At 44.3% G+C, this 288,358-nt stretch overlaps 2 protein-coding genes across 3 annotated transcripts in view; both read left to right on the plus strand.

Annotated features, from left to right (window-relative positions):
* Positions 1-272: 272 nt before the first annotated feature.
* On the plus strand, positions 273-161,282 carry LOC137368641 (organic cation/carnitine transporter 2-like). The gene is made up of 11 exons (XM_068028781.1): positions 273-647; positions 19,794-19,897; positions 21,767-21,921; positions 67,130-67,301; positions 90,255-90,377; positions 90,675-90,779; positions 103,655-103,869; positions 114,142-114,324; positions 126,303-126,438; positions 135,272-135,422; positions 161,000-161,282. The coding sequence occupies exons 1-10, from the start codon at positions 273-275 to the stop codon at positions 135,393-135,395; spliced, it is 1,692 nt and encodes a 563-aa protein (XP_067884882.1). The 3' UTR covers positions 135,396-135,422; positions 161,000-161,282.
* A 15,841-nt stretch (positions 161,283-177,123) lies between these two features.
* Positions 177,124-288,358, plus strand: part of LOC137368970 (storkhead-box protein 2-like) — a 385,342-nt gene continuing 274,107 nt past the window's right edge. For both annotated transcript variants that reach the window (XM_068029376.1, XM_068029378.1), the window contains exon 1: positions 177,124-177,856. In XM_068029376.1, the coding sequence (XP_067885477.1) occupies positions 177,523-177,856 (334 nt within the window). In that variant the 5' untranslated portion in view covers positions 177,124-177,522. The remainder of the gene's footprint in view (positions 177,857-288,358) is intronic.

Raw genomic sequence — 288,358 nt, forward strand, 5'->3', positions numbered from 1 at the left:
TTATAGTTAATATTATTTGAATAAGATATGAAGTCCTGTTTTCAAATTGAGCTTCAATTAGCTTTACAACGGTTCAAACAAAGAGATACAGTTGCCTCAAACTGATTTCTTATGAGATTTGCACATTCTTATTGGAAGCAACGGCGATAACTTTCTGCCTGGAATCTATTTGAAGATTAATTCAATCAGTTTTACTGTTTTCACAGGAAACGCATTTGAAACTAAAGTACCAACTATACAAGAAGGATTTTGTTTTCAGAGTTGGAAAAAAAATGCTAAGTTACGATGAAGCAACTGCTTTTCTGGGAGAATGGGGACCCTACCAGTGGAGAATTTTCTTTTTTTTAAGTGTCACCATTATTCCAAATGGTTATGCAGCTCTGTCTATGGTGTTTCTGGCAGATATTCCTCAGTACCACTGCCGCCTGCCTAACTCTTCAAATGTGACCACTGGAGAGGCTTCCTTCATGAATCTGAACTTATTGCTGCCCATGGAGGAAGTGGATGGTGAGCAAGTGTACAGTAAATGCACCAGGTACAGAATTCAAATCGAAGACAGTTTAAATGGCACAACACATGGAATAGAGCCCTGCATGGATGGCTGGGTGTACAGTACAGACAGATACATCTCTACTATTGTCACTGAGGTAAGAAGCTTTCATTTTATGCGTCATTATTGCACATTTTTGTACATGACTTGACTTCCACAATGGGTTATCAAAGTAATGGCATGTTTCAGATATTCTCGCAATCCTCAAAATGTGTTTGTATACAAGTTTTGAACTATTCTTAAAAAAAAGTGAGTATCTCATTGGTTTTAATTTTTTCAGTGCTAGCTATCTCTTTGACAATAGCTATGCTAATATGGCAAGATTGGATACCTACTGCTAAAGACTTAAAAATATAAAAGTCCTAACACTTGATGGTTATGCATTCTAAATGGTCCTGTACCAGGGTTGCCAACTCTGGTTGGTCGTGTTCCTGGAGCTTGTGTCACATGACCTCCTGTTGCAACCGTCCCACTCCCACAATGCTGCCATTGGCCACTCAACACGTCCATTGTCATGGTGAACCACCTTTCCTTTGCCAATTGGAAGAAGAACAGACTCTCCATAAACTGGATGAATCTTGGCCATCGCAAAGCAGCCTTTTGCCCTCAATTTCCAATTTTTTAAAGTGTTTAAAAACATTTTTAAAAAACATTATTTTTTTAATGCTTTTTATGATTTTTCTCCTGGTTTGGATACAACAGTGTCTTGGAGATTAACCTTTAATTCCTGGAGACTCCAGGACAATCCGGGAGGGTTGGGAACCTTATCCTGTACATTGACTAGAATTGGAAGAAAGTGTTTACAACAAAGACTGAGTGATAAAAAATTTAATTAGATGTACAAATTCAAACTAATTTCATTTTGCTGTGTATCAAACATCATTAAAACAATCTCCATTTTAAATATTAATCATATTTTTTGCTACACATAACATTTTAACTTGCTACTGCATGCTCAGTGAAACGAAATCCAGATATAAGGTTGAAGAGAAATCACAGGGTGGTAGGAGGTTGATAAAAGGGCAGGAGGTGAGTTACTTTCCGCCAGACATATATCTGTCTGGCCTGGAAGCAAGTCACAAATAGTGCATATTTCATAGAATCATGCTGCACAGGAAAAGTCCATTTGGCCCATCTTATCTGTGCTGGCTATCTCTTAACCTTTGAGTTACCACAGACTGCTATATTGACAAGCCTTACTATAATTTCTGGCACTTTTAAACTCCAATGATCAGATGTGCCTACCATCAGTCTTGTGAGCTGGTACTCAACTTTTAGTATCAACTTTTCACAGTTTTACAAGAAAAATCAGCTTTTTTTCCACTGGCATTGGGGAGTTGTCAGTTTCTAGCAACCAGAACAATTGGAGGGTGGAAATGTAGGCTAACAAAATCAAATCGCTACCAGTCCTACCCTCCAAACAATCAGTTGTTACTTTCTTCCATTATTTATTTCATCTGTTATTTTACACAGTGAGCTACAAGGGACACAGAAAAAAGCACCTGACCCACAGCACCAACTCTCACTACCAACATTTAAATTAAGCATGTACTCGGCATGAAGATTTTAGTGAGGTTGAGGAGAAATCACAGGGTGGTAGGAGGTTGATAAAAGGGCAGGAGGTGAGTTACTTTCCGCAAGATTCCTAGCCTCTGACCATCACCTAGAAGCATCATCAATAGCTGCTGTACAAAAACAAAAATAGGAGCAGACCTGAAATTGTTGAACTCAATATTGAGTCTGGAAGGCTGTTAAGTGCCTAATGGAAAGATGAGGTTTTGCTCCTTGAACTTACTTTAAGCTTCATTGGAACAGTATCGGAGTCCAAGGACAGATAGGTCAGAGTGGGAGGGGGTGAAAGATTAAAATTATTGGCAAGAGATAGCTCAAGGTCATGCTTGTGGACTGAAATGAGATGTTCATCAAAGCAATCACCCAATCTGTATTTGCTCTCCCCAATGTAGAAGAGACTGCATCATGAGCAGCAAATAGAGTATACTAAATTGAAAGAAGTACAAGTAAATCGCTGTTTTACCTGGAAGGAGTGTTTGGGGCCTTGGATGCTGGAATCATTATTAGGGATGTGACAAGAGGGCACTAGATAATCATAATATGATTCAGCACAGTCAACAAAGATTTATGAAATGGAAATTGTGTTTGACAAATCTGTTAAGCATTTTTTGAAGTTGTAACTAGCATGATAGATAAGGAGAAACCAGTAGAAGTAGCATTTGATGATGTGCCACACAAAGGGTTCTTACACAAAATTAGGGCTCATGCATTTGGGGGCAATATATTAGCATGGATTCAGGATGTTTAATGGACAGAAAACAGAGAGTAGGAAGAAAAACAAAATACTGCAGATGCTGGAAATCTGAAATAAAAACAGAAAGTGCTGAAATTACTCAGCAGGTCAGACAGCATCTGTGGAGAGAGAAGCAAAGTTAACGTATCAGGTCTGTGAACATTCATCAGAACTGACAAAGGTGAAAGGGCACAGAATGTAGTCTGCGTGGAGACTTCAATGTCTATCACAAAGAGTGGCTTGGTAATGACTGAGTGGGCCAAGTCTGAAAGGACATAACTGCCAGAATGGGCCTGAGACAGGTGGTGAAGGAACCAACAAGAGTGAAGAACCTACAAGACCCTGTACTCACCAACCTACCAGTTGCAAATGCATCTTTTCATTACAGTTTTGGTAGGAGTGACCACCACACAATCCCTGTGATAACAAACTCCTTTCTTCACACTGAGGATACCCTCCATCATGTTGTGTGGCACTACCGCCATGCTAAATAGGATAGATTTTGAACAGATGTGGCAACTCAAAACTGGGCATCCATGAGGTGCCGTGAACCATCAGCAGCAGCAGAATTGTATTCAAACACAATCTGTAACCTCATGACCCGGCATATCCCTCACTCTACCATTACCATCAAGCCAGGAGATCAACCTTAGTTGAATGAGGAGTGCAGGAGGGCATGCCAGGAGCAGCACCAGGCATTCTTAAAAATGAGATGTCAACCTTGTGAAGCTACAACACAGGATGACTTGCATGCCAAACAGCAGAAGCAGCTTGCAATAGACAGGGCTAAGCAATCCCACAACTAACAGATCAGATCTAAGCTCTGCAGTCCTGCCACATCCAGTTGTGAATGATGGTGGACAATTAAACAACTAACAGGAGGAGGAGGATTCACAAATGTCCACATCCTCAATGATGGGGGAGCCCAGCACATCAATGCAAAAGAAAAGGCAACAATCTTCAGCCAGAAGGGCCGAGTGGATCATCCATCTCAGCCTCCTCCTGAGGTCCCCAGTATCATAGATGCCAGTCTTCAGCCAATCCAATTCACTCCACTAGATATCAAAAAATGGCTGAAGGCACTGGATACTGCAAAGACTGTGGGTCCTGAAAACATCCCAGCTGTAATACTGAAGATTTGTGCTCCAGAACTTGCTGTGCCCCTCGCCTGTTCCAGTACAGCTACAACACTTGCATCTACCTGACAATGTGGAAAATTGCGCAGGTATGTCCTATCCACAAAAAGCAGGATAAATCCAACCCGGCCAATTACCACCCCATCAGTCTACTCTTGATCATCAGCAAAGTGATGGAAGGTGTCATTGACAGTGCTGTCAAGCGGCATGAAACAGCTTAATACTTAACCTGCTCACCGATGCTCAGATTGGGATCTGCCAGGGCAACTCGGCTCCTGACCTCATTACAACCTTGGTCCAAGAATGGACAAAAGAGCTGACCTCATGAGGTGAGGTAAAAGTGATCACCCTGGATATCAAGGCAGCATTTGACTCAATGTGGCATCAAGGAGCCCTAGCCAAACTGAAGTCAATGGGAACAAGGGGGAAAACTCTTCTCTGGTTGGACTGATACCTAGCCCAATGGAAGATGATTATGGTTGTTGGAGGCCAATCATCTCAGCCCCAGGACATTGCTGCAGGAGTTCCTCAGGATCGTGTCCTAGGCCCAACCATCTTCAGCTGCTTCATCAATGACCTTTCCTCCATCATAAGATCAGAGGTGCGGACATTCGCTGATGATTGTATGATGTTCAGTATCATTCACAAATCCTCAGATACTGAAGCAGTCCATGTCCATATGCAGCAAAACCTGGACAACATCCAGGCTTGGGCTGATAAGAGGCAAGTAACATTCGTGCCACACGAGTGCCAGGCAATGACGATCTCCAATAAGAGACAATCTAACCATCTTGCCTTGACATTCAATAGCATTACCATCGCTGAATCCCCCACTATCAATATCCTGGGTGTTACCATTGACCAGAAACTGAACTGACCAGCCACATAAATACTGTGGCTACAAGAGCAGGTCAGAGGCTTGGAATTCTGAGGCAAGTAACCCACCTCCTGACTCCCCAAAGCCTGTCCACCGTCTACAAGGCACAAGTCAGGAGTGTGCTGGAATACTCTCCATTTGCCTGGGTTAGTGCGGCTCCAACACTCAAGAAGCTCGACACCATCCAGGACAAAGCTTAGAAATTCCAATTCAGCTGTGAAACTGACAGTACAATTCTTTTAAAAAAGCCAGGCTGGTCAGAAAGAAGAAGCCAATGGGAAATTTCTCATCTCTGAAATTACCAGTCACGGACCCCTGACAAGAATGAGGAATGACTGGGTACAATTGACATCCACAGGTTGGATTGAAACCTTTGGTGGGCTGAATCCTGGCCCACAGGACATATGTTGGACAACCCTGTATTAGATCAAAAGAAGATACTTATAAAGGTGCCAAAAAAGTATTAAGCCTGAGGATTGGGAGCATTTTACAATTCAGTAGAAACAAGAAACTGATAAAGAAAAAGAAACTAAATAAATACTTTGTGTCTGTCTTCACAGAGGAAGATACAAAAAACCTTCCAGGAGTACAAGAGAATCAAAGGACTAGCAAGAATGAGGAACGGAAAGAAATTAGTACCTGTAAAAAAGTAATACTGGAAAAAATAATGGGACTGAAAGTTAATAAATCCCCTGGACCTGATGATCTACATCCCAGAATGTTGAAAGAGGTGGCTGTAGAGATAGTGGATGTGTCAGTGATCATCTTCAAAAATTCGATATATTCTGGAACAGTTCCTGCAGCTTGGAAGATAGCAAATGTAACCCAGCGATTTAAGATAGGAGAGAGAGAGAAAACAGGGAACTAAGATCTGTTAGCCTGATATCAGTAGTAGGGAAATGCTAGAATCTATTATAAAGGATGTAATAACAGGACACTTAGAAAATAATGGTAGGATTGGGAAGAGTGAATATGGATTTATGAAAGGGAAATCATGTTGGACAAACCTGTTAGAGTTTTATGAGGATGTAGCAAGCAGAATAGATAAGGGGGGAACCAGTGGATATGGTGTATTTGGATTTTCAGAAGGCTTTTGATAAGGTCCCACACAGGAGGTTAGTAAGCAAAATTAGAGTACGTGGGATTGGGGGTAATTCCTGGCATGGATTGAGAATTGGTTTACAGACAGAAAACAGAAAGTAGGAATAAACGGGTCATTCTCAGGTTGGCAGACTGTGACGAGTGGGGTACTGCAAGGATCAGTGCTTGGACCCCAGCTATTCACAATCTATATCAATGATTTGGATGTGGGGACCAAATGTAATATTTTCAAGTTTGTTGATGACACAAAACAAGGTGGAAATATGAGTTATGAGGAGGATGCAAAGAGGCTTCAAAGGGATTTTACAGGCTGTGAGTGGGCAAGAACATGGCAGATGGAATATAATGCGAAAAAATGTGAAGTTATCCACTTTGATAAACAAAAACAGAAATGCAGAGTATTTCTTAAATGGTGAGGGACTGGGAAATGTTGATGTCCAAAGGGACCTGGGTGTCCTCGTTCATAAGTCACTGAAAGCTAACATGCAGGTACAGCAAGCAATTAGGAGGGCAAATGGTATGTTGACTTTTATTGCAAGAGGATTTGAGTACAGGAGTAAGGAAGTCTTGCTGTAACTGCATACAGCATTCATGAGACCGCACCTGAAATATTGTGTACAGTTTTCGTCTCCTTACCTAAGGCAGAATATATTTGCCAGAGAGGGAGTGCAACAAAGGTTCACCAGACTGCTCCTGGGATGGTGGGATTGTTCTATGAGGGAGATTGTGAAGATTGTGGAATAATGAGAGGTGATCTCATTGAAGCATACAAAATTCTTACAGGGCTCGACAGGGTAGATGCAGACTGTTTCCCCTGGCTGTGGAGTCTAGAACCAGGGGACACAGTCTCAGAATACGAGGTGGGCCATTGAGGACTGAGATGAGGAGGAATTTCTTCACTCAGAGGGTGGTGAATCTTTGGAATTCTCTACCCCAGAGGGTTGTGGAGGCTCAGTCATTGAGTATATTCAAGACAGAGATCGATACATTTCTAGATAGTAAAGATATCAAGGGATATGGGGATAGTGCGGGTTAATGGTGTTGAGGTAGAAGATCAGGCATGATCTAGTTAAATGACAGAGCAGGCTTGAGGGACCAATTGGCCTACTCCTGCTCTTATTTCCTCTGTTTCTATGTTCCTATGTAATTAGGGATGGGCAACAAATGCTGGCCTTGCCAGCAACGCCCATATCCCATGAAAGAATTTTTTAGAAAGTTACAAGGATAGTTTGCAGAATTTGTTCTCCTTGGTGAAGACAAGATTAAGAGGAGATTTGATAGAAGTGCTCAAAATCTTGAGGGGTCTGGACAGAGCAGATAAGGAGAAACTGTTCTCGTTGGTGGAAGAATTGAGAAACAGAGGACACCGATTTAAGGTAATTGGCAAAAAAGCAACGGTGACATGACAAAAAACCTTTTTGCACAGCGTGTGGTTAGGATCTGGAGTGCACTGCCTGAGAGTGTGGTGGAGGCAGATTCAATTAAGGCCTTTGAAAGAGAATTGGCTAGTTATATGAGGAGAAAAAATTTTCTGGGCTACGGGGGAAAGGCAGGGAGTGGTACTAGGTGAGTTGCTCTTGCAGAGAGCTGGCGCAGACACACTGGGCCAAATGGCCTCCTTCTGAGCTGTAGTCATTCTATGATTCTATATTCGCTAGAGATTAGAAGAATGAGAGGTGAACATATATAATTCTTAAGAGGTTTGATAGGATTAATGCTGAGAGGATGTTTCCCTTGGCTGCAGAGTTTAGAACTAGGCGTCACAGTCTCAGGTTAGGTTGGGAAAAGCTGGGGTTGTTCTCCTTGGAGCAAAGGGGATTGAGGGAAGATTTGATAGAGGTGTAAAGGATTATGACAGGTTTAGATAAGGTAGACAAAGAAAACTTATTCCCATTAGCTGATGGTACAGGGTCTAGGGGACACAGATTTAAAGTTTGGGGCAAAAGCGATGCAGAGGGGATGTGAGAAGAACCTTTTTACACAGTGAGTGGTAACGACCTGGAACTCGCTGTCTATGAGGTTGGTGGAGACAATCAATGATTTCAAAAGGAATTTGGATGGGCACATAAGGGAAATAAACTTGCAGAGCTACTGGAATAGAGTTGGGGAATAGGAATGACTGGATTGCTCTGCAGTGAGCTGGCATGGACTCGAAGGGCCAAATAGCCTCCTTCTATGCTGCTGACTCTGTGATTCTTCATGCATTTCATGTTAACAAATTTGTTGATTGGTCTTGTAGTTGCTTTTAAAGTGCTTTCTCTGCCACATTCTATTTTAGCATGTGTTCCTGGAACTAAAGTCGTTACTTTGCAAGGTCAGCTACTTGTGCTACAGGTTCATAGAAAACTTTATATAGGTCACATAGCCTTGTTTATCTTTATAGCTGTCTTCCGTATTCTTCATCTGTCTAAGGGGATGACGTGGGGTGGGGGTTCCAATGCGTATTACCTTCCCTGGTATGAACCTTGTGTTATAATTCTGAAAATGAGAAATAGAGATACTGATGCCTTAAAAGTTAACAAGTCTGCAAAGAAGGATAACACGATGTTACTGCTCCAGCACTAACAGCAGCTGCAATCTTTCCGGTGCTGAAACATTCTGTTCTGGTAATTTGATCTGCATTGAAGTAAGCAAGTAGCAAAGAGAAATGAGTCATAGAGTTATACAGCACAGAAACAGGCCCTTCGGCCCATCATGTCTGTGCCAGCCATCAAGCACCTAACTATTCTAATCCCATTTTCCAGCACTTGGCCCGTAGCTTTGTATGCTATGGCATTTCAAGTGCTCATCTAAATACTTCTTAAATGTTGTGAGGGTTCCTGCCTCTACCATCTCTTCAGGCAGTGTGTTCCAGATTCCAACCACCCACTGGGTGAAAAAAGTTTTCCTTGAATCCCCTCTGAACCTCCTGCCCCTTACCTTAAATCTATGCCCCCTGGTTATTGACCCCTCCACTAAGGGAGAATGTTTCTTCCTATTTACCCTATCAATGCCCTTCATAATTTTGTATACCTCAATCATGTCCCCCTCAGCCTTCTCTGCTCGAAGGAAAGTAACCCCAGCCTTTTCAGCCTCTTTTCATAGCTGAAATGCTCCAGCCCAGGCAACATCCTGGTGAATCTCCTCTGCACCCTCTCCAGTGCAATCACATCCTTCCTATAGTGTGGTGACCAGAACTGTACACTGTACTCCAGCTGTGGCCTAACTAGTGTTTCATACAGCTCCATCATAACCTCCCTACTCTTATATTCTATGCCTAGGCTAATAATGGCAAGTATCCCTTATGCCTTCCTAACCACCTTATCTACCTGTGCTGCTGCCTTCAGTGATCTATGGACAAGTACACCAAGGTCCCTCTGACCCTCTGTACTTCCTAGGGTCCTACCATCCATTGTCTATTCCCTTGCCTTGTTAGTCCTCCCAAAATGCATCACCTCACACTTCTCAGGATTAAATTTCATTTGCTACTGCTCAGCCCCTCTTACCAGCTCATCTATATCATCCTGTAATCTAAGGCTTTCCTCCTCACTATTTATGGCACCACCAATTTTTATGAAAAGAAAGAAATAAGAAAGACTTGCATTTATATCGCACCTTTCATGACCTCCGGACATCTCAAAGCACTTTACAGCCAATTAAGTACTTTTTGAAGTTTAGTCACTGTTGTAATGCAGGAAACATGGCAGTCAATTTGCACACAGCGAGCTCCCACAAACAGTAATGTGCTCATCACCAGATAACCTGCTTTTGTGATGTTGATTGAGAGATGAATATTGGCCAGGACACTGGGGATAATACCCCAGCTCTTATTCGAAATAGTGCTACGGGATCTTTTTCATCCACCTGAGCAAACAGATGAGGCCTCAGTTTAACATCTCATCAAAAAGATGGCACCTCTGATAGTCCGGTGCTCCCTCAGTACTGCATTGGAATGTCAGCCTTGATTTTTGTGCTCCAGCCCTGAAGTGGGACTTGAACCTGGAACCTTGTGACTCAGGCGAGAGTACTACCAACTAAGTCACAGCTGACACTAGAGGACTAGAACATCTAGAAGAAAGTGAGAGTACTGGAGAAGGCTTAGCCTACTTATCACTTTGGGCAGTTTAAGACCCAGCAGAGCTCAGCTCACATTCTGCAGGCCTGTGGGCAGAATTTTGCCATTTTCTGGATGAGGGGATGGTGGGAGATTTTGGATCAGAACTCTGCCCCTTGTTCTGCCTGTAAAGAATTCTGGTGAGAGTGCACGTGGTTACGGATCTGTCTAAGTATCAGAACCTCATTTTCAGAAGCTCACCCTTGCAGTCACATGACAGCAGTTGTAGGTTTCCTCTGCCAATGTGTTGGGCTTCCACACAGTTGTAAGTAGCCATGTCTTTACTGGATACGCCTTATCACCCAGGATCCATCCACAAAGTCTTTCAGGTGGCCTGAACAACTGAGGTTCCTGTGTCTGTCTCAGGGTGTACAAGGCATGGCAGCTTCCCGAGCACCTTGCACAAACCTGGAGAACAAGCTGGGGCACCCTTTTGCAGTGATCGCAGTCTGTTTGAGCATTCAGCACGTGGAAACCCTTGCTGTTAATGGTCGTGCCTGGTAGCTCTGAGGGAGCCATATGGGGGCAGTATATAACCCCCTGAACCTGAGAGAATCCTGCCATGGCCCTGGATCTGAGTGCCCTCTCGGCCTGACAGGCCCAATTGGTGCGATACCTGATGTATTTCCCTGCCCTCTAGAACATTGCATCCATCCCCTGCTTGATGCAATGACGGGCTGCTGACTGAGCGATCCCACAAATGTCTCCAGACAATCACTGGGACGATGTGAAAAAATTGAGTGCAATGGTCACCTTCACTGCTACAGGCAATAGGTGGTCACCACATTCCTGTGACCTCAATTCCTCCTCCAGCATTTCGCATAGGTCAGCGATCACCTGCCTGGACAGACGCTGTCTTTGGACACAGTGGTTCTTTTGACTTCACCTCTTTGTGTTAATGTTGACAATACAGATGGAACAACTATGCAAAAGAGATCAGTTAACACATAACTTAGGTTCGTTTACTTATTTAGAGATACAGCACTGAAACAGGCCCTTTGGCCCACTGAATCTGTGCTGACCATCAACCACCTATTTATACTAATCCTACATTAATCCCATATTCCTACCACATCCCCACAATTCCCCTAACGCCTACCTATACTAGGGGCAATTTATAAAATGGCCAATTTACCTATCAACCTGCACGTCTTTGGCTGTGGGAGGAAACCGGAGCACCCGGTGAAAACCCGCACAGTCACAGGGAGAACTTGCAAACTCCACACAGGCAATACCCAGAATTGAACCTGGGTCACTGGAGCTGTGATGCTAAACACTGCGCCACTGTGCCGCCCTTCAGTGATGACTATTCTGCATGTGTGCAACTGGGAGTTATCTTACATAGGTCTGGTCTGGACAACTACTCTCCATAGAGTCACAGACAGAGTAGAAGTCACATGGTATATTGTGTCATTTCACTTACACTATTGTGCATCGAAAACATACCCACAACTTTTTAAAGGTTTACAGCAACACTTGTGCTCCAACATCTCCATGATGCTAAGCCTTTGCCTGTAAGCCTTTGAGCTGGGTTAAGCCTTCTTCAAACATTAGCCTGCCTTATTGCCCCTATGCGCTCTCCTTGTCTGCATCCCATTGCAGCATCATGCCATCTGCCTGCTGCTGCCCCTTGCCATATGGCTGATGCAGTCTCTCTCTCCCACTGTCCTCCTCAATGGTAGAGTGAAAATCTGTGAGCAGAGCACCCATTTAGCTTTGGAGCCTGCATGGCACGATGGCTCTGACCCCAGTTGGAGTGTCTTCACTCGCTGCAGGGGTCCTGGGAGACACCCTTCCATGAACAGCCCTCCACTATAGCCTTACAGTCTGCAATCTCTCTAAAGGTCCCAGCCTTCAATCTCTGACCTGAGCCTGCCTGCTTGTCGGGGGAAAACCCTCTGCTGGTTAGAGTCGTACCTAGCGCAAAGGAAGATAGTTATGGTTGTGGTTGTTGGAGGTCAATCATCTTAGCTCCAGGACATCACTGCAGGAGTTTCTCAGGGTAGTGTCCTAGGTCCAAACATCTTCAGCTGCTTCATCAATGACCTTCTTTCAATCATAAGGTGAGAAGTGGGGATGTTCACTGATGATGCACAATGTTCAGCACCATTCGCGACTCCTCAGATACTGAAGCAGTTCCTGTAGAAATGCAGCAAGACTTGGACAACATCCAGGCTTGGGCTGCTATGTGGCAAATAACTTTGGTGCCACACAAGTGTCAGGCAATGACTATCTGAAACAAGAGAGAATCTAACTATCTCTCCTTGACATTCAATGCATCCCATGGAAAATGATAAAAGCTGTCCAAAATCATGGTCAATTGGCTCCTTAACAGGCTCAATTGGCTGACTGCCACCAGCCTTCCCAGTCCCAATCCCTCTGTCCGACCACCCCGGGCACTTTGGCTGGTGGTGGGAATACATCGGGGATCCGCTCTGATGCACACCCCACCATTTAACAGCACCCTTGCCTCCAAGCCCGTTGGCATGGGGCCAATAAAATTCCATCCTTTGTGTCAACCACCTTGGTAGGGGATTAAAGAAGAAATTTGGAATCGACAGTCGAGCACCATAGTTTAGAGTGGCGCTGGGCTAATGGTAGCATAGATGCTACTGACATCATTCAAATGAGGTACCGTCCCACTGATCCAGCATATTCAAAGTGGGGATCACCACTGGAGGTCACCCCGGGGATGGAATCTTGGCCTAATGGCCAGAATCACAGCCTACAGATTCTTCTCATTTTAGTTTTTTTCAGACGCCAGGACCATTTTCAGGTTGCGAGCCTGAACGCCATAGTAATGAGCCTCCCAGTTGCTTTTTATCAGAGCAAATCAATTAAGAGCCGGCCTCCAAGCTTCTCGAGGGAGGGCGGGCAGGATGATGCAGCCATTTTGTCTGGCGAAGGATTTCTAATTACAGGGACCAGGCCATGCTTCAGAGAAGCTCATCATAACTTGGGAATTTCAGGCTGCAACAGTCACAGGAATGGTGAGGAGATCTGGGATGGCTGTCATCTGTCAGGCAGATAGCACTCTCTCACAAGAGGAGTGCTTCGTAAAGGAGAATCTCAGCCTGCCCATTACTGCAGCTCTTCAGTGCAACTGATCAAAGACTTCACAGCTTGTCAGTTTCACTAAGGCAGTCCCTCCCACTGTGCTCTCACCTTCTCCTAACTGCCGGGTTGGAAACGCAACTTTAGACTCCTGCCCTGTGGGAAAGAAGGAGTCCGCTTGGAAAATCCTCCTTAATTGCCTCTTTAATGACTCCAATTGCCTTCCTGCCTCAGCCACATTGGGGGGGGGGGGAAGACGGCAGGCAGGGGGATACTGGTCCAATGACATTTTTCCAATATTTCCCCTGCTGCCATCTCCAAAATCATGTTCATGGGCCTGCAAAAATCCCCCCATTGGTCTTTTAATATAAAAATAATAAGAGCTCGTTTCCCACCTATTTCAATCAAGCTAATGGAACAATGGGCTGCCTTTAAAGAGGAGATGGTTTGGGTACACGAGGGGGACAGGTAGGGCAACCTACACCAGTGCTCCCTTGATGATGAAGGAGGTAGAGAGTAAAATGAAGCTGAAAAAGGGTATGTATGATAGATATTAGCTTAATAATATAATACAACCAGGTTGAATATAGGAAATTCAGAAGGGAAGTGGAAAAGGAAATAAGAGAAGCAAAGAGAGAGTATGAGAAGAGCCTGGCAGCTAACTTAAAATGGAATCCAAAAGTGTTCTACAGGCATATAAATAGTGTTATAGTCAAGTGAGGTGGAGTCGAAGGGCTTCCCTCTTTTCCCTCTCCTTGTTTGACAACAACAGGTTTACTTCTTTTTTAAAGTGAATGTACTGGTCAATTCAGTAGGTGTTTGATTACTTACTTGCTATGATCATAACAAGAACCAACCAGACAGGTTTTCTTGAGTTAACAAAGAAAGAGGTTAACCTTAGGGTACCTAAACCGAACTGGTAAAATAATAATGCGCCAACTTTTACTCACACACACTAGAGGTTTACACACACACACAAATAGGCTACAGAGTGGAGAAAGGTAGATTGGTTGAGTTAGAGTCCATAAAAAAGGTATACAATCTGTGGAATTTGGTGATTCGGCTGGTTTCTAGCTAAATTCAGCGGCCCTGAGGCTTTTAGTTTGAAGAGGCACATGACTGTTTCGATGAGTCTCTTGGAGATAGCAATGTGGATGATTTCCTCCAACGGGATTTCTGATTGTAGCCGGAGTATGCAAAAGTGGCCAGTAAACAAGTAGGATTTGAAAGCTTTCAAGCTGGAATGGAGAGAAAGTGGAAGAGAGAGAGAGAGAGACGGACCCACACTTAGGGTCTGCTCGTCAGAGTCCAGTTGCTTCTCTGCTGCTGCAGAGAAAAAAAAGCTTAAAACCACTGATGGGGAGGGTCTTGTCACATGACAGTCACTCAGTCATTAGCAGTATTGCTGGGAAATTAGCAGACATTTTGTCTCCCTCCTCACAGTCCTTTGCAATGTAGGATACAGTGTTGCAAAGTAGGTGATATTCTTAAGCTGCCAGCAGTCATCCTGTTTTAAATGTCTTTTAAAAATATCTTTTTAAAAGAAATACAAATTCAGATCTCCAGCTAATGGACCAAAGAAAATTATCATTCAACAAAACACTTTGGCGTAACAATAGTAAAAGGGCAGAAAGGGAAAGGGTGGGGCCGATTAGGGACCAAAAAGTGGATCTATGCATGGAGGTAGAGGGCAAGGCTGAGGTACTAAATGAGTATTTCGCATCTGTCTTTACTAAGGAAGAAGATGCTGTCAAAGCCGTGGTGAAAAAGAAGGTAGTTGAGACACTGGGTGGGCTAAAAATTGATAAAGAGGAGGTATCAGAAAGGCTGGCTGTACTTAAAGTTGATAAATCACCAGGACTGAATAGAATGCATCCAAGAATACTGAGGGAAGTAAGGGTGGAAATTGGGGATGCACTGGCCATAATCTTCCAATCCTCCTTAAATAGAGGGGTGGTGCCAGAGGACTGGAGAATTGCAAATGTTACACCCCTGTTAAAAAATGATGTAAGGATAAACTCAGCAATTACAGGCCAGTCAGTTTAACCTTGGTGATGGGAAAGCTTTTAGAAACAATAATCTGGGACAAAACTAACTTGTCACTTGGAGAAGTGTGGATTACCTAAGGAAAGCCAGCACAGATTTATTAAAGGCAAATTGTGTATAACTAACTTGATGAGTTTTTTGTCGAGGTAACAGAGAGGGTTGATGAGAGTCATGCGGTAGATGTGGTGTACATGGTGTTCCAAAAGGCCTTTGATAAAGTGCCACATAACATGCTTGCCAGCACAGTTGAAGTTCATGGAATAAAAAGGACAGTGACTGAGTTGGCTGAATGACAGGAAACAGAATAGTAGTGAACGGTTGTTTTTTGCTCTGAGGTGAGGTTCCCCAGGGGTCGGTATGAGGACCTGTGCTTTTCTTGATATATATTAATGACTTAGTGTCATGCTGGGCCCCCATCTGCCAAGAATGAAGCACATCAATTTTGTCATGAACATTGATTTTTAACTGTTGTTGGAGCGAGGAAATGACTTGTTAAACAGATCAGCTGTGGTTGGAAAAAAACATTTACTAACAGACATTGAAGGTGAGGAAGTGCATTCCAGGGCCTGCTAAGGGGGATACAGTCCACAAGGGCCAGGACTGGTTAGACCAGCTGGTCACATGACTACCTGGCTGTTCCGGGGTTTTCTTTTGGATTGGCCACAGAAAGTTTGAATGCAGAAAGTCTGTTTGCTCCTGGTCTGAGAAGATCTCTCCTGTCTGCTCCCATCTATTTCTCACAAGAAGAATACTGGCCCCAATGAAAAGCAAGAACCACCTATGATCAAGGACTCTACAGTGAGCTCGAAGAACCGTAACAAAAACTCTTCAGATATTGCCTCAAACTTTTTCACTTTATTTTTCTTCTGCTCTTTTGTCTCTCTATTTGCATGTGTGTATCGCGTATGCTTGCTTGCGTGGGCACGTATTCGTAGGCATTAACTGAATTAGAGTTTAAGTTTAAGTTTAATAAATTTCAACATTTCTTCTTTAAACCTAAGAAAGCCTGTTTGTGCTGGTTTCTTTGCTTTATAATTGGAAAGCGGTGAACGAGGATTCGCCAAGGTGGAGCTTAAAACACAGTGTGTTTAAAATTAAACCATTTTACGGTAAGACCAGGTGAAGGCTGAGAGGGACCCCTAGACACCTTTCTCACCTGGTCGTAACACTTAGGCATGGATGTACAGGGCACAAATTCGAAATTTGAAGATGACACAAAACTCGGAAATATTGTGAACTGTGAGGAGGATCATGATAGACTTCAAGAGGACAGACAGGCTACTTGAATGGACGGATACGTAGCAGATGAAATTTAATGCAGAGAAGTGTGAAGTGATACATTTTGGTAGCAAGAATGAGGAGAGGCAATATAAACTAAAGGGTACAATTTTAAAGGGGGTGCAGGAACAGAGAGAGCTGGGTGTATATGTGCATGAATCTTTGAAGGTGGCAGGGCAGGTTGAGAAAGCAGTTAAAAAGGCATATGGGATCCTGGGTTTTATAAATAGTGGCTTAGAGTACAAAAGCAAGGAAGTTATGATGAACCTTTATAAAACTGGACCTGATGGCCTGCATCCAAGGGTCTGAAAAGAAGTGGCTGCAGAGATAGTGGATGCATTGCTTGTAATCTTCCAAAACTCCCTAGATTCTGAAAAGGTCCTTGTGTATTGGAAAGCTGCAAATGCACTGCCCTCATTCAAGAAAGGAGGAGACAGAAGGCAGGAAACTATAGGCCAGTTAGCCTAACGTCTGTCATTGGGAAAATGCTGGAATCCATCATTAAGGAAGTAGTAGCAGGATATTGAGAAAATCATAATGCAATCAAGCAGAGTCAACATGGTTTTATGAAAGGGAATTCATGCTTGACAAATTTATTAGAGTTCTTTGAGGATGTAAAGAGCAGGATGGATAAAGGGGAACCAGTAACTGTAGTGCATTTGGATTTCCAGAAGGCATTGAATAAGGTGCCACATAAAAGGTTACTGCAGAAGACAAGAGCTCATGGTGTGGGGGATAATATATTAGAATGGATAGAGGATTGTCTAAATAACAGGAAACAGACAGTAGGGATAAATGGGTCATTTTCAGGTTAGCAAAACTGTAACTAGTGAAATGCCACAGGGATAGTGCTGGGGTCACAACTATTTACGATCTATATAAATGACTTGGATGAAGGGACTACAAGTATTGTAGTCAGATTTGCTGACGATACAAAGATAGATGCAAGTTGTGAGGAAGACACGGTGGGGGGTGGGGGGGGGTGGCGGCGGAATACCATAGACGCGACAGGGGTCTCAGCCACTGGCTGGTATTACATGCCAATCAGGCAGTTGAACGGTCATCGGGATCAGGACCCCGGGGGCAGGAAGTTCTGCCCGCCGAGAGCTGCTGGTCAATCAGAATCCAATGCTCAGCAGCGCAACCAAGGTGGCAGTGGTTGCTGCAGGAAAGATGCCCACTGGAGGTCTGGATCGTGGAGTGACCGAGGCCAGATGTGAGTGATGGCGGAAGGGGATTTTCAGGATGGAGGTCGCGGGGAAGGGGGTGCAACAGGGTTGGCAGCAAAGGCAGGGGTTGGGTCTCAGTAGACCCCCCACTTCCTGATGTCGGGTTCCTCGATCAGGCACAGAGTGCCTTTGAACAAAAGACCCCCCCCTCCCCCTCAGGAACCGGGAAGTAACCCGCACAGGTATGCATGTCGTGTTCCTTGTGTGGTGACAGACCCACCCGCTGCTGTGTTAATACCAGTGGCAGCGGGAAAAGGCCCTTAATTGGGCATTAATTGCCCACTTAATGGCCTCAATTGGTGGCAGGGCGGGAAGGCCATCCATGGTCCTTTCCACCGAGGACTTAATCGGGGGGGAGGCGGGAAGGTGGCGGGGCCCCCACCTGCCACCATCCTGTCCAATTAACTGCCCTCCCCACTTCTAAACCCGCCATGGGGAGAGCATAAAATCCAGCCCAAAGTGTCTGCAAAGGGATATAGGTAGGTTAAGTGAGTGGGCAAAAATATATCTCATGGAGTATAATGTGGGAAAATGTGAGGTTATTCACTTTGGTAGAAAGAATAGAAAAGCAGCATATTATTTAAATGGAGAGAGACTACAGAATGCTGCAGTACAGAGGGGATCTGGGTGTCCTCGTACATGAATCACAAAAAAGTTAGCATGCAAGCACAGCAAGTAATTAGGAAGGCAATTGGAGTGTTGGCCTTTATTGAATGGCAGAGCAGGCTCGAGGGACTAAATGGCCTACTCCTGCTCCTATTTCTTATGTTCTTATGTTCTTAACACTGAATTATTGTGTCCAATTCTGGACGTCACACTTTAGGAAGGATGTGAAGGCTTTAGAGAGTGTACAGAAAAGATGTAAGAGAATGGTTCCAGAGATAAGGGACTTCCGTAACGAGGATAGGTTGGAGAAGCTCGGGTTGTTCTCCCCAGAGAAGAGAAGGTTGAGAGGAGATTTGATACAGGTGTTCAAAACCATGAGGGATCTATACAGAGTCGATAGAGAGAAACTGTTCCCATTGGCAGAAGGGTCAAGAACCAGAGTACACTGATTGAAGGTGATTGACAAAAGAACCAAAGGTGACATGAGGAAAAACGTTTTTACGCAGCACATGGTTAGGATCTGGAAGGCACTGCCTGAGAGTGTGGTGGTAGTAGATTCAATCGTGGCTTTCAAAGGTGTATTGAATAAGCAGCTGAAGAGAACAAAATTACAGGGTTACAGGGAAAGGGCAGGTGAGTGGGACTGGCTGAGTTGCTTTTGCAGAGAGCCAGCACAGACACGACTGATCAAATGGCCTTTGTACAGTAACCATTCAATGATTCTATGATTCTAAGTTGACTCATCTTATTTCATGGATTAATTTAGGATTCACTAACCTTTAGATTTATGACCTAGACAAGCCTGGGTCAATCCAACTCCAGCCACTACTTGGAAACATTCTTACATTCCTTTGTTCTGAGAATGCTATCCAAACTATCTCAGAAATCCTAGCCATAACCCCTTGGATTTTCTACATATCACAGTTTCACTTTTTTCTTGCAGCATGCTGAAAATGCCATGCTCATCATACAGAATTTTCTAACCATTCTGTTAGTTAGTTGTAATCACATGCAGCATGCACCTAAATTTAGAATATGCACACCTGGCTGGTGAGGCTCCATGCAGCTAGCATAATGTTGTAAGATGACACGAGATGACACATTTTACTACAGATGTAAAATAATCTTAACAGATGAGGAAGACAGGCTTTGACCTGGAACCTGAAAGTTACAAGAATTTTCCAACCTGCAAAGTGACTTGACCAAATTACCATTAAATCCTGATAGGCCTGGAGCCTATGTTTATTCAACAACAATTAGATGTTGTAGTGTTAAATAAACCCAGTAGAACATTATGCATTACATGATAGAAGACTCCTGTTCTTACATAAGCACAGGATAGACATAACTCTCGCAATGACTCCGATAAAAAAAGCTCCTGTAATTGTTTCAAAAAGCTAAATGAAAATTAGGTTGTTGTGTAAGAGTTTTGCAGAAGTATTTTAACAGTGCTAGCAACATCCTAAAATAAAAATCTTAGTATCTGTGTCTTTAATTATATTTTATACCTCCCTGCAGTGGGACCTAGTATGTGACAATAACTGGAAAGGGCCATTTACCACATCAGTATTTTTCCTGGGAGTGCTGTGTGGTTCGATAATCTCAGGACAACTTTCAGACAGGTACAGGATTCAATAAACAAGAATACTATAAAATACATTTTGCATTCTTTACCATTTAATTGTTAGTGCTTACTGGAGATATCATGTACCAGGGAATAAACATTCTCTCAGTCGTGGAACGATAGTTTTACTGTAATTATATAATTCACCGCATCAGCACAGGATATATTAAAAAATGCTTCTCCTCTACTGACACACAAGACAAGACTGTACCTTAAAACACAGTTCCTGATCTGTTTGGTGTTGGCTGTAGAGCGACTGCTGATTTGATGTGTCAATCCAAAATATATCCTCAAAACCCTTTAAACATAGACCAGAGCAAAAGTGATTAAATGTATTTCTCATAACTATGCTACTCAGCTATTCAGATCAATCAAACACAGACAATGAGCTGGGGTGTCTGTCGATCTTTTGCCAAAGTTGTGATAAGAGTTTCGGTAAAATACTGCAGAAATTCCACCTTATTAACATAATCCAGCCACCGGACCTCATAGCAGCAGCTTGTTGCTGCATCATGTGTAGGCCTGGGTCCCAATGCCTATCATTGTCCCTAGTCTAGTAAGCCCTGGGGACATGAGTTCAAATCCCATCATTGCAGCTGGTGAAATTTAAATTAATTAAAAATCTGGAATACGAACACACGAATTAGGAGCAGCAGTAGGCCACTTGACTCCTCGAGCCTGCTCCGCCATTCAATAGGTTCATGGCTGAACTGATTACTCCACATTTCCACCTACCCCCGATAACCTTCTACCCCCTTGCTTATCAAGAATCTGTCTATCTCTGCCTTAAAAATATTCAAAGACTCTGCTTCCACTGCCTTTTGAGGAAGAGAATTCCAAAGACTTACGACCCTCTGAGAGAAAAAAATTCTCCTCATCTCTGTCTCTGGGAAACTCCTTATTTTTAAACAGTAACCCCTAGTTCAAGATTCTCCCACAAGGGGAAACATCCTTTCCACATCCACCCTGTCAAGACCCCTCAGGATATTATATGTTTCAATCAAGTTGCCTCTTAGTCTTCTAAATTTCAGTGGATACAAGTCTAGCCTGTCCAATCTTTCCTCATAAGACAGCCCACCCATTCCAGGTATTAGTCGAGTAAACCTTCTCCGTACTGCCTGCAATGCATTTACATCCTTCCTTAAATAAGGAGACCAATACTGTACACAGTATTCCAGATGTGGTCTCACCAATGCCCTGTATAGCTGAAGCATAACCTCCCTACTTCTATATTCAATTCCCCTTGTGATAAACAATAACATCCTATTAACTTTCCAAATTACGTGCTGTACCTGCATACTAACCTTTTGCGATTCACGCACTCAGATGCCCAGATCCCTCTGCATCTCAGAGCTCTGCAATGTCTCACCATTTAGATAATATGCTTCTTTTTTATTCTTCCTGCCAAAGTGGACAATTTTACACTTTCCCACGTTATACTCCATTTGCCAGTTCTTTGCCCACTCACTTAACCTATCTTTTTAGCACTTAACCCTTTTTGCCTCCTTATGTCCTCTTCACAAGTTACTTTCCTACCTATCTAGTCTCACTAGTCTCAGTATTAAGCCATGAAATTGTCATCAAGTGTTGGAAAAACTCATCTGGTTCACGAATGTCCTTTAGGGGTGGAAATCTGCTGTCCTTACCTGGTCTGGCCTACATGTGACCCCAGGCCCACAGCAATGTGGTTGACTCTTAACTGCCCTCTGAAATGGCCTAGCAAGCCACTCAGTTCAAGGGCAATTAGGATGGGCAAAAGCAGCATCGCACAAAAGGATAAAAAAAAAATTTGTTCAAAGGCATGGCGGAAAAGTTGAAGCATAACTTTTTTAGTGCTTGAAATTAAATATACATTTGTTGTTTAAAGGTATGGAAGAAAAGTTGTTCTCTTTGGAGGCATAGCCCTGCAGACAATCTTAAACTTAATTCAGCTGGCCTCTCAGAGTTGGGAAATGTTCTGCATCCTGTACTTTTTTATTGGCGTTGGTGATATCGCAAATTACATAGCTGCTTTTGTTCTAGGTAAGTAACTTACTTTTTAATGTATTCCCAGCCTATATTTCAAAGATAATAAAAATAGAAAATGCTCTAAACATTCAGCAATATCTGTGGAGAGAGAAACAGAATTAATGTTTCAGGTCGATAACCTTTCATCAGAACTGGAAGAGGTTAGATTTAACAGTTGAATGTGTTTTTGACAACGCAACCACTAAATGATGCACTACCTGCACATGCACAGATGCAATTTCATTGAGCAAAATGTCACTGTCGGTGATGTCTCAGGCAGCTGCCTGTAATAAAGATGGCGCTGCTCAATCTTACACACAGAAGCACATAAATTCTGCATTGGCTTCTCTTCCCCGCTCCTTCCCGTCCAACCACTTGCTACTTCTCCTCTCTGCTCCCTCCTCACTCCATCCCGCCCAACTGTTCCCCACTCCCTCCCCTTGCAAGGGAAAGTCTGTGATAGGGTGGAAGGCAGGAGTGATTAAATGACAAAAGGGATGATTAGCGCAAGGCAAAAGGTAACACAAATGGGTCCAAAGGAGGTGCAAATGGCTACAACACAATCATTTCCACTGTCTGAGAAAATGTGAGCGGTGGCTATGGTCTGAGGATATTGAACTCAATGTTGAGACTGGAAGGCTAGTTACCTAATCGAAAAATTAAATGTTGTTCCTTGAGTTTGAGGTGAGCTTCATTCGATCATTGTTGGAGGCCGAGGACAGAGAAGTCCTTCGCAGATGGAATGATAATATTCTGAATCCTTACAAGAAATAATGCAAGGTCAGTTGCAGCTCATTTCCTGAGTCTTCCCACTCAGATCACAGATAGAAAGAACCCTTTGCCTTTTTTTAACAAAGGCTGGGAATTTTCTTGAAGCTGTTCCCACTTTGCCACCATGACTTTGCCAGAGTTATGCTTATGTTTATGTGCATAAATGCATTATGGACGGACATTATGGGGGAAGGTAGCATAGTGGTGATATTACTAGACTGGTAATCCAGAGGCCCAGACTAATGATCCAGAGATACGAATTCACATCCCACCATGGCAGCTGGCAGAATTTAAATTCAATTAATTAATAAATCTGAAATAAAATACTAGTCCCAGAAATGATGATCATGAAACTACCAGATTGTAATGAAAAACGCATCTGGTTCACTAATGTCCTTCAGGGAAGAAAATCTGCCATCCTTACCTGATCTGACCGACATGTGACTCCAGACACACAGCAATGTGGTTAACTCTTAACTGCCCTCTGAAATGGCCTAACAAGACACTCAGCTGTATCAAACTGCTACAGAAAATTCGAATAGGAGTATAACTGGACAGACAACCCAACATCGAACTCGGCACCAGAAATAACAAAGGCAGACCCTGCCCATTTGACCCTGCAAATTCCCCTCACTAACATATGGGGACTTGTGCCAAAGTTGGGAGAGCTGTCCCACAGACTAGTCAAACAACAGTCATATTCACCAAATCATACCTTACATCCAATGTCCGAAACTCCTCCATCACCTTCCCTGAGCATGTCCTGTCCCATCGACAGGACAAACCCACCAGGGGTGGCGGCAAAGTGGTATGCAATCGGGAAGGAGTGGCCGTTAGAGTCCTCAACATTGACTCTGGACCCCATAACGTCTCATGGCATCAGGTCAAACATGGGTAAGGAAACCTCCTGATGATTTGGGGAGGTGGTGGCGTAGTGGTAATGTCACTTGACTCGTAACCCAGAGACCCAGGCTTATGCTCTGGGGACATGGGTTCGAATCCCACCATTGGCAGATGATGGAATTTGAACTCAATTAATAAAAATCTGGAATTAAAAAACAAGTCTAGTGGTGACCATGAAACCATTGTTGATTGTTGTAAAAACCCATCTGGTTCACTAATGTCCTTTAGGGAAGAAAATCTGCTGTCCTTACCTGGTCTGGCCTACATGTGACTCCAGACCCACAGCAATGTGGTTGACTCTTAAATGCCCTCTGAATTGGCCTTGCAAGCCATTCATGTTAAAGGGCAATTAGGGATGGGCAATAAATGCGAGCATGATCAGCGACGCCCACATCCCATCAACAAATAAAAAAAATCACCCTCCCTCAGCTGATGAATCAGTGCTTCTCCATGTTGCTCACCACTTTGAGGAAGCACTGAGGGTAGTAAGGGCACAGAATGTACAAAGAACAAAGAACAAAGAAAATTACAGCACAGGAACAGGCCCTTTGGCCCTCCAAGCCTGCGCCGATCCAGATCCTCTATCTAAACATGTCGCCTATTTTCTAAGGGTCTGTATCTCTTTGCTTCCTGCCCATTCATGTATCTGTCTAGATACATCTTAAAAGACGCTATCGTGCCCGCGTCTACCACCTCCGCTGGCAACGCGTTCCAGGCACCCACCACCCTCTGCGTAAAGAACTTTCCACGCATATCCCCCCTAAACCTTTCCCCTGGGTACTCTGGGTGGGGAGCTTCAATGTCTATCACCAAGACTGGCTCAATAGCACCACTACTGACCAAGCTGGCCAAGTCCTGAAGGACTTACCTGCCAGACAGGGTCTGCGGCAGGCGATGAGAGAAACCCTTCTTGACCTTGTCCTCACCAATCTACCTGTTGCAGCTGCATCTATCCATGACAGTATTAGTTGGAGTGGCCACCGCACAATCCTTGTGGAGATGATGTATTCAACCACAATCTGTAACCTCATGGCCCAGCATATCCCTCACTCTACCATTACCATCAAGCCAAGGGACCAACTTTGTCTTCAGCCAGAATTGCCGAGTGGATGATCCATCTCGGCCTCCTTCTTAGATCTCCACCATCATAGATGTCATTCTTCAGCCAATTTCATTTGCTCCACATGATATCAAGAACCCATTCACTGACGCTCAGTTTGGGTTCCACCGGGGATCTCAGCTCCAGACCTCATTACAGCCTTGGTCCAAACATGGACAAAAGTGCTGAATTCCAGAGGTGAGGTGACAGTGACTGCCCTTGACATCAAAGCAGCACTGGACTGAGTGTGGCATCAAGGAGCCCAAGCAAAACTGGAGTCAGTGGGAATCAGGGGGAAAAGTCTCCACAGACTGGAGTCATACCTAGCACAAAGGAAGATGGTTGTGGTTGTTGGAGGCCAATCATCTCAGCCTCAGGACATCGCTGCAGGAGTTCCTCAGGGTAGTGTCCTAGGCCCAATCATCTTCAGCTGCTTCATCAATGATCTTCCCTCCAACATAATTCCAGAAGTGGCGATGTTCGCTAATGATTACACAGCGTTCAGTACCATTCACAACCCCTCAGATACTGAAATAACTCATGCCCTAATGCAGCAAGACCTGGACAACATTCAGTCTTGGCCTGATAAGTGGCAAGAAACATTTGCACCCCACGAGTGCCAGGGAAATGACCATCTCCAACAAGAGAGATTCTAACCATCGCCGCTTGACATTCAAAGGCATTATGATCGCTGAATCTCCCACTATCAACATCCTGGGGGTTACCATTGACCAGAAACTGAACTGGACCAGCCACCTAAATACTGTGGCTACAAGAGTTGGTCAGAGGCTGGGAATTCTGTGACGAGTAACCCACCTCCTGAATCCCCAAAGCCTGTCCACCATCTACAAGACACAAGTCAGGAGTGTGATGGAATATTCTCCACTTGTCTGGATGGGTGCAGCTCCAACAACACTCAAGAAGCTTGACACCATCCATTGTACTCAACCACAATCTGTAATCTCATGGCCTGGCGTATCCCCCATCCTACCATTACCATCAAGCCGGGGGACCAACCCTGGTTCAAGAAGAGTGCAGGAGGGCATGCCTCAAAATGAGATGTCAATCTGGTGATGCTACAACTCAGGACTACTTGCATGCCAAACAGCGTAAGCAGCATGCGATAGACAGAGCTAAGCAATCCCATAACCAACAGTCAGATCTAAGCTCTTCAGTCCTGCCACATCCAGTTGTGAATGGGGGTGGACAATTAAGCAACTAACTGGAGGAGGTGGCTCCACAAACATCCCCATCCTCAATGATGGAGGAGCCCAGCATGTCAGTGAGAAAGATACGGCTGAAGCATTTGCAAAAATCTTCAGCCAGAAGTGCCAAGTTGATGATCCATCTCGACCTTCTCCTGAAGTCCCCAGCATCAGAGATGCCAGTCTTCAGCCAATTCGATTCACTTCACGTGATGTCAAGAAATGACTGAAGGCACTGGATACTGCAAAGGCTACAGGCCCTGACAACATTCCAGCAATAGTACTGAAGACCTGTGCTCCAGAACTTGACGCGCCCCTAGCCAAGCTGTTCCAGTACAACTACAACACTGACATCTACCTGGCAATGTGGAAAATTGTCCAGGTAAGACCTGCACACAAAAAGCAAGACAGGTCCAACCCGGCCAATTACTGCCCCAGCAGTCTACTCTCAATCATCAGTAAAGTGATGGAAGGTGTTTCAACAGTGCCATCAAGCGGCACTTTCTTAGCAATAACCTGCTCATTGACGCTCAGTTTGGGTTCCGCCAGAGCCACTCAGTTCCTGACCTCATTACACCCTTGGTTCAAACATGGACAAAAGAGCAGAACTCAAGAGGTCAGAGAGTCATTGTCATAGTTACATAGCATAGAAACAGGCCCTTTGGCCCATCATGTCTATGCCGGCCATCAAGCATCCATTCTAATCCCGTTTTCCAGCACTTGGCCCGTAGCCTTGTATGCTATAGCGTTTCACGTGCTCATCTAAATACTTCTTAAATGTTGTGAGGGTTCCTGCCTCTACCACCCCTTCAGGCAGTGTGTTCCAAATTCCAACCACCCTCTGGATGTAAAAGTCTTTCCTGCCCCTTACCTTAAATCTTGCCCCCTGGTTATTGACCCCTCCGCTTAGGGAAAAAGTTTCTTCCTATCTACTCTATCTATGCCCCTCATAATTTTGTATACCTCAGTCAGGTCCCCCCTCAGCCTTCTCTGCTCTAAAGAAAACAACCTTAACCTATCCAGTCTCTCTTCATAGCTGAAATGCTCCAGCCCAGGCAACATCCTGGTGAATCTCCTTTGCACCCTCTCCAGTGCAGTCACATCCTTCCTATATACACAGTACTCCAGCTGTGGTCGAACTAACGTTTGATACAGCTCCATCATAATCTCCCTGCTCTTATATTCTATGCCTTGGCTAATAAAGGTAAGCATTCCATATGCCTTCCTAACCACCTTATCTACCTTTGCTGCTGCCTTCAGTGATCTATGGACAGGTTCTCCAAGGTCCCTTAACCCTCTGTACCTCCTAGGATCCTACCATCCATTGTATATTCCCTTGCCTTGTTGGGCCTCCCAAAATGCATCACCTCACACTTCTCAGGATTAAATTCCATTTGCCACTGCTCTACCCATCTTACCAGCCGATCTATATCGTCCTGCTTTCCTCCTCACTATCTATGACACCACCAATTTTCGTGTCATTTGTGAACATATTGATCATACCTCCTATATTCACATCTAAATCATTAATGTATGCTACAAACAGCAAGGGTCCAGCACCGATCCCTGTGGCACACCACTGGTCACAGGCTTCCAATCGCAAGAACAACTCTCGACCATCAACTTCCGCCTCCTTCCACTAAGGTGAGGTGAGAGTGACTGCCCTTGACATCGAGGCAGCATTAGACCGAGTATGCCATCAAGGAACCCGAGCAAAACTGGAGTCAATGGGAATCGGGGGAAAAACTCTCCGCTGGTTAGAGTTGTACCTAGCGCAAAGAAAGATGGTTGTGGTTGTTGGAGGTCAATCATCTGAGCTCCAGGACATCACTGCAGGAGTTCCTCAGGGTAGTGTCCTAGGCCCAACCATCTTCAGCTGCTTCAGCAATACTTCAATCATAAGGGCAGAAGTGGGGATGATCGCTGATGATTGCACAATGTTCAGCACCATTCGTGACTCCTCAGATACTGAGGCAGTCCGTGTAGAAATACAGCAAGACCTGGACAATATCCAGGCTTGGGCTGATAAGTGGCAAGTACCATTCCTGCCTCATAAGTGCCAGGCAATGACCATCTCCAACAAGAGAGAATCTAACCATCTCCCCTTGACATTCAATGGCATTATGATCGCGGAATCCCCCACTATCAACATCCTGGGGGTTACCATTGAGCAGAAACTGAACTGGAGTAACCATATAAATACCGTGGCTACAAGAGCAGGTCAGAGGCTGGGAATTCTGCAGCGAGTAACTCACTTCCTGACTCCCCAAAGCCTGTCCACCATCTAAAAGGTACAAGTCAGCTGGCAGCTCCAACAACACTCAAGAAGCTTGACACCATCCAGGACATAACTGTCTCCAATGTCAGTATATCCTTTCTTAAATACGGGGACCAAAACTGTACACAGTACTCCAGGTGCACCCTCACTAACACCCTGTACAGTTGTAACAAGACTTCCCTATTTTTAAACTCCAACCCCCCCAGCAATAAAGGCCAAAATTCCATTTGCCTTCTTAATTACTTGCTGCATCTGCATGCTAACTTTTTGTGTTTCATGCACAAGAACACCCAGATCCCTCTGTTCTGCACTTTTTTGGAGTCTCTCTCCATTTAAATAATAGTCTGCCTTTTGATTTTTCCTACCAAAGTGTATGACCTCACACTTTCCGACATTAAACTTCATCTGCCAAGTTTTTGCCCACTCACTATCTATATCCCCTTGCAGATTCCTTATGTCCTCATCACAACATGCCCTCCCACTTACTTTTGTATCATCAGCAAATTTGGATATATTACACTCTGCTCCCTCCTCCAAGTCATTAATATAGACAGTAAATAATTGAGGCCCGAGGACTGATCCCTGCAGCACTCCACTTGTTACATCTTTCCAAACTGCAAAAGACCTATTAATCCCGACTCTCTGTCTTCTGTGAGTTAACCAATCCTCGCTCTATGCTAATACATTACCTCAATACCCTGAGCTCTTATCTTGTACAATAATCTTTTATGTGGCACCTTATCGAATGCCTTCTGAAATCTAAATACACTACATCTACCGGTTCCCCTTTATCAACTCTGCTTGTTATATCCTCAAAGAACTCTAGCACATTTTTCAAACATGATTTTCCTTTCACAAAACCATGTTCATTCTGTTTGATTGTGTAAGCTTTTCTAAATGTCCTGCTATTTCTTCCTCAATAATGGATTCTAGAATTTTCCCGGCCGATGTTAGGCTGACTGGCCTATAATTTCTTGCTTTTTGTCTCCCTCCCTTATTGAACAGGGACGTCACATTAGCGGTTTACCAATCCGCTGGGACCCTCACAGAATCCGGTCAGTTCTGGAATATTACGACCAATGCCTCCACTATTCCTGCAGCCACTTCCTTTACAACCCTTGGCCGTTAGGTCCTGGCAACTTGACTGCCTTTAGTCCCATTAGTTTGTCAAATACTTTGTCCCTCGTGATAGAGACTGTTACAAGATCTTTCCTCCCATTAGCTCCTTGCTTATCTGATATCTGTGAGATGTTTATAGTGTCCTCCACCGTGAAGACCAATGCAAAATATTTATTTACATTATCTGCCATTTCCCTGTTCCCCATTATCAGTTCTCCAGTCGCATCCTCCAAGGGTCCCACGCTTACATTATCAAAAAGGAGGAGGTGTTGGGTGTCTTGCAAAGCATTAAGGTAGATAAGTCCCCAGGGTCTGATGGGATCTACCCTAGACTACTGAGGGAGGCAAGGGAAGAAATTGCTGGGGTCGTGACAGAAATCTTTGCATCCTCATTGGCTACAGGTGAGGTCCCAGAGGACTGGAGAATAACCAATGTTGTTCCTTTGTTTAAGAAGGGTGGTAAGGATAATCCAGGAAATTATAGGCCGGTGAGCCTTACGTCAGTGGTAGGGAAACTATTAGAGAGGATTCTTCGGGACAGAATTTACTCCCATTTGGAAACAAACGAACTTATTAGCGAGAGACAGCATGGTTTTGTGAAGGGGAGGTCGTGTCTTACTAATTTGGTTGAGTTTTTTGAGGAAGTGACGAAGATGATTGATGAGGGAAGGGCGGTGGATGTTGTCTATATGGACTTTAGTAAAGCCTTTGACAAGGTCCCGCATGGCAGACTGGTGCAAAAGGTGAAGTCACACGGGATCAGAGGTGAGCTGGCAAGATGGATACAGAACTGGCTCAGTCACAGAAGACAGAGGGTAACAGTGGATGGGTGTTTTTCTGAATGGAGGGATGTGACTAGTGGTGTTCCACAGGGATCAGTGCTGGGACCTTTGCTGTTTGGAGTATATATAAATGATTTGGAGGAAAATGTAGCTGGGCTGATTAGTAAGTTTGCGGACGACACAAAGGTTGGTGGAGTTGCGGATAATGATAAGGATTGTCAGAGGATACAGCAGGATATAGATCGGTTGGAGACTTGGGCGGAGAAATGGCAGATGGAGTTTAATCCGGACAAATGTGAGGTAATGCATTTTGGAAGGTATAATGCAGGTGGGAGGTATACAGTGAATGGCAAAACCCTGAGGAGTATTGACAGGCAGAGAGATCTGGGCGTACAGGTCCACAGGTCACTGAAAGTGGCAACGCAGGTGGATAAGGTAGTCAAGAAGGCATACGGCATGCTTGCCTTCATCAGTCGGGGCATAGAGTATAAAAATTGGCAAGTCATGTTGCAGCTGTACAGAACCTTAGTTAGGCCACACTTAGAATATTGCGTGCATTTCTGGTCGCCACACTACCAGAAGGACGTGGAGGCTTTGGAGAGGGTACAGAGGAGGTTTACCAGGATGTTGCCTGGTCTGGAGGGCATTAACTATGAGGAGAGGTTGGAAAAACTCGGATTGTTTTCACTGGAACGACGGAGGTGGAGGGGCGACATGATCGAGGTTTACAAAGTTATGAGCGGCATGGACAGAGTGGATAGTCAGAAGCTTTTTCCCAGGGTGGAAGAGTCAGTTACTAGGGGACATAGGTTTAAGGTGCGAGGGGCAAAGTTTAGAGGGGATGTGCAAGGCAAGTTTTTTTACACAGAGGGTGGTGAGTGCCTGGAACTTGCTGCCAGGGGAGGTGGTGGAAGCAGATACGATAGCGACGTTTGAGAGACATCTTGACAAATATATGAACAGGAAGGGAATAGCGGGATATGGGCCCCGGAAGTGCAGAAGGTGTTAGTTTAGGCAGGCATCAAGATCGGCGCAGGCTTGGAGGGCCGAATGGCCTGTTCCTGTGCTGTACTGTTCTTTGTTCTTTACTTCAGCTACTCTCTTTCTTTTCTCTACCTGTAGAAGCTCTTGCTGTTTGTTTTTATATTTCTTGCCAATTCACTTTCATAATCAATTTTCTCGCTCTTTATTAGCTTTTTAGTCATCTGCTTCTGGTTCCTAAAAAATTCCCAATCTTCTGGCCTATCACTAGTTTTCGCTACTTCGTATGTCCTGGTTTTTGATTGGATACTCTCCTTGACCGCCTTTATTAACCACGGGTGAGTCATCCTTCTCATCGAGTCCTTCTTTTTGACCTGGATAAATTTTTGCTGAGCATTATAAATATCTGCTTAAATGTCTGCCACTGCTCATCCACTGACCTTCCCCTTAGTCTATTTTCCCAGCCCACTTTAGACAACTCTTTCTTCATATCTCTGTAATTGCCCTCATTTAAGTTGAGGACACTGGTTTGCGACCCGAGTTGCTCGCCCTCAAACTCAATTTGAAATTCTACCATGTTGTGATCGCTACCCGTCGGGGAACCTTAACTACAATATCTCTTATTAATCCTACCTCATTACACATTACTGGATCTAAAATAACCTGTTTCCGGGTAGGTTCCGCAACGTATTGCTCTAAGTACGAGGTGAGGTGAGAGTGACTGCCCTTGACATCAAGGCTGCATTTGACCGATTATGGCATCAAGGAGCCCTAGCAAAACTGAGGTCAATGGGAATCGGGGGGAAAACCCTCCGCTGGCTGGAGTCATACCTCGCACAAAGGAAGATGGTTGTGTTTGTTGGAGGGCAATCATCTGAGCTCCAGGACATCACTGCAGGAGTTCCTCAGGGTAGTGTCCTAGGTCCAACCATCTTCAGCTGCTTCATCAATGACCTTCCTTCAATCATTAGGTCAGAAGTGGGGATGTTCGCTGATGATTGCACAATGTTCAGCACCATTCGTGATTCCTCAGATACTGAAGAAATGCATGTAGAAATGCAGCAAGACCTGGACATTATCCAGGCTTGGGCTGATCAGTGGCAAATAACATTCGCACCACACAAGTGCCAGGCAATGACCATCTCCAACAAGAGAGAATCTAACCATCTCCCCTTGACATTCAATGGCATTACCATCGCTGAATCCCCCACTATCAACATCCTAGGGGCTACCATTGACCAGAAACTGAACTGGAGTAACCATATAAATACCGTGGCTACAAGAGCAGGTCAGAGGCTGGGAATTCTGCAGCGAGTAACTCACTTCCTGACTCCCCAAAGCCTGTCCACCATCTACAAGGCACAAGTCAGGAGTGTGATGGAATACTCTCCACTTGCCTGGATGCGTGCAGCTCCAACAACACTCAAAAAGCTCGACACCATCCAGGACAAAGCAGCCCGTTTGATTGGCACCCCATCCACAAACAGTCACTCTCTCCAACACTGACGCACAGTGGCAGCAGTGTGTACCATCTACAAGATGCACTGCAGCAATGCACCTTAGATACCTTTGATAGCACCTTCCAAACCCGCGACCTCTATCAACTAGAAGGACAAGGGCAGCAAATACATGGGAACACCACCACCTGCAAGTTCCTCTCCAAGTTACACACCATCCTGACTTGGAACTATATCGCCGTTCCTTCACTGTCGCTGGGTGAAAATCCTGGAACTCCCTTCCTAACAGCACTGTGGGTGTACCTACCTCACATGGACTGCAGCGGTTCAAGAAGGCAGCTCACCACCACCTTCTCAAGGGCAATTAGGGATGGGCAATAAATGCTGGCCTGGCCAGCGATGCCCACATCCCATGAATGAATAAAAAAAAAATGTTTTTTAAAGTGACAATCCCTGATGCACTCTACAAATTTGTCTTCCATGTTACCTCTGCCAATCTGATTTGTCCAGTCAATATGCAGATTAAAATCACCCATGACAAATGTAGTGCCCTTCTTACATGCCTCCTTTATTTCCCGATTTATACTTTGTCCTACAGTGGGGCAACTCTTCTGGGGCCTATAGACGACTCCCACCCGTGACTTCTTCCTCTTGCTATTCCTTATTTCCACCCAAACTGATTCCACATCACGATCTATTGCACCTATATCACGACTCACCACTGCACAGATACCTTCCTTTATTAACAAAGCTACACCACCTCCTTTTCCTTTTTGCCTATTTTTCCGGAACAACGACTGCCCTTGAATATTGAGTTCCCAGTCTTGGTCACCCTGCAACCACGTCTCTGTAATAGCTATCTAGTCATATTCATTTATTTCGATTTGTGCCATCAACTCATCTATCTTGTTCCAAATGCTGCGTGCAGTCAGATAAAGAGCCTTAAGCTTTGACTTTTTGCTGTCATTACTTATTCTGGTTCTATTTTCTGCTGCACCCTTCTGCTTATATTTTCTGCCCCTTCCTGTCACACTTTGATTACCATTCGCCTCTTCACTACCCTGCACCTCTGCTGTCTTGTTTCTTTATGATATTTTAAACTTCCCTTCAATTGAATCCTCCCCCCCACTAATTAGTTTAAAGTCCTATCTACAACCCTAGTTATACGATTCGCCAAGACACTGGTTCCAGCATGGTTCAAATGGAGCCCGTCTCAAGGGAACAGCTCTCTCCTTCCCCAGTATTAATGACATAAAGATAGGTAGGAAAGTAACTTGTGAAGAGGACATAAGGGGGAAAAAAGGGATATTGATAGGTTAAGTGAGTGGGCAAAGAACTGGCAAATGGAGTGTCATGTGGGAAAGTGGGAAATTGTCCACTTTGGCAGGAAGAACAAAAAAGAAGCATATTATCTAAATGGTGAGAGATTGCAGAGCTCTGAGATGCAGAGGGATCTGGGTGTTCTAGTGCATGGACTTAGTAGTTGGCAGGAAAAAAGACAGAGGCGCAAGGGGAGAGCCAACTGTGCAACAGCCCCAACAAACAAATTTCTCTGCAGCACCTGTGGAAGAGCCTGTCACTCCAGAATTGGCCTTTATAGCCACTCCAGGCGCTGCTTCACAAACCACTGACCACCTCCAGGCGCGTATCCATTGTCTCTCGAGATAAGGAGGCCCAAAAGAAAGAAAAAAAAGAAGTGCATGAACTGCAAAAGGTTAGTATGCAGGTACAACACGCAATTAGGAAACTACAGGGCATGGGTGAGACCACATCTGGAGTACTGTGTACAGCACTGGTCTCCTTATTTGAGGAAGGGTGTAAATGCGGTGGAGGCAATACAGAGAAGGTTTACTAGACTAATACCTGGAATGTGCGGGTTGTCTTATGAGGAAAGGTTGGACAGGCTAGGCTTGTATCTGCTGGAATTTAGAAGACTAAGAGGCAACTTGATTGAAACATATAATATCCTGAGGGGTCTTGACAGGGTGGATGTGGAAAGGATGTTTCCCCTTGTGGGAGAATCTTGAACTAGGGGTTACTGTTTAAAAATAAGGAGTTTCCCAGAGACAGAGATGAGGAGAAATATTTTCTCTCAGAGGGTCGTGAGTCTTTGGAATTCTCTTCCTCAAAAGGCAGTGGAAGCAGAGTCTTTGAATATTTTTAAGGCAGAGATTCTTGATAAGCAAGGGGGTGGAAGGTTATCAGGGGTAGGTGGAAATGTGGAGTAATCAGTTCAGCCATGAACTTATTGAATGGCAGAGCAGGCTCGAGGAGTCAAGTGGCCTACTCCTGCTCCTAATTCGTATGTTGATAGGTAAGCACAAGGGGAGGTAAAGAATAATACCTGAAACAAAATTAGCAAATAACTTTTCACTTCCCACGCCAAATTGGAGTACTCCTACTAGAGGCATAGAGTCATCGAGTCGTACAGCATAGAAACAGGCCCTTCGGCCCACCACGTCCATGCTGACCATAATGCCTATCTATACTAATCCCACCTGCCTGCATTAATTCCATATCCCTCTATGCCTTGCTCATTCAAGTACCTGTCCAGATGCCTCTTAAATGTTGTTACTGTTCCTGCCTCCACCACCTCCTCAGGCAGCTCATTCCAGATACCCACTATTCTTTGTGTGAAAAATTTACCCCTTTGATCCCCTTGAACCTCCTCCCTCTCACCTTAAATCTATGCCCTCTAGTTTTAGTCACCCCTACCATGGGAAACAGAGTCTGGCTATCTGCCCTATCTATGCCTCTCATAATTTTATATACCTCTATCATGTCCCCTCTCAGCCTCCTTCGCTCCAGGGAAAACAGACCCAGCCTATCCAATCTCTCTTTATAACTCATGCCCTCCAAACCAGGCAACATCCTTGTGAATCTTTTCTCTTGCACCCTCTCTAGCTTAATCTCATCTTTCCTGTAGTGCGGCGACCAGAACTGCACACAGTACTCCAAATGCGGCCTAACCAACGTCATGTACAACTGTAACATGGCGTCCCAACTCTTGTACTCAATGCCTCGGCCGATGAAGGCCATCTTGCAGGACGTCTTTTCGCCTGGCACGCCACCATTTTAAAGTGACAAAATGGCTAGTAGCATTTTTTATGCTAATTCACATTATTTCAATACATGGAAGAATTAAAATGTTAATTTGTGACAGTTTTCTCACTCTTGATCCACATCTGCAGCCCACATTGCTCCATAATGAACAGGCAGGCAGCGAGGCTCATTTCTGAAAACTGAGGCAAATGCAGAATTACACAGATAGCCTGGTTCCCAGGGACAGAATAACTTAAATATCAAAATCCATTTTAGACTCCAGTCCTCTGCCAAATAATTACCTACGGAGCTGGTGTTATCATACAGTACTGAGTATGCTGTAATGTCAGTGATGGAATCCTTCCAATAAGACTTTCAGCTGAGGTCTCATCAGCCTGTTCAGATGGGCATTTTAAGAAGTACAGAGAGTTCTCCTAATGATTTCGCTGATACTGTTCCTCAAACGATACCAAAAACGAAACACAAATTAACTAATAATTCTTTTCATTCTTGTTTGTGGGCTGGCACAGAATGGTTTCCCCACTGTGCTTACATAACTGTCATTACACTCTGAAAAAGTATGAAGAATTTTGGGAAGTTTCAATGACATGATTAGCAGCTGTACAAAATGGAAGTATTCCTTTTTTTCTCTTCTCTGATTACTAACCCAGTGCTGACTTCTGATTTTAATTTGTAGCTTCACTCTCGCATAGAAAACATAAGATTTTCTTTGATGAGTTCAATAATAAATCATAACCATAACAAGCAGCATGATCACAGTGAACAGCACATGCAATAAGTGTTCTCAGATGTGGCTCAATTTACATGGTATTTCTGCAAATTGAATTTTATGGTAAACCTGAAGCAGACAGACAGGTTTCCAGATAATAACAAACCTGCAAAATGAATGCAGAAGATGCATGACATGAGAAAATGGAATATCTTTTCAAAAACCCTGAAGATTACTTCTTAATTCCCCTTTTTATGAACATGCGAAAGTGCATGTATTCCTCCTTAACTATTTTAATACTTTATAAATTTGATGTTATTTATTCAACTTTTCTTCCCTTCCTTCCTGGCTATTAACCAAGAGGTGGCGCCCTCACCTGCAATCAGAAAATTAGGAGATTATTGAAAAGCAAACTACTGGAAATCTGAAATAAAAACAGAAATTGCTGGAAATGCTCAGCAGGTCTGGCAGCATCTGTGGTGAGAGGAGCAGGGCCCTGCCGAGGTTGGATTGGAGGTGGACGGGGCCCACCTCTGGCAATGATCAACGTGCTGGTTTGCTGACGCTGTTCCTGGCACCAGCTATGTTTACCAGGGCGCAGGGGAGATCAGATCACAATCCCACCACATACCCCATTCAGGCCAATTAAAATGCTTGCTGACATTAATTTTTTTTTATTCATTCATGGGATGTGGGCATTGCAGGCCAGGCCAGCATTTATTGCCCATCCCTAATTGCCCTTGAACTGAGTGGCTTGCCAGGCCATTTAAGAGCCAACCACATTGCTGTGGATCTGGAATCACATGCAGGCCAGACCAGGTAAGGACAGCAGATTTCCTTCCCTAAAGGACATTAGTGAACCAGATGGGTTTTTACAACAATCGACAATGGTTTCATGGCCATCATTAGACTAGCTTTAAATTCCAGATTTATTAATTGAATTCAAATTCCACCTTCTGCTGTGGTGGGATTCGAACCCATGTCCCCAGAGCAATACCTGGGTTTCTGGGTTACTAGTCCAGTGACAATACCAGTACGCCACTGCCTCCCCTATAATGGGTGGTGTTGAGAGTTTCATGGGGGCGCATGGGCTACATGCGCTATCTGGGAGAGACCAAGTAAAAGGAGTTGGGTACAGAGTGGGGAGCCAGTCATGAGCAACCCAGGGAATTACTGCAGAGTCATCAAAGTTTCAACAGCTCGAGGGGGACTCGACATTAATAGATAGGTGCCCTTGGTATTGTGTGGGTGTCTGGCAGAGTGGGCAGTGAGCGCTGGGGCAGTGTGGGGGGTTGTCGTTTTCCTGGTATCACAGGGCAGATGAGCAGGGGGCAGGGCTGCAAAGGACAACTGGACAACCAGCTGAGCACAAGGAAGGCAGCAGCTGGCAATGGGGGCGCGACTGTCAAATTTTGGGCCAAGGGAGATGAGGGGCAACACCCTCCACAGGAAGGGCAGAGCCCTGGGAATCAGAAGGACAGGGGATAGGAATGAGGTGCTGGAAGGACATGGAGGCCATGCCCTCAGCATAGGATCTATCAGCAAAGACGAAGCTACCTGGAGATGACCAAAGCCCAATGTCACAGGAGACTACGACTCCCCAAGCAGACGGTCACAGACATCTCATCGTCGAACACCTCACACCTCACAGCACTGGTTGCCATATCCTGCCAGTGGCTGTCAAAGTCACCATGGCCCTGAACCTCTTCACATCCGGTCCTTCCAAGGTTCAGTTGTGCAAATGCGTGCACACCACTGCATCTTGCAGGATGCCCTATTTGCCAGAGCTGGACAGTACATTAATTTCATGACAGATAAGGCCTCGCAGGCACAGAGGGCAGTGGGTTTCGCTCTCATCACTGGATTCCTCCAGGTGCAGGGCATCATTCATAGCACCCAAATGGCCATCAAGGCACCCAGTGAGATTCAACAACAGGAAGGGCTTCCACTCCCTCAATGTTCAGCTAGTCTGAAACCACAACAAGAGCTTCCTCATTTTCCTGGCACTGCCATGACTCCTTCATCCTCCAGCAGTCTCGGCTGCCTCAGATCTTCATCCCAACCCCCAAAGTCAGTGGATTAATTCTAGGGGACAAGGGTTATCCCTGGAAGAGGTGGCTACTGACCTCTCTATGGGAGCTCCAGAGAGAGGCACAGAGGCAATGCAACCAATGCCAACCTTTGAGAAGGCCATCGGGCTTCTGTAGATGCAATTCCAGTGCCTGGACCAGTCAGGTGGCGCCCTCCAATACATTCCTTCAAGGGTCTCGATCATTGTGGTGGCCAGCTGCGTCCTCCATAACAAGGCCCTCCAGAGAGGTGTGGAACTTGAGGACGGTGAGTGCCTGGAACCACATTACTCATTGGAGGAAGAGGAGGAGCAGGAGGTGGGAGAGGAGGAGGAAGTGAAGGCTGAGGGGGGTTATGCAGAACACCGAAGTGCTCTGGCTGCACCGGAGGTGGCTGGGCGCGGCACATGGCATGAAGATCTCAGCAAGATGCCATAAATGTCAGGGATCATCTGATGCAGGAATGTTTCAGCTGAGCCCCTCTGACCCAGGATGAAGGGCATGCTAAGGCTATCAGCCTGAGATAGCTGTGATAATACATCCGTGCAAGATGCAGCCTGAAACATCTAATTGTTTATCGCCAATGAATGATGCACATCTGACCAGTGGCTTTGTCCTCGCTGTAGAGGGACCCTTGATTTCCTTCATCACTTCAGACCACTTTCCTTGCCACACCAGCAGCAAAAGGAATCTCCAACATGTGGCTGATTAAATGATTTATTAAAATTATTTATACAGTGCAAAGAAATGAACATAGTGTTCAGAGACAGTAAGAAGACATCCCAGTGACCCATTCAGTGCTCTGCCTCCTTGGCCACTCCTATGCAGTGCTCTCCTTGTGACCTTGGAGGGGTTGGAGGCAGCTTGCTCATTTTTCTCTGCTGGAGGCTGAGTTGGATGTGGTGGTTGTCCTCATCATGGATGTGCCTGTGGGGGCAACTCCAGAGTCTGCTGGACCCGCATCATTACAGGGGCAGCCTCTGTCACTTGGCTGTGCAGCACAGGGAGCTGAGGAGGCCGACGATGATGAAGGGTCCCCGTGCGGGGCGCACCCTCATCCTCCTCCGTGATATCTTCAGTTCTTGCTGGGCGCACTGGATGCCTGGAGGGGGACACCAGCTGGGCCGCCACTGGCATCCACTCCAAAGATCTCTGCGCCACCTGCACTACTGACTGTTCCAGGCTACACATTGTGTCATACACTCTGTGCATGCCAGTGCACTGCTCCTGCATCCACCCAGAGTGATGCCACATCTGGCTCTCCATGAGCTTGGCCACTCTCTCAATGGAGGAGCTCAGGCACTCAAAGCCCTGAGCCATGGTGGCGTACATGAGCTGTTTGGACTCCTCCATCTTCTGCCCATATCCCTGCACTGCTTCAGGGAACTCTGACGTAGAAATACCTCTCCTGCTGCTGTTCCAGGTAGAGTCTCCTTTCCTGTGACTCCTGAGGCCCTGCTGATCAGGGCTGTGTCCGTCCTCCCTCCTCCGAGGGGAACTGACCACAGCTGCCTCTGCCTCTGGCACCTCCTCCTGCACACTAGTGCTGGGACCTCACCCAGTGACACAGTCTCTAATCGCACACGAGAACCCACCAAGGTGAGAGTATCTGCGTTAGTGGATAGTGTGCTTGTAAGGTGTGACAGTGCATCTTCTGTTTAGAACTCCTCATCCTGGACCACTGCTTGGGAGGGAGAGGGTCTCCGTGGATGGACAGCTGCACCTGTGGGAAACAGAAGAGAAGATAATGAGAGCGAGCTTTGGAGAGCAGAAGCCTCTGCAGTGCTGAGGCTTCCCATTGGAAATCAGTGTTTGGCAAGCTGTCGGACGCAGTGGAGAGCAATGCACCCCCTCAATGAGTGCAGTGCCCTCTGAAATCACCATCTGCACCATGACTGCACATTTCGCCAGGACCAACAACCTCCTGGTCAGTGATGTTGGCAAACTCCAGTGCTCGATTCCCCATAGGATTAATGTCATGAAAGTAGGGGACATCTCCTCCCTTTTGAGCCCTCTTTCTTGCATTGTGTGCCCATTTTTCCCACCTATATAGAAGAGAGCGAGATAAGGCACTGCGGTGCTGTATGGCCAATGGCAGCTGCATGTCTCAGTAGTGACAAGTCGTCAACAGCACTATGGCTCTGAGCCATTCTGTGGGGGGTAAGTAAGTGACCTGTGCACACACCTCTCCCATGTTCAGGAGCAGCATGTGACCTGAGGCTCCTCAGCTTGTGTGTCTGCTGGAGGGGGACTACCCAGAGACTTGTCCTGATGGTTGTGGGTTCCCCTCACCTTGCTGGAGTGTACCAAAGAACAAAGAACAAAGAAAATTACAGCACAGGAACAGGCCCTTCGGCCCTCCAAGCCGACGCCGGTCCAGATCCTCTATCTAAACCTGTCGCCTATATTCTAAGGGTCTGTATCTCTTTGCTTCCTGCCCATTCATGTATCTGTCTAGATACATCTTAAAAGACGCTATCTACCACCTCCGCTGGCAACGCGTTCCATGCACCCACCACCCTCTGCTAAAGACCTTTCCACGCATATCCCCCCTAAACTTTTCCCCTCTCACTTATAACTCGTGACCCCTAGTAATTGAATCCCCCACTCTGGGAAAAAGCTTCTTGCTTTCCACCCTGTCTATACCTCTCATGATTTTGTACACCTCAATCAGGTCCCCCCTCAACCTTCGTCTTTCTAATGAAAATAATCCTAATCTACTCAACTTCTCTTCATAGCTAGCGCCCTCCATACCAGGCAACATCCTGGTGAACCTCCTCTGCACACTCTCCAAAGCATCTACATCCTTTTGGTAATGTGGCGACCAGAACTGCACGCAGTATTCCAAATGTGGCCGAACCAAAGTCTTATACAACTGTAACATGACCTGCCAACTCTTGTACTCAATACCCCGTCCGATGAAGGAAAGCATGCTGTATGCCTTTTTGACCACTCTATTGACCTGCATTGCCACCTTCAGGGAACAATGGACCTGAACACCCAAATCTCTCTGGACATCAATTTTCCCCAGGACATTTCCATTTATTGTATAGTTCACTCTTGAATTGGATCTTCCAAAATGCATCACCTTGCATTTGCCCGGATTGAACTCCATCTGCCATTTCTCTGCCCAACTCTCCAATCTATCTATATTCTGCTGTATTCTCTGACAGTCCCCTTCACTATCTGCTACTCCACCAATCTTAGTGTCATCTGCAAACTTGCTAATCAGACCACCTATACTTTCCTCCAAATCATTTATGTATATCACAAACAACAGTGGTCCCAGCACGGATCCCTGTGGAACACCACTGGTCACACGTCTCCATTTTGAGAAACTCCCTTCCACTGCTACTCTCTGTCTCCTGTTGCCCAGCCAGTTCTTTATCCATCTAGCTAGTACACCCTGGACCCCATGCGACTTCACTTTCTCCATCAGCCTACCATGGGGAACCTTATCAAACACCTTACTGAAGTCCATGTATATGACATCTACAGCCCTTCCCTCATCAATCAACTTTGTCACTTCCTCAAAGAATTCTATTAAGTTGGTAAGACATGACCTTCCCTGCACAAAACCATGTTGCCTATCACTGATAAGCCCATTTTCTTCCAAATGGGAATAGATCCTATCCCTCAGTATCTTCTCCAGCAGCTTTCCTACCACTGACGTCAGGCTCACCGGTCTATAATTACCTGGATTTTCCCTGCTACCCTTCTTAAACAAGGGGACAACATTAGCAATTCTCCAGTCCTCCGGGACCTCACCCATGTTTAAGGATGCTACAAAGATATCTGTTAAGGCCCCAGCTATTTCCTCTCTCGCTTCCCTCAGTAACCTGGGATAGATCCCATCCGGACCTGGAGACTTGTCCACCTTAATGCCTTTAGAATACCCAACACTTCCTCCCTCCTTATGCCGACTTGACCAAGAGTAATCAAACATCTATCCCTAACCTCAACATCCGTCATGTCCCTCTCCTCGGTGAATACCGATGCAAAGTACTCGTTTAGAATCTCACCCATTTTCTCTGACTCCACGCATAATTTTCCTCCTTTGTCCTTGAGTGGGTCAATCCTTTCTCTAGATACCCTCTTGCTCCTTATATATGAATAAAAGGCTTTGGGATTTTCCTTAACCCTGTTTGCTGAAGATATTTCATGACCCCTTTTAGCCCTCTTAATTCCTCGTTTCAGATTGGTCCTACATTCCCGATATTCTTCCAAAGCTTCGTCTTTCTTCAGCCGCCTAGACCTTATGTATGCTTCCTTTTTCCTCTTAGCTAGTTTCACAATTTCACCTGTCATCCATGGTTCCCTAATCTTGCCATTTCTACCTCTCATTTTCACAGGAACATGTCTCTCCTGCATGCTAATCAACCTCTCTTTAAAAGACTCCCACATATCAAATGTGGATTTATCTTCAAACAGCTGCTCCCAATCTACATTCCCCAGCTCCTGCCGAATTTTGGTATAGTTGGCCTTCCCCCAATTTAGCACTCTTCCTTTAGGACCACTCTCGTCTTTGTCCATGAGTATTCTAAAACTTACGGAATTGTGATCACTATTCCCAAAGTAGTCCCCTACTGAAACTTCAACCACCTGACCGGGCTCATTCCCTAACACCAGGTCCAGTATGGCCCCTTCCCGAGTTGGACTATTTACATACTGCTCTCGAAAACCCTCCTGGATGCTCCTTACAAATTCTGCTCCATCTATACCTCTAACACTAAGTGAATCCCAGTCAATGTTGGGAAAATTAAAATCTCCTATCACCACCACCCTGTTGCTCCTACATCTTTCCATAATCTGTTTACATATTTGTACCTCTATCTCACGCTCACTGTTGGGAGGCCTGTAGTACAGCCCCAACATTGTTACCGCACCCTTCCTATTTCTGAGTTCTGCCCATATTGCCTCACTGCTCGAGTCCTCCATAGTGCCTTCCTTCAGCACAGCTGTGATATCCTCTTTGACCAGTAATGCAACTCCTCCACCCCTTTTACCTCTCTCTCTATCCCGCCTGAAGCATCGATATCCTGGGATATTTAGTTGCCAATCGTGCCCTTCCCTCAACCAAGTCTCAGTAATCGCAATAACATCATACTCCCAGGTACTAATCCAAGCCCTAAGTTCATCTGCCTTACCTACTACACTTCTTGCATTAAAACAAATGCACCTCAGACCACCAGTCCCTTTGCTTTCATCATCTGCTCCCTGCCTACTCTTTCCCTTAGTGACGCTGACTTCATTATCTAGTTCCTTACAGGCTTTAGTTACTACCTCCTTACTGTCCACTGACCTCCTCATTTGGTTCCCATCCCCCTGCCACAATAGTTTAAACCCTCCCCAACAGCGTTAGCAAAAGCACCCCCAAGGACGTTGGTTCCAGTCCGGCCCAGGTGTAGACCGTCCAATTTGTAATCGTCGCACCTCTCCGAGAACCGGTCCCAACGTCCCAAAAATCTGAACCCCTCCCTCCTGCACCATCTCTCAAGCCACGCATTCATCCTGACTATTCTTTCATTTCTACTCTGACTATCACGTGGCACTGGTAGCAATCCTGAGATTGCTACCTCTGAGGTCCTACTTTTTAACTTGGCTCCTAACTCCCTAAATTCTGCTTGTAGGACCTCATCCCGTTTTTTACCTATATCATTGGTGCCTATGTGCACAACGACAACTGGCTGTTCACCCTCCCCCTTCAGAATGTTCTGCAGCCGATCTGAGACATCCCTGATCCGTGCACCTGGGAGGCAACATACCATTCGGGAGTCTCGTTTTCGACCACAGAACCGCTTATCTACTCCCCATACAATCGAATCCCCTATGACTATAGCCCTTCCACTCTTTTTCCCGCCCTTCTGAACAGCAGAGCCAGCCACGGTGCCATGAACCTGGCTACTGCTGCCTTCCCCTGGTGAGCCATCTCCCTCAACAGTATCCAAAACGGTATACCTGTTTTGGAGGGAGATGACCGCAGGGGACACCTGCGCTGCCTTCCTGCTCTTTCTCTGCCTTTTGGTCACCCATTTCCTTTCTCCCTCAGCAATCCTAATCTGCGGTGTGACCAATTCGCTAAATGTGCTATCCACGACCTCCTCAGCATCGCGGACGCTCCAAAGTGAGTCCATCCGCAGCTCCAGAGCCATCATGTGGTCTAACAAGAGCTGCAGCTGGACACACTTCCAGCACGTGAAGGAGTCAGGGACATCAGCCATGTCCCTGAGCTCCCACATTGAGCAAGAGGAGCATAACACGGGTCTGAGATCTCCTGCCATTTTTAATCTTAAGCTTAACTTAGTTTTAACTTAGATAAATGAAAAAGGAATGAAAAGTTTTTACCAATCACACGAAAAAAAAAAGAAATAGAAAAAGCCTTACCTTATCTGCACACCACCGAGTCCTTTTTTTTGGTTAGAGGAGGAGGGCGGGTGGGAGACACTACAGGTGTAGTGTCTCGGGTTCAGCCGCTGCCCAAATATATAGGACTTACTTATCCAGCTGCCACCTCGCTCTCCCTGTCGCCGCTGCAAAAAGATCATTGAAGTGGTTCAGGCACTAGATCCAGAAGTGTTACACTTCTGCTGCTCACAATCATTGCAATGTCCTGTCAGGTCTGCTTCGTTTATGGCCTCCTCCTCCCACCCTCAGGGAAGAGGACCTCCCTCCTCTCACTCACGGCCTCCAACATTGTGTCTAGGTCAGCATCGGAGAACCTGGGGCAGCACTGCTCCGGGTTCTAGGCCTCTGACTGTCCTGGGACATCTTCCAAAGGTCAGCAAATTGATTTCAGCAGCAGTCACAGGGTTGCCGTGGTCTGTTTAAATCGAGCTTGCACTTTAGAAGTTCTGCTTCCAATCCTTCACCCACAGCTGCTAATTGGACAGCAAACCTGTCCCCACATCAATTAAAGGATCGCCTCCATTAATATCATAATTTATTTCCTTTTCCCCCTGGGTCAGGTTCGTTGTCCTGGCTTGCGTTCTCCAGCCCCAACCTGAAAATTCCAGTCCACAAAGTTAATGGGGGAAATTTTATGCTGTCCCCCAAGTCGGGTTTGGAGGCAGGGAGAGCTCCCTGCCTAATCGGTTGGGATGGTGGTGGTAGGGGGGATCCCGCCACCTTCCTGCCTCCAAAGAACAAAGAAAATTACAGCACAGGAACAGGCCCTTCGGACCTCCAAGCCTGCGCCGATCCAGATCCTCTATCTAAACATGTCGCTTATTTTCTAAGGGTCTGTATTTCTTTGCTTCCTGCCCATTCATGTATCTGTCTAGATACATCTTAAAAGACGCTATCGTGCCCGCGTCCACCACCTCCGCTGGCAATGCGTTCCAGGCATACACCACCCTCTGCGTAAAGAACTTTCCAAGCATATCCCCCCTAAACTTTTCCCCTCTCACTTATAACTCGTGACCCCTAGTATTTGAATCCCCCACTCTGGGTAAAAGCTTCTTGCTATCCACCCTGTCTATACCTCTCATGATTTTGTACACCTCAATCAGGTCCCCCCTCAACCTCCGTCTTTCTAATGAAAATAATCCTAATCTACTCAACCTCTCTTCATAGCTAGCGCCCTCCATACCAGGCAACATCCTGGTGAACCTCCTCTGCACCCTCTCCAAAGCATCTACATCCTTTTGGTAATGTGGCGACCAGAACTGCACGCAGTATTCCAAATGTGGCCGAACCAAATTAACTCCAGGGCGGGAGGGCCTGTGAACGATCTTCTTGCCCCACCGCCAATTGTGGCCCTTAAGTGTGCAACTAATGCCCAATTAAGGACCTCATCCCACCACCACCAGAATTACCCCCAGCGGCAGGCAGGACTGTCTCCGCATAGGGAGCGTGCCAAGCAACCCACATGAGTTGCTTGCTGGCTCCGGCAGGGGGTGGGGGGGGTGGGGGTCTCTCGTTAAAGGGCATTTAATGCCTGAACATGGGACCCAACATCAGGAAGGTGGGAGAGGGGGCCTGCTAAAAGCCACCCCTCTGCCCTAGCTGCCGACCCCCCTACGCTCTCCTCTGCCATGACCCCCACCCTACAAAGCTCCTCCTGCCCTGACTTACCTGTGGCCTGGGTCCAGGGCCTCAGGTGAGTGCTCTACCGGCAGCAGACACTGCCTCCACAGTGGCGCTGACCAGTTAGAGAGCTGCTGGCCTCTGATTGGCCAGCAGCCCTCGGCAGGCGGGACTTCCGCCACCGGGGTCTTTGATCCCAGGGAAGGCCCCTACTGTTTAGTTCAGTGCCTCATTGGCACTTGATATGGTGGGCCTTCCCCAGAAGAGGCGATGTCGGGCTCTTGCCAACGTTTTTGTTGGTGGTCGAGATTCCCATCACCCAGATAAAATGCTGGCCAACATTTCAGATCAATGACCTTTCATCAGAACTCTTTTTTTAGATTAAATGATAAAAGGGTTGATGGTGCAAGGCAAAAGGGAGTGGTAATGGAACAAGTAGAGAAACAAAGGATGTGTCGACATGAGATATGAATGGCAGAATCACCAAACCTTCCATCCGAAAACCACAAAAAAAAATAATAAAAATGGACAAAACAAAAAGAGCAAAGAAAAAGAAAAATGGCGGCAGAGGTCATGATCTAAAATTGTTGAACTCAGTGTTGAGTCTGGAAGGCTGTAAAACATTTAATTGAAAGATGAGATGCTGTTCCTCGTACTTATGTTGAGCTTTATTGAAACACTGCAGTAGGACAAAGACAGAAAGGTCAACATGAGCGCAAGGTGGAGAATTAAAATGGCAGATGACTGGAAGCTCGGGGTCATGCTTGCAGACTGAACGGAGGTGTTCTGCAAAGCATCCCGCAGTCTGTGTTTGGTCTCCCCAGTGCAGAGGAGGCCGCATCGTGAGTAACAAATACAGTAAATTATATTGAAAAAAGTGCAAGTAAATCACGTTTCACCTGGAAGGAGTGTTTAGGGTCTTGGACACTGAGAAGGAAGGAGATAAAAGGGCTGGTGTTGCATCTTCTGGGCTTGCTTGTGGGAAAGGAAAGAGGTATCGGGCTGATTGAGGAGTGGACGAGAGTGTTGGGAGGGAATGGTCCCTTCGGAATGCTGAAAGGGGAGGGTATGTGTTTGGTAGTGGCATCATGCTGGAGGTGATGGAAATGACAGAGGATGATCCATTGAATACAGAGGCTGGTGGGGTGGAAAGTGAGAACAAGGGAAACTCTATCATGGTTCTGGGAGGGAGGGGAAATGGTGAGAGCAGAAGTGCATGAAATAGATCAAACACGGTTGAGGACCCTGTCAACCCCGGTGGGGAGGGGGAGTCCTCGGTTGAGGAAAAGAAAGATATATCAGAAATACTAGTATGGAAGGTTACATCGTCTGAACAAGTGCGACGGAGACAGAGAAACTGGGAGAATGGAATGGAGTGCTTACAGGACGCAGGGTGTGAGGAAGTGTAGTCGAGGTAGCTGTGGGAGTCAGTGGGCTAAAGGTGAATATTGTTAGATAGCCTATCCCCAAACTATGGAGACAGAGAAGTCAAGGAAGGGAAGAGTCGGAGATGAACCATGTGAAGGCAAAGGAAGGGTGGAAATTGGAAACAAATTTGATGAAGTTTTCCAGTTCAGGGCAAGACCACTGATACAGTCATCAATATACCAGAAAAAGCGATGAAGGAGGAGGTCCAAGTAGGACTGGTACAAAGAATGTTCCACGTATCCTACAAAAAGGCAGGCATAGCATGGTCCCATGCGGGTTCCCATAGCAACACCTTTTATTTGGAGGAAGTGAGTGGAATTAAAGGAGAAGTTGTTCAATGTGAGAAGTTCAGCCAGGTGGCGGTGGATGGCGACTGGTTGGGCCTCCGTTCAAGGCATTAAGCATAGTCATAGAGTCATTTATGGCACAGAAGGACACCATTTGGCCCATCGAGTCCATGCCAGCTCTCCACGGAGCTATCAAGTCAGTCCCATTCCCCCGCTCAAATCCCATAGTCCTGCAAGTCTATTTCCCTCAAATGGCCATCCAATTTCCTTTTCGAAGTCAGTGAATGTCTCCGCTTCCACCACCCTTGCGGGAAGTGAGTTTCAGGACGTTACAACCCGCTGCATAAAAAAGTTCTTCCTCATATTCCTCCTGCATCTCTAGCCCAAAACTTTCAATCCCCTAGTCCTTGTACCATTAGTTAATGGGAGCAGTTTATCCTCATCTAATTTATCTAAGCATGTCATAATCTTGTTCGCTTCTATTAAATCTCCCCTCAATCTCATTTGTTCTAAGGAGAACAAACAGATCTTCCAACCTAATCTTGTAACTAAAATCTCCCATCTCTGGAACTATTCTGGTAAATCTCCTTTGCACCCTTTCGAGGACCCTCACATCCTTCCTGAATTGTGGTGACCAAAACTAGATGCAATACTCCAGTTGGCCCTAACAAGAGCTTTATAAAGGCTCAGCATAATTTCCTGACTTTTGAACTCTATGCCTGTATTTATAAAACCCAAGATCCCATATGCTTTTCTAACCACACTCTCAATATAATCTATAATCTATAATAATATACTCTCAATATGTTCTGCCACCTTCAGAGATCTATGCACATGCACCCCCAGGTCCCTCTGTTCCTGCACATTCTTTAGAACTGTGCCATTAAGTATATATTGCCTCTCCCTATTCCTTTTGCAAAAATGCATCAACTCACACTTGTCAGTATTAAATTCCATCTGCCACCTCTCTGTGCATTCTGCTAGCCTATCTATGTCTGATTGCAGGCAGTTCATGTCATCCTCACTGTTTGCCACATCTCCAAGTTTGGTATCATCAGCGAATTTTGAGATTCTACTATGTATTTCAGTCATTTAAATAAAGCAAAAAAAGCAGTGGTCCCAGCACTGACCCTTGGGGAACACCATTGACTACCATCCTCCAGTATGAAAATAACGACTTGCTGTTTTCGGTCCTTAAGCCAATTTTTTAACCAACTGGATACTGATCCCCCTATTCCATGAGCCTCAATTTAATTGACCAGCCTTTTATGTGACACTTTATCAAAAGCTTTCTTAAAATTCATATAAACAATATCCATCACATTCCCTTCATCAACCTTCTCTGTTACTTCATCAAAAAATTCAATTAGATTTGTCAAGCATGACCTGCCTTTAACAAATCCATTCTGGCTACTCTTAATTAACTCAGACCTTTCCAAGTGTATGTTTATTTTTTTCCCTGATTATTGTTTCTAAAACCTCACCCACCACTGATGTTAAACCAACTGGCCTATAGTATATAAAACTAAGTAATAGCAGGGCAGCTTGGCCAAGTAGAATGTGCCTCCTGTGGCCTGTTGGAAGTCGTGGACGTACCATGTGTTCTTGACAAACACATTGCAGGAAGTATCACCAGCTGCAGAAGCTTGAGCTTCAGGTTTCGGAACTCGAACGGCGACTGGAGCCACTGTGGCGGAACCGCAAGGCAGAGAACTACATGGATAGCATGTTTCAGGAGGTAGTCACCCCAGAGCTTAAGAGAGCATAGGCAGAGAGGGACTGGGTGGCTGCCAGACAAACAAGAAGGTCAAGGAAGGTAGGGCAGGAGTCCCCGGAGGGCATACTACTTTCTACCCTGTATTCAGTTCTGAGTACCAATGGGAGAGAGGGTTCCTCTGGAGAGTGCAGAGAGTCCAGAGCACCATGGGTGGCTCAGCTGTGCAGGGAGAAAGGAGAAAAGACAAGAGAGCAATAGTGATAGGGGATTCTATAGTTAGGGGAACTGATAGGCACTGCTGCAGTAGCAGACATGATTCCAGGATGGTATGTTGCCTCCCTGGTGCAAGTGTCATGGATATCACCGAGCAGCTATAGAGCATTCTAGAGGGTGAGGGTGCACAGCCAGAGGTCGTGGACTACATTGGTACCAACAATATAAGTAGAAAAAGGGATGAGGTCTGCAGGCTGAGTTTAGGGAGTTAGGAAAGAGATTAGCAAGCAGGACCTCAAAGGTAGTAATTTCTGGATTACTCCCAAGGCCATGTGCCAGTGAGTACAGAAATAGGAGAATGCACCAGATGAATGTATGCCTGAGAGATGGTGCAGAAGGGAGGGCTTCAGATTTCTGGGGCATTGGGACAAGTTCTGATGAAGGTAGGACCTGTACAAGCCAGACGGTCTACACAGGACAGGGACAAATATCTTTCCAGGAAGGTTTGCTCATGTTGTTGGGGATGGTTTAAACTAGCTTGGCAGGGGGATGGGGACCCGAGGGCAGTTTCAGATAGGACAATTTCAGGGCAGGGAACGGGAGGCAGAAAATTAGCGAGTGACTCTGAAAGCAGAGCAAAGGTTAAAAAGTGTGCAGCACAGGAATTTGGCAGTGTTAAAGGGTATTTATTTAAATGCAAGGAGTAAAGTAAATAAAGCCGATGAGCTGAGGGCACAGATAAACACATGGCAACACAATATCATAGCTATGATGGAAACTTGGCTTAAAGAGGGGCAAGAATGGTAGCTCAACTTTCCTGGATATAGAGTTTTCAGGCGGGATAGAGAGGGGAATAAAAAAGGAGGGGATGTAGCATTATTGGTTAAAGAATCAATAACAGCTGTGAGGTGGGATGATATGCTAAATTAATCATCAAATGAGGCCATATGGGTTGAGCTCAGAAATAAAAAAGGGGCAGCCACACTACTAGGTGTGTACTATAGACCCCCAAATAGTGAGAGGGAGATAGAAGAACAAATATGTAGACAAATTTCTGAGTGCAAAATCTATAGGGTAATAATAGTTTGGGATTTCAACTGCCCTCATATCAACTGAGATACAAACAGTGTGAAGGGCAGAGAGGGCACAACATTCTTGAACTGCTGTCAAGAGAACTTTTTTAGCCAGCACGTAACAAGCCCAATGAGAGGGGGCGCAATTCTAGATTTAATCTTCGCTAATGACACTGGGCAAGTGGATGAAGTAGCAGTGGGTGACCATTTTGGAGATAGTGACCATAATACAGTTAGTTTTAGCATAATCATGGAAAAGGACAAAGATAAAACAGGAGTAAAAGTTCTAAATTGGGGAAAGGCAAATTTTACGAAACTGAGAGGGGATCTAGTGAAAGTGGACTGGATGTGGCTACTTGAAGGAAAATCATTGGCAAACCAGTGGGAGGCATTTAAAAGCGAGATTCTACAGGCACAGTGTAGGCATGTTCAACAAAGATAAAGGGTGGTGAAGCCAAATCTAGAGCCCCCTGGTTATCTAGAAGCATACAGGCTAAGATAAAGCAGAAAAAGAAAGCTTATCACAGTCACAAAAATTTTAATACTTTAGAAAGCGCAGAGGAGTATAGAAAGTGCAGGGGTGAATTAAAAAGGAAATTAGAAAAGAAAAGAGAGGACATGAAAAATTATTGGCAGGTAAAATCAAAGAAAACCCAAAGATGTTTGATCAATGCATTAAGAACAAGAGGATAACTAAGGTAGGGCCTATCAGAGATGTACAAAGGAACTTATGCGTGGATGCAGAAGATGTGGGCAGGGTTCTTAATGAATTTTTTGTTTCTGTCTTCACAAAGGAGAGGGATGATGCAGACATTGTAGTAAAAAAGGAGTGTGAAATATTAGATCTTCTTCTTCTTCTTTGGCCTCCTTGTCTCGGGAGACAATGGGTAAGAGCCTGGAGGTGGTCAGTGGTTTGTGGAGCAGCACCTGGAGTGGCTATAAAGGCCAATACTAGAGTGACAGACTCTTCCACAGGTGCTGCAGAAAAAATTGGTTGTCGGGGCTGTTACACAGTTGGCTCTCCCTTTGCGCTTCGGTCTTTTTTCCTGCCAACTGCTAAGTCTCTTCAACTGAAATTTTAGATACAATAAGCATAATGAGAGCGGAAGTCCAAGAGGCTCTGACATCCATCCTTGAAAGTGAAGAAATCGCCAGGACTGGATGGATTGCATCCCAGGTTGTTAAAGGAAGCCAGGGAGGAAATAGCGGATGCATTGAGGATCATCTTCAAATCCTCACTGGATACGGGTGAGGTGCCAGAGGATTGGAGGACTGCGAACGTTGTACCAGTGTTTAAAAAGGGTGCGAGGGATAGGCCAAATAATTATAGGATGGTCAGACTGACCTCAGTGATGGGCAAATTATTAGAATCAATTCTGAGAGACAGGATAAACTGCCGCTTAGAAAGACATGGATTAATCAGGGATAGTCAGCATGGATTTGTTACGGGAAGGTCATGTCTTACTAACTTGACTGAGTTTTTTGAGGAAGTAACAAGGAGGATTGATGAGGGTACTGCAGTGGATGTGGTCTTTATGGATTTTAGTAAGGCATTTGACAAGGTCCTGCACGGCAGACTGATCAGGAAAATGAAAGCCCATGGGATACAGGGGAATGTGGCAGGTTGGATCTAAAATTGGCTCAGTGACAGGAAACAAAGGGTAGTAGTTGACGGATGTTTTTGCAAATGGAAAGCTGTTTCCAGTGGTGTTCCACAGGGCTCAGTGTTGGGTCCCTTGCTGTTTGTGGTATATATTGATGATTTGGACTTAAATGTGGGAGGCATGATTGGGAAATTTGTTGATGACACAAAAATTGGCCGTGTAGTTGATAGTGAAGAGGGTAGCTGTATACTCCAGAATGATATCAATGGTTTGGTTCAGTGGTGGAAAAGTGGTAAATGAAATTCAATCCAGAGAAGTGTGAGGTAATGCATTTGGGGAGGGCAAACAAAGCAAGGGAATACACAATCAACAGGAGGATAGTGAGAGGGGTAGAAGAAGTGAGAGACCTTGGAGTGCATGTCTACAGGTCCCTGAAGGTGGCAGGACAGGTAGATAAAGTGGTGAAGAAGGCATACGGAATGCTTTCTTTTATTGTCCCTGGGTATAGGATACAAAAGTAGGGATATAATGCTGGAACTGTGTGAAACATTGGTCAGGCCACAGCTGGAGTATTGTGTACAGTTCTGGTCACCACATTACAGGAAGGACATAATTGCTCTGGAGAGAGTACACAGGAGATTTACAAGTATGTTGCCAGGGCTTGAAAGTTGCAGCTATGAGGAAAGATTGGATAGGCTAGGGTTGTTTTTCTTCGAACAGAGGAGGCTGAGGGGTGTCTTAATTGAAGTGTACAGAATTATGAGGGGCCTAGATAGAGTAGACAGGAAGTACCTGTTTCCTTTAGCAGAAAGGTCAATTACCAGGGGCATAGATTTAAGGTGATTGGTAGAAGGATTAGAGGGGACATGAGGAAAAACTTTTTCACCCAGAGGGTGGTGGGTGTCTGGAATTCACTGCCAGGAACAGTGGTGGAGGCAGAAACCCTCAACTCATTTAAAAGAACCTGGACCTGGACTTGCATCTGAAGTGCTGTAACCTGCAGGACTACGGACCAGGTGCTGGAAGGTGGGATTTGATTAGGCGACTAGCATTTTTGGCTGGCGATGGGCTGAATGGCCTCCTTCTGTGCTGTAATTTTTCTACGGTTCTACGTTTCTATAGTTGCTAGGACTGTCCTTACACCCTTTCTTGAATAAGGATGTCATATTTGCCACACTTCAGTCCTCTGGCATCTCCCCATATCTAGGGAAGATTGGAAGATTTTGGCAAGCCCTTCCGTTATCTGCATCCCCACTTCCTTCAGCAACCTGAAATGCAAGCCATCCGGACAAGGTGACTTATCTACCCTCAGCATAGTCAACCTTTTTAGTACCTCCTCCTTCTCAATTTTTACCCTATCCATTGCCACTTCCCTTTCTGATATTTTGCCAGATTCCATTTCCTTAGTGAACACTGATACGAAGACAGCCCTCAGTTGATCTGGTGAGGGATGGAGGTGTAGAGGAATTGGACGTCCATGGTGAAAAGGAGACAGTTCGGTCCAGGAAATTGGAAACTGTTAAAGTGACAGCTTGCAGCGGAAGAGTCTTAGATGTACCTTGGAAGAGACGAAACAAGGGGAGAAAAAAAGTGTTGAAATAGGAAAGAATCAGTTCGTTGGGGCAGGAACAGGCTGAAACAGTGGGTCTACCAGGGCAGTCATTATTGTGGATCTTGGGAAGGAGGTAGAATTGGTCTGTTCAGGGTTGGCAGATTCTATCTGAATGTTAGGCCTGAGTGCTAGGAATTGCTGATGGGTGAGGGATGGGGGTGTGGTGCATTGAGTAGCATGTGAGGTTGCTGGAGCGGTGGGTGGGAGATGTAATTTGAAGATGAATTCACTGACCTTGACCACCCACATGAGGTCATTGAACTTCTTCCGGCATTGCTGCCGGATCTTCGGGACAGACTCCGGGCATTAACCTCCCTGGCGACTTGCTCCCATTTGCTACAGAGGGTGATCCTTAGGGCCTCCACAGAAATGTTACTACTCTCCTCTTGTCAATTTCCACCACTGTGCCACATTTGTGAACCTAGGAGCTCTCTCTCTTCCCTCGTGCTCCATTTGTGCAGCTCCTACTTGCAGCCAGTGTCAGTGCAGGCACTCAGCAGCAGTTTCCTTCCAATGAGTGCAGCTCCCCATTAAGAGGTGTAGACTGCTTTTAAGAGGAGCACGCTATCAGTGCACGCTGCTAGGACTCTTGCTAAATGCTCAGCTGACCAGCAGTACTTGCACCACTCAGCCCAATGGTAAAATCATTTAAATGATGAGGCAGCACCAAGTTTGTGTGCAGCCTGCCTGAATGTGCATGGGCAGGTTGTGAATTGCGACCACTGCACCAAAAACATACCTTACTGAGTTTTTAACCCAAGGAGTTATGCATGTGTGGTCTGGGAAAAAGTGAGATTAGTGGACTGATTTCAACACAGTAAGGATACAGGGAAGAGAAAGAACATTTAGGACAGCAGACAGCATTTGGAAGATTGAAACAGCAAAGAGACATTTCAAATGGGCATTGAAAGTAGCATTGATAAAATAGAGATCACAGAATCACAGAATTGTTACAGCACAGGAAAAGGCCATTCAGCCATCGTGTCCGCACCAGCACTCCAAAAGAGCAATTCACTTCGTGCCATTCCCCCGCCTTCTCCCCATAACTCTGCACATTCTTCCTTCTCATATAATTGTCTAATTCCCAGTTGAATGCTTCATTTGAACGTGCCTCCACCACACTCTCAGGCAGCGCATTCCAGACATTAACCACTCGCTGCGTGAAAACGATTCTCCTTGTGCTGCTTTTGCTTCTGTTACCCATTACTTTAAATCTGTGCCCTCTCGTTCTTGATTCTTTCACGAGTGGGAACAGTTTCTCTCTATCTACTCTGTCCAGGCCCCTCATGATTTTGAATACCTCGATCAAATCACCTTTCAGCCTTCTCTTCTCCAAGGAAAACAGTCCCAACTTCTCCAATCTATCTTTATAACTGTAATTCTTCATCCCAGGAACCATTCTCATGAATCTTTTCTGTACTCTCTCCAATGCCTTCACATCTTTCCTAAAGTGCGGTGCCCAGAACTGGATGCAATACTCCAGCTGAGGCCGAACTACTGTCTTATACAAGTTTAACGTAACCTCCTTGCTCTTGTACTCTATGCCCTTATTAATAAAGCCCAGGACACTGTATGCTTTATTAACCGTTCCCGCCACCTGTCCTGCCACCTTCTATGACTTATGCACATACACAGCCAGGTCCCTCTGCTCCTGCACCACTTTTATTTTATATTGTTTCTCTATGTTCTTCCTACCAAAATGAATCACTTCACATTTCTCTGCATTGAACTTCATCTGCCACCTATCTGCCCATTCCACCAACTTGTCTATATCCTTTTGCAGTTCTACACAATCCTCCTCACAGTTCACAATGCTTCCGAGTTTCATATCTTTGAACTTTGAAATGATCCCCTGTACACCAAGCGCTCGGTCATTAATATATATCAGGACAGCAAGGGTCCCAACACTGAACCCTGGGGAACTTCACTACAAACCTTCCTCCAGTCTGAAAAACATCCATTAACCAATACTCTTTGTTTCCTGTCACTCAGCCAATTCCGTACCCATGTTGCTACCATCCTTTTTATTCCATGAGCTACAACTTTACTCACAAGTCTGTTGTGTGGCACTGTATCAAATGCCTTTTGAAAGTCAATGTACATCACATCAACAGCATTGCCCTCATCAACCCTCTCAGTTACCTCCTCAAAAAACTCCAGCAAGTTAGTTAAACATGATTTTCCCTGGCTTTCTTTAATTAACCCGCATTTGTCCATGTGACTATTCATTTTGTCCTGGATTATTCTTTCTAGAAGTTTCCCCACCATCGAAGTTAAACTGACTGACCTGTAGTTGCTGGGGTTATCTTTACATCCTTTTTTGAACAAGGGTGTAACATTTGCAATTGTCCAGTCCTCTGGCACCACCCCCAAGTCTAAGGAAGACTGAAAAAATATGACCAGAGCCTCCGCAATTTCCAACCTCACTTCCCTCAGTATCCTTGGATGCATCTTATCTGGTCCTGGTTCTTTATCCACTTCAAGTACAGACAGCCTAATATGCCCTCCTTATCAATTTTAAATCCTACCCGTGTCTGAATTATTTTAAACTCTTCTAGTGTCTGAATTGTTTTAAACCCTTCTAGTGTCTGAATTGGGTCTTCGGGCCCCAACTATTTACAATCTATATTAAAGGCTTGGATGCAGGGATAGAAGGTACGATAGCCAAATTTGCAGATGACACTAAAATAGGTGAGATAGTAAGCTGCAATAAAGAAATAAGAAATTTACAAATGCATACGGATAGGTTAGGTGAATGGACCAAAACTTGGCAGATGGAGTTTAACATGGATAAGTGTGAGGTTATCCATTTTGGTAGGAAAAACAAAAAGGCAAATTATTATCTAAATGGAGAGAAACTTCAGAGTGCTTCGGTGCAGAGGGATCTGGGTGTCCTCGTGCATGAATCACAGAAAACTAGTATGCAGGTGCAGCAGGTAATAAGGAAGGCAAATGGAATTTTGGCATTTATTGCTGAAGGAATAGAGTATAAAAGTAGGGAAGTGTTGCTGCAACTGTACAAGGCATTAGTGAGACTGCACCTGGAGTATTGCGTACAGTTTTGGTCCCCTTACTTGAGGAGGGATGTAGTTGCATTGGAGGCAGTTCAGAGGAGGTTCACCAGATTGATTCCAGAGATGAGGGGTTTGTCTTATGAAGAGATATTGAGCAGTTTAGGCCTTTACTCTCTAGAGTTTAGAAGAATGAGTGGAGATCTAATTGAAGTATATAAGATGATTAAGGGGATTGACAACGTAGATGTAGAGAGGACGTTTCCTCTGGTTGGGAAATCTAGAACAAGAGGTCATAGTTTTAGGATAAGGGGTAGCAGATTTAAAAGAGAGATGAGGAGAAATTACTGCCCTCAAAGGGTCGTGAGTCTGTGGAATTCACTACTCCAGAGTGCAGTGGATGCTGGGACACTGAGTAAATTTAAGAAGGAGATAGACAGATTTCTAATTAGAAATGGGTTGAAGGGTTATGGAGAACAGGCAGGAAAGTGGAGTTGAGGCCGAGATGAGATCAGCCATGATCGTATTGAATGGCGGAGCAGGCTCGAGGGGCTGAATTGCCTGCTCCTGCTCCTAGTTCTTATGCTGTTATGTTTTAAACCCTTTGTGTGTCTAAATGAAAGTTTGCGATAGAAAGTGGTTCAGAGCTAGAAGTGCAAGAGGGATAAATTTTCAGACACCAAGCTTTGTCTTGGTCCAGGTGAGTAAAAGAGGTTTTGGATGAGCAAAAGCAGGCAAATGTTATAATTATGAGTGTAGGACTTGACAGGCATTTATTTCTCCCTCCTATCTGTACGTTTGCTCCATAACATAAACTGAAAATACACAAAGCTGCTTTGAGGCTTGGAAATCTCTGGAATTCACATAAACACTTTGAAAAGAGTTCTCAATAATTCTATAAAAACATTGAGGAGTTTATTTTTTATAAAAGGGTACAATGGTACCTTAACATTTCAGAATCATAGAATCATAGAAAGTTTAAGGCACAGAAAGGTCCATCGTGTCTGTGCGGGCCGAAAAAAGGTCCACCTATTCTAATCCCACCTTCCAGCATTTGGTCCGTAGCCCAGCAATTTACGGCACTTGAGGTGCATATCCAGACTCCTTTTGAATGAGTTGAGGGTCTCTGCCTCAACTACCCTTTCAGGCAGTGAGTTCCAGACCATCACCACCCTCTGGGTGAAAAAGTTCTTCCTCATCTCCCCTCTACTTTTTCCAACAATCACTTTAAATCTATGTCCCCTCGTCTCTGACCTCTCTGCTAAGATGAATAGACCCTTCACCTCCACTCTATCCAGGCCCCTCAATACTTCGTACATTTCAATCAGATCTCCCCTCAGCCTTCTCTGTTCCAAGGAAAACAACCCCAGCCTATCCAATCTTTTCTCATAGCTGCATTTTTCCAGTCCTGGCAACATCTTCGTAAATCTCCTCTGTACCCTCTCGAGTGCAATTACATTCTTTCTGTGATGAGGTGACCAGAACTGCACACAGTACTCAAGTTGTGGCCTAACCAACGAGTTATACAGTTCCAACATAACCTCCCTGCTCTCATATTCCTCTTTCTTCTTTGGCCTCCTTGTCTCGAGAGACAATGGATAAGCACCTGGAGACGGTCAGTAGTTTGTGAAGCAGCGCCTGGAGTGGCTATAAAGGCCAATTCTAGAGTGACAGACTCTTCCACAGGTTCTTTTGGGCCTCCTTATCTCGAGAGACAATGGATACGCGCCTGGCGGTGGTCAGTGGTTTGTGAAGCAGCGCCTGGAGTGGCTATAAAGGCCAATTCTGGAGTGACAGGCTCTTCCACAGGTGCTGCAGAGAAATTTGTTTGTTGGGGCTGTTGCACAGTTGGCTCTCCCCTTGCGCCTCTGTCTTTTTTCCTGCCAACTACTAAGTCTCTTCGACTCGCCACAATTTAGCCCTGTCTTTATGGCTGCCCGCCAGCTCTGGCGAATGCTGGCAACCGACTCCCACGACTTGTGATCAATGTCACACGATTTCATGTCGCGTTTGCAGACGTCTTTATAACGGAGACATGGACGGCCGGTGGGTCTGATACCAGTGGCGAGCTCGCTGTACAATGTGTCTTTGGGGATCCTGCCATCTTCCATGCGGCTCACATGGCCAAGCCATCTCAAGCGCCGCTGACTCAGTAGTGTGTATAAGCTGGGGATGTTGGCCGCTTCAAGGACTTCTGTGTTGGAGATATAGTCCTGCCACCTGATGCCAAGTATTCTCCGAAGGCAGCGAAGATGGAATGAATTGAGACGTCGCTCTTGGCTGGCATACGTTGTCCAGGCCTCGCTGCCGTAGAGCAAGGTACTGAGGACACAGGCCTGATACACTCGGACTTTTGTGTTCCGTGTCAGTGCGCCATTTTCCCACACTCTCTTGGCCAGTCTGAACATAGCAGTGGAAGCCTTACCCATGCGCTTGTTGATTTCTGCATCTAGAGACAGGTTACTGGTGATAGTTGAGCCTAGGTAGGTGAACTCTTGAACCACTTCCAGAGCGTGGTCGCCAATATTGATGGATGGAGCATTTCTGACATCCTGCCCCATGATGTTCGTTTTCTTGAGGCTGATGGTTAGGCCAAATTCATTGCAGGCAGACGCAAACCTGTCGATGAGACTCTGCAGGCATTCTTCAGTGTGAGATGTTAAAGCAGCATCGTCAGCAAAGAGGAGTTCTCTGATGAGGACTTTCCGTACTTTGGACTTCGCTCTTAGACGGGCAAGGTTGAACAACCTGCCCCCTGATCTTGTGTGGAGGAAAATTCCTTCTTCAGAGGATTTGAACGCATGTGAAAGCAGCAGGGAGAAGAAAATCCCAAAAAGTGTGGGTGCGAGAACACAGCCCTGTTTCACACCACTCAGGATAGGAAAGGGCTCTGATGAGGAGCCACCATGTTGAATTGTGCCTTTCATATTGTCATGGAATGAGGTGATGATACTTAGTAGCTTTGGTGGACATCCGATCTTTTCTAGTAGTCTGAAGAGACCACGTCTGCTGACGAGGTCAAAGGCTTTGGTGAGATCAATGAAAGCAATGTAGAGGGGCATCTGTTGTTCACGGCATTTCTCCTGTATCTGACGAAGGGAGAACAGCATGTCAATAGTCGATCTCTCTGCACGAAAGCCACACTGTGCCTCAGGGTAGACGCGCTCGGCCAGCTTCTGGAGCCTGTTCAGAGCGACTCGAGCAAAGACTTTCCCCACTATGCTGAGCAGGGAGATTCCACGGTAGTTGTTGCAGTCACCGCGGTCACCTTTGTTTTTATAGAGGGTGATGATGTTGGCATCGCGCATGTCCTGGGGTACTGCTCCCTCGTCCCAGCACAGGCATAGCAGTTCATGTAGTGCTGAGAGTATAGCAGGCTTGGCACTCTTGATTATTTCAGGGGTAATGCTGTCCTTCCCAGGGGCTTTTCCGCTGGCTAGGGAATCAATGGCATCACTGAGTTCCGATTTGGTTGGCTGTATGTCCAGCTCATCCATGACTGGTAGAGGCTGGGCTGCATTGAGGGCAGTCTCAGTGACAGCATTCTCCCTGGAGTACAGTTCTAGGTAGTGCTCAACCCAGCGGTCCATCTGTTTGCGTTGGTCAGTGATTATGTCCCCCGATTTAGATTTGAGGGGGGTGATCTTCTTGATGGTTGGCCCAAGAGCTCTCTTCATGCCATCATACATTCCTCTGATGTTTCCGGTGTCTGAGGCCAGCTGAATATGACTGCATAGGTGTTGCCAGTAGTCGTTTGCGCAACGCCTAGCTGTTCTTTGTGCAGTACTTCTGGCTGCTTTAAGTGCTGCGAATGTTAAATCGCTGGGGGCTTTCTTGTAGTTCAAAAGTGCAATGCGCTTAGCGGCTATGACAGGTTCCAGCTCTTCATTATGAGATTGAAACCAGTCTGCATTTCTCTTCGCACTTTTGCCGTAGGTGGTCAAAGCTGACTCATAGATGGCGTCTCTGATGTGGGCCCACTTGGTCTCAGCATCCCCTGTGGGAGTGTTTTGAAGGGCTGTTACAAGTGAATTTAGAAATTTTTGTAACAGCTGTGGGTGAGAAATTCTGCTCGTGTTGATGCGCGGGTGGCCCTTCTGCTTGGAATGATGCAACTTCTTTGGTCTGAGTCTAACCTTGCTGCACACCAGGGAGTGGTCGGTGTCGCAGTCCGCACTGTGGAAGCTGCGTGTGATTTGAACACTGTTTAAGGCGGCTCGCCTTGTGACAATGAGGTCTAGCTGGTGCCAACGACGTGATCTTGGGTGCCTCCATGAAACCTGGTGACAGGGTTTAGTGTGAAAGAACGAGTTGGTGATGCAGAGGTTATGATAGGTACACAACTCAAGCAGTCTCTGCCCGTTCTCATTCATCCTTCCAACGCCATAGCGCCCAAGGCAGGAGGGCCATGAGTCATGGTCGGCCCCAACCCTGGCATTAAAGTCCCCCAGCAGGAATAGGTGTTCGGTGTTGGGGATGCTGCTAATGATGTTATGGAGTTGTTCATAGAACTGGTCTTTAGCTTCAGGTGCGGAACAGAGTGTTGGAGCATAGATGCTGAGTAGGTGTACTGGACCAGAGGTGGTGAGCAGTCGGATGGACAGTATGCGTTCCGAGCCATTTGAGGGAGGCTCTATCATGCTGAGCAAGGAGTTTCTGATGGCGAAGCCCACTCCATGCTGTCTTGGTTCTTCAGGATCCCTGCCCTGCCAGAAGAAGGTGTAGTCTTGCTCTGCTAGAGAGCCACTCGCGGGGAGGCGAGTCTCCTGAAGTGCTGCAATGTCCACATTGAGTCTACTGAGCTCGTTGTTAATGATGGCGGTCTTCCGAGAATCGTTGATTTGTGTAAGGTCTTCCGACAGGCCAGGACACATAGTTCTGACGTTCCAGCTTGCAAAGCGAAGGGCTGGTACCTTCTTTCCTTTTTTCATGTTGTTTGGTGCGGTGTATCAGTCCACCTTTCGGGCAATGACCCTGAGCTCCAAGCACCCATTGAAGCAGGCAGACTGTGGCGGGACAGAACCTTATTGACCGGGGGCTGCCCGGTTTGAGGCGGGCGGTAGCTGTCCAGTGAGGTGCAATGACCTCTCCCACCGACAAAGGCAACCCGTGGCGCCCAGTTTCTACGCCAATTTATCTGGGCTTATAACCCGTAACTGCTGCCTTCCGTGTTGTTTCAGTCGCTGTGAGGCAACTATGGAGTGACCTCTCCATGGCGCATGCCTGGGCAAATTTATGGAGGTTGAGAGTTGCCCAGTCGTCAAAACCCCCCTCTCGGCCTTTCTGGTGGGGTCCAAAGGAGTGCAGGACACGACGTTTGGCACCAGTATGGCTGCAGGAACTGCCGGAAACATGCCAAAGGTGACACATGACCGCCTACGGGGTTCCGCTCCGGATTTTCTGTTAGGGTTTACTCCCTTAGCCTTGGTCTCTCCCGAGACGCCCACAAGGCAGTGGGGTTGTTGGGGCCCTACACAGGTGTAGGATGGTGCCGGTGGGAGGAGGGGATGCAAGGGGGAGGGGTAGAGGGAGGGGGTGGGGGGGGGTGCAGGGGAAGGGGGTGCGGGGTGAAGATGGTGCGAGGGGGGGGCGGGCTGGGACGGGGTTGTGAGGGGGTGAGCTGAGAGGGTGGAGCAGGGAAGGGGACGGGGGTGGGGGGGGGGTGGAAGGGGGGTAAAGGGGGGAGGAGGGGGGGTGGAATCTGGTGCAGGTAATAAGCCATTTCCTCAGTGCCCACCATCGACGTCCGGAAAGCTCATCCACGTCCTTCGGGAGGTGAAGCATCATTTGGCAGACTTAGAGGTGATTACATTTGTTAAGGGTTTTTTTTTTTGCAGTGGTTTAAATAAAGGCATGCAGCATTGCCGACAGTGCGCTGCAGATGCTCTCCGAGCCATCTCCCGCGGGCGCTTTGAAGTTGCGGCCGGGGGGGCCGTTCGTGGATGCTTTGGGTGTTCGGGGCACCTTTTCCCAGGACTTCTCTCGGGTCCCGCAGCTCCTTCTTCACCTCAATGGACTTACCGCATGCCATGGCTGCAGACACTCTGGACTGTGAAGACAGCAGGATCGGAGATTGAAGTATCGGCAGCTGTGCTCGTCAGTTTCATCCGGATCAATTTCATTGAGAAAACAAAGAGCAGGTGTGGCTGGGGGAGGGCAGTGGGCCCAGGTAACATCCACTAAACTAACTGTTAACTTTTAGATAGGGCTAAAATGAACTGATTTAAAGAGCCAGGGGAATTTAAACAGTTTAAGAGGGCAGATTGGGGGAGAAAACGTTAGGGATGGGAGCAGATGGCCATGGATAGAGTTGAACAGCAAGGGAGCTTCCAGCCCAGGAGCCATCTTGAAAGCTATGTGCTGCAGATAAAATTGGTTGTTGGGGCTGTTACACAGTTGGCTCTCCCCTAGCGCCTCTGTCTTATTTTCTGCCAACTGCTAAGTCTCTTCGACTCACCACACTTTAGCCCCGCCTTTATGGCTGTCCGCCAGCTCTGGCGATCACTGGCAACTAACTCCCACGACTTGTGGTCAATGTCACAGGACTTCATGTCGCGTTTAAAGCAGAGACATGGACGGCCGGTGGGTCTGATACCAGTGACGAGCTCGCTGTACAATGTGTCCTTGGGGATCCTGCCATCTTCCATGTGGCTCACATGGCCAAGCCATTTCAAGCGCCGCTGACTCAGTCGGGTGTATATGCTGGGATGTTGGCCGCCTCAAGGACTTCTGCGTTGGAGATACGGTCCTGCCACCTGATGCCAAGGATTCTCTGGAGGCAGCGAAGATGGAATGAATTGAGAAGTCGCTCTTGGCTGACATACGTTGTCCAGGTCTCGCTGCTGTAGAGCAAGGTACTAAGGAGACAGGCTTGATACACTCGGACTTTTGTGTTCTGTGTCAGTGCACCATTTTCTCACACTCTCTTGGCCAGTCTGGACATAGCAGTGGACGCCTTTTCCATGCGCTTGTTGATTTCTGCATTGAGAGACAGGTTACTGGTGATAGTTGAGCCTAGGTAGGAAAACTCTTGAACCACTTCCAGAGCGTGGTCGCGGATATTGATGGATGGATCATGTCCCATGATGTACGTTTTCTTGAGGCTGATGAGGGAGCAGTACCACAGGACTTGCGCAATGCCAATATCATCACCCTCTAAAAAAACAAGGGTGACTGCGGTGACTGCAACAACTACCATGGAATCTCCCTGCTCAGCCTAGTGGGGAAAGTCTTCGCTTGAGTCGTTTTAAAAAGATTCCAGAAGCTGGCTGAGCGTGTCTCCCCTGAGGCACAGTGTGGCTTTCGAGCAGAGATCCACCATTGACATGCTGTTCTCCCTTCGCCAGATACAGGAGAAATGCCGCAAACAGATGCCCCTCTACGTTGCTTTCATTGATCTCACCAAAGCCTTTGATCTCGTCAGCAGACGTGGTCTCTTCAGACTACTAGAAAAGATTGGATGTACACCAAAGCTACTAAGTATCATCACCTCATTCCATGACAATATGAAAGGCACAATTCAGCATAGCGGCACCTCATCAGACCCCTTTCCTATCCTGAGTGGCGTGAAACAGGGCTGTGTTCTCGCACCGACACTGTTTGGGATCTTCTTCTCCCTGCTGCTCTCACATGTGTTCAAGTCTTCAGAAGAAGGAATTTTCCTCCACAAAAGATCAGATGGCAGGTTGTTCAACCTTGCCTGACTAAGAGCGAAGACCAAAGTACGGAAAGTCCTCATCAGGGAACTCCTCTTTGCTGACGATGCTGCATTAACATCCCACACAGAAGAGTGTCTGCAGAGACTCATCGACAGGATTGCAGCTGCCTGCAATGAATTTGGCCTAACCATCAGCCTCATATTCTATACCTCGGCTAATAAAGGAATGGATTCCTTTTTTTCAAAAATATACTTTATTCATAAAAATCTGTAAAAAAATACATTACGAACAGCACTAAGTTGGCCTTCCAGAAAGTGCATAGGAAATCAGTTTTCTTCAATACAGGAGTGAGTTGCCTCACAACCCTTCCATTCCATTTTACATTCAATGTACATTTTACAGCAAAACCATATTTGGTGTATACAGCCTGAGGGGTTTCCCATGGGTCCAGCCCCTCAGTTCACTATGGCGGGAGGACCTTACACAGTGGTCTTTCCCCATTGAGCCTTTGCGGCGGCTGCCCCGAGCTTTAATGCGTCCCTCAGCACATAGTCCTGGACCTTGGAATGTGCCAGTCTGCAACACTCGGTCGTGGACAACTCTTTGCGCTGGAAGACCAGAAAGTTTCGGGCAGACCAAAGAGAGTCTTTCACTGAATTGATGGTCCTCCAGCAGCAGTTGATGTTTATCTCGGTATGCGTCCCTGGGAACAGCCCATAGAGCACAGACCCCTGTGTTACAGAGCTGCTTGGGATGAACCTCGACAAAAAGCACTGCATCTCTTTCCACACCTGCTTTGCAAAGGCATATTCCAGAAGGAGGTGGGCAACAGTCTCTTCCCCACCACAGCCACCTCAAGGGCAGCATGCGGAGGCAGTGAGATTCCGGGCATGCAGGAAGGATCTGATGGGGAGGGCCCTTCTCACCACCAGCCAAGCTATGTCTTGGTGCTTGTTTGAAAGTTCTGGTGATGAGGCATTCTGCCAAATGACTTTAGCAGTCTGCTCGGGGAACCATCCGACAGGATTCACCATCTCCTTTTCTCGTAGGGCCTTGTGGACATTCAGTGCAGACCACTGCCTGATGGATTTGTGGTCAAAGGTGTTTTTCCGCAGAAACTGTTCCACGAAGGATAGGTGGTACGGTCCAACTGGATGGAGTGTTCCGCGGCAATGTGACTAGACCCATCCTTCGCAACACCAGCGACAGATAGAACCTCAGCATTTAGTGACTCTTGGTGTTTGCCTACTGGGGCTCTATGCACAGCTTGATGCAGCCGCACACGAAGGTGGTCATCAGGATCAGGGCAACGCTGGGTAAGTTTTTCTGCCTTTATCCAAAGGTTTGAACATCGTGTCCCTGCGGACCCGGTCCATATTGCTTCTTCAGATAAAGTGGAAAAAGCACATCCATCATGTATGTATGCGATATCCTGTCAAAAGCCTTCTCCTGGTCCAAGCTGATGAGGCAGGTGTCCACCCCACCAGTCCCATACCATAGGCGATCGTATCCCTGAGTAACGTGAGACTATCAGAGATCTCCCTGCCGGGTACAGTACAGGTCTGGTCAGGGTGAATCATAAGCTCCAGAGCAGACTTGACCCGACTGGCGATGACTTTGGACAGAATCTTGTAGTCTACATTAAGCAGTGAGATGGGCCGAAATTTCTGAAATTCACTTTTTCAAAAATATATAAAACTATTTTCTAGCTATATTGGGGTACGTTTGTCAGTTTCTTAGTAAATTAAAACAAAAATCACATTTAAAATCTTTCAAAACATACCTTTTAGTGTCTTTGCGCCCAAAAGAACCAGCTTATTTTTGCGGTCTCCCTAAAAGCCTGCGAATGAATGCAATTAGCAGAGACTTCCAATGGTGGTTAATTCACCCTGGGATGGTGGGGGTGGGGGGCAATTTTGTGGGTGGGGCCTGCTTCCAGAGCAATGTTTTTAAAACTAGCACAAAAGATCGTAGAAACTCGAATTGCATCAAATATGATTTGTGCTTAAATCTCTGCAATCATGTGTGGCAGCTGTACCGATTTCAGCCAAATTGCACCCAAAAAACCAGTGCAATCGAGCCAAAACTCCAGGCCGTTATGTTTTGTTCATTAATCATGATCTAATTGTCTTCAATTACATGCTTTTCTCACTGACCAGGAACTGAACTCCTTGGGAAATCGGAGAGGATTGCTTACACAGCGCTTGGTGTGTGCATATTTTATGCGTTCGGCTACATGCTTCTGCCACTTTGTGCGTATTATATCCGAGATTGGAGGATGTTACTACTAGCTTTGACTCTCCCAGAAATTCTATATGTGCCTCTTTGGTGGTGAGTAAATTCCTTATTCATTTATTTAAATTAATTTCTCATGAAAATAAAAGCGCAGATTACTTTGGAAATTCATTTAGGCCCGTTTTCAGGCTTAAATTGGCAACACACAGCAAGCAAGCACCTCAGCCAGGAGGCCTGAGGCTGGCCAAAAATTGGGCCTTGGGTGTACTTAGCATTACTTGGGTGAGTTGCTGGCACCTTTTGCACCTCCATAGGCAGCTCACACATTATAAGAAGATGAATGTTGGTCCATTTCTTCTCAATGGAAGCAGCCCAATGATAAGTCCCAAGGAAGAGGTGGAATGGCATCGGCGGGGCGGGGGTGGGAAAGCAATGAGGAGTGACATGGAGTTGGGGGGTCGGGGGGTGGGGGGTACTATTTATGGAACTTAATTTTAAGTTTTCTGGCTGCTGAAGATTCCTGAGTGGAGTAGGTCCAGCTCCTGCTCAGCTTATTGCTATCCAGGCATTAGGCCTCTCATTTACATGTGTAAGGTACCTAACACCAGCTTTAGGCAGCCATCAGCGATGTCTGAAAAGTAGCTTGATGCAATATTGAGCCAAACTTTAGGTGCGAACTCAGCAGGTCTGGCAGCATCTGTGGAAAGAGAAGCAGAGTTAACGTTTCGGGTCAGTGACCCGAAACGTTAACTCTGCTTCTCTTTCCACAGATGCTGCCAGACCTGCTGAGTGAATCCAGCATTTCTTGTTTTTGTTTCAGATTTCCAGCATCCGCAGTATTTTGCTTTTAATTTAGGTGCGAACTATTGTTCTCTAAAGTTGGACATTATTGGACATATTCAACCCTTGTAGAATAAATGCAAGAGGTCCAATTTCTGCCACTGAAGGCACAGCAGTGTAGAAATTTGAGAAAAGACAAGCAGAGTAGGACAGGGAAGGTCAGAGAGTTTAACGGTAATAATGCATCAGCGAATAAGGTTCATGCAAAGAATAGTAGTTGAAAAATAAAATTAAAGACTATTTATCTGAATATGCAAAGCATTCATAATAAGATCACAGAATCACAGAATTGTTACAGTGCAGAACGAGGCCATTCCGCCCATCGTGTCCACGCTGGCTCTCTGAAAGAGCAATTCCCTCAGTTCCATTTCCCTGCCTTCTCCCCATAACCCTGTCTAATTCCCTTTTGAATGCTTCAGTTGAACCTGCCTCCACCACTTTCTCAGGCAGTGCATTCCAAACCTTAAACACTCGCTACGTGAAAAAGTTTTTCCTCATGTCACTTTTGCTTCTCTTACCAAATACTTTAACTCCATGCCCTCTCATTCTCAATCCTTTCACGAGTGGGAACAGTTTCTATCTATTCAGTCCAGACCCCTCATGATTTTGAATACCTCTATTAAATCACCTCTCAGCCTTCTCTTCTCCAAGGAAAACAGTCCTAACTTCTCCAATCTATCTTCATAACTGAAATTCCTCATCCGCGGAATCATTCTTGTGAATCTTTTCTGTACTCTCTCCAGTGCCCTCACATCTTTCCTCAAGTGCAGTGCCTAGAACTGGACGCAATACTTCAGCTGAGGACAAACTAGTGTCTTGTACAAGTTCAACATAACTTGCTTGCTCTTGTACTCTATGCCTCTATTAATAAAGCCCTAGATACTGTGTGCTTTGTTAACTGCTCTCTCAACCTGTCCTGCCACCTTTAATGACTTATGCACATATACACCTAGGTCCCTTTGCTTCTGCACCCCCTTTAGAGTTGTGCCTTTTGTTCTATATTGTCTCTCCGTGCTCTTCTTACCAAAATGAATCACCTCACATTTCTCTGCATTGAACTTCATTTGCCACCTGTCTGCCCATTCCACCAACTTGTCTATGAAGTTCTACACTATCCTCCTCACAGTTCACAATGCTTCCAAGTTTCGTAGCATCTGCAAACTTTGAAATTGTGCCCTGTACACCAAGATCTAGGTCATTAACATATATCGGGAAAAGCAAGGATCTCAACACTGATCACTGGGGAACCCCACTGCAAAACTTCCTCCAGCCCAAAAAAACATCTATTAACCACTACTCTTTGTTTCCTGTCAGTCAGCCAATTTCGTACCATTTTGCTACCGTCCCTTTTATTCCATGAGCTACAGGTTTGCTCACAAGTCTGTTGTGTGGCACTGTATCAAATGCCTTTTGAAAGTCCATGTACACCACATCAACAGCATTGTCCTCATCAACCCTCTGTTACCTCCTCAAAAAACTCCAGCAAGTTAGTTAAACATGATTTTCCCTTAAGAAATCCATGCTGGCTTTCATTAATTAACTCGTATTTGTCCATGTGACTATTGATTTTGTCCTGAATTATTTTTTCTAGAAGTTTTCCCACCACTGAAGTTAAACTGAGTGGCCTGGGCTGGGCTTATCTTTACACCCTTTTTGAACAAGGGTGTAACGTTTGCAATTCTCCAGTCCTCTGGCACCACCCCAAGTTGAAGGAAGACTGAAAAGTTATGGCCAGTGCCTCTGCGAGTTCCACCATCACTTCCCTCAGTATCCTTGGATGCATCTTATCTGGCCCTGGTGCTTTATCTACTTTAAGATCAGACTATTGTCATGCAGGCCCCACTTACCAAGAATGAGGCATATTCATTTCGCCACATGGACATAAAATTTCAAATTGTTGCTGGAAAGAAGAGAAGACCTGTTACAAGGGGTTGCCAGACCCCTGGCTGGAAAGACATTTTTGCATATTAACAGACAGTGTTGGAACAAAGGAGCTATCCTCTGCTCCAATACAATACACAGAACAGACCTGGTCAAACCATGGACTAACCTGCCGGCAAACTTGGGGAGTTTTAAATTGTAGAGACAGTATTTGAACTGGCCGAAAGCTGTTCACTCCTGGATTGAAAAGACCTCTCCTGGCTGGCTTGCCACAGCCTCTTCTGTCTGCTCCCATCTCTTTCTCATGGAATTCCAAAAACCGACTGAAGATACATGAACCCCAAGAGAGAAAAGTCTCCGTCAGTGAACAAGATTTAAGAAAAATACTGGGCCCCAACGAAAAGCAAGAGCTACCGACAATCAAGGAATATACAGTGAACTCGAAGAACCGTAACAACAACTCTTCAGATATTGCTTCAAACCTTTTCCACTTTATTTCTTCTGCTCTTTTATGTCCCTATCTGCATGTGTGTATCGCGTGTAGGTGTTAACCAAATTAGGGTTTAAGTTGTATTTTCAATCTTCTTTAAACCTAAGAAAACCTGTGTGTGTGCTTGTTTCTTTGCCTTATAATTGGAAAGCGGTGAACAAGGATTCACCAAGGAGGAGCTAAAACACAGTGTGTTTAAAAAATAAAACCCTGTTCCAGTAAGACCAGGTGAAGGCTGAAAAAGAACCCTGGACCTTTCTCACCCGGTTGTAACACTATCTAATACTTCCTCTTTATCAATTTTAAATCCCTCTAGTGTCTGATTTACCTCCTCTTTCAACATTGCCTGGGTTGCATCTTCTTCCTTGGTAAAAACAGATGCAAAGTATTCATTTAATACCTCAGCTATGCCCTCTGCCTCAATGTGTAAGTCCCCTTTCTTGTCTCTAATCAGCCCCACTCCTCCTTTTACCACCCTTTTACTATTTATATGCCAATAGAATAATTTGGGATTTTCTTTAATGCTAGCTGCCAGTCTCTTCTCATGCTCTCTCTTTGCTTCTGTTATTTGCTTTTTCACTTCCCCTCTGGACCTTCTATATTCAGCCTGCTTCTCAAGAGTACTTTCTACCTGGCATCTGCCATAAGCACACTTTTTCTTTATCTTAATCTCTACCTCTTTTGTCATCCAGGGAGCTCTGGATTTGTTTGCTCTACTTTTCCCCTTTGAGGGAACATACCTTGACTGTTCCCAAACTATCTCTTCTTTGAAGGTAGTCCATTGTTCATCTACTGGTTTTCCTGCCAGCTTTTGACTCCAATTTATTCGCCCCAGCTCCATTCCTACCCCATTGAAGTTGAACTTCCCCCACTTAATTATTCTTATCCTGGATTGCTCTTTGTCCTTTTCCATAGTCAGCCTAAACGTTATGATACAATGATCACTATCCCCTAAATAGCTAAGATGACTGAACTAGTGGCATAAATAGAGATAAATGCTTTTGATCTAATTGGCATTAGAGACACATAGTTACAAGGCTGACCTGATAGTAAAGGATGGCATAAGGACAGTAGTGAGAAAGCATCTTGGTTCAGAAGATCAGGAAGTAAAATCAGTATGCATCAGAAAATGCTGGTGGGAGTAGTTTATAGCCTCCGTAACAGTAGTTATACCATTGGACAGAATATTAAGCAAAAATAATTGAAGCTTGTAACAAAGGCAATGTATTGATCATGAAGGAGCTTAATCTTCATAAAGACTGGATAAATAAATTGGCAAAGGAAGTCTGGAAGATGTGTTTGTAGAATGCTTTCATGACAGTTTCCTGAAACAATACATTGTGGCACCAATTAGGGAAAAAGCTATTTTAGATCTAGTATTGTGCAATGAGCCAGGTTGAATTAATGATCTCATAGTAAAAGATCCTCTGGGAAAAAGTGATTATAATACAACTGAATTCCATATTAAGCTTGAGACTGACATACTCCAGTCCAAGAATCTTAAACTTAAACAAAATCAATTGCATAGGTATAAGGGATCAGTGAGTAGGGGGCATAGATTTAAAGTGATTGGTAGAAAAATTAGAGGGGAGATGAGGAAACACATTTTCACCCAGAGGGTGGTGGGGGTCTGGAGCTCAATGCCTGAAAGGGTAGTTGAGGCAGAAACTGTCAACTCATTCAAAAGAAATCTGGATATTCACCTCAAGTGCCATAATCTGCAGGGCTACAGACCAAATGTTGGAAATTGGGATTAGAATAAGTGGATAATTTTTTGGCCGGCACAGACAGGATGGGCCAAGTGGCCTCTTTCTGGGCCTTAAACTTTCTATGATTTTTCTATGATTTAAGGGGTGAGATAGCTAAGGTTGATTGGGTAAATAGACTAAAAGGTTTGGAGGTAAATAAACAGTGGTAAACATTTAAAGAAACTAGTCAAAATGTTCAAAGAAAATGCATCAGTGGCTGACTAGGGAATTAAAGATAGTATTAGATTAACATAGAAATATAAAAAACAGTATCAGGAGTAGGCCATTCGGCCCTTCGAGCCTGCTGCGCCATTCACTATGATCATGGCTGATCCTCCAACTCAGTAACCTGTTCCCACTTTCGTCCCATATCCTTTGATCCCTTTCGTCCCAAGAGCTATATCTAACTCCTTCTTGAAAACATACAATGTTTTGGCCTCAACTGCTTTCTGTGGTAATGAATTCCACAGGCTCACCACTCTCTGGGTGAAGAAATTTCTCCTCATCTCAGTCCTGAAAGGTTTACCCCATATCCTTAGACTATGACCCCCTCAGTCCTGAAAGGTTTACCCCATATCCTTAGACTATGACCCCTGGCCTGGAACATCCTTCCTGCATCTATCCTGTCAAATCCTGTTAAAATTTTATAGGTTTCTATGAGATTCCCCCTCACTCTTCTGAACTGCAGCAAATATAATCCTAACCAATTCAATCTCTCCTTATACGTCAGTCCCACCATCCCAGGAATTAATCTGGTAAACCTTTGCTGCACTCCCTCTATAACAAGAACATCCTTCCTCAGATAAGGAGACCAAAACTGCACACAATATTCCAGGTGTGGCCTCACCAAGGCCCTGTATAATTGCAGCACGACATCCCTGCTCCTGTACTCGAATCCTCTCACTATGAAGGCCAACATACCATTTTCCCTTTTTACCACCTGTTGCACCTGCATGCTTACCTTCAGTGACTGGTGCACGAGAACACCCAGGTCTCGCTGCATATTCCCCTCTCTCAGTTTATAGCCGTTCGGATAATAATCTGCCTTCCTGTTTTTGCTACCTAAGTGGATAACATCACATTTATCCACATTATACTGCATCTGCCATGCATTTGCCCACTCACTCAACTTGTTCAAATCACCCTGAAGCCTCTCTGCATCCTTCTCATAACTCACCCTCCCACCCAGTTTTGTGTCATCTGAAAATTTAGAGATATTACATTTAGTTCCCTCATCTAAATCATTAATATATATTGTGAATAGCTGGGGTCCTAGCACCAATCCCTGCGGTACCCCACTAGTCACTGCCTGCCAGTCAGAAAAAGACACGTTTATTCCTACTCTTTGTTTCCTGTCTGCCAACCAATTTTCTATCCATCGCAATACACTACCCCCAATCCCATGCACTTTAATTTTACACACTAACCTCTTATGTGGGACTTTGTCGAAAGCCTTCTGAAAGTCCAAATAAACCACATCCCACTGGCTCCCCCTCATCAACTCTACTAGTTACATCCTCGAAGAATTCGAGTAGATTTGTCAAGCATGATTTCCCTTTTGTAAATCCATGCTGACTCTGTCCGATTCTACCACTGTTTGCCAAGTGCTCTGCTATAAAATCTTTGATAATGGACTCTAGAATTTTCCCCACCACCAACGTCAGGCTGACTGGTCTATAATTCCTTGCTTTCTCTCTACCTCCCTTTTTAAATAGTGGGGTTACATTAGCTACCCTCCAATTTGTAGGAACTGTTTCAGAGTCTACAGAATCTTGGAAGATGACCACCAATGCATCCACTATTTCTAGGGCCACCTCCTTAAGTACTCTGGGATGTAGATTATCAGGCCCTGGGGATTTATCGGCCTTCAATCCCACCATTTATCTACTAATACTTTGCAACCTTAAAAGAAGGTTGCAAAGAATAGTAGTAAGCCTGAGGTTTGGCTGAGTTTTAGAAACCAGCAAAGGGCAACCAAAATGTTAACAAAAAGGGATAAGATAGAATATGAGAGTAAACTAGCCGGGATTAGAAAACAGATTGTAAGAGGTTTTACAAGTACATAAAAACAGGAGTGTGACCAAAGTAAACATTGATCTCTTAGAAGCAAAGACAGGAGAAATTATCATGGGGAAAGAGGAAATGGCAGGGATGTTAAATAAATATTTTGTGTCTGTCTTCAGCGTACAAGGCACAAGTTAAATACCAGAAATAGAGGATAACTAAGAGGCTAATAAGAGTGAGGAACTTAAGGTAATTCATATCAGCAGAGAAAAAGTCTTGGAGAAACTTACTGGACTAAAAGCCAACAAACCCCCAGGACCTGATGGCCTACATTTAAGGGTTCTGAAAGAAGTCGCTGCGGATAATGGATGCACTGGCTGTGATTTTTCAAATATCCTTAGATTCTAGAAAGGTTCCAGTGGATTGGAAGTTAGCAAATGTAACTCCTCTATTCAAGAAAAGAAAGAAAGAGAAAAAAGGGAACTACAGGCCAGCTAGCCTGACATCAATTGTCAGGAAAATGAATTTAAGGAAGTCTTAACAATGAATTTAGAAAATCATAATATGATCAGATGGAGTCAACATGGCTTTACAAAAGGGAAATCATGTTGAACAAATTTAATTGAGTTTTCTGAGGATGTAACTAGTATGGTACGTAAAGGGGAGCCATTAGATGTAGTATACTTGGATTTCCAAAAGGCATTCGATGAGGTGCCACAGAAAAGGTTAGTGCACAAGTTAAGGGCTCATGGAGTTTTGGTAATATATTAGTATGGATGGAGAATTGGTTAATGGACTGCAAGCAGAGAGTAGGGATTAACAGGACATTTTCAAGTTGGCAGGGTGTGACTAATGGAGTGCTGCAAGGATTAATGCTGGGGCCTAAACTGTTTACAGTTTATACTAATGATTTAAGGGGGACAGATCAAGGGTAATGTATCCAAATTTGCTGACTACACAAAGATAGGTGGGAATTTAAGCTGTGAGAAGGACACAAAGAGGCTGCAAAAAGATATAGACAGGTTCAGTGAGTGGGCAACAAGATGGCAAATGGAGTATAATGTGGGGAAGTGTGAGGTTATTCACTTTGGTAGTCAGAATCGAAAAACAGAATAGTTTTTAAAAGGCATGAAACATCTAAATGTTGATGTTCTGAGAGACTTGATGTACTTGTATAGGGAACACAGAAGGTTCACATGCAAGTACAGCAAGCAATTAGGACAGCAAATGGCATTTTGGCCTTTATTGCAATTGGATTAGAGTATAAGAATAAGTAAACCTTGCTACAATTGCATAGGGCTTTGGTGAGACCACACCTGGAATAATGTGTGAAATCTTGGTCTCCATATCGAAGGAAGGATATATTTGCCTTGAATGCATTACAGTGAAGGTTCACAAGAATGTTTCCTGGAATAAGTAGATTGTCTTATGATGAAAGACTAAATAAATTGGATCTATATTCTCCAGAGTTTAGAAGAATGAGAGGTGATCTCATTGAAATAGGCAAGATTCTTGAAGGAGTTTGGCAGGGTAGACACTTAAAGGTTGTTTCGCCTGATTGGTGAATCCCTAAGGATAAGGGGCTGATCATTTAGGACTGAGATGAGGAGAAAGTTATTCACTCAGGGGATTGTGAGTCTTTGGAATTCTCTACCCCAGAGGGTTCTGGATGCTCCATCATTGATAATATTTAAGGCTGAGATAGACAGATTTTTGGTCTCTCAGGCAATCAAGGGATATGGCAAGTGGGTGGGAAAGTGGAATTGAAGCAAAAATCAGCCATGATCGTATTGAGCAGGCTCAAGGGGCCATGTGGTCTACACCTCCTATTTCTTATGTTCTTATGCCACATTTTCCATATAGTCACAACAGAATAGAAAACTGTTCTTTGAACATTTTCTATGGGAGCCATTCAGACTGAAAAATATGGTCCAAATGTTAAAGAATAATGATTTAAATATATTCTGACTCATTAGGATTTTACTTATTGCAGAATTACACTTTTTAAACCTATGCCAGCCCACTTTAACACTAATGGTTTTCAGTTTATTTCACTAAATGTTCCCACACTGAGAAGATTTATTCTGAAATATTATTGAGGGATTAAAGTGAAACAAAAATGCAGAACATACACCACCGTAAAGTGGTGGTATAGTGCCTCTGGGACCAAACAGCTTTTTAAAAAAAACCACTTGTTTAATTTTAGTAGGTTAAAATGCATTTTAGAAATTCAAAGTACAAGTGAAAGAAACCCTTATTTGATTGTTTTTATTTAATGAGGGGGGTTGTCACATACTATGCACACTGCCCTTTCATCGCTGGGACATTGATTTGAAAGTTCCTCTATGTTTTAAGAGCACAGAATGAAATGTTACACTGTGTACTGGATCATATTTTGAGATACAGTATAAGAAATATTACCACAGCAGAATACAGGAGAGTTGTCCTACATCACTCCACCATCAGTACCTTCTTTATCAATTGATCTCTTTGGTCCAAATGAAACTCCTACATCTCAATAACAGAATGTTCCTTCAGCTCAGTTTATTCTTTCACACCAAACACTTATTCCCTCTCAATGGTTTCCTTAACTCTCCATGAACTCCAAGTCCAGCCAAGACTTTAATACTGCTTCCAAATCTCAGATGATTCTTTTAACAACTGATATTCCTGAACAGGATACCGGTAAAAGCTTGCCACCTGATAGCCAATCCCTGTGTCCAAGCTTTCTCTCTCCCAAAACAATCTTCCTTGTCTCTCTGCTTCGATATTATTGAGGCTACTAAAATCGATGCTCTCCTAAACCTATCTCTCTTGTTCCTTCTGAGCTACTGTTATCTGCATCAAAATCAAGATATGTTTCATGTCCTACTTACCTACGGAGTACAGCTTGGGGCATGGAATGCAGCTTGAGGCACAGAGTGCATCTTGGGCACAGAGTGTGAAGCTGCGAATTTGGTGAGTGAGGGAGTTTGGTGAAGAGGGGAAGGTGGTGCTCCTAGCTTCTACCTATTTCAGCCTCCAGTAGTTAGTGAGTTTTCTTCCTTCGTCTCCAAGCGAGGAGAGTGCAACTTAACTTGTAAGCCAATTGGTCAGTGAGTATCCACTGGAAGGGACTATGTGGAAAAAGCTGCATAATAGAAACATGTAAAAGTTTTAAATAACCCTTAACTACCTACAGGAGAATAGGAGAAGGAGCTGATTGGTGAGTGAGGACCTGTAATTCTACATTCAACTAGCAACTAGTTTCAAAGTAAGGTTAAGGTATGGCAGAACATGGTATGGCCAAGTGGAATGTGTCTCCTGTGGTATGTGGGAAGTTAACACCTCTGCAGGAAATGTCACCAGCTGCAGAAACTTGAACTCCTGGTTTCGGAACTCAAGCAATGGCTGGAGTCACTGTGGTACATCGTAAGACTGAGAACTACTTGGATACCACGATTAAGGAGGTGGTCACACCACAGGTTAGAAGCTTGCAGGCGGAGAGAGAATGGGTAACCACCAGAAACTTTTGAAGGCCCAGGCAGGTAGTGAAGGAGCCCTCTGAGTCTCTCATTCATGAACCAGTTTTCCCTTCTGGATGCTGGTGTGGGCAATGGTTCCTCAGAGGTGTGTAGCAAGAGCCAAGTCCAGGGCACCAGGGGTGGCTCAGCTGCATGGGCACGAAGGAAGAAGAGTGGAAGAGAAATAGTGATAGGGAATTCGATAGTTAGCAGAACAGACAGGCATTTCTGCGGCTGTAGACGTGACTCCAGGATGGTGTGTTGCCTCCCTGGTGCCAGGGTCAAGGATGTCACAGAGCGGCTGCAGGACATTCTTGAGGGGGAGGGTATGAGCCAGAGATCATGGTTCACATTGGTACCAATAACACAGGTGAGAAGAGGGATGAGGTTATGAAAACATATTTTAGGGAGCTAGGTAAGGCATTAAAAAGCAGAGCCTCAGAGGTAGTAATCTCTGGATTACTACCAGTATCATGTGCGTGTGAGCGTAGAAATAGGGGCTTGGAGCTGATGAATGCGGAGCTGAAGAGATGGTGCAGGAGAAAGGGCTTTAGATTCCTGGGGCATTGGGACCAGTTCTGGGGACCTGTACAAGTGGACGGTTTGGGGGTCGGGAGAGGATTGGGACCGATATCCTTGCCGGGAGGTATGCTAATGCTGTCGGGCAGGGTTTAAACTGGATTGGCAGGAGGTTGAGAACCTCAGGATAGACTCAGATCAGGCAAAATCATAAATAGAAATGGAAGGCAGAAAATTATTGAGTGAGTCTGGAAGGCATAGGAAACAAAGGAAAGAAAATTTTAAAAAAAGAATTTGCCAGTGCTCAAGGGACTTCAATGCAAGGAATATAGCAAATAAAGCAGATGAGCTAAGGACACAGATATAAATCTGGCAGAATGATATCATAGCTATTACAGCAACATGACTTATCGAGGGACAGGAATGGCAGCTCAACGTTCCTGGTTACAGGGTTTTCAGACAAAATAGAGATGGGGATAAAAAGGGAGGAGTGGCAATTTTTGTTAGAAAATCAATTACAGCTGTGAGGAGGGATGATATGCTAGAAGGATCATCAATTGAGGCCATACGGATTGAGTTTAGGAGCAAAAAAAGGGGGCAGTCACACTACTGGGAGTGTACTATAGACCCTCAAACAGTCAGAGGGAGATAGAAGAGCAGATATTCAGACAGATTTCTGAGAAGTGCAAAAACAATAGGGCAGTAATAATAGGGGATTTTAACTACCCCAATATTAACTGGAATAGTTCCCTTTCAGACTTCACCTGATCTTACTGTAACAGGGTTTAATTTTAAACACACCGTGTTTTTAGCTCCCCCTTGGTGAATCCTTGTTTAACGCTTTCCAATCATAACGCAAAGAAACGAGCACAAACAGGCTTTCTTAGGTTTAAAGAAGAAAAGTTGAAATTTATTAAACTTAAACTAAAACTCTAATTCGCTTAACGCCTACAGATACATGATGAGCCCCATGCTAGCATGCAAACGCGGTACACACATGCAAATAGAGAGAGAAAAGAGCAGAAGAAAAATAAAGTAGAAAAGTTTGAGGCAATATCTGAAGAGTTGTTGTTGCGGTTCTTCGAGCTCACTGTAGAGTCCTTGATTGTAGGTAGATCTTGCTTTTTATTGGGGCTCAGTATTCTTCTTAAACCTTGTTCACTGTAGGAGACTTTTCTCTCTTGGAGTTCGTGTGTCTTCAGTGAATTCAGAGGCTTGTGAGAAAGAGTTGGGAACAGGCAGACAGGAGAGAGAGCTTCTCAGTCCAGGAGCAAGCAGCTTTTTGCCCAAACTATTTGGACTAATTCAAAAAACTCAGGTTGCCCAGCAGGTTAGTCTTGTGACTAGCTGGTTTGGCCATGTCCATTTGTGTATTCGGCCATCTTAGCAGTCAACCTGGAATTTGAGCTCCCCCACCTTCAATGTCTGATGATCAAAAGTCTACTGTGGGTTGAATGTCAAGGAATGGCTGCTTTGTCCTTCCAAACACTGTCTGTTAATATGCAAATGTATTTTCCATCCACGGTTGATCTGTTTAACAAGTCCTTTCTTAACTCCAGTAACCGCTTAAAATCAATATTTATGACAAAATTAATGTGCCTCATTTTTGGCAGATGGGCGCCTAGCATGACATTAGTTAGGCCACGACTTGAGTACTGTGTGCATTTCTGGTCACCTCATTGCAGAAAGGATGGAATTGCACAAGAGAGGGTACAAGAGGAGATTTACAAAGATGTTGCTGGGACTGAAAATGCAGCTATGAGGAAAGATTGGATAGGCTGGGGTTGTTCTCCTTGGAGCAGAAAAGGCTGTGGGGAGATCTGATTGAAATGTACAAAATTGTGAGGAGCATAGATAGAGTGGATGGAAAAGGCCTATTTACCTTAGCAGAAAGGTCAATGACGAGGGGGCATAGTTTTAAAGTGATTAGTAGAAAGATTAGAGGGGAGATGAGCAAAGATTTTTTCATCCAGAGGGTGGTTGGGGTCTGGAACTCACTGCCTGATAGGGTGGTACAGACAGAAAACTGCATCTCATTTAAAAGTTGCCTGGATGTGCACTTGAAGTGCTGTAACCTGTAGGGCTACGGACCAAATGCTGGAAGGTGGGAATAGACTGGATGGCTCGATTTTTTGGCCGGCACAGACATGATGGGCCAAATGCCCTCTTTCTATGCCGTAAAATTTCTATGATTAACTCATTCTATCCCACAATCTCAAAACTGTGGAACTCCATTTTACTGTTTTTCATTCTTCATACAATTCTTCATACATTGGTGTTGCCAGATCGTTACTTTCCTATTTACCTTAAATCAGTGTCCTTTAGTTCTTGACCCTTCCGCCAATGGGAAAAGTATCTCTCTATCTACTCTGTCCCGATCCCTCATGATTTTGAACGCATCTATCAAATCTCCTCTCAACCTTTTCTCTAAGGAGAACAACCCCAGCTTCTCCAATCTATCCGCTTAACTGAAGTTCCTCATCCCTGAAACCATTCCCATAAATTTCTTTCTGGTTAAGCAACTGTCAGCAGTGACATTTTTTCAAATCACCCAAATTACATGGGAAATTAAGTCTTTTTTTATTCAAAGGCAGCATTTATGGTCCATCCCTAGTTGCGATTAAGAAGGTGGTGGGGAGCCACCTTCTTAATAACTGAGTAACTTTCCAGGAAATTAGAGAGGGCAGTTAAGAGTCAACCATGTTACTGAAGGGTCTGGAGTCACATATAACTGGGTAAGGACAGAAGATTTCCTTCCCTAAAGGACATTAGTAAACCAAATTGGTTTTTACGACAATCTGGTCGTTTCATGGTTACCATTGCTGATATTAGCTTTATAATTCCAAATTTATTCAATGAACTGACTTTAAATTCCCAGCTGTTGTGGCAGAATTTGAACTCATGTCTCCAGATTATTAGTCCAGGCCTCTGGATTCCTAGTTCGATTAAATAACCACTGCGCTATTGTTCCTGGTAAAGGCTTTTAACATTGGTGCTCAGCCCATGAAACAAAGAACAAAGAACAGTACAGCACAGGAACAGGCCATTCGGCCCTCCAAGCCTGCGCCAATCTTGATGCCTGCCTAAACTAAAACCTTCTGCATTTCCAAGAACCGTATCCCTCTATTCCCATCCTATTCATGTATTTGTCAAGATGCCTCTTAAACGTCGCTATGGTACCTGCTTCCACCACCTCCCCCGGCAGCAAGTTCCAGGCACTCACCGCCCTCTGTGTAAAGAAATTGCCTCGTACATCCCCTCTAAACTTTGCCCTTCTCACCTTAAATCTATGTCCCCTAGTAACTGACTCTTCCACCCTGGGAAAAAGCTTCTGACTATCCACTCTGTCCATGCCATTCATAACTTTGTCATGTCACCCCTCCACCTCCGTCGTTCCAGTGAAAACAATCCGAGTTTATCCAAACTCTCCTCATAGCTAATCGCCTCCAGACCAGGCAACATCCTGGTAAACCTCTTCTGTACCCTCTCCAAAGCCTCCACGTCCTTCTGGTAGTGTGGCAACCAGAATTGCACGCAATATTCTAAGTGTGGCCTAACTAAAGTTCTGTACAGCTGCAGCATGACTTGCCAATTTTTATACTCTATGCCCCAACCGATGAAGGCAAGCATGCTGTATGCCTTCTTGACTACCTTATCCACATGAGTTGCCACTTTCAGTGACCTGTGGACCTGTACGCCCAGATCTCTCTGCCTGTCAATACTCCTCAGGGTTTTGCCATTCACTGTATACTTCCCACCAGCATTAGACCTTCCAAAATGCATTACCTCACATTTGTCCGGATTAAACTCCATCTGCCATTTCTCCGCCCAAGTCTCCAACCGATCTATATCCTGCTGTATCCTCTGACAATCCTCATCACTATCCGCAACTCCACCAACCTTTGTGTCGTCCGCAAACTTACTAATCAGACCAGCTACATTTTCCTCCAAATCATTTATATATGTTACAAACAGCAAAGGTCCCAGCACTGATCCCTGCGGAACACCACTTGTCACATCCCTCCATTCAGAAAAGCACCCTTCCACTGCTACCCTCTGTCTATGACAGAGCCAGTTCTGTATCCATCTTGCCAGCTCACCTCTGATCCCATGTGACTTCACCATTTGTACCAGTCTGCCATGAGGGACCTTGTCAAAGGCTTTACTGAAGTCCATATAGATAACATCCACTGCCCTTCCTTCATCAATCATCTTCGTCACTTCCTCAAAAAACTCAATCAAATTAGTGAGTCATGACCTCCCCTTCACAAAACCATGCTGCCTCTCGCTAATAAGTTCATTTGTTTCCAAATGGGAGTAAATCCTGTCCCAAAGAATCCTCTCTAATAATTTCCCTACCACTGACGTAAGGCTCACCGGCCTATAATTTCCTGGATTATCCTTGCTACCCTTCTTAAACAAAGGAACAACATTGGCTATTCTCCAGTCCTCTGGGACCTCACCTGTAGCCAATGAGGATGCAAAGATTTCTGTCAAGGCCCCAGCAATTTCTTCCCTTGCCTTCCTCAGTATTCTGCGGTAGATCCCATCAGGCCCTGGGGACTTATCTAGCTTAATGCTTTGCAAGGCACCCAACACCTCCTTCTTTTTGATATTGAGATGACTGAGACTATCTACACTCCCTTCCCTGGGCTCATCATCCACCAAGTCCTTCTCTTTGGTGAATACTGATGCAAAGTACTCATTTAGTACCTCGCCCATGTCCTCTGGCTCCACACATAGATTCCCTTCTCTGTCCTTGAATGGGCCAACCCTTTCCCTAGTTACCCTCTTGCTCTTTATATACGTATAAAAAGCCTTGGGACTTTCCTTAATCCTGTTTGCCAATGACCTTTCATGACCCCTTTTAGCCCTCCTGACTCCTTGCTTAAGTTCCTTCCTACTGTCTTTATATTCCTCAAGTGCTTCATCTGTTCCTAGCCTTCCAGCCCTAACGAATGCTTCCTTTTTCTTTTTGACGAGGCTCACAATATCCCGCGTTATCCAAGGTTCCCGAAACTTGCCAAACTTATCCTTCTTCCTCACAGGAACATGCCAGTCCTGGATTCTAATCAACTGACGTTTGAAAGACTCCCACATGTCAGATGTTGATTTACCCTCAAACAGCCGCCCCCAATCTAAATTCTTCAGTTCCTGCCTAATATTGTTATAATTAGCCTTCCCCCAATTTAGCACCTTCACCCAAGGACTACTCTTATCCTTATCCACAAGTACCTTAAAACTTATGGAATTATGATCACTGTTCCCGAAATGCTCCCCTACTGAAACTTCGACCACCTGGCTGGGCTCATTCCCGAATACCAGGTTCAGTACGGCCCCTTCCCTAGTTGGACTATCTACATACTGTTTCAAGAAGCCCTCCTGGATGCTCCTTACAAATTCTGCCCCATCCAAGCCCCTAGCACTAAGTGAGTCCCAGTCAATATAGGGGAAGTTAAAATCACCCAACACTACAACCCTGTTACCTTTGCATCTTTCCAAAATCTGTCTACATATCTGCTCCTCTACCTCCCGCTGGCTGTTGGGAGGCCTGTAGAAAACCCCCAACATCGTGACTGCACCCTTCCTATTCCTAAGCTCCACCCATATTGCCTCGCTGCACGACCCCTCCGAGGTGTCCTCCCGCAGTACAGCTGTGATATTCTCCTTAACAAGTAATGCAACTCCCCCACCCCTTTTACATTCCCCTCTATCCCGCCTGAAGCTTCTAAATCCTGGAACATTTAGCTGCCAATCCTGACCTTCCCTCAACCAAGTCTCTGTAATAGCAACAACATCATAGTTCCAAGTACTAATCCAAGCTCTAAGTTCATCTGCCTTACCTGTTATACTTCTCGCATTGAACAAATGCACTTCAGACCACCAGTCCCGCTGTGCTCTGCAACACCTCCCTGCCTGCTCTTCCTCTTAGTCTTACTGGCCTTATTTACTAGTTCCCTCTCATTTATTTCACTTGCTGTCCTACTGCTCTGGTTCCCACCCCCCTGCCACACTAGTTTAAACCCTCCCAAGTGACGCTAGCAAACCTCGCAGCCAGGATATTTGTGCCCCTCCAGTTTAGATGAAACCCGTCCTTCGTGTACAGGTCCCATCTGTCCCTGAAGAGATCCCAATGGTCCAGATATCTGAAACCCTCCCTTCTACACTGGCTGTTCAGCCACTGGTTTGGCTGCACTATCTTCCTATTTCTAGCCTCACTGGCACGTGGCACAGGGAGTAATCCCGAGATTACAACCCTGGAAGTCCTGTCTTTTAACTTTCTACCTAACTCCCTAAACTCCCCCTGCAGGACCTCGTCACTCTTCCTGCCTATGTCGTTGGTACCGATGTGTACCACAACCTCTGGCTGTTCACCCTCCCCCTTCAGAATGCCCTCTGTCCATTCAGAGACATCCTTGACCCTGGCACCAGGGAGGCAACATACCATCCTGGAGTCTCTTTCACGTCCACAGAAGCGCCTATCTGTGCCCCTGACTATAGAGTCCCTGATAACTATTGCTGTTCTGTGCATTGTCCCTCCCTGCTGAACAACAGTGCCAGCCATGGTGCCACTGCTCTGGCTGCTGCTGTTTTCCCCTGATAGGCCATCCCCCCCAACAGTATCCAAAACAGTATACTTGTTTGAGAGGGGGATAGCCACAGGGGATTCCTGCACTGACTGCCTGCCCCTTCTAGCAGTCACCCATCTATCTGCCTGCACCTTGGGTGTAACCACTTCTCTAAAACTCCTGTCTATGACGCTTTCCACCACCTGCATGCTCCTAAGTGCATCCAGTTGCCGCTCCAACCAATCCATGCAGTCTGTGAGGAGCTGCAACTGGGTACACTTCCTGCAGATGTAGTCGTCCGGAACACTGGAAGCGTCATGGACCTCCCACATCTCACAGGTGATGCACTTCACCCCTCTAACTGACATTTCTAGCACTAAATAAATTAATTTAACATAAATAAATACTTATTAAATCCTTACTAAATTGTTATAATTAACTATATGGTCCCTACTGCTAGATTCCTACTATAAATATTAAATGCTAACTAAATACAGTAATCTCCTCCCACTGGTTTAGTTACTCTACTTATTAATTAGTTAATTTGGGTTTTAATCAATTTTTATCAATGTTTTATTTTCAAATTCTGTAAAAATTCCCTACCAGCCAATCAGGTCACAGCTTTCCTGTGACGTCACTTTGTTTTTTTCACCAGAGGTAAGTTTTTTATACTTACCGGTCTGGAACTCCACCCTCCGAGTCTTCTCCCTGGATGCAGGCCACAAAACCCCGAGGTAAGTTTTTTATACTTACCGGTCCAGAACTCCGCCCTCCAAGTCTTCTCCCAGTCAGCTGTACTCTTTGGAAGAGCTCGGCTCCCCTCACTCTGAGGACAGGTAGGAAATAAAAGGAGCTCCTCACTCCCTCCTCACCGAACTACCTCAGTTACCAAACATCCACTATAGCACTCTAATGCAACCCATGTCAGCACTCTAGTGCAAACCAAGTCAGCACTGTAAGATGGCTCACTTTTACACTGACTGACTCTAGCCCCTGAAAACTGGTTTAAGTCAATTCTCTAATTAACAAGGTGCAGCTGCAAGCAGAGCCTGAGTGAACCCTGTTTAAAGCTGGTCTAAAACTTACTTTCTCCAACCCTAACAGCAACTGTTAAGTTAATCTGCTAAATAAAAGATAGATTAGATTTAAGATAAAATTAACCCTTAATTATCCTCAGTTACCAAACTTCCACTATAGCACTCTAATGCAACCCAAGTCAGCACTCCAGTGCAAAAAACCTTCTTTTGCCTTTTCTGTCGCATCTATGAAAGCAACGTAGAGGGGCATCTGTTGCTCACGGCATTTCTCCTGTAGCTGGTGAAGGGAAAACAGCATGTCAATGGTGGATCTCTCTGCTCAAAAGCCGCACTGTGCCTCAGGGTAGACACACTCAGCCAGCTTCTGGAGTCTGTTTAAAACGACTCAAGCAAAGACTTTCCCCACTATGCTGAGCAGGGAGATTTCCACGGTAGTTGTTGCAGTCACCGCAGTCACCCTTATTCTTATAGAGGGTGATGATATTGGCATTGCGCATGTCCTGTGGTACTGCTCCCTCGTGCCAGCACAGGCAAAGCATTTCATGGAGTGCTGAGAGTATAGCAGGCTTGGCACCCTTGATTATTTCGGGGGTAATGCTGTCCTTTCCAGGGGCTTTTCCACTGGCTAGAGAATCAATGGCATCACTGAGTTCCGATTTTGTTGGATGTTTGTGCAGCTCATCCATGCCTGGCAGAGACTGGGCTGCATTGAGGGCAGTATCAGTGACAACATTCTCCCTGGAAGTGCTCCACCCAGTGGTCCATTTGCTTGCGTTGGTCAGTAATTGTTTCCCCTGATTTAGTCTTGAGGGGGGCGATCTTCTTGATGGTTGGCCCAAAACCTCTCTTAATGCCATCATACGTTCCTCTGATGTTTCAGGTGTCGGAGGCCAGCTCATTCCATGACAATATGAAAGGCACAATTCAGCATAGCGGTGCCTCATCAGACCCCTTTCCTATCCTGAGTGGTGTGAAACAGGGCTGTGTTCTCACACCTACACTGTTTGGGATCTTCTTCTCCCTGCTGCTCTCACATGCGTTCAAGTCTTCAGAAGAAGGAATTTTCCTGCACACAAGATCAGATGGCAGGTTGTTCAACCTTGCCCGTCTTAGAGCGAAGACCAAAGTACGGAAGATCCTCATCAGGGAACTCCTCTTTGTTGACGATGCTGCATTAACATCCCACACAGAAGAGTGTCTGCAGAGACTCTCATCGACAGGATTGCGACTGCCTGCATTGAATTTCGCCGAACCATCAGCCTCAAGAAAACAAACATCATGGTACAGGACGTCAGAAATGCTCCATCCATCAATATCGGCGACCACGCTCTGGAAGTGGTTCAAGAGTTCACCTACCTAGGCTCAACTATCACTAGTAACCTGTCTCTCGATGCAGAAATCAACAAGCGCATGGGAAAGACGTCTGCTGCTATGTCCAGACTGGCCAAGAGGGTGTGGGAAAATGGCGCACTGACACAAACACAAAAGTCCGAGTGTATCAAGCTCTACAGCAGCGAGGACTGCACAACGTATGTCAGCCAAGAGCAACGTCTCAACTCATTCCATCTTTGCTGCCTCCGGAGAATCCTTGAGATCAGGTGGTATCTCCAACGCAGAAGTCCTCGAGGCGGCCAACATCCCCAGTACATACACCCTACTGAGCCAGCGACGCTTGAGATGGCTTGGTCATGTGAGCCACATGGAAGATGGCAAGATCCCCAAGGACACGTTGTACAGCGAGCTCGTCACTGGTATCAGACCCACCGGCCGTCCATGCGTCCACTTTAAAGGTGTCTGCAAATGTGACATGAAGTCCTGTGACATTGATCACAAGTCGTGGGAGTCAGTTGCCAGTGATCGCCAGAGCTGGCGGACAGCCATAAAGGCGGGGCTAAAGAGTGGCGAGTCGAAGAGACTTAGCAGTTGGCAGGACAAAAGACAGAAGTGCAAGGAGAGAGCCAACTGTGTAACAGTCCCGACAATTTTATCTGCAGCATCTGTGGAAGAGTCTGTCACTCTAGAATTGGCCTTTATAGCCACTCCAGGTGCTGCTTCACAAACCACTGACCACCTCCAGGCGCTTACCCATTGTCTCTCGAGACAAGGAGGCCAAAGAAGAAGAAGAAGAAGAAGAAGCATCTAGCAAGCCTGGATGCCCAAAGACCATGGCTGTTTGCAATTGAGTTGGGAATGATAAGAAATGGGCCATGTTTAACTACCTCATTACAGTGCTCCTGCCCATAAATAGATTCCATTGTCCTCCAGAAATGAAAATGGACAATTTGGCAGAATGGGTATCCAGTGTGAAGGCTCCATGCCTCATTTCCCACTGGTGCCCATCCGAATACTGCCCGAAGTTTGGATATAGGCAGATCGAGGATAATTGAGGTTAATACACTAAATATAGGCCTTGATATTCAACTAATCCCTGCTCTGGGAAATGTCCAGGTTGCGGAAAATTCAAATTTGGTGGGCTGGGTCATTTGTATCCAACCCATTGGATCCGTGGGTCTAAACCCATTCCCATGTCTCTGAATAGAGTTTCAAATTTTATCAACTCAGTCTTATTGGCGATCACGTTCATTTTTTACATAGGTGGAGATGGAAGTGCTGGGATGCACAGCCAGCATCCCATTATTCAGCACCTTAGCCTTTTTACATCAGGAAGGAACCCTTATTGGCATTTTAGTAATGGTCTTGTTTGAGTCTGAGTGAGACTGTCAGTTATAGAACTGGAGCAAAGTACTGTAGATGCTGTAAATCTGAAATGAAAACAGAAAATGCTGGAAATACTCAGCAAGTCTGGCAGCAGCTCTGGAGAGAGAAGCAGAGGCTAGAATTTTACATGGGGGCGGTGGCCCTGGCACTGGTTAAAATATTGGGGACCAGCCCACCTCCATTGAGCTTGGAAGCCAAGCAGCAATTTTGCATGGCCCAGGCCCTTAATTGACCTCGGCTGGGACCTCCTCCCCTCTGAGGCAGAAAGTCCCACCTCCAAGACCTGCCGGCCAATCAGAGGGCTGGCAGCTCTTCAGTCCGGCGGCTACCGGGAATGGTGGCCACTGCCAGGATTGCACCCAGCCAGAGGAGCAACATGGAAGTCGCCCTCGGAACAGGTAAGTGGGGATCTGGCCTTGCCAGGGGCAATCAGCTAGGCCCCAGTGAAGGGGGTGGGGAGTAGATCGAGCGGATGGGGGCAGGTGTTCCAGCAGGGGTGGTTTGTGCTGGTATTACTGGGTGGCATCCTCAGGTGCTGAAGTGCCCATCCGATGCTGGTATTATACCAGTGGCAGTAGGAGGAGGCCCTTAAGTGGCAATTAATTGGCCGCTTAAGGGCCTCAATTGGCCTGTGGTGGGTGGGCAATTTGCCACCCTCCCTGCTGCTGGTAAAAGAGTAGCTGGGTTGGGTAGGCAATGGGAATGGCACCCCCATCCCCGCCTCCCACTCGATTTTATGCCGCCCCACTGCCTCCCAACCTGATACCGGGGCGGTGTAAAATTCCAACCGGAGATAACACTGACAAAGGGTCATCAACCTAAAATGTTAACTCTGTTTCTCTCTGCAAATGCTGCCAGACTTGTTGTTGAGTATTTCCAACATCTTCTGGTTTTATTTTAGTTATAGTGCTGTGTTCTGGATGGTTTGGCAATGCCAGTTCAATAACAACTTGCATTTACATAGCACCTGTTAATGTAATAACATGTCGCAAGGTGTCTCAGCGGAACATTATCAAACAAAATTTGACACCGAGCCACATAAGGGACTATTAGAGCAAATGACGGAAGGCTTGGTCAAAAGAGGTAGGTTTTAAGGGCCATTTTAAAGGAAGAAAGAGAGGCAGAGGGATGGAGAGGTTTAGTGAGGGAACACCAGAGCTTAGGGCCTAAGCATCTGAAGACATGGCCACCAGTGGTGCAGTGATTAAAACTGGGAAGGCACAAGACGCAATTTGGTGCTGCCTACTAGGCCGTCCATGTCTCCGCTATAAAGACGTCTGCAAACGCGACATGAAATCCTGTGACATTGATCACAAGTCGTGGGAGTCAGTTGCCAGCGTTCGCCAGAGCTGGCGGGCAGCCATAAAGACGGGGCTAAAATGTGGCGAGTCGAAGAGACTTAGTAGTTGGCAGGAAAAAAGACAGAGGCGCAAGGGGAGAGCCAACTGTGCAACAGCCCCGACAAACAAATTTCTCTGCAGCACCTGTGGAAGAGCCTGTCACTCCAGAATTGGCCTTTATAGCCACTCCAGGCGCTGCTTCACAAACCACTGACCACCTCCAGGCGCGTATCCATTGTCTCTCGAGATAAGGAGGCCCAAAAGGACTAGGAAACAGGGTAAAACTGTCAAAAATCATTTTATTTGTAAACTTACAGCCAGATGAGTGGGTTTCAATCCAGTTCGCATAGGTGAAAGGACAGTTTTCTATCTCACCAAGTTGTTTTATTTTAAATTGTAGGTATATACCTGAATCACCTAGATGGTTGCTCACTCAAGGTCATATGGAACAAGCTGAAGCAATATTGAAAGATGCTGCTAGGAAAAATGGCATTACACATCATGGGGCAATATTTGATACCACAGGCAGTAATACGGTAACTAAGTGTTTTTTTGTTACTTTATTTTCTTTGTCACTGCCTTATGCCGAGCTTAAAATCCATTAGTTTTTTTCAATGTGCGAAGTAACTGTCACAAAACTTTTTTTTAATAATGAAGATAAGAAACTAAGGGTCATAGAACAAGTGCTAAAAAAGCTGGAAAGAGTAAAGGTGCGGATGAAACAAATCCAGAGGTGGCGATTAGGGTCCACCAAGCTTTTGTTGACACAGTTAGAATGTGAAAAATGTGCACACTTTGGTTGATTTGTTTTCTATTCTTTTTCTCTACAGGATTCTGTGAATAGTAATAAGCATACACACAATTATTTGGATCTGATTATCACTTCCAACATAAGGAACGTCACAGTACTTTCATTCTTTATGTGGTGAGTGGAGATTTCATTTGCAAAGAACTCCCATCAGAATTCATTCTTGAAGCTTGCGTGGTCTGAAAGAACAGTAAAAATGTTATTACTCCCCTTTGAATGAAGAATGCTTTTTTCTAACGAAAATGCATTCTCAGAAAATGTATGATTCCGTCATGCATCGCAAAAATTTCAATCGAAGGTGTCATAGAAGAGAGGCATTGTTGCTAGCAATTAAGGGCAAGGAGGTAGTGCAGGAAGGCCTGGAAAAGGATGGTGTAGGCAATTTGGAGGGAGGCAGCCCATAAGGAGAACCCCCAAAGAACATTTTATCTTTATATTCTTTGCAAAGGAAAAGGTCACCCATTATCAGGGGGAGCAAAATGCCACAAATGGAAGAAAGGCATCCATAAGGCTCTTGAGGTGGGCATGAGGAGGAAGCTATACAACTCTTGGGCAAACACATTGAAGTGGCAGAGAGATGGAGCAGATGGACAATAGCTGTCAGCACAGGTTGGTGATGGATAGTGGACAGATTAACATGAGTGTGAATTCATTGAGTGTATTCAAAGAGAAGCGAGAAGAAATCCTGAGATTAGCAAACATATAGAAGATAAGTGGATCATTGAGATTGTGTCACTCAATTACTATGGTCTCTTGAAATGTGCTTGATTAAATTTGGGGTAATTTCTCTAGTATTTACTCGTTCCAGGAGTTTTGGGGAAGGGGGAAGTGGGTGATGGTGTTCTGGTTGGACAGCTGGTCGTTACCTGTCCTTTTTCACGTTTTCATATATACATAAACCAGTGGAAAGTTGGGAAAACCCTGCCTAATTCTAAAACAACTTCAAAACTATTCTGCTTGTTAACATTCATACCTTTACCAATATTATCAATTTACTGAACTAAGCCAACCAGTAGATTTCCCATTGCCTCTAGTCACCTAGCAGTGTTTTTGAGTTTCATGTGAAAGCTCAAAGCTCCCAAAAGCATATGCTCTTCAGTCCGAATACTTTTAAAACTGTTTAACTCAAATATCTGTATAGTATAATTATTACTGTGTAGAAGGCAAGTTGAGACTACTTTAATCTTATTTAAATGAGGGAATTTTAACTCCCAAATCCTAATTTATTGTGTAAATTCAGAGGTTCTACAGGCTATAGTCCTGTTAGGTGTATGGCCTGGTGTGGTTACCTGTTTGCAATAAAACTCTTTCATTGTCACCACCCCTCCCTTCTGTAGATATTTAGATCAGAATTTTAGCTGAAGAAAGCAAGCGCTGCTGCTGGGATTGAAAGCGGGTGGCATGGTTGTGCAGGTGGGCCCTGAGTTGCAATCGTGATGTTCTCAGGGCCGGCCAATTAAGGGCCGGCAGGCAGGGGAGGCAGCCAGTGAGCCAGCGGGGGCAGGAGGATGTTATAGCTCCTGACATGTTGGCACCATTTTTAAAAGGCAGCCAGCAGGACATGCTAATGCAGCAGCCCCAGAGGGAGCAGACAGAGAGCCCTGGCAGCAGCACAAATTTAATTCATGGCCAAAAGATAATCAAGGGTCTCTCCAAGATTCAAGAATGCCTCTCTGGAAGTACTTCTTCAGGCTGTAAGGGCATGGAGGCAAGTCCTGTTCCCTCGGTATGGCAGGAGGAGACTGACTGACCAAGCTAAGCAGGCCTGGATGAAGATAGCTGAGGTCAGCAGCTGTGGGATTGTCCCCCTACATTGCTGAAAGAGGGTCAATGACCTGATATGTTTTGGCAAGGTGAGTGCGTTGCTTAATATTAAGCTTGCTGTTATATGTTTGTTCAGTATACTGCCACCTTAGTTAGTCTAGCTAGAGAGATTCTTTAGAATCATAGAAAGTTTACGGTACAGAAAGAGGCCACTTGACACATCGTGTCTGTGCTTGCCAAAAAACACACCACCCAGCCTAATCCACCTTCCAGGATTTGGTCCATAGCCCTGCAGGTTACGGCACCTCAGGTGCATATCCAGGCACCTTTTAAATGAGTTGAGGGTTTCTGCCTCTACTACCCTTTCAGGCAGTGAGTTCCAGACCCCCCACCACCCTCTAGGTGAATTTTTCTCCCCACATTTCCCCTCTAATCTTTCTAACAATCACTTTGAATATACGTCCCCGAGTCACTGACCTCTCTCCTAATGTAAATATACCCTTCACATCCACCCTATTCAAGCCCCTCACAATTTTGTACATTTCGATCAGATCTCCCCTCAGCCTTCTCTGTTCCAAGGAGAACAACCCCAGCCTATCCAATCTTTTCTCATAGCTGCATTTTCCAGTCCCAGCAATATCCTCGTAAATCTCCTTTATACCCTCTCTAATACAATTACATCCTTTCTGTAATGCGGTGACCAGAACTGCACACAGTACTCAAGGTGTGACCTAACTAATATCTTATATAGTTCCAGCATAACCTCCCTGCTCTTATATTCCATACCTCAGCTAATAAAGGAAAGGATTCCATATGCCTTCTTAACTACCTTATCGACCTATCCTGCTACCTTCAGGGATCTGTGGACATTCTCTCTAAGGTCCCTCACTTCCTCTACACTTCGCAGTATTTTCCCATTAATCGTGTGTTCCTTTGCCTCATTTGACCTCCCCAAATGCATCACCTCACACTTCTCTGGGTTGAATTCCATTTGCCACTTTTCTGCCCACCTGACCAGTCCATTAATATCTTCCTGCAGTTTACAGCTATCCTCCTCTCTATCTAACATATGGCCAATCTTTGTGTCATCTGCAAAAGTCTTGATCATGCCCCCTACGTTTACGTCCAAATCGTTAATATATACCACAAAAAACAGGGTACCCAGTACTGAGCCCTGCGGAACCCACTGGAAACAGCCTTCCAGTCGCAAAAACACCCGTCAACAATTACCCTTTTTTTCCTGCCACTGAACCAATTTTGTATCCACGTTGCTACATTTCCCTGGATCCCATGGGCTTTTATTTTTTTTAAACCAGTCTGCCATGTGGGACCTTGTTAAAAGCCTTTCTAAAATCCATGCACTACCCTCATCAGTCTTCCTTGTTACTCTTCAAAAAATTCAATCAAGTTAGTCAAACAAGATCGTCCCTTAACAAATCCATGCTGACTATCCTTAATTAATCTTTCCCTTCTAAGTTACAGTTTATCCTGTCTCTCAGAATTGATTCCAATAATTTTCCCACCACTGAGGTTAGACTGACTGGCCTCTAATTATTTGGTCTATCCCTCGTTCCCTTTTTAAACAGTGGTACAACATTAGCAGTTCTCCAATCCTCCGGCACCACACCTGTATCGAATGAGGACTGGAAAATGATGGACAGATTTTTTATTTATCTTTTTTATTTTATTTTAGAGATACAGCACTGAAACAGGCCCTTCGGCCCACCAAGTCTGTATGACCAACAACCACCCATTTATACTAACCCTGCAGTAATCCCATATTCCCTACCACCTACCTACACTAGGAGCAATTTACAATGGCCAATTTACCTATCAACCCGCAGTCTTTGGCTGTGGGAGGAAACCAGAGCACCCGGCGAAAACCCACGCAGACACAGGGAGAACTTGCAAACTCCACACAGGCAGTACCCAGAATTGAACCTGGGTCCCTGGAACTGTGAGGCTGCAGTGCTAACCACTGCGCCACTGTCGATCATCCACTATTTCCTCTCTTGCTTCTTTTAACAGCCTAGGATAAATTTCATCCGGTCCTGGTGATTTATCAACTTTCAAGGATGACAATTCCATTAATACTTCCTCTCTCACTATGTTTATCACATCCAATACTTCACACCCCTCTTCCTTAACTACAATATCTGCATCGTCTCCCTCTTTTGTGAAGACAGGCGCAAAGTATTCATTAAGAACAATACAACATCTCCTGCCCCTACACATAGGTTACCTTTGTGGTCTTTATAAGTTATGTCAGCTTTATTGAAGTAAACAACACAATACCGGATTTTTCCAGCCCTTGCCGCCAAGGAAATATCAGTTCCCCGGGCATGAAAGTCCAGAAAAATTGGTGGACATCTGGATTACCAATCACCACCACTTTAGTATAATGCTGGGATTTCTGAGCGTTTCCTAGGAGTGAGGAGAGGGTGCAGCCTGGTCAGAGCCCAGAGATGGCACAGGCCCTACAATATTATTTAAATGCCCCAGAAAGGGGTGTTCTCCGCCACTCACATCTTTCTCCAATTTTCCCGTCTGCTGGGCTTTCCAGTGCAAGATCACACAGAAAAGGTTTGACTTTGAACAATTGTTTCAAAATCATTGTCAGCCAAAGTATCTCTGGGGTAAGATTTTAAAGTTGGATTGTACTTTTTTTGCTCCAATGGCTCAAAGTAATGAACCTTGGGAGGAACAATATGGAGAGGCAGTATTATCTCAATGGTGCTATTTTGAAAGGGGTGTAAGAGCAGAGCAACCCAGGCATGCATATTCGCTAATCTCTGAAAGTGGCAGGGAAAGTAATTAAGGCAGATAAGAAAGCATATGGAATACTTGAGATTGGAGAAGCTGGGATTGGTCTCCTTGGAGCAGAGAATGTTAAGGGGAGACCTAATGGAGATTGTAGTGTTTGGCTGATCAGTTTTGATTGCTTGGGCCTCCGGGTGGAACTGCTGAGCAAGAGTGGAACTGTGGGAGTTTTCTGGAAGCTTCCGGGAGACAGTTCAGATCTGCTCTCACAGCTACAGGCTGCTGTTAAGACATGTGCCCAAATCTGTAAGCCTTTTTAATTTATTGTTAATGGGTTTTAAATAAACCAGTTGGTTATTTAATATTTGTGTGATATCTGCAATGCTCAGAGTTAAATCAGATAACAAAATTAAACCCAGTAACCCAGTGTAAATAGAACAGAGATATTCAAAATTGAGCTATTTTGATAGAGCAAAAAGGGAGAAACACTTTCGTCTAGCAAGTGAGTCGCTAACCAAAGGTCATGGATTCATAATTGGAAGAAATAGAGGGGAAATGAGGAAACATTTTGTTACACAGAGGGTTGTTATAATCTGGAATGCACTACCTGAATGGGTGATGGAATCAGATTCCATAGGAACTTTCAAAAGGCAATTTAGGCTTGTACTTGAAGAGGACTAATTTGCAGGGTTATGGGGAATAAGCTGATGTAAATTGAACGGCTCTTTCAAAGAGCCAGCACAGGCACAATGGACTGAATGGCCTCCTTCTGTGCTATTAAATTCGATTCTAAACATACGATTTGCTGATCTGTGTCTCTCAATTTTCATATCTGGCATTGCATTCAATTGTTGGGCCATAGAGTTTTGAAAATCTCTTATGCATAAAAGTGTGGTCCCATCCGCTCCCCAGAGGATGTTTAGATTGATTTGTTATCTCTTGTTTGTCTATGGTCATTGGCAGCCTGAAGACCCTGATCACCATGGCCAGATTTGACACTGACATGCCTGCAATTGTCACTGTTTTCTTTGCCACTACCATTCTGTGCCTTTCCCAGTATGCTTCTCAAAGCATTTAAATACATCCAGGCAGGAAACCATATAGTGTCTGTCAGTACATTAGTTCAATGGGTAAGCTCACTCCTCCAGCACTCTCAGTAGGAAGCCTCACTCATAGACAATATAGGTCAGTGTGGTTAGCCTATCTTATTAGCTTGTTACTATGGTGTTAGCTTTGGCTCAATTGATAGCACATGTGTTTCTATATTAAAAGACTGTGGGTTCAAGTACCACTTTAGGATTTAATTGCATAAATCATGGCTGTGTTATGACCTGGTAAAAAAGAGGTCTAGGGTTCCCTTTTGGCCTTGCCATAATAGGGTTTAATTTTAAACTCACCGTGTTTTAGTTCCCCCTTGGTGAATCCTTGTTCACCGCTTTCCAATTATAAGGCAAAGAATCTTACACAAACAGGCTTTCTTAGGTTTAAAGAAGAAAAGTTGAAAGTTTTGAAACTTAAACTTAAACTCTAATTCGGTTAAAACCTACAGATACACGACGTGCCCCACGCTAGTATACATACATGGTACACACATGCAAATAGAGACAGAAAAGAGAAGAAAAATAAAGTGGAAAGGTTTGAGGCAATATCTGAAGAGTTGTTGTTACGTTTCTTCGCGCTCACTGTAGAGTCCTTGATTGTAGGTAGATCTTGCTTTTTGTTGGGGCCTAGTATTCTTCTTAAACCTTGTTTGCTGCAGGAGACTTTTCTCTCTTGGGATTCATGTGTCTTCAGTGGATTCAGAGGCTTGTGAGAAAGAGATGGGAGTAGGCAGACAGGAGAGAGATCTTCTCAGTCCAGGAGCAAAAAAACACTCTGCCCAAACTGTTTGTACTAATTCAAAAAACTCAGGTTGCCCAGCAGGTTAGTCATGTGACTAGCTGGTTTGACAATGTCCGTTTGTGTATTCGGCCCTCTTAGCAGTCAACCTGGAATGTGAGCTCCTCCACCTTCAATGTCTGGTGATCAAAAGTCCATTGTGGGTTGAATGTCAGGGAATGGCTGCTATATCCTTCCAAACACTCTCTGTTAATATGCAAATGTCTTTTCCATCCATGGCTGATCTGTTTACAAGTCCTTTCTTAACTTCAGTAACAGTATAAATTCAATGTTCATTACAAAATTAATGTGCTGCATTCTTGGCAGCAGGGGGCCTAACATGACAGCTGACAATCCAGTGCTACATACACTATCAGTGGTGTTGTTGTTTGGATGAAATACGAAAACCAAGACCCTGTCTACCCTCTCAGGTGGATGTAAAAGATCCCATGGTGTCATTTTGAAGAATAGCAGGGTGTTATCACCAGTGTCCTGGCCAATATTTATTCCTCAATTAACATCACAAAAACAGATTATCTGGTCATTATCACATTGCTGTTTGTGGGAGCTTGCTGTGTGTAAATTGGCTGTCGCCTTTCCTGCATTACAATAGTGATTACACTTCAACAGTACTTCATTGACTGTAAAGCACCTCGGGTGGTGGTTGAGAAAAGCGCTATATAAATGCAAGTCTGTCTTTCTTTTTATCTATGGCCCTCTTTGAAGTGTGCATTTCTGCTCAGAACATGTATTCAGTGAATTTACTCAGATATCTTTATTTAGGCTTATGTTGGTAAACTGTTGTAGCTATAATAAAAAAATTAAATTAGTGAACACTGAAGCTAATGAATAACAGTCAACACTGAGTTTTTAAAGACCCAAGTCATGCATAACTAATTTGCTTAGATTTGTTAAGGAAACTTGTCAATCTCCAGTGACATTGCGCACAAGGGCACTTTGCAGATCAAGGAGAGTTAGCGGGCTGGGATTAAGATGGATTAAGGTGAAGATGGAGAGAAGGCTAATGGGAGAGGGAGGAAGGGAGAGTGAGAGGATGTGGGAAGGCAGAGAGGAAGAGAGTGAGAAGGGGACTGGGGATTAAATGAGCTGGATGGGAGAGAAATAAAGGAAGGAAGGGGAGAAAAGAAGGGTATGAGAGATGAAAGGGAGGGAAGGGAAGGGAAGGGGCAGATGATTTGAGAGAAGCAATGAAAAGAGGAAGAGGAAGTAAGAGAAGAGTGGAGAGGAGGGATGGAGAGGTGGGATGTGGAGAGGAGAGAATTCTGTGCTCTAGTTACCAGCTCTCCTGCTAGTGGAAACAGTCTCTTCTTAATTACTTTATCAAAATGCTTCATAATTTTGAACACCCCGATTAGTTCTCCTCTTACCCAGCAATGTTAGATAATAGAGCCTGATTTTAACTGTGCAAGTGAATGGGTTTTGAATGAGTTAAAATCTTGTCCTCGGAGTGCACAGTTGACCTTGTCTCCTATAAGGACTAAAAAGCAAGGTCCCTGTAATCCCAATTTCTTCTTATTTTGGTGGAAAACCAGCAGAACCCCTGTGGAAATGGCTTAAAATGGTCATTATACTATTTTCCTGGGAGTTTCATGAATTTCCTGCTGAAGTTGTGGAGAAGCCCAGAAGAATCCCTAGAGATTTTCAGGTCAACTGTTTTTCACATTAATGGTGTCATATAATTGTAAGTTATTGTTACAGGGAAAAATATACAACATATTTCCCTCATTTTTCTCTGATTATAACGCATCCTCACTTACTTGGGCAGCTATATTATATCCCAACATTACTTCAGGCATAAACTTTAATGTCTGGGAGCTGATGAAAAGTCTCCCTATTCAATTTTGCTTCCCCAGCTGCTGGCCTGATTTTCCTCCCTGCCCCTTAAAGTTATGCCAGTTTCCTGGAAATTTGGGGCCAATATCTTTTAATGTTGTCCCAAAGCAAGTTGACAAGTTGAATAATATTGGTTTAATTGTAAGTAACATTAATGAAAATTGCCATGAAATTTACATTTATGTAAGTAAGGTTGGCCAATTGGGACAAACAGATTTTGTACCAGTGAGATGCACAGATGTTATCTGCTTCATCAGCTTTGCCCAGACCAACTATGTTAACATTCTTCAAAGGAACTAAATCATTGTGTTTGTCCAGCCTGCACACTGACATCCAAATTGTCAATATACCTGATAAACATGAATGATTTTTAGTTTCCTTGTTACATTTAACGTGGACATTTGACTAAATTGTTTCATTGCATAATTTCTTAAAATTATGAAGAGATTTGATAGGATAGACATATAGGCCAGAATTTTACAATGGGCAGGGGGGGAAGCCGTCCGCAAACTGAAAAGTCGGTGGCAATCGCGCCTCTGCCAGGCCTGGGGATCCAGACCCAATTTAACAGTCCCCAGGCCCTTAATTGGTCTTTGGCAGCGGTGGCCACTGCTGGGACTGCAACCCAACTGAAGAATTAAGATGTCGGGGAGCAACGGAAAATGGATAACCTTTTGGGGCCTCACCGGGAATGATCGGATGGGCCCCATGAGACGCTGTGGCCAACAGCAACAGCAGAATTGTACTCAACTACAATCTGTAACCTCATGACCCAGCATATCTCCCACTCTACCATTACCATCAAGCCGGTGGACCAACCCTGGTTCAATGAAGAGTGCAGGAGGGCATGCCAGGGGCAGCACCAGGCATACCTCAAAATGAGGTGTCAACCTGGTGAAACTACAACACAGGACTACTTGCATTGCAAACAGCTTAAGCAGCATGCGATAGACAAAGCTAAACGATCCCATAACCAACGGATCAGATCTAAGCAGTCCGGCCACGCCCAGCCGTGAATGGTGGTGGACAATTAAACAACTAACTGGAGGAGGTGGCTCCACAAATATCCCCATCCTCAATGATGGGGGAGCCCAGCACATCAGTACAAAAGATAAGGCCAAATCATTTACAACAATCTTTAGCCAGAAGTGCCGAGTTGATGATCCATCTCAGCCTCCTCCTGAAGTCCCCAGCATCACAGATGCCAATCTTCAGCCAATTCGATTCACTTCACATGACATCAAGAAATGACTGAAGGCACTGGATACTGCAAAGGCTATGGGCCCCGACAACATTCCGGCAATAGTACTGAAGACCTGTGCTCCAGAATTTGCCACACCTCTAGCCAAGCTGTTCCATTATAGCTACAACACTGGCATCTACCCAGCAATGTGGAAAATTGCCCAGGTAGATCCTGTACACAAAAAGCTGGACAAGTCCAACCCGGCCAATTACAGCCCGATCAAGCTACTCTTAATCGTCAGTAAAGTGATGGAATGTGTCATCGACAGTGCTATCAAGTGGCACTTGCTTAGCAATAACCGGCTCAGTGACGCTCAGTTTGGGTTCCTCCAGGGCCACTCAGCTCCTGACCTCATTACAGCCTTAGTTCAAACATGGACAAAAGAGCTGAACTCAAGAGGTGAGGTGAGAGTGACTGCCCTTGACATCAAGGCAGCATTTGACCCAGTGTGGCATCAAGGAGCCCTAGCAAAACTGGAGTCAATGGGAATCAGGGGGGGAACTCTCCATTGGCTGGAGTCGTACCAAGCGCAAAGGAAGATGGTTGTAATTGTTGGAGGTCAATCATCTCAGCTCCAGGACATCACTGCAGGAGTTCCTCAGGGTAGTGTCCTAGGTCTCACCATCTACAGCTGCTTCATCAATGACATTCCTTCAATCATAAGGTCAGAATTGGGGATGTTTGCTAATGATTACACAATGCTCAGCATCATTCACAACTCCTCAGATACTGAATCCGTCTGTGTAGAAATGCAGCAAGACCTGGACAATATCCAGGCTTGGGCTGATAAGTGGCAAATAACATTTGCACCACACAAGTGCCAGGCAATGGCCGTCTCCAACAAGAGAGAATCTAACCAGCTCCCCTTGACATTCAATGGCATTACCATCACTGATTCCCCCACTATCTACATCCTGAGGGTTACCATTGACCAGAAACTGAACTGGAGTAGCCATATAAATACCGTGGCTACAAGAGCAGGTCAGAGGCTAGGAATCCTGCTGCGAGTAACTCACCTCCTGACTCCCCAAAGCCTGTCCACCATCTACAAGGCACGAGTCAGGAGTGTAATGGATGGGTGCCAACAACGCTCAGGGAGCTCAATACCGTCCAGGACAAAGCAGCCCGCTTGATTGGCACCCCATCCACAAACATTCACTCCCTTCATCACCGATGCATAGTGGCAGCAGTGTGTACCATCTAAAAGGTGCACTGTAGCAATTCACCAAGGCTCCATAGACAGCACCTTACAAACCAACGACCTCTACCACCTAGAAGGACAAGGGCAGCAGATACATGGGAACACCACCACCTGCAAGTTCCCCTCCAAGCCAGACACCATCTTGACTTGGAACTATATTGCCGTTCCTTCACTGTCGATGGGTCAAAGTCCTGGAACTCCCTTCCTAACAATACTGTTGGTGTACCTACCCCACAGGGACTGCAGAGGTTCAAGAAGGCAGCTCACTACTATCTTCTCAAGGGGCAATTAGGGATGGGTAATGAATGTGGGCCTAACCAGCATTGTCCACATCCCAGGAATGAATAAAAAAAACATTTAATTCTGCTTTATCTGTAACACAGCATCCACCTCCTGTTGTGCCATATCCTCCTCCTACTTTCCAGGTTGTAGGCACAGCTATTGACTCTGTGCCTCTCCCTGGCAACAGTCTGAGATGAAACCAGACTGTTCGTAACCTAGGTGTCATACTTGACCCAGAGATGAACTTCCGACCACCTATTCATGCCAACACTAAGACCGCCTATTTCCAACTCTGTATCATCGCTGACTTCATCCCTGTCACAGCTCATCTGCTGCTGAAACCCTCATTCATGCCTTTGTTACCTCTAGACTTGAATATTCTAACACATTCCTGGCCGGTCTCCCACATTATACCTCCCTAAACTTACTGCTGCCCCTGTCTTACCTCGCACCAAGTCCATTCCCCTATCACCTCTGTACTCGCTGATCTACATTGGCTCCCGATCTAGCAACGTGTTGATTTTAAAATGCTCATCCTTGTTTTGAATTCCCTCCATGGCCTCGCTCCCTCCCTATCTCTGTCATCTCCTCCAGCCCCACAACCTACCGAGATATCTGCGCTTCTCTAATTCTGATCTCTTGAGCATCCCTGATTTTAATCGTTCCACCATTGGTGGCTGTGCTTTCAGTTGCTTAGGCCCTAAGCTCTGGAATTCCCTCGCTACACCTCTCTGTCTCTCTACCTCACTTTCCTCCATTAAGACATGCCTTAAAATCTACCTCTTTGACCAAGCTTTTGGTCATCTGACCTAATAACTCCTTTTGTGGCCCAGTGTCATATTTTGTTATATAATGCTTCTGTGAAGCATCTTGAGATGTTTTCTTACATTAAATGTGCTTTATAAATATATGTTGTTACTGTTGTTGTGGCCTGCTGTGCTGCTTCAACTTCCACCATTAAGTGCTCCTTTGCATTCCTGCTGCTGCTGGGCAGGTTGCCAGCTCCGCTGCACACCCACTTCCAGGAAAAGCCCAAGGAGGCGGGAACGCGTTGGGGAGATGGCCTGATGCTTTTAGTTCTAAAATTTCCAGCCTCCACAACAACCCCTCCTCCCCCACCACCCCACCCCCACCCCAACCCCCACCAGCTCCTCCAAATCTGCCACCACAGGACTGGTAAAATTCCAGCCTTTATCTCCCAGGTCTTACTTTGCTATCAGGGCCATAGCATTTATTAGTTCACAATGGCAAACTTTTCCAAACTGCCCAGTCCAGAACACTTACAATGTTATACCCTTTACACCTATTGAGGTTAGGAGCAATTTATGGAAAAAAATCATTATTGCTTTGCGGTCAATCATAATCCACCAATTGTTTAAGCATATACATTATGTTGGAAATTACATTATATTAAATACTCATTAATGTAACTTTGTGAAGAACAATAAAACTACTAAAATCAATACCAATATTTTGCTGTTCACACCTGACAGAGTTAGTCTTGGATCCAATTCTTTGCTCAATACACAAATTCATTGAAGAGAGATTAAAATTTAGCAGCCACATTGGTGTAATTCCGTAGAAAGTCCTTTCATTAATTTGTCTGTCCTTGTATGGTTGCATTTGGACCCAGGCTAACTAACATTAGTACAATTTAGCAGCTTTAATTGTGTTGCAAACAAATTCATAAGTAACAAATGATCTTCTTTTGAATTTGTGCTCATAAAATGTTGCAATCACAATGAGTCCAGATACCAAAGCAATGAGATCAGGATGGGAAACACTGTCATCATTGAGATTTGCATTTGTTTTTCCTTTAGTTCTTAATTAGCCATTCTAAGTTTTACTAATGCAACTTCTTTTACCCTGAAGGTGTCAAAGAGTTCCATTAAAGTTAGTGTCCATCAGGCCTGACGACAGTTTTCCATGACTGACCTGCCATCAGTCTATAAGTGATCTGACTTTAGTGAACATTTAAAGGTTTTGAACAATGATTTATTTTTCTTATAGGATGATTGCCACCATTGGTTACTATGGATTATCCCTCAATACTTCCAGTATGCATGGAGATCCCTACATCAACTGTTTTGTCTCTGCGGCTAGTGAACTGATAGTATATGTGATAGTCTGGATGTTGATGCGTACCTCACCTCGACGGATCGCCACTGCTTCCATGTTATTACTTAGTGGTGGTGTTCTGCTTCTGATCCAGATTGTTCCTTCAAGTAAGAACTCAAAGAATGTATTTTATTTTAAACATAGGTGTTCAATTTCCCTCTGAGGGCTCAAAAGGTCCTTGCAGCCTACTCACTAGCTCGGAACAGCCTTTCTCTGAAGCCCTGTCCTTAGGTCACCATGATCAACCTGAAACAAACTCACTAGCTCCTTAATGTATCTCTACAACTGACTCCCTTGGTCCTCACCGTATCTCTATAAATGACTCCCTCAATCCTCACTGTATCTCTATAAATGGCTCCTGCGGTCCTCACTGTGTCTCTGTAACCAGCTCCCTTGGTCCTCACCGTATCTCTGTAAACGGCTCCCTAGGTCCTCACAGTGTCTCTGGAACCAGTTCCCTAGGTCCTCACCATATTTCTGTAACAAACTCCCTAGGTCCTCACTGTATCTCTGTAACAGGCTCCCTCGGTCCTCACTGCATCTCTGCAACCAACTCCTTAGGTCTTTACCATAACTCTGTAACCGATTCCCTCATCGTATCTCTACAAGCAACCCGCTAGATCCTCATCGCATCTGTACAACTGACTCCCTAGGCCCTAACATTATCCTTTGTAACTAACTTACAAGGTCCTCATTGCATTTAGAGTCATAGAATCATTTACGGCACAAAAGGAGGCCATTCGACCCATTGAGTCCATGCCGATTCTCCATGGAGCTATGCAGTCAGCCCCACTCCCCGGCTCGATTTCCATAGCCCTGCAAGTCTACTTGTCTCAGGTGGTCGTCCAACTTCCTCTTAAACTCATTGATCATCCTGGGCAGCAATTGGCCAACAATGAGTAGCACAGTGGTTAGCACCGCAGCTTCACAGCTCTAGCAACCTGGCTTCGATTCTGGGTACTGCCTGTGTGGAGTTTGCAAGTTCTCCCTGTGACTGTGTGGATTTCTGTCGGGTGCTCCGGTTTCCTCCCACAGCCAAAGACTTGCAGGTTGATAGGTAAATTGGCCATTGTAAATTGCCCCTAGTGTAGGTAGGTGGTAGGAGAATTGTGGGGATGTGGTAGGGGATATGGGATTAATGCAAGGATTAGTATAAATGGATGGTTGTTGGTCAGCACAGACTCAGTGGGCAGAAGGGCTTGTTTCGGTGGTATATCTCTCTATGTATCTATCCTTCCTTCCACCATCCTTGAGTTCCAAGTCATTACCACCCGCTGTGTAAAAAAGTGCTTCCTCATATTCCCCCTGCATCTTTTGCCAAAAACTTTCAATCAGTGTCCCCTAGTCTGTGTACTATTTGTTAATGGGAACAGTTTTTCTTGTCTGACTTACCTAAGCTTGCCATAATCTTGTTCAATGCTATTAAATCTCCCCTCAATCTCCTTTGTTCTAAGTAGAACAAATACAGCTTTTCCAACCTAACCTTGTAACTAAAATCTTCCATCCCTTGAGCCATTCTGGTAAATCTCCTCTGCACCCTCTCAAGGATTCTCACATCCTTCCTGAACTGTGATGACCAGAACTGGATACAATACTCCAGTTGGGGCCTAACCAGAGCTTTATAAAGGTTCAGCATAACCTCCCTGCCTTTGTACTCAACGCCTCTATTTATGAAGCCCTAGATCCCATATGCTTTACTAACCAATCTTCCAATACAGCTCTTCCTTCCAGTCTTTGGTTCCATTCAACCCTTCTCATTTCATTGAAATTAGCCCTCTTCCAATCTCGACATTCTACCTTATTTTGTTCCTTGATATTCTGCATTACTAGTTTAAATCTTGTGATACACTCTTACCCAAGTGCTCCCCCAACAGACACTTGGTCCACTTGGCCCACCTCATTTCCCAGGTTCAGCAATGCCTCCTCTCTAGTTGGGTTGGGAACATACTAATCAAGGAATTTCTCCTGAACACATTTTAGAAATTCCTTCCCCTCCTTGCCCTTTACTCTAGAATTATTCCAATCGTTATTTGGGTAATTAAAGTCATCCAATATCATCATTCCATAGTTCTTGCATATCTCTGTGATTTCCCTGCAGATTTGCTCCTCTATCTCTCTCACTATTTGGAGGCCTATAGAATGCCCCTAGTACTGTGATCATACCCTTTTTGCTCCTCAACTCTAACCAAATGGATTCTGTCCTTGCCCCTTCAAGGACTTCCTCCTTTTCCAGCACTGCAATGTCTTCTCTAATTAGTATTGCCACCCCACCTCTCTATTTTCCTTCTCTATCTTTTCTGAACACTTTATATCCTTGTGTATCAAGCGCCCAGTCCTTGCCATTTTTAATCCACTTTTCCGTTATTGCCACTTCATCATATTCCTGTACTATTTGTGCTTGTAGCTCACCAACCTGATTCACCACACTTTGTGCAGTTACATATGTGCATTGCAATCCTGTCTTTGCATTCCTTGTAGTCCTTCTCAGTCCACTGCCATCGAATATGGAACTACTCCCTTCCCTAGTATTGTCTAACACTCTCACTCTGCCCCCACCTAATACTTTGCTATTTCCTACTCTAGTGCTATCTGTCTCTTCCAACTCTCTGTGCACCTTGGTGTTCCTCTCTTGCATTATCTCCTGGTTCCCACACACCTGCCAAATTAGTTAAAACCCTCCCTGATATCACTAGCAAATCACCTTGCAATGACATTTGTCCCAGCTCTGTTCAGGTGCAACCCATTTGGCTTGTACAGGTCCCACCTTCTCCAAAACTGATCCCAGTGCCAAAGGATTCTAAAGCCCTCCCTCCTGCACCAACTTTCCAGCTATCTTTCTTTTCTGCAACTAACTCCCAGGGTCCTCACTGTATCTATGCAGCCAACTCATTCTGCTTCTATGCAGCCCACTTCCCATTTCCCTCCAGTCCCTGGCAACCCACTAGCCAGCTGCCAATGTTCCTGTGCCGCCGCCCTTGGCTCCCCAAAGTTTATAGGTGATAAAAGCAATATAAATTATTTTAGGAGTAATCTATACAAATGTGTGCACGTTGAAGGGAGGTCTAATTTGGGGTATCATATGCATGGGTATTGAAAATAAATGGATACAGACTCCACTAAAATATGATGGCACTCCAGAGCATAATTTGAAACACCTAGAAATTGCATGCTGAATTTTACACAGAATTTGAATAATCTGGGTGGAGATTGGCAGAAATTTAGGGTGGAACTCGTTTCTACCAGTTTAAAGGAAGGAAATGCTACCTTCTGTTGGAGCAGTTTGTTTTTGTGCGCATTTTGGTTTTAAATAAAAGAAATTACAAAACAGTTGATGCAATCAAATAATTTTGGCAGGAAGAAGATTAGGAAAGTAATAGTGATAAAAGATTTTATAGTTAGAGGAAGAGACAGGTGTTTCTGCGGCTGCAGGTGTAAATACAGGATGGTATGTCGCTTCCCTGGTGCTAGGGTCAAGGATGTCACTGAGAGGTGGCAGAGCACCCTGAGGGAGGAGGATGAACAGCCAGCAGTCGTGGTCCATATTGGTACCAATCTGAGCAAATTGTTGGAGTTGCGGGCTGACAAGTCCCTGGGTCCTGATGGACTTCATCCTAGGGTCTTAAAAGTGCCTAGTGAGATAGTTGATGCATTGCTTTTAATTTTCCAAAATTCCCTAGATTCTGGGAAGGTTCCATAAGATTGGAAAATAGCCAATGTAACTCCTTTATTCAAAAAAGGAGAGATAGAAATCAGAAAACTACAGGCCTGTTAGCTTACCATCTGTCATAAGGAAAATGTCAGAAGCTATTATTAAAGACGCTTGGGCACTTGGAAAAATTCATGGTAATCAGGCAGAGTCAACATGATTTTGTGGAAGGAAAATCATGTTTAACCAATTTATTGGAGTTCTTTGTAGAAGTAACATGTGCTGTGGATAAAGGGGAACCAGTGGATGTATTGTACTTAGATTTCCAAAAGGCATTTGATAAGGTGCCACATCAAAGGTTATTGTGGAAAATAAAAGCTCATGGTGTAGGCGTAACATATTGGCATAGATAGAAGATTGGCTAGCTAGCCGGAAACAGAGAGTAGGCGTAAATGGGTTATTTTCCGGTTGGCAAGATGTAACGAGTGGTGTGCCACAGAAATTAGTGCTGGGTCTCAACTTTTTACAATTTATATAAATGACTTGGATGAAGGAACCGAAGGTATGGTTGCTAAATTTGCTGATGACACAAAGATAGTTAGGAAAGTATAATGTGAAGAGGATATAAGGAGGCTACAAAGGGATATAGATAGGTTAAGTGAGTGGGCAAGGATCTGGAAAATGGAGTATAATATGGGAAAATGTGAAATTGTCCATTTTAGCAGGAAGAATATAAAAGAAACATATTACCTAAATGGTGAGAGATTGCAGAGTACTGAAAGGCAGAGGGATCTAGGTGTCCTCGTGTATGAATCACAAAAGGTTAGTATGCAGGTACAGCACATAATTAGGTCAGGTAATAGAATGTTATCACTTATCGCGAGAGAAATTGAATACAAAAGTAGGGAGGTTATGCTTCAGCTATAGAGGGCATTGGTGAGACCACATCTGGAGTACTGTGTACAGTATTGGTCTCCTTATTTATGGAAGGATGTAAATCCGTTGGAAGCAGTTCAGAAAAGGTTTAGTAGACTAACAGCTGGAATGGGCGGGTTGTCTTATGAGGAAAGGTTGGACAGCCTCGGCTTGTATCTGCTGGAGTTTAGAAGAGTAAGAGGTGACTTGATTGAAACATATAAGATCTTGAGGTGTCTTGACAGAGTGGATGTGGAAAGGATGTTTCCACTTGTGGGAGAATCTAGAACTAGGGGTCACTGTTTAAAAATAAGGTGCCGCCCATTTAAGGTAGAGATAAGGAGGAATCTTTTCTCTCAGAGGGTTGTGAGTCTTTGGAACTCTCTTCCTCAAAAGGTGGTGGAAACAGAGTCTTTGAATATTTTTGAGGCAGAGGTAGATAGGTTGATGATAAACAAGGGGCGAAAGGTTATTGGCGGTAAATGGGAATGTGGAGTTGAGGTTACAATCAGACCAGCCATGATCTTGTTGAATGGCGGAGCAAACTCGAGGGGTCGAGTGGCCTACCCCTGCTCCTAATTCATATGTTCGTATGTTCGTAGGTAGAAAGAGGGGTGAGGTCCTGCAGGCAGCTAGAAAATGAACTAGCAAGCAGGACCTCAAAGGTAGTAATCTCTGGAATACTCCTCCTGCCACATGCTGGTATCAAAATAGGAGGATAGAGCAGACGAATGTGTGGCTGGAGATATGGTGCAGAAGGGAGAGTTTTAGATTCCTGGGACATTAGGACTTGTTCTGCTGGAGATGGGACCTCTACAGGCTGGACGAGTTACATCTGAACAGACCCGGGATCAATGTCCTTGCAAGGCAGTTTGCTCGAGCTATTGGGGAGGGTATAAGCTAACATGGCAGGGGGAATGAGAACCAGGAGGTAACACTAGGGAGGAAAAACAAGGTGCACAAAGAATTGGGAGAGACAGATAGCACAAGAGAAAGAAATAGTAAGATATTAAGTGCGGTTGGAGTAAGAGGGAAGGCAATTTAGTTTACTGTGCATGTATGTGAATGCACGGAGTGTGGTAAATAAGGTTCATGAATTGCAGGCACAGGTAGCCATATGGGATATGATGTTGTGGTGATAATGGAAACCTGGATCAAAAAAAGGGCAGGACTGGGTACTAAATATTTCTGTAAACAAGGTGTTCAGGAAAGATTGGGAAGGAAAGAAAGGAGGAGGGGTGGTAGTATTGATTAAGGATATGTTGCATAAAGAATGTTGCAGTGCTGGAGAGAGAGGATGTCCTAGAGGAGTCAGGGACAGCATCTATTTGATTAAAACTCAGAAACAGTAGAGGTACCATTACACTACTGGGTATATACCATAGGCCACCAACTAGTGGAAAAGATATAGAGGAAAAATTTGCAAGGACATTACAGAGAGGTGTAAAAACTATAGAGTAATTATAATGGGGGCCTTTAATTATCCTAATATAGACTGGATAGTGGTAATGAAAAGGTCAGAGAAGAGGAAGAGTTTCTAAATTGTGTCAGCAGAATCTTCTACATCAACATTTCCAGGCTAACGAGGAAGGAGGCATTGCTGGATCTGGTTCTGGGGAATGAGGTGACTCAAGTGGATCAAGGGGAAAATTTAGGGGACAGTGATCATAGTATCATAAGGTTTAGGCTGACTATAGAAAAGGACAAAAGGAAATCCAGAGTAAAAATAATTAATTGGGGGGGTGGGGGCGAGGCAATTTCAATGGGATGAGAACAGATCTGGCCCAGATAAATTGGAATTAAAGGTTGACAGGCCAAACTGTAATTGAACAATCGGTTTCCATTAAAGAGGAGATAATTTGGCTATAGTTTGGGTACAATCAAGATACATTGCCGTGAGGGGGAAAGGTGGGGCAAAAGCAATAGAGAGTAAGATGAAGCAGAAAAGGGCACGTATGGCAATGTCAGGTTGATAATAGAAGTGTGAACCAGGCTGAATATTGAAAGCCCAGAGGGGAAGTGAAAAAAGAAATAAGAGCAGCAAAGACAGACTAGAGGAATGTACTGGAAGCGAACATAAAAGGGAATCCAAGGGGCTGGATTTTGAGCGCCCGACAGAGCCATGGGCAGAGGTAGGCAGATGCTGAACATAGCCCTGCCAGCTTGCACGCTGGTTCCCCGGCTCCTTCCTGCCCCTGGACCAATTTCACGGAAGCGAGATTGGGGTGGGGTGGGGTGGGGGGGGCGTGGTGGTTTGTGGCATTGTGGCAGGGCAACCCACGCTCATGATGCAGGTTGACAATTAGGCCTGTTAAGAGTTGATTAAGGCCAATTGAAGGAGGTCGACTGGGAAATTCCAGTTGACCTCCAGGTTTCTGGAGGCAGCAGGGGGCAATGTAGCTGTTAGGACTGGGAGGCCAGTGCTCCAGGGAGGCTGATAGGCCCTCCCTGCCTGCTTGGGTTCAGCAGCAGCTGCAGGCTACCCTGTAGAGGGGCTCTCCCCCCACAACAGTGGATGACCAGGCTGCAAAGGCCATTTTTTAATTTACATTTTAAAAAGTTGGAGAGGGAACCTCCACTTTGAAGCGCCATCTCCCTTACTTATCTCCCATCGTAGCCTGCTGCTGTTTTCAAGCTGGAAGTCCTCTGACTGGCTCTCCAATTTCGAGAGCTCACCCACCGTCTTTAATTGGACAGCAAGCCTGCCCTCTGGTCATTAACTGGGTGCTCTGGGGAAAATAGCTGTTTCCAACACAATGGGCTGAATTTAATGGGCCCCATGGAGACTGGTTTGGAGGTGAGGGGCCCATAGAATATCGATGGGAGGCGGTGGGGGGGGGGGGTGGGTTGCGGAAGGCTCATCACCTTCGTATAGCACATTAATTTAGTCGGGATAGGCTGAATGCAGCTTCCTGCTCAAAGGTCAATTGAGACCCTTAAGTGGCCTATGACCATCCACTTAAGGGCCACTTCCTGCGACCACTGGAAATTAACCAGCAGTGAGGGCACCTCCGCTACGCTGGGAGTTAAGCCAGTAAAATGAGGTGACCTCCCTGTGGGCTGGGGGCATCTTCCTCCTTGGGCCATCTGTGGCCCACAGAAAGCTCCCACCAGGAAACACTCCACCTAAGTGAACCGCCCCCCCTCCCCCCAACTCCCTGCACTAAATGTCCACCCTCACCTGCACCCCTCCCCCCACCCCACTCTGCTGGGTCCAAGCTCCAGTGCTGCTCCTGGGTCCGAGGCCTTTTACAGCACCGGCAGTGGCCACCGCTCCCAGTGGAGCTGCAATACTACTGACCTCCCTGCTCTCTGATTGGCCAGCAGCTCTTGGAAGCGGGGACCCTGACACCAGGTAATTAAGTGCCTGGGAATTGTTAAATCACACCGGGAGGCTCCAAAAAGCTGAGGCGGGGTTCCCCTTGCCTTTTTGGCCCAGCGTTGGAAGCCCCACCAGCGCGACAATATCCAGCCAGGCGGGGGGACGAGGGTCTAGGCTGTCAACTGGAGAGCTAGCGAGAGACCTGCGTTGCCTCGTTTGGGGAAGGCTGGCCTAATAATGAGCCAATCAGGCACTTAAGAGGCATGCCCTTCCCGATGCTGATCCCTCAAACAGGCACTGAGTGCCTTTGAATGAGCGACCCCTCCCAGGAGCCGGCAAGCAATCCGCACGGGTTTGCTTGTTGTGCTCCCTGCGTGGCAACAGACCCACCCGCTGCTGGGTTAATACAAGCGACAGTGGGAAGAGACCTTAATTGGGCATTAATTGCTCCTTAAGGGCCTCAATTGATGGTGGGGCAGGAAGGCCTTCCTGCCACAGACTTAATCAGGGTGGAAACATAGTCCTACCCATCACCATGCTGCCCGATTAAATGTGCTCCACACCTCTAAACTCACCACAGGGGAGAGCATAAAATGCTGTTACTGACCCCCATTTCAGCATGATGGCAGGGTTCAGAAGCCCACAGGGAAAAACCTGACCCCAATGTCTTCTATTGGAATATACATAGGAAGAGTGATAAAAGGAGGATTAGGGCTGTTTAGGGACCAAAAGGGGATTTACGCATGGAGGCAGAAGGTGTGGCTGAGGTGATAAATGAGTACTTTGCATCTGTCTTTACCGAGGAAGAAGATGCTGCAAAAGTCATAATGAAAGAGAAGGCAGTTGAGATAGTGGATGGGCTAAAAATTGATAAAGAGGAAGTATTAGAAAGTCTGGCTGTACTTAAAGTTCATAAGTCACCAGAACCAGACCAGATACATCTGAGGATACTGAGGGAAGTAAGGGTGACAATTGTAGAGTCTCTGGCCATAATCTTCCAATCCTCCTTAGGTACAGGGGTGGTGGTAGAGGACTGGAGAATTGCAAATGTTACACCCTTGCTCAAGAAAGGGTGTAAGGATAAACCCAGCAACCACAGGCCAGTCAGTTTAAACTCGGTGGTGGGACAGCTTTTAGAAATGATAATTTGGGACAAAATTAACAGCCACTTCAACAAATGTGGATTAATGAAGGAAAGCTAGCATGGATTTGTTAAGGGCAAATTGTGTTCAACTAATTTGATGGAGATTTTTGATAGGGTAATGGAAAGTGTTGATGAAGGTAATGTGGTTGATGTGGTGTACATAGACTTACAAAAGGTGTTTGATAAAGTGCCACATAACAAGCTTGTCAGCAGAGTTGAAGCCCATGGAATAAATGGGAAAGTAGCAGCATGGATACAAAGTTAGCTGAGAGACAGGAACGAGAGTCGTGGTGAACGTTTGTTTCTCTGATTGGAGGAAGGTATATAGTGGGGTTCCCCAATGGTTGGTATTAGGACCCCTGCTTTTCTTGATCTATATTAATGACGTAGATGTCCGTGTACAGGACACAACTTCAAAATTTACAGATGGCACAAAACTTGGAAGTATTGTAATCTATGAGGAGGACAGTGATAGACTTCAAGAAAACACAGACAGGCTGGTGGAATGGGTGGACATGTGGCAGATGAAATTTAATGCAGAGAAGTGTGAAGTGATACATTGTGGAGGAAAGGCAATATAAAATAAAGGACACAACTCTATCTAAGGGGATGCATGAACAGAGGGACCTGGGGGTATATGTGCACAAATCATTGAAGGTGACAGGGCGTGTTGAGAAAGCAGTCAATAAGGCATATGGGATCCTAGGCTTTATAAATAGAAGCATAGAGTACAAAAACAAGGAAATTATGCTGAACCTTTATAAAATACTAGCTTGGCCTCAACTGGAGTATTGTGTCCAATTCTAGTCACCACACTTTAAGAAGGATGTGAAGGCTTTAAAGAGGGTGCAAAACAGATTTATGAGAATGGTTCAGGGGATGAGAGACTTCAGTTATGTGCATAGATTGATGAAGCTGGTGTTGTTCTCCTTTGAGCGAAGATTTTGAGAGGTCTTCAAATTCATGAGCGGTCTGGATAGAGTAGATAAAGAGAGAAACTGTTCACATTGGCAAAAGGGTCGAGAACCAGAGAACACCGATTTAAAGTGATTAGCAAAAGAACCAGAGGTGACATGAGGAAATGCAGCAAGTGGTTAGGATATGGAATGCACTGCCTGAGGGTGTGGTGGAGGCAGGTTTGATCGAGACTTTCAAAAGGGAATTGGAGGAGAAAAAATTTGCAGAGCTACAAGGAAAAAGCCGGGTGCAAGATTAGTCGAGTTGTTCTTGCAAAGAGTCGGCACGGACATGACAAGTTGAATGGCTACCTTCTGTGCTGTAACCATTCTATGATTCTAATTTTGAATTTGCTTTCAGTGCACACTAACTGTTGTTTAATTTGGTTTCTACAGCTCTTCAAATTGTGATCACTCTATTGGTGATGATTGGTAAATCTGGTGCCACAGCAGTTTATACAATAATCTATATTTTCTCATCTGAATTGTACCCAACTGTGGTGAGGAATATGGGACTAGGAGCCTGTTCCATGGCATCCAGAATCGGCAGCATAATCTCCCCATATTTTACTTATCTGGGTAAGTAAGAAATTCAAGGTTATGTGAGTTTTGCAAATAATTCAGTCATTATTTTTATTACGAAACTTGAAGTCATTTAGGTTTAAGTCTAAATTATTAGTTAGATTTAAGAGGATTAATTAGTTAAAGGAATACCAGTAAGTACATGAGGGAGAAAGGAGTAGGAGGATATGCTGATAGGGTGAGATGATGTAAGGTGGGAGCAAGTTCATGTAGAGCATAAACACCAGCATAGATGTGTTGTGCCCAATGAGCTGCTTCTGTGCTGAACAATTCTATGTAGACTGTAATATGGCCTAGAATGGAATGTAAACCTGATAAGATAAGTGAGTAAGGAACAAGAAAGTGTTATTCATTTGCCCAACAAGTCCTTTGCTTCCACAGACAATGTACAATTGACCATGGTCCCAAATGGCCTTCCTAACTAATTATTAAGTGTGGCATGAAGTTCTTTTGTTTCACATCTGTTTCACCTATGCGATACCCCAAGTCATAAATCAATAGGTTTGATTAACCGGGAAGTGACACTTGAGGGGAGTGTAGGTTGGAAGTAAAATAAGAACATTGTAGCCCCCAATATCTGACCTATGCTTCCTGTGATTTCAGCTTTGCACTGGGAGAATAGGATCATTGAATTGGCTCTAAAGTTTCTTCCAATCACAAGTCTCACTTGAGGCTTGTCATGGTATGTTTATACTCTAACTTTAGTTAGTTTACTGAAAAAGTTGCCATATATTTCCAAAGTCAGTGTCCAATCTGAATCTGCCAGAAACACTGTGGGCTGAAATTTTCGGGGGAGGCTGAAGTCGCCAGGGGCGGAAGCGGGAGCCAACCCTGCTCAGGTGGGCAGCGGGATTGAGGTGGGCAGCCCGACCCCAAGAGCTGCTGGCCCAATCAGAGAGTCAGCAACTCATCAGCCTCAGCAGCGCCATTGCTCGTGGTGGCCAGTGCTGAGGCTACAGTTTCAGGATGATTGGGATGGGCAGGGGGGTGGGGGGGGGGGGGGGGGGGGTGTTTGTTGCTTGATACTGTGGTGGCACCTTGGGCATGGGGGTGGCCACTGCCACCAGTGGCGCCTCCGTGGGCCATGGAGCGGCTGTTAAGGAGGGCCCACCCCACAGCCCCCACCCACCCCGGGTACCAGCTGGGAGGCTTCCAGGGTTTACCTGGTGGTCTCCCCATGCAGCAACGGGCCCTTCCATGACCAACAAAATGCCTGTGGGGGCATGACATGACCCCCACCTGGGCAATTAAATGGTTCAATTGACCGGACAGTGGGCTGCTAAGGTTCCTGCCATTGGCAACATATCATGGCAGCGGGAAGACCTCAGGCTCCCCTCCTGATGCCTTCCCCTGCCATATTACCAGCCCTCCCACCTCCCAGTCCATCTCCAATGTGCCGGGAAAGTTCAGCCGTGTGAGTCTCCTTCAAAGAGACAGCCTCGCCGCTTGATTTGACAATGCCTGCAGTATAGCTCCAGTGTGCTTTCAAAGGTTTTTTTAAAAGCCTTGCTGGACATGTTGTAACCCTACCCAGAGCTTATTTAAATGTACAGAGAATGCATGCATTCTCACCTGTGCTCTTGACACTTTTAAGAGCTGGGAGGGGAGCCCTAGTGTTTAAGCAGGTGTTCACAAAGGCTGCTGCTCGATCTGACCGTGCAAATTGCAGCCAGAAATTATAAACAAGTTGCTGCTGGCTGAAAATGGGTAGAGTAACTACCAGTCTGAAATCTGTACCTGCAGTCGAACTGCAGACTATTTTTCACACTCATTTTTTATTCTGCACATGCATTACAAATTAAATACACTGCATGCTTCTCAGGATTGTAAAGGTCTCTCAAATCAAAATAAACTCACTTTTTTGAGTCTTCATGATTTAGGAATAACCTTTGTCACTCTTCTCTGCAGTGTACTGATGTCATTTTCAAAAGAAAATACCCCAAAGTGTAGAAAATATTCCAAATGTAGTCTTTGCAATGATCTCTACCAGGCTGAAATAGTTTGCTACAATGTTAGAATGAAATGCCCTCAAAATGCATTCCACTATATCAATATTCACTTTGACTGAATACTTCCAGTGAATGATCAATAATGACACCTAAAACCTTTTTATTATTCCCCTTTAATAGCGTGTAACATTTCATATTTTCGGTGCATTACTTTAAACTCCATACTAACAGAGTGTACCCAGAGAGAATCATAACAACAATTAATGTTTCATGGAATGAACCCTGATAGCTTATGGGAGAACTGAATTGACATTGCAAAGATTTACATAGCCTATTGCATGCAACAACATCTTGCATTCACATAGCGCCTTTAATGCAGTAAAATGTTCCAAGAGAATAATCAGACAAAAATTTGCACCAAGCCAAAGAAGGATACATTAGCAAACTGTGTCTTAAAGGAGGAGAGAGAGGTGGAGAGGCCAGAAAGTTTAGGGAGGGAATTCCAAAGCTGTGGAGGCTTTCTAAAATTCTGAAGGCTGTGGAGAAGGAAGTCGGGGGGCGCAAACAGGCCGGAGTTGGAGGAATGCAGATTTCTTGGAGAGTTGTGGGGCTGGAGGAGGTTACAGAGATAAGGGGGCCATGGAGCAATTTGAACATGAGATGTGAATTTTAATATTGAAATGTTGCCAGACCGGGAGCTAATGTAGATCAGCGAGTACAGGGATGATGGATGAAAGGGACATGGTACGAGTTACAACATTGGCAGCAGAGCTTTAGATGTGCTCAGGTTTACAGCTAGCCAGCAATATTGCTGTAGAGATATGGATGATCAGATAGGAGTTAATTCAAATGTTGCAACACTTTGTCGTTTACTTTATTCAATTGTCTATATACAATAGGCAGTAGAAGAAATGCCATGTATTTTTCTGATTTCTCAGGCAATTTTCTCCCTTCGCTCCTGAAATAGGTGCACTGGGAAAGCAATCAATTCCCTAAAAGAACACTCAAGCGCACTGTACCATTAGGCCCAGTAGCATTTCTGTCATCAGGCTTACAAATGGGCTGTTTGACTTTCTTGTGCCTGCTCTTGATGTGGTTGGTTAGATTGCTGCACTTCAATGGGATTTTTTGCTTCTGGAATTTGGATGACTTTCAGCAGTGTGTTCAGAAAGTCTGCTTTATGAGCAAAGATGTGGTGCGTGACTACGTCCTTGTCAGAAGAAGAAATCATGTGGTCGGGTCTGATGGTGGAATTAGGTTTAAATGTGGAATTAGAGGAAAAGTCCCTCTTAATGGGTGGTTTATAGGAGGAGATTGCCACGGTGAGCTGGGGCAGTTATAGGAGGAGGGTGTCTTAGGTAACTGGGAAGCTTAGAGAGGAGTGTGCTTCTAAACTTGGGGTAGAATGCCACTGTGAAATGAGAAGGGGTTAAAGGGGAGAGTGTCTCAGTGAACTGGATGGGGTGCCTCTGAATTATGGGGGCTTAGAAGGGAAGAATGCATATGAAGTAGGAAGAGAGTTAGGAGGGAAGGTATATCTACGACTAGGGAATAGTTGTCTTGTGAAGGGAGAAGACAACCTATGAAAAGCGAGGAGAGTGCCTCTAACCAAGAAGGAGTGGCTGCCTTAGAAGAACTAATGATTTTGTTGATATATCAATTATGGATAAACACTAACCTAATTTATTTCTTCATTTTCTTTTACAATAAGGGTGTAATTATATCACACTGGTGGTGAGGAACTTTGGCAACTGCCAATGCATATTAGAAAAGCCTGGAATTTTTCCATGTGCATTGGTAATGGTCAAGTTTTCCTGCTACCTGTAGGTTCTTGGAAAATCACTCCCTAACTACCTATCAATTGTGGAATTAAATAGTGTTTCAAAATCGACCAGAATACACCATTTTTAATGACAAAATTCTAAGCGTAGCAGAGGAGCCCGAGACACTCTGGAAATATGTTTATTGGTTAACATGGTGGGGAAAGTCCACATTTGAATGAAGTCTATACCTCTAAATTTGTTGCCTGTACCTCTGTGTGGATTATATCTGAGAACTGTGAAATTTGGAGCTGATCTTGCACTTCTATCTCCAGTGACCTGAAGCCTGGTTCTTTTTAATCCTGTGGCATGGTAGGCCTGAATTATCCAATTTCCTTTAGTTACCTACATCCCTTCCACATAACAAAGGACCTGCACCTTTTGGTAAGTGCTACAGCACATCTGTTGTTAATCAGGCCTAGTTCCCATTATTCACATGGTGAGGTTTAATTCACTGAAGATGAAAAGATAATCCTTCTAGAGTTACTAATGTTTAAATATTTATTCTTCACATTCAGCCATTAAAAATGACTGAAATATAGAGGGACATATTCTGCTTTTTGAAGGTATAAACTAAATAATATTAATTGCGGAGAGTTCCCTTAAATCAGTTTAGCTAAACTGGTTTTCCTGCATATTATGTGCCTTAGGAAACTAAATCCATCCATAATAAACTTATTTTCTTTACACATTCTTATAATAGAGTTGCCCAAAATGCAACACTAACTGAACACAAACAAAAGAGCAGATGCATATCAGGATATCAAAATGAGTTTACTGCAGGAAGTAATCAGAAAGGACTGTTCAAGAAAGCTAAGCTGGCTGTAAGCTGGCAAATGTAGCTGTGACAGCACAAAAACAATTTAGTAAAGACAGAACAAAAGAACTTGTATTTATAAAGGCCTTTCATGACTTTAGGACATCGCAAAGTGCTTTACAGCCAACAAAATATTTTAGAAGTGAAATCACTGTTGTAACGTAGGAATCGTAGCAATCAATTTGTGCACAGCAAAGTCCCAGAGCAATGAAATGAGTGACCAAATATTCTGTTTTTTAGTGAAATAAAAACAGAAAATACTGGAAATATTCAGCAAGTCTGTCAGCATCCGTGGAGAGGCCAGATTATATTCTGCCAATGGGCGTCCTGACAGTGGGACAGAAGGAGGGGAGAGAACCTATCAGGCCCCTCCATCGGACCCCCGTTGCAATTCCTAGGCAGGCAGGCAATTAACTGCCCACCATCGGGATTGCCATCCCTTTAAGGGATGAACTGCCACCTCCAGAGCTGCCGGCCAATTGGAGGGCTGACAGCTCTGTAGTACCAGCAGCGCTATTGGGAGCAGTGGCCACTGCCGGTACTGCAAGAGGCTCTGCAGTACCAATGACGTCGAAGATCATGGGAGAGGCAAGTGTGGTTGGGGTCATCAGGGCCATTTAGGCAGGCCCTGTTGGTGGGGTGCTTAGTTGGTTGTTCGTCCTTCGAAGTGAAAATGACCATGTCCATCACCTGGGGTGTTTGGTAGAGTTCCAGTGGGTACATAGGTGACTGCAAAGGCAAATCTACGCCCGGAAGGTTCTGCTGCTAATAGGGCAGGATACCCCAGATAATTAAGTTTTGGTTGAGCTGCTGGCTCAGGACTTCCTCTCTGCATTTTCTCTCTGCAATTGATATGCACTTGTTTTCGAAGGAGGCCACACCCTTTTATATTTGGTTGTGCCAGATGCAGTGATCCTGGGCGAGCTTCTCCCAGGACACAGGGTTGATAAAAAAACTCATCAGGGAAGTCCTCAGAGTGTCCTTGTAGCACTCCCATTGACCACCATGAGATATACCCTAGACTCAAGATCTCCACAGAAGATTCGCTTTGGCTACATGACCAGCCCAACTCAATTGTGGGGGTTGTGGATGCTCCATCATTGAATACAATTAAGGCTTGAACAGACAGATTTTTGATCTCTTAAGGAATCAAAAGATATGCCGAGTGGGTGGGAAAATGGGGTTGAAGCCTAAGATCAGCCATGATCGTATTGAATGGCGAAGCATGCTAAATCGGCCTTACTGTCTACTCCTGCTCCTATTTCTTGTGTTCTTGTCTCAATATGATGTGGATGCTTGGTATGCCAGCTTGGGTGATCACATCAGTAACTGGTATTTTGTCCTGCCATCTAATCTTCAGAAGCTTCCAAAAGCAGCTCAACTGAAAATGGTTGAGCTTCTTGGCATGAAGCTGGTACACAGTGTGGTACACAGTCCATGTTTTGCATGTATAGAGCAGAGTGGGCAGGACTGTTGCTTTATAGGCTTTCAGTTTGGTAGGCAGACTTACTCCTCATCATTCCCAGTCTGATGTTTGAAGTCTTCAGAACGCTACACTTGCTTTGGCAATTCTTGCATGTGCCTCGTTATCGATATGGACAGCTTGGGAAAGTGTGCTGCCGAGAGAAGTGAACTTATTTATTTATTTTATTTAGAGATACAGCACTGAAACAGGCCCTTCGGCCCACCGAGTCTGTGCCGACCAACAACCACCCATTTATACTAACCATACAGTAATCCCATATTCCCTATCACCTCCCTACGCTAGGGGCAATTTACAATGGCCAATTTACCTATCACCTGCAAGTCTTTTGGATGTGGGAGGAAACCGGAGCACCCGGCGAAAACCCACGCAGACACAGGGAGAACTTGCAAACTCCACACAGGCAGTCCCCAGAATCGAACCCGGGTCCCTGGAGCTGTGAGGCTGCGGTGCTAACCACTGCGCCACTGTGCCGCCCATATCACGAGGGCGTCAAAGACCGTAGGAGATATAAGTGGGGTCTGGGTCACCAGGGCCATTCAGGCAGGTCCTGGCAATGGGGTGAGGTTAGTGACGGTGGGAAGGATGTCTTCTGGGGGTGGTGGCAATTGCTGCCAGGGGGCCTTCCAGGGGCCCTGGATTGCTCCCAAAGGAGGTACACCTCCAACCTCACTAGGAGGTCTACACGCAACAGCAGGCCCCTTCGCCTTCTATCAAATTGAGGTAGAGGTGGGAATTGGCCTGGGGTGGGAAGGCTGTCCTCGGCCTTCCCCACCCTGGACTAAATTGGAAGGCATTGGGAATGCGATGGGCACTCCTTGCCCTCCCCCCAACCCCCGACCTTCCAACTCAGTTTTATGGGCCCCCATCTCCATTCCTGTCCCTAGGGGGCCCATCAAATTCAGCCCAGAGTTAACATTTCAGATCAATGACCTTTTAGTTAACTCCGTTCTTCTCTCCATAAATGCTGCAAGATATGCTGAATATTTCCAGCATTTTCTGCTTTTAATTTCAGATTCCCATCATCTACAATATTTTGCTTTTGTACTACTATTCTTTAGTTCAGGGATAAATATTAGCCAATACATTGGGAGAAGCTCCCTTCCCATCTTCGAACAGTCATAGAGAGATAAAGCACCAAAACAGGCCCTTCGGCCCAATGAGTCCACACCAACCACCCATTTATACTAATCCCATTTTCCCTCTCACATCCCCACCTTCCCTCAATTCTCCTACTACCTACCTACACTAGGGGCAATATTTACAATGGCCAATTTACCTATCAACCGGCAAGTCTTTGGTATGTGGGAGGAAACCGGAGCATCCGGAGGAAACCCACGCGGTCACAGGGAGAACTTGCAAACTCCTCACAGGCAGTACCCAGAACCAAACCCACATTGCTGGAGCTGTGAGGCTGCGGTGCTAGCCACTGCGCCGCAGATTTTTTATGTCCACCTGAGAGGACAGACAGGGCCTCAGTTTAATGTCTCATTTGAAAAATGGCACCTCCAACAGTGTACCGCTCCCTCAGTACAACTCTGACGTGTCTGCCTGGATTATATGCCCAAGCTTCTGGAGTCGGACATACACCAACAATCTTCTGACACAGAGGCAAGAAAGGTAGAACAGAGTCAAGCTGATATCTTTCCAGTAAAGACTATGATAAATAACCACATTGTCATATGGTAGTACAGAACTTGAGTATTGCTGAAAATAGAGACATGTTCTCTAAGCTTTTCGTCTTGCACTCATCAGGACAATCGCAAGAATACCAACGTAAGGGAAAGCACAACTTTATACTGTATGAGAAGAGTGTGCTGATTGGTTGGCAAGTGAACTCTGATTGGTAGAGGTGTTGCCCTGGAGAATGCACCAGTTTACAGTGACTAACAAGCTTTGTTTGAAATTTAAACCAGGCAGCTTGACTCTGATTGGTCAATGCGTTGCCCTGAGGAATGAACTGGCGAATGGCTATCACTTATTTTGTTTAGCTTAAACAGGTGCAATGTTTGTATATGTTCTTTCTGTCTGCAAAGAACAGGGCCCTGTGTATTAATATATTTAGCTTCCAGTACACACAAATGTGTCACACTGCGAGCACTACTGCTTTTTAATTGGTTGTCAGCGTAATTCTTGGCACACAGAGGATTATTTAGCAAATGTTGTCCAATCGCGGAACCACATCTAATGTTGGACACTGTGTTTTGAGTTTTGCAAGCATGGGCTTGTTGGGTATGGCCTGTACCTTGCCTGTTGCGAACAGCGGAAGGGACATGTTGTTTGATATGATCCGCCAGTCATTGAGACGTACGGCCTATATACCTTGTGTGATAGGCAGGATGTCTTTTTGGCTTGACGGCAGCATCCTGTTAGTGGCGAACACCACACATGTAGCTACTGCATAGAAGCAGCGTGAAACAGCTACCTTCAGCTTTTGCTCAAATTTTTGGGATACATTACCCTTCCAGGGTAGTTTGGGGTGAACTGGGCACTTTTCAGGGCCAAAAATGACATCACTGTTCATAGGTTTGCGTGATATATAAAGCAAAAAATAATCTGATCAGGGTAATCATTGTCACGCAGGATGTCTTTGATTCACCCTATTTCAGCATCAAGCTTGCATGGTGAGCAAATGGCTCAGGACCTATTTACGAGGTTGCCAATAAGGCCAATCTTACAGCACATGGAACTGTAAGAATTCCCAATGCTTGTATTAAACAGTGAAGGTAGGTTTGCCTAAGGTGAATGGTGCTGAACATTGTGCAAAATTCAGCGAACATCCCTACTTCTGACCTTATGATGGAGGGAAGGTCTTTGATGAAGCAGATGAAGATGGTTGTGCCTAGGACACTACCCTGAAGAACTCCTGCAGTGATGTCCTGGGACTGAGATGATTGACCTCCAACAACCACAACCATCTTCCTTTGGGCTAAGTATGACTCCAACCAGCAGAGAGTTTTCTGCCTGATTCCCATTGACTCCAGTCCGTGATGCCACACTCAATCAAGTGCTGCCTTGTCTCACCTCACCTTTGGACCAAAGCTGTAATGAGGTCAGGAGCTGAGTGGCCCTGGTGGAACCCAAACTGTGCATCAGTGAGCAGGTTATTGCTGAGCGAGTGCCGCTTGATAGCACTGTCAACAGTCAACGATACCTTCCATCACTTTGCTGATGATCGAGAGTAGACTGATAGGGCGGTAACTGGCCCGGTTGGATTTGTCCTGCTTTTTGTGGACAGGACACACTTTGGCAATTTTCCACATTGCCGGGTAGATGCCAGTGTTGTAGCTGCACTGGAACAGCTTGGCTAAGGCACAGCTAGGTTTGGAGCACAAGCCTTCAATACTATTGCTGGAATGTTGTCAGGGCCCATAGCCTTTGCAGTATCTAGTGCCTTCAGCTGTTTCTTGATATCACATGGAGTGAATCGGATTGGCTGCAGACTGGCAACTGTGATGCTGGGGACCTCAGGAGGAGGCCAAGATGGATCATGCACTCGGTATTTCAGGCTGAAGATGGATGCAAATGCTTCAGCCTTGTCTTTTGTACTGATATGCTGGGCTCCCCCATCATTGAGAATGGGGATATTTGTGGAGCCTCCTCCTCCTGTTAGTTGTTTAATTCTCCACCACCATTCATGACTGGATGTGTCAGGACTGCAGAGCATAGATCTGATCAGTTGGTTGTGGGATCACTTAGCCCTGTCTGTTGTATGCTGCTTCCGCAGTTTGGTATGCAAGTAGTCCTGTGTTATAGCTTCACCAGGCTGACACCAGATTTGTAGGTATGCCTGGTGCTGCTCCTGGCATGCCTTCCTGCATGCTTCATTGAATCAGGGTTGGTTCACCTGTTAGAAGGTAATGGTAGAGTATATGCCGGGCCTTGAGGTTACGGATTGCAGTTGAATACAATTCTGCTGCCACAGTGCCTCATGGATGCCCAGTTTTGAGTTGCTATATCTGTTTGAAATCTATCCCATTTAGTACAGTTGTAGTGCCACACAACATGATGGTAAGTATCCTCAATGTGATAACTGGACTTTGTCTCCACAAGTACTGTGGAGTGGTCACTCCTACCAATATTGTAATGGACAGATGCATCTGTGATAGATAGATTGGTGAGGATGAGGTCAAGTAAGTTTTTCCCTCTTGTTGGTTCCCTCACCACCTGCCGCAGACCCACCTAGCAGCTATGTCCTTTAGGATTTGGCCAGCTCAGTCAGTAGTGGTGCTACCAAGCCACTCTTGTTGATGGACATTGATGTCCCCCACCCAGAGTATATTTGGTACCCTTGCTACCCTCAGCGCTTCTTCTAATTGGTGTTCAACATGGAGAATCACTGATTCATCTGCCAAGGCGAGGCGGTAGGTGGTAATCAGCAGGAGGTTTCCTTGTCCATATTTGACCTGATGCCATGAAACTTCATGGTGTCTATAGTCAATGTTGAGGACTCCCAGGTCAATTCCCACCCGACTGTATACCACTGAGCCACCACCTGTGGTGGGTCTGTCCTGCTGGTGGGTCATGATATACCCTGGGATGGTGATGGTGGTGTCAGGAAAATTGTAAGGTATGATTCCGTGAATATGACTATGTCAGGCTGTAGCTTGATAGTCTGTGAGACAGCTCTCCCAATTTTGGCACAAGCCCCCAGATGTTAGTAAGGAGGACTTTGCAGGGTCCAGAGGGTTGGGATTGTCGTTGTCGTTTCCAGTGCCCAGGTCAAAGCTGTGGGTGGGAGAGGTCCATCCGGTTTCATTCCTTTTCTTAGACTTCGTAGCAATTTGATACAACTGAGTGCTTGATAGGCCATTTCAGAGGGCATTTCAGAGTCAACCACATTGCTGTGGGTCTGGAGTTACATGTAGGCCAGACCAGGTAAGGGCGGCAGATTTCTTTTCCCAAAAGGACATGAGTCAACCAGACGAGTTTTTACAACAATCAACAATGGTTTCATGGTCACCTAGCTTTTAATTCCAGATGTTTATTAATTGAATTCAAATTTCACCATCTCCCATGGTGGGATTCAAACCCATGTTCCTAGCATGAGCCTAGGCCTCTGGATTATTAGTCTAGTGACATTACTATTACACCACCACCTCCATTGCTGCTGATTGTGTTGGCATTTCCTTTCCAGCAATCTCATCCCCACGCATAGCCACATGTAAACTCCTAAGGAAAGCAATGTGTGTTGCACTCACCTTAGCGGTTCGCATGAAATTATTAACCCGCTTACCCACTGCAGCCAAGTGCAAGGAACGGTCCCACGGCTGCTGATCTTCTCTCTGATCTCTGACTATGTTTGCTTGGACTGGCGGGCAGGTCTCCTCTTACCATCCTGGGGGAAGAGGACTTCCTGCCTTGCCCAAGCAGCCTGGAGGAGAACCTGCAGGGAGGCATTGCTGAAACCTGGGGCCACGTGGGATCTTCCATCTGCCATTTCTTGACAGGCCTTCTTCCTCAGGTCTTCCACTAATGCTTCTTTGTTGATGAATTGATTTTCAAAGTGCTGGTAGCCTTTTAAGCATGGCGCCAGCACTTCCAGTGACCTCACACCGCTACAACCACCTGACTGGATGCCTCTCCTCCGCCTCCTAGCAGTTAATTGGCTGGCCACCACACAATACCAATCTCCAGCCCACACCCCCCCCAGCCACCCCACCCCCACCCTCTAACCACCCAAGCGGCACCGGCTCCCGCTTCCAGTCCTGGCAGTTGGACCTCAGGCCTTGCCACAAAATTCAACCCATTAACTCTGTGTTTCTTTCTCCAAATGTACCGCCTGACCTGCTGAGTATTTCCAGAATTTTCTGTATTTATTTCAGATTTCCAACAATCACAGTATTTTGCTTTTGTACTGTAGCTTCACATTCATTCTAACGTCTTTTTTTTCTTTTTGTTTTCAGTTGCATATAATAAAATATGGGCCTTCATGTTAATGGGGAGTTTAATGGTTACAGCTGGATTTTTAAGCTTATTGCTGCCTGAAACCCATGACCAGCCTCTCCCAGAGACAATTCAGCAAATGCAACCAATGAACTGGTGAGTCTATGCCGTGAAGAACAGAGGTGACAGATTGGCATTGCGCAACATTTTTGGGAGCTACAAGTGCCCTCAGAGCCCCAAAATGGCTTCCGCGGTGCATCCACACACTTGTAAAGCAAACCTTGTGCAATGGTATATTATTGAGGCTGTTAGAGCACATGCAGTGAACGTCTGACAGAAGTTTGCAAAGCAAGCTAATCATGAGGTCAATCAGCATGCAACACTGATTTGATGCAGGGATAGCAATTTAGAACTGAATGCTCCAGCTAACACTGGAAGCCATATCCTGGTTTACTCTTCACTCACCAGCTGTGCCACAATGGCTGCGTTGAAATGAAGCCTGAGGCTTGTAGTTAATGTTTCACTTATGAACTCTTTGTCAAAACTGGAAGAAATACAGATGAACAACATTTAAGGAGAGATGGTGGCATAGTGGTAATATCATGGGACTAGTAATCCAGAGGCCCAGGCTAATGTCCTGGGGACATGGGTTCAAACCCCACCACGGCAGCTGGTGGAATTTAAATTCAATTAATTTTTTTTTAATTCATTCATGGGATGTGGGCGTCACTGGCTATGCCAGCATTTATTGTCCATCCCGAATTGCCCTTGAGAAGGTGGTGGTGAGCTACCTTCTTGAACCGCTGCAGTCCATTTGGGGTAGGTAGACCCACAGTGCTGTTAGGAAGGGAGTTCCAGGAAATTTAACCCAGCGACAGTGAAGGAACAGCGATATAGTTCCAAGTCAGGATGGTGTGTGACTTGGAGGGGAACTTGCAGGTGTTGGTGTTCCCATGCATTTGCTGCCTTTGTCCTTCTAGTTGGTAGAGGTCGCAATTAAATGCAATTAATTGATACAAACCTGGAATTGAAAGCTAGTCTCAGTAATGGTGTCATAAAAACCCATCTGGTTCACGAATGTCCTTTAGGGAAGGAAATCTGGCCTACATGTGAGCACAGCAATGTGCTTGACTCTTAACTGCCCTCTGAAATGGCCTAGCAAGCCATTCAGTTCAAGGACAATTAGGGATGGGTAAGAAATGCTGTTCTATCAGCGATGCCCACATCCCATGAAATAATTTTTAAAAATTAATAGAATAGTATAGTTACTGGAAACAATACTAAAAGAAATAAAAGTTGAGCAACCCAAGACAGAAAATATCATGAAAATAGTTTCGACAAGGGTAGTATAGCAGATGTCATATACTTGGATTTTCAAAAGACCTCTGATAAGGTACCACATGGTAGGCTTACACCAAAAGTTATGGTATTTGGAAGCAGGGGACAAACAGCTGAATGGATAGCAAATTAGCTTTAAAAAAAGTAGAAAGCAGAAAGTAACAATAAAGGACAGTTATTCAAGTTGGAGAAAGGTCAAAAGTGGTGTTCCACAAGGATCGATGCTGGGACCACTGTTCATAATTTACATGAATGATTTGTACTAAGGAATAAGTAACCTAATATCAAAATGTTCAAATGATAACAAGTTGGAGAGTATAGCTAACATTGAGGCAAAATGCAACATAATGCAAGAAAACATGAGAAAACTTGCAGAGTGGGCAGTTAAGTGGCAAATGAACTTTAACATGGATAAATATGAGTTGATGCACTTTGGTAGGAAAGTTAGAAATATCAACTATACCTTGGAAAATAGGAAGCTGAATGAGTAGAAGAGCAAAGGGATCTAGGAATACAGGTGAAAAAATCATTACAAGCAGCAAGCAGCATCACAGGTCAGCAAAGCAATTAAAATGCTAACAAAGCACTGGGATTTATTTCTAGGAGTATAGAATTCAAAAGTGGTGAAGTTATGTTATATTTATAGGATCCTGGTCAGGCTATACTTAGCGTACTGTGCACATTTCTGGTCTCCATATAATAAAAAGGACATAGAAGCATTGGAGAAAGTACAAAAAAGATATACAAGAATAATACCAGAACTGAGAGATTACAGTTATTGGGAAAAATTGACAGAGCGGGGTTTTTACTTCAGAAAAGAGAAGATTTAGAAGAAACTTGATAGATGTCTTTAAAATTATAAATGAGTTAAACAGTGTAGATGTGGAGAGAATGTTTCCACTGTGGAAGAATCCAAAATTAGGGGCCAAAATACAAGATAATTAGTAATAAAATTACCTTAAACATTCACTCCCTCCACCACTGTGGCTACAGTATTTACCATCTACAATAAATTAAAAGCAAAATACTGCAGATGCTGGAAATCTGAAATAAAAACAAGAAATGCTGGAAATACGCAGCAGGTCTGGCATCATCTGTGGCGAGAGAAGCAGAGTTAACATTTTAGGTTAGTGACCCTTCTTCAGAACTGACAAATATTAGAAATGTAAAAGGTTTTAAGCAAGTAAAGCGGGGGTGGGGCAAGAGATAACAATAGAGAAAGTGTTGATAGGACAAGGTCACAGAGAACAACTGACCAGAAGGTCATGGAACAAATGGTATGTTAATGGTGCGCTGAAAGACAAAGCATTAGAACAGAGAGGGTGTCAATTGAATGTAAAATTAACAGCCCTGGCTCCAAGCACAAACATTAAAAAAAAACAGTGGGTAGGCACAGTAGAAACAAACTAAACAAAATAAAATAAAATAAACACATAAAAAATAAAAAAAATTTAAAAGTAACTAAAAACAAAATGGGGGCCCATCATGCCCTGAAATTAATGAACTCAATGTTCAGTCCGGCAGGCTGTAATGTACCTAATCAGTAAATGAGGTGCTGTTCCTCGAGCTTGGGTTGATATTCACTGGAACACTGCAGCAATCCCAGGACAGAGATGTGAGCATGAGAGCAGGGAGGAGTGGGTGGTGTTGAAATGGCCAGCAACCAGAAGCTCGGGGTCATGCTTGCAGACTGAGCTGAGGTGTTCCGCAAAGCGGTCACCCAATCTGCGTTTAGTCTCCTCAATGTAGAGGAGACCACATTGTGAGCAAGGAATACAGTATACTAAATTGAAAGAAGTACAAGTAAATTGCCGCTTCACCTGAAGGAGTGTTTGGGGCCTTGGACAGTGAGTAGAGAGGAGGCAAATGGGCAGGTATTACACCTCCTGCGATTGCAGGGAAAGGTGCCATGGGAAGGGGACGAGGTGGTTGGGGTAATGGAGGCGTGGACAAAGGTGTTGCGGAGGGAACAATCCCTTCGGAATGCTGACAGGGGAAGGGAGGGAAAGATGCGTTTGGTAGTGGCATCACGCTGGAGGTGGCAGAAATGGCGGAGGATGATCCACAAGATGCTTTGCAGCAACTTACCAAGGCTTCTAAATCCTCGATCGCTACCACCTAGAAGGGCAAGGGCAGCAGGCACATGGAAACACCACCACCTGCAAGTTCCCCTCCAAGTCACACACCTTGGAAATTCCTTCATTGCTGCTGGGTTAATATTCTGGAACTCCCTCCCAGCAGTACTGTGGGAGTACCTTCACCACACAGTGGCAGCAGTTTAAGAAGGCAGCTCACCACCACCTTCTTAAGGGCAATGAGAGATGGGCAATAAATGTTGGCCTTCCCAGCGATGCTCACATTCCATGAATGAATAAAATAAAATCCAACAGAGAAATAAGGAGGAACTCCTTTAATCAGAGTGGTTAGATTGTAAAACCTGCTGCTACTGGAAGTGATTGAGGCAAATAGCTTAAATGATTTCAGGAGGAAACTAGATGAGTACGTGAGAGAATAGGGAATAGAAAGATATGCTGAAAAGCTGAGATGAGGTAGATGGAATGAGACTCATGTGGAGTATAAACACCAGCACAGACTAGCTGGGCTGAATGGCCTGTTTCTGTGCTCTGTATCTCCTATATAATTCTTTGTAAGAATGAAGCAAAGGGGGAGAAGAGAACAATACACATACACTGACATACAAAAGCAAAATACTTCAGATGCTGGAAATCTGAAATAAAAACAGAAATGCTGGAAATGCTCAGCAGGCCTGGCAGCATCTGTGCAGAGAGAAACCAACTTAACATTTCAGGTTTCATTTCCATCTTATTTTGCCTTACACCATCATCCCTTTTGCCATTTAATCCCTCCTGCCAACTGCCCCATCAAAGACCTCCCCTTTTGTTCTCCCCCACCCTTTCCCTGCCTCTGTACTTGCTTAAAATCTGTTACATCCCTAACATTTTACAGTTCTGATAAAAGGTCATCAACCTGAAACAATGGCCAGAATTTAACGAGGAGGTGGTGGCCCCGCCCACTGGCTGGAAAGTCAGGGGCGAGCTAGCCTCTGTTGGCCCTGGAAGCTACGACTATATTTTACAGTTCTCAGGAAATTAGTTGCCTGAGGTTGTAGCTTCTGCCCCTCTAAGGCAGAAGGATGTCCTGCCTCCAAAAGCTGATGACCAATCAGAGGGCTGGTAGCTCTTCAGGCCCAGCAGTACCACTGGAAGTGGTGGCCACTGCTGGGACTGCAACCATCCCAGAGCAACAACCATCAAGGAGGCCCGGAGTGCAGGTAAGTGGGGTCTGGGATCGTCAAGGGCAATTAGGCAGGTGAGGGGTTGGGGGTTGATTGTAAAGGCGACGGGAGGGGGGGTCGTCCAGCCCCGCTTGCCGCTGGAAGGGGAGGGTCCTCCATGGGGCACAGGGTGCGCAATTAGAAGGGACCCCCCCCCCACCCCACCGTGGCCATAGGCAGGCCACCAGCTTTTACTGGACAGCCTCTCCAGGTAGCGAAGTGCCCATCTGCTGCTGGTAAAATACAAGTGGAGAGGAGTAAATGATGGGCACAGTGCCCCCATCCGATTTTACGCCCCCCTGCTGCATCCCAGCCTGCTCCAGGTGGGCCATAAATTCCAGCCATGAACTCTGTTTCTCTCTTCACAGATCCTGCCAGACCTGCTGAGCATTTCCAACATTTTCTATGTTTAATGGTAATAGTGGATCAGCGAATAAGGTCCATGCAAATAATCATAGTAAAAAAAATTAAAGTTCTTTATCTGAATGCAAGAAGCATTTGTAATAGATAGATAAACTATAAGCACATTAGGGATAAATGGTTTAGATCTAATCGCCATTACAGAGACATGGGGCTGGATTTAAGAAGCCCTTGACATCATGATTCATGGCGGGGGATGCCTGAATATGGCTCTGTATGAGGCCCACCACAGACCTTGCCTCACCGCCGGGCTCATAGAATCCAGCCCATGGTTACAAGGTGACCAAGTTTCGGATATAAATATTTCATGGTACACAAGATTTCGAAAAGACAGACAGAATGGAAAAGGAGGAGTTGCCCTGTTAGTAAAGGGTGACATTAGAACAGTAGGAAGAAAAGATCTTGGCTCAGAAGATCAGGAAGTGGAATAAGTATGGCTGGAGATTAGGAATAATAACGGTCAGAAAACATTGGCAGGAGTAGCTTATAGGCCCCTTAATAGTAGTTATACAATTGGACAGAGCATTAAACAAGAAATAATCAGAGCTTATAGCAAAGGCAATGTTATAATTATGATGGATCTTAATCTACATAAAGACTGGACAAATCAAATTGACAAAGTTAGTCTGGAAGATGAGCATATAGAATGCTTTTGCAACAGTTTCCCAGAATAATACATTTTGGAACCAACTGATGATAAAGCTTAGATCTAGTATTGTGTAATGAGGCATGTTTGATTACTAATCTCATAGTGAAAGATACTCTGGGGAAAAGTGATCATAATACAAATGAATTCCATATCAAGTTTGTGAACGAGACACTCAAGTCCAAAACAAAAATCAAACAAAAATGAAGCCAATTGCATATGTATGAGGGATGTGCTGGTTAAGGTGAATTGGGTAAATTGATTAAAAGTTATGGCAGTAAAGAAACAGTTGGAACCATTTAAAGAAACAATTCAAAATGTACAACAAAAGTATGTTCCATTAAAAAAACAAAAACTCTGTGAGAAAATATCCATCTGTGGATTACTAGGGAAGTTAAGGATAGTATTAGAATAAAACGAGAGGCTAATAATTTTGCAAAGAACAGTAGTAAGCCTGATGATTGGAAGAGTTTTAGAAACCAGCAAAGGGCAACAAAAAGTTGATAAAAATGAAAAAAATAAAATGAGTAAACTGGGCAGGAATCTAAAAACAGATTGTAAGCGCTTTTACAAGCATATAAAAAGATTAGTGAAAGTAAATGTTGGTCCCTTAGAGGCAGAGACCGGAGAAATTATCATGGCGAATGAGGGAAAGACAGAGGCATTGAACAAATATTTTGTGTTTGTCTTCACAGTAGAAGACACAAGTTTCCTACCAGAAATAGAGGGTCCCAAAGAGTAAAAGTATTTGAGAAATTCATGGGACTAAACGTTGATGAATCTGCAGGACCTGACAGCCTATATCCTAGGGTTCTCAAAGAGGCAACTGCAGATATAGTGGTGATGATTTTCCAAAGTTCCCTGGATTCTGGATTCTAGAACGTCCCAGTGGATTGAAAGTTACCAAGTGTTATAGCGCTATTCAAGAAAGGAGGGAGAGAAAAAACAGAGAACTACATGCCAGTCAACCTGGCATAAGTCATCGGAAAACTGCTGGAATCTATTATTAAAGAAATCTTTACAATGCAATTAAAAAATCCTAGTTTGATTAACAAATTTATTAGCATTTTTGAGGATGGAACTAGTACAGTAGATAAAGGGAAGCCATGAGAAGTAGTATACTTGGATTTCCAAAAGGCATTCGATAAGGTGCAACACTAAGGGTTAATTAATATGCAACAAAAGGGCTCATGGAGTTAAGGATAAAATATTAGCATGGATGGAGTTAACAGACAGAAAGGAGAAAGTAGGCATAAATGGGGTATTTTTAAGTTGGCAGGCTGGAACAAGTGGAGTGAGGCCAGGAACAGGACTGGAGCCTCAGCTATTTACAATCTATATTAATGACTTAGATGAAGCGACTGACAGTAATGTATCCAAGTTTGCTGATGATAGAAAGCTAAGTGGGAATGGAAGCTGTGAGGAGGACACAAAGAGGCTACAAAGAGATATAGACAGGTTAAGTGAGTGGGCAACAAGGAGGCATAATAAGGGGAAGTGTGACATTATTCAATTTGGTAATAAGAATAGAAAAGCAGAACATTTTTCAAAGGGTGTTAAATTTCTAACTGGTAATGTTCAGAGAGACTTGGGTGCACTCGTGTAAAGAAAACAAAGTTACATACAGGTTCGGCAAGCAATTAGAAAGGCAAATGGCATCTTAGACTTTATTGAAAGGTGATTGGAGTATAAGAATAAGAAAGCCTTGCTGCAATTGTATAGGGCTTTGATGAGACCACACCTGGGGTACTGTGTACAGTTTTGATCTCTATATCTAAGGAAGGATATACTTGCATTGGAGGCAGTACAACAAAGGTCCACTAGCTTGGCTCCTGGATGAGAGGGTTGTCCTACAATGAGAGCCTGAGTAAATTGGGCCTATACTATCTGGAGTTTAGAAGAATGAGAGGTGATCTCATTGAAACAGAAGATTCTGAAAGGGCTTGACAGGGTAGATACTGAAAGATTGTTTCGGTTGGAGAATCTAGAACACAGGGACACAGTCTCAGGATAAGGGGTCAATCATTTAGGACTGAGATGAGGAGAAATTTCTTCACTCAAAGGGTTGTGAATCTTTGGAATTCTCTACCAAAAGGTAGTGGATGCTCCATTGTTGATTATATTCTAGACTACAATCGATAGATTTTTGATATTTGTTTTTATTCGTTTGTGGGATGTGGGCATCACTGACTGGGCCAGCATTTGTTGCCCATCCCTTGACAACTGAGTGGCTTGCATGGCCATTTCAGAGGTCAGTTAAGAGTCAACCACATTGATGTGGGTCTGGAGTCACATGTAGGCCAGACCAGGTAAGGACAACAGATTTCCTTCCCTAAAGGACATTAGTGAACCAGATGGGTTTTTACAACAATCGACAATGGTTTCATGGTGATCATTAGACTCGCTTTTAATTCCAGATTCATTAATTGAATTCAAATTTCACCATCTGCCGTGGTGGGATTCAAACCCATGTCCCCAAAGCATTAGCCTGGGCTCTGGATTACTAATCCAGTGACATTACCACTACTCCACCACCTTCTCAGGGAATCAAGAGATATGGGCAGCGGACAGGATAGTGGACTTAAGGCAGAAGATCAGCCATGATGGTATTGAATGATGGAGCAGGCTCGAGGGGTCATATGGTCAACTCCTACTCCTATTTCTTGTGTTCATAAGCAATTATCCTTTTCACATTGGGTGCCCAACAAAGCTTTTACCTTAATGAGCACAAAATACATCAACAAAATAAATAAATCACTGAGGAAATATACAAAATCTTAACAACGATGGCATAACAACTAACCAAACGGTACAAGTTTTGAAACACAGCTATTAAAGGTGTAAAGGATTATTTCCAAAAAACTTGTAATTTCTAATTTTATTGCTAAGGAAATTAAGCCAAAGCCAACATTGTAAAGGTAAAGTTGTTACAATGATATAAAACCCTTACCAAAACATTCATCATCTGTAACAGAAGAAATAAAATGGAGAGGGGTAAATTTGATTTGCTAATAATGAGCCACAGAAACATCCTGAATTTAAACAAAGGAAGATCCACTTTTAAGTATATTACTGAAACCGAACAAAGGCCTTCATCATAACAGCTTAGCTATCTCCTTTAAAAATATATATTGGCAAAGAAGAAAAGCAAACAAAAGTGGGTATCTGGTAACATTACGCAATGGGTCTAGAAAACATTAAAATGGCAAAATATATCTACAGTGTGGCATGAAAGAAAAAATGAATAGATTTCAACAGTGAAATATATTCAGACTATTTCCTTTTTGAAGCTGCTGCACCTCGATCAAACAGCATCCCTGCACACTCTCATCCTTCCAGACAACTGTACATGAGAACAATCACCCTCAGGATCGTGTCACATCCTCACCTACCTCCACAGCTGGACTACAATGAAATTGGTCGTTACTTCACCAAATGCAGGTAATGCTCTCATTTTCCTTTATCCTATCCCCTGTCCTCCATCACATAGAGATATGACAATAGATAAGCAATGACAATCATTCAACAAAATAGTTCATAATTCTCAGCATACATTTCCTTGAGGAATAAAAACTCCACTGGAAAAGTAGTACAGTCACGGCTGACTAGAGAAATTAAGGATAGTATTGGATTAAAAGAAGAGGCTTGCAATGTTGCAGTTTTATGTTAGTATGTAGAGAGAATTGGGGATCCTCATACACGAATCACAGGAAGTTGACATGTAGGTACAGCAAGCAATTAGGAAGTCAAATGGTATGTTAGCCTTTAATGCAAGGGATTGGACTATAACAGCAAAGAATTATATAGGAATTTGGCGAGACTGCACCTGGAATACTGTGTCCAGTTTTGGTCTCCATACTTAGGGAAGGATATATTTGCCTTAGTAGGGATGCAAAAAAGGTTCACCAAATTGATTCCTCTGAGATGGCTGTCTTATGAGGAGAGATTGAGTAGAATGAGCATATATACTTTGGAGTTTAGAAGAACAGGAGGTGATTACATTGAAAAGTATAAAATTCTTAAAGGGCTTGACAGAATTGATCCTCAAAGCCTGTTTCCCCTAGCTAGAACTAGGGGTCATAGTCTGGGGCTAAGGGGTTGACCATTTTTCTATTTGTTCATGGAATGTGGGCGTCGCTGGCTCGGCCAGCATTTGTTGCCTATCCATAATTGCCCTTGAGAAGGTGATGGTGAGCTGCCTTTTTGAACCGCTGCAATCCATGTGGGGTAGGTACACCAACAGTGCTGTTAGGAAGGGAGTTCCAGGATTTTGACCCAGCAACAGTGAAGGAACAGTGATATAGTTCCAAGTCAGGATGGTGTGTGGCTTGGAGGGGATCTTTCAGGTGGTGGTGTTCCCATGCATCTGCTGCCCTTGTCCTATTAGGTGGTAGAGGTCGCGGGTTTGGAAGGTGCTGTTGAAAGAGCCTTCGTGAGTTGCTGCAGTGCATCTTGTAGGTGGTACATACTGCTGCCACTATGCATCGGTGGTGGAGGGAGTGAATGTTGAAGGGTGTGGATGGGGTGCCAATCAAGCTGGCTGCTTTGGCCTGGATGGTGTCGAGCTTCTTGAGCATTGTTGGAGCTGCACCCATCCAGGCAAGTGGTGAATATTCCATCACACTCCTGACTTCAGCCTTGTAGATAGTGGACAGGCATTGGGGAGATAGAAGGTGAGTTATTCACTGCAGAATTCCCAGTCTCTGACCTGCTCTTGTAGCCACAGCATTTATGTGGCTGGTCCAGTTCAGTTTCTCGTCAGTGGAGCTCCCAGGATGTTGATAGTGTGGATTCAGCAATGGTATTGCCATTGAACATCAGGGGAGATGGTTAGATCCTGTCTTATTTGAGGTGGTCATTGCCTGGCACTTGTGTGGCGCGAATGTTACTTGCCACTTATCAGTCCAAGCCTGGATGTTGTCCAGGTCTTCCTGCATATGGACACAGACTACTTCAGTATCTGAGGAGTTGGAAATGCTGCTGAACATTGTGCAATCATCAGCGAACATCCCCACATCTGATCTTATGATGGAGGGAAGGTCATTGATGAAGCAGCTGAAGATTTAGAACTGGGATGAGAATTGCTTTCACTCAGAGGGTTGTGAATCTTTGGAATTCTCCACATCAGAGGGTTATGGATGTTCAATCAACGGGTATATTCAAGACTGAGATTGATATTTTTGGGCACTAAGGGAATCAAGGGATATGGGGATAGGATAATGATTAGCCATGATCTTATTGAATGGCAGAGCAGACTCAAGGGGCTATTGGCCTACCCCTGTTTCTATTTCTTATGTTCCATTCCCATTATCTTGTTTTTCTCTTTAAACTCCAGGGTCAATCTCAACATTGCTCTTGAGCATGTGGAACATCATGTCTTGTCTCGCTCCTAAACCAATAATTGATTGCTGCTTAAGCATAAAAGAAAAATGCACTACAACACAGACTGTAGAAATATGTTACCATAGGACATTAGTGAAACAAGTCATAGAGTCATAATGCATTTACAACACAAAAGGAGGCCATTCAGCCCATAGAATCTATCCCGGCTCTCTGTAGAGCAATCCAGTCAGTCCCTTTCCCCACTTGATCCCTGTAGCCCTGCAAGTTTATTTCCTTCAAAGGCCCATCCAATTTCCTTTTGAAATTATTGGTCATCTGCGCTTCCACCACCCTCATAGGCAGTGAGTTCCAGGTCATTACCACTCATTGTGTGAAAAATATTCTTCTTCATATTCCCCCTGCATCTCTTGCCCAAAACCTTAAATCTGTGTCCCCGAGCTCTTGTACCATCAGCTAATGGGAACAGCTTTTCTTTGTCTACCTTATCTAAACCTATCATAATGTTGTACATCTCTATCAAATCTTCCTTCAATCTCCTTTGCTCCAAGGAGAACAACCCAGCTTTTTCAACCTAACTTTGTAGCTAAATCCCTCATCCCCGGAACCACTCTGCACCCTCTCAAGGACCCTCACATCCTTCCTAAAGTGTAGTGACCAGAACAGGACACAATACTCTAGTTGTGGCCTAACCAGAACTTTATAAAGGTTCAGCATAACTTCCCTGCTTTTGTACTCAATACCTCTATTTATGAAGATCCCATATTCTTTGCTCACCACTCTTTCAATAAGTCCTGCAACCTTCAAAGATCTATACACATGCACCCCCAGTCCCTCTGGCCCTGCTCACTCTCTAGAACTGTGCCTTAAGTCTATATTGCCTCACCCTATCCTCACTGCCAAAATGCAACACCTCACATTTCTCTATTAAATTCCAATTGCTCATTCTGCTGGCCTATCTATGTCCTGTTGCAGTTTATTGGTATCAGCTTCACTGTCTGTCACTCCTCCAAATTTGGTATCATTGGAAAATTTTGTAATTTTACTCCAATCAAATATCCAAGTAATTTATATATATATATATATATATATATATATATATATATATATAAATATCAAATAAAGCACTGACCTTTGAGGAACACCACTGTCGACCATTCTCCAGTCTGAGAAACAACCATTTACCGCGACTCTCTGTTTTCTGTCCTTAAGCCAATTTTCTATCCAAGCTGACACTGATTCTCCTACTCCACGAGCCTCAATTTTTCCCACAAGCCTTTTATGTGGTACTTTGTCAAACGCTTTCTTAACATCCATTTAGACAACATCCACTATATTCCCTTCATCAAACTTCTCTGTTGCTTCATCAAAAAGTTCAATTAAATTAGTCAAGCATGATCTGCTTTTTACAAATCCATGCTGGCTCTCCTTAATTAACTTAAACTTCTGAATTTAAACCTTTCCCACCACCGATGTTAAACTGACCGGCCTGTCAGGAATGTTCTTACACCCCTTCTTGAATAGGGGTGTCACATTTGCCACTCTTCAATCCTCTGGCACTTCCCACCTCCCCCCTTATCTAGAGAAGACTGGAAGATTATGGCAAACCCTTCCACTATCCCAGCCCCCACTTCCTTTAGCAATCTGAGATTTTTTTTTTATTCATTCATGGGATGTGGGCATTGCTGGCTAGGCCAGCATTTATTGCCCATCACTAATTGTTCTTGAGAGTAAGTCATCTGGGCCAGGCGACTTATCCGTAGCCAACCTTTCCAGTACATCTGCCTCTCAATTTTCACCCCATCCATTACCTCTAGAATCTCTGCTTAATTTAGTTAATAAAATGTTGCAACAGAGAAGAATTTTATTAAATTTTTCAACAACCTACTCAGTTCCTGTAATTATCTTCTAAAAACTGTAATTTTGCTCCATAGACTCCACGTACTGATTTTGCTAACATAGGCAATCTTATACCATGAGTAGCAAAGTAAAGGCCACCCAAGTAAATATGATAAAATGATAAGCAGGTGGGGAGGGGAGCGGCAGAAGACATAAAAGAAAATATGTCTGCTGGTAATCTTAGTATTCAAGTTTTCTCTCCTAACTGACTATTAATCCTGAATATGTGAGTTTGATTTCTGTCTCACCAAAGTTATTTCTGGATATGATTTTTTTCAAAAACATTGTTTGCAGATACACCTTCTATTAGCTCATAATATATGGAAACAAAAGGTAAACTTGCTCTCTGTAAGAAGTGTTTACTGACTCTTAAAATATTCCAATTAACTGTAAATGAAGTACTTAAATGAGTCTTTTATCAGTCCAGCTCTATACTCGATAAGTAGATTTTTTTTTAGCTTAAGCTCCTGCTATATTACCCCTGATCTTCCCAGGCCCCACATTGACTACGCCTGAGAGAATGGTTGTGCAGGTAATCTCCTCAAGCTTCTTGAAATGTTGCTGTAAAGCAACCACAACCAGGAGGTATGCTAAAGCAGCCTCAGATGGCTCACTTGCAGTTGTAAAATGTGAAACAAAAAAAGATTGCATGAAGAAAATTATGAGTTAACAGCTATTTGCTTTTGATCAGTCTAGTCTTATAACCCTGCAGTTAAGAGTACCCTGCCAGCTGCAAGAACTTTTAGTGCTAAATAAATGGTAAAAAAAAACCACATTGACATCCATGGAACAGTGTGAAGTTGCTGTACTTTTGTGATAGATACATGCCATCAGGGCGGCACAGTGGCGCAGTGGTTAGCACCGCAGCCTCACAGCTCCAGCGACCCGGGTTCAATTCTGGGTACTGCCTGTGTGGAGTTTGTAAGTTCTCCCTGTGTCTGCGTGGGTTTCCTCTGGGTGCTCCGGTTTCCTCCCACAGCCAAAAGACTTGCAGGTTGATAGGTAAATTGGCCATTAGCAATTGCCCCTAGTATAGGTAGGTGGTAGGGAAAATATAGGGACAGGTGGGGATGTGGTAGGAAGATGGAATTAGTGTAGGATTAGTATAAATGGGTGGTTGATGGTCGGCACAGACTCGGTGGGCTGAAGGGCCTGTTTCAGTGCTGTATCTCTAAACTAAACTAAACATAAGAAGTTATGGCCATTCCAGTGCAAGTGAATGTTTAACAGCGAAATAAGGCTTAATTGCTACCAAACAATAATTCTGCCATTGAAAATTAACTTTTGCAAGTGTTAAGTCTCATTCCTTCAGAGTTTAATTTTTGTTGGAGATTTTGAAAAAAATATGTAATTTTTCTGACTCCCATGTTTCTTTCCCTCTCTTTGTTTAGCTTTCTGTACATGATTTGGCACTGAATTAAATATTCTAACTTACACTTTTTTGTTCAGATTCTCTGTCTCTCAGTCAGCATTCTTCAGTCAGATTGGTTAAGAAGATATATAGTTGCTTGTTCACCCATGTCGCAGATCTCCATTGAGGGCACCGTACCCAAATGGCTTTCTACTCAGAGCAATTTTCAGTGCAAAACCCCATAGGACGTCTGCGGGAAAGTGTAAGTGTAATGAACGGCTATGGCTATTCATTCACTGCTGACCGCAAAATCTGGCCCAGATGTTTTGACTAACAGCAGCAGTGCATATTGGGGAGTTGATAATCCTTACTTGTAGTACAAAGTCAGAAAATCTTCCCTATTATGTTGTCCCATGAGTGCTACTGCCTAAAGAGTAAAATCTGGAAGCGTATTTTCACAGGAAGAGAAATGGAATCACAAGATCACAGAATCACAGAATTTCTACAGTACTGAAGGAGGCCACTCGGCCCATCTTGTCTGCACTGGCTCTCCAAATGAGCAATTCACCTAGTGCTACTCCCTCGCCTTCTCCCTCAACCCTGCACATTCTTCCTTTTCAGATAACCATCTAATTCCCTTTTGAATTCTGGAACTCTGACTGCCAAAAGGTTGTAGATACTCGATTAACTCAAATCCTCAAGATTAAGAATGAGAGCTTTTATTTGGTCATGGTATCAAGGGATATGGAGCAAAGGTAGGTAATAGGAATCGACGTACAGATCAGCCATGAGCTAACTGAATGATGGACCAGGATCCAGGGGATGAATGGCCTACTCCTGCTCGACTGCTCCTTTCAAAATTTGATCAGCTCAACTTAAAATACTGAGATCATTGCTCACAGTGACGGTCACATTTAATATATGTATACACAATTTATGGAATAGAGCTGTTCTCTGGCACAGCTACATGTAGCAAATAATAAATATTCTGCTACTTCCAGTGGAATTTCAATTTGTCAGTTGGTATTTGTTCTGCATCCTTGACTATAGGTTCAAGGTTTTTCAAATTAATTCATGCTCTTCATTCTTGACCACTCAAACTTGCAAAATGGCTTTCTCACTAATAGAGAGCATACGGGTATCAACATATTTCTGAGCATTTGTCTTATCAATCTATATAGCATTATTATTTCTCTTTGACTTAAAGTACCATGTGATCGATAAATGAAAACTGTATAGATTCTAGACCCGATCAATGTAACTGCTATAGTATATGTGTATCGTGTATCAGATAACCATAACAAATGTGTTTATAAAACAGTTGGATCGAATGGCATAGAATGTAAAATTCTTAGTAGCAATAACTTGCATGTTAATCGCCCCTTTAACGTAATAAAATGTTTCATAGCAGTTCACAGAGGCAAGGAAACCAGATGTCAAACAGTGATGGAAGAGTTGGTGAGGTGACCAAAGGCAAGATTGTTGTTTTGATAGAACAATGCAGATTATGAGGTGATAAGATAGAAATGGTTCAAATTATGAAAGGATGAGTCAGGGTAGATAGAAGCAAAAGAGGTCTAGAATGAGTAAGGGCCATAGATACAACTTAAATGTAAGAGGTTTAGAACAGAACACATTTGCAGAGAGTTGTAAGGCTGTGGAATTAATTTCCAGGTTGATTGGTTGAGGCAGGAACTACCGGGGGGATTTTAACTTCTAAATTCTAGCCAGGAAATGGGGTGGGTGCCTGGCTGTGCACGGAAATTCTAAAAGTCTATGTTTCCTTGCATGTTGTGGACCTGGAACTCCACAGCATGTGGGTGACGTCACTGACTGGCTCCCCGCCTGGAAGTCAGTCTGACTGACAGGTTTGGCTTCCTGTTAGAGAGAGGAACACTGGAGAAGAGACCATAGGACCAGGAGGCCCGACACCCAACCGAGTGGGTAGAGATGGGCTGATCCCGGATGAGGGGGCTGATCCTGAACTGAGGAGAGGCAGGGTCCAATCCCGGTGGATGGGGGTTGAGGTTCTTATCCTGGGGGGAATCGGGTTGGAAGCCTAAGGGGTCAGAGGCCATTGAGGGAAGGGGGAATCAAAGGCCTGGGGACAGTGAGTGGAGTTTGGAATTTGGAGGGGAGCTGGGGGGATGTAGGCACGAGTTCAGAGGCCTGAGAGATCAGAGGCTGGCAGGTGAAGGGATATTGGAGATCTCGGGTAGTGGGGGGAAATCAGAAGCTTCAGGGGAAGATCGGAAGGTTGGGGAGGGGATGTCTAATCATTTGGGGTTGGCAAGGCAGAGACACTGGATCCACCAGATAAGTGGAAAGGCACTTAACTCCTGAATCCAACCGTCCTCACCTCCCTGTAGCAGGCGGGTTTCCTGATGTTCGGCATACATTGAGGCACATAGCCTCATCACAATATTTAAATTACAAACCCGCCTCCAGGGAGTAGTTTGGCTGCTGTCACCCCCCCTTCTCCCCGCCCCCCCCCCCCCCCCACCCCACCCCACCCCTCGATCCCAACTCCATTAACACTAGAAGTGGGTGGGTTGGAAGCAGGGTGAAGTCAGGATTCAGGTTTTTAACACTTTAACTTTCCACCTATTCCAAATCCACCTGTTTTTTGGAGTTAAAATTCCCCTCATGTCCCTGTATTGCCTAAAGCGTTCTACCACTACATTGCTGTAATGTTAGAGGAATTGCAACGGAAATCCGGTTTACAGCTACAGAGTTCCAGCAAAGTAACAGCACTGCAATAGTAGTACGTCTAAGGTAATTCAGGGCCTACGTCAACATTTAAGATTATATTGGATTGGTGGATGAAGGAAGGGGGGAATAAAGGAATATGGGAATAGATAAGAACATAAGAAATAGGAACAGCAGTAGGCCATTTGGCCCTTCGAGCCTGCTCTTGCATTCAACCATTCGATAAGATTGTGGCTGATTTGATTGTGACCTTAACTCCACTTCCCTGCCAGCCCCCCATTATCCTTGGCTCCCTTGTAGATCAAAAGTCTGTCTAGCTCAGCCTTGAATGTGTTCAATGACCCAGCCTCCACTGCTTACTGGTGTAGAGAATTTCAAAGATTAATGACCCTCTGAGAGAAGACGGGAAGATAAATTTGATTAGGACTGTTTGCTAATGTGAAGGTAAACGTAACACAGACAGGTTGAGCTGACAAGCCTGATGTATCATTTATGGGGTAGATTTCCAACTCACCATCTGGACTTAAATTTGTTGTAGATTGGCCAGAATTCACGGAAATGTTCCACCGGCATCACACAGAAACATCTATGTCCTGTGTGTTCCAATTGAGTGTGTCTGGAGACTGATAAGGAGCAGCCTTTTTGTTTTAAGCTGTTGCTGCTTAATGTTGCTGTCGCTTATCTGAGAATAAAAAGTTAACCTCTGCTGTAATTATTTGAAAAGCAGCAAAGCAGTTTCTCTCTTTTTAAAAATAGACCACTTGTTTTGCATTCAATAATGGCCTTAGGCCACGAATGTGCTCCATTCGGAGGCCTCAACTTGATAAAATTGAAGACCTACTCTTTACAGTTCAGCAGAACACATGGAGATACCCTTGAACCACAGGAGCCAGCCCTCTCCCTGGCCACTGTCTGAGGCTGAACCATATCGTTCACAATATTTGCATCCTATTTGACCCTGAGAACAGTTTCTGACCACATATCCAATCCATCACCAAAGCCACCTATCTCCAACTCCATAACGTCACCCATCTCGGACGCTGCCTCAACTCATCTCCTGTTGAAATCCTCATCCATGCCTTTGCTAAGTCTCAACTTGACTATTCCAATGCTCACCTGGCCGGCCTCCATTTTCCACCATCCATAAACTTGAGCTCATCTAACACTCTGCTGCCTGAATCCTCAGTGCACCAAGTCCCATTGACCCATCAACCATGTTCTCGCTGACCTAAATTGGCAACCAGCCCAACAATACCTCCATTGTAAAATTTTCATAATTGTTTTCAAATCCCTCCATGGCCTCACCCCTTCCCTATCTCTGTAATCTTCTCCAGCCCCACAACCCTCCGAGATATCTGCGCTCCTCCAATTCTGGCCTCTTGTGCAATCCCAATTTTAATCCCTCCACCATTGACAGCTGCCTAGGCCTTAAGTTCTGGAATCTCCCTAATACCTATCTCATTGATAAAATTTTTGATCACCTCTCCTAGTATCTCCTATTGTATCTCGGTATCAGTTTATTTTTTGATAATGTGTCTGTGAAGCACCTTGAAATTTTTTACTATTTGTGCAAAAGTTTCAATGGGGAATATTACTTGAAATTAACTTACAAGAGTTGAACAAAGGCCACCAAGGTAAAATAGTAAAGTGAGAACTGATAATCAGGAAATTATTCATCAAACAAATAATAATCAATAAGTGGACTTTTGGTTAGTGTAGTGAAAGCAACAACCCAATGTTTACTTAAGACCGAAATGGATAATGCAATGTGAGGAATTTACAGTCTCCGGATGAATGAACTAAAATGAGGCAAATGACCTTCCTGATCATAATTTTTTTAATTTCTCCTTGAGATGCAGGTGAATGAAGCAACATATTTTATTCTGACCCTGTAATCTTGTGGGTGGAGAAAAAGTAAGATGTATTTTATCCTAACGCCATACCTGCAACAAAAAGAAATACTTTTGAATTTTAATTTAGGTTATGATGTACTCTGTTAAAGCCGAACTGGGATCCATTCCAGTGTCTTTTTTTATTCATTCATGGGATGTGGGCATCACTGGCTAGGCCAGCATTTATTGCCCATCCCTAATTGCCCTTGAGAAGGTGGTGGTGAGCTGCCTTTTTGAACCGCTGCAGTCCATGTGGGGTAGGTACACCAACAGTGCTGTTAGGAAGGGAGTTCCAGGATTTTGACCCAGCGACAGTGAAAGAATGGCGATATAGTTCCAAGTCAGATGGTGTGTGACTTGGGGGGGAACTTGCAGGTGGTGGTATTCCCATGCATTAGCTGCCCTTGTCCTTCTAGTTGGTAGAGGTCGCAGGTTTGGAAGGTGCTGTCTAAGGAGCCTTGGTGCGTTGCTGCAGTGCATCTTGTAGATGGTACACACTGCTACCACTGTTCATCGATGGTGGAGGGAGTGAATGTTTGTGGATAGGGTGACAATCAAGCGGGCTGCTTTGTCCTGGATGGTGTTGAGCTTTCTGAGTGTTGTTGGAGCTGCACCCATCCAGGCAAGTGGAGAGTATTCCATCACACTCCTAACTTGCGCCTTGTAGACGGTGGACAGGCTTTGGGCAGTCAGGAGGTGAGTTACTCGTCGCAGGATTCCTAGCCTCTGACCTGCTCTTTTAGCCATGGTATTTATATGACTACTCCTGTTCAGTTTCTGGTCAATGGTAGCCCCTAGGATGTTGATAGGCGGATTCAGCGATGGTAATGCCATTGAACGTCAAGGGGAGATGGTTAAATTCTCTCTTGTTGGAGATGGTCATTGCCTGGTACTTGTGTGGTGCGAATGTTACTTGCCACATACCAGCCCAAGCCTGGGTATTGTCCAGGACTTGCTGCATTTCAACACGGACTGCTTCAGTATCTGAGGAGTCACAAATGGTGCTGAACATTGTGCAATCATCAGCGAACATCTCCACTTCTGACCTTATGATTGAAGGAAGGTCATCAATGAAGCAGATGAAGATGGTTGGGCCTGGAACACTACCCTGAGGAACGACTGCAGTGATGTCCTGGACTTAAGATGATTGACCTCCAACAACCACAACCATCTTCCTTTGCACTAGGTATGACACCAACCGGCGGAGAGTATTCCCCCTGACTCCCATTGACCTCAGTTTTGCTAGGGCTCCTTGATGCCATACTCAGTCAAATGCTGCCTTGATGTCAAGGGCAGTCATTCTCACCTTACCTCTTGAGTTCAGCTCTTTTGTCCATGTTTGAACCAAGGCTGTAATGAGGTCCGGAGCTGAATGGCCCTGGCGGAACCCAAACTGAGCGTCACTGAGCAGTTTATTGCTAAGCAAGTGCCGCTTGACAGCACTGTCGACGACACCTTCCATCACTTTTCTGATGATCAAGAGTAGACTGAGAGGGCGGTAATTGGCCCCGTTGCATTTGTCCTGCTTTTTGTGGACAGGACACACTTTGGCAATTTTCCACATTGCCAGCTGGATGCCCATGTCGTAACTGTACTGGAACAGCTTGGCTAGGGGCGCGGCTAGGTTTGGAGCACAAGTCTTCAGTACTATTGCCGGAATGTTGTCAGGGCCCATAGCCTTTGCAGTATCCAGTGCCTTCAGTCATTTCTTGATATCCTGCGGGGTGAATCGAATTGGCTGAAGGAGGAGGCCGAGATGGATCATCAACTTGGCACTTCTGGCTGAAGATTGTTGCAAATACTTCAGCCTTATCTTTCGCACTGATGTGCTGGGCTCCCCATCATTGAGGATGGGGATAGTTGGGGAGCCACCTCCTCCAGTTAGTTGTTTAATTGTCCACCACCATTCACGGCTGGATGTGGCAGGAATGCAGAGCTTAGATCTGATCTGTTGGTTCTGGGATCGCTCTGCTCTGTCTATTGCATGCTGCTTACGCAGTTGGGCATGCAGATAGTTCTGTGTTGTAGCTTCACCAGGTTGACACCTCATTTTGAGGTTTGCCTGGTGCTGCTCCTGGCATGCCCTCCTGCACTCTTCACTGAACCAGGGTTGGTCTCCTGGCTTGATGGTAATGGTAGAGTGGGGGATATGCCGGGCCATGAGATTACAGATTGTGGTTGAGTACAATTCTGCTGCTGCTGATGGCCAACAGCGCCTCATGGATGCCCAGTTTTGCATTGCGAGATCTGTTCAAAATCTATCCCATTTAGCACTGTGGTAGTGCTAGGATCCCCAAGGACTCATTGTACAGCGAGCTCGCCACTGGTATCAGACCTACCGGCAGTCCATGTCTCCACTTTAAAGACGTCTGAAAACGCGACATGAAGTCCTGTAACATTGATCACAAGTCGTGGGAGTCAGTTGCCAGCGATCGCCAGAGCTAGCGGGCAGCTATAAAGGCGGGGCTAAAGTGTGGCGAGTTGAAGAGACTTAGCAGTTGGCAGGAAAAAAGACAGAAGTGCAAGGGGAGAGCCAACTGTGTATGGAAGAATACTGATTCATCAGCTGAGGGGGGGAGGGCAGTAGGTGGTAATCATCAGGCGGTTTCCATGCCTATGTTTGACCTGATACCATGAGACTTCATGGGGCCTGGAGTCAATGTTGAGGACTCCCAGGGCAACCCCCTCCCAACTGTATACCACTGTGCCGCCCCTTCTGCTAGGTCTGTCCTTTCAGCGGGACAGGACATACCCGGGGATGGTGATGGCAGTATCTGGGACATTTTCTGTAAAGTATGATTCCATGAGTATGACTATGTCAGGCTGTTGCTTGACTAGTCTGTGGGACAGCTCTCCCAACTTTGGCACAAGCCCCCAGCTGTTAGTAAGGAGGACTTTCAAGGTTGACACAGCTGGGTTTGCTGTTGTTGTTTCTGGTGCCTAGGTCAATGCCGTGTCTGTCAGTCTGGTTTCATTCTGTTTGAAACCCCTTTCCCTTGTTATTTCCTGAAAGGTTTGTCAAATACATAAAATAGTATAATAATATTCAGATCTGAGGACAAAACCTAAACAAATGCAATACTTCAGTGTTAAACATGCGACCCGCTGGCTATTGGTACTCGTATTGGATGAAAGAAACAATGTTGATTCACATCCAGTGCATTATGGAGCTGAAGAACCATTTTGTTTGAGTTACTTGCTTAATTATTAACTTTGAAATCTAGATACCACAATTCAGCCTTGTTACAGAAACATTTCCTTTTGGTAGTTGCAACAAAATGAATAATGCATCTTGTTTGGTTTCTTAATACTTCTGAAATCCCTACTTTCTTATTTTCATTACACTACAGCAGTCACAGTAAGCATCACTCCTTAAGCCATAGCCCATAAACCTTGACTTGGTGGAATTACTTTAATAGGCTTAAAATTTCCTCGGAGTTATTCTTGCTCTGCCATCGTAACATCACTGGAAATGTGGCAGAAACACTGCTTATGTGCGTAAACAGAGTTACAGAGGTGGAGCAGGAGCAGCTCCAAAGAATTTCCCAGCATAGTGCCTAGTATATTTGGCCTGGAGTTTGCAGTCTGCAGCGACCTTGACATACGCCTCGCTGAGCAATCCAGTGAGAGCAACACCACCTGCAAGTTCCCTCCAAGCCACACACCATCCTGACTTGGAACTATATCACCATTCCTTCACTGTCACTGGTTCAAAACCCAGGAACTCCCTTCCTAACAGCACTGTTGGTGTGCCTACACCCCAAGGATTGCAGCAGTTCAAGCAGGCAGCTCACCACCACATTCTCAACTGCAATTAGGGATGAGCAATAAATGCTGGCCTAGCCAGCGACAGCCACATCTCCTGAATGAATAAATAAAATCTCTCTGTTGAGGATTTCACTTCTATCGCCATGGTACAGTAACTGATTGCAGCGTTCTTTACTGGGGATTTCCCAGCGTGGAGCTCTATTTAAGTCATCAGGCTGTCCAAGCAGCCAATCACATTAAAGGATTCTCACAAACACACAAACAGGAAACAAGAAAAGTGAAATAAAATCACCTTTAAAATTTTTTACATCAGGCATATTAAAGATTGGGACATAACAAAGGGTAAAGGTAGAAGCTAAAATATCCTGAAAAAAAGTTTTAAGAAGAAATTAGCTTAAAGAATCTACTTTTTCATCAGCAAACAGCACTCCACGATTATAAAATTACTTTTTTAGGGAAAATTATGTTGTGCATCAAATTTTATGAATCACACTGCTGTTATAAACCCAGGTACACCTGATTGAAGAAGGTGTTAACATTTTAAGGGGTTTCAAATGGCAATGTGGGAGTGGGAAAGTTGAAATGATCACTGATTTTAATGATTGCCCACTCTGGGATGGAGGGTGGTCAACAGCACAGCCCATGTCAAAGCCCTGGGTAACAGACCGCAACTTCAGGATTCCCACGCTAATCTGCACATGCCCAACATCCTGAAGTTGTGGTCAGCTTCAGAGGGTTAATGACAGTGACGCTGACCATTCACCAGCAACCCTCCACCCACCCCAGCATTAAGCCCAAGCCATAGATTCATATGGGAATACTTTGGAATGCCTGTCATGTGAACCTGAGTGCAAACATGTCTACTTCAGTTATTTCTGTAAGAGGCAGCAGATTGTTTATTATTTGAGTAGTCTAAAATAATAAATTAATATTGAATTTGTGGGTTTTTCATTCAATTGAGAGCACAGCATGTCCCCTAATAGATCAATGAGTTTATCTGGTAAGTAGATAAAGGGCAGGAAGATCCCAGGTTTGGACCTTGGTCTCTGGTGAATTAGCTGATTTCAATTGAGCAGCAGTATGAACATACCAAATTAGTGGGCAGGATAGGACCAGTTGGTCCATCAAGCCTGCCCCAAATACCATGATGGCTGGAGCTATAATTGGCCTCCGGACTCCTGGGTTAGAAAAGTGAAAATTCTCCAGGCATCCTGCTCTCAATTGTTAGCCAATCTCCTGTCCAGATGAGGATAGGATTGAATTCTGCTGTAATCTCCATACTGGTGGTCAAATATCCTCCTGATATTCACTTTTGAGACTCATAGATGAATATCAGTATGAGTAAGGTATTGGAGGTTGCCTGTGAAATCGTATTCAGGAGAGGGGGAGGGGTGAAAAATTAGCATGTAAATTAATAATCTATGTGACTGATTTTGAGCTAATCTATATATTGGCAAATTTTGATGCAGCAATAACCATTGAAGGAAAACTTGTTGCTCTCTATCCAAACAGAGAAAAAATATATTTGATTATGCCTGTGGACAATCTTTCTCCCAACCACTGGTTCCCAAACATCTCCTCATATTGGATTGATACCATATCAAGATTCCAAATACCTTTCTGAGACAGATTCTGGTTGATCCTCTTGGTACTTTGCCAGGTTGATTTCAATTTTGAATATTTGAGTGTGGAATTCACTCAAGTATTGAAAAGGGAGCTAGACGGGTTCCTGCAAGTGGAAGACTTCTTGAGTTATAGAAGATTGTGTGGGTTGACGGGGACTGGGGACTTCTGACGCTTACCTGATTGCTTGAGGGATCCGAGAGGAATTTCCCAAAGCTTTTTCCTAAACTGGCCTACAATTATCTCACTTCTTCCAGGAGATTGTGTGGTCACTGTGGCCGTTGTAGACGGTGGGGAAGAGGGGGTGGGGGGGTGGGGGGGTCAAAGGTTTGCCAGTTTAATGTTGTGTGCAGACTGCACCATATGTGATAGATCAGATTTGATGGACTAGCTGGTCCTTTCCTGTTGGTTTTCATATGTTAACTATGTCTTCAAGATTGTCAAGATGGAAATACTTTAAATTAGGAGCTCTGCTTGTAGAGGATCCTTGGTACGGTCGACTTGTGAATGGTCACTGTGTTGTCACCTCTAAAAGGTACTAATAAAATAGGGGTTTGTTAAAAAAAAAATTATCCTAATGTTCTGTTCTCTTCTGGGTTGACCCCTGTACTCATGATGGGCTCTAAAGGCAAAATAAAAATGTCACTCTTAGAACTTCCGTCAACAAGAAAAAAAAAGTTGTCTTTATGAATTCTATCTTTATAAACTTGTGACAGAAAGAAATAAGAGGCGAGAGCTTACTGGAGCATTCTGCTTATAGTTTGGTGTGAGGTCTGGATTCTTATGAAACATTTGCATGCAATGCATTGGCCATTGAACCAAGGAGGAATTGTGACTCTGCTGCTAGACTGAGGGCTTCCCCACCCTCCTTTAGAGACATGCTTTTTCCAAATATTATTAATGTGTCTGAATGATTTTTTTTCTCTGTCCACTATTTTAACTAACAATGAAATATTTAGATGTATTAATTAAGCTAACGGGCAGAGGAATTTCAATGCATTCATTACTAATATAAATATAGATTTCTGCACATTACAGAAACTGTTTGCCCTGGACTTGGTGGGTGAAGACCAGGAAGAGCAGAAAAAGCTGTTGTTGGGTCCCGTTGGGTTCGGGTTGGGTAGCAGGCCTTAATAGGTCACTACCCCGAGGAACTCCTGCAGTGATGTACTGGGACTGAGATGATTGACCTCCAACAATCACAACCATCTTCCTTTGTGCTAGGTATGATTCCAACCAGCGGAGAGTTTTCCCCCTGATTCCCATTGATTCCAGTTTTGCTAGGGCTCATTGATGCCATACTCGGTCAAATGCTGCCTTGATGTCAAGGGTAGTAACTCTTACCTCTCCTCTTGAGTTCAGCTCTTTTGTCATGTTTGAACCAAGGCTGTAATGAGGTCAGGAGCTGAGTGGCCCTGGTGGAACCCAAACTGAGCATCACTGAGCAGGTTATTGCTAAGCAAGTGCCACTTGATAGCAATGTCAACGTCACCTTCCATCACTTTACTAATGACCGAGAGTAGACTGATGGGGCGGTAATTGGCCGGGTTGGACTTGCCCTGCTTTTTGTGTACAGGACATACCTGGACAATTATCCACATTGCAGGGTAGATGCCAATGTTGTAGCTGTACTGGAACAGCTTGGCTAGGGGTGCGTCAAATTCTGGAGCACAGGTCTTCAGTACTATTGCCATAATGTTGTCAGGGTCCATAGCCTTTGCAGTATCCAGTGCCTTCAGTTGTTTCTTGATATCACACAGAGCGAATCGAACTGGCTGAAGACTGGCATCTGTGATGCTGGGGACTTCAGGAGGAGGCCAAGATAGATAATCAACTTGGCACTTCTGGCTGAAGATTTTCAGCCTTATCTTTTGAACTGATGTGCTGGGATATTTGAGGATGGGGATATTTGTAGAGCCACCTCCTTCAGTTAGTTGTTTAATATGAATTTCAAATGCCTGGATCGATTTGGTGGAGCCCTTCAGTGAGCCCCAGCAATGGTGTCGCACAGCCTTCTGCAGCCCTGTTGCCATTTCCTTCATTGCCCTTACCATTTACTTGTACCCATTAAGGCATAAGACCAAGATATCGGAATGCATTGACCTCACGCAGTGTGATCCTTCCCAACACACCCTTTGAGGGAGCCAATGTGGGCCACTAGAAATCTTGTCTTGCAGCATTACACATTTATTGGGGAACAAAAAGATTGCAAGCAGCATGCATTAACAAATTTAAACCATGAACCTCAAGTGCAGCTAGCTACTCTTCTTAAATCTCTGACATGTGCTCTTATATGGTGCTCCCCCTGCGTTGCCAACTGAGGTGGAGGCAGGCTGCTGACCTTGCTGCCCAATGACTTTCAATGACTTTGGCAGTCGTCTTCTGACTGCCTGGGACCTGGAGGGCCCTGGCATATTGTGAGGACCTCCTGCACAAGTGCAGGAACCACCTCTGTCGTCGCGCCCAGTGAGGCACTGGTGTCACTGACAAGGGGCTGAGGAGCCACTACCCATGCCAAAAGCATCCTGAAAGAAGCTCTGAGATTCATCAGACTGCCACTCCCCTGCCCTTTTGGGGCACACTTGTACCTCCCTGCTCATCTGAGGGGTGCGTGAACCTGGCGGTATGTCCAGGTGCCTCATGCCACCCCCCCCTCCCCCTTCCGCTTAGCTATTGTTCCACAAATTCGGCAACAATGTGCAGGTCTGCGTGCATCACTGGCATCCACTGGGTGGTCTGCTGGATGTGGGTCTCCATAAGGGTCACCAATCTCTCAATGTAGGCAGCCTTTGCTTACCTGATTGTGACTCCAAATCTAAACATGAATGGATACCCACCAATTTGACAGTATTTGTGCTGTGGAGGGTACAGGGGAATGATATAACGGTGTACCCTCTGAGGTCCCTCCGCCTCTTCCTCAGAGATGGATGGCTGCCCCTGGTCACAGCAGCTGTCTCTTCTTGTCCTTGACCTGTGTGAGAGAGAAGGTTAATTAAAGGGTAATGCACATTCCGTCATGTTTTTCAAAAGACTCCTATTGTGGAGCTCCATGCAACCAGTGGTGGACACATGAGCACTAAGTCTCATGTTCGCCTGAGGCTCTCTGGTGTCCATTCACCCACTCACTCTTTCAGGGCTCCACTCCTGTCTCACCATCTGCGATGGTTTGGCCTGCATGCTGGCCTCCAGGCTCCTGAGCCTCCTCCTCTGTCAGAATCAGGATGGTCAGATAATCTATACTGTCTTGGCCCTTTCTTTGGCATTGTGGGCAGGCTTCTCCTGCAAGCACAGAAATGACCATTGTTAGTCGCCTGCCAAAGGCACACACAATGCCGATGCTGGTGGCAGCCTGACTGTCCATGCTGGTGCTACAGCAATGCCTCCTGCATGCGGCCACTCAGTAGCAGCAGTGCAGGAGTCACCTCTGACTGACTGGGGCCCTTTATAGAGAGGCTGACATGCCTCTGACAGGCAATGCTGCTGCCAGGCCATAGCCAGTGGCTGGGTGGGCATTCCCATTCTAACAAACTCACATCATGCCTAGTCACTGTTAAGGCTGTAGGGTAAGCAATGTGGGTGCACTCCCCTTGGCAGAATGCTTGAGGTCATTAACTCTCTTGTGGCACAGCAGCCAGGTTCGGGGGACATCCCTACAGCTACTGATCTCCACTGCGATCTCCATCGATGCTTGTTTCATCTGGCGGGCCGGTCTCCTTCCCCCGTCCTGGGCGCATGAGGACCTCCTTCCTTGCCCAAGCAGCCTGGAGAAGAACCTGCAGAGAGGCATCACTGAACTATGGGGGCACCCTGGATCTTCCTTCAGCCATTTTGTGTGCTGCCGCCTTCTTCATGACTTCAGTGTGCTGCCTTTATGGGTGGATGTAATTGTCAGTGTGTTGGCACCAGCACTTCCAGCAACGTGACCTCACACCACCACTGCCACCTAAGTGGACAGCTCACAAGAACACAAGAAATAGGAGCAGAAGTAGACCATATGGCCCATCAAGCCAGCTCTGCCATTCAATACGATCATGGCTGATCTTGGGCTTCATTTCCACTTTCCTGCCCACTCCCCATATCCCTTGATTCCCTGCGAGACCAAAAATCTATCTATCCAAACCTTAAATGTATTCAACGATGGAGTATCCACAACCCTCTGGGGTAGAGAATTCCAAAGATTCACAAACCTTTGAGTGTAGTAATTTCTTCTCATCTGCGGTCCTGAATTATTGGCCTGAGACTGTGTCCCCGTGTTCTAGATTCCCTGACCAGTGGGAACCATCTCTCAGCTTCTACCCTATCAAGCCCTTTCAGAATCTTGTATGTCTCAGTTAGATCACCTCTCATTCTTCTAAACTCCAGAGAATATAGGCCCAGTTTACTCAGCCTCTCATCATAGGACAACCCCCTCATACCAGGGACCAATTTAGTAAATCTTCCCTGCACTGCCTCCAGTATATCCTTTCTTAAACTGCCTCCCAGCAGTTAGTTGGCCAGCTGCCACTGAATTGCGTTGTCTAGCATGCCCCAGCACTCCCACCGCACCAACCCCCCCCCCCCACCCCCCCCACTACCTGAGCAGCTGCTGCTCCCACTTTCAGTCCTGACAGCAAGAGCTCAGTGGGCTTTGTGCAAAGTACAGCCCACTGTATTTATTGCCCATCCCTAGTTGCCCTGTGGGTATCTGAACCAGGTCAGTTGACACTTCTAACAGCTAGACAAAGGATTCTGGGATATATTTTTACCATTGCCACTGTCCCTTTATGAACACTTAACATACGTTGTAGTAATTCCCTCTCTGTACTCTTTTAATATCGATGTTGACCCATGCAAGTTCATCTACAAGATGCACTGCAGCAATGCATCAAGACTCCTTAGACAGCACCTTCCAAACCCGGGACCTCTACCAACTAGAAGGACAAGGGCAGAAAATACATGGGAACACCACCACCTGCAAATTTCCCTCCCAGTCACACACCATCCTGACTTGGAACTCTATCGCCGTTCCTTCACCGTCGCTGGGTCAAATTCCTGGAACTCCCTTCCTAACAGCACTGTGGGTGCACCTACCCCAAATGGACTGCAGTGGTTCAGAAGGCAGCTCACCACCACCTTCGCAAGGGCAATTAGGGGTGGGCAATAAATGCTGGCCTGGCCAGCGACACCCACATCCCACGAATGAATTTTTAAAAATGCACAAAAGTTTCTGGGGGGGGGGGGGTGGTTTCAGAATATTGTTGCCTCTCATTTCAATGTGACAAATAAGATGGAGTCAATGACGTTTCATTGGTCAGTAACCTGAAACATTAGCTCTGTTCCTCTCTCCACAGATACTGCTTCACCTGCTCATGGAGGTAGGCAGCGTGCAAATTTTGTGCTACCTCTAAATGTACCTGATTGTAGCGTTAGTCAAAGTGGAGCCCACACTGCCAGTGGTCTGAGTGCTCAGCTTGAGGCCAAGCAGTGTTTGCAGAGAGCAAGTGATGCACCGAGCCTGCTCTTTTGTAAGGCAGTCTGTCCTTGTTAAAGGGAAGCTGCGCTGAATCACAGGAAGCTGATGTTGAATGCTGCAATTCTGAAGAAGGAAAATGGAACACCAGGGCAGAGAGAGGGGCTCCCAGGTTCACAGATGTGGTGCTGGAGGCCTTGCCATGGAAGTAGACAGGAGGAGAGAGACCAGGGTTCCACGTGGGGACAAGAGGCCCTCAAGAAGCACTTTCAGAAGTGATTGTGAACAGGTGGTCAGGGATGCCAAAATCTAATGCCTACCAACCACACCACCACCTCTCATACTACTCAATACACAACACCGTTATCACTCACCCAGCTTACACCCTGGCACTCATGACTTACAGATAAGATCCTGATACTCCACCTCACCCTCACACACATTCCAATAATGCCAGCCATACCTAATTCCTTCTGCTTCCACATACCCTCAGCTATTCAGCTGTGGCAGGCACATTACCAAAACATAGTGCAACACAATCACTGACATTCTGCTCTCTACGAACACACGAAGTAGGAGCAGGAGTAGGCCACTCGGCCCCTCAAGCCTGCTCCACCATTCAATAAGACCATGGCTGATCTGATTGTAACCTCAACTCCACATTCCCACCTACTTCCAGTAACCTTTCATCCCCTTGCTTATCAAGAATCTATCTACCTCTGCCTTAAAAATATTTAAAGACTCTGCTTCCATCACCTTTTGAGGAAGAGAGTTTCAAAGACTCTCCACCCACTGAGAGAAAAGATTTCTCCCCATCTCTGTCTTAAATGGGCAATCCCTTATTTTTAAACAGTGACCCCTAGCTCTAGGTTCTCACACAAGAGGAAACATCCTTTCCACATCCACCTTGTCAAGACCCCTCAGAATCTTATATCTTTCAATCAAGTTGCCTCTTACTCTTCTAAACTCCAGCGGATACAAGCCTAGCCTGTCCAATCATTCCTCATAAGACAACTGCCCATTCCAGATATTAGTATAGTAAACCTTCTCTGAATGGCATCCAATGCATTTACATCCTTCCTCAAATAAGAAGATCAATACTGTACACAGTACTCCACCAAGTCTCACCAATGCCCTGTATAGCTGGAGCATAACCTCTTTTCTATTCAATTCCCCTTGCAATAAACGATAACATTCTATTAGCTTTTGTGATGCAGGCCCCCACCTGCCAAGAATGAGGCATATTAATTTTGTCATATGAACATTGATTTTAAACTTGCTGGGAAGAAGAGAAGGCCTGTTACAAGGGCTGCCAGACACTTCACTGAAAAACATTTGCATACTAACAGACAGTGCTTGTGGAGACAAAAGGACCATTCCTTGACACATTCAACCCACAATGGACTTTGATCACCAGATATTGAAGGTGTAAGGAAAAGCATTTATTTATTTAATTTATTTAGAGATACAGCACTGAAACAGGCCATTCCAGAGACTGCTAAGGTGATACAATTCACAAAAGCCAGGACTGGTTAAATCAGCTGGTCACATGACTAACTGGCTGGTCCAGGGTTTTTTGAACTAGCCATAGAGTTTTTGAACTCAGAAAGACTGTTCGCTCCTGGAGTGAGAAGATCTCTCCTGTCTGCTCCCGTCTCTTTCTCACAAGCCTCTGGTCCCACTGAGAACACATGAACCGCGACAGAGAAAAGTGTCCTACATCGAACAAGGTTTAAGAAGAATACTGGACCCCAACGAAAAGCAAGACCTACCTACAATCAAGGACTTTACAGCGAGCTCAAAGAACAGCAACCAAAACTATCTTCAGATATTGCCTCAAACTTTTCCACTTTATTTCTTCTGCTCTTTTCTGTCTCTATCTGCCTGTGTGTATCACGTATGCATGCTAGCATGGGCGCATCACATATCCGTAGGTGTTAACCAAATTAGAGTTTAAATTTAATAAAGTTCAACCTTTTCTCTTTAAACCTAAGAAAACCTGTTTGTCTAGTTTCTTTGCCTTATAATTGGAAGTTAGTGAACAAGGATTCACTAAGGGGGAGCTAACAACATGGCGTGTTTAAAGTTAAACCCTGTTACGGTAAGACCAGGTGAAGGCTGAGAGGGAACCCGAGACCCCTTTCTCAACTGGTCGTAACACTTGCCTACTTACTTGCTGAACCTGTATACTAACTTTCTGCGATTCATGCACTGGGACACCCAGATCCCTCTGCATCTCAGAGCTCACCAATCTTTCACCATTTAGATAATATGCTTCTTTTTTATTCTTCCTGCCAAAATGGCCAATTTCACATTTTCCCACATGGTACTCCATTTGCCAGATCTTTGCCCATTCACTGAACCTATCTATATCCCTTTGTAGCCTCCTTATGTCCTCTTCACAACTTACTTTCCTACCTATCTTTGTGTCATCTCTCTCTCTCTTGCAGGACAAGGTGGCCCATAACAGGAGGGGGCAGAGCAGCACTGGGGGGAGGGGTGGCGGTTGGGGGTACAAGAATGCCTGCATCCTGCAGGCCCAATGGAGGAGATGGTTCTCCACTTCATGGGGCAGACTGCAACAAAGACTGTGGCATCTGGTATCTGAGAATTTTGAGGATGACGGTATGTTTGTGCCTTATGCTGCTTTTCAACTCCCAGCTTACCCTTATCCTGCTAAGTGGCACGATGAGCAAGTTGCAGATGGTGTGGCCATGTACCTCTTGCTTTCCTCCCTATCCCACTTCCCTCACACTCACTGTCCCCTTCTGAGTTCCTGCTTTCAGACACCCATGAACTGCTGCCTGCCCAACCACAGCACACCCAAGAAGTGGAGATTGGGCCACAGTACAGCCCTTATGAAGAGGCCATATTATTTGCTCTGATACTTGCAGCCAGCAGCTCAGATACTGGCACTGCACGTACCTTGGAGGCATCTATAAAGTTGCGATCTGCACATGGTGAGTCATTGGGTACGACTGGGTGACAGCCAGGCGAAAAAATAGTACGTCTGCCAGCTCACCAGAGGGCAAGGTTGCACATAAGTTCTGCTACAGGAGATTCAGACAAGGACCTCAATAGGGCAGCATACTGAAGATTGCTGATGATGATGCACATGGAGATGCTGGATGCATTGACTGACCTGCCAGACTGCCTCATGTAAAAGTCAAGGAGCACGGAGGAGTCCAGCACCAACTTGCCAGAGGGCATCACACAGATGCAGCCTCTGCTCCATCTCCCAATCATGTTGCTGACGCAGAGGCACTGCAATGGTAGCCCCCATGCATGTCACCGCCTTTGTACGGATGGGCCACCAAACTATCTGCCCTCCTTGAGACGGTGCAGCAACATTCCTTGCCCAATCCAGGAACTCACCACAACACCTCCAAAAACACTCCACTGTACGTCCAGAGCCTTTGCAATAGTGGAAGTCATTCTAACTTACCTCACCTGCATGTTGGGTGTCTGGCCCTTTAAATGCTGAGCCCCACGTGCAGTTGAACGCATGCTGTTTTGTGAGTGACAAGCAAATACGTTGACTGGACCTGCGTGGTAAAGTTCGCAAATAAAGCATTAAATCGGGGCTGAGTGATATCACCAGTCCAGAGGTTTCCAGTGTATGCAGGGTTCACCCACGCGAGTGCCCTTCTCTGCACGGGTTGCTGAGTGGCCCATTTCGGAATCGCCTGATGTCAAAGCTCCAGCGACACTCCAGATCCAAATTACACACCCAATATCTTTTGCGTGGAAATTTCAAGTGACTTTACAGTCTCCCTAAACAGAATGTCAATATATTCCCTTTAGTGGCAAATATCCCAGATAAGGATGGAAAAATATAGCAACTGGAGAATTTAGTATGAATGTGTTAAGCATCTGTAGAGGAACAAAACCTGTATTAAAAAAAAAACCTCTATTGTTTCACTGTTCAGATGTTTATTGTTGAGCTACATATTTCCAGCAGTTTCTCCTTTTATTTTAGATGTACGCAATTTGCATTTGTTTCCCTTTTAAGCTTCCTCTGATAATTGGGTCTTTCATTGTTATTTACAACTTTTTCTCCCCCAAAAATCTAGCCTCGCACCAATATTAGAAACTTGGAATCTGTTCATGAATTTAGATGTGAAAAGAAATGTTATGAATGTGCACTTCTGGCACACAGCCTTGCCCACTGGGCATGCATGTAAGAAAATCACAGCAGCACTCCCCATACAGAAAAAGATAAGTAGCACACCCACAATTTCCAGCTCCTGGCAGCTGAGGCTGGAACTGCACACTCATAACATTTACCTTGTTGTATCCAATTGCTTTGTCTTAAACTGTAAAAGTCACTTGAAATTGGAAAACAATAGATTTCCTCTGTGAACTTGCAATGCAAGAGTCAGCAAGCTCTAAAATAAAATAAAAATTTTTAAAAAGTGCTGATCTCTTAAAAATTCCTGCAAAGTAGAAGATAGTGTTGTATAAAGGAGTATGTGTGACATAGTTTCAACACCTGAAGGGCTGTTAACCAAAACCCACATTTATAATAATGTTGCTTTGTATACTTAATGATGATTGATATTGTGCCTGGCATCTTTGCGCTGAGAGCTGTGAATAGTATGTAAGTGAATGTTCTTTCACAATCAGCAAATTCCAAGACTCTGATACCTGACATCACAAAGGAATGGCTTTCACAAGTGTTTGCTGTGTCTATACCTTTATCTTAGTTTGCTCGCGGCAGTTTTCTTCATCAAACAAGATGTAGACATCTGACCTGTCCCCCTAATGGAAGCCAAAAGAGCGATATGCCTATAGGGAAATATTGTCTAGTGCACTACAACAGTTAACATGCACTTTGCCTGTGCAGTAATATGGTTTCAGTAGAAATTGTATAAAATTGAAAAATACTTACATTTCATAGTAACAGATCTTTCACTATCTCCTTGCTAACGGATTATCAGTATTACTAAACATTAATTTAACTGTGATTACATTTTTTTTGTTGCAGGTGTAAACAAACATGAACACAATGATAATTGATCCAGGCATGGATTGAAAACATAAAAGGAAAAATGTCCAAACTACAAAGGATGCCTTTCAAATCCTCATGAAATGATAACATTTCAATGGCAGAATTAATTGACAAAATGTAAACTGCAACTTAAAAAATTTGTAATAATGGCATGAATTATGTTAATACCCGTCATTTATATTCCCATCATACAAGTCACAATAGTGTATATCTTAAAATATGAATAGTACTGATCCAGGATAACCCTAATGGAGCATCAAGAAGGAAGAAACTACGACTGAAATGTGGAATAACTGATACCTAATTCCATTCTCCACACAGCTGTCCAAGCCTGTCTGGAGGCGAGTAAAGTGTTGGGGCTGAGGAGTTCAAATTACTGCACCCGAAGAATGATATCTACTGATGCTAATCTTTGATGAGGAATTTCTGTGATATTTCCAGAATGTATTGTGTGCTAGGTGCAGTTCAAACTCAGCATTCGCAGATCTAGATCTCATTCTGGGAATACTGTTATCACCCGTGGCTCTGGTCTGAGTTGGTGTCCGTCTTTCAGCAATGCTAACTTCATTATCTCACCCTCCTTCAGGTGGACCAGAATATTCCTATGCTAAAGAAACAAGAAACAAGTTTCCTCTTGATTTTAAAATGTATCTTCCTTTCAATAACATTTAACTTTCTGTAAAGTCCAGCCAACACTGAAATACTGCTCCCATATCTAGGTAACCTCTTCCAGCACCGTTTTTATTCATCTGCACAGAGTACAAGTAAATTTATGCCGCCCTCTAGGCTATTCCACTCTCAGCACCACCTTCAAAACGCTCTGTTACAGCATTTTGTAGCCAAGAAATTCTGGTGCACATGGAACGATTCCTGCGCCTGAATGCTCGGGCCCCAGGGACTGCTGATATTGGGCCTCTGCCCTCATTTCTATCAAGCTGGTGGGCTACAAAGAGCCTGCCAGTGAAGAGTGTATAAAGGTCGGGCTGCTGCTACCATCACAGTGGCTCTCAGATAAGGGAAGGTCGGGGGTTGTGATCAGTGGCTGGAGGTGGTGCGGGAGATGGGAGGGTGAGGGAATAAGAGATTGGAGGCTGGAGGGAAGGTGGGGCAAGGGAGATTGGAGGCTGGGTTGGGAGACACATCAGTGGCTGGTAGGATTCGGAGGAGGGGGAGCTCAAAAGTCAGGTTGAGGAGGCAACTACTTCTGTCAACTCCACATTCAATTAAGTATATTTTGATAGCCTTATTGGTAACAACCAGTCCCAACACATGGTTTTCCGGAGTACTGGCTGCCTCAGGATATACTAATCTTGCAGAGGAAGGGTCAAACAGATGCCAGGCCTGTTAGCTGCATATGCAAAGGGCCTAATGCCTGTTTCAGGTGTAAGCACTGTGAGATGCTTTTTTGTCCTTTTCCATTAGGGTGGGTCCTGCTGTGCCAGGTGAAAATGTGCGCACAAGTTTTGCCCTCCATATTGGAACCTTAGTAGGCCCATTAGCACCCAAAAAATGGGCACTGGGCACCTGAATTTCTTGGATTTTGTTTTTGTCTATTTTATAAATACTGTTATGGTCAGTGTTCCTATGAACTTTCTCCCTTGTGCTTTGCATCAGATAATCACTACTTCATGATCTGCCTCATCATCTCTTTTTAAATTCAACCCTGGTAGTTGTGTCTCTTTACCTGGGGATGCCACGAGCAATAGGTGTGAAATGAAGGATGCCACCTCGGAGTATTTCTTTGTGGGGCATCTGAAGGCCATCATTCTTTTGAAGGTTGATACAGCTTTGGATGCTTTAAGTAAACCATGATAAAATGACTTGCAGCAATAGGTCTTCTGCAGGTACAAGTAACCACTGGAATGTAGGTCAATCTAAACTATATTATTATATGGTTATCTCCTGAGATGAGATTTTGTTATTTTTTATGTTGTCAAAGCTTTTATGGGAGAAGCAGAGGGATTTTAGAAGGGACGACTTTAAATAAAATATTAGCTAGGCAGGATAGAATATGCAATGGCCCAATATCATAACTGCCAATGCACTTTTAGCTACAAGATTATACCAGTGAAAATGTGATGAATGTTTTCCAGAATAAGTAGTTATTCCTTGCATATCATTTTAACACTGTTGCCATTGAAAATCTACCAATAAAATAAGAATATGAAAAATTACTTTTCTGTTTCAGTTTTTAAGATTATATTCTTCTATTTTTCTTTCGTAGAGCTTTCCCATGTCATTCCAAGAGTACAGGCTGTAGAACTGATCCTGGGTCTCTGATAATGCAGTTCCATTGCCAGTTTGTTCAGAAGTACATGAGAGCAGCCTAGGATGAGTGGGTTTTTATTTTCCTTACCTTACTATGAAAAAGTTTCTGAATCATGTTTGTTGCTTTCTTATGCTGTCACGTTTGAAATTGGGAGCTCGCTGCTTGAAAAATCACAAGCTCTTGTGCACTCCAACTCCCTGCAGTGACAAGCGGCAGCTCTGACTTACTGCATCATCAGAATACAGCCTGTCATGCAGGCCCCCACCTGCCAAGAATGAGGCATATTAATTTTGTCATATGAACATTGATTTTAAACTTGCTGGGAAGAAGTGAAGGCCTGTTACAAGGGCTGCCAGACACTTCACTGAAAAACATTTTCATACTAACAGACAGTGCTTGTGGAGACAAAAGGACCATTCCTTGACACATTCAACCCACAATGGATTTTGATCACCAGACATGAAGGTGTAAGGAAGAGTATTCCTGAGACTGCTAAGGTGATACAATTCACAAAAGCCAGGACTGGTTAAATCAGCTGTTCACATGACTAACTGGCTGGTCCAGGGTTTTTTGAACTAACCACAGAGTTTTTGAACTCAGAGAAGGACTGTTTGCTCCTGGAGTGAGACCAGGCAATATCCTTGTGAATCTTTTCTGCACCCTCTCTAGCTTAATCACATCTTTGCTGTAGTGCGCCGACCAGAACTGCACACAGTACTCCAAGTGCGGCCTAACCAACGTTATGTACAACTGTAACATGACGTCCCAACCGGGTTGAGTTAGAAAGAGCGATTGGATAGGCTGGGTCTGTTTTCCCTGGAGCGAAGGAGGCTGAGAGGGGACATGATAGAGCTATATAAAATTATGAGAGGCATAGATAGGGTAGATACCCAGAGTCTGTTTCCCATGGTAGGGGTGACTAAAACTAGAGGGCACAGATTTAAGGTGAGGGGGAGGAGGTTTAAAGGGGATCGAAGAGGTAAATTTTTCACACAAAGAATAGTGTGATATCTGGAGTGAGCTGCCAGAGGAGGTGGTGGAGGCAGAAACAGTAGCAACATTTAAGAGGCATCTGGATAGGTACTTGAATGAGCAAGGCATAGAGGGATATGGAATTAATGCAGGCAGGTGGGATTAGTATAGATAGGCATTATGGTCGGCATGGACGTGGTGGGCCGAAGGGCCTGTTTCTATGCTGTATGACTCCATGACTCAACGACTCTAAATTACAAAATGAAATGGTACTTACAAAAACAGATGCCAATTAAACCCAATTACAAACATCTTGACCAGATAAAAGCTCACAACTTCAAGTGAAGGGAATTTTCAGCAAATACATTCAGTGGGAATGGTAGCTAATGATATTACCATATATGGATCTCAAAAGCAGGAAGAACATACACAGAAAGGTAACAGCTACATTCTAAAGGATGAGATGAAAGATTAGAAACAGTATAAACATGAGAGTATTAGGGTAGGTGGTGGCGTAGTGGTATTGTCACTGGACTAGTAACCCAGAGACCCAGGGTATTTTTCCTGGGGACATGGGTTCCAATCCCACCACAGCAGAAGGTGGAATTTGAATTTAATTAATAAATCTGGAATTAAAAGCTAGTCTAATGATGGCCATGAAACCATTGTCGATTGTTGTAAAAACCCATCTGGTTCACTAATGTCCTTTAGGGAAGGAAATCTGCTGTCCTTACCTGGTCTGGCCTACATGTGACTTCAGACCCACAGCAATGTGGTTAACTCTTACATGCCCTCTGAAATGGCCGAGCAAGCCACTCAGTTGTACCTAACTGCTACGAAGTTAATAAAAAGGAATGAAACCGGACGGACCACCCGGCATCGACCTAGGCACTGGAAACGACAACAGCAAATCCATCCCCGTCGACCCTGCAAAGTCCTCCTTACTAACATCGGGGGGCTTGTGCCAAAGTTGGGAGAGCTGTCCCACAGACTAGTCAAGCAACAGCCTGACATAGTCATACTCACGGAATCATACCTTACAGACAATGTCCCAGATACTGAAATCACTATCCCTGGGTATCTCCTGTCCCACCGGCAGGACAGACCCAGCAGAGCTGGTGGCACAGTGGTATACAGTAGGGAGGGGGTTGCCCTGGGAGTCCTCAACATCGACTCAGGACCCCATGAAGTCTCATGGCATCAGGTCAAACATGGGAAAGGTAACCTCCTACTGATTACCACCAACCGCCCTCCCTTAGCTGATGACTCAGTACTCCACCATGTTGAACAGCACTTGGAGGAAGCACTGAGGGTGGCAAAGGCACAAAATGTACTCTGGGTGGAGGACTTCAAAGTCCATCACCAAGAGTGGCTCGGTAGCACCACTACTGACCGAGCTGGTCGAGTCCGAAAGGACACAACTGCTAGACTGGGTCTGCAGCAGGTGGTGGTGGAACCAACACGAGGGAAAAACATACTTGACCTCGTCCTCACCAATCTGCCTGCTGCAGATGTTTCTGTCCATGACAGTATTGGTAGGAGTGACCACCGCACAGTCATTGTGGAGATGAAGTCCTGCCTTCAGATGGACGATACCGTCCATCATGTTGTGTGGCACTATCACTGTGCTAAATGGGATACATTTCGAACAGATCTAGCAATGCATCCATGAGGTGCTGTGGGCCGTCAGCAGCAGTAGAATTGTACTCAACCACAATCTGTAACCTCATGGCCCGGCATATCCCCCACTCTACCATTACCATCAAGCCAGGAGACAAACCCTGGTTCAATGAAGAGTGCAGGAGGGCATGCCAGGAGCAGCACCAGACATACCTCAAAATGAGGTGTCAACCTGGAGAAGCTACAACACAGGACTATCTGCGTGCCAAACTGCGTAAGCAGCATGCGATAGACAGAGCTAAGCACTCCCATAACCAACAAATCAGATCTAAGCTCTGCAGTCCTGCCACATCCAGCCATGAATGGTGGTGGACAATTAAACAACTAACTGGAGGAGGTGGCTCCACAAATATCCCCATCCTCAATGATGGGGGAGCCCAGCACACCAGTGCGAAAGATGAGGCTGAAGCATTTGCAACAATCTTCAGCCAGAAGTGCCGAGTTGATGATCCATCTCGGCCTCCTCCTGAAGTCCCCAGCATCACAGATGCCAGACTTCAGCCAATTCGATTCACTCCGCGTGATATCAAGAAACGACTGAAGTCACTGGATACTGCAAAAGCTATGGGCCATGACAATATTCCGGCAATAGTACTGAAGACCTCTGCTCCAGAACTTGCCGCGCCCCTAGCCAAGCTGTTCCAGTACAGCTACAACACTGGCATCTACCCTGCAATGTGGAGAATTGCCCAGGTATGTCCTGTACACAAAAAGCAGGACAAATACAACCCAACCAATTACCGCCCCATCAGCCTACTCTCAATCATCAGTAAAGTGATGGAAGGTGTCATCAACAATGCCATCAAGCAGCAGTTGCTTAGCAATAACTGAGCAATAAGCTTAGTGACGCTCAGTTTGGGTTCCGCCAGGGCCACTCAGCTCCTGACCTCATTACAGCCTTGGTTGAAACATGGACAAAAGGGCTGAACTCAAGAGGTGAGGTGGGAGTGACTGCCCTTGACATCAAGGCAGCATTTGACCGAGTATGGCATCAAGGAGCCCTAGCAAAACTGAAGTCAATGGGAATCAGGGGGAAATCCCTCCACTGGCTGGAGTCATACCTAGCGCAAGGGAAGATGGTTGTGGTTGTTGGAGGTCAATCATCTGAGCTCCAGGACATCACTACAGGAGTTCCTCAGGGTAGTGTCCTAGGCCCAACTATCTTCAGTGCTTCATCAATGACCTTCCTTCAATCATAAAGTCAGAAGTGGGGATGTCCGTGGATGATTGCACAATGTTCAGCACCATTCGTGACTCCTCAGATACTGAAGCAGTCCGTGTAGAAATGCAGCAAGACCTGGACAATATCCAGGCTTGGGCTGATAAGTGGCAAGTAACATTTGCGCCACACAAGTGCCAGGCAATGACCATCTCCAACAAGAGAGAATCTAACTCTCTCCCCTTGACATTCAATGGCATTACCATCGCTGAATCCCCCACTATCAACATCCTAGGGGCTACCATTGACCAGAAACTGAACTGGAGTAGCCATATAAATACCGTGGCTACAAGAGCAGGTCAGAGGCTAGGAATCCTGCGGCGAAGTAACTCACCTCCTGACTCCCCAAAGCCGGTCCACCATCTACAAGGCACAAGTCAGGAGTGTGATGGAATACTCCCCACTTGCCTGGATGGGTGCAGCTCCAACAACAATCAAGAAGCTCGACACCATCCAGGACAAAGCAGCCCGCTTGATTGGCACCCCATCTACAAACAATCACTCCCTCCACCACCAACGCACAGTGGCAGCAGTGTGTACCATCTACAAGATGCACTGCAGCAATGCATCAAGACTCCTTAGACAGGACCTTCCAAACCCGGGACCTCTACCAACTAGAAGGACAAGGGCAGCAAATACATGGGAACACCACCACCTGCAAGTTCCCCTCCAAGTCACACACCATCCTGACTTGGAACTATATCGCCGTTCCTTCACTGTTGCTGGGTCAAAATCCTGGAACTCCCTTCCTAACAGCACTGTGGATGTACCTACCCCAAATGGACTGCAGTGGTTCAAGAAGGCAGCTCACCACCACCTTCTCAAGGGCAATTAGGGATGGGCAATAAATGCTGGCCTGGCCAGTGTCGCCCACATCCCATGAATGAATTAAAAAAAAGGTATTGAATCAAAAAACCAGAAGTATTGAATTCCTCATCAAAGCTTCTCAACCTATGGTACTTGGGGAATTTAAGGTAAAAGTTTACTTTAAATTTTGATAGATATTCTAAGACATTTTGCTGTAACATTGTCATGGTTTTTTGGATTCTATTTTAGAAATAAGATTATGTTTTATATTTCTTAGTAATATTTGATATTGTATTATACTTAGCCACTTAAAGTGTATTGCATGCTCAATTTTTTAATAAATATATAAAAGTTAATAAATCGTCTCATGTAGCATTCTGTATACAACTACAAGGACCCCCTCTCTGTGTCTCCTTAAGTGATTTATCAATAGGGTGTTGCTGCAAAATTTCTGTTGGTGGTTAAATCAAAGACAAAAAGTCAAGCTTAGCACCAGTGTTACTGGAATTTAGAATACAGTATTCATTGTGATACTCAAAAAGGGACCGAAAAATTACTTAAAGCAGAAGAATATAAAAGGGCTTGGGGAAAAAAGAAACAAACAGGTGTAAAACCAGTCTTGAGAAAATATAAAGAGGCATGGGAAGGAAAAAGTGCAGAAGACCAGTCCAGGAAAGAGCACAAATTCAGTGCAGACAGGAAGGGCTGAGTGGCTTCCTGCTGAATTAAAATTTCTGTACTTCTAAATATCAATGAAACCAGGAAGACCAGTGTGTATTCTTCCATCAGGCATTTAGGTAAGTTCTTGAGCTGCTCCTAGTTGGCACCAAGAAAATGGTTCTATGCACCTCTTCCTCCACTAACATCAGAAGGAATCCACACTAGCTCCACTAACATTGAATACATTCTTTACTGTGTTGTTAGTACCTTATTCTTACACATCAATAACCTAACTCTGAACAAAGTGCAAATAGTAAATCAAATTTATTCACCTGCGTCATACTATCTTAGGAAATAGGAGCGGGAGTAGGCCATTTGGCCCCTCGAGCCTGCTTCACCATTCAACTAGATCATGGCTGATCTTCTACCTCAATGCCATTTTCCTGCACTTTCCCCATATCCCTTGATATCTTTAATATCTAGAAAGTGAAGTTACTGTTGTTTACCATGCTGCTGCTCCTTTGTTCTAGTATATTGCGTGTGCTTCTCGCTCTTAATCTGTAACTTCTACATGGTCGTTTAATGGTACAGAACTTGAGTATTGCTGAAAATAGAGATGTGTTGTCGAAGCTTTTCGTCTTGCACTCATCAGGACAATCTGCAAGAATATCCAATGTAAGGGAAAACAACAACTTATACTGCATCAGAAGAGAGTGCTGATCGGTTGGCAAGTGAACTCTGATTGGTAGAGGCATTGCAATGGAGAATACACCAGTTTACAGTGACTTACAGTTAACTGCCAAGCTTTGTTTGAAATTTAAACCAGGCAGTGTGACTCTGATTGGTCAAGGCATTGCCCTGAGGAATGAAGCAGTGAATGGCTGTCACTTATTTTGTTCAGCTGAAACAGGTGCAATGTTTGTATATATTCTTTATATCTGCAAAGAACAGGGCCCTGTGTATTAATATATGTAGCTTCAAGTACGCGCAAATGCGCCACACTGCGAGCCTTACTGACAATCTTAAATTGGTTGTCAGCGCAATTCTTAGCACACTGTGGATTATTTAGCAAATATTGTCCAATCTCAGAATCACATCTAATGTTAAACACTGTGTTTCGAGTTTTGCAAGCATGGGCTGGTTGGGTATGACACGTACCTTGCCGATGCGAACCATGGCTAGCCTTTGCCTTTGCCGCTCATGCTGTACAGGCAGCTTCTGCTCCTGGTGACGCTCGGCTCCACTAATTGGGCGCTGAACATGTCTCCAGCCCAATTAGGGCATTTACATTTAAAGATAGCGTCGCGTGAGTTATGCTGTTGCAGCGCGGGATCAGGTCGTGGAAATTATCCGGGCTTCGAATTCCTGCTCCCAATTTGAAAATCAAGTTCAGCAGTTCTGATGAAAGATCATCGACCTTAAAATGTAATGTTGCTGTCAAGATGCTGCCTGACTTGCTGAGTGTTTTCCTTTATTCATTCCTGGGATGTGGGCGTCGCTGGTTAGGCCAGCATTTTCTGCCCATCCCAAATTGCCCTTGAAAAGGTGGTGGTGAGCTGCCTTCTTGAACCGCTGCAGTCCGTGTGGGGTACTTACACCTACAGTTCTATTAGGAAGGGAGTTCCAGGATTTTGACCCAGCAACAGTGAAGGAACGGCGATATAGTTCCAAGTCAGAATGGTGTGTGACTTGGAGGGAACTTGCATGTGGTGGTGTTCCCATGCATCTGCTGCCCTTGTTCTTCTAGATGGTAGAAGTCGCAGATTTAGAAGGTGCTGTTGAAGAAGCCTTGGTGCGTTGCTGCAGTGCATCTTGTAGATGATACACACTGCTGCCACTTTGTGTCGGTGGTGGACGGAGTGAATGTTGAAGATGGTGGATGGGGTGCTGATCAAGTCAGTTGCATTGTCCTGGATGGTGCGAGCTTCTTGAGTGTTGTTGGGACGGCACTCATCCAGGCAAGTGAAGCGTATTCCATCACACTCCTGACTTGTGCCTTGTCGATGATGGATGGGATTTGGGGAGTCAGGAGGTGAGTTATTCGCTGCAGAATTCCCAGCCTCTGAGTGTTTTCCAGTGTTCTTTGTTTTTTTATTTGAGATTCAGGTGGTACTATCCTGTACCTCCTTGTGCTGGTTCCTGAGATGGTTCTGCAACTGTTATAGATAGCCATATATACAGCTGATGGCTGGTCCTTCCATTTTCTGACACAACCCCATCTACTGGGTCCCAGCCTAGTTTCTTACTGCTCTGACCAGCTCCCCTGGCAGTCATCACCATATATTTTGGGCCCTTTATCTTTGATCAGCTGGTTTGATTTGTTGCATACATTTTGTCATAAGTGACATTTTTGTCTATAAGCCCACTGCATATTACTGGATCCCAGCGCATGTAACATTTGAATGAGTTAGCGACGTGATTGTCATCGTTTAAGAAAATATTTTATATTGTTTTTTTCACAGCACAGTCGGAAGTGGAATTTGATTGGAATATTTACTAATACTAGTTTGTGGGAAGATGTTATGCAATCTGAGGTTAAACAGTTGACAGTTTTAGTCAAGTTTTTTTATAATTGCTTTTTTGTTGTTTTTAAATTCAAAGTTTCTAATAATTGTTGATTCTGTTTCTATGAGCTGTGCATTCTTATGCTCCATTCATAAATATTAGTACAACAGGCATGAATTAACAATGTAAATCTGAGAATAAATAATAAAAAAATACAGAACTGCTATTTTCTCCAGTGCTTTTGTTGCTGTGTCTGTCTACTCAGTGTGCTCAGAATAAAAATTGAAATTGATCCAAAAACTCTTTAACAATGTTAAATTGTTCTCCACCTAAAACAGAAGCACATGAATCAGATGCACAGATTGACATACCATATGCACTACTTATGGAAGTCAGAAATAGTTCTGTCCTCAGATAAAATAAAATCAGCTCTTATCTGCAATCAACTTGGTGATTTGAGTGTCAACCTGCACACAGAAAAGCAGGAACAGAGTTCTGGTAATTAAAGCTTTTAGCCTGCCTGCGGCATGATATATGATTACAATGTCAATAAATGGTGCTCATACAGAAGTCCTTCCACATTGCTTGTTTTAAAATAATTACTTTATTTAGACAAAGAAAACATCTTTTCACAAAATAATGATTAAATATTTGGCTTTGAGATGTTTCAATGTTATATGCTGCAAATGTAACTATAAACTAATTTTAAGATCATACATTTGCACACACTTTCTGCATAACCTCCTTATCTGTTGTCGTATTTTTGTCACATATTTTGAGCCAATGTTTTGTCATTATAACTTCCTATTTTTACATTGTCGAGAGTTTCTTTTGTAAACTCATCGCTGTGACTGTGTAATGTAGCCATCAAGGTCCCACAAATGGTTCAAAATTGTGTTTGAAACAATTTTTCATTTTCAATTTTGGTAAGGTTATTTTGGTACTTTTGACAAGTCCAATAATATTTGTAAATGAATGCCATGACAGCAAAAACACCAGTACACATGTGCAGGGTCAAGGGTGTCACTGAGCAGCTACAGAGCACTCTGAGGGGGGAGGGTGAACAGCCAGAGGTCGTGGCAATTATCGGTACTAACGACATTGGTAGATGGTGGGATGAAGTCCTGCAAGCAGATTTTAGGGAGCGAGGAAAGAGACTAGCAAGCAGGTCCTCAGATATAGTATTCTCTGGTTAACTCCCGGTGCCACACGCTCGTGAGTATAGAAATAGGAGGATAGAGCAGATGAATCCATGGCTGGAGAGATGGTGCGGGAGGGAGGGCTGTAGATTCTTGGGACATTGGGACTGGTTCTGGGGGAGGAGATACCTATAAAGGTTGGCCAGGTTGCACCTAAACAGAGCTGGGACCAATGTCCTCATGGGGCGGTTTGCTCATACTGTTGGGGAGGATTTAAACTAGCTTGGCGGGGATAGGAACCAAGATGTAGTATTTGGAAGGATAAGCAAAGTGCACAAAGGATTAGGAAAGACAGATAGTACTAAATAGTAGGGTATTAGGTGGGGTTAGAGTAAGAGGGAATGTAATAAGTTTTAAACGAGGTTTATAGTGCATGTATGCAAATGCACAAAGCGTGGTAAATAATGTTGGTGAGCTACAAACAAAAGTAACCACATGGGAATATGATGTTCTGGCAATGATGGAAAAAGAGCAGGACTAGATACTAAGTATTCCCGGATACAAGGTTCAAGAAAGATAGGGAAAGAAAGAAAGGAGGAGGGGTGGCAGTATTAATTAAAGAAAATATTACAGTGCTGGAGAGAAAGGGTGTACTGGAGTAATCAAGGACGGAATCTATTTGGTTAGGGTTAAAAAACAATAGAGGTACCATTACACAACTGGATGTATTCTATAGGCCACCAACTAGTGGGAAAGATATAGAGGAGCAAATTTTCAGGGAAATTAAAGAGAGGTGCAAAAACTATAGAGCATTATAATGGGGGACTTCAATTATCCTGATATAAACTGAGATAGTGATAGTGTAAAGGGCAGAGAGGGGGAACAGTTTCTGAAGTGTGTTCAGGAAAATTTTTGACATCAGTATGTTTCTGGCCCAAAGAGGATGGAAGCATTGCTGGTTCTAGTTCCGGGAAATGAAGTGGGCCAAGTAGATCAAGTGTCAGTCAGGGACCTTTTAGGGAACAGTGATCATAGTGTCATAAGGTTTAAGTTAGCCATGGAAAAGGACAAAGAGCAATCTAAAGTAAAAATACTAAATTAGAGAAGGGCCGATTTCAGTAGGGTGAGAACGGATCTGTCCCTAGTAAATTGGAATCAAAGACTGGCAGGTAAAACTGTAACAGAACAAAAAGGAGATTGTTCGGTTACTGTTGATGTACATTCCCATGAGGTAGGAAAACCAAAGTCAGAGCTCCCTGGATGACAGGAGAGATAGAGAGTAAGATGAAGCAGAAAAACGTGGTGCATGACAGATGTCAGGTTTATAATCCAAGTGAACACCATACTGAATATAGAAAGTTCAGAGGGGAAGTGAAAAAGGAAATAAGAGAGGCAAAGAGGCTTTTTCCCAGGGTGGAAGAGTCAGTTACTAGGGGTATAGGTTTAAGGTGCGAGGGGCAAAGTTTAGAGGGGATGTGCGAGGCAAGTTTTTTACACAGAGGGTGGTGAGTGCCTGGAACTTGCTGCCAGGGGAGGTGGTGGAAGCAGGTACCATAGAGACGTTTAAGAGGCATCTTGACAAATACATGAATAGGATGGGAATAGAGGGATACGGATCCCGGAAGTGCAGAAGGTTTTAGTTTAGGCAGGCATCATGATCGGCGCAGGCTTGGAGGGCCGAATGGCCTGTTCCTGTGCTGTACTGTTCTTTGTTCAAAGAGAGAGTATGAGAAGAGACTGGCAACTAACATAAAAGGGAATTCAAAAGTCTTCTGTAAGCATATAAATAGGAAAAGAATAGTAAGAGGAAGGATGGGGCTGATTAGGGACCAAAAAGGGGATCTACGCATGGAGGCAGAGGGCATGACTGAGGTAGTAAATGAGTACTTTGATGCTGCCAAAGTCATAGGCCGGAATTTTGTCAGAAGGCGCAAGGTCCCGACATTGGAACCAGAAATGAGAGCCATTGCCGCATGGGCGGGGGCAGGCTAAAATTTTGAATTCTGTTGGAGCCAGCCAATGAACTGCCAGGAGGCAGGGCAGCTGTCCAGAAGGCATGCTGCTGGAAGTGCTGACATCATATTAAAAGGGCAGCCAGTAGTTAATAAAATGACATCCCCGCAGAGAGCGGAGGGAGCCCTGAAGAGCGAGGCACATACTGAAATGGCAAAAGGATGATCCAGGGTGTCCCCACAGTTTATTGATGCCTCGCTCCAGGCTGCTCGGGCAAGGAGGGAAGCCTTGTTCCCCCGGGAAGAGAGGAGGAAATCACAGAATCACAGAATTGTTACAGCGCAGAAGGAGGCCATTAGGCCCATCATGTCCACATCGGCTCTCCAAAGGAGCAATTCACTTAGTGCCCTTCTTCCCGTAACCCTGCACATGCTTCCTTTTCATATAACAGTCTAATTCCGTGTTGAATGCTTCAATTGAACCTGCCTCCACCATGTTCTCAGGCAGGGCACTCGCTGCATGAAAAAGTTTTTCCTCGTGTCGCTTTTGCTTTTCTTACCCATTACTTTAAATCTGTGCATTCTCAATCCTTTCATGAGTGGGAACAGTTTCTCTCTATCTACTCTGTCCAGACCCCTCATGATTTTGAATACCTCTATCAAATCACCTCTCAGCCTTCTCTTCTCCAAGGAAAACAGTCCTAACTTCACTAATCTATCTTCAAATCAACAAATGAAGCAAGCCTGGATGGAGATAGCAGAGGAGGTCAGCAGTCATGAGGTCATCCATCGCATTTGGCTACAGTGCTGTAAGAGGGTCAATGACCTTATGCGCCTGGCAAGATGAGTGCAGTGCACATTGTTAACCTTGCAGCATATATGTGACTAAGGGTGAATGTGAAATTAGTAGAAAAGGCATGCTCACTCAGTCACTGGCAATGGCAAGGCAGCAGCACTGGCTGTCAGAGGCATGTCATCCTCTCTGTGGATGGCCCCAGTCAGTCAAAGCTGACTCCTGCACTGTTGCTACTAAGTGGCTGCATGCAGGAGGCATCTTTGTAAGCGCCATGACGGACAGTCAAGCTGCCACCAGTATAGATGTTGTGCATGTCTTTGACGGGCCACTGACAATGGGCGTTTATGTACTTGCAGAAGAAGAGAGAACATAATGCGAAGGAGAGGATGAAGATAGGTGGTAGTGTAGCCTTTCATCACTATCCTGACACTGATGGAGGAAGATGCTCAAGAGCTGGGAGGCCTGAAGGCGGGCTGGTCCATAGCTGATGGTGAGACGAGAGTGGAGCCCTGAGAGAGTGAGTGGCCTAATGGATGGGTACAAGAGACCTTCTGGTGAACACGAAGCATAGTGTTCATGTGTCCACCACTGGTCACATGGAGATCCAGACTATGAGTATTCTGAAGGATGTGATGGAATACGCATTACTCTCTAATAACTCTTCTCTCTCACAGAGGTCAACAAGAGCAGGCAGCTGCAGGGATTGGGGGACAGCCGTTCACCTCTGAGGAGAAGGAGGGGCCATAGAGAGTGCACCATCACATCATTCCCCTGCACCTTCCACCAGCGCAGATACTCTCACATCGGTGAGTAGTCACGCGCGAGTAGCTTTGGTATCACAACCTGGTGAGCACAGCACATACGCGCCCAAGCAGCTGATGGAGGCTGTGACAGCTGCTAACACTCAAAGGACTGTGTGGGAGGGTGGGGGGCGCGCAAGCCGATGCTTTGCTTTAGGTTGAGGATATGCCTCTGGTGTCGTCAACAGGGCGGCAGATTCTGGACCTGCAACGTGAGGTGCATATGCATCTGCTGGTGTTTTCAGAGGGAATGCACATCCATGTATGAACAATGGAGGAGTCTATCCAGGCCATGAGTGCAGCTCTGTCTCTGGCATGTGCATGCATGATATCCTCCATTGAGAGATTGGAAACCCTCACGGACTTAGACTTGGGTGTACAGGGTACAATTTCAAAATTTGCAGAGGCCACAGAACTAGGAAGTATTGTGAACTGTGAGAAGGGTAGTGATAAACATCAAGAGGACGTATATCGGCTGGTGGAATAGATTGACACATGGCAGATGAAATTTAATACAGTGAAGTATGAATTGTTACATTTTGGTAGGAAGAATGAGGAAAGGCAACATAAAATTAAGTGTACAATTCTTAAGTAGGGAGGGGGAATAGGAACCGAGAGACCCCGGGGGGAAATGTTCCCAAATCGTTGTAAGTGGCAGAACAGGTTGAGAAAGTGGGTAACAAGGCATATGGGATCCTGGGTTTTATAAATAGAGGCACAGAGTACAAAAGCAACCTTCACAAAAGTCTGGTTTGGCCTCAACAGGAGTACTGTGTCGAATTCTGGGCACTGCACTTTATAATGAAGTGAAGATGCAGAAAAGATTTACAAGAATGGTTCCAGGGATGAGGGATTTCAGTTACATGGATACATTGGAGAAGCTGGGGTTGTTCTCCTTAGAGAAAGTTGAGAGGAGATTTGACAGAGGTGTTAAAATCATCAGGCATCTAGATAGAGAGAAACTGTTCTCGTTTGCGGAAGGGTCGAGAACCAGAAGACATTGATTTAAGGTGGTTGACGAAAGAACCAGGCAAACGGAGGAAAAACTTTTTTAGGCAGTGAATGGTTGGGATCTGGAATACACTGCCTGAGAGTGTGGTGGAGGCAGGTTCAATCGGGGCTTTCAAAAGGGAATGGGATAAGCACCTACAGGGTTAAGGAGGGGAAAAGGGCGGGGTAGTGGGACTAGTCTTCAGTCCAGGGCAAACAATCAGCATTCGCATTGAAGCAACATTCACTCAGAGGCGATGTTCGGCACCAAGGTAGCAAACTGCAAACGCGCGCCTGTCAACCCAAACCCCCGGGGGCGTGCGCACGTGTGAACCTGGAGCGCGCTCAGCACGGGGGCAGCTCCGGCGGCGCGCAGCTGCAGGTTGTGCGGCTGTCAGCGGGAGGCAGAGTCGCACCCTCACAGCGCGGCAGCAGCGAGGCTGGGAGTGGGAGCGGGACAAAGGAGCGGGACGGTGCTAGCACTTCCTAGAGGAGAGTGCGGGTGTGGCAGCTCCCCTCCAGGGAGGCTCTTCCTCACACAGAGTTATTCCGAGCTGCAGTCCCTAACCATCCGTGCAGAGAAATGCAGAGCATTGATACCTGCGGGAATTCATTGCAGAGGGTTGCGGCATTTGGCAAATAGTTTTGTCAGTGTTGGATCTTAATTGCACAGTTATCGATCCGGAGTCTCTCTCACTCACTCTCTGACAATGCCACAGGGAATGGAGAAGTTTTTGCAGATAGCCCCCCACTCGCTGGCTGTCGTGCTGTCCCGGAACGGCTCGGCCAGGGCTGTGGTGGGCACTGAGAACATCCAGCACCACCACACCGGCTACGAGATCTTCGCCGACTTTAAAGCCGAGAACATGCAGCATTTCTGGAATAAGCGAGTGACAGACGCCATCTCAGAGGCTTTCTTCCTGGGCTGGATCGATGAGCACGTCCTGCTGATCCAGGGCAAGGAGTCGCATTTGGAAGTACTGAGGGAAGCTTGGATGAGGAGATCGCTTAAACCTCCCAGGGGATTCAGCATAAAGTATCTGGGTGAGTGTGAGTCCCCTCAGTGCAGTGTCACATTCAGCTTCCTTAGAGGTATTTTTGGGATAGAGCCCCTCTCCAATACAGTGACCTATTTTAGCAAAAGCAAAATGCTGCAAATATTGGAAATCAGATATAAAATCTCAATGCAAATATTGAATTTACTGTTATATCCTGACCTGGGATTTGAACCCACAATCTCTGCGGGTTACTATCCCAATACTACAGTACCTTTCAGATCTATTATACCTAGTTTAGCATTGCTGGAACTGATGAACTTTTTAATGCCATAAAATTTAGGCTATTTTCAAAATGAGAAAAAAAACTTGCACAGACTCACGAAATATATTACATTTTAAAATAGTTCTGTATTTGCTAGACGCCTCTGACAAACGCGTAAAAATGGCACGGTTTTAAAATGTCATGACAAATGATGCAAATGAACATTGCAAATACTTGGGCGATAATGATATGCACCCCCACCGTCCGACTCTCCGGCTTGGTGAATACAAAACATGTAATTCCGGTTTCTTCTTTTGAACCCTGACATCAAATTTCACAGCCCGCAGTATCTTAGTCTACTATTTACACTAACTGTATTTAAACATTTGCAACTAGACTCACTGCATACGCGCAGTATTCCTCTGGTAGAATAGAACTATTGCAAATTCATTCTAGCATTTCAGAACAGTCCCCGAACCAAAACATTAGTGTTTGCAAAGCCTGTTTACCCAGTGGAGATGATCTAACAAATATTTAACTAAGTGCTAGGTGAAATGCGGCCATGCAATCGGATTGCTGAATAACCACTTTTTAGACATATAATTATGCGATCAAAGCGCCCAGATACAATCATAGATTATTTGGTAAGATTGGCGTTCTTAGATACATAAACTTTTACATAATTTTATCAGGTGTTGATTATCTGCAAAGTTTTAATAAACCCAGTTATAATTCCTTTTCTGATTTTAGTATTACAGACTTAACTAAAGCAATGATTGCTATATTAAAATCTGCATGTATCTGATGGATTTCAATATGCAACTAACTTATATTAGTAATGCCACGCTGAGTAGCTAGGTGGCTAAATGGAAGGTGCTTTGTAATTTCATAAGTTTCTAAAAGCAACTCAAATGATGCACATAGCCCAGCATGGTAACACAAATTACAAGCTCTAGTTATTGTGCCACATGCCTGTGGAGATCATGTCATGCTCTGTTAGAAAATTAATACCTGTCAGCTATAATAAAAATACTACAAGAAAGGTTCAGTAATTGTACATGCAGGTTATTCTGTCAAGCATGAAATTTAAATAAAATTATACGTTTTATTTTGTAGTCTCGAAGTTTGGAATGGTCATAGTTTGCAGTGGACCTGAGAACTTCTGTGTGAAAGTGTTGTTTTTTTTTAAAAAGGCATACAATATAGTTGGAAGCCCAGAGTGAAAGGTGTAGCTATGGTCTGTGCTTGCTTTGAGCACTGATTATTGTGTTGACTGCAGTCGCCAATTTGGAGCTATTTACAGAAAAAGAAGTGGTGTGAGAATCACGATTGCAACAATATAGGGTTGAGGCCATTGATTGACAAAGGATTCCTTGAAGAGCACATGTTGAGTCTTTTTTAAGCCATAATAAACGTGACTAATGTAATTTCATAGTACATCTTTAGAAGGTTATGTAATTAATAAACTTTCCAACTGGGGTCACTGGAGCCACAGGGGATGTACAAGGATTTCCAGGCAGTTCCCAAGATTGTCAGTTTTCTGTCTGTCAGTAAATTTCAATATTTATCTGTATTAGTTTGCTTAATAGCAATTCTGTATTTATGAATTAAAGTATTCTGCTATAATAACATTGTTCTCCTTTCAGCAGCTAATACTAATTTCAGATGTTGGAGCTATGAGTATTTTCAGGGCCCCCGTATAGAAAAGTTTGAAAAACATTTAGTTATTTAATCAGATATTTGTCAATAGTTATTATTAAATAAAGACCTACACTAAAGCATATATTTTAATTCATTGTTAGGGCGTACCACTCAACTGTACTGAAAGAGTGGAATTTGGACAGGCACTTGGGACGAAAGCATCTTTGGTTACAGAAGCAGAAAGTCAGTTGGCTTTGGCAAGGGGGAGACTTGTCTGCCATTGCTGCTTTTCTCAGTGGCTCTGTTTAATGTTTGGATACCCTTATTAAAATAAGACAATTGAGAGATATACTTTAGGAGGCAGTATGCATTAATCGTTTCCCAATCCATGAAGAATGCTGATAAATAACTTTTGCAAATAGCCAACAATCATTTTGATCCTATTCCCACAAAACTGCTGAACACCCAACTTCCTCTCCTGGTCCCCATGTTAGCTGATATTGCGAATGGTAACATCTCTTCAGTTGCTGTCCCTCTCTCCTTTAAATCTACCATCATCACCCCTCTCCTCAAAAAAAAACCCTTAACCCCATCCTCCTTGCAAACTACCACTCCATCTCCAACCTCCCTTCCTCTCCAAAGTCCTTGGATATGTTGTCGACTCCCAAATCCGTTCCCATTTTACCCAAAACTCCATGTTTGAATCCCTCCAATCAGGTTTTCCACCCCCTACCAAACTACTGAAACAGCTCTTAGCAAAGTCACAAATGATATCCTATGTGACTGTGACAAAGGGAAACAATCCCTCCCTATCCTTCTCAACCTGTCTGTAGTCTTTGACATGGTTGACCACACCTCTTCCAACCCCTCTCCACTGCCGTCCAGCTGTGTGGGACTGCTCTTACCTGGTTCCATTCTTGCCTATCTAATCGTAGCCAGAGTATCACTTGCAATGTCTTCTCTTTCTGCTCCCACATCATTACCTCTGGTGTCCCCAAGCATCTTTGGCCCACTCCTATTTCTCATCTACTTGGGGCCCCTTGACGACATTATCTGAAAGCACAGTGTTAGTTTTCACATATACACTGACAACATCCAGCTTTACCTCACCACCACCTCTCTTGATTGCTCCCCCATTACTAAATTATCAGACTGCTTATCCAACATCCAGTACTGGATAAGCTGAAATTTTCTCTAATTAAATATTGAAAAGACAAGCCATTGTTTTAGTTCCCCATTCCAAACTCCATTCCCTAGCTACCGACTCCAGCCCTCCCCCAGCAACATCTTGAGACTTCACAAGTCAGTTTGCAACCTTGGTATCATATTTGATGGATGAGCTTCCAGCCACATATTTGAGACATCACTCAGACCACTTATTTCTACCTCCATAGCATCCCCTGACTTTGCCCCAGCTGCTGAGACCCTCATTCATGCCTTTGTTAGCACTAGTCCTGACTATTTTAACGCACTCCTGGCTGGTCTCCCATGTTCTACCCTTCGTAAACTTGAGGTCCTGCAAAACACTGCGACTTAACTCACATCAAGTTCCTCTATCACCCCTGTGCTTGCTGGCCTAAATCAGCACTCAGTGAACCAATAGCTTGATTTTAACATTTTCAGGCTTGATTTCAAATCCCTCCATGGCATCTTCCCTCCCCATCTCTGTAATCTTCTCCATCCCACAACCCTCTGAGATATCTGCGCTCATCTAATCCTGGCCTCTTGTGCATCTCCGATTTTAGTTGCTCCACCATTGGTGGCTGTACCTTCAGTTGCTTAGGCCCCAAGCTCTGGAATACCCTCCCTACACCTCTCTGCCTCTTCATCTCGCTTTTCTTCTTTGAGACACTCCTTAAAACCTACCTCTTTGACCAAGCTTTTGGTCGTCTAACCTTATCTCCTTATGTGTCATATTTTGTTTTTATAATGCTCCTGTGAAGCATCTTGGGACACTTTATTACGTTAAAAGCAGTATATAAATATAAGTTGTTGTTGTTGCAAAGATTGCATTCATTAGCTTTTATTTAAGAACTGAATCAGCCAAAGGTGGGAGCTGATTTCCCTATGCGTGTATCGAGCTCTGCATCAAGGGACAGATTGTCTGTCACCCTGGACCCAACGTAGAAGAATTTGCTGAGGGGGGACCTGATTGAGATATACAAAATTATGAGGGGCATAGATAGGGTAGATAGGAAGAAACTTTTTCCCTTGTCAATAACCAGGGGGCATAGATTTAAGGTAAGGGGCAGGAGGTTTAGAGGGGATTTGAGGAACACATTTTTCACTCAGCGGGTGGTTGGAATCTGGAACACACTGCCTGAAGGGGTGGTAGAAGCAGGAACCCACACAGCATTTCAGAAGTATTTAGATGAGCACTTGAAATGCCATAGCATACACGGCTACGGGCCAAGTGTTGGAAAATGGGATTAGAATAGATAGGCTTGATGGCCAGCACAGACACGGTGGGTTAAAGGGCCTGTTTCTGTGCCGTATAACTATGATTCTATGACTTCCAGTGGGGTGTTATTTAGTCAATAACCCTGCCTCCACCACCTTCTGAGCAGAAAGTTCCAAAGTCGCACAACCTCTGAGACGGATAAATTCTCCTCATCTCTGTTCTAAAATGGTGACCCCTAATTTTAAAACAGTGCCCCCTAGTTCTGGACTTCCCCACTAGAGGAACTGTCCTTTCCACATCCACCTTGTCAAGACCATTCAGGCTCTTGTATACTTCAATCAAGTTTCCCCTCACTCTTCTAAACTCCAGTGAAAACAAGCTCTGTCTGTCCAACCTTTCCTCTTAAGACAACCGCTCTTTCCAGCTATCAATCTAGTAAACTTCCTCTGAACTGCCTCCAACGCATTTACATCCTTCCTTAAATAAGGAGACCAAAACTGCACACAGTATTCGAAATGTGGTCTCATCAATGCCCGATATAACTGAAGTATAACATCCTTACTTTTATTTTCTGTTCCTCTCGTAATAAAGGATAGCATTCCATTAGTCTTCTTTATTACTTGCCTGGTGTGCAAGTAGACTGCTTCCATATTTGCAGGGAAGGCAAAGGTCAGGAGCATGGAGAAGAAGATGCCAAACAGAGTGGGGGCTAGGACACAACCCTGTTTCACTCCATTTTTCACTCCAAAACTGTTAGAAGTGGAGCCATCAAATTGCAGAGTGCAGTGCATGTTGTTATAGAAGGAGTGAATGAGATTGAGGAGCTTCGGTGAACAGCCAGTCTTTCCCAAAATCTTGTAGAGCCCTGCTCTGCTGATGGTGTCAAATGCCTAAGTAAGGTAGAAGGGTATACGCTATTCCCGACACTTGTCTTGTAGATGGTGTGTGGAGAAGATCATCCGGCACGGAACTTGCACTGTGCTTCCGGGTACATTCAGTCTGTAAGTAAATGGAGTCTTTTAGGTATTACTATAGCAAAGGCCTTCCCAGTGATGCTAAGGGGTAAGATGCCCCTGCTGTTGTTGCAGTCTCCTCTGTTGGGATGACACCAAGTTGACTCTTAGGACAAAGCTAATGGTTTATAAGGCGTGTTCTCAGCACCTTGCTGTATGGCTGTGAAACATGGGCAACCTACAGCTACCAGGAAGAGAAGCTCAATAATTTCCATCTTCACTGTCTGCGGCGCATTATAGGTATATCCTGGCAGGACAAAATCACAATTGCAGCAGTCATCTCAAAGGCGGAGCTCCCAAGTATGTTAGCACTAATCAGACAGAGGCGGCTTCAATGGATCGGACAGGTCCGCAGGGTGGAAGATGGCTACATACCCACTGACCTTCTGTATGGTGAGGTAGCCAGGGCCAGATGACCAGTGGGGTGCCCAAAGTTCCGCTTCGAGGATGCTTGCAGGCATGACATGAAGGCCCTAAATGTCGACTAATGCATCTGGGAGTCACTGGCTGGCGAAAGAGGGAAATGGCGACACATCCTGTGGACCGGTGTGCGCTACCACAGCGACCGGTGGCTACAGCAGCTCGGCAACAGGCGCCAACACCGATAATAACAACTCTGTGTCACTTGACAGCTTGATGTGTGGCACTGTTGGCCTTCACAGCCATCAGCAAAGGTGCACCAAGGCACCCCACCTAAATGGATTGTTTGCTGCATGTCCATTATCTTTCGTAGGTGGAAGGATGCCACCCATTTACAACCTACTAGGTATCAGTGTTGTGTCTCAATATGGTATGTCGTTTACAAAAAGTTGAAAGGTTCAGTCAGTTGTGAAGATTATTGTACGTTCCATTTAATGCCTTCAAGAAAATGATTAAATGGAAGTTTCTCCACATAATATGTGATGGCTTTGTTAATCTTAAGTTTTTAAACCTGCATTACAGCATTCGGGTGAGAGAAATGTTACTTTTTCTTCAGTTGGGTCTGCCAGCTTTTATACTTTGCTCAAAATTACAAAAATTGGATTTAGATTATTTACTGAATGTGAGAATATTATGTAAGTACATCATTGCGATCTCCCTGTCTTTGGGAGATCTGATGTGTATATTTTTAATGTCTGTAGCAGCAATATTTGTCATAACGTGTCATTGGATAAATTTGTTTTAAAAAAAGGTTCATCATGAACTAATAATTAGAGATCCAATTTCTTGCAAGTCAGTGCAATTAATGATTTTAGCTTGGAAAGTTTTATCAAAAAATGTAAGCCAGTTGTTGAAAAATGATTTTTAAAAATTCTTTCATGGGATGTGGGCATTGCAGGCCAGGCCAGCATTTATTGCCCGCCAGGCCAGCATTTATTGCCCATCCCTAATTGCCCTTGAACTGAGTGGCTTGCTGTGGGTCTGGAGTCACATGTAATCTAGCCCAGGTAAGGACAGCAGATTTCCTTTCCTAAAGGACATTAATGAACCAGATGGGTTTTTACAACAATTGACAATGGTTTCAGGGCTATCATTAGACTAGCTTTAAACGTCCAGATTTTTTTTTATTAATTGAATTCAAATCCCATCTTCTGCTGTGGTGGGATTTGAACCCATGCCCCCAGAACAATATCTGGGTCTCTGGGTTACTAGTCCAGTGACAATACCAGTACACCACTGCCTCCCCTGATATGTCCGACACTGCATTTAACCATAGCCTATCAAAGTTATATCTAAATGTAGTTGACCCCATATTTTTGTGAAGAATTCGAAATTGTGTAGATGAAGACTTGAGTTTTTCCAAGTCTGATGTTAGGCTGCATGAATTACTATCAGGGTAGTTTTTATGGGTGGATAAGGCTTTAAAGCACCACTGTTTCTGCCAGCATCAACTTTCGTAACTGCCCTAAATATCTTTGTAATTATGGATCAGTCAATACATCATCAGTTAGAAAGTCTTTGAAGTGATTTTCAAAGTTCTAGTGGCTGAAAACTTGGAAAGGGACAGTTGGCAGAGATTCAGAAAAAGGGAGGCCTTGCTTAATTAACGTTTTTGGGGTTTTGAAGACATTGCTAGGATAGATTCAATGGGCTAAATGGCCTTCTTCTGTACCATCATGACTCTGTGAGTCTATGTTGGATGGAGGAATTTATTTATTACCTGTGTCTGAACCTTAGCAGATCATAGGGCTGGAATTTGTATTTGGCAGTGATGCAAAATGGGCAATAAAGAATCGGCACCCCATTTTATTTTTCATTGACTTTAACTCAAAAGAATTTGTATGTTTTTTGCTGGCAAGTAGGTGGTCATGAGCCTTCATGATCATGGAATTGTACAGCACAGAAGGCCATTCAGCCCATTGCTGGCTTTTTAAAAGAGCTAGCCACTCAGTCACACTCCCCTGTTCTTTCCCCACAGCCCTGCAAATTTGTCCTTTAATCATTGCTTTACATTTTTCCAGCTCAATTAGTGCCAACACTGAATTTCCCAGTGGGATTGCTCATATCTATGAGCTTTTTGGAGGAGAAAGAGGAAGACTAGTGAATGGTTGCCAGGCAGGTCAGGAAGTTTTCTATCCCCACCCTCTGGTACCCTCACATTTGTATCTGCAGATGAAACTGCACATACCTCACAGCAGCAGAGGATTAGTGCAGCCGGCCTGATGGCATAGATACTGCTGAAGGCCTCATTAACCATTATACAGCATCCCAATCACAGTAGGACATGTTTTTAATGGCACAGAAAGAAAGCAAGATACAGTGACTATCACTCAGGCAGCCTGGCTGGTTGCACCTGCCAAGATGTTGCCAACCATATTTGTAGTCATTGCTGCAACATGTCTGTCTTATTGTGTGGTTCGATACAAAGCCAGATGCAGGCCTGTGCTATTTGCTTTTACCATGCAGCTACCATGCAGAATGCTGATTTGACTCCTAAATTACATTAACGCTTTTCCATTGATGTGAAACCGCTTTGCAGTCGTGCAGAAGCAACTATCTAATCACACTGTCATTCATCCCATGTTATATGACTTGTTGCAGATACTCTGTAATGCTGCAATCATATCATAAATGCAGGCACTTTTCATTTGCTGTATTACTAGAGTAGAGTGCTATGATGTTGCATGGCGGGGGGGATACAGGGAATACTGTACTGTACAACGTGTCTGCTCTTACAGCATTTGACCAACAGTTTCAAGGCTCAAAGTATGCAACACCATGTTCACATGCTGCACGTTGCAACCCCCATAGAGGAAGGAGCAGGATAATATGAGAGGGCAGATGAGAGTACACCATCACTCAGACCATAATTCACAAGAATAGTAGAACAATGGCATTCCCCGACAAGTTAGAATAGTCCCTGTGTGTCCATGCCTGACTGCTACCCCCACAACTACCACCAACAAACAACGTGATCATGGTGTGTGTATTGCAACTTTACTAAATGTACAACCATGCTGGCAAATGCATTAAGGTATGCTCCTGTAAATACAGTGGAAGCTAAGTATATAAAATTCTGGAAAAAAGAATATAGGTTTAGAACCAGTGAATATCTGTAGCTTTGCTTCAACGACCAGCACTTCAGAATACAGAAATCAGAATGTGTAGCACTGAGCAGATTTCAGCTGCTTAACAGTCTATTCATTCACAAGGTCATCTCAGCTGATAACCCCTCTACTAGTTGATAATTAATACCTGTCCCGACTGGTCTTCCATTGACTGAGGCAAGCCATGAAAAAAATAAAGCATGGGGCTGACTTTCAATTAACTTCAGGAAAAGTTTTAATCACAGTCCTTTTTAGCCCAGTTCATCTCAAAATGTTGTATATGACTAGATGGGTCAGTTTAGTTGCCAGAGTGGATTATTTGGGGGGTTCAGAAATGATTGCCTGAATCCTAGCCTACAATGTGACAGCATAGGGGAGATTTTCATGTCCCCATTGCCCCATTCGTACTTAAAAACGGTGTGGAACCAAATAACAATGGATTTGCCGAATTGCCAATGTGTTCTTGCTCATGCCAAACTTTGGGTGGAACTCAATCCACGCAGTCAGAGCTCCTGCTAGAAATGGGCAGGATTAAAATATCAGTTTAGTTATGAGCACTGACACCATTTTCATCTCAGCTCACATTGCTGCAGCTAGTTCATGTTACTACTCACAAGCCATGGACATTATAAGTCAAGAGATGGCCGTTTCCAATCATACTTAAAGGGATCCTCAGCTGCTCTTGAATCGATATTTTGGTTGCATGAAATAATGGATTTTTGTTATTTAGATGATTTCAATGTACTGATATTTGCTGTTATCTTTGTAATCTTCTCCAGCCCTGCAACCCTCTGAGATCTTGAGAGATGGTGCAGGAGGGAGGGGTTCAGATCTTTGGGACATTGGGACCGGTTCTGGGAGAGGTGGGACTATTACAAATTGGACGGTCTACACCTGGGCCGGACTGGAACCAATGTCCTTGGGGGTGCTTTTGCTATCGCTGTTGGGGAGGGTTTAAACTAATGTGGCAGGGGGATGGGAACCAAATGAGGTCAGTGGAGAGTAAGGATGTAGTAACTAAAGCCTGTAAGGAACTAGATAATGAAGTCAGCGTGACTAAGGGAAAGAGTAGGCAGGGAGCAGATGATGAAAGCAAAGGGACTGGTGGTCTGAGGTGTATTTGTTTTAATGCAAGAAGTGTAATAGGTAAGGCAGATGAACTTAGGGCTTGGATTAGTACCTGGGAGTATGATGTTATTGCTATTACTGAGACTTGGTTAAGGGAAGGGCATGATTGGCAACTAAATATCCCAGGATACCGATGCTTCAGGCGGGATAGAGAGGGAGGAAAAAGGGGTGGAGGAGTTGCATTACTGGTCAAAGAGGATATCACAGCTGTGCTGAAGGAAGGCACTATGGAGGATTCGAGCTGTGAGGCAATATGGGCAGAACTCAGAAATAGGAAGGGTGCGGTAACAATGTTGGGGCTGTACTACAGGCCTCCCAACAGCGAGCGTGAGATAGAGGTACAAATATGTGAACAGATTATGGAAAGCTGCAGGAGCAACAGGGTGGTGGTGATAGGAGATTTTAATTTTCCCAACATTGACTGGAATTCACTTAGTGTTAGAGGTCTAGATGGAGCAGAATTTGTAAGGAGCATCCAGGAGGGTTTTCTCGAGCAGTATGTAAATAGTCCAACTCGGGAAGGGGCCATACTGGACCTGGTGTTGGGGAATGAGCCGGGCCAGGTGGTTGACGTTTCAGTAGGGCACTACTTTGGGAATAGTGATCACAATTCCGTAAGTTTTAGAATACTCATGGACAAAGACGAGAGTGGTCCTAAAGGAAGAGTGCTAAACTGGGGGAAGGCCAACTATACCAAAATTCGGCAGGAGCTGGGGAATGTAGATTGGGAGCAGCTGTTTGAAGGTAAATCCACATTTGATATGTGGGAGTCTTTTAAAGAGAGGTTGATTAGCGTGCAGGTGAGACATGTTCCTGTGAAAATGAGGGATAGAAATGGCAAGATTAGGGAACCATGGATGACAGGTGAAATTGTGAGACTAGCTAAGAGGAAAAAGGAAGCATACATAAGGTCTAGGCGGCTGAAGAAAGACGAAGCTTTGAAAGAATATCGGGATTGTAGGCGCAATCTGAAACGAGGAATTAAGAGGGCTAAAAGGGGTCATGAAATATCTTTAGCAAACAGGGTTAAGGAAAATCCCAAAGCCTTTTATTCATATATAAGGAGCAAGAGGGTAACTAGAGAAAGGATTGGCCCACTCAAGGACAAAGGAGGAAAGTTATGCGTGGAGTCAGAGAAAATGGGTGAGATTCTAAATGAGTACTTTGCATCGGTATTCACCGAGGAGAGGGACATGACGGATGTTGAGGTTTGGGACAGATGTTTGATTACTCTAGGTCAAGTCGGCATAAGGAGGGAGGAAGTGTTGGGTATTCTAAAAGGCATTAAGGTGGACAAGTCCCCAGGTCCGGATGGGATCTATCCCAGGTTACTGTGGGAAGCGAGAGAGGAAATAGTTGGGGCCTTAACAGATATCTTTGCAACATCCTTAAACACGGGTGAGGTCCCGGAGGACTGGAGAATTGCTAATGTTGTCCCCTTGTTTAAGAAGGGGAGCAGGGATAATCCAGGTAATTATAGACCGGTGAGCCTGACGTCAGTGGTAGGGAAGCTGCTGGAGAAGATACTGAGGGATAGGATCTATTCCCATCTGGAAGAAAATGAGCTTATCAGTGATAGGCAACATGGTTTTGTGCAGGGAAGGTCATGTCTTACCAACTTAATAGAATTCTTTGAGGAAGTGACAAAGTTGATTGATGAGGGAAGGGCTGTAGATGTCGTATACATGGACTTCAGTAAGGCGTTTGATAAGGTTCCCCATGGTAGGCTGATGGAGAAAGTGAAGGCGCATGGGGTCCAAGGTGTACTAGCTAGATGGATAAAGAACTGGCTGGACAACAGGAGACAGAGAGTAGCAGTGGAAGGGAATTTCTCAAAATGGAGACGTGTGACCAGTGGTGTTCCACAGGGATCCGTGCTGGGACCACTGTTGTTTGTGATATACATAAATGATTTGGAGGAAAGTATAGATGGTCTGATTAGCAAGTTTGCAGACGACACTAAGATTGGTGGAGTAGCAGATAGTGAAGGGGACTGTCAGAGAATACAGCAGAATATAGATAGACTGGAGAGTTGGGCAGAGAAATGGCAGATGGAGTTCAATCAGGGCAAATGCGAGGTGATGCATTTTGGAAGATCCAATTCAAGAGTGAACTATACAGTAAATGGAAAAGTCCTGGGGAAAATTGATGTACAGAGAGATTTGGGTGTTCAGGTCCATTGTTCCCTGAAGGTGGCAACGCAGGTCAATACAGTGGTCAAGAAGGCATACGGCATGCTTTCCTTCATCGGACGGGGTATTGAGTACAAGAGTTGGCAGGTCATGTTACAGTTGTATAGGACTTTGGTTCGGCCACATTTGGAATACTGCGTGCAGTTCTGGTCGCCACATTACCAAAAGGATGTGGATGCTTTGGAGAGGGTGCAGAGGAGGTTCACCAGGATGTTGCCTGGTATGGAGGGCGCTAGCTATGAAGAGAGGTTGAGTAGATTAGGATTATTTTCATTAGAAAGACGGAGGTTGAGGGGGGACCTGATTGAGGTGTACAAAATCATGAGGGGTATAGACAGGGTGGATAGCAAGAAGCTTTTTCCCAGAGTGGGGGATTCAATTACAAGGGGACACGAGTTCAAAGTGAAAGGGGAAAAGTTTAGGGGGGATATGCGTGGAAAGTTCTTTACGCAGAGGGTGGTGGGTGCATGGAACGCATTGCCAGCGGAGGTGGTAGACGCGGGCACGATAGCGTCTTTTAAGATGTATCTAGACAGATACATGAATGGTCAGGAAGTAAAGAGATACAGACCCTTAGAAAATAGGCGACAGGTTTAGATAGAGGATTTGGATCGGCGTAGACTTGGAGGGCCGAAGGGCCTGTTCCTGTGCTGTAATTTTCTTTGTTCTTTGTTCTTTGTTCTATCATTGGGCTTCTCCAATTTCTGGCGTCTTGCGCATCCCTGAATTTTACTGTTCCACTGTTGGTGGCTGTGCCTTCAGCTGCTTATGCCCTAAGCTCTAGAATTCCTTAACTAAACCTCTCTGCCTCTTTACTGTTGTTTCAGATGCTCCTTAAAACCTAGCTCCTTACATGAGGTTTTAGTCATCTGACCTATTACCACCTTATGTCAAATCTTGTTTGTGAAGTGCCTTGGGATATTTTAGTAAGTTAAAGGTGCTATGTTAATGCAAATTGTTGTTGTTGAAAGTTGTGAACTGTTAAGCGGCTTCTGACATTGCACTTATGTCTTCATGGAGGTCCTTATAGCAATCTTACTGTGGCAAAAGGAGGAGGAGTGGAAGGAATGAAGCAGAATCAGCAGCAGGATGGAGCAGCAAACAGAGCTGCAACTGGAGGGAGACTGAATAGAAGGAGGACTTTTATGTTTTTATTCATTTGTGGGATGTGGGCGTCACTGGCTAGGCCAGCATTTATTACCCGTCCCCAATTGCCCTTGAGAAGGTGGTAGTGAGCTGCCTTCTTGAACCACTGCAGTCCTTGTAGGTGCACCAACATTGCTGTTAAGAAGTGAGTTCCAGGATTTTGACCCAACGACAGTAAGGAATGATGATATAGTTCCAAGTCAGGATGGTGTGGGGGCTTGGAGGGGAACTTGCAGGTGATGGTGTTCTCATGCACCTGCTGCGTTTGTCCTTCCAGGTGATAGAGGTTGTGGGTTTGGACAGTGCTGTCGAATGAGTTGCCGCATCTTGTATATGGTACACACTGCTGGCACTGTGCGTCGGTGGTGGAGGGAGTGAATGTTGAAGTTGGTGGACGGGGTGCCAATCAAGCGGGCACTTTGTCCTGGATGGTATCGAGCTTCTCAAGTGTTGTTGGAGCTGCACCCATCCAGGTAAGTGAAGAGTATTTCATCACACTCCTGAATTGTGCCTTGATGGTGGACAGGCTTTGTGGAGACAGGAGGTGAGTTACTTGCTGCAGAATTTCCAGCCTCTGACCTGCTCTTGTAGCCACAGTATGGATGTGTCTGGTCTAGTTCAGTTTCTGGCCAATGGTGACCCCCCCCCCCCACCACCCCAGGTTGTTGATAGTGGAGGATGAAGCAATGGTAATGTCATTGAACTTTGAGGGGAGATGGTTAGATTCTCTCTTGTTTGAGATGGTCATTGCCTGGCACTGTATGCCATGAATGTTACTTGCCACTTCTCAGCCTAAACCTGGATATTGTCCAGGTCTTGCTGCATATGGACATGGGCTGCTTCAGTATCTGAGGAGCCACGAATGGTGCTGAACATTGTGCAATCATCAGTGAACATCCCCACTTCTGACCTTATGATGGAGGGATGGTCATTGATGAAGCAGTTGAAGATGGTTGGGCCTAGGAGACTACGCTGAGGAGCTCCTGCAGTGATGTCCTGGGAAGAGATGATTGACCTTCCATAACCACAGCCATCTTCCTTTGCACTAGGTATGACTCCCACCAGCAGAGACTTTGCCTCCTGATTCACATTAACTCATGTTTTGCTAGGGCTCCTTGATGCCATACTTGGTTAAATGCTGCCTTGATGTCAAGGGCAGTCACTCGGGTTATTGCTGAGCAAGTGCCGCTTGATAGCACAGTTGACGACCCCTTCCATCGCTTTGCTGATGATTGGGAGTAGACTGATAGGGCGGTAATTGGCTGGGTTGGATTTGTCATGCTTTTTGTGTATCGGAAATACCTGGGCAATTTTCCACATTTCCGAGTAGGTGCCAGTGTCGTAGCTGTCCTGGAACAGCTTGGCTAGGGGGGGCAGCTAGTTCTGGAGCACAGGTCTTCAGTACTATTGCTGGAATGTTGTCAGGACCAAAAGCCTTTGCAGTATCTAGTCCCTTCAGCTTGCTATCACATGGAGTGAATCGGATTGGCTGAGGACTGGTATCTGTGATGCTGGGCACTTCAAGAGGAGGCCAAGATGGATCATCCACTCGGCAGTTCTGGCTGAAGATGGAGGCAAATGCATTAGCCTTGTCTTTTGCACTGATGTGCTGGGCTACTTCATCATTGAAGATAGGGATATTTGTGGAGCCTCCTCCTCCAGTTGTTTAATTGTCCACCACCATTCACAATTGGATGTGGCAGGACTGCAGAGCTTAGATCTGATCCGTTGATGGTGGAATCGCTTAGCGTTGTCCATTGCATGCTGCTTCTGCTGTTTGGCATGCAAGTAGCCCGGTGTTGTGGCTTCACCAGGCTGACACCTCATTTTTAGGTATATTTGGTGCTACTCCTGGAATGCCTAACTGCACTCTTCATTGAACCAGGGTTGGTCCCCCAGTTTGATGGTAATGGTAGAGTAGGGGATATGTCGGGCTATGAGGTTACAGATTGTGGTTGAATACAATCCCTACAGTGCCTCATGGATGCCCAATTTTGAGTTGCTAGACCTGTTTGAAACCTACCGATGGTGGGTACCCTCAGTGTGAAAACAGGACTTTGTCTCTACAAGGACTGTGCAGTGGTCACCCCTACCAATACTGTCATGAACAGATGCATCTACAGCAGGTATATTGGTGAGGACGAGGTCAAGTAGGTTTTTCCCCTCTAGTTGGTTCCCTCACCACCTGCTGTAGACCCAGTCTAGCAGTTATGTCCTTTAGGACTCAGCCTGTAGTGGTGCTACCGAGCCACTCTTGTTGATGGACAATGAAGTTCCCCACCCAGAGTACATTTTGTGCCCTTGCTATTCTCAGTGCTTCTTCCAATTGGTGTTCATCATGGAGAAGCACTGATCCATCAGCCGAGGGGGTGCAGTAGGTTGTAATCAGCAGGAGGTTTCCTTGCCCACGTTTGACTTGATGCCATGAGACTTCATGGGGTCCGGAGCCAACGTTGAGGACTCCCAGGGCAATTCCCTCCCGACTGTATACCATGTCTGGTGGGTAAGGACATACCCAGCAATGATGATGTCTGCAAGGTATGATTCCATGAGTATGACTATGTTAATCTCTTACTTGACTAGTCTATGCGACAGCTGTCCTAATTTTTGCACAAGCCGCCAGATATTAGTAAGGAAGACTTTGGACAGTCAGCAGGGCTGGGTTTTGCCATTGTCGGTGCCTCGGTCCATGCCGAGTGGTCTGTCCGGTTTCATTCCCTATCGACTTTGTAGCAGTTTGATACAACTGCATGGCTTGGCTATTTCAGAGGGCATTTAAGAGTCAACCACATTGCTGTGGGTCTGGAGTCACATGTGGGCCAGACCAGGTAAGTATGGCAGATTTCCTTCCCTAAAGAACATTAGTGAACCGGATGGGTTTTTATAGCAATTGACATTGGTTTCATGATCACCATTAGACTAGCTTTTAATTCCACATTTATTAATTGAAGTCACATTTCACCATCTGCCATGGTGGGATTCAAACCCACGTCTCCAGAGCATTAGTCTGGGGCTCTGAGGTTGCTAGTCTGGTGACATTACCACTACGTCACCATCTCCCTCCTGTTCACAGCAACATACCTGCAGTTCTTAAAGAACTAGTGCACAAGGGGGTTTCACTTCTGTAGGGAGGCTGTGATTGAGTTGTGTTGCCTTCTTTAAGAAGACCAGCAACAAACTATCATGGCTGGAACTGCCTTGTATATTGCAGTCAAGGTCACTGCAGCTTGAACTTCTTGATGACGATCACTGACCTGAAACATTAACCCTGCTTCTCTCTCCATAGATGCTGCCTGATCTTTTGAGTATTGCCAGCACTTTCTGTTTTTATTTTTGAACTTATTTGCCTTTGGCTCCTTCCAAGTGTGGGGTGAGTACCCTTGCCACCTGCCGGCTTGGGGTGAGAAAAAAGTGGATAAGTCCGCTGTGTTATTTTAACAACTCCCCCGCCCCTCCTGAGGATAGTTAAATTCGACACCCAAATGAATGCACCAGGCGGAAACAGCATCGGCCATTGTGATCCTTCCAACACCTTTATATTGCATTTAAGTGATTTGAAGAAGGGCTTGCTGTCAAGTGGAGATTTTTTAACTGCTTAATTTATTTTCACTACATTGTGAATACTTGGGAAGTTAAGGAACGACAATGATGGAATGTTAAACATTTCTCCACTTTTGGCATGCACAGTCACCAATTGGCACGTCCCAACGAATTGTAACAGGACCACATGCAGAATGAAGCTCATTTACTCTATCTTAACAATGATAACACCAAACCTCAAAAAAGCTCTTCGTACTGCCCCAGACGAAACTTTTCAGACTCCCACAATTGCCAGCATTAATGCCTTTATGAGTGACTGCGAGTCTGATATTAATTTGTACCTGATTGTTGACTGTTTTATCATTGGGTACTTAGCCATCAACTTTGTTGAAATTGCGGAAACTCATTTCCCATTCTGTCCCCTACAGATTGATGAATGTCTCCTGTTACTTCTGTCTTGGGTGGATGTTAACCCGTATTCCAGAGATGATAGGACGGTTTTCTTAGTTTTCTTAGACAAGTGCAGTTTTTTTTAAAAAAAAAACTTCATTTTACTATGCTAAACATAAAAGCTCAATCAAGATGAGTTCTGCTAAATCACTTAAGTGTATGGTGGGGCTTGACACAAGGGCAATGAGCAGGTGGACTATTAGTTGTGATGTAAACTTAAGGCTGTAAAGAAAGAAAGAACTTACTTTACGTAGCTTCTTCCATAATCTCAGGACATCGCAAAGTGCTTAACAGGCAATGAATTACTTTCAATGTATATGGGAGTCAGTTGCCAGCGTTCGCCAGAGCTGGCGGGCAGCCATAAAGGCGGGGCTAAAGTGTGGCGAGTCGAAGAGACTTAGCAGTTGGCAGGAAAAAAGACAGAAGCGCAAGGGGAGAGTCAACTGTGTAACAGCCCCGACAAACAAATTTTTCTGCAGCACCTGTGGAAGAGCCCATCACTCTAGAATTGGCCTTTATAGCCACTCCAGGCGCTGCTCCACACACCACTGACCACCTCCAGGCGCTTACCCATTGTCTCTCGAGATAAGGAGGCCAAAGAAGAAGAAGAAGAAGAAGAAGATAGTGTTATTATACAAGCAAACGCAGCAGTAGGTTTTGCATACAGCAGTGTCCACAGACAGCAATAAGATCAATAGCCAGTTAATCTGGTTTGGATCTAGTGGTTCAGGGATAAATGTTGGCCAGGAATCTAGGAGAACCTCCTGCACTTCAAGTTGTGCCATCAATCTTTATAACCACCTGACCAGACAGATGAGCCTTCAGTTTTAATGTCTCACCTCAAAGATAGCACCTCCGATGCATAGACTTAATTGTAGAATACACCAGTCTTTAGAGTATTCACAACCCTAGGATTAATTCTGAATGCTCAATTATTGTGATATTTTCAGAGGCAAATGTGACTCGCCTTGCCCTCTTTTATTCACTGATTTGGTTCCAATTTACTACCATATGCAAGATGTTAAGAAATTCAGATATTCCACAGCATAATGTAATCAACCCAAAGTTATTGATAAAGAAAACGTCTTCATGTATTATGAAGGATCCTTGTTCTTCCCACTGTAGTAAATAGGCCAAATGCAGGTTTTGCTTATGTACAGATTTGGTGAATTGATTTTTATGAAATTAATTTTCTTTTGTTTCATAATGGCTGCTTGGTTCAGTGGTAGTAGTCATCTCTGAGTTGTGTGTTCAAGACTTCCTCCAGCAGTGTATCAATAGAATAGTGGTTGTTATTAGGCTAGTTATCTGGAGGCATGGACTAAAATAATCCAGAAAATGTGTGTTCAAATCCTAATATGGTAACTTAAGAATTTGAATATTGCTTTTAAAAAATCTGGATATGAAATGCTGGAACTGGTAAAAAAAAAAGTGACCATGAAGCTATTGGATTAGCATAAAAACCCAACGGGTTCACTAACAGTCTACTGAGGTAAAGTGAAGGCTCATTTTCTTCTCTCACTTTTGTTAACCTACGAAAAGACTGAAGCCTTTGTTACATGTCAATGGGTGAATGATTATTGGGGAGGCTACAGAAAAGAAAGGTGGAAGGTCACTTTTTATCACTAGGGTGTACCTGACCGACTTGAAAAATGTTGATTGTACACCATATTTTTATTAGTAATCCAGTAGAATGGAAATTAATGGGAAATTTTGTAAATGGATCAGACTTATTGTTAAGTAAAACTTGATCTTATCTAATCTGCTGTTAAAGGAGCTTCTGCCATTTTAGCTGAATAAGCTTAAAAAAGACAAATTATTGTTGAAAAAAATACACTGGTTGCCTCCAGGCTTTTTTCCCACCATGCATGAAGGTTGCTTTTTAAATATTAACACTATTATTTGGCTGTGTTCTCAAAAATAATTGGCACTCTCAGCTGCAAAGTTGTCTGAAGTCAAGTTCAAGGTTAGTTGCAACAGGGAGCATATCAGATCTGATTGCACCAGGCACTGCCAGGGAAATAGGGTCAGGATGCAGGCAGGTGGGAATATACAGCTGCAGCTTCCTGAGCTACAGCAGCTTCAAGATTAAAGGCTTAGCCGCACAGGGCAAAATAGCACTTCTCATTTCACTTTTTTTGTTGTTTATGGTGGTGGTAGTTCAAATGAATTTTGAACTTTTACTCCATATACCTAGAAATGCAAAGGCTTGGGGATAAATTTTATGTAATATGAGAGCAAATTTCGACTTGGGCAGGGAGGAAAAAGGGACAGCATCTGCTGTCTGTTATACGCCATACCCAATATTATTATTGCATTCAAGTCAATGGAACTGAATATTGAATGGGATGTAGAACAGGGGGCAGATGCGCTATCACCCATTTTGTATCACCATCCAGCTAAATTTCACTCCGTAATGTCACAAAAATGTATTTTTTCTATACTTTGCAAAAGAAACACTTTCTGGCACACCATAAATCATAGTCTTACTCCTGCCCCTGCCAATCCCATCCTGTACCAATTTCGTTAGTCTACACCTGTCTCAGAGACAATGATGTGCAATTATTAGCCTGTAACTGCAATACAAGTGGCACAAAAAATGACATTTCCACCAGCTGGTGACTCAACAAAATGTCAAGAGTTTGTATCTATTTGGTGGTAGTTCTTCCCCAGAAGATCCAACTAAGGGCCATAAAAAAGTGTATTAATGTAGGTACAGGTTTTAATGATTTTTTTTTGTGTTGTAATGTATCACACTAAGCCATTTTCTCTGAATTATAGAATGCAAGCCTCTCTAGATTAATATTTTTGGAGGTCTAATTCACCCAATGGGAAAAAAATCTCACCATGGCCTGTTCTTTGAATGCTGAGAAGGTATTCCATAGGGAAGAGTGGGGGAGGAAGTCACCTATCTTATTGCCACAGGCTGATGGGAACTTTTATACATGGCTCTTCTGGCTTCTATTACATCAACTGTAATATCTCTCCTTTGAGTTAGCTAGGAGAACAAGGCACAGGTGTTCTCTCCCCCTTTACTGTTTGTAGAATAGTCTTCTAACCTCGAGTAGTTACCAACAGAGCTTACTTTCCAATGCATAGAATTAAGGGATAAGGAATACAAGATTTTTTTGAAAGCAGACAGCGTTCTATTTCTAATGGAATATCCCGAATCATCCTGCCTGCAACTAATTATATTACTTCATATGGATGAATTTCAGGATACATGTTTAGCTAGTGTAAACCTGACCCTTCTAATTAGCAGTAGCTTTCACAGTAAAGTTGTGAGATAAGCCCTGGACTCCTGAAGAGATGGTCTACTTGGGCATAATCATTTCCCAAGCTCATATTGATTACTAGAGTTAAGCATATCAGGTTATTGTCTGGTATTAGGAAAGACCTTCAAAGATGGAAGGTTTTCCGTCTTTCGTTACCTGGTGAACACTTTCAAAATGAACATGTTACCAATGTTTAACTATCGGGGTGATTCCTTAATTGAGCACTCCCAGTAAGAAGTGATGCATGCAGAGAGCATGGGCTAGGAAATTGTGAGCCTGCAGCTGTGATTTTATGTCCATTAAAATGCATGAATGAAAAATTACAGGCTGCGGACCCACAGTTTCCTGCTCTGTACTCTCTGTGAACAACCGATTCTGGAATCATCCCACATATTCTTAATATCATTCCCTGGAAGTGCAGGCATACTAATTGAAGAGAATTAGACAGATATTCTGAACAGAAAAATTAATATCTGTTCATGTTTCAATTGCTGGTGTGGGACCTTGCTGTGCACAAATTGGATGTTGCATTTCCCTACATTTGCAACAGTGATTACACTTCAAAAAAGTACTTCACTGGCTATAAAGTGCTTTGGGTCGCCCTAAGATTGTGTAAGCTCTAAATGTAAGTTTGTTCGTTCATTCTTTCTTTGAAATCCTTTTGGGAAGGGATAAGACAAAGGATGGGTTAGACCCTGCCAGACCCAAAATTGTATGATTGGACATTCAAATGTCTATCCATAGAACAGTAGAATTGTTCTACAAAAAAGTGGAGCTTGAGAAGAGTTATTGAAGTCACCTCTGTTAAACATTTTTATGCTCACTCCAATATATTGCCACATACTGCTGTTACACACAATGCTTGAGAACTTAATGAAGCTTGCAACTGAGGACCTTCCTGTAAGTAGCTGTTGTAATCCTTTACATAGCTGCAGCAGCACAGAAATGTTGTCCCCTTACTAAATGAGCTCCCAGCAGTAAGTGCATTCCTTATCAGGCTCGTACTGCATGTCTAATTAAGCCGACCTAGTGGAGCTGTGTTGGCAGGCTAACATTCTACCTTAGTGTCAACCAGAAAATCCGTCTGTGTATTACTGTGTATATGATCCACATTACAAGATGATTAGTATCCAACCACATTATTCCCAGTTGAAGATAAGCATGGGTTCATTGATGAAATGACCCCAAATGATCTTGACCAGTCACTTGCCATTACTTGTCACTCAGGGCAATTTTAACAAAATCCGTCTGGCGGGAGACTGATGGGATGGAATCGGTCGCCTGTTTTCTGGGCCTTTAATGAAAAGTAAAATCAGGCGGGGTGAAATTGGCAGCTGATTCGATCCGGTCAGCTTCCATTGTCCTTAGGTCCAAGACAGTTATGCTGCTATATACCATTAAAACTCTTGTTACGGCCAGGTGAGGAGGGGGTCTCAGGTTCCCCTCTTGCCCTTCCTCTTATTTGACTGCAATAGGGTTTATTCCTTTTAAACAGTGGTTGTGCTTCCCACCTCCATGAGTCTTTCACCTTTTACCTTTACGGTGATTGTGAAAGAACCAATCGGACAGGTTTTCTTCAGTTTAAACAAGAAAGCAGTAAGTTTATTATACTTAACACTCTAACCTGATTTAAAAATACTGAAAAAGATACATTCACACAGACATTCGCATGAGAATCACACACACACAAATTTTACAGGAGGGATAAAATAGCTTTGGTGGTTAGATTAAAGTCCAGAATAAATGGAACTCAAATACACAGTCTGTGAAATGGATGATCCAGTAGTCCTCGGCTGAAGCTGTATTCTTGAAGTTCTTGGTTGGTCAAAGTGTATTTTGGCTGGCTTTCTGTGCTCAGGGTTTTCCTGAAGGCAGAATCTGTAGTTGGTTCTCTTCCCCAGGTTGCTGGCTGTAGCAGTCTGTAGGCTTGGTTGGTCCCCCAGTCGCAGACGGTTTTCAAACTTGGTGTTTTCTGGAGAGAGAGAAAGAGAGGAAAGGAAGCATGCAGCTTTCTGCTGCTGAACACTCTGTTACTGCTTGTCTCTTGTCTGTGTAACAACTCCCAGTTTCTTCAGAGATGAACAGAGGGTCACATGGGTATGTCAGTCCCCTTTGTTTCTAAGGAGGCTTTCTGGAACTTTCTAATGAAATTCAAGGTTCTACATGTCCCAGGATGCCCTTTCACACCTGGAGGGGGTTGGCTCTTTCAAAGTTAATGGGCTGAATTTTACTAGCTCACCGCCGATCTTGGTGGCGAGCTTCTAAGATGGCGGCCTGCACGCATGGGTTTCATTCCGTGGAGCCGCCGCAATATTTTGCGCGGCAGCTCATTTACATGGCTGCCCTCCAGATGACTTGGAGGAGACAGCTGCTCCGTCCACAGCAACGGGGTCCGGTGTCACTGCACAGGTGCCAGCGCCATTTGTAAAGGGCTTCAGGCCCTTCCGTTGAATGTAAATTTTTAAAGTTACAGGGAGTATAAATTTAATGTAAAGCATTTAGAATCATACAGCACTGAAACAGCCCTTTGGCCCACTGAGTCTGTGCTGACTAACAACCACTCATTCATACTAATCCTACATTAACCCCATATTCCCTATCACATCCCCTCAATTCTCCGAATGCCAATCTACACTAGGGGCAATTTACAGTGGCCAATTTACCTAGCAACCTGCAAGTCTTTGGCATTGGGAGGAAACTGGAGCACCTGGCGGAAACCCACACGGTCACAGGGAGAACTTGCAAATTCTGTGCAGGCAGTACCCAGAACTGAACATGGGTTGCTGGAGCTGTGAGGCTGCAGTGCTAACCATTGCGCCACTGTGTTGCCCCTCTCCCACTCAACCCCTGCCCTCCCCCCCCCCCATGACTAAATAATTTATTACTTGCCCTCTCTCCCCGCTCCCCCCAAAAAAAACTTACCCTGCGATCCCACCCTAAGTTGCAGTGGCCATCTTGGCTGCTAGTTTTTTTAAAAGTTAACTTGTAGGATTTTTTTCCATTAAAAGTCTAAGGTAAGTTTCTAACCGATGAAATTAGTATTTCTCAATTGGCATATAGGGTTTTCTTAATTTCTATGCTACTGTTAGAGTATTGACTATCCATTTTTAACCTGCCCTATTTCATAGAAACATCAAGAACTTGCATTTATATAATGCCTTTGATGTAATAAATATCCCAAGGCACTTCACAGGAGCCTTATCAAACAAAATTTGATATCGAACCACATAAGGAAGTATTAGGACAGGTGACCAAAAACCTAATCAAGAGATTAAGCTTTAAGGAGGAGAGAGAGATAGAGAGGTTTAGGGAGGGAATCATAGAAGTTTCAGCACAAAAAAAAGTGTCATTCGACTGCTTTTCCTATGTGGTCCTGTGAACCCTTAGCCCTGCTCTTTCCACACAGCCTTCATTAATTTTCTTCAAATGTTTCACTAATCCTTTCTTAAATGTTGCATATGACTCAACTTCAATAGCCGCTTGTGGAATGCATTCCCTATTCTTATACGCCTTTTGCCGAAAATAACTATTTTAAACATCCATTTTGAGTTTTTTGCCAAGCTACCTTTAACTAGCTCAGAATTTTTTTTTGGAATTGCCCAACCCTATATGTTTGAGCAGATATTGTTTTCAAAGATGGACCACAAAACAGTAATTAACTGATAATCAGCAGTGGAAACATCTGCTAATTTCTGACTATAACTTGCCATCTGCACCAAATGGATCTTCTTTAGTTAAACAACAAATAATTTTTAGCAAGTAAACATTTGTAGCACAGTGATGTTTTAAATATACAACCTTTATTTTAAATACATGAAATTGATGCCAATGTGTCTAAAAAGCAAATTAAGGAACAAATTACTACAAAAAGCATTCTCCTTTATTGATGTTCTAAACATATTTCATTGATATTACTTTGTGTTGATTTTGTTCTTGAAGTTCCATTTGTTCTTTCCAGATCTTGAAAGGAAATTGGCTGGTGTGAATGTGTAACTGTTGACTCATGTCTTATCCTATAAGTGTTGTAATGCAGTTTTGTTAACATCCATGAGTTTTTGTGTTATATAAAATCTTTGACCACCCCCCCCCCCCCCCCACCCCCGAGAAGATAGCATTGTTAAAATATATTATTGTCGATTCAGTATTCCATGTGTCGCTGAAGGATAGATGGTGTCATGAAATGTGATGAAAGCAATTGCAAAGCAGGTTATTGAGTGAAGTACCATTTCTTTGCATTGTTATCTCAAATCTTTAGAATTTATTATTCAATTATGAATGAAGATTAACTTTATAGTTGTGTATATTCATAAGCTTTTCTTTTTCTTGTCCTACCAGGATATTGCTGTCTTTTCTGACAGAACTTTTTCATGCATGGATATCATGTTTCATGGTAGTAAAACATTCCAAGAAGAGTTTGCCACCCTCCTATACACCTTTGCATGACCTTACTTATTACCATGGTTACAATCTTAGCAACAAACTATATAATTAACCTGGACCTCTACAGTGATTCAGGGCATTACTTTTGTTCTAAAATTAAATCTGTTGTGTATGTTCACATTCTTTAGTTATAGTTGGCTGTACTTGTCTGGGTGCACTAAAACACAGAGCTTTTGATCTAAGGCTTCAGCCTCAATGGTTACTTTAAGTTCTCGCTTCCATTCCTGCAGACAAAAGGGCAAAGCCAATATGTGCTTCTGATTAACTACCTGCTTCATAATGCATTTGATCGAGCTGTAAGCCAACTCTCCACAGTGAAGCATTCAGGATGGGCATTCGAAAGCAAACGACTTAGAGGCAACAAACAATTGTGTACATATTTGGATTTTGCAGTACCCTTAACAACTTAATACACTGCATCCACATAGCTCTACTGGTGTATTCAGCAAGTAGGTAAGCTATACAGACCAGAAAGATCTGTCTTTGCGGCATTCGCAGATCACAATCGAGCGAGCAGTAGGGTGCGGCAATTTTTGCCTCAACATCTCTAGGCTACAGAGAGAAAACAGCTAGTGTTCCCACCCCTGATCACTACCCCTTGACCACTTCTGTGGACTGCAGGTGAAGACAAGATCAACACACACTGCTGATGTTCACATATGAATAATGGTCACTCATGCAACCTTATCTCATCAAGAAATCAAGAGGGTGCGACATCAGAAAAATGTGCAGAGACTATTACACCAGATTTCATCCACATAGTGCTGCATTTAATTTTTTGGTTGGGTTCTGTACCAGCTTTTTGTGATTATATTAATTTTAGGTCCCACTGATGTTGTTTAAAATAACACAGTTTCCTAATATTTACACCAGAATAGCATTAATAGCGCTTATTTGTTTACCAACCCGTACAAAATGGGCATGAATTTCTGCTAGGGTGTTCTGTTTGGAAATCATTTAAAGAGTCGTATTTTTAGCAGTGTGACTACTTCTGAACATTTTTACTTCCTTTTTTTTCTTGTTTCCACTTAGTTGGTCAGGTAGCTTTAAGTCAAAAATTCTAATGCTGCCATTTTTTTTTGGTACACCTGCAATATTCCTTAACTTCTGATTTTTGGAGGAAGAAGAGGAGGAGCAATGGAGCGATACCACGGATACCAAGGAGCGATACCCAGGATGTGTCGGAGGCCGTCTGTATCTAACTCCTGGTAGCCTGACCAGTTATCAACTGTAGTTCACACACATGGCAATGCTAGTGCTCAACTGGCTACACAGGTTCCAGGTCTGCAAACTGTGCCATCTGATGCAAAGACACCTGCAGTTCATATCATATGGTTGGCACTGGCACTGATAGCAATGGGTCAGTTGGGCCCCCAAGTCCTCAGTCTGTGTTTTTCCAGGCATGTTATCTTATGGGGAGGGTGCTCTGGGTGGCTCAGAGGGCGACCCTGCTTGCTCCCACCTCATTCTGCACTACCACAGCCATTTCACTAGTTATCAAGCAGAACTTGTTGCATGGTGCTGTAACATTCTTGGTTACGGAGTCTGTTTTCTGCCTCTACATTTATTGAATGAGCCAATAAATGTTACCAGATTATTTTTGTTGGCTAATCTTCACAAAACATTAGATGGACATTGAAAATATTAGCAGCCCTTGCTGAAGCTGCTAACAATTTTAACTCACATGCATCCACTTACCTTTAAGCAGCCTCATGCCTTTAAAATTATCCATCATTGGAATATTAACACTTAGTATTGCAGATTAGGGGTATATAGGACGTTGCTTGGTCTCCTCTCAGAAGAGACAGAATATAGAACAGGAATGTTCTGCGTGACAGGTATCTTGTGCCTACCAACAGATATCAAAGGAGGCATTAGCATAGGTCTGGGAACAGGTCCCCATTCACTGTGTCAACAGGTAAGTGTGAGATCAGGTGAATCTTAGGCTAAAAGGAAGGTATAAGTTTCAATTTTAAGAAATACAGTCTGAAAATTCTACAGGATGTGTTACAAGGCAGTACTCAATACTTTGAGGTATTGAGATGATATCGTCAACCAGTGGCACTTATTATATTAGAGTTGAAATCTCTAGAATAGTTATCCAATTCATTGAAGCTTTTATGTTGCACACCTTATTTTGAGATCAGTTCATCTTTGAGTTTGAAGTGGTAAACATAGACCTAGCTTAAATCCAATTTGATTTTATCTGGAATCTGAAGTTGGTTGTAAATCCCTGGATATAATTATACTCCTGATATCAGTAATACCTGTTCAAGCTTGCACGCAAACCCCAAAGTAAAGTGATAAAAGCACATTCAATGCACGTCTTGTGTTGGCAGGCAATTTATCTGGCTTAGATGGGCTCAATTTACCCTTACAGATTAGCAAGATAGTTCCGCTTTGCTGGTCTGTACTGCAGTGACAACAACTTACACTTATGTAGCACATTTAGAAGAATGTCCCAAAAGCACCTCAGAATCACAGAATAATACAGTGCAGAAGAGGCCCTTCGGCCCATCGAGTCTGCACCGATGCATTACAACACCTGACCTGTCTACCTAATTGCCAGCACTTGGCCCATAGCCTTGAATGTTATGATGTGCCAAGTGCTCATCCAGGTACTTTGTAAAGGATGTGAGGCAACCTACCTCTACCACCCTCCCAGGCAGTGCATTCCAGACCGTCACCACCCTCTGGGTAAAAAAGTTCTTCCTCAAATCCCCCTTAAACCTCCCGCCCCTCACCTTAAACTTGTGACCCCTCGTAACTGACCCTTCAACTAAGGGGAACAGCTGCTCCCTATCCACCCTGTCCATGCCCCTCATAATCTTGTACACCTCAATCAGGTCACCCCTCAGTCTTCTCTGCTCCAGTGAAAACAACTCAAGCCTATCCAACCTCTCTTCATAGCTTAAATGTTCCATCCCAGGCAACATCCTGGTGAATCGCCTCTGCACCCCCTCCAATGCAATCACATCTTTCTTCTAATGTGGCGACCAGAATTGCACACAGTACTCCAGCTGTGGCCTTACCAAAGTTCTGTACAACACCTCATGGTGGGGGAGGGGTGGAGGGTGCAGACTCCTATGCAGGAGAAAGGGAACATTATGGGGGAAATAGTGGAATAACTGGTAAAGAGCTCATCCAAAACTCTGCTGCCCACCACCTTACTCTCAATCAACATCAAAGCGATGGAAGGTGTTGTCAGCAGTGCTATCAAGAGACACTCATCAATAACCTGTTCATCGATGGCAAGGACCATTTGGCTCTTGACCTCATTATAGCCTTGGTCCAAACATGAATAAAAGAGCTGAATTCCAGAGGTGAGGTGAGAGTGACTGCCCTCGACATAAAAGCAGCATTTGACCAAGGGCTGGATTTTACAGCCCCCCCGACGTTGGGGGTTGTGGTGGGGGCGGCCGGAAAATGCCTGCAGGAGAGGTTCACCATGGGCCTCGATGCCACGAAGGCCCAGCCCAATATTGCCGGTGGCGGCAAGGCATCATGGTGCCCACCCCACCCCGTACCTGCCACTCGGCCACGGGAGCAAAATCTGCATACTTTAAAAAATGCAAATAAATGAATTAATTACTTACTCGCTCCCATCTCCGTCTGGAGATCCAAGGCAGAACACTGGTGGGGAGCGGGGAGCAGGGAAGTATTTCAGTGCGGGGTTGTGGGGAAGGGTAGCGGGGTCAAACTAATCTGATTGGTGTAGGGGATGGTGGGAAGGGGTGTAGTTAAAAGTTTATGAACCTTTGGTGGGGGGGAAGGTCAGGTACACAAGGTAAGTATTTTGGTGGGTGGGGGGGGGGGAGAGTGGGGAGAGGGCAAGGAATGAATTGTATGGTTGTTGGGGGAGGGTGGAGAGGGGCCAGAAACATTTATTTAATTTCTTTGAATAAATTTTGAATGACTATCTCTTTAAAGATTTAAACTAAATTGAAGGGCTCAAAGCCCTTTAAAATGGTGTTGGCACCTGCGCAGTGGCAACAGACCGCCTGCCTCCTCCACATCATCAGTGGGGGAGGGGGGATTGGTCCGGTCCACCCCAGCCATATAAATATATAAATGAGCCGCCGCGATATTAAACACGTATGATATTAAACGAAGTACAGTCCACACATACAGGGCGCTCGGTGGCGCCAATGTAAAATCCAGCCCCAAGTGAGGCATCAAGGAGCCCCAGCAAAATTGAAATCAATGGGAATTGGGGGAAAATTCTCTATTGGTTGGAGTCATACCTAACACAAAGGAAGATGGTTGTGGTTGTTGGAAGTCAATCATCTCAGTCCCAGTACATCACTGCAGGAGTTCCTCAGGATAGTGTCCTAGGCTCAACAACATTCAGCTGCTTCATCAATGATCCTCCCTCAACGTAAGATCAGAAGTGGGGATGTTCACTGATGATTGCATAGTGTTCAGTACCATTAGCAACTCCTCAGATAATGAAGCAGACTGTTCCCACATGCAGCAAGACCTGGCAACATCCAGGTTTGAGCTGATAAGTGGCATGTAACATTCATGCCACACAAGTGCCAGGTAATGACCATCTCCAACAAGAGAGAATCTAACCATCTTCCCTTGACATTCAACGGCATTACCATCGCTCAGTCCCCCACTATCAACATCCTGGGGATTACCATTGACCTGAAACTTAACTGGAGCAGCCATATAAATACTGTGGCTACAAGAACAGGTCAGAGGCTAGGAATTCTGCAGCACATAACCCACCTCCTGACTCTCCAAAGCGTGTCCACCATTTACATGGTACAAGTCAGGAGTGTGATGGAATACTCTTCAATTGCCTGGATGAGTACAGCTCCAACAACACTCAAGAAGCTCAAAACCATCCAAGACAAAGCAGCCCGCTTGATGGGCACCCTATCCATCACCTTAAACATTCACTTCCTCCACCACAGGCGCACAGTGGCAGCAGTACTGTCTATAAGATGCACTGTAGCAACTTGCCAAGCCTCCTTCAACAGCACCTTCCAAACCTGCAGCCTCTACCATTTAGAACAGGGTTGTCCAACCGTTTTGGGCAGAGGGCCACATTACGATTTTTGCTCGGCCCAGGGGGCAGGTGAGCAAATTTTGAAAGATCAGGGCATTAAAAATTAACCTTACTAATAAAAACAACAACAAATGTGCATTTTTGTGAAGAAGCTTTAAGTGAGAAGACTAATTTATTGACTTACTTTCTCATCACTATATTGAAAACTGATTTGGTGAGATACCTGGCATTGTTTTTTGCTTGCATAAGTAGTCAGTCTCTGTCGGCACACTTGATGTAGCGATGCAGAGTTTTCTGGATAGATGTTCATCTTTCAGGAGTGAGATCTCTCTCTCTGTCTCTATCTCTCTCCCTGTGCTCCCCTCTGTGTTGTTCCCATCACTCTGTGTTGTGCCCCCCACTTTGTCTTGTTCCCCTCCTTTACGTGTCGTCCTCGCTCTCTGTGTCTCCCCCCCCCCCCCCCCACGTTCCCCTTTCTCTGTTCCCCTCTCTCTCACAGAAATCACAGAATTATTACAGCGCAGAAGGAGGCCATTCGGCCCATCATGTCTGCACTGGCTCTCTGAAAGAGCAACTTGCTCAGTTCCATTCCCCTGCTTTCTCCCCATCACCCTGCACATTCTTCCTTTTCATATAACTGTCTAATTCTTCTTCCTTTTCATATAACTGTCTAATTCCCCTCTCTCTGTTCCCCTCTGTCTCTGTTCCACTCTTTCTCAGTTCCCCTCTCTCTCTGTCCCCTCTCTCTCTGTCCCCCCCTCTCTCTCTGCCCCCCGCCCTCTTTGCTTCCCCTCTCTCTGTCCCTCTCTCTTTGTTTCCCTTCTCTCTCTGTTCCCCCCCCTCTCTCTTTATTTTCCCCCCTCTCTCTTTATTTCCCCCTTTCTCTTCCCCCCCCCCCCCCCCACCCCCCACCTCTCTCTCTCCTTGACAGTTGCAGTGAGCAGGAGTGCTCAGCACAACAGCTTTGTGCTTGGTCAGTTTGTTTAAAAAATTGCACTTTCACAGCTGACAGCTGCTGAAGCAGGAACACACTTTCCAACATCGGACAGATTCGGGGGTTTACTAGCGGGCTTTTAAAAAATGTCGGAACACCCTGAATCTGTTGGGAAGCGCTTTCCTGCTTCAGCAGCTGTCACTGTGAAACTGACAGCATGATGCATTTAAAAAGGCTGGTCTGCAGGAAGACAAAAGGAAATTTCCCATCTCCACTCATGGAGCGCTGGCGACGATGAGGAATGGCCGTGGTATGGATGGACACCTTTGGCGGGCCGGATCCTGATCTAGAAGGACAAGGCAGCACGTGCATGGGAACACCACCTGCAAGTTTCCCTCCAAGTTGCACAAATTCCTGACAGAAATATATCGCCGTTCCTTCGTCATTGCTGAGTCAAAATCCTGAAACTCCCTCCCTAACAGCCCTGTGGGTGTACCAACACCACATGGACTGCAGCGGTTCAAGAAGGTGGCTCACCTTCATCTTCTCAAGGGCAATTAGGGATGGAAATAAATGCTGGCCTTTGTGGTGATACCCACATCCCGTGAACGAATATAAAAAAATCCCTAGCTTGCACTATGCCACCCCTGTGCTCACTGGCCTGCATTGACTCGCGGTTCAGCAACAGCTCAACTCTCATCCTTGTTTTTAAATGCCTCCGCAGCCTCACTCCTCTCTATCTCGGTAACCTTCTCCCACCACAACTCTCCAAGATCTTAGTGCTCCTCCAATTCTGTCCTTTACGCATCCCAGATTTTAATCACTCCACCATTGATGGCCATGCCTTCAGCTGCTGAGGCCCCAAGCACCCCCTAAACCTCTCCGTAGCTCTACCTCGCTCTCCCCTTTAAGATGCTGCTTAAAACCTACCTCTGTGATCAAGCTTTTGGTCACCTGTCCCAATATCTCCTTTTGTGTCTCAGTGTCAAATCTTGTTTTATAACTCCCCTGTGAAGCATCTTGGGATGTTTTACTATATTAAAGGCACTATATAAAGTTGTTGTTGTAAGTAATTAGGGGCTTTTAAGGAGCAAATGAGCATAGTCCTTTTGGGAAAGAATTCTAAAGAGCGTGGGATATAATCACTGAAGGATTATTCTTTGATCGTGGAGTGGGAGATAAGCCATAATCCAGAGTTTGAGCAGTGGACTTGGACATACATCTGCAGGTGATGATTCCAGTAAGGTGGGGCAAATCCTCAGAGACATTTGAAAGTTAGGATGAGGGGCTTGAATTCAATGCACTCGGGGGGGGCAGGGAAAGGCAGGGTTGATAGATTTACTGGATTTTGTCTGAGAGGGAACTTGAATTGTGGAGTTCCATGTTCACTGAATTTATGAAGGACTGAGAAGAGGCCATTGAGGACAAGATTCAAGAAAACAATTATAGAAATAATGAAAGTATTGGCTTTTGTTTCATTATTTGAGGGTGAGAGATAAGGATGCAAGTGGGCAATGTGCTTAAAGTAGATAAAGCACCAGGGCCGGAAGAGATGCATCCAAGGATACTGAGGGAAATTAGGGTGGAAATCGCAGAGGCACTGGCCATAATTTTTCAGTCTTCTTTAGACTCGGGGGGTGGTGCCAGAGGACTGGAGAATTGCAAACGTTGCACCCTTGTTCAAAAAGTGTGTAAGGATAAGCCCAGCAACTACACGCCAGTCAGTTTAACTTCGGTGGTGGGAAAACTTCTGGAAAAAATAATTCGGGACAAAATTAATAGTCAGATGGACAAATGCAAGTTAATTAAGGAAAGCCAGCATGGATTTCTTCAGGAAAAATCATGTTTACCTAACTTGCTGGACGTTTTTGAGGAGGTAACAGAGCGTTGATGAGGGCAATGCTGTTGATGTGGTGTACATGGACTTTCAAAAGATGTTTGATATGGTGCCACACAACAGACTTGTGAGCAAACTGGTAGCTCATGGAATAAAGGGGATGGTTATGAAATTGGCTGAGTGACAGGAAACAAAGAGTAGTGGTTAATGGATGTTTTTCAGGCTGGAAGAAGATTTGTAGTGGAGTTCCCCAGGGATCAGCATCAGGACCCTTGGTTTTCCTGATATATGTTAATGATCTAGACCGTGGTGTACAGGGCACAATTTCAAAGTTCTTTTGGTTTATTTGTTTGTGGGATGTGGGCATTGTTGACTAGGCCAGCATACATTGCCCACCCCTAATTTCCCTTGAACTGAGTGGCTTGCTAGGCCATTTCAGAAGGAATTTAAGAGTCAACCACATTGCTGTGGGTCTGGCGTCACATGTAGGCCAGACCAGGTAAAGACAGAGACAGCAGATTTCCTTTCCTAAAGGACGTTAGTGAACGAGACAGGTTTTTACAACAATTGACAATGGTTTCATGGTCACCATTAGACTAGCTATTTTTTTTAAATTCCAGATTTAGTTTAGTTTAGAGAAACAGCACTGAAACAGGCCCTTCGGCCCACCGAGTCTGTGCCGACCATCAACCACCCATTTATACTAATCCTACACTAATCCCATATTCCTATCACATCCCCACCTGTCGCTATATATTTCCCTACCACCTACCTATACTAGGGGCAATTTATAATGGCCAATTAACCTATCAACCTGCAAGTCTTTGGCATATGGGAGGAAACCGGAGCACCCGGAGGAAACCCACGCAGACACAGGGAGAACTTGCAAACTCCGCACAGGCAGTACCCAGAATCGAACCCGGGTCCCTGGAGCTGTGAGGCTGCGGTGCTAACCACTGCGCCACTGTGCCGCCCCAATTTATTAATTGAATTTATATTTTATCATCTGCTGTGGTGGAATTTGCACCCAGGTCCCCAGAGCAATAGCTTGGGTTCCAGATTATTAGCCTAGTGACATTACCACTATGCCACTGCCTCCCCATAAAGGTAATATGAAACTTGGAAGCACTGTGAACTGCGAGGAGGATAGTGTAGAACCTAGAAGGACATAGACAAGTTAGTGGAATGGGCAGACAGGTAGCAGATGAAGTTTAATGCAGAGAAATGTGAAGTGATTCATTTTGGTGGGAAGAATATGGAAAGACAATATAGAATAAAGGATACAATTCTAAAGGGGGTGCAGGAGCAGAGGGACCTGGGTGTATATGTGCATAAGTCATTGAAGGTGACAGGACAGGTTGAGAGAGTGATTTATAAAGCATACAGTATCCTGGGCTTTATTAGTAGGGGCATAGAGTACAAGAGTAAGGAAGTTATGTTGAACTTGTATAAGAAACTATTTCAGCCTCAGCTGGAGTATTGGGTCCAGTTCTGGGCGCTGCACTTTAGGAAAGACATGAGGGCATTGGAGAGAGTACAGAGAAGATTCACGAGAATGGTTCCAGGGATGAGGAATTTCAGTTATGAAGTAGATTGGAGAAGTTAGGACTGTTTTCCTTGGAGAAGAGAAGGCTGAGAGGTGATTTGATAGAGGTATTCAAAATCATGAGGGGTCTGGACAGAGTAGATAGAGAGAAACTGTTCCCACTCATGAAAGGATTGAGAATGAGAAGGCACAGATTTAAAATATTTGGTAAGAGTTGCAAAAGTGACATGAGGAAAAACTTTTTCACGCAGTGGTTAAGGTCTAGAATGTGCTGCCTGAGGACATGGTGGAGGCAGGTTCAACTAAAGCATTCAAAAGGGAATTGGACAGTTATATGAAAAGGAAGAATGTGCAGGGTTATGGGGAGAAGGCAGGGGAATGGAACTGAGGGAATTGCTCTTTCTGAGAGCCAGTGCAGACACGATGGGGTGAATGGCCTGCTTCTGCACGGTAACAATTCTGTGATTCTGTGATGAGTGGCTTCACCGCAAACATCAAAGAAGATGGTCAGCGTTGTCTTTTGACTTTTATCTTTTGTGGTCAAACATAGAATTCCAGTTTTTTTTAATGGACTTAACCCCTGGGGGGGGGGCGGGGGGTGGGGGGTAATATCCTTTGAAGCTGTACTCCAAAATTTCTCTGCTCTTCCACAGCCCTAGTATCATTAAACGTTTAGGTACTTTTTTAACCAAAATGTATCACCTCAAACTGACGGTCAGTTCCATCTGTCACATTTTAGCCCATTTCCTCCATCTTATTAATCTCCCTTTTCATCTTCATCTGGTCTTCTAAAGAATTTGCTATTTATTTTTTAAGAGATACAGCACTGAAACAGGCCCTTCGGCCCACCAAGTCTGTGCCAACCATCCACTTATCCTAATCTAATCCCATGTTCCTACCACATCCCCACACTCCCCTACCTATACTAGGGGCAATTTATAATGGCCAATATACCCATCAACCTGCAAGTCTTTGGCTGTGGGAGGAAACCGGAGCACCTGGCGAAAACCCACGCGGTCACAGGGAGAACTTGCTAACTCCGCACAGGCAGTACCCAGAATTGAACCCGGGTCGCTAGAGCTGTGAGGCTGCGTTGCTAACCACTGCACCACTGTGCCGCTATATTTTCTATTTTGGTATAATCTGCAAATTCTGACACCATTCTGGCCTATATCTAAATCATTAATCTACACAATCACCAGAGTGCTCTCAGAACTGAACCCTGTGGGACATTATCCAGTTCCAAATACTCTGTCCTTAACTTCTACTTTCCTTCTAACCAATTTTCATTTATTGTCTTCTGATTCTTGTGGTGCCTAATGTCCACGTGCCCTGCATATAGTACATTTCCTGCATCTACTATGTCTGTTACCTCCTCAGAGAATTCTGAGATTTGTAAAGTACAGTAGCTCCTTTTGAAATCTATAATGTCTAGTTCAAACTATTTTCTTTTTATCTAGATAAATAATAGTTCTGTCGTTAATTAAATACTCTTAATATTTTCCCTTCCTTGGATGTTAAACTAACTGGCTTGTAATTACCTCAATTAGCTCTGTTTTGCTTTTTAAAAATGGATATTAAATTGGCCAGTCTTCAAATCTTCCTCATATATTCACACTCAGTGGAGCCCTGAATTATAATTTTGGCCTTGGTAATTCCTTCTCTCATGATCTCTTGGGTAGGTTATGTTTTTTTCATAATGCTAAATATTACACACAGTGATCATGAAAATAGTACTCAGGGACCTGTCCTTGTAAAATGTATTCAGAAACAAATCTACTTTTCAATCTTTTAAAAAATTTGATATGGGCAAAAGTGTTTCTGTAATCCTCAAAGGATTTAAAACTCGAACAGATTTTATGGACAATAAACAACTACTGCACCTGCATTTTCACTCTTTACTCGATAAAGTAAATGACAAAATAAAGACTTATAAATGGAGGTTTTTTTTAACACTCAATGAGTGCCATGAGGAACTTATAGTTGCTTTTTGCATATTTTACCAACAGCAACTATAATGTCAGGAGAAGATTATCTTAGTGTTATTGAATTCTGCATAAGCATTGTTTTTATTCTTCAGAACTAATTTAAAGATCAGAAAGAGATGATATTGTCCAATATAATTATATTCAAGGAAATCAGGTTTCAAGTAAAGATTAAAGCTGTAATTTTCAACAGCTCTCCAGTTGCCCAGTGAGTTAATGCATTGTGTAGCTATCAAGGTACTCGGGCATGATCTTAAACATGAAACCATACTTCAGCAAGGGGTTAATGTCTTCAGGAGAGGAAAATGGGGCGAAATTAGTTAAGATAAATATCCGTTATTTTCAAAAGATCTGACATTCTGTAAGAATGAGATGATTAACCTCCACCTTTAAGCTTATTGACAGAATGATAGTGATAGGATTGGAGAGTGGTGAGAATCTAATTGGTAAAATGTAGAACAGAATGAATGAAAAATGGCATAAGCCTCCCTACTATCAGAAATGCTGGACTATTAAGCAATAAAACAATACTTTAGCTATTATCCATAAATCAAAGTCTCTATTTGAGATGTTGAGCATTAAATACTCTGCTGTATTACTTAAAGTGCTTAAATCGAATTTTTGGAATTTTAGCAAAAATAACAACTTCTTATTGTTAGGAGTAGACTATACTATTTGGTTATGAAGAACAGCTTCGGCTGAATTCTTCGGAGGAGGATGAAGTCCAGCCACTGAGGCTGAAAGCAGGAGCCGACCCCGCTCTGGTAGGTGGTGGGACCCCGGGGGAGCATTTTGCCACGGCGGCCAATTGAGGACAGTGTTCCCCACACCCCCCCCAGCCCTCAATCAGGGAGCCGGCAGCCTTGGCAATGCCACTGCTAGCAGTGGCCAGTGCTGAGGCGGCATCACAAAAGAGAGGGGGTGTCAATGTTGAGGTTCCCTCAAAGACCGGTGAGTTTCTTTTGGGAAGGGAGGGCCAGGCAGGCAGGCCCTGTCCATCGGGGTGGGGGGTTTGATGTAGTTCCAGCGGTGGTGTCTTGGGCGCCGGGGCGGCCGTTGCTACCGGGGGGCCCCTCAAGGAGGACCTCCTCGAGAACCCACAGGGAGTCTACCAGAGTTTACCTGGTGGTCTTGACGGACAAAATACTCATGGGCCCTTATCTGGCTCAGTTGGCTGCCTGGTGGGTGGCCGCACTGCTGAGTTTCCTGCCACTGGCAATATGCCATAGCGATGGGAAGATGTTGGGCTCCCCGCCTGATGCCTTCCCCTACCATATTGCCAGCACTCCCGCCTCCCAGCCCATCATTATAGGGCTGGGAAAATTCACCCCGTAGTTACAGGCAACAAAATTAACAGTAACAGTACTAGTCCTTCTCACCTGATGTTTTTCTCAATTTGGTTGCCTATAGAGAATTTGGGCTGAATGTTTTGCCAAGGAGGTGGGAAACAGGAGCTGGTGTTATCGGGTCAGAAACCCACCCCTAGTGGGTTTAAAGTTAAAATTTTCGCGTTGGTAAGCCCATAATTGGCATGGAGTCAGATTTCCAATACCATTTCCATTACCATTTCCAGTGCCATCAGCCTCACCGTTATTTTGACAGCAATTTCTAGCCCACTGTCTTGAAGACCAGGAGATTTGTGTGGAATTACCTTAGGTGGTGCAGCAGGTGGGGCACTGCAGTTTATCCCAATGCCCCTTGGCCAGGGAAAAGCAACATCAGCTTGGGTTAATGTTCCTGATCAATATCCGGTGACATCTGCTGAAAAGTTCATGTGTGTGGATATTAGGTAAAAACAAGATTGGGCTTGTCTGCGACGTCCGCCAAAAACAATATACTGTACTTTATGACTAAGGAATATAAACAAATATACATCAAAGGGGTTATTTACCAAGGTTGCATTGCCCACCTCTGGCACATATCAGAAAATCTTGGCTGGCACTGCTGATGGGAAATGCTCCCTGCCAGAAGCACAAACTTGGAAAATCACTTGCTGTATTTTTTTTAATAGTATTACAATAGCCTACTGATACTCGTTGTTTAGATTTAAATGTGGGTCGATGAGAGTAGTGCATTTGATGTACCCTACATGTATTTAAGCAAGGCTTTTGACAAGATCCCACATGGCAGACTGATCAGAAAATTAAAAGCTCATGGGATCCAAGGGAAAGTGGCAAATTGAAACGAAAGTTGGCTCAGTGGCAGGAAGCAAACGGTTATGGTCGATGGGTGTTTTTGTGACTGGAGGGCTGTTTCCATTGGGGTTCTGCAGGGCTCAATCCTAGGTCCCTTGATGTTGCTATATATCAATGATATAGACTTAAATGTAGGGGGCATGATTAGGAAGTTTGCAGATGATACTAAATTTGACTGTGTGGTTGACCATGAGGAAGAAAGCTGTAGATTGCAGGAAGATAACAATAAACTGGTCAGGTGGCAAATGGAATTGACTCTAGAGAAGTGTGAGGTAATGTATTTGGAGAGAACAAACAAGGCAATGGAATACACAATAAATGGTAGGATTCTGAGAAATGTAGAGGAACAGAGGGACTTTGAAGTGCATGTCCACAGATCCCTGAAGGTAGCTGGACAAGTAGATAAGGTGGTCAAGAGGGCATAAGGGATACTTTCCTCTATGGGTTGAGGCCTAGAGTATAGGAGTGGGGCATTATGCTGGAATTATATAAAACACTAGTTAGGCCACAGCAAGAGTACTGCGTACAGTTCTGGTCCACGCATTATAGGAAGGATGTAATTGAACTAGAGAAGGTACAGAAGAGATTTATGAGGATGTTGTCAGGAATGGAGAATTTTAGATATCAGGAAAGATTGGATAGATTGGGGTTATTTTCTTTGGAACCATGGAGACGGAGGGGAGCTTTAATTGAGTTGTATAAAATTATGAGGAGCTTAGATAGAGTGGATAGGAAGGACCTGTTTCCCTTAGCAAAAAGGTCAGTAACCAGCTGGCATATGTTTAAAGTAATTGGAGGATTAGAGGGGAGTTGAGGAGTAATTTTTTCACCCAGAGGATGGTGGGGCTCTGGAACTCACTGCCTGAAAGAACGGTAGAGGTAGAAACCCTTTCCGCATTTAACAAAAACACCTGGATATGTACTTGAGGTGCCGTAACCTATGGCTTGTGGACCAAGAGCTGGAAAGTGGGATTAGTCTGGATAGCAATTTTTTTAGCTGTCACAGATATGATGGGCTGAATGGTCTCTTTCTGTGCTGTAAATCTTTCTCTGTTTCTATTCAATGATGAACAGCTGTTTGGGGAAAGATACTGCCAGTATCCATGGGTTTGTTCTCCAGAAAGGAAACAATGCCTGCAGGAGAGAAAGTGAGAAAAAGGGTAGAAAGTTGATGAAACAGTACTTTGTTTTACTGTAGACTTTCAGTGAAAACAAAAAACATACTGATTTGAAAGATAGATAGCACTGTTTTCAATGTTTTTACTTAACCTTAGGAATTATATTTGACACTTTGACATCATAGTAAAAACATATTAATGGTTAGGAGTGAATACGGTGGGAAGACACTCGTTAAACAGAAATGGTACTTGAACTACTTCCCGTTGGCACCATTTACTTTGTTTACCTCGTGGGGAAAAGCTGAATCATCTTTTTCTTATTGTTATTTTATGGAAAGGAAGCCAGGTTCAATGAAGAATTATGAAGTGTTTGTTTCCTCTTTGTATTTTGTACAAGAACTATTGCAAAATAACTTGTGCAGTTAGGTATTGTATCTTGACTATTTACATCGGAAGTGATTGACCAATATTGATGATGACTGATTGAAGCAGAGCTTCAGCATGTCTCAAGTAGGAACATTTCTGTATTATATGTCTTTACTTGACGAACCATTTAAGAATATAGTTATCCAGAACCAGTCTGGTTTTTTTTATTTGTTCATGGGATGTGAGTGTCGCTGGCAAGGCTGGCATTTGTTGCCCAACACCATTTTTCTGGAGCTGTATTCTTACGCAAACAGATGGACCGCTGGGTTGAGCACTACCTAGAACTGTACTCCAGGGAGAATGCTGTCACTGAGACTGCCCTCAATGCAGCCCAGCCTCTACCAGTCATGGATGAGCTGGACATACAGCCAACCAAATCGGAACTCAGTGATGCCATTGATTCCCTAGCCAGCGGAAAAGCCCCTGGGAAGGACAGCATTACCCCTGAAATAATCAAGAGTGCCAAGCCTGCTATACTCTCAGCACTACATGAACTGCTATGCCTGTGCTGGGACGAGGGAGCAGTACCCCAGGACATGCGCGATGCCAACATCATCACCCTCTATAAAAACAAAGGTGACCGCGGTGACTGCAACAACTACCGTGGAATCTCCCTGCTCAGCATAGTGGGGAAAGTCTTTGCTCGAGTCGCTCTGAACAGGCTCCAGAAGCTGGCCGAGCGCGTCTACCCTGAGGCACAGTGTGGCTTTCGTGCAGAGAGATCGACTATTGACATGCTGTTCTCCCTTCGTCAGATACAGGAGAAATGCCGTGAACAGCAGATGCCCCTCTACATTGCTTTCATTGATCTCACCAAAGCCTTTGACCTCGTCAGCAGACGTGGTCTCTTCAGACTACTAGAAAAGATCGGATGTCCACCAAAGCTACTAAGTATCATCACCTCATTCCATGACAATATGAAAGGCACAATTCAACATGGTGGCTCCTCATCAGAGCCCTTTCCTATCCTGAGTGGTGTGAAACAGGGCTGTGTTCTCGCACCCACACTTTTTGGGATTTTCTTCTCCCTGCTGCTTTCACATGCGTTCAAATCCTCTGAAGAAGGAATTTTCCTCCACACAAGATCAGGGGGCAGGTTGTTCAACCTTGCCCGTCTAAGAGCGAAGTCCAAAGTACGGAAAGTCCTCATCAGAGAACTCCTCTTTGCTGACGATGCTGCTTTAACATCTCACACTGAAGAATGCCTGCAGAGTCTCATCGACAGGTTTGCGTCTGCCTGCAATGAATTTGGCCTAACCATCAGCCTCAAGAAAACGAACATCATGGGGCAGGATGTCAGAAATGCTCCATCCATCAATATTGGCGACCACGCTCTGGAAGTGGTTCAAGAGTTCACCTACCTAGGCTCAACTATCACCAGTAACCTGTCTCTAGATGCAGAAATCAACAAGCGCATGGGTAAGGCTTCCACTGCTATGTTCAGACTGGCCAAGAGAGTGTGGGAAAATGGCGCACTGACACGGAACACAAAAGTCCGAGTGTATCAGGCCTGTGTCCTCAGTACCTTGCTCTACGGCAGCGAGGCCTGGACAACGTATGCCAGCCAAGAGCGACGTCTCAATTCATTCCATCTTCGCTGCCTTCGGAGAATACTTGGCATCAGGTGGCAGGACTATATCTCCAACACAGAAGTCCTTGAAGCGGCCAACATCCCCAGCTTATACACACTACTGAGTCAGCGGCGCTTGAGATGGCTTGGCCATGTGAGCCGCATGGAAGATGGCAGGATCCCCAAAGACACATTGTACAGCGAGCTCGCCACTGGTATCAGACCCACCGGCCGTCCACGTCTCCGTTATAAAGACGTCTGCAAACGCGACATGAAATCGTGTGACATTGATCACAAGTCGTGGGAGTCAGTTGCCAGCATTCGCCAGAGCTGGCGGGCAGCCATAAAGACAGGGCTAAATTGTGGCGAGTCGAAGAGACTTAGTAGTTGGCAGGAAAAAAGACAGAGGCGCAAGGGGAGAGCCAACTGTGCAACAGCCCCAACAAACAAATTTCTCTGCAGCACCTGTGGAAGAGCCTGTTACTCCAGAATTGGCCTTTATAGCCACTCCAGGCGCTGCTTCACAAACCACTGACCACCTCCAGGCGCGTATCCATTGTCTCTCGAGATAAGGAGGCCCAAAAGAGAAAGATTCTTAAGTGAATTGTTTGTCTTTGTTTTTATTGTTTGATTTACTTGCATAGTAATCAAAAATTATACTACCCAGTTATTGCAGTATGTTTCTGCTTCAGTGTAATTAGCCTGTCTGTAAAATGTTACATTTTAAATTTTGGCCTGAATGGAATAGCCTAACAAGTTTGGTAGTTTCTGCCTTTGATGTGGACAGGAAAATATGATTGGCTCCCACATAATATCTGGTACATCATACCATGGTAGTTGGGTTACTATTAGTCCTGTAGCATGTTATCCCGTTGACATCATGTCTAAGATTCCAAATTTAAGTCTGTAGGATGTGGGTCTGTTTATGGAACAAAAGAACATTGGGAGCAAGTTTGAATTCTAACAGTATTACGATACTAAATTAATCCAAATGGGCAGTCTATTCCAATGTGAATCTCCTTGAGATTTCTGGTTTAATAGCTTTATGTTTAAAAGTTTTTGATGTAATAATCTGTGCATATTAAAATTATTAATCTATGCTAAAATCTCAAGATGCAGTATCTGATCATTTATCTTTCTAGTATTTTCTCATGAAATTCAGCAGAAAATTTGTAAAACGTGCTTGATAGTAAGGCCATCAATTGATGGTTGCCTGAGGAATTTTGTTTTACAGATAAAGGGGTTTTGGTTTCTTTGACTATATTGCAAGCCTGGGCATTTACAGAGCTCATGAAGACTTCGTGGGTATATTGTTAGAATGGAAGGAATAGCATTTAATGGCCATATATTGTAATTAAAAGAATACTTCAGGATCATGACATAAAAATATTGAACATTTATTCCAAAATATTCCTTTTCTTTATAGAAAGGGTATACTGTATATGAAATTGTTGAACATTATATTACTAGAGAAGGAGATCACACAACTGAACACAAAGCTGCAACTAATTATAGCAATTGCTTCTGAAGTAAAATGCGCATTATATTCTATAACTTCATATAAAACCATTCTGTCATTCAGTGCAATTTTATTGAAAATCGTTTTGTGTGATTCATGTAGCTTTGGCCTAGTATGCTAAGGATTTTTATTACGTGGCATGGGAAAGGTTCATGGTAGCCCACCAGAATGTTTAGGGGTCATCTTCACTTTCCTTATGAGGGTAGGATTTACAAATTTCCAGTTCTATTGTGGAGCTTCACCCTTTGGGAATGCATATTAGGAATACAGATATGGAGATCAGTGGGATTGGAGGGATTTTCCATCCATTTGAGTGAATGGGCAAAAGCATCCTGTGGGGCCCATCGACTTCCGTGCATGATTTCTTAATATGCAGCTGTCTGCTTCCACAATGCAAATACATAAAATTAACCCAGTGATGTCATCACAGATCACCTGGTTGCCAAAGGGGCTACAATGAAATTGTGGGCTGAATTTTACTCAGCTGGGTGCTCGCATTTAGCGGTTGCCGCCGATCCCCCGCGATATTTGTCGCGGGGGTTCATTAGCATCACAGTGCCAAGCCGCCCTCCCTATATTAAGTGGGGAGAGACGGGACATTTGGCGCAGTGAGAGACCTTTTGACAGTTGTGCAGCAGGTCCTGGGGCCCTATTTTAAGCGCCCCAGCACCTGCTTCCTGACAGCTGTCAAAGAATACTAACCTGACTGCTGAAGAGTGGGGCTGCTGTCAATCTGGCAGCAAAGCAGAAAGTGCTTGAGAAATCCAGCAAGTCAGGCAGTATCTGTGGAGAAAGAAGCAGAGTTAACTTGTCCAAGTTCACAGACCTGAAAGTTAACTCTGCTTCTCTCTCCACAGATGCTGCCTGACCTGCTGAGTGATCCCAGCACTTTCCGCTTTGCTGCCACATACTTGCCCTGCTGTATCCCAGTGTCCTGTGAAGTTGCGATTCTCTTCTCCCACTCAAGTGTAACATTCCTTCTTGTAAGCATGCCGCACCTGGGTGAATAATCTTAATTTTGCACATTCCAGGATGTGAGACTTAAATTTTTTTTTTATTTCCAAAATATACTTTATTCATAAAAATCTGTAAAAATTACATTGCCAAACAGTTTCCAAACAGCACCAAAAAATACAAACATTGCAAGGGAGATCAGTTTCCTTCAATACTATCATGAGTTTCTTCCCAACCCTTCCGTTTCACAATTGTCATGTCAATTACAGTTTTACATTTACAGCAATTGAGATTATTAACGATACAGTTCGAGGGGTTTACCATGGATCCAGCCCCTCAGGCAAGCTTGGTGGGGGAACCTTACACTGTGCTCTTTCCCCATTGAGCCTTTGCTGCGGCTGCCCCAAGCTTTAGTGCATCCCTCAGCACGTAGTCCTGGACCTTGGAATGTGCCAGTCTGCAACATGTGAGACTTAAATAGACCATAAAAGGTATTACAGAGGTTAACAGAGAACACACTGACACAAATGGGAATGCACGGGTGTCACAGCAATGTAAATACATCTTTCACTAAATGTTCCTCGCCAAAATGTGTGTCCATTTCTCTGTGTGAGTGATGTGTGCCAGCATGTAGCGCCAATGTCACATCCCTTTGCACCGTTGTCCCTTCAGGAGAGCCAACGTATGCAATAACATCATTGCCATGCCACCATTACTCATGAGCGTCTCCATGGATGCAGTGACATGGCCATTGGCTCAGTCGGCTGCTGCCTCTAATGGTTTACACAGGAATGCTGCAGATGTGGACTGGTGCACAGCAGGTGAGCAAGGGTGATGTGTGGCTTGCAGAGTTCATGTGGGTTCCTATGTAGCTAACAGCCTTTGTCTGATAAGCCACTTCCGTACATCCCTTCCTCACTGCTAGCCCTGCGTGTAAAGCCTGGGTGCCATCTGCCCTCCCATGCAGCTTTCATGTTGTAGGTCCTCAGCGCCCTCATAGTCCGAGGAGGAATCCTGTTGACGTCTCTCCTCATCATGCCAGGCCTGGCCCCTATTGGGTGTGTAGTTGTGCAGAGCAGCAAAGAAAGGACCTGGCCTTTTTGGCCCATAGTACAGGGCATCACCCTCTCCATCCAGGCATTAGAAGCGCACTTTCAGCATGCCTGTCTCCTGCTCAATGGTGGCTCAGTGGCTGGCGTTGTATATCTCCTCTTCAGCAGTGCTCATTGGTGTCGGGATCCATATTTGCAAAGGATAGCCCTTATCTCCAAGAAGCCACCCCTCCATCTGAGCCAGTTCAGTGAGCAGCAGTGGCAACTGGGACTGGCGCAGGTCCCAGATGTCATGAAAGCTGCTTGAGAAGCGGTCACAGATTTGCATGAAGCATCGCTGGTGATCACATACTATCTTTACCTAATTTGAGAGGAGTGCTTTAATCGTGATGTCTGCAGGTGGTAGCCTGGTGGGAGGCCTGTTGGCCACATAAGTGCAGTCTATGAACATTACAACCTATGGTTCTCTGGTAATGGTGCGGAAACCGATGGCCCTCTGGGCCTGGCTGTGAGAGTCCGTCCTGAAGCGGACATCCTCACTGGCCCTCCCTGATGCATCAGTGCCCTGCTGACTGTGTGACCCCACAAAGGTGGGCCCCTAAAAGGCTGCATAGGCATCAAGCTTGAGAACCACTGCCACTATGAGGACCAAAGGCATAGGATGGCCACTGAAGCCCATGGGCTGCAAGTCATCTTCGAGCAGGGCATATCACCACCCTCTCCATATGCACAATTGCCTTTGACACTGGTGCTCTGACATTTGATGGCATGAAATGTGGTGCCTGTAGATGCACGACAAATATAATGGCGAGCTCCCCTTGGGGGCTGCTGCTCACGACCGGGGGCCTCGACGTGGATCACACCTGCCTGTTGATTTTGCCTCTGGCGCATACGGATCCTCACGTGCAGAGGATCACGCAATGTAGGATGAGCCATACCTATTTTCATGTGATAAATAAAGTTGAACCCTGCATGTATTCGAAGGTTCCTAACAGGGCATGGATTGGTGTTGACGGTACATCAGCTGCTTTCATGGATTAGCTGTGTGGCGTACCATGGCATTGCCCATCTTGGCCAACACTGAGTGGCATAGCATGACCACATCAAGATCCTACCAGCTGAATCCATTGCCCCCACTATCTATATAACCTTAATGTTCCTGCCCTTTCTGGTACCCTCCCCACACACAGGGTGACTAAAGTGCCATTGCGCCTTCACAAACACAAATAAACGCAGAGCATACACAGTACCTACCTTCCTGTCTGCAGAGATTTCCCTCCAGTAATCCCAGACCTCCTCCCTTCCAGTATGCAGAGTGAGACCCCTGAATATCCCCCCTCCCTCCTCCCTTTAAGAATGCAGTGAGACCCCGGTATATCCTCCCCACCCCTCCTCCCTTCCAGTATGCAGAGTGCAACCCCTGTAATACCCCTCCTACCTTTAAGAATGCAGAGTGAGACGCCTGAAAAGGAACTTATCTTCTGCCGCGAAGCCTTCTGTCTCTGAGGACCCGCCAGCTTTTCAAATCATGAACGGGATGGCAAGAGATGACCGCCCGTTCAGCGAAAAATCCGGAGGTGTCCATGGAGAGGCGGCAGGCTGCATAATCTGCAGAGGTAAGTACCGTTTAACATATTGTAATTGTAATTGGGGTGCCGCCACCATGTGGCGGGGAGGCCGCACTGAGGTCCCCCCGCCGCCGGTAATTTGCGGCAGGCCCTTCTCAACGCCGTGGGTCGAGGTTGGCCTGTCCTCGCAGAATTCTACCGGCCCCCTGCGGCGTCGAGGGGCCAGTAAAATTCAGCCCTGTGTGGGTGCTCATTTGCCTGAAGATGTGCAGGTTATAGCCTTAGTGAGAGAGTTTGCTTGGTTTCATTTACGTGGTTTTGGTGTACGTTTGATGTGTGTTTTTATCACTTTTGGGTGGTGGGGTGTCATGGTGGAGTTCAGTTTTCAACGTCTAATGAATTATTTTGTACAACTCATCCTCCTAAATGATAAAGGACAGTTATGCTGAAAACTGCTGTCAGTACAGAAAGCACTCATACATAGTTGGAATGAGTGCACAGATGTTCAACATATTTTCATTTGAGTGGAATTAAATTTAATATTCCGTGCAGACACAACAGACTGTATAGCCTCTTTCTGTTCTGTAGCCATTCTACATAAAATTAACATTTTAATAAGCTAAACACATGGTGTTGATAGCTAAAACTGCCTCCAAAGAGTTTGGCAACTTCTTTTGTACCCACATTATTTCCCTTCTTGGTATGGTATATTTTCCAGGTAGTAAGAAAATTCCTATTGTTGCAATTCATGTAGGCGGGGATTGGGAAATCTGGTGGTACATGATCCTGACTTGTCCACACTCAAATACTGCTGCATACAGTTTTTGAATTGGCTTTAATACCTGCCTAGATTGGTCTTCCCCTGATCCTCAAAACTGCAAAATTCCTTACTTCCCTCAGTCTTTCCACTTTGGACAAGCTTTTAAAACTCAAGCTTTGAATTACCTAAACAGTACTTCTTAAATGTCCATCTCACTCTTTTCAAGCTTGGTTGCACCATGCATTATTGCCTTTGGCCTTTGACCTAGATCACAAAAAAATCCTCCAGTTGTAACATTTTTATTGGTTTATTGCCATTATATATATTTGTAAAATTGGCCAGATCATGAAAATGTTTTTGGATAATCTTTTTAAAGATGAAATATGAGCTATCTTGCATTTTTGAATCCTTAAATGTGATTAAAAATTCTTATGAAGACATCATTTGTGAGCTGATGAACTTAGAAGGGAGTTGTTTTGAATAAAAAAAACTCATGTACAGATAAATTGTACTTTATATTCCCATATGTTGTTAGTGACACACCTTGAATGTAGGAAAAACATGGCAAGGTTTTCAAGAGGCATAATCAGACAAAATTATACACCGAGCAAAAAAATAGAGATATGAGAGCTGATCAAAGAGGTGGATTTTAATTATGATCTTAAAGAAGGAGAATTAGGTGGAGAGTTTTAGGAAGGAAATTCTGTAGCATGGGGCTGAATGCATGATCGCCAACAATGCGGCAAAAGAAGGGGTGATTCATAAAAAGCCAGAGTCAGAGGAACAGTGAGGGCTGAAATAAGTTATAAAGGTAGGGAAGGACAAAGCCATAAAGGAATGTAAACACAGGATGAGAATTTTAAATTGGAGCTGTTGCAGAATTGGGAGCTAATGTAAATCAGTCAGCAAGATCAGGCATGATGGATGGTTACTGCTTCCAGGATATTTTACAGACAGCAAAGTTTTGGATGAGCTTAGGTTTGAGGGTGGAGGGTAACAGGCTGGCTAGGAACAATTGAATCTGGAGGTGAAAGAGACATGGTAGGAGTTGTTTATAGGCCACCAAATAGTAGTGCTAGTGTGGGGCATGGCATTAATCATGAGCTTAGAGAAGCATGTAGCATAGGTAATACAGTAATCATGGGTGACTTCAATCTGTATATAGACTGGGTAAACCTAATGAGCACTAATGCTGTGGAGGACGAGTTTCTGGAGTGTGTTAGGGATGGTTTTCTAGAACGGTATGTTGAGGAACCGACAAGAGAACAGGCTATTTTAGATCTAATATTATGTAATGAGAAAGGGCTAAATAATAATCTTGTTGTGAAAGAACCTTTAGGGATGAGTGGCCATAATATGATAGAATTTTACATGATGTTTGAAAGTGAGGTAATTGAATCTGAAGCCAGGGTGTTCAATTTGAACAAAGAAAATTATGAAGGTACAAGGGGCAAATTGGCTGAGGTGGATTGAGAAAGTACATTAAAAGATATGACAGTATATAGGCAATGGATTGTCTTTAAAGAAATATTACATAGTTTACAGCAACTATACATTCCTTCAAGGCACAAAAATCCCAAAAGTAAAGGCAGTCAACCGTGGATAACAAAAGAAGTTAAGAATTGTATAAGATTAAAAGAAAAGGCCTATAAAGTTGCCAGAAATAGTAGTAAACCTGAGGATTGGGAGAATTTTTGAAAACAGCAAAGGAGGACGATGAAACTGATAAGGAAAGGGAGAATAGAATATGAATGTAAGCTAACAAACAATATAAAAACGGACTGTAAAAGCTTCTAGAGGTACATAAAGAAGAAAAGAAACGCTTGGCTAAGTCAAATGTGGGTCCATTACAAGCAGAGTCAGGAGAATTTATAATGGGGAATAGAAAAATGGCAGAGAAGCTAAATGATTACTTTGTGTCTGTCTTCACTGAGGAAGATTCAAGAAATCTCCCAGGGCGGCACAGTGGCGCAGTGGTTAGCATCACAGCTCCAGTGACCCGGGTTCAGTTCTGGGTACTGCCTGTGCGGAGTTTGCAAGTTCTTCCTGTGACCGCGTGGGTTTCCACCAGGTGCTCCGGTTTCCTCCCACAGTCAAAGACTTGCAGGTTGATAGGTAAATTGGCCATTATAAATTGTCCCTAGTGTAGGCAGGTGGTAGGAGAATGGTGGGGATGTGGTAGGGAATATGGGATAAGTGTAAATAGGTGGTTGTTGGTCGGCACAGACTCGGTGGGCCGAAGGGCCTGTTTCAGTGCTGTATCTTTAAATAAAAAATAAAAATAAATGAAGAATTAGAGATCCAAGGGATTAGGGGGAATGAGGAATTAAAGGAAATTACTAATAGTAAGAAGGTTGTATTGGAGAAATTAATGGGACTGAAGGTTTATAAGTCCCCAGGACTTGATATTCTACATCCCAGAGTGTTGAAAGAGATAGCTATGGAGATAGTGGATGCATTGGTGATCATCTTCCAAGATTCTATAGATTCTGGAGCAGTTCCTGCAGATTGGAAGGTAGAAAATGTCACCCCACTATTTAAGAAGGGAGGGAGAGAGAAAACAGGGAATTACAGACCTGTTAGCCTTACATCAGTCATTGGGAAAATACTATATTCTAGAGGATGTGATAAATGGACACTTGGATAATAATAATCTGATTGGGCATAGTCAACATGGATTTATAAATGGGAAATCATGTTTGACGAACTTGTTGGAGTTTTTTGAGGATGTTACTAACAAAATTGATAAAGGGGAGTCGGTGGACATGGTATACTTGGATTTTCAAAAGGCCTTTGATAAAGTTTCCCACAGGAGGCTGGTTCGCAAAATTAAAGCACATGGGATAGGAGGTAATTTACTGGCATGGATTAAGGATTGGTTAACAGGCAGAAAACAGAGAATAGGAATAAACGGATCATTCTCGCATTGGCAGGTGACTAGTGGGGAAAAGACCTGCTACCCGACCCGAACACGACGGGACCCGACGACATGTGTTGGGTTTGGGTTGGGTCGGGCCGCTCTTCTGGGTCTGGCCTTCGGGCTTGGGTTGGGTCGGACCGGGTCTGAGTCGGGCCAGATCCGGGCCGGACACACACAGCAAGGTAAGTGTTAAAAGTTAAAAACTTACCTGAGCTGCTATTCCGGGACGTCAGGCAGGGAAACTGAGTCTGCGCAGTGAGCGTATGAGCGTCTCTATGACGTCATCACGTTCATGCTGCAGCTTCCGGTAGATTGGGAGTCGGAAGGCAAGTGAAGGGAGCATTGTGGTGGTCGGGTCAGGCTCGGGTCGGGTCGGGTCGGGGCGGGCTCGGGGGGAAAATGGAGGGACTCGGGCCAGGTTGGGCTCGGGTCCCAAGTGGTTCCATCGGGTTCGGGTCGGGTTTTTTTTTGTTACTTGAGCAGGCCTTTATAATGGGGTACCGCAGGGATCAGCGCTTGGGCCCCGGCTGTTTACAATATGTATCAATGATTTGGATGTGGGGACCAAATGTAGTATTTGGATGACACAAAACTAGGTGGGAATGTGTGTTGTGAGGAAGATGCAAAGTGGCTTCAAGGTGATTTGGAAAGACTTAGTGAGTTGGCAAGAATGTGGCAGATGGAATATAATGTGGAAAAATGTGAGGTTATCCACTTTGGTAGGAGGAATAGATATGCAGAGTATTTCTTAAATGGTAAGAGATTAGAAAGTGTAGATGTACAAAGGGACCTGGGTGTCCTTGTCAATAAATGTAACATTTCCAAGTTTGCAGACGACACAAAGCTGTGGGGAATGTGAGCTGTGAGGGGGATGCAAAGAGGCTCCAATGTAATTTGGACAAGTTGGGTGGGTTTGCAAATGCATGGCAGATGCAGTACAACGTGGATAAATGTGAGGTTATCCATTTTGGTTGTAGAAACAGAAAGGCAGATTATTATCTGAATGGTGATAGATTGGGAAAGGGGGAGGTGCAATGAGACCTGGGTGTCCTTGTACACCAGTCGCTGAAAGCAAGCATTCAGGTGCAGCAAGCAAGTAGGAAGGCAAATGGTATCTTGGCCTTCATTGCAAGAGGATTTGAGTATGGGAGCAAGGATGTCTTACTGCAGTTATACCAGGCCTTGGTGAGACCACGTCTGGAGTATTATGTGCAGTTTTGGTCTCCTTATCTGAGGAAGGATGTTATTGCCTTGGAGGGAGTGCAAAGAAGATTTACTAGGCCGATTCCTGGGATGGCAGGATTGACGTATGAGGAGAGATTGGGTCGACTAGACCTATATTCACTAGAGTTTAGAAGAATGAGAGGGGATCTCATAGAAACCTATAAAATTCTAACAGGACTAGACAGGCTAGATGCAGGGAGGATGTTCCCGATGGCTGGGGAGTCCAGAACCAGGGATCACAGTCTCAGGATACGGGGTATGCCATTTAGAACCAAGATGAGGAGAACTTTCTTCACTCAGAGGTTGGTGAACCTGTGGAATTCTCTACTGCAGAAGGCAGTGGAGGCCAAGTCATTAAATATCTTCAAGAAGGAGATAGATGTATTTCTTAATGCCAAAGGAATCAAGGGATATGGGGAGAAAGCAGGAACAGGGTACTGAATTAGACAATCAGCCATGATCTTTTTTGAATGGCGGAGTAGGTCCGAGGTGCTGAATCACCTACTCCTGCTCCTATGTTCCGATGTTCTCTTTTTGGTCTCTAATAGACCCTACTCTCTCCTTTGTTATCTATCCTCTTGTTGGTGCAATGTGATGCAATATGTATGGGTAATGTGGCTGTTATGGTTGAATAGCTGGCAGTATGCAAGCTGTGAGTTGCAGGCATGAGGTTTGCAGCAGTATGTGAGGATGAGGTGAAGCTATGAATGTTTAGTATGAGTTGTGATTGGTAAATATTATTGATAAGTGACTGATGGGGATGTGGTGCATTGAGCAGTGTGTGAGGCTAATGGTGCAGACTCCTGGCATTGACCACCACAGCTATCTGGTCCCACTACCTTGGCCCAGTCTGTCTGAAGATCTCCCAGGCCCCCTGGGAATAGATGACATCTCTCCTGCTCTCCATCTCCTGCAGCTAGGCCTTCAGAACCCGTTCTCGCCAGAAATGCACCTCCCTTTAAGAGGGGCAGGCAGTCTTTAAGAAGTACAGTTTAGCCTGAATTCGTGCTGGTCTTTCAGGATTTTGCTCCCCTGCTCAGGCATGCAGCCTCTCAACAACTTGCTTAGCACATGCTACATACTGCAATTGTTTAAATGAGCAGCCAGTATTAAGTTTGTGTACTTCGTGCGTTGGAAGTAACAGGCATGGGTTAATCACGCATCGCAAACTCTGCACCTGTCTTTGGGCCCTGTCCAGTTTTTCAGCCTTACTTTGTATTTCCCTATATGTTCTTTTTTAATCACCACTTGACACGAAAATACTTTTCACATTTGATGAATGCAGTTGCATTTACACTGGATCCTGGAATAACCCAGCAATTTTCTTGCAGATGTTGGTAAACAAATGAAAACATATTGAATATAAGTATGTACAACTGTCAAGGAACATAATAAAAAGCTTTGTTTAAAAAAAAATGAACATGACTAGTTTCCAGAGTCATCCACTACCCAGCCACTATGTATAGCTCACTCACTGTACCCTGGTATTTTAAACTTGTTCTATGGTTGTTATGTATGAAAAAAAGCAATATTAATAAGGTTTAAAACAGAAACATTCAACACTTAGCCTCTGCTAATAAAATCACCCTTTAAGTTTCTTGCTACAAGTCTTGATTACATTGTCAGATACTGTTTGTTTAGTGATTGTCTAATTACATACTCAATATATTTAATATATCAATAGGAATCATTGACACTGATGTTGCTAATTTGAGTTCCCTCTGAAAATTCTTGTAGTCTGGTAATCTCCTAGGAGATGCAAATAGCCAAATTAAGTCACCAGGCCAGTTTCAGAAGAAAATGTGGAAAGTTCCTCTCTGACCCCTGAATACAATCAAAACAGGTTCCAGGAGATCAAGTGGTCTTGAGCAACATACCCAGAATTCCACCTACCTTTTGTATGCAATGATATGAACCACATCAAGAAACTTGTTGGAATAAAATTACAATGATGTTAAACATGAAAGGTGTCTATATAAAGAAACATGATTCAAGGTAGTCAGTTCCTATGAAGGGTCACTGACCCGAAACGTTAACTCTGCTTCTCTTTCCACAGATGCTGCCAGACCTGCTGAGTGATTCCAGCATTTCTTGTTTTTATTTCAGATTTCCAGCATCCGCAGTATTTTGCTTTTATGGTTCAAGGTAGAATGTTTTGCAGGATTTACTGAAATTGTTTCAGTAATTATATATTTTATTAGGGGAAACTGATTAGTTCACATTAGCTGGAATTTAATTACATGCTCTTTTAGAAAATAATTGTGATAATTAGACAAACTAATTTGGTCTTTGCCAAATAGAAGTAAGATTAACAATATACTAGCATTTCAATCTCATTTTCATCATGTAGCCATCTAATGAGACTCATTAGGATCATAGGAAATAGGAGCAGGAGTAGGCCATTCGGCCCATCAAGCCTGCTCCACCATTCAAATAGATCATGGCTGATCATCTACCTCTATGCCATTTTTCCCCACTATCCCCATATCCCTTGCTATTGTTAGTATTCAGAAATCTATCAATTTCTGTCTTAAACATGCTCAATGATTGAGCTTCCACAGCCCTCTGGGGTAGAGAATTCCACAGATTGACCACCCTCTGACAAAGAAATTCCTCCTCATCTCAGTCTTAAATGGCATACCTCTTATTCCGAGACTGTGTCCCCTTGTTCTAGACTCACCAGCCAGAGGAAACATCTTATCCACATCCATATCTGTCACGCCTTGTAAGAATTTAGTAAGTTTCAATTAGATCACCTCTCATTCTTCGAAATTCTAGACAATACAGGCCCAATTTCTGTAATCTCTCCTCATAAAACAATACCACCATCCCAGGGATTAGTCTGGTGAACCTCCATTGCACTCCCTCTATGGAAAGTATATCTTTCCTTAGAAAAGGAGACCAAAACTGTACAAAATGCTCAAGGTGCAGTCTTACCAATGGTTTGTACAATTGAAGCAATACATCTTTATTCCTGTATTCAAATCCCCTTGCAATGAACGCCAACATATCATTTGCCTCTTAATTGCTTGCTACACCTGCATACTAGCTTTTAGTGACTCATGAACAAGGACACCCAGGTCTCTTTGGACAACAACACTTCACAATCTCTTACCATTTAAGAAGTGCTGTCTTTCTGTTTTTTCTACCAAAGTGGATCTCTTCACACTTATTCATATTATATTCCATCTGCAATATTCTTACCCATTCACTTAACCTGTCCAAATCCCCTTGAAGCTTCCTTGCATCCTCCTCATAATTTACATTCCCTCCTAGTTTTGTGTCATCTGCAAATTTGGAAATATTACAATTGGTCCCTATATCCAAATCATTTATATAGATTGTAAACAGCTGTGGCCCAAGCACCGATCCTTGCAGTACCCCACTAGTAACAGCCTGCCATCCTGAGAATGACTCATTTATTCCTACTCTCTGCTTTCTGTCTGTTAACCAATTCTCAATCCATTGCAGTAAATTATCCCCAATCCCATGTGCTTTAATTTTGTTTACTAACTTCCTGTGTGGGACCTTATCAAAAACCTTCTGAAAATCCAAATCCCCCACATCCACTGGTTTTCCTTTCAATTTGACACTGATTTGTCAAACATGATTTCCCTTTCACAAATCCATGTTGACTCTTCCCAATCATATCATTATTTTCCAAGTGTCCAGTTATCTCATCCTCTATAATATAATTAATGGAGCACCTCTTTCCATTTTACACCATTTACAATTCTAAAGTAAGGGTAGACTTCTGAGGTGTCAAGGCTTTAAGAAATTTTCTTTTTGAAAATAATTGTGCAAATAGCAGATCTGGCCTGCTTAAATGTAGATTTAGATATTTGCATTGCAATATTAATGTCACCCCAAGTAAAGCACATTTCATTACCCTGCCCATAATCCCCCAATGATAAAAAATACATCTGTTTCTTTTGTTGCCATGGCTGACATTATGGGAGAAAAATTCGACTTGTGGCTGCTTATTTTGCACTTGAAAAACTGGCAGCGACTCATTGAAATTTGGCCAGGTGTTTGGTACCCAAGACCCATCTGATGCAATATTCAGTTGGGCCATAAATGCCTGATAGAGAGTACCCAGCGAGCACTTGCATTTTACATTTGAGGTCCCACAACCCACGTATGAGACCGATTTGCATATTTAAGCACCTGTTTCGGGTGGGTGAGCATCTTGCCCATTTTTAAGTCTGCCTGAATGCCGTGTCAGATAGGTCTTGGGCATCAAAAGCCGACCAGCACCCCTCCCCCTCCAATTTTCAACTATTGCCCCCGCTCCCCCCATTTTTCCGACACAAAATGGAGAGCTACGTGTTAAATTTCCCCCATGAGTTTTGGCGAGACATTTGATTATGGAGGGCATCGCAGCTGATACTGATCCTAACCCGAGGTCCAAAATCACTGTCTTTCCTTGAGGAGGCCAGTGAGCAGCAGCAATCAGAACTGTGAACCGTTGCTGAATTTTTTTTTTGTTGTCTGTGCAAAAATTATATCTCAAAGTCTGAAGCTTCTTCAAAGAAAAATTGCAAGAGTACACTTGCTTTTGTAGCAGCCTCAGGAACTAAAAAATATGAAAAATTTTGGACAACTTTAAGTTAATGTCAGTGCAGTTATTTTTCCTAAACAGAATCACAATGCTCCCACAGTTTAACAGTTGGAAAAGTTGCCATTGAATTTGCAATATACTTGAGATTTGAAAGAGGCTCCACTCCTTTATACTCCTTTCTATCCTTCTGTGGTTCAGCAAAAGTGAAGTTTCCAAAATGTTACCCAACACCAAAATACTTTAATGGGAAGTAAGGCTGATAACGTTCAGTGGCCTAAATAATCTCATTTCTTGCATTTACAAAGTTATCTTTATATACCTGCATGTAAATGGTCTTCATGAGAGTAACCTTTTTTTTGCTGACTCAGAATTATATTTAGGATAGTGCTTTTTTTCATAAATCAATTTCCACAACTTTCTTATATTTTCAAAACATTTGACTAAGCTATTGCCCCTTTGTTTCAATCAGTATTCAAGGGAGCATGATGGTTGAAAGAGTAACCATCAATGTTTGGAATCCAACTCTAACTTATTTGCTTAAGACTGGAGAGATTTCTTTAAAACCTTGTAATTCTCTGTTCTATTTTGAGAGTAGAATTCATACTTTTGTAAGGTGTTATATCTCTTTAATGATGTTTGTGCTGAGACAGATCCAGGAGAAGTGTAGAGAACAAAAGATGGACCTGTGCACTACTTTTGTAGATCTCACCAAGGTGTTCGATACAGTCAGCCGGGATAGACTTTGGAAGATACTATCTAGATGGCAGTACATATCATTTCAAACAAATGAGGACTTGCAGGCACAAAGCGCAGTGGGATTCGCCACCATTGCTGGATTCCTGCAGGTGCAGGGCATCATTGATTGCACCCATGTGACCATCAAGGTGCCGGGTGAGCAGGCAGTGAGATTCACCAACAGGAAGGGCTTCCACTCCCTCAATGTTCAGCTGGTCTGCGACCACAAAAAGAGCTTTATGCATGTGTGCGCTCGGCATCCTGGCAGTGCCATGATGCCTTCATCCTCCGGTCGTCGAGGATTCCGCAGCTGTTCATGCCACCAACCAAACTTTGTGGATAGATTCTAGGGAGCAAGGGATATACTTTGAAGAGATGGTTACTCGCCCCTTTATGTGACCCCGAAACAGGCGCTACAACCGAAGCCATCTGCTCAAAGGGCCACCTTGCACTCCTGCAAGGGTCTCGTTCATTGTGATGGTCTGTTGTGCTCTCCATAACATGGCCCTAGAGAGCGTTGTGGACCTTGAAGAGGGTGAGTCCTTTAACGACACAGCTCATCGGAGGAAGTGGAGGAAAATGAAAAGGAAGATGCAGAGCAGAGAGGTGCCCAAGCTGTGCACAGAGGTGGCCGGGTCCGGCGCAGGTCTTGAAGGGCTCATCAGGGTACATTTGATCCAGGCTTGTTTCACCTGAGCGCTTCTAACCCCACAGGACTATATGCTCTGGAACTCTCTTTGAGCTGCCTGTGAGACGCAGCCTTGAATTTGGTTTTTATTCTTTCACGGAATGTGTGCGACACTGACAAGCATTTGTTGCCCATCTCTAATTGCCCTTGACAACTGAGTGACTTACTAGGCCATTTCAGAGGGGGGGTTAAGAGTCAAACACAGTGCTGTGGGTCTGGAGTCACAGGTAGGCCAGACCAAGTAAGGACTGCATATTTCCTTCCCTACAGGTCATTAGTGAACCAGATGGGTTTTTACGACAATCGATGCTAGTTTCATCGCATCATTACTGAGACTAGCTTTCAATTCTAGACTTTATTAATTGATTGAATTTAAATTCCACTAGCTGCCATGGTGGAATTTGAACACATGTCCCCAGGGCATTAGCCTGGGCCTCTGGATTACTAGTTCAGTGACATTGCCACTACACTGCCGTCTCCTCCAAATAGATTCACTCTTACCACCAGTGAGTTTTTTTTTATTCGTTCATGGGATGTGGGCGTTGCTGACTAGGCCAATATTTATTGCCCATCCCTAATTGCTCTTGAGAAGGTGGTGGTGAAGCATTGCAGTCCTTGGGGTGTAGGTACACCCACAGTGCTGTTAGAAAGGGTTCCATGATTTTGACACAGTGACAGTGAAGGAACAGCGATATAGATCCAAGTCAGGATGTTGTGTGGTTTGGAGGGGAACTTGCAGGTGGTGGTGTTCCCATGCATCTGTTTCCCTAGTCCTTCTAGATGGTAGAGGTCGTGGGTTTGGAAGGTGCTGTCGAAGGAGGCGCAGTGAGTTGCTGCAGTGCATCTTGTATAAGGTACACACTGCTGCCGCTGTGCGTCGGTGGTGAAGGAAGTGAATGTTTAAGGTTGTGGATGGTGTGCCAATCAAGGGGGCTGCTTTGTCCTGGATGGTGTCGAACTTCTTGAATGTTGTTGGAGCTGCACCCATCCAGGCATGTGGAGGGTATTCCATCACACTCCTGACTTGTGACTTATCGATGGTGGACAGGCATTGGGGAGACAGGACGTGAGTTACTTGCCGCAGGATTCCCAGCTTCTGACCTACACTTGTAGCCATGGCATTTATGTGACTGGTCCAGTTCTGTTTCTGGTCAATGGTAACTCCTGGGTTGTTGATAGTGGGGGATACAATGACAGTAATGCCATTGAACATCAAGGGGAGATGCTTAGATTCTCTCTTGTTTGAGATGGTCATTTCCTGGCACTTGTGTGGCGTGAATGTTACTTACCAATTATCAGCCCAAGCATGATTAGCTGAAAACTAGTATGCAGGTACAGCAGGTAATAAGGAAGACAAATTGAATTTTGGCATTTATTGCTAAAGGAATAGAGTAGAAAAGTAGGAAAGTGTTGCTGCAACTGTACAAGGCATTAGTGAAACCGCACCTGGAGTATTGCGTACAGTTTTGGTCCCCTTACTTGAGGAAGGATGTAGTTGCACTGAAGGCAGTTCAGAGGAGGTTCACTAGATTGATTCCAGAGATGAGGGGTTTGTCTTATGAAGAGAGATAGAGCAGTTTAGGCCTTTACCCTCTAGAGTTTAGAAGAATGAGAGGAGATCTAATTGAGGTATATAAGATGGTTAAGGGGATTGACACAGTAGATTTCGAGAGGATGTTTCCTCTTGTGGGGCAATTTAGAACAAGAGGTCATAGTTTTAGGATAAGGGGTGGCAGAGTTAGAAGAGAGATGAGGAGAAATTACTTCTCTCAAAGCATTGTGAGTTTGTGGAATTCACTACCCCAGAGTGCGGTGGATGCCGGGACATTGAGTAAATTTAAGGAGGAGGTAGACAGATTTTTAATTCGTAATGGGTTGAAGGGTTATGGAGAACGGGCAGGAAAGTGGAGATGAGACCAAGATGAGATCAGCCATGATCGTATTGAATGGTGGAGCAGGCTCGAGGGGCTGAATTGCGTACTCCTGCTCCTAGTTCTTATGCTCTTATGTTCTTATGGTCATCACTCTTTTTCAGTTTGCCATTAAAGAATAGAAGCTCACATGTCTGGAGTGCTGTATCAATATTTACAGCGTTAGCAAAAAGTAACTAAGTGCACATTAACAAGTGAAATAAACCGCAGGGAACCACTCAGTTCTCTGCCCGACACAGTGGCCTCTCCTCTCGGAAGCTTCTATATGATGCTCCACTTGTGGCCAGGGATGAGGTAGAGGTAGCCAGTTCGCTTCTGTCTGCATGCGGCTGAGGTGGATGTGGCGATCGTCCTCTTCATGGAGGTGCCATTAGGGGCACCTCCAGAGGCTGCTGCACTGCTGTCAGTGCAGGGCAGCCTCTGTCACAGGGCCCTACTGCATAAATGGTCCCTCAGTCAGAGGGGCCAAGGACGCCAATGACGATGATGACAGCCCTTAAAGGGAGGCTCCCTCGTCCTCATCAGTGACTGCCTCAGCCCTTGGATGGTGCTCTGCATCGCTGGAGGGTCCCACCAGCTCGGCTGCACCAGGCATCCACTCCATGCAGCTTTGCACCGACAGCGCCACTGACTGGTCAATGCTACTGAGCGTTGCATGCATTCTGTCTCCTGCCTCCTCTCCAAGTATGGTCGCATATGACTGTCCATGAAGTTGGCCACTCTCTCAATGAAAAAGCTCATGCATTCAAAACTGTGAACCATGGCAGTGCACATGAGCTGAAGGGACTCCTCCATTCTCAGTCCATGATCCCTCATTGCCTCAGGGAACTTAGACATATCAGTACACATCTGGTCAATGTAGAGCCACCTTTCATGTGACTTCCAAGGCCCTGCAAATGCGCCCAGCTGTGCATGGCTGTGTCTGTTCTCCATCCTCCTAGGGGAATTGCCCACAGCTGCCTCTGCCTCTCTCAACTCCTCCTGCTCACTAGTGTTATGCTGTTCACCCAGTACCATCCTTTCTATTTTAAGGGGAGGCGGTGGCATAGTGGTATTGTTACTGGACTAGTAACTCAGAGACCCAGGGTATTGCTCTGGGGACAAGGGTTCAAATCCCACCACAGCAGAAGGTGGAATTTGAATTTAATTAATAAATCTGGAATTAAAAAGCTAGTCTAATGACTGCCATGAAACCATTGTTGATTGTTGTAAAAACCCATCTGGTTCACTAATGTTCTTTAGGGAAGGAAATCTGCTGTCCTTACCTGGTCTGGCCTACATGTGACTCCAGACCCACAGCAATGTGGTTGACTCTTACATGCCTTCTGAAATGGCCGAGCAAGCCACTCAGTTAGGGCAATTAGGGATGGGTAACAAATGCTGGTCTAGCCAGCGACGCCCACATCCCATGAATGAATTTTTTAAAATTCACGCGCGAGGACCCCCCACCCCCTGATGTATCTGCGCTGGTGGAGGGTGAGCTTGTATGATGTGACGGTGCTGGCTCTGCTGTTTTGGATGCTTGAGATGCCCCCGGTGATGGGACAGTACTCAGGTGCTAGCCCTCCATGACTGACCCTGTGGGAGGCACAAGAAGGAGATGATGAGAACTAGCCTTTAATAGTAGAAGCCTCTGTGGTGCTAAAGCTTCCCAATGCAGCTGAGTCTTTGGCAGGCTGTCGCCCCCTTCTTCTATAGATTGCAATATCCTTTCACCCTCTCTTCCAGGGATTCCCATTTCTCATCTCCCACTTGGCTCTGCAGTGCCACACTGGCGATTTCCATCACTGCCTCCTCCATGGCAGTTATGATAGCGAGCTGGAGCACTTTTCCTTGAGTGCAAGCCCTCTCCCATGCCTCATGTGCCCTATTCTCCTGCAGGGACAAAAGCGAGAGACAAAAGGCACTGCTGGCCTTGCTCACCAATGCCATTGGCTCTTTTAAATGAGAAACTGCATGTTACAGTGCTGCCAGGTTCTCAACAGTGCGAGGAGTCTGGGCATTGCTGAGGTGTCAAGAAGTACCCTGGGCACACATTTCTCCTATGTTAAGGAACACCATGTGCCCTCAGGCTGCTGGTGTGTCTGCTGGAGTTTACATACCTAGAGACCTGATGTCATCAGTGGCTTGTGATGCACTCACTTTGTCAGACCAAAGGTCATTAAACCCCTTACGGCACTGCATCCAGTTCCTCCACATTGTGCTTCTGCTGCTCACAGTTTCTGCTACCTCCAGCCAGTCCTGCTTAGTTTGGCCGGGTGGCCTTCTCCTGCCACCCTCTGGAAATGGGACTTCCCTCCGCTCTCTCATAGACCCCAATAGCACATCAAGGTCGACAGCTGTGAAGCATGGGGCAGCCCTGCCCTGGGTGCCAGGCCTCTGCCTCTCTTCCTGTGGCACTGGAGCTTGCATACTCCTTCACAATGCCTGCCACAGTAATGGCTGCCATGATGCCTTTTAACTGGGCCCGCATTTTAGAAGTCCTGCCTCCAATCCGCACCCACTGCAGCTAATTGGCTGTCAGACATGCCCTCCAACCAATTAGCAGCCCAGCTCTGCCAAAATCGTGGGTTATGACTACTTTCCCCTCCCTGCACCCCCGCCCCAGTGCAGGCTTAGGACCTGGACATGGTTCCGACGTCGGGTTCCTGACCCCTGAGGCAAAATCCTGCCCCGACTGTTTGGTGACAACTCATCCACTTAAAAGGCCGTCAAGGTAATCTAGACTGCTATCTATAGAACTTGGTTCAAATAGATACTAGGGATGCAGTAAATCTGGAGACACACTATTACATTTAGTGTGGGAGCACCTAATGAGGCAGAAGTTCTGATATGATTACTCAAATTGCAAAAATAATCATCACCCTGAAACCAGGACTTAGCTATTTTTTTAACCGTAAATGCCATTTCATTATAGAGTTCACTGAGGCAGTTCGACTCTACATACAAAGATAACAATCTTTGTTTCTCTAAGTTTCAGGTTGCACTTGTTGAACTGTTCAATGAATTGACCCGATAAACTTGATAAAAACACAAAACTAGGATTCTGATGGTGCTACAGTGAGAGCCACTTCAGTTTCTCTGAGGAATTATTACTAATTCAGCAGTAGTGAGAGCATGAACAGAAGCCCTCATGTTTTCTTGCGTTGTGACCTGCTTCTACTTGACGATACGGTTCAGGAAGTTTCAGTTCTATAAGGGTTTCCCATTCCATTGTTATTTGCTGCCAACATTTAAAGCTTTTAACAGAAGTAACCCAGTACATCGGGAGTTTGTTTATTCTCACCAATTTATGCAGCCAGTTATATCACACCCTTTCTCATGTAATGGTGTTAATTATTTGCTGGGACAACCATTGGATCTTATCCAAGTAGCCTTTATTTATGTGCGAGCTTTGATAGTAAATGTCAATAGGCCATTCCACCATGAAAGCATCACAGCTGAATTGACTCCTTACATCATGCCTACATGCACACTTTCAAGAGGGTTGCTGAATAGGGAAAACCTGATTGATTTTCTGCATTCTGATGCTGAGGTTTCTTCCCCAGCTGTGGGTGTGATCAGATAATTTGGTCTTTTCATCATTGGACTTGGGTGTAAAGCATCTCCCGGTTGCAACATGTAGAGGGAATCATTTGGTCCATGTGATCTCCTGGACTGGTTTCAATCACCTGAGGAGGTCACAGAGGAATTTTACAGAGTATTTTTTCCCTATCGACCCTGGGTTTTTTGCTGCTTTTTTGCCTTTCCCAAGAGATGACATAACTGGAGGTGAGGGGGGTGGGGAGGGGGGAGAGTGTCCTGTCATGATGCTGCAGCCATCATGGTGGGTGGGACAGGCTTGATGGAATAGCTGGTCTTTTCTTGCCCGTCAGTGTCAAATGTTTGTATGCCCATTATATGGATCAAATCCCATTTTCTGCCAGTAAATTAAATGGATGAAAAATTGGGTAGATTCTGTTATGGGTGTGCAATCCTTCCTGCTTGAGTTTGCTCTTTGCATTATGTTTAGGTGATACTTTATGCCAAACACAATGAGAAAATTATTTTCAACAATGGGGAGAGCCTAAATGAAACTGTAAAAGGCAAAAAAAAAATTTTTTAAAGAAAAGACTTTTTAAGTGGAATTTATTTTCCCCCCATTATTGAATTTCACGTGTTTGTGATGATCTTGCAGTCATGTGAGTTTGGGAAGTGGCACTTGATCCAACACTTCACAATAATCATTACCTCTTGATCTGGATTCTGAATGAGCCACACTCACTTATGTTCTGCCTTAAAAAAATCATAATATCATCCACATGTATTTGAGTATTAAACTCCTTTTAATACATCTGATGTGTTAAAATTCCCTGTAGTGTCCGACTGAGAAGTATCAAACCTGAAACCTCCTTGGTCTTTATGGCTTAATCACTCACTAAATAAACTGGTTCAGCTGTAAAGCTATTGGGCTTAATTTGGGCTAAGAAAATATTTACCAGATTTTCAAGGCATGAACTGCTTGTAGCTTCTAAAAATATACTTTCATTGTATAATAGAAATGGCAAGGGTATGAAGCCATCTCTTCTGCGCTGAGTAAACAAGTTGATGTTGAATTCCAGACATTCTCAGCTACTCCTTCAGCTGTTGTCCTCCCATGAATACATTGATTAAAGCATCAGTGCAGTCAGATTACTTGAATATTTTAGAAAGATTAAATTGTGGTAATTAATTTGTTGCAAAAGAATTTGGCCCAGTTATAACTGTGAATCAAGAAGAAAAAGGATAATTGCTATTATCATCAAAGATACATACAGTCGTGAAAGTTGACTATATTAAATGCTATGTGAGGCCTCCTTTCACTTCTCAAAATATTTGTGGAGCTTTCACTAACTTAATGCTATCGGCCACTTTGAAGTATTTTAATGGTGGAAAGATACGCTTGACTTCCAGTAGGGGTCACTGGATAACAACCAAGACTGGAAATTGGCCAACTCCTGTCTCGCGAATCCAAGAGTGTTGAGTTCAACTCAGCAAATACCAGGGACGAAATTTTGGACTTTCCTGGTTTGTGTGGCTCAGCTACATACTGGATAAACTATCTGGCAAGCAGCCAAAGTTTTTTTTAAATTAACCTCAAATGAAAATTATAAGAACAGTTAATATTTTACAGTTTTTAAGCAAGAAACTTGTTCATACTTTAAAAGGATAATATGAACTATTATAGCTAATAAAGTGGAACTTACTATTTTAGACAACTCACTAAATAGCTTAGATACTTTCAAAAGGAAACTAAGGGAGTACATGAGAAAAAAGGGGATAGAAAGTTATGCTGAAAGGCTAAGATGAGGTAGATTGAATGATAGGAGACTCATGCGAAGTATTAACATCAGCACAGACTAGTTGGGCCAAATGTCTGTCTCTGTGCTGTGTATTCTAGGAAGAAAATTGATTTACATCCAGCACATTTTTTTATTGAAAGCAAAATACTGCGGATGCTGGAATCTGAAATACAAAGAACAAAGAACAGTACAGCACAGCAACAGGCCATTCGGCCCTCCAAGCCTGCGCCGATCTTGATGCCTGCCTAAACTAACACCTTCTGCACTTCCGGGGCCCGTATCTCTCTATTCCCTTCCTTTTCATGTATTTGTCAAGATGTCTCTGAAACGTCGCTATCGTATCTGCTTCCACCACCTCCCCTGGCAGCAAGTTCCAGGCACTAAGCACTCTCTGTGTAAAAAACTTGCCTCGCACATCCCCTCTAAACTTTTCCCCTCACACCTTAAACCTATGTCCCCTAGTAACTGACTCTTCCACCCTGGGAAAAAGCTTCTGACTATCCACTCTGTCCATGCCGCTCATAACTTTGTAAACCTCTATCATGTCGCCCCTCCACCTCCGTTGTTCCAGTGAAAACAATCCGAGTTTATCCTACCTCTCCTCATAGCTAATACCCTCCAGGGCATAATATAAACAGAAAATGTTGGAAACACTTTGCAGGTCACGTAGCATGTGTGTAGACAGAGTTAAAATTTCAGGTTGATGACCTTTCATCAGAACTGGAAGACATTGGAGATGAACAGTTTTTAGGCATATACAGAGCCAGGGAAAAGGCCACAGACCTGAAACATTAACTCTGCTTCTCTCTGCACAGATGCTGCCAGAGCTGCTGATTATATCCAGCACTTTTAATTTTTGTAAAAGAACAAAAGGCTTTGTGATAGAATGGAGGGTAGGAGTGATTAAATGACAAAAGTGATGGTGCAGTGCAATAGGAGGTGGTAACGAGACAAGTAAAGAGACAAAAGATGGGTCCAGAAGAGATATAAATGATTGTAAATGAGGGAGGGAAGCATGGAAAATGTAGCAAAGAGCAGGCTCAGGTAGTGCAGGGGTATGCACCACCCTATTGGCTGTGTACTGATATGGGATTCCTACCCTACCCATCAGCCCACATCTGCCCACTCCCAGTGGCTCCGGTGCAGTTATCCTCCATTGCCAGCACCTTTTAATCTGAGAGAAAATGGGAGTGGGGGTTCCTTTTTCACCTGTTTATCGACTTTGGCGGACGTTGGGTGATGGGTGGTATAATGGCATCACCTGCCCAGTGTCCTCATTGAGAGGCTGGATCCATTTTGATGGCAAGGACTTGGCTGCATAATGCTGGCAGGCTGCGAGCACTGGCAGCTCGCCAGGTGCAGTGGGCCAGGTGCAGTGGGTGGGAGCACAAATAGGTCAGCAGCAAGCCGAAAGATTTTTCTGGGGCCTGAAGGGATCAAAGAAAAACTCCGGATATGTACCCGGTTTTCGAGCAGCTACTGGTGTTTCAAATTGGTTCAGGATCCCAGTTTGCATAGTACAGGCCCGCCTAAAACAGAAAGGGGCCTGGTCCATCCATGTGGCGCCTTCTATGAAAATAAACAGATTGGGAGCAGGGAATAGGATGGTAGGTTCCATGATGATCAGAGCATTCTCACTCATGTTCACACCCAGCAGAAATTGTAAAACATTGGCCTTGCCACTTCTTTTCTCCGCTCCCCCTCCCCTGTATGTGCCAATACTATTAGCACAAACATCATGATAATTTGCAGCTGATTTAATCTTTGCAGCAGATTTAATCTCTGCTGTGGTCACAATTTAGCTTTGACTGCTTCACTCCAGCCATTGTTTTAAAATCTATTAAAAAAAATGAAACAACAAACTGTATATTTGAAAATAGAAAAGCAATCTATGCACTTCTGAAGGAGCTTATCTGTATGAGCAGGACCATTAGGCAAATGTCTACAATTGGTGAAATTTGCAGTTTTGGCCGGTAATGGATTTTTCACCGTTACAGTTTGGCATGGGGCTGCGGGGAGCAGGTGGTGCAAAATATCTTTCTCATTAAAAGAGAAAAAACACTTATAAGAAGCGGACCACTGGACTTCCAACTTGGAATTTGAAGCCCTGGAACTGTACAACGTTAATTTGTCCCAGTTGGGATATTTGGATTACACTCAGTCACATTTTTAGGTGAAGTACGATATCAGAAAAACTAGAAGGACCTGAAATACCGCTATTTAAGTCAAGCATTTGTAGGTCAATCGTTGATGGCGGATATAGGAAGTGCAGTAGCTTAAATACTGCACCCTGTTAGCTAGACAAGGGCAAGTAAGTCTGTCGGCAATAAATCATTGCAAATATTTTTAAAGAAGTCGAGATTCTTTTGGTAGATAATTTCAATGATAAAGCCTCTACTTTAGGTTTAGTTTAGTTTAGAGATGCAGCACTGAAACAGGCCATTCGGCCCACCGAGTCTGTGTCGACCATCAACCACCCATTTATACTAATCCTACACTAGTTCCATATTCCTTCCACATCTCCACCTGTCCCTATATTTCCCTACCACCTACCTATACTAGGGGCAATTGCTAATGGCCAATTTACCTATCAACTTGCAAGTCTTTGGCATGTGGGAGGAAACCGGAGCACCCGGAGGAAACCCACGCAGACGCAGGGAGAACTTGCAAACTCCACACAGGCAGTATCCAGAATTGAACCCGGGTCGCTGGAGCTGTGAGGCTAACCACTATGCCACTGTGCCGCATAGCAGATAAGTTTGATTGATTACTAATGAGAAGGTTGTATGTGATTGCCAAGAGGCAGTTGTGATGTAGAAAAACTCAAATAAGATGAGAATTTTACAACTTTAGAGTTCAAATAATTCTAAAGTTCTGTTATTTTACATGTTGTGAATTATATGCAAATGTATCATTTGCTGTGAGCTGTCCAGACATAGAAAATCCAAGTTCCCAATCCCTATTGTTATCTATTCCTCGGGAAGACAGTTTGTCACATTCCACCAGTCCGAGAACTGTTCCTTTATCCCTATTCTTTGCCTCCTACCACCTAACCAATACCAACTCTGGAGTGAAGCGTCGGCCTAGATTTTATGCCAGGCTTATGGAATGGGTCTTGAATCCTTCTGACTCAGAGGTGAAAGTGCTACCAACTGAGTCAAGAATGAATAAAGTATTCTGTTTTTTAAGAGGAAATTTGAGCCAAATGATGAAGTTAGCTAACCAGATGGGCAAGGTGGAAACATCTCTTAGAATCTCCATAAGTTACAAAATTTAAATCAATAAATCAGGTAGTTTGTGGACCAGCATCAGAAAATGACCTCTGAAAACTGCTGAATTGTTGTAAAAGCTTAATTGGTTCGCTCCCGTCCTTCAAAGAAAATAACCTACCTGGTCTAGACTACATGTAACTGCAGTCTCAAACCCTCTGACTCAACAAGGCATTCAGTTGGAACACATTTTCTCCGAGAAAGTGGCCCATATTCATTTTCTCAAGACAGCTAGGCATGGGCAATAAATATGGCCTTGCCAGATATCCCACATCCCACGAGCAATTTATTTTAAAGTGCAAGTAATGTAATAACATTTCAGAATAGCAAATACATCATATGCTGACATGTGGAGAAAGTAGAAATGCTTCCACTTTTTTTTCGTGGTGCCAGTAGAATGGAAACAATGCAGAATGTGATTTAAATTTCTCGAATGCTTATAATCCAGTCTGTCAGCCATCAATCACATCACTACCCTGCATATCAGTAGATTAGAACTAAGATCATATTTTCCTGATGACACCAAGCTGTTTGGGATGGCAGTTTCTCCTGTGATCTCTGAGGGTGGGACTAAGTAACTATGGAATGAATGACTTGTTTCAGAGAAAAGAGACTGAGTGGATGCCATTGTGAATGTGTATTTACAAATCATTTAGGTTGTATTATAAGATTATTTAAGTGTGAACTTGCATGAATCTCTCTCAATATTTAGAAGCAATTTAAAACTAATTGTTGGATGTCATGTAATTTTCATAAATTCATCCATCCATTTCAAAGCAAAGGCATTCACTGATATAGTTTAAAGAGTACAATGCCATGCTGTGAATTTCCATACAGGAACGGAGCATTAATCGTCGGAAGGCTCTGTTGTCAAGGGAAAGTAAAATTCACCATTTCAAATAATCTACAGGAAGGGGTGTGAAATTTGAATATAATTGAAGGAAGCAACAGACGTTTTCCGGCAATGTTAAACACTTCAGAAGAATTGTACTCACCAAGCAAAAATAATGATTTGGGTCAGTCCATGCACTGTGTGGCCATGTGAAACTGGTAATTGAGCTAGGCTGGATGAAATTCAAACCAGTGATGACGTTATGCTAGTTTTTAATGTTTGCTTTCCAAACAATCTTGGATATAGGTGGAGCAATATTAATCCCAGCAGAACAAATGCTATTTGTAAGTCATAAAATTCTGTTTTGAGTAAGGTGATTTATATGTTAGTAGCCAGTTATATTGTCTACTATGTGCTTACTTGAAGGAGTTTTGCCTCTGCATTGATGCAAACTGTGTAACTGTAAAGTTATTTCAACCATACCAAATTAAATTGGAAGATTAAGTCCAAGAGGTTTCTTATTACTTACGTTCCACACACTAGTTGTGGCATAACTGTAATTTGAAGTAAAGTCAAGTTTTTTTTGTTTCATAGGATGTGGGCGTCACTGGCCAACCCAGCATTTATTGCCCACTACTAATTGCCCTTGAGAAGGTGGTGGTGAGCTGCCTTCTTGAACTACTGCAGTCCATGTGGGGTAGGTACACCCACAGTGCTATTAGGAACGGAGTTCCAGCATTTTGAACCAGCGACAGTGAAGGAATGGTGATATAGTTCTAAGTCAGGATGGTGTGTGCCTTGTAGGGGAACTTGCAGGTGATGGTGTTCCTGTACATCTGCTGCCCTTGCCCTTCTAGGTGGTAGAGGTCTTGGGTTTGGAAGGTGCTGCCTGAGTAGCCCTGGTGCTTTGCAGCAGTGCATCTTGTGGATTGTACACACTGCTGCCACTGTGCATCAGTGATGGAGGGAGTGAATGTTTGTGGACAGGGTGCCAATCAAGCGGGTTGCTTTGTCCTGCATGGTGCCGAGTTTTTTGAGTGTTGTTGGAACTGCACCCATCCAGGCAAGTGGAGAGTATTCCATCACACTGCTGACTTGTGCCTTGTAGATGGTGGACAGGCTTTGGGGAAACAGGAGGTGAGTTACTCGCTGCAGGATTCCTAGCCTCTGACCTGCTCTTGTAGCCATGGTATTTATAGGGCTACTGCAGTTCAGTTTCTGGTCAATGGTAAACCCCAGGATGTTGATAGTGGGGGATTCAGTGATCGTAATGCCATTCAATGTCAAGGGGAGATGGTTAGATTCTCTCATGTTGGAGATGGTCATTGCCTGGCACTTGTGTAGCACGAGTGTTACTTGCCATTTATCAGCCCAAGCCTGGATGTGTCCAGGTCTTGCTGCATTTCTACATGAACTGCTTCAGTAACTGAGGAGTCGCAAATGGTGCTGAACATTGTACAATCATCAGCGAACATCCCCACTTCTGACCTTATTATTGAAGGAAGGTTGTTGATGAAACAGCTGAAGATGGTTGGGCCTAGGACACTACCCTGAGGAACTCCTGCCATGATGTCCTGTAACTGAGATGATTGACCTCCAACAACCACAATCATCTTCCTTTGCACTAGGTACAATTCCAACCAGCAGAGAGTTTTCCCTCTGATTCCCATTGACTCCAGTTTTGCTCGGGCTACTTGATGCCATACTCGGTCAAATGCTGCCTTGATGTCAAGGGCAGTCACTCTCACCTCAGCTCTTGAGTTCAGTTCTTTTGTTTGAACCAAGGCTGTAATGAGGTCATGAGCTGAGTGGCCCTGGCTGAACTAAAACTGAGCGTCACTGAGCAGATTATTGCTGAGCAAGTGCCGCTTGATAGCACTGTCAATGACACCTTCCATCACTTTACTGATGATTGAGAGTAGACTGATGTGGTGGTAATTGGCTAGGTTGGATTTGTCCTGCTTTTTGTGTACAGGACATACCTGGACAATTTTCCACATTGCCGAGTAGATGCCAGTGTTGTAGCTGGAACAGCTTGGCTAGGGGCACGGCAAGTTCTGGAGCGCAGGTCTTCAGTACTATTGCCAGAATGTTGTCAGGGCCCGTAGCCTTTGCAGTATCCAGTGCCTTCTTGATGTCACGCGGAGTGAATCGAATTGACTAAAGACTGGCATCTGTGATTCTGGGGATTTCAGGAGGAGGCCGAGGTGGATCATCCACTCGGCAGTTCTGGCTGAAGATGGTTTCAAATGCTTCAGCCTTATCTTTTGCATTGATGCACTGGGCTCCCCCATCATTGAGGTTGTGGATATTTGTGGAGCCTCCTCCTCCTGTCAGTTGTTTAATTGTCCACCACCAATTAAGACTGGATGTGGCAGGACTGCAGAGCTCAGATCTGATCCATTGGTTATGGGATCGCTTAGCTCTTGTCTATCGCACGCATCTTACGCTGTTTTGCATGCAAGTAGTCCTGGCTTGTAGCTGGTCAAAATCTTGGAATTCCCTTCCTAACAGCACTGTGGGTGTACCTACCCAACATGGACTGCAGCGGTTCAAGAAGGCAGCTCACCACCACTTTCTCATGGGCAATTAGGGATGGGCAATAAATGCTGGCCTAGTCAGCGACGCCAACATCCCATGAAACGAATAAAAAAAAAACAGGTTGACACCTCATTTTGAGGTGTGCCTGGTGCTACTCCTGGCATGCCCTTCTGCACTCTTCATTGAACTTCATTTAAAATATTTTACCTTCATTTTAGAAGTTAAAATTAGATTTAAGATAATTAGCAAATGAACTGGGGGGAGGATGAGAATTTTTTTTATGCAGCAGTTTGTTAATGCATAACCTGAAAAAGTGGTGGAAGCAGATTCAGTCGTAATTTTCAGTAGGGTATTGGATAGATTCTTGACAAGGAAAAGCAATGCAGGGCCATGGGGAAAGAGCAAGGGAATGGGACTAATTGGATAGCTCTTTCAAAGAACTGACATAGGCACGATGGGCTGAAAGGCCTCCTGCTGTGCTGATATTTCTATGATTTTTAATGTTAATCTTGGAACCTGAAGTCCTGTTGCACATAACCAGAGAGAGAAAGGTGCAGGAATAAGTAATGCAGCTCAGTTGTGTTAGCCCCATGCTACTTTTTTCGGGTACCACGTAACTATGGACTAGATTATTCACAATTTGCCAAAGTGAGTTGAAAGTAGTCAGCTTTGAATGAAAAGCTGTCAAAAGTACAGCATTCTATGCATTTACCTCTTTTCCTAGTAGCTGTACATTGCCCAGGCCAGGAAAAGAAGCTCAATAATTTATGTCCTTGTTGTCTGCGACACATTATGGGCATATACAGGCGGGACAAATCACAAATGTGGCAATTAACATTTGCATCACACAAGTGCCAGGCAATGACCATCTCTCCTTGATGTTCAATGGCATTACCAATGTTGAATCCCTCACTATCAACATCCTGGGGGTTACCATTGACCAGAAACTGAACTGGACCAGCCACATAACTACTGCGGCTACAAGAGCAGGTCAGAGGCTAGGAATTCTGCGGCGGGTAACTCATCTTTTGTCTTCCCAGTGCCTGTCCGCCATCTTGTTTACTGCATGTCCATCATCTTTCATAGATGGAAGGATGCCAACCAACTGCCTCTTATGTATTGCTGTCACTTCTGATGCGGCTTGTGGATAGCACCACCAGTTGTAATAATCATGTTTTAGAGATCAGACGTTAAAATGTAAAGGGGATTTAAATGACTCCTGTCTTCAATCAAAGTTACGTCAGGAGTTAGGGCTAAGCCCTGTGTAAGCTCTGCTCCAGTGTATTTTTGTACTGACCCCAAAAGTGTCACTGGATCATCCAAAGCCATAAAGGGAGTTGTAATGACATTCAGAAGAATCTCAGCAACACTTTGCCATTGTGGTAAGTAGATGATCGAAGGCAGAGAGCTGTTTTAAGGAACAGAATTTTCTACACTTCCCTCTTAGCACAGCATAAGAGCATGTTAATGGAGTCCCATAACTCCAACATTCGGAATAAATTCCGTTAGCCAAAACCCCCAAGTAGTATTTGAAGGAAAAAAACGTTCCACAAGTAGTCTCAAGGAGTTAGAGATCCTTTGAAGATTGAGCACTTTATACTTAGAGGATGTGGGCCATGTAAATTCATGAGATTGTATCAATATTTAGATCTGCATCAGAAATTTAGAATGTACTGTGCAATAGACAAGGCACTTGCTTCCTAAAATTAATTCCTGTTTCAAATCCCAACAGTAACTGAAAATGAAATCCACAAGTATCATGCAGTCTCCCACCTGCCAAGAATGAGGCACATTAATTTTGCCACATGGACATTAAACTTCAAATTGTTGCTGGGAAGAAAAGAGGGCCTATTACAAGGAATTGCCAGGCCCTTAGCCGGAAGACATTTTTGCAGACTAGCAGACAGCGTTGGAACAAAGGAACCAGTCCCTGCTCCCAATGCACAGAACAGACTTGGTCAGACCAGTTTAGCCATATGACCAACTGGCTGTTGCAGAGTTTTGAACTGAGAGTTTTAAATTGGAGAAACAGTGTATTTGAAGACAGAAAGCGCCTGGATTGAGAACATCTCTCTCCTGTCTGCTCCTATCTCTTTCTCACCAGCTTCGGAATCCATTGAAGACACACGAACCCCAAGAAAGAAAAGTCTCCAACAGTGAACAAAATTTAAGAAGAATACTGGGCCCCAACGAAAAGCAAGAATTACCTACAAGCAAGGACTCTACAGTGAGCTCGAAGAACCGTAACAAACTTTTCAGATATTGCCTCAAACCTCTCCACTTTATCTTTCTTCTGCTCTTTTCTGTCTCTATTTGCATGTGTGTATCGCATATGCATGCTAGCGTGGGCGCGTCAGGTATCCCTAGGCGTCAACCCAATTAGAGTTTAAGTCTTAATAAATTTCACCTTTCTTCTTTAAACCTAAGAAAGCCTGTTTGTGCTCATTTCCTTACCTTATAATTGGAAAGCGGTGAATAAGGATTACAAAGAACAAAGAACAGTACAGCACAGGAACAGGCCATTCGGCCCTCCAAGCCTGCGCCGATCTTGATGCCTGCCTAAACTAAAACCTTCTGCACTTCCAGGGACCGTATCCCTCTATTCCCATCCTATTCATGTATTTGTCAAGATGCCTCTTAAACGTCGCTTTCGTACCTGCTTCCACCACCTCCCCCGACAGCAAATTCCAGGCACTCACCACCACCTTCTATGTAAAGAACTTGCCTTGCACATCCCCTCTAAACTTTGCCTCTCTCACCTTAAACCTATGTCCCCTAGTAACTGACTCTTCCACCCTGGGAAAAGCTTCTGACTATCCACTCTGTCCATGCCGCTCATAACTTTCTAAACCTCTATCATGTCGCCCCTCCACCTCCGTCGTTCCAGTGAAAACAATCCGAGTTTATCCAACCTCTCCTCATAGCTAATGCCCTCCAGACCAGGCAACATCCTGGTAAACCTCTTCTGTACCCTGTCCAAAGCCTCCACGTCCTTCTGGTAGTGTGGCGACCAGAATTGCAAACAATATTCTAAGTGTGGCCTAACTAAAGTTCTGTACAGCTGCAGCATGACCTGCCAATTTTTATACTCTATGCCCCGACTGATGAAGGCAAGCATGCCGTATGCCTTCTTGACTACCTTATCCACCTGCGTTGCCACTTTCAGTGACCTGTGGACCTGTACGGCCAGATCTCTCTGCCTGTCAATACTCCTAAGGATTCTGCCATTTACTGTATACCTCCCACCTGCATTAGACCTTCCAAAATGCATTACCTCACATTTGTCCGGATTAAACTCCATCTGCCATTTCTTTGCCCAAGTCTCCAACCGATCTATATCCTGCTGTATCCTCTGACAATCCTCAACACTATCCGCAACTCCACCAACCTTTGTGTCATCTGCAAACTTACTAATCAGACCAGCTACATTTTCCTCCAAATCATTTATATATACTACAAAGCACAAAGGTCCCAGCACTGATCCCTGTGGAACACCACTAGTCACATCCCTCCATTCAGAAAAGCACCCTTCCACTGCTACCCTCTGTCTTCTATGATTCACCAAAGGAGAGCTCAAAACACAGTGTGCTTAAAAATAAAACCCTGTTAAAGTAAGATCAGATGAAGGCTGAAAGGGAACCCTGGACACCTTTTTCATCTGCTCGTAACAACAGGCTACATGGATCATCAGCTCTGATGGTTGTCAGCTGGGATTGTGTTGAATAACACAATAAGGATATGAACTTTGCCATTTCTTTTTCAGCTCTTTGAAAGTCTAATAATTTAGCTGTTGTGAAAACTGTTATGTATGTGGCAAAGAGCATCTATATCAGGACTGTCCAACCTTTTCACGTGGGGGGGCCACATTACAATTTTGTCTTCCGTAGGGGGCCGGTGAGACAATTTCGGAAAGATAAAGGCATTAAAAATTTATCTTACTATTAATCAAAACAACAACAATGTACATTTTTATGAAGAAGCTTTAAATGAGAAGAGTAATATATTGACTTACTTTCTCATCACTATATTGGACACTGATTTACCTGGCATTCTTTTGCTTGCACAAGTAGTCAATGTCTGCCCGCACACCTGTTGTAGTGATGTGGAGTATTCCGGATAGATTTCCATTTGTCAGGAGTGATCTTGATCAATCGCTCTCCCTCTCTCTCTCTTTCTCCCTGTGCGCCCCCCCCCACCGTGTTACCCCCTCTCTGTGTCGTTCCCACCCCATGTTGGCCTTGCTCTCTGAGTCCCCCCCCGTCCCCCCTCTTTTTCTCTCTGTTCCCCCTCGCTCTCTGCAACTCTCTCTCTCTCCGTCTCCCCCCTCTCTTAGTTCCTGCCCTGTCTCTCTGGCCCCACCTCCCCCCCCCCCCCACCTCTGCCCTCCCACTCTCTCTCTGCCCCCTCTCTCTCTTAGTACACCCCTTCTCACTCTGGCCCCACCCCTCTCTCTCTCTGTCCCACTTCGCTCTCTCTCTCTCTGTCTCCTCTCTCTGTGTCCCCCACCTCTCTCTCTATCCCCTACCTCTCTGTCCCCCCCTTTTTTCCCCTCTCTGTTTGCCCCCCACTCTGTCCCCCTCTCTCTCTCTGTACTGCTCTCTCTATCTCTCTCTGTACCTGCCCCCCACACCCCGCACCGACAGTTGCAGAGATCGGGAACGCTCAGCAGATGGTTGCTCAATATTTTTATAAAGAAAGATCGCAACTCAGTTTTCACAGCTGACAGCTACCGACATCGGGAAACAGCTGTTCCCGATGTCAGTAGCTGTCAGCTGTGAAACTGACTACGATTTTTTTTAAAAGTTGCTCTGCAAGAAGCCAGTGGGAAATTTCTTATCTCCAGTTATGGACGCCTAGCAAGGATGAGGAACGGCCTGGTACAGTTTACATCCACGGGCCAGTTGGGAACCTTTGGCGGGTTGTTATGTTAGTGTCGATTGACAGTTTTTTCTAAAAATATTTTACATAAACATTATTTGGCAAAGACTCAAATTTTCTTTCAGAATGTGTGTGTGTGTTTTTTAAGCAGTTTTCTATCCTCCCCTTCGAAAGGTACAGAGATGTTGGGGTGCAATTCCATGGATAATTGTGGCCCTCCAATACTTCACTCAGCTGGTCATTCTTGATGTGTGAGATGAAACAGTTAGTGCTGCCAGATTATTTGTTTCAGAGAGGATACCATAGCCAAGCTGATCATATTTTCATCTGATATCCACACAGTATGCTTTTTAACCAGGAGCATTGCATAATGATTAGGAGAAAAAATTCTGGTTGATCTTTTTTTCTCTCTCAACCCTGCCTCAGGGATCCTGAGACCAAGTGTAGTGCCAGAACTGCTGTCGCAATTGAAATACGAACATATGAATTAGGAGCAGCAGTAGGCCATTCAGCCCCTTCGAGCCTGCTCCCCCATTTAATAAGATCATGGCTGATCTGATTGTAGCTTCGACTCCACTTTCCTGCCTACCCTGATACCGTTTGACTCCCTTGCTAGTCAAGAATCTATTTACCTCTGCCTTAAAAATATTCAATGACCCTGCCTCCACTGCTCTTTGGGGAAGAGAGTTTCAAAGACTCACAACCCTCTGGGAGAAAAAAGTTCTCCTCATCTCCATCTTAAATGGGTGACCCCTTATTTTTAAACTGTGTCCCCTGTTCTAGTCTCTTCCACAAGGGGGATAATGATCAGGAGAAAAGCATCCACCCTGCCAAGTCCCTTTAGAATCTTATATGTTTCAATAAGATCGCCTCTCCTTCTAAACCCCAACAGCTACAGACCCAACCTGTCCAACCTTTCTTCCTAAGATTAAACCCCACCCGCCCATCCCAGGTTATCAGTTGAGTGAGCCTTCTCTGAATGAGCTCTAATGCATTTATATCCTTTCTTCAATAAGGAGACCAAAACCATACACATTACTCCAGATGTGGTCTCACCAATATCCTATACAACTGTAGCAAAACATCCCTACTTTTATATTCCATTCCCCTTGCAATAAATGACAACATTCCATTTGCATTCCTAATCACTTGCTATATCTGCATACTAACCTTTTGTGTTTCATGTACCAGGACATCCAGATCCCTCTGTACCTCAGCGTTCTGCAGTCTCTCTCCATTTAAATAATATGCTGCTTTACTCTTCTTCCTGCCAAAGTGGATAAGTTCACACTTTTGGTGGGTGCCTGGAACGCGTTGCCAGCGGAGGTGGTAGACGCGGGCACGATAGCATCTTTTAAGATGTATCTAGACAGATACATGAATGGGCAGGAAGCAAAGAGATACAGACCCTTAGAAAATAGGCGGCATGTTTAGATAGAGGATCTGGATCGGCGCAGGCTTGGAGGGCCGAAGGGCCTGTTCCTGTGCTGTAATTTTCTTTGTTCTTTGTTCTTTGTTCTATTATACTCCACTTAACAAATTTCTGCCTATTCAGTTAACCTATCGATACCCCTTTGCAGACTCCTTATGTCCTCTTCACAACTTACTTTCCAACCTACCTTTGTGTTATCAGAAAATTTAGCGACCATACATTCGGTCCCCTCATCCAAGTCATTGCTATAAATTGTAAATAGTTGAGGTCCCAGCACTGATCCCTCTGGCACTCCACTTATCACATGTTGACAACCTAAAAATTACCCATTTATGCCTACTCTCTGTTTCCTGTTAGCTAACCCTGACTCACCCCCACTCTCTCTCCCCAACCCTGACTCTCCCCACCCTCTCTTCCCCCAACTCTCCCCCACCCTGACCCCTATCTCTCCTCCACCATGTCTCTCCCCCTCACCCTGTCTCTCCCTTACCCTGACTCTTTCCCACTCTGTCTCTCCCCCACCCTGACTCTCCCCCTCACTCTATGTCTCCCCCATTCTGTCTCTCCTCCACCCTATCTCTCCCCCACCCTGACCCCTGTCTCTCCCCCATTCTGTCTCTCCCCCACCCTGATCTGTCTCTCCCCCTCATCCTGACTCTCTCCAAAGAAATCAACAACTTCTTGTATTTATGTAGCATATTTTCAACACAGTAAAATGCCTATTTGAGGAAACCTCAGACCTAATGCTGATTAAGAAATGTAGCTTTTGAAGGTGGGGAATCAGGTGGAATTCCAGATACTGGGTGCAAAATGGCTGAAGACTGCCACTGCTGGTAGAGCTGAGGGAATGGGAAAGTGAAATAGAGTAGAGTTGAAAGAGCAGAAGGTATGAACAGAGATGTCAGGCTGGAGAAGCTTGCAAAGGTAAGATTTTAGGAGATTTTGGAGGGATCTTTTAAATGTGAACAAAGATTTTGATGACATTGTGCTGAGAGGTGCTCAGCCAATGGAGGTCATCTGTGATGAGGTGATAGATTAGTGAGATTTTGTCTGTGATAGATTAGGGGACAGTGGAGCTCTGAAACAGTTTTGTTTATGGAGGGTGGACTTTGGGAGATTAACAAAAACCTGGGAGCTATACGTAATGCTTTGGTGAATAAGTGTCGGCTTGACTTGGGTCGAAGCTTTGCCTTTGAGTCAAGCAGTTATGGGTTCAACACCCACTCCAGGGCATGAACACATACTGTAGAGAATGCTGATTTGTCAGAGGGTCTACTTTTCAGATGGAACCTCAAATTGAGACCACATTTTCTTGTTCAGATATTTATAACAGATCTCATGGCATTATTTGAAGACGAGCAGGGGAGTTTTTCTGGTGTCTTGGCTAATACCTGTCCCTCAATCAACACCGTCAGATTAGCTGGTCAAATAGCTCAGTTTTTATTTGCGTATGTAACAACAGTGATTGCACTTCATAATAATTCCTTATCCGAAGCACTTTGGGACTTTCTGAGGTTTATGAAAGATTCTTTATAAATGCAAATTTGTTCTTTACTACACAGGTAGTGCTTTTATCCTCTAGGCAATTAGGGGAGTCACTTTCAGTCTTCATATCATTATTGTACTTTAGAATCAGGAAATAATATTGTGTGGGTAGGAGTTTCAAAAGAAAAAAAAGACAAATCCAGTAATTCATTTAGCAGCTTTTAAAAATGGACAGAGGTGAAACCTTTACAATTTGGTTCTTAGTAGCACAGTTAATTCCATTGAGCAGAAGAAATTAGGAATCTCACGCACAACAGATATAACAATAAATAAATAAAAACATTTTCTATTGTTTGAACAACTTTGAAATAAACTAACAAAAAGATAGATAAAGTCAACTCTTTGGTGTGATTATATTATCAGCCAGGCATAGATTGCAATAATTAATGGAATCTTTCAGTAGATGTGAGCTTTATTTAAGACACACAGTTGTTTTTAACAGACCTTTACCGAGCTGTATATTGAAGGATCACTCCACTATTTGCTTTAAATCCTTTCCTCTGTTTCCAACCATTGTACACAATGGTGCAAATCATGTTGAAACATGTTATTGCATTGGGGAGATATAATTGTGTCATGTGTCTGCAATGTCAGTGAAAGTGATGCAGGGCTCTTCCTCTATAGGCATAAAGGTGTTGCCTCATCAAAACTAGTATTTGAAAGATTCAAGGCATGTAAAATGACATGTTGATCTTCTGACATTAATTGTTGAATCGACTGACAATTTCTAAGACTTTTTGTGTATGTCAGACTGAACGGTCATACTTTTTACTGCATATGACTCTGCTGCCTTAAAAAGAAAACACTGGCAAAGTTGTTGATCAGAGGCCTTTAATGTTAAAACAAAATTAAATTGCTATTAAGACTGCTGCCTATTTGGCTTGTAGTTGAGTACACATTAAAATTATTCATAATGCAAATTATTAATCTATGCAAATACTTACCCATTTCATTAAATGTACACAAATCACACTTCAAATGTACTTTGTGGCCGTAAAGTATTTTGGGAGTCCAGAGATTGTGAAAAGCACTTTATAGACATTAAAACGGGGCCTTATCTCTGTCTTCTCAGGTGGATGATTCTTGTGCAGTTCCTGCAGATTGGAAGGTCACAAATGTCATCCCACTATTTAAGAAGGGAGGGAGACAGAAAACAGGGAATTACAGACCTGTTAGCCTTACATCAGTCGTTGGGAAAATGCTAGAATCTATTCTAAAGGATGTGATAAATGGACACTTGGATAATAATGATCTGATTGGGCATGGTCAACATGGATTTATGAATGGGAAATCATGTCGGATGAACCTGTTGGAGTTTTTTGAGGATGTTACTAACAAAGAACAAAGAACAGTACAGCACAGGAACAGGCCATTCGGCCCTCCAAACCTGCGCCGATCTTGATGCCTGCCGAAACTAACACCATCTGCAGTTCCGGGGCGCATATCCCGCGCTTCCCTTCCTATTCATATATTTGTCAAGATGTCTCTTAAACGTCGCTATCGTATCAGCTTCCACCACCTCCCCTGGCAGCAAGTTCCAGGCACTCACCACCCTCTGTGTAAAAAAACTTGCCTCGCACATCCCCTCTAAACTTTGCCCCTCTCACCTTAAGCCTATGTCCCCTGGTAACTGACTCTTCCACCCTAGGAAAAAGCTTCTGACTATCCACTCTGTCCATGCCGCTCAACTTTGTAAACCTCTATCATGTCGCCCCTCCACCTCCGTCATTCCAGTGAAAACAATCCGAGTTTTTCCAACCTCTCCTCATAGCTAATGCCCTCCAGACCAGGCAACATCCTGGTAAACCTCCTCTGTACCCTCTCCAAAGCCTCCACGTCCTTCTGGTAGTGTGGCGACCAGAATTGCATGCAATATTCTAAGTGTGGCCTAACTAAAGTTCTGTACAGCTGCAACATGACTTGCCAATTTTTATACTCTATGCCCCGACCTATGAAGTCAAGCATGCCGTATGCCTTCTTGACTACCTTATCCACCTGCGTTGCCACTTTCAGTGACCTGTGGACCTGTACGCCCAGATCTCTCTGCCTGTCAATACTCCTAAGGGTTCTGCCATTTACTGTATACCTCCCACCTGCATTAGACCTTCCAAAATGCATTACCTCACATTTGTCCGGATTAAACTCCATCTGCCATTTCTCCGCCCAAGTCTCCAACCGATCTATATCCTGCTGTATCCTCTGACAATCCTCATCATTATCCGCAACTCCACCAACCTTTGTGTCGTCCGCAAACTTACTAATCAGACCAGCTACATTTTCCTCCAAATCATTTACATATACTACAAAGAGCAAAGGTCCCAGCACTGATCCCTGCGGAACACCACTAGTCACAGCCCTCCATTCAGAAAAACACCCATCCACTGTTACCCTCTGTCTTCTGTGACTGAGCCAGTTCTGTATCCATCTTGCCAGCTCACCTCTGATCCCGTGTGACTTCACCTTTTGCACCAGTCTGCCATGCCTTTATCAACAGAATTGATAAAGGGGAGTCAGTGGATGTGGTATACTTGGATTTTCAAAAGGCTTTGATAAAGTACCCCCCAGGAGGTTGGTTAGCAAAATTAAAGCACATGGGATAGGAGGTAATATACTGGCATGGGTTAAGGAATGGTTATCAGGCAGAAAACAGAGAGTAGGAATAAACGGGTCATTCTTGTGTTGGCAGGCTGTGACTAGTGGGGTACCAGAGGGATCAGTGCTTGGGCCCCAGATGTTCACATATATCAACGATTTGGATGTGCGGACCAAATGTAGTGTTTCCAAGTTCATGAATGACACAAAACTAGGTGGGAATGTGTGTTGTGAGGAAGATGCAAAGCAGTTTCAAGGTGATTTGGAAAGACTTAGTGAGTGGGCAAGAGCGTGGCAGATGGAATATAATGTGGAAAAATGTGAGGTTATCCACTTTGGTAGGAGGAATAGATGTGCAGAGTATTTCTTAAATGGTAAGAGATTAGAGTGTAGATGTACAAAGAGACCAGGGTGTCCTTGTCAATAAGTTACTGAAAGCTAACATGCAGGGACAGCAATCAATTAAGAAGGCTAATGGTATGTTAGCCTTTATCGCATGAGGATTTGAGTAGAGGAGTAGTGAAGTCTTGCTTCAATTGTATAGAACCTTGGTTAGACTGCACTTGGAGTACTGTGTGCAGTTTTGGTCCCCCCTTACCTTAGGATGGATTATTATTGCCATAGAGGGAGTGCAACGAAGGTTCACCAGACTTGTTCCCAGGATGGCGGGACTGTCCTATGAAGAGAGATTGGGGAAACTGGGCCTATATTCTCTAGAGTTGCAAAGAATGAGAGGTGATCTCATTGAAATCTACAAAATACTTAAAGGGATAGACAGGGTAGATGCAGCTAAGATGTTTCCCCTGGTTGGGGAGTCTAGAGCCAGGGGACAAAATTTCAAAATAAGGGGGAAGCCACTTTAATTTTTTTAAATTTAATTTAGAGATGCAGCACTGAAACAGGCCCTTCGGCCCACCGAGTCTGTGCTGACCATCAACCACCCATTTATACTAATCCTACACTAATCCCATATTCCTACCACATCCCCACCTGTCCCTATATTTCCCTACCACCTACCTATACTAGGGGCAATTTATAATGGCCAATTTACCTACCAACCTGCAAGTTTTTTGAAGAGTGATTGCAACGAGAATAACCTCATGTCATAATTTAGTATGTGAGTTACCAAAATCTCAGTTTGGGAAAACAAATCATGAACAGAACACAAGGTTAACCAATGTTACCAAGTTTTTGAAGGTGTTGATTCTTCAACTATGACAATGAAAATTGCTGATACAGAAATCCATTGACTGAAAAGTATCAGCCATAGAGCCAAGGCTGTCCCAGGCCAAAAGTAGGGGCAAGAAGGGCCTGTGCTTTACTTGTTGCAGTCAAAGAAGACTGGGTCTTCAATTACACTTGCAAATGCCGTAAGGGGCTGACTGCTCCTGAAACCATTCTGTTGCCAATCGCAGTACAGGCTTGCAATACATGAGCCTCTTTCCTCATTCACTCAAGTTGCCAGTCAAGGATGCTGAAAACCATTGGCTTAGCTGACAATTTAGCAATCCACCCACCTCCACTATATATGGAGTATGTTTACAAAGATTAGGACAGAGATGAGGAGAATTTTCTTTCGTCAGAGGATTGTGAATCTTTGGAATTCTCTACCCCAGAGGGCTGTGGAAGCTCAGTGATTGAGTATGTTTAAAGCAGAGATTGACAGATTTCTAAATACAAATGACATAAGGGGATATGAGGATCGTGTGGGAAAAAGGCATTGAAGTGGATGATCAGCCATGATCGTATTGAATGGCGGAGCAGGCTCGATGGGCTGAATGGCCTACTCCTGCTCCTATGTTCCTACATAATAGATCCCAAGGCACCATTTCGAGACGAACAGCAAAGTTCCCCCCAGTGTCCTGGCCAATATTGATCTCTCAGCTAACATCACAAACAAAACAGGTTATTCGGTCATGTTCAGATTGCTGTCTGTGGGATCTTGCTGCGCACATGTTGGCAGCCACATTTTCTACATTACAAGAGTGACGACGCTTCAGGAGTACTTCATTGTCTGTAAAGTGCTTTGGAATGTCCTGAGGTCATGAAAGGTGTTCAATAAATGCAAGTCTTTTTTTAATAGATGCAAGTTTTCTTTTTCTTTCTCTCAAATTGAGGTGTTTATAATAATGGCAGGATTCAACACAGTCAGTCACTGGACTGGATTTTCCGGCAGGCAACAGAACCATACGGGGGTTCTGAGCGTGCCTATGTTGGCAGTGTGCCCACCAGGGTAACCTTCTGGGAGGCGGCTTCCTTGTTGGCCGCCTCTGTGCTCATTGTCCTATTAAGGACGGTGAGTTGGTTCCTAAGACTACAGGTCCAATCAGAGGGGCCGCAGCCCAGGAGGAGAGATGGGTGCTGCTGAGGCAGGCAGGTGGGCCAATGGCACCTCAGTATGCAGGCACTGTTGGATGCCTGCACAGAATTCATGAAATAAAGAGGCCCAAAGCCAGTAGGGACATTAGGTGTAGGGGAAACCCCTCTGCAGGACTAGTGACGGATGGAGCTGTGGCCTTTCATCCCCACGGTCCCTTCATTGGGGCATGAAGCCTATGGCTCCCACGGCTCCCCTGTCCTGGTGCTGGGAGGCAGACTCAATTGAGCTGGCCGCCTCCACATATGGCAGGGGTGGGTGGGGGGCTGCTCTGACATTAGTAAAATATTGGCACCATCATGGCCTCTAAGTGGGGCCTTGATTGCGCTAATTGGCAGTCCACCTCCTTGGACTGGGCAACCGACCCTATTTCCAGCCCGCCTTGGGAATGCCCCCCGTTGGCAGGAATGTATCAGGGAGCCATCCCAACACGGCTTCCCCTTATTTTATCAGGCTTCCCGCCTCCAACCCTGTCTTCATAAGGGTGTGAAAATCCAGTCCAGTATTCTGGTGGCGCCGTCCAATTTTAAAATTAGAGCCAAGCCATTTAGGAGTGACATCAGGAAGCACCCTTTCACAGAATGGGTAGTGGAAATCTGGAACACTCCAATGCAAAAGGCTGTGAATGCTGGGACAGTTGGATCTTCCAAGACTGAGATCGATAGATTCTTGTTGGCCATGATCTAACTGAAAAATAGAACAGGCTCCATGGTCTGACTGACCTACTCCTGTTTCGATGTTCCCATATAACCCAATTGCAATGGGTCTCTGCCCCTTTCTGTCTCAGGTTTGCAGCTAGGAACTGGCATTCCCTGGGTGCAAAGTGGAAGGAAATTGATCCCAAAGTGTATATAATGTCACACTTCAGTTCTTACAGAGTGAGGGTATTATTACAGGAGCTGCCATTTTTGATGAGCACATGAGAAATATCTGGCATAGCTACAAATTCATGAAGAATACATGTGACCATTTTATCCTGTCCACGGGTAGGCTGAGCTTTTAGCTCTGTAGAGGCCAGTATCTTGAGGTGTTCCCCTGTCCAAATCTTCCCCTGATATTGGAAAAGTTTGGTGGCCAGAATGTTAAAGTTGTGACATAATTAGAAAGTTACGGTCAATATTGTGGCTTTTGAACATTGCACATACATGATTTTGCATATGACAATTGCTTCAGTGTTGCTACCAGTGCTCTGAATTCCATGCTACAGTATAAACAAACAAATTCAGAGTAGCAGCACCTTTAACATATTGTCGGCATAAACATGTCATTAGAAATCTAAGAACGGCTATCATCTTTGTTGGCAGAGCATTGATTTTTTTTTCCTTTGGTACAGTAACCACAGTACTCCAGATGGTTTCTCACTAGTGCCTTATAATAACGTTATCATAATATTTCACTTCTTTTGATTTGTGTTCTATCCATCTGCAATACACCCAATATCAGCACCTTGTTTGTCTTTTTCATTACAATCATGTGTTGGGCTGATGGATTCAATATTTATCTTCCAGTTTCTTTTCTGCAAAGTTGCTACAATGTATTAATTGCATTATTTCCTAAGGGAGGGGGAAAACACCTCATTTACAGTACAGTACAGTAGATCAAAAGGAGCTTTTTCCCCTGGTACTTTGTAGATTTTTCTTTTAAGAAACTAGTGACTTTGAACAACAAAGCTGTATCAGCGAAGATTGTTTATAAAGTGATTAGAAAGTTGACAAGGATCGAATGGAGCATTGTTAAGTAACAAATAATTATACACAATATATTAACAATTCAAATTTCCAAGTAATATTTTTTAGCTTAGAATAAAAAAATTCTCTCAATAAGTTGAGCTCACTTTTCTTTTTTGGCATAGGCATTAAACAAAACCAATTGAAAGCTGATCACATGCCATAAACAAAATAATGGTGACAGTATAACTGTCACAAGAACATGTAATTACAACATCAGTCGTGTTAGAAATTTCAACAAGCCTGCATGAAAATATGTTTTAAGCTCAGACTTTGATGCAGTTGATCGTATCAATCATGTGGCCAGGCAGGATATCAGCGCCAAAAAACATTTAAAATAAATTAGAATGCTTATGCATAATACTGATCTCCTCAGGCTACGGATACCCATTTGTTCTGTTTTCGAAGTAGGTTTAATAAGGTGGAAGTGAGTACAGAATTATTCAGGATTGACTTGTTTCCATTCCAGGCTTTCTGTATCATCCTAACAATAGGGATTTTGTGTTTCACATGCCCAACTGCCTGCAGGAACAACGTATGCCTCCATAATGTGCAAGGAATAAAGTCTGATTTTCTCGTCACTCAATATCTGTTCTCAGGATCAAAACAGCCCAGCTGTATCACCTTGGGCCAATATGAGCAGTGATATTACTGGAAATATCTGTTACACCAAGTAAATGCTCCAGACTAGAATCTGAAGGAATGGTTCTCTTCACCTAGAAAGTGAAATTTTAAAACTTTTTTGATAGATTGCATTACATTTCTTCTAAAATGTAATTTATATTTTGAAAAAACTTTTTATGCTGTTTGAGATAAGATATCAAGGGAGGAGATAAAGATTCATGCAGGCAATTGTTTTGAACATAGGAACAGGAGCAGGCCATTCAGGTCCATCAGCCTGTTTAGTCATGCTGATAGATTATGGATGATCGGAATGTCAACTCTATTTACCTGCCTTAGTTCCATATTCCTTGCTGCCCTTATCTGACAAAAATCTATAAATTTCAGTCTTAAAAATCTCTATTGACATGGCATCTGCAGCCATTTTGGAGGAGAGAGATCCAGATTTCCATTCCCGTCAAAAGACCGGATATGGATGGAGTCCAGGCCAGAGTCAGGTGTGCAGTTGCTTGGATTTCTCCACTCCTGCCCACGTTTAACGGGATCGTACTCCCTTAACAGGGTATCTCTCCTTCGCTTTTCTTGCCTTCTGCTCAATAGGACCTCTCTCTCTTTTCCTTTCATTTCAAGTCGGGTCACTGTCATTCCTTCCACCATTCCTCTCACTGGGTGTCCCTCTCTGTTCTCTCACCAGGTCACCAAAGGGGTACTTTCAATTTTTCTTCTCCCTCAAAAGTGTGCCATTCCTCCTAATATTAGTTGTATGTCCATTGCTCTCGGTTTTCAGTCCTGTAAATATACATTGCACTTTTTATCTGATAATACAAAGCCAACTGAGAATATAAGCTGTGAGGAGGACACAGAGAGGCTGCAAAGAGATGTAGATAGGTTGAGTGAATGGGAAACAAGGGCTGGGATTTTATGCTAGTGACAGGGGTCTCGATGTTGGCAAAAGCGACGCCCAGAACTCCACGTCGCTTCTTCTCCGGAAGGCCTGCTGAATCTAGTGCCAATTAGGCATTTATGTGGGCAGCGGTGGGCCTTCCACGGGATCAAGGACCCCTATGCTGGAAGTCCCACTCTCAGAAAGCAGCCGACTCTTCTGCTGCGCAGCGCCACCGTGAGGCCCAGGAGCGTTGCTGGACCCAGGCCACAGGTAGGTCAAGGTGGGAGGGGTCTTGCGGGGCAGGGGAGGTGTAGGGGGGGGGTGTCAGCAGCAAGGGCAGGGGGGTGGCTCTCAGCGGGCACCCCCCCTTCCGATGCTGGGTCACTCGTTCAGGCACCGTGCCTTTTAACGAGGGACACCCCGCCTACCTCCTTCCTGCCCCAGAGCCGGGAAGGAGCCTGCACGGTTCTTCCCACCCTGGATTTAATTTTGGCAGAGGCGGGAAGGTGGTGGGTTACCCATCCCCACCACCATCCCACCGATTTTATGCTCTCTCCATGTCCAAACCCACTGCAGGGGAGAACATAAAATTCCCCCCAAGGTGGCAGATGGAGTATAATGTGGGGAAGTTTGCGATTATTCACTTCGGTAGTAAGAACCGAAAAGCAGAATATTTTTGAAAAGGTATGAAATTTCTGAAAGTCAATGTTCAGAGAAAGTTATCTTGCAGATACAGAAAGCCATTAAGAAGGCAGATGGCATGTTGACCTTAATTGCAATGAAATTGGAGTACAAGAATATGGAAGTCTTGCTACAATTGCACAGGGCTTTGGTGAGACCACATCTGGAGTATTGTGTGCAGTTTTGCTCTCCATATTTAAGGAAGGATATACTTGCATTGGAGGCAGTACAGTGAAGGTTCACTAGATTGGCTCCTGGAATGAGAGTGTTTCCTATGATGAGAGGCTGAGTAAATTGGGCCTACACTCTTTGGAGTTGAGAAGAATAAGAGGTGATCTCATAGAAACATTCAAGATTATGAAGGGGCTTAACAGGGTTTACACTGAGAGGTGGTTTCTCCTGGCTGGGGAATCTAGAAATTGGGGCCACAGGGGTTAATTATTTGGGACTGGGTTATGGAGAAACGTCTTCACTCAAAGACTTGTGAATCTTTGGAATTGCCAGGTAAGTACTGACTTCACCATCAAGAACTGGTGCTATACTGTAAAAGAACTATGACCGATCTAGAAAGGGTCTTTTGGGATGAATTCACTTCGTGCCGAGGGGATTGGATTGGGTTGAGTTGGACAATTGTAACATTTATTTTATTTTTGTACTGATAACTATACAACAGTAACTGGAATCACTTGTAGTTCTGCAAAGGATCAACATTTCTGTGAATAGCTTTTGATGCTAACTTCCTGTGGCGTAGTCCCAACATAAATTCTGTCATCCTTTTGATGTACCATTGTATAGTCTACTTGAAGGCCGATAAATCCCCAGGGCCTGATGGTATGCATCCCAGAGTACTTAAGGAAGTGGCCCTGGAAATAGTGGATACATTGGTGATCATATTTCAAGATTCTATAGACTCTGGAACAGTTCCTACAGATTGGAGGGTAGCTAATGTAACCCCACTATTTAAAAAGGGAGGTAGAGAGAAAACAGGGAATTATAGATCAGTCAGCCTGATGTCGGTAGTGGGGAAAATTCTAGAGTCCATTATCAAAGCTTTTATAGCAGAGCATGTGGAGAACAGTGGTAGAACCGGGCAGAGTCAGCATGGATTTACGAAAGGGAAATAATGCTTGACAAATCTACTAGAATTCTTCGAGGATGTAACTAGAGTTGATGATGGGGAGCCAGTGGATGTGCTTTATTTGGACTTTACAGAAGGCTTTCGACAAAGTCCCACATAAGACATTAGCACGTAAAATTAGAGCGCGTGGGATTGGGGGTAGTGTATTGCAGTGGATAGAAAATTGGTTGGCAGACAGGAAACAAAGAGTAGGAATAAATGGGTCTTTTTCCGAATGGCAGGCAGTGACTAGTGGGGTACCGCAGGGATCGGTGCTAGGACCCCAGCTGTTCACAATATACATTAATGATTTAGATGAGGGAACTAAACGTAATATCTCCAGATTTGCAGATGACACAAAACTGGGTGGGAGGGTGAGTTGTGAGGAGGATGCAGAGAGACTTCAGGGTGACTTGGACAAGTTGAGTGAGTGGGAAAATGCATGGCAGATGCAGTATAATGTGGATAAATGTGAGGTTATTCATTTTGGTAGCAAAAACAGGAAGGCAGAATATTATCTGAACGTCTATTAACTGAGAGAGGGGAATATGCAACGAGACCTGGGTGTTCTCGTACACCATTCGCTGAAGGTAAGCATGCAGGTGCAACAGGCGGTAAAAAAGGCAAATGGTATGTTGGCCTTCATAGCGAGAGGATTCGAGTGCAGGAGCAGGGATGTCTTGCTGCAGTTATACAGGGCCTTGGTGAGGCCACACCTGGAATATTGTGTGCAGTTTTGGTCTCCTTATCTGAGGAAGGATGTTCTTGCTATAGGGGGAGTGCAGCGAAGGTTTACCAGACTGATTCCTGGGATTGCGGGACTGACGTATGAGGAGAGATTGAGTTGGTTAGGATTATATTCGCTGGAGTTCAGAAGAGTGAGGGGGGATCTCATAGAAACCTATAAAATTCTAACAGGACTTGACAGGGGTAGATGCAGGAAGGATGTTCCCGATAGTGGGGAAGACCAGAACCAGGGGTCATAGTCTAAAGATACGGGGTAAACCATTCAGGACTGAGATGAGGAGAAATTTCTTCACCCAGAGGATGGTGAACCTGTGGAATTTGATACCACAGAAAGCAGTTGAGGCCAAAACATTGTATGTTTTCAAGAAGGAATTAGATATAGCTCTTGGGTTTAAAGGGATTAAAGGAGATGGGGCGAAAGTGGGAACCGGTTACTGAGTTGGATGATCAGCCATGATCATAATGAATGGCGGAGCAGGCTCGAAGGGCTGAATGGCCTACTCCTGCTCCTATTTTCTATGTTTCTATGCTTCATTCACAAAACAATGGCTTTAGAATGGAAGAACATCAAAATCCACATATATTCCCATTTTTGTAGTAATGTGTTTCAAATAATAATGTTTCACTCAAGCATGAGAAGAAATTATTACTGTTAGATAGTAGGGCTAGTACGAATAAAGTGGGGGGGGGGGAAATCAGTGCTTCTCGCTTGCATCTCATATTCAGGAGTGGAATTTAAAGCAAGCAGCAAATCCATGAATTGAAAATTAGAAATGATTGTGAATTATTAAAATGATGACATTTTTGTGGCATTCTTAATTTGTATGACAAAACCATCAGTCTTCTAAAACATAGAGTACTTGTTCAGGGCGGCACAGTGGCACAGTGGTTAGCACCGCAGCCTTGCAGCTCCAGCGACCCGGGTTCAATTCTGAGTACTGCCTGTGTGGAGTTTGCAAGTTCTCCCTGTGTCTGCGTGGGTTTCCTCTGGGTGCTCCGGTTTCCTCCCACATGCCAAAAGACTTGCAGGTTGATAGGTAAATTGGCTATTATATAAATTGCCCCTAGTATAGGTAGGTGGGAGGGAAATATAGGGACAGGTGGGGATGTGGTAGGAATGTAGGATTAGTATAAATGGGTGGTTGACGGTCGGCACAGACTCGGTGGGCCGAAGGGCCTGTTTCAGTGCAGTATCTCTTAAAGAAAATATATTGATTGATAGTGTGGGCCAGTGGTTAGGTGTTAGGGTTTTCAATCAGTTTCAAATCCCTCACCTCAAAAAAGTTCCTGGAAAAGTAATCACCTCAAATATTCTGACAGCAACATTTGTTTATACAATATAAAGTTGATCATTGTAATTCGCTAACTTTTACCTGAGGCCACAGTCCCAGCCAGTGTCTTATTTGAAGGCGGTTGTTAGGAACCTGCAGCATCGAGTGCAGATCTGTGCCTATGATTACCTTTACAGTAAACTCCTGATTTCAATGGGCAACTGGCAAAGGTCCATGACACTTCACAACAGGAAGAAAATAAAATGGGTTTCAACAGTTCCTTCTATTTTAATGCTGCCCTTTCACTTTCTGTCCAGGATTTGGGAATAGTTATGATTTCTAAATCATTCCTAGCAAAAGAGAGAAATCCACTGAATCTCAGTTTAGTCACTGTGAGTGGAAACCCAGGAGCAGCAGGTAAACAGGGGGCAAGTTGCAAATGCCCCCACCCCACCCGCTTTTCTGGACCTTGTTATGATTATGGTAAGACCCATAAAAATAAAATTAACTCAATCCTATCAACATGATTGAGAAAATCAGTACTGAGTATTTTGTTTTTATTCCATTATGAAGGAAAGCAAATTTCTTAATAGTAATTGTACTGTATCAGAAAATAGAAGTAGTAAATTGTAACAAAAGCACTTAGTGTTTGAGCCAGGATCATTCATTATGTAGGAAAATACAGGAACATGAACAAAGCAACACTGTTGCTAATGAAATGCTTCAGTAAGATTAATCACTGGTTCAGCAGCAAAGAATGTTTTCTGATCAGCAACCTTAACCACCTGAACGTTCCTAAATTCCTTGCTGACTATTTGGAGATGATACATTATGATGTGGACTGGTATGGGCAGGTCCTGCTTTATGTCTGGTATCTTCTTGAGAGAGGTTGGGATAAAAATGATCTTTATAGGATTGTTACATTTTCTAGCTTAATATATAGCTAGAAATTGTTTGAACTAAGTTGATATAAGGCATAATCAGAACTATTAATGTATGCTATAGAGATTAATCCCAGAGAAGTCAAGAGAGTTTACATTTGTAGACCATTTTATCATGCCCTCAGGATGTTTGAAAGTGTGTCCATTCATGATTACTTTTCAAATGCAACAACCACTGTTGTTATGTCGAAAATATTATCTGTCAGTTGTACACAGCAAAGGAATTAAATGGGTAGTTAATCTGTGTTAAATGAGGAAGCAATGTTAGATGGAATATCGTGGATGCTATCGAGCACCACAGCCTCACAGCTCCAACGACCCACATTCAATTCTGGGTACTGCTTGTGTGGAGTTTGCAAGTTCTCCCTGTGACTGTGTGGGTTTTCGCCGGGTGCTCCGGTTTCCTCCCACAGCCAAAGACTTGCAGCTTGATAGGTAAATTGGCCATTATAAATTGCCCCTTTATTAAAAAGCAATACAGCACTGAGACAGGCCCTTCGGCCCACCGAGTCTGTGCTGACAATCAACCACCCATTTATACTAATCCTACATTTATCCCATATTCCTACCGCATCCCCACACCACCTACCTATACTAGGGGCAATTCATAAAGGCCAATTTACCTATCAACCTGCAAGTCTTTGGCTGTGGGAGGAAACCAGAGCGCCCGGTGAAAACCCACACAGTCACAGGGAGAACTTGCAAACTCCACACAGGCTGTACCCAGAATTGAACCCGGGTCGCTAGAGCAGTGAGGCTGTGAAGCTAACCACTGTGCCACTGTGTGGGAGCTTCTGCATTCATCTGGACAGGTAGACAGAGCCTATGTTTAGGCCTTATTCATTAAGGTGAATCAGATTAATGGACGATTGTTGATGCATTTTGAAAAACCACCTTATAATCACAAAATCTGATTAATAACTGTCTTTTAATTGGGTTCCCCACCGGCACCATCCCACACCTGTGTAGGGGCCCCAACAACCCCACTGCCTTGTGGGCGTCTCGGGAGAGACCAAGGCTAAGGGAGTAAACCCTAACAGATAATCCGGAGCGGAACCCCGTAGGCGGTCATGTGTCACCTTTGGCATGTTTCCGGCAGTTCCTGCAGCCATACTGGTGCCAAACGTCGTGCCCTGCACTCCTTTGGACCCCACCAGAAAGGCCGAGAGGGGGGTTTTGATGACCGGGCAACTCTCAACCTCCATAAACTTGCCCAGGCATGTGCCATGGAGAGGTCACTCCATAGTTGCCTCACAGTGACTGAAACAACACGGAAGGCAGCAGTTACGGGTTATAAGTCCAGATAAATTGGCGTAGAAACTGGGCGCCACGGGTTGCCTTTGTCGGTGGGAGAGGTCATTGCACCTCACTGGACAGCTACTGTGCAACAGCCCCGACAAACAAATTTCTCTGCAGCACCTGTGGAAGAGCCTGTCACTCTAGAATTGGCCTTTATAGCCACTCCAGGCGCTGCTTCACAAACCACTGACCACCTCCAGGCGCGTATCCATTGTCTCTCGAGATAAGGAGGCCCAAAAGAAAGAAAGAAATTGGGTTCACCTTTATAATGGTCTTTCATAATTCAGCAATTTTGCTACTTTTAAAAGAACTAAAGTAGAACATAATTGATACCAAGGTCATGTTATCCAGGTTTCTTTATTTAAAAAAAAGCATGGCTATAATCAACAGTCTTCAAAGAAATCTCCTGAATTGGATGAATGTAGAAATCCAGATGGACAGAAACAAATGGACATTGGGCTGGATTTTGCGGTGGAGGGGGGGATGGTAGGGGACGTGGGGGTTGTCAGTGAATGGTCAGTGTCGCTGTCATTACCCCTCCGCAATTGACTGCAACTTCAGGATGTCGGGTATATGCAGATTAGCACGGAAATCCTGAAGTTGTGGTCTGTCACTCAGACTTCTGACACAGGCTGCAATGTGGATGCCCTATCCCCAGAGCTGGCAATCACTGAGAATTTCAACTTTCCTGCTCCCACATTGCCGTTTGAAACCCCTTAAAACATTGCACCTTGTTCAATCATTGTGTAACAGGGTTTTTAACAGCGATGATCAATAAAATTTGATGAACAACAGAACTGGTCCTGAAAAAATAATTTTATAATCGTGGAGTTTTGGTAACTGATTAAATAGATTTTTAAAGCTAAATTATTCTAATGGTTTTTAAAAAGTGTTCCAGAATATTGCAGCTTCTACCTTCACCCTATGTGTATGTCCCAATATTTAATTTGCTCTATCTATAAATTTTTAAAATTTATTTTGTTTTAGTGCTTTTTGTTTCCTACTTAGGGGATCTGTGAAAAGTCTTCAATGTGATTGGCTGGTTGGACAGCCAGGTGGCATCACTCCAGATCCACGGTAAAGAAGGCTGTCGTAAGTTGCAGTACTACTGCACAGTGATAGAGGTGAAATTCTCAGTGAGAGATCACTTGATCTCTAAGCCAGACTTAGTACGTGGTCAGCGGTGAGCGCCTTTGCTTCATCACTGATCGCAAAATCCGGCCCATTGTGTCCAGGACTTTCGGCGGAACTGCTCCCACTCCACCACTGTAAATTCGCCGGAATAGTGTAATTAGGGATTCCACTGCACTGCTAATGAAGTTACAGTGGCAGAACCAGAGCAGCTGTGAGGAAATTCCAGGCCATGGTTTTTCTTTGAAAGCCTGGCTCTGGGGATACCCCTAGTTTGTCCAATCATTAGTTGAGCCATATAGATCTTAGAGGTCCAACTTCTGGTCTGTGATAAGTGAGCTTAAAATATCTGGGGCAGCAGTAGTATTACTACACTTGGCTCCAGTTCCAGGATTCCCATTCCTAATTGCAACCTGGTGGCCCCTGCTGTCATTTCACTTGTGTGGACATCTGATGAGGGTAGCTTTGGGCTCAGATTCAATGTACTCTGCAATGTGATGCACCCTGAGATTGAATAGTGTGCTGCCAATCACTGTAAAGGTTCAAATATGAAGAATGGTCACTTGGGCAAGGTACCACAGGATGTCAGATGCCCATAGAACATACCTTAATAAGGAATCAATGCCTTCAGGAGACAAGGGAAGCAAAACAAACTGGCATACAAAAAAAGGCACAGTATTGTTTTAGGCCAAGGGTTAAGTGTTGACAGGAAATGTCTACAAAGATGAGAAGCAGGGTTCAGCTTGTCTTACCTTCTGCAGTCACTTCCTGATAACACTTGATTCTTGTCTATTCTTGTCAACAAATTTTCCTGATATATACTTAAGATAAGTGGTTACTTAACTTCGCTTCCCAACCACATTCCATTTCCACCTACTCTTTTCTCAACTCTACTAGGAATTACCAACTGGTGAGAATGTACGCGTGAAATGACAAATCTTCCTTTTACCAGACTAGCCCTTCACTGTTGAATCAGTATCTGGTTAATAACGCTTGGTTATATTGATAAGGCAAAGGCCATTGCACTTTTGGGACCATGGCAACCTCGATAGTAGAAAGCTATTGGCGAGTTCTGAACAATGGATAGTGCATTTAATCTGAGACTTCTCATAATAGTACGGTTACCTTGCTTCTTCTGTAGCTCTATAAAGACATCTCAAAACAGGATAAAAAGTCACTGGCCTGAAAGTCTGCTTCTCTCTCGACAGGCGCTCCTGACCCGATATGACAGGAAGGGACAGAGAGTACAAATATAAGAGTAAATCAGCAGATAAGGCTAGAGGTTACAAAAATAACAAAAGGACAAAACTAAAGGCTGTGTATCTGAATACTCGTAGCATTCGAAGCAAAACAGATGAACTGAGAGCACAAATAGAAGTAAATAAGTACAATCTGATAACCATTACAGAGACATAGCTGCATGATGACATAGATTGGGACCTGAATATTGAAGGAATCATGACATTTAGGAAGGATAGGAAGCTAGGAAATGGTGGAGGGGTGGCTCTGTTAATTATTGAAGGTATTAGTGCAATAGAAAGGGATGAGCTAAGTTCAAGTAACCAGGATGTAGAAGCAGTTTGGGTTGAGATGAGAAATGATAAAGCAAGAAGTCACTTGTGGGAGAGATGTACAGGCCCCGAACAGTAACCATGCAGTAGGACAGAGAATAAAGCAAGAAATAATGGGAGCTTGTCAGAAAGGTATGGCGATCATCATGGGGAATTTTAATCTACTTATAGACTGGAAAAATAAGAGGGGTAAAGGTAACCTAGATGAGGAGTTCATAGAATGTTTTCAGGATAGTTTCTTAGAACAGCACATTCCGGAGCCAACCAGAGAGCAGGCTATACTAGACGGGGTTTGTGCAATGAGATAGGATTAATTAATGACCTCATAGTGAAGGCGGCCCTAGGCAGCAGCGATCATAATATGATTAAATTTTACATTCAGTTTAAGGGAGAGAAGAGGGGGTCTAAGACTAGTATTTTAAACTTAAGTAAAGGCAATTATGAGGGCATGAAAGCAGAGCTAGCTAAAGCGAACTGGCAAATTAGGTTAAGGGATAGGTCAATAGAGATGCAGTGGCAGACATTTAAGGGGATATTTCAGAATACACAGAATAGATGCATTCCAACTAGAAAGAAAAATTCCAAGAGGAGGATCCACCACCTGTGGTTAACTAAAACAGTTAAAGATAGTATCAAACTTGAAAAAAGAGCATATTTTGCGCAAAGATGGGTGAGTCAGAAGATTGGACAGAATATAAAAAAAGCAAAGAATGACTAAAAGTTTAATAAGGGGGGGAAAATTAGAGTACGAGAGAAAGCTATCTAGAACTATAATGACAGATAGTCAGAGTTTCTATAGATATTTTAAGAAGAAAAGAATTAACAAAGTGAGCATTGGTCCAATAGACAGTGAGTCTGGGGAATTAATGAGGGGAAATAAGGAAATAGCAGATGAATTGAACAGGTATTTTGCATCAGTCTTCACTGTAAAGGATACAAGTAACATCACAGAAATACCCGGAACTCAAGAAATGGAAGTGAGGGAAGAACTCAAGAAAATTACATCATCAGGGGAGTGGTACTGAGCAAATTGTTGGAGCTGCGGGCTGACAAGTCCCCGGGTCCTGATGGACTTCATCCTAGGGTCTTAAAAGAAGTGTCTAGTGAGATAGTTGATGCGTCGGTTTTAATTTTCCAAAATTCCTGAGATTCGGGGAAGCTTCTATTAGATTGGAAAATAGCCAATGTAACTCCTTTATTCAGAAAGGGAGGGAGACAGAAAGCAGGAAACTACAGGCCAGATAGCTTAACGTTTGCCATAGGGAAAATGTTAGAAGCTATTATTAAAGACGTTATTGCAGGGCAGTTAGAAAAATTCAAGGTAATTATGCAGAGTCAGCATGGTCTTGTGAAAGGCAAATCATGTTTAACCAATTTATTGGAGTTCTTTGAAGAAGTAACATGTGTTGTGGATAAAGGGGAACTAAAGGATGTACCGTACTTAGATTTCCGGAAGACGCGACATCAGAGGTTATTGTAGAAAATAAAAACTCATGGTGTAAGGGGTAGCATATTGGCATAGATAGAAGATTGGTTAGCTAACAGAAAATAAAGAGTAGCTCATTTTCTGGTGGGCAAGATGTAATGATGTGTGCCACAGGGTTCAGTGCTGGGGCCTCAACTTTTTACAATATATATAAATGACTTAGATAAAGGGACTGAAGGTATGGTTGCTAAATTTGCTGACAATACAAAGATAAAGTAGGAAAGTAATTTGGTGAAGAGGACATAAAGAGGCTACAAAGGGATACAGACAGGTTAAGTGAGTGGGCAAAGAGCTAGAAAATGGAGTATAATGTGGGAAAATGTGAAATTGTCCATTTTGGCAGGAAGAATACAAAAGAAGCATATTATCTAAATGGTGAGAGATTGAAGGGCTCTGAGATGCTGAGCGATCTGGGTGTCCTCGTGCATGAATCACAGAAGATGCAGGTACAGCAAGTAATCAGAAAAGCTAATAGAATGTTATCGTTTATCGCAAGGGGAATTAAATACAAAAGTAGGGAGGTTATGCTTCAGAGCATTGGTTTTGACCACATCTGGAGTACTGTGCACAGTATTGGTCCCCTTATTTAAGGAAGGATGTAAATGCGTTGGAAGCAGTTCAGGTAAAGTTTACTGGACTAATACCTGAAATGGACGGGTTGTCTTCTGAGGAAAGGCTGGACAGGCTAGGCTTGTATCCGCTGCAGTTTAGAAGAATAAGAGGTGACCTGATTGAAACATATAAGATTCTGAGGGGTCTTGACAGGGTGGATGTGGAAAGGATATTTCCTCTTGTGGGAGATTCTAGAACTCGGAGTCACTGGTTAAAAATAAGGGGTTGCCCATTTGGGACAGAGGTGAGGAGAAATTTTTTCTCTCAGAGATTCGTGAGTCTTTGGAACTCTTTTCCTCAACAGGCATTGGAAGCAGAGCCTTAAATATTTTTAAGGCAGAGGTAGATAGATTCTTGATAAACAAGGGGGTGAAAGGTTATCGGGGGTAGGCGGGAATGTGGTTTTGAGGTTACAATCAGATCAGCCATGATCTTATTGAATGGCGGAGCAAGCTCGAGGGGCCGAGTGGCCTACTCCTGTTCCTAATTTGTATATTCGTTTGATATGTGGTTGTTGTGGCCATCAAAATTCAAAATATACTAGTGCTTGCTAAAGGCTTACTGATAGAAGAAGTCATTCCTGAATTAAATCAATTATATCAATTATATCTTCAACTTCAATCACACTAATATATGTACAATTTTCAGGTGATATATCATGCAAGACAAAAGTGTTAGTTCCTCTCAGGTTATGCTAAGAAATTGGCATAACCTGGATTGAAGGGGGCAGGAATCTATTTCACATGATCCCCACCTCTTTATGAAATTATTAAAAATGCCAGTTGAAATGGGAGCAAATGCATGCAAACAAATGAATCCAACCTGAGACAAGAGCCCATAAATATTTATGATGGTGCCAGCACCTGTCCAAAATATTTAAATACCCCTGACGGTGGGAAATAGACCAGGGTGGTGTCACCATCAGGCAGAAATTCAATGTTACACTAGATCCAACCCCACGATAGTCCCCGTGGAACTTCAGTCCCATTATCTTTATCTCTTTGTTTCTTTTACACCCACTCAGATTTATTTCCTATTGTTTTGTATCAGAAAAGTAGTTTTCAGTCTGACAGACAGACATACGAGTTCATAGAGGGTCTGTCCTGAATCATGTGCACAGTTGTTTACATTTTTGTTGATTTTATGTTCTCAAGGTTTGCTCTAATTGTCTTCTAAACCAATTTTATTCATTTCACCTGGCACTGATAGTGCTGAGTCCGATTTTGTTGTTCTTGCATAGAATCCAGCGATTTTGAGTAGCTTTTAGTGCGTTCTAAAATAAAAATTATCATCGAAAACATTCTTTTTGATTCTAACTTTTCTGAAGATAAATTAGGACACCATAACAAAATAATGGAATCAAGGAAGATTAAGGAGCTAGATGTGGATTGAGCAGTACATTCTTTGAATGCAATGCTGTATTTGCCTTTGCATAATCTACTCATGAGCCTCACTTAAATCCATCAAGCTCACTAATGGCACATTGAGCTCAGCTAGAATTTCCTCAGGATTCTCTTCCACGTTCTGATGTCTGTGTTTTCTCTGTCGTTTTTCTCATTGTTATTTAATGATTAGGACTTTGCTTTATTTCCCTTAAAGATACGGAATCAGGAATTCCCTGATGGCTTTGTTGTGCATTGTCCATTGCACTGCACTATCAGACAGAACAGAAATGTCCCAGATTTGATCCCCAGTCTGTTCCGACTAAGCTGACGGAAGGGAAAATAGAACCAATATACTTGGCTCAAGCTAAGAAGGGCAACATCAGCCAGGATTTTGAATCTGGTTATGATGTAGTGACCCCTGATGGAAAGTGTCTGTTGTTGTGCGGTCGGGTTGAGGTCACCTGTTATTCCATAGATTTAGTGGTTTGTGATAGTTACTGAGTCCACATGGAGAATGGGTACTTAGTTGAAGTATCAGGCGGTTGCTAATACCTGTGGAACTGAACCCCAGCAGTTTAGCATCTGAGTCTGCACTTTTAGGAGGGGAGAAACTGGAAAAGCAAAATTAAAAAAACGTAATTCACACTGATTGCCATAACTAGTCAATTATGGATAAAGGCTGGGCAAATGGAGTTCAAGTACAGATCATCCATGATTTAACAGAATGGTGGAACATGCTTGAGGGCCTCAGTGTCCTATTCCTGTCCCTATGTTCCTTGCTGATGTGAATATATGACTTATCAGAGGGTGTAAATGGATATAAATGAAAGTTCATCTATTTACTGCAGCACCTAGTGAGATCTCCCATAGAAACATGCTTAGCTGCACTTTGGTTTGCCTTCATTAACAATCAGTTAGATCTCATCAAAAATGATGTTGGGACTTTCCCCAATGGCTTAGCAAGTTGAACAACTGAGCCATAAACAAGGTCTTTAAGATTATGAAAGGGTCTGCTAGGGTAGAGGTAGAGGAAATGTTTCCACTTAAGGATGAGAACAGAACTACAGGCCATCAATATAAGATGGTCACTAATGAATTCAATAGGGAATTAAGGAGAAACTTTTTTACCCAGCGAGTTGTTAGAATGTGGAACTGGTTACTGCAGGGAGTAGTTGAGTTGAATAACATACATGCATTTAAGGTGAAGCTGGATAAACACTTGAGGGAGAAAGTAATGGAAGGGTATGTTGATGTGGTTATATGAAAAGTGTGGGAGGAGGCTCATGTGGAACATACACCCGTGTGGAAAATATCCACGCTATCACTAAGACCACTTGTTTCAGCCTCCATGATGCTACCTCTGCCTCAGCCCCTCTGCTGCTAAAACCCTCATCCATGCAATTTGTTACGAATGCGTTCCTCGCTGGGATCACATCCTCCACCCCCTCTGCACACTTGGAGTTATACAAAACTCTGCTGCTCATGTCCAGACTCACACCAAGTCCCATTCACCCATCACCCCTCTGCTCACTGACTTACATTGGCTCTCGATTAAGCAACACCTCAATTTTTAAACTCTCATCCTTGTTTTCAAATCCCTCCCTATCTCTGTAACTTCCTCCAGCCCCACAATCTTACAAAATATCTGCAGTCGTCCAATTCTGGATCAATCACACATGCTTGATTTTAATTGTGGGCGGCACAGTGGTTAGCACCGCAGCCTCACAGCTCCAGCGACCCGGGTTCAATTCTGGGTACTGCCTGTGTGGAGTTTGCAAGTTCTCCCTGTGTTTGCATGGGTTTTCTCTGGGTGCTCCGGTTTCCTCCCACAAGCCAAAGACTTGCAGGTTGATCGGTTAATTGGCCATTATAAATTTCCCCTAGTATAGGTAGGTGGTAGGGAAATATAGGGACAGGTGGGGATGTGGTAGGAATATAGAGTTAGTGTAGGATTAGTATAAATGGGTGGTTGATGGTCGGCACAGACTCGGTGGGCCGAAGGGCCTGTTTCAGTGCTGTATTACTAAACTAAACTAAACATTGCCAGCCATGCCTTCACTTGCTGAGGTCTTCAAATCTAGAATTGCCTCCCTAAACCTTTCCATCTCTCTACCTCTCTTTCTTGGTTTAAAATCCTCCTTAAAGCCAATCTCTTAGAGCAAGCTTTTGGTCATCTGCCCTGTTATCTCTTTATGTGGCTCGGTGGCAAATGTTTGATAATATTGCCGACAAGTGCCTTGTGAAGTTTCACTATGGTATAGTCACTAAATAAATGCGGTTGTTGTTGTTGGCATGGACCGATTGGGCCAAATGGCCTATTTCTGTGCTATAAATACTATGTAATGCTATGTAACTATGTAATACTAAGTAAGGTGAAGTGGCATTAGGTGGAGTAAGTCTCAATACCCTCAGTTAGAAGGAGAAAATCAACCAGAGCTTCCATTCCTGATTGGTTTCCAGAGATCTCTATGAAGTACACATGTTATTAGCAGAGTTATTTCAGGATAGGAAAAAGAATAAAGTGGGGTTCTCCAAGGGCTGGTGGTGGGACTGAGTGTTTCTGATTTACATCAATCACTTGGGGTCAGAAACCAATGAAAGTTGGACATATTTGCAGGTGATACCAATGTAAGAGGGACTATAAAATCAGAGGAGACCTATGGACTTCCTCGTCCATAATTATCTTCTCATCTTATGACATCAGGCTAAGACAGTGTTGGGCTGAACACGATTCCTCTATGGTTGAATAGCTTTCTGCCATTCATTGTCCTGGCTTACATTTGAATAATGGCTACTTCGACAAGTTACTTTGTTAATGATTCCCACCCATGGAACAAGACCCCAGCAAGGAGTCAATTGGACCGATGCTACCTCAGAATACCTCAAGGTATTTACTGGCAATGCGTTACACAAACAATGTATTAATGCTTGTTGTAATGTAGGGAAACACAGCAAACAACTTGTGAACAGCTAGTTCCCAGAAACAGTGATGGGATAAATGTCCAGCAAGGTTTTATCGAGTTGCTTCTCTTGGCATGAATCTCTCACCCATCAGTGGAATCATTGTGTGTGGAAATTGTCATATCTGGCTTCCAGATAATGGCTCTGAAAATCTGTGGCCTCCCAATACTGGCTTAATTGCTGAGATCTGTTCAATGGTGACCTCTGGTAAGATCATGAAATTTAAGTAACTCTTCTGGCATCTGTGTCTTTAGGGAACATCTTAACTGTTTGTCAGAGGCAAACAGCATATGCAGCAGAAGATGCCACTCCAGAGGGGATGATTGCAAGGTGGGGTTGAGGAGATGAAATGCAAAACCCTTCCTCTGTCTCCCACCTACTTCCCCTTGGCAAGATGGAGGAAGTGGGCTCATTTTTTTTTTGAAGTTTTTGGGAGTCATGGTCACGACTCAGGACTGGATCCCCAGGTGGGTCCCATTTTTGCTAGACACCAGGCCCACATGCTTGCCCTCACATGGTATACGAGCCCACAATGGCATGGACCAGGAACCATCCCCCGTAGGAATCTAGAATTTCCCTCCTCTATTCATACCCCAGCAAAATTCTCACAGAAACTCTGGGACCCAGGATTGAGCTGGAAGGGCTGCAGAACTTTAGCTCCAGTATCTTTCAGTAAATGTTTTTCAAGACTCTGAGTTTCTTCATCCATTCTAAGTCAGACCTCTACCTTTAATAAGGTGGAAGGGTCTATAGATAGGATAGCTTGCGCTGTTATAATACACTGATATTATAGATATTTCCCTTTCCATTGCCCTGTACCAGATGTACATCCACTGCTTAATCCATGTCCTCATGTTCCCCATTTTGCTATAAATCCAGTTCACAACTTGTGATCCTCAATTTTGAAATTCTCATCCTTATGTTCACATCTCTTCATGGCCTCGCCCTTCCCGATCTCTTCCAGCCTTACGACACTCTGAGATTTTTTCACTCCTCCAATTCTGGCCTCTTGCACATACCCGATTTTCAGCATTCCACCATTGGCAGATATGCCTTCAGCTGCCAAGGTCCTAACCTCGGCATTTCCTGCCTAAACCTCTTTGCTTCTCTACCTGTTTTCTCATTTAAGATACTCCTTTAAATCTGCCTCCTTGACCAAACTTTAGGCCAACCTTCCTAAGATCCCTTTATGTGGTTCACTGTCAAATTTTGTCTGATAACACTCCTGTGAAGCACCTTGGGACATTTTTACTATTGTAAAGGCACTCTACAAATGCAAATTGTTGTTCAAACCTTCACATGGCGCAAAAGCAGTATTGCCTAACAATTCTGAGCTACAAATGAAACCATGTCTTACATGGAATAACCCATGTGTAAAAGAATTAACCTGCATTTATATAGCACCTTTCACAGCCTCGAGACATCCCAAAACTCTTTATAGCTAATGAAGTACTTGACTGCACTTTTTATAATGCACACAATGAGCTCCCACAAACAACAATAAAATAATGACCAGATATACTGTTTTAGTAACCTTAGTTGAGGGACAAGTATTGACCAGGACATCAGAGAGAAGTCCCCTGTTCTGTGATATAGTGCCATGAGATCTTGTATATTCGTCGAAGAGGGCAGGTGGGACCTCCTTTTAACATCTCATGCAAAAGACACCACTTGCAATAATACAGCAGTCCTTCATCACTGTATTGGAATACCAGCCTCTGTTTCCTCCTTTAAGGCACTTCTTAAAACCTGCCTCCTTGACCACTGCCTTCTGACTTGGAGGTGAGAGTGCTAACAACTGAGCCACAGCTCACATGCAGCATATATTCTTTCAGGAGACAAATGCTGCTCAAAATCTGAAAGAGAAACGGAAAATGCTGGAAATACTTAGCCAGTTTAGCAGCATCCATGGAGAGAGAAACAGATAATGGGCTGGATTTTCTGGCAGGCGTTGGGAGCCAGACATTGGGTCCATGTGGGGGTCCAGAACGCACCCATGTTGTCAGCGCCGGCACAACCTTCTGGGAGGCTGCCTCTTTATTAAGTCATCCTGCGTGGCTACCCCCTACTTTCCCAACAACCCCCCACCCCCCACACACACACACAAACCCGTCTCCACATGGTCAATGACCTTTCATTATATAATTTTCCAAATATAATACACGTTTTCCCCTAAAACTGACCTAGAGGTTCGGGTGCATATTATACACGATGATGAATCAAAGTGGATTTTTTGCATCCGGTAAGTGGGCCTCACAGGGAATGCAGTCGATCCTGTTTGGGATCAACTATCTTTCCCTAGCAAAGGTGGGTCCTTTTGTTGGGCCCACAGGGAAACTCAGGCCTGATCTCAGTTTCTCTGCTTGAGACTATAGAAGGGCAGAGGATGGAAACTCTCACAAGGGAACAGGGAGGCTACAAAAGAAAATTGGCGCCTGCAAGAGGGTTAAACAGTGCATCCTGTAGCATTTCTTTCAAGATCAGCTTGGTACCAGTTCTCCTCTGGGGCAAACCATTTGGGGATTGCAAAGCTTTAATCCACCGAAGGATTCACCTGGCATCATGTGCAGTAGGATCTTATCCAAACCTTCTATGGGATGACTGTTTCGATACTCATGGTCCAGATATAGTAGTTGGTATGTTATATCATAAAAGATATAAGACGCAGGCAGTGCAGGAATCCTCTGGGCATGTGACGCACTCAAAAGGCCCCCCCAGCATGACACAGCTGACGTCCATCACTTGAAACTGGCCTGTCATGCCTCTGGGAATAATGGAACTTTGACTGCAGTATTGCAAAGGTCTAAGTGCATATTATACATGATGATCGGGCAATTTTGAGTTTTCACTCTTGAATGTCTGGGTGCATATTGCATTTGAGGGCATACTGTATTCGGAAAATGATATTTTAAAGTCCCTCTTAAGCTGTGCAAAATTGTAGTGCTGCAAATGGGGGCATTCACTACTTTATGCCATGATTTCACAATGGTGACTCTGGCAGCAACAAAACATCATCTGCAGAACCTGGTTGAGGGTTATCACGAATAAGAAATTACAGGTATCTTTGACACGAGACTCAAACTGACACAAAGGGATCTGTGGCAGTCACAATGCCTACAATTGTGCAGCCACCGTGCACACTTTATTGTGAAGGAGCTGGAAAGGAATATTTTTTTTTCTCTTTCCCAGCACAGTAGCACTGAGTTCAATTGCAGCATCCTTACCATCATCCTGCCAGAGATTAACTCGTGTAGCATAGACTGAGGATCAAACCAGGACCTTCCTGATTTGTTTGGATCAGTTCCATGCTGATAACTGTGCGAGTCCAATTATCAGAGAAGCTTAGCTTCTTGATTTCTAGCTTGCATCCCTAATATTTATGGCATGAATTTGAATTATCACTTGCAACAAAGTGCCTTGTAATTGCAACGCTTAAACATGTTAGGAGTGTTACTGTAGGAATACATCCTAGCTAAAATGTACCATCACACTGGAATTTAGTACATGCTTTAACACAGTTTTTCTTTTAAATTGGGGTGTTCTGTTCTGATTTATGACTTCGATTTATATTTAATAAGCACATAATAGTGAAAGGAATTGAAGTAGATATTCAGTAAGAAATTAGCCAAAGGTCAAAATCAAATGCTATAACATGTCTTGATGTTAATTTATACAGCTGTCACAGACTCTGGAAGCCAAATACAGAAAGAACAGTGCTGTACCGACTCAAAGAGGGTTTAGGATTGCGTCGAGCCCATTTTGCACAATAACATATTTTCATGTTCACTTGCAGCAACACTTTGCAAGTTGCGGTAACTAGTAACAGTTATTGGAGCTTCTACAGCTGCCCAAGGTATATATGTGCAGATAATCTATGAGACATGAGCTATGCAGATCAGTGGTTAGTTCCATGCATTGATCAGGTGTTGAAGTGAATCATGCAAGGTAGGACAAGTTCTCTCTCATCATTCTTCTGCGGTGACTTCCTGCTTTAAACACGGAAGGTGAATGGAAGTAAGGTGCTTACCTAAGTGGAGGAATGGAAACTAGTAAAGTATTGTACAATAATGTCAAAGTACAGTGACACTGCCTTACCTCTAACCTAGAAGTTATTATTGGCATTAATAGCGGATGCTTGCTCAACACTTTCTTGTGACACCTTTTGCTGTCTCCATTTTGGCTGAAGTGTTTACCCACGTGGTCAGAGTAAAGCGTGGTACATACAATGCTGACTTGGACGTATACCGTCACTCCTTCCTCGTCGCTGGGTCAAATTCCTAACAGTACTGGGGGAATACCTTGATCTTGGATACTGCAGCAGTTCAAGAAGAAGGCTTACCTTCTCAAAGACAGCTGGGGATGGTCAATAAATTCTGGCCTTGCTAGTGACACCCATATACCCAGAATTTAAAAGAAAGTCATGTGAATTTATTAAATATTCATCTGCCAATATTGGCAACAATAATGAGGCTCATATCTTCTTGGTAGTTGTGAATCTTGTTTAATACTTGGCTCAGTGGTAGCACTGTAGCCTCTGAAGCAGAAGTCATAGGTTCAAGTCCCATTCCTGAAACTTGAGTGGAGTATTCCATCTTTGGAGTGTGCTGTCTTTCAGAAGAGATGTTAAACCAAGGCCCCATCTGCCTATTCAGGTGGATGCAAAAGATTCTAGGGTACTATTCAAAGAAGGGCAGGGAGGTCTCCTGGTGTCCGAGCCATCCTTATTTCTCAATCAACACCACTACCTCATTGCTGCTTGTGTGACCTTACAAATTGTCAGCTGCTTTTCATGTCATTATGTCAATGACTACATTTCAAAAATACTTTGTTTCCTGTGAACTAATTTCCCAGGACATTCTAAGGACTTTAAAGGTACTATAAAAATGAAAGTCCCTTCTTTTAAGAGCGAAAGACTCTAAGAGCACCAAAGAACTGGAATTTATCTCTTTAATGATGTCTGATAAATGTAAAATTTAATTAATGTTAGTAAGTAATTAATGATGCTTTGCGTTGAATGAAGGGAACCAAGAAAATCCTGTCCAGTTGTTTTTGAGCAATGTGAAATACGATCGGAAACTGAAGCCAATTTGTATTTGCATTGTATTGTTTGATAAGGACCAACTCTGCCACCTTGTGTCAGCATCCAGATACTGCATGTGCATTCTTCAATTTGGTATGTATCGGTAGCTATAGATGCATTTATCAACATAAATGTTTAAGCTGCTTTCAGAAATCTACTCAGTTGAGCAGTTTGCAGTAAATTAGAGAAATATAACTACAGTTATTTTGCAGATATGCTGGGTTATATTGAAGCTGTATGTCTGGACTGTTTTTGGTTTTTTTTTTAGAATTAGAATTAGAACATTACAGCGCAGTACAGGCCCTTCGGCCCTCGATGTTGCGCCGATCATCTGACCTACACTATTCCATTTTCATCCATATGTCTATCCAATGACCACTTAAATGCCCTTAAAGTTGGTGAGTCTACTACTGTTGCAGGCAGGGCGTTCCACGCCCCTACTACTCTCTGCGTAAAAAAACTACCTCTGACATCTGTCCTATATCTTTCACCCCTCAACTTAAAGTTATGTCCCCTCGTGTTTGCCATCATCATCCGAGGAAAAAGACTCTCACTATCCACCCTATCTAACCCTCTGATTATCTTGTACGTCTCTATTAAGTCACCTCTCCTCCTCCTTCTCTCTAACGAAAACAACCCCAAGTCCCTCAGCCTTTCCTCGTAAGACCTTCCTTCCATACCAGGCAACATCCTAGTAAATCTCCTCTGCACCCTTTCCAAAGCTTCCACATCCTTCCTATAATGCAGTGACCAGAACTGCACGCAATACTCAGGGTGCGGCCTCACCAGAGTTTTGTACAGCTGCATCATGACCTCGTGGCTCCGAAACTCGATCCCCCTACTAATAAAAGCTAACACACCATATGCCTTCTTAACAGCCCTATTAACCTGGGTAGCAACTTTCAGGGATTTATGTACCTGGACACCAAGATCTCTCTGCTCATCTACACTACCAAGAATCTTCCCATTAGCCCAGTACTCTGCATTCCTGTTACTCCTTCCAAAGTGAATCACCTCACACTTTTCCACATTAAACTCCATTTGCCATCTCTCATATCCATATATGCAGAAAAGTGATGTGCAGAGAAGGTTATGTATTCGACTAGTTCTGTAACAGCAGTCTGTAGCTGTCTGTAGTGCACTTCACATATTTAATCTTAAAAGTAGCGTGCGTCATATTTATTTGTGCCATACCAGTTTGAGACCCTAAAGTGACATATTGAGGAAGCACATTTTTTGAGACGCAGGATAAAGTGCTAGATAAATGTTAGCTTTGAAAAAAATGTTTTGGTTCATAAATCTACCTTAAATCAAAACAAATTAGATAGGCTCTGCCACCTTTATAATCCTCTCCATTTGCCTCAAAACTTAAGCAATCACTGAGCGTTGAAAATTTGGGTATTGACACTAATTTGGGGCAGAATTTGAACCTGTGGACCCGCTGGCAGTGGGGGAGGCTGACACCGGGTTGGGAACCCCAAATATAGTGAGGTGGGCTTTGCTGTGGCTCTTTAACTCAGCCATGGCATTAGTGTCCTGCTTCTGGGTTTCCTGGCCAATCGGAGAGGGCGTGCATGATCATGACAAGCACCTGATTGCTGAAGCTCTAATATTTAAAGGGCAAAATAAAAGCAAAATACTGCAGATGCTGGAAATCGGAAATAAAAACAAGAAATTCTGGAAATACTCAGCAGGTCTGGCAGCATCTGTGGAGAGAGAAGCAGAGTTAATGTTTCAGGTCAGTGAACTGGCAAATATTAGAAATTTGTAAGCTTATAAGCAAGTAAAGCAGGGGCGGGGCAAGAGATAACAAAGGAGAAAGTGTAGATTGGTCAAGGTCACAGAATAATCGACCAGAAGGTCATGGAGCAAAGGCAAATAATATGTTAATGATGTGTTGAAAGACAAAGCATTAGTACAGATAGGGTGTTAACGGACTGAAAATTGAACAGTAGCAAGTACAAACATGAAAAAAAACAGTGGGTAAGCAAACTGAACAAATTAAGATGAAATAAAATAAACACACAAAAAATATATAAAAAAGAAAAAATAACTAAAAATAAAAGTAAAATGGGGGACCCGTCATGCTCTGAAATGATTGAACTCAATGTTCAGTCCGACAGGCTGTAATGGCATCTACCACTATGCCACTACCAAACGCATCTTCCCCTCCCTTCCCCTGTCAGCATTCCGAAGGGATCGTTCCCTCCGTGACACCCTGGTCCACTCCTCCATTACCCCCACCACCTCGTCCCCTTCCCATGGCACCTTCCCCTGCAATCGCAGGAGGTGTAATACCTGCCCATTTACCTCTTCTCTCCTCACTATCCCAGGCCCCAAACACTCCTTTCAGGTGAAGCAGCGATTTACTTGTACTTCTTTCAATGTAGTATACTGTATTCGCTGCTCACAATGTGGTCTCCTGTACATTGGGGAGACCAAATGCAGACTGGGTGATGGCTTTGCGGAACACCTCCACTCAGTCCGCAAGCATGACCCCGAGCTTCCGGTTGCTTGCCACTTCAACACTCCCCCCTGCTTTCATGCTCACATCTCTGTCCTGGGATTGCTGCAGTGTTCCAGTGAACATTAACGCAAGCTCGTGGAACAGCAGCTCATTTACCGATTAGGCACACCACAGCCTGCCGGACTGAACATTGAGATCAGTAATTTCAGAGCATGACGGGCCC

The sequence above is a fragment of the Heterodontus francisci genome, chromosome 4, assembly GCF_036365525.1.
Source record: "Heterodontus francisci isolate sHetFra1 chromosome 4, sHetFra1.hap1, whole genome shotgun sequence".
NCBI lineage: Eukaryota > Metazoa > Chordata > Chondrichthyes > Heterodontiformes > Heterodontidae > Heterodontus > Heterodontus francisci.

Bases quoted from the DNA above. Each gene is read 5' to 3' on its own strand.
- LOC137368641 (XM_068028781.1), top strand. From the start codon at position 273: ATGCTAAGTTACGATGAAGCAACTGCTTTTCTGGGAGAATGGGGACCC. The intron at 648-19,793 runs GTAAGAAGCTTT...ACCTCCCTGCAG, and splicing joins TCTCTACTATTGTCACTGAG to TGGGACCTAGTATGTGACAA. The intron at 126,439-135,271 runs GTGAGTCTATGC...TCCTTTTTGAAG, and splicing joins CAAATGCAACCAATGAACTG to CTGCTGCACCTCGATCAAAC.